At 41.6% G+C, this 279,658-nt stretch overlaps 35 protein-coding genes and 2 non-coding genes across 49 annotated transcripts; 19 read left to right on the top strand and 18 right to left on the bottom strand.

The window, feature by feature from the left end:
- Positions 1–1,251: 1,251 nt before the first annotated feature.
- Positions 1,252–2,081, top strand: LOC119551239 (dynein regulatory complex protein 8). The gene is made up of 4 exons (XM_037860479.1): positions 1,252–1,278; positions 1,336–1,567; positions 1,619–1,829; positions 1,892–2,081. Exons 1-4 carry the CDS (start codon positions 1,266–1,268, stop codon positions 1,901–1,903), a joined length of 468 nt encoding a protein of 155 aa, XP_037716407.1. The 5' UTR covers positions 1,252–1,265; the 3' UTR covers positions 1,904–2,081.
- A 77,988-nt stretch (positions 2,082–80,069) lies between these two features.
- LOC119550888 (protein crossbronx-like) lies at positions 80,070–81,068 on the bottom strand. Its single transcript, XM_037859877.1, has one exon. It carries the CDS (start codon positions 80,905–80,907, stop codon positions 80,149–80,151), a length of 759 nt encoding a protein of 252 aa, XP_037715805.1. The 5' UTR covers positions 80,908–81,068; the 3' UTR covers positions 80,070–80,148.
- A 20,739-nt stretch (positions 81,069–101,807) lies between these two features.
- LOC119550473 (probable cytochrome P450 28a5) lies at positions 101,808–103,856 on the top strand. The gene is made up of 6 exons (XM_037859161.1): positions 101,808–102,015; positions 102,079–102,325; positions 102,386–102,490; positions 102,569–103,112; positions 103,205–103,471; positions 103,528–103,856. The coding sequence occupies exons 1-6, from the start codon at positions 101,831–101,833 to the stop codon at positions 103,692–103,694; spliced, it is 1,515 nt and encodes a 504-aa protein (XP_037715089.1). The 5' UTR covers positions 101,808–101,830; the 3' UTR covers positions 103,695–103,856.
- A 1,612-nt stretch (positions 103,857–105,468) lies between these two features.
- Positions 105,469–105,539, top strand: Trnag-gcc. The gene has a single exon. It is a non-coding gene; the product is annotated as a tRNA-Gly (tRNA).
- Positions 105,540–109,075: 3,536 nt separating this feature from the next.
- LOC119552176 (F-box only protein 39) lies at positions 109,076–112,733 on the top strand. Its single transcript, XM_037862006.1, has 6 exons — positions 109,076–109,386; positions 109,452–109,591; positions 110,505–110,753; positions 110,809–111,153; positions 111,211–111,645; positions 112,359–112,733. Exons 1-6 carry the CDS (start codon positions 109,299–109,301, stop codon positions 112,635–112,637), a joined length of 1,536 nt encoding a protein of 511 aa, XP_037717934.1. The 5' UTR covers positions 109,076–109,298; the 3' UTR covers positions 112,638–112,733.
- On the top strand, positions 109,892–109,962 carry Trnag-gcc. The gene has a single exon. It is a non-coding gene; the product is annotated as a tRNA-Gly (tRNA).
- Positions 112,734–114,463: 1,730 nt separating the features above from the next.
- Positions 114,464–117,536, top strand: LOC119552177 (leucine-rich repeat-containing protein 18). Of its 4 annotated transcripts, XM_037862007.1 has the most exons (7): positions 114,464–115,240; positions 115,298–115,480; positions 115,569–115,716; positions 116,277–116,588; positions 117,022–117,060; positions 117,163–117,314; positions 117,406–117,536. In XM_037862007.1, exons 1-7 carry the CDS (start codon positions 114,910–114,912, stop codon positions 117,432–117,434), a joined length of 1,194 nt encoding a protein of 397 aa, XP_037717935.1. In that variant the 5' UTR covers positions 114,464–114,909; the 3' UTR covers positions 117,435–117,536. The 4 variants fall into 4 exon arrangements, with proteins under 4 accessions (XP_037717935.1, XP_037717936.1, XP_037717937.1 ...); XM_037862008.1 differs by lacking the exon at positions 117,406–117,536 and having other exon boundaries at positions 114,466–115,240; positions 117,163–117,391; XM_037862009.1 differs by lacking the exon at positions 117,022–117,060 and having other exon boundaries at positions 114,469–115,240.
- On the bottom strand, positions 117,463–120,536 carry LOC119549779. Its single transcript, XM_037858041.1, has 5 exons — positions 120,423–120,536; positions 118,312–118,677; positions 118,091–118,247; positions 117,707–118,059; positions 117,463–117,648 (listed from the first exon to the last, which is right to left on the bottom strand). The coding sequence occupies exons 2-5, from the start codon at positions 118,362–118,364 to the stop codon at positions 117,495–117,497; spliced, it is 717 nt and encodes a 238-aa protein (XP_037713969.1). The 5' UTR covers positions 118,365–118,677; positions 120,423–120,536; the 3' UTR covers positions 117,463–117,494.
- Positions 119,874–122,798, top strand: LOC119552173 (EF-hand domain-containing family member C2). The gene is made up of 5 exons (XM_037862004.1): positions 119,874–120,071; positions 120,126–120,679; positions 120,889–121,408; positions 121,480–122,001; positions 122,114–122,798. Exons 1-5 carry the CDS (start codon positions 120,021–120,023, stop codon positions 122,762–122,764), a joined length of 2,298 nt encoding a protein of 765 aa, XP_037717932.1. The 5' UTR covers positions 119,874–120,020; the 3' UTR covers positions 122,765–122,798.
- LOC119552174 (2-hydroxyacyl-CoA lyase 1) lies at positions 122,779–125,360 on the bottom strand. The gene is made up of 4 exons (XM_037862005.1): positions 125,166–125,360; positions 124,463–124,658; positions 123,157–124,396; positions 122,779–123,093 (listed from the first exon to the last, which is right to left on the bottom strand). Exons 1-4 carry the CDS (start codon positions 125,214–125,216, stop codon positions 122,874–122,876), a joined length of 1,707 nt encoding a protein of 568 aa, XP_037717933.1. The 5' UTR covers positions 125,217–125,360; the 3' UTR covers positions 122,779–122,873.
- A 1,890-nt stretch (positions 125,361–127,250) lies between these two features.
- LOC119551946 (sodium channel protein Nach) lies at positions 127,251–129,269 on the bottom strand. Its single transcript, XM_037861636.1, has 5 exons — positions 128,878–129,269; positions 128,084–128,820; positions 127,610–127,727; positions 127,443–127,552; positions 127,251–127,390 (listed from the first exon to the last, which is right to left on the bottom strand). Exons 1-5 carry the CDS (start codon positions 129,267–129,269, stop codon positions 127,251–127,253), a joined length of 1,497 nt encoding a protein of 498 aa, XP_037717564.1.
- A 962-nt stretch (positions 129,270–130,231) lies between these two features.
- LOC119550713 (sialin) lies at positions 130,232–137,880 on the bottom strand. Of its 2 annotated transcripts, none has more exons than XM_037859594.1 (7): positions 137,618–137,880; positions 132,980–133,044; positions 132,514–132,668; positions 131,610–132,152; positions 130,884–131,163; positions 130,578–130,819; positions 130,232–130,506 (listed from the first exon to the last, which is right to left on the bottom strand). In XM_037859594.1, the coding sequence occupies exons 2-7, from the start codon at positions 132,996–132,998 to the stop codon at positions 130,348–130,350; spliced, it is 1,398 nt and encodes a 465-aa protein (XP_037715522.1). In that variant the 5' UTR covers positions 132,999–133,044; positions 137,618–137,880; the 3' UTR covers positions 130,232–130,347. The 2 variants fall into 2 exon arrangements, with proteins under 2 accessions (XP_037715522.1, XP_037715520.1); XM_037859592.1 differs by lacking the exon at positions 137,618–137,880 and adding an exon at positions 136,967–137,055.
- Positions 137,881–138,023: 143 nt separating this feature from the next.
- LOC119550712 (arginyl-tRNA--protein transferase 1) lies at positions 138,024–141,131 on the bottom strand. Of its 2 annotated transcripts, none has more exons than XM_037859590.1 (8): positions 140,925–141,131; positions 140,415–140,849; positions 139,622–139,794; positions 139,275–139,427; positions 138,813–138,994; positions 138,594–138,757; positions 138,384–138,535; positions 138,024–138,323 (listed from the first exon to the last, which is right to left on the bottom strand). In XM_037859590.1, exons 1-8 carry the CDS (start codon positions 141,007–141,009, stop codon positions 138,225–138,227), a joined length of 1,443 nt encoding a protein of 480 aa, XP_037715518.1. In that variant the 5' UTR covers positions 141,010–141,131; the 3' UTR covers positions 138,024–138,224. The 2 variants fall into 2 exon arrangements, with proteins under 2 accessions (XP_037715518.1, XP_037715519.1); XM_037859591.1 differs by lacking the exon at positions 139,275–139,427 and adding an exon at positions 139,081–139,230.
- Positions 141,132–141,555: 424 nt separating this feature from the next.
- On the top strand, positions 141,556–145,223 carry LOC119550023 (hormone-sensitive lipase). The gene is made up of 4 exons (XM_037858447.1): positions 141,556–141,772; positions 142,171–144,543; positions 144,605–144,730; positions 144,789–145,223. Exons 2-4 carry the CDS (start codon positions 142,177–142,179, stop codon positions 144,939–144,941), a joined length of 2,646 nt encoding a protein of 881 aa, XP_037714375.1. The 5' UTR covers positions 141,556–141,772; positions 142,171–142,176; the 3' UTR covers positions 144,942–145,223.
- Positions 145,224–145,699: 476 nt separating this feature from the next.
- LOC119550025 (proliferating cell nuclear antigen) lies at positions 145,700–146,801 on the bottom strand. The gene is made up of 2 exons (XM_037858448.1): positions 146,567–146,801; positions 145,700–146,505 (listed from the first exon to the last, which is right to left on the bottom strand). The coding sequence occupies exons 1-2, from the start codon at positions 146,672–146,674 to the stop codon at positions 145,831–145,833; spliced, it is 783 nt and encodes a 260-aa protein (XP_037714376.1). The 5' UTR covers positions 146,675–146,801; the 3' UTR covers positions 145,700–145,830.
- Positions 146,802–146,922: 121 nt separating this feature from the next.
- LOC119550026 (DNA replication inhibitor plutonium) lies at positions 146,923–147,676 on the bottom strand. Its single transcript, XM_037858449.1, has 3 exons — positions 147,607–147,676; positions 147,153–147,557; positions 146,923–147,095 (listed from the first exon to the last, which is right to left on the bottom strand). The coding sequence occupies exons 1-3, from the start codon at positions 147,620–147,622 to the stop codon at positions 146,992–146,994; spliced, it is 525 nt and encodes a 174-aa protein (XP_037714377.1). The 5' UTR covers positions 147,623–147,676; the 3' UTR covers positions 146,923–146,991.
- Positions 147,677–148,309: 633 nt separating this feature from the next.
- LOC119550980 (40S ribosomal protein S18) lies at positions 148,310–149,199 on the top strand. Its single transcript, XM_037860015.1, has 3 exons — positions 148,310–148,422; positions 148,574–148,759; positions 148,828–149,199. The coding sequence occupies exons 1-3, from the start codon at positions 148,420–148,422 to the stop codon at positions 149,095–149,097; spliced, it is 459 nt and encodes a 152-aa protein (XP_037715943.1). The 5' UTR covers positions 148,310–148,419; the 3' UTR covers positions 149,098–149,199.
- A 15-nt stretch (positions 149,200–149,214) lies between these two features.
- Positions 149,215–157,036, top strand: LOC119550979 (retinal-specific phospholipid-transporting ATPase ABCA4). The gene is made up of 9 exons (XM_037860014.1): positions 149,215–149,489; positions 149,558–150,065; positions 150,120–151,268; positions 151,318–151,870; positions 152,836–153,792; positions 153,848–154,079; positions 154,141–154,326; positions 155,183–156,085; positions 156,588–157,036. The coding sequence occupies exons 1-9, from the start codon at positions 149,260–149,262 to the stop codon at positions 156,766–156,768; spliced, it is 4,899 nt and encodes a 1,632-aa protein (XP_037715942.1). The 5' UTR covers positions 149,215–149,259; the 3' UTR covers positions 156,769–157,036.
- A 619-nt stretch (positions 157,037–157,655) lies between these two features.
- On the bottom strand, positions 157,656–160,522 carry LOC119551146 (putative sodium-dependent multivitamin transporter). Its single transcript, XM_037860337.1, has 2 exons — positions 159,298–160,522; positions 157,656–159,239 (listed from the first exon to the last, which is right to left on the bottom strand). Exons 1-2 carry the CDS (start codon positions 160,277–160,279, stop codon positions 158,458–158,460), a joined length of 1,764 nt encoding a protein of 587 aa, XP_037716265.1. The 5' UTR covers positions 160,280–160,522; the 3' UTR covers positions 157,656–158,457.
- Positions 160,523–161,094: 572 nt separating this feature from the next.
- LOC119550920 (sister chromatid cohesion protein DCC1) lies at positions 161,095–162,603 on the top strand. Its single transcript, XM_037859932.1, has 3 exons — positions 161,095–161,210; positions 161,266–162,405; positions 162,464–162,603. The coding sequence occupies exons 1-3, from the start codon at positions 161,173–161,175 to the stop codon at positions 162,561–162,563; spliced, it is 1,278 nt and encodes a 425-aa protein (XP_037715860.1). The 5' UTR covers positions 161,095–161,172; the 3' UTR covers positions 162,564–162,603.
- On the bottom strand, positions 162,580–165,366 carry LOC119550918 (ATP-dependent RNA helicase DDX24). Its single transcript, XM_037859931.1, has 5 exons — positions 163,868–165,366; positions 163,688–163,807; positions 163,183–163,635; positions 162,944–163,127; positions 162,580–162,885 (listed from the first exon to the last, which is right to left on the bottom strand). Exons 1-5 carry the CDS (start codon positions 165,288–165,290, stop codon positions 162,627–162,629), a joined length of 2,439 nt encoding a protein of 812 aa, XP_037715859.1. The 5' UTR covers positions 165,291–165,366; the 3' UTR covers positions 162,580–162,626.
- Positions 165,367–166,306: 940 nt separating this feature from the next.
- Positions 166,307–168,954, bottom strand: LOC119549146 (phosphate carrier protein, mitochondrial). The gene is made up of 4 exons (XM_037856925.1): positions 168,799–168,954; positions 168,007–168,215; positions 166,658–167,422; positions 166,307–166,586 (listed from the first exon to the last, which is right to left on the bottom strand). Exons 2-4 carry the CDS (start codon positions 168,197–168,199, stop codon positions 166,420–166,422), a joined length of 1,125 nt encoding a protein of 374 aa, XP_037712853.1. The 5' UTR covers positions 168,200–168,215; positions 168,799–168,954; the 3' UTR covers positions 166,307–166,419.
- An 87-nt stretch (positions 168,955–169,041) lies between these two features.
- On the top strand, positions 169,042–176,220 carry LOC119549147. Its single transcript, XM_037856926.1, has 4 exons — positions 169,042–169,325; positions 169,392–169,484; positions 175,211–175,510; positions 175,570–176,220. The coding sequence occupies exons 3-4, from the start codon at positions 175,499–175,501 to the stop codon at positions 176,122–176,124; spliced, it is 567 nt and encodes a 188-aa protein (XP_037712854.1). The 5' UTR covers positions 169,042–169,325; positions 169,392–169,484; positions 175,211–175,498; the 3' UTR covers positions 176,125–176,220.
- On the bottom strand, positions 169,356–174,780 carry LOC119549145 (VWFA and cache domain-containing protein CG16868). The gene is made up of 6 exons (XM_037856923.1): positions 174,558–174,780; positions 174,171–174,499; positions 173,350–174,109; positions 172,622–173,296; positions 171,986–172,567; positions 169,356–171,929 (listed from the first exon to the last, which is right to left on the bottom strand). The coding sequence occupies exons 2-6, from the start codon at positions 174,435–174,437 to the stop codon at positions 169,861–169,863; spliced, it is 4,353 nt and encodes a 1,450-aa protein (XP_037712851.1). The 5' UTR covers positions 174,438–174,499; positions 174,558–174,780; the 3' UTR covers positions 169,356–169,860.
- Positions 176,221–176,319: 99 nt separating the features above from the next.
- Positions 176,320–180,096, bottom strand: LOC119550190 (pro-resilin). Its single transcript, XM_037858731.1, has 2 exons — positions 180,003–180,096; positions 176,320–177,429 (listed from the first exon to the last, which is right to left on the bottom strand). Exons 1-2 carry the CDS (start codon positions 180,006–180,008, stop codon positions 176,770–176,772), a joined length of 666 nt encoding a protein of 221 aa, XP_037714659.1. The 5' UTR covers positions 180,009–180,096; the 3' UTR covers positions 176,320–176,769.
- LOC119550191 (casein kinase II subunit beta') lies at positions 177,520–178,664 on the top strand. Its single transcript, XM_037858732.1, has 2 exons — positions 177,520–178,176; positions 178,458–178,664. Exons 1-2 carry the CDS (start codon positions 177,626–177,628, stop codon positions 178,552–178,554), a joined length of 648 nt encoding a protein of 215 aa, XP_037714660.1. The 5' UTR covers positions 177,520–177,625; the 3' UTR covers positions 178,555–178,664.
- Positions 180,097–195,980: 15,884 nt separating the features above from the next.
- LOC119551827 (dehydrogenase/reductase SDR family member on chromosome X) lies at positions 195,981–201,799 on the bottom strand. 2 transcript variants are annotated; one of them, XM_037861396.1, is made up of 5 exons: positions 201,703–201,799; positions 199,105–199,324; positions 198,922–199,029; positions 196,570–196,951; positions 195,981–196,511 (listed from the first exon to the last, which is right to left on the bottom strand). In XM_037861396.1, the coding sequence occupies exons 2-5, from the start codon at positions 199,283–199,285 to the stop codon at positions 196,115–196,117; spliced, it is 1,068 nt and encodes a 355-aa protein (XP_037717324.1). In that variant the 5' UTR covers positions 199,286–199,324; positions 201,703–201,799; the 3' UTR covers positions 195,981–196,114. The 2 variants fall into 2 exon arrangements, with proteins under 2 accessions (XP_037717324.1, XP_037717323.1); XM_037861395.1 differs by lacking the exon at positions 201,703–201,799 and adding an exon at positions 201,296–201,573.
- A 654-nt stretch (positions 201,800–202,453) lies between these two features.
- LOC119549778 lies at positions 202,454–204,669 on the bottom strand (the record flags this gene model as incomplete). The annotated part of the gene is made up of 3 exons (XM_037858039.1): positions 202,454–203,188; positions 203,254–203,624; positions 203,685–204,669. Coding segments are annotated over 3 exons (1,536 nt in total), but the record flags the coding sequence as incomplete, so codon positions are not given.
- Positions 204,670–212,092: 7,423 nt separating this feature from the next.
- On the top strand, positions 212,093–213,845 carry LOC119550637. Its single transcript, XM_037859476.1, has one exon. It carries the CDS (start codon positions 212,147–212,149, stop codon positions 213,764–213,766), a length of 1,620 nt encoding a protein of 539 aa, XP_037715404.1. The 5' UTR covers positions 212,093–212,146; the 3' UTR covers positions 213,767–213,845.
- A 116-nt stretch (positions 213,846–213,961) lies between these two features.
- Positions 213,962–223,017, top strand: LOC119549246 (tudor domain-containing protein 7B). 4 transcript variants are annotated; one of them, XM_037857145.1, is made up of 8 exons: positions 213,962–214,271; positions 215,365–215,601; positions 218,134–221,253; positions 221,317–221,438; positions 221,878–222,154; positions 222,211–222,362; positions 222,428–222,576; positions 222,634–223,017. In XM_037857145.1, the coding sequence occupies exons 2-8, from the start codon at positions 215,383–215,385 to the stop codon at positions 222,864–222,866; spliced, it is 4,272 nt and encodes a 1,423-aa protein (XP_037713073.1). In that variant the 5' UTR covers positions 213,962–214,271; positions 215,365–215,382; the 3' UTR covers positions 222,867–223,017. The 4 variants fall into 4 exon arrangements, with proteins under 4 accessions (XP_037713073.1, XP_037713076.1, XP_037713075.1 ...); XM_037857146.1 differs by lacking the exons at positions 213,962–214,271; positions 215,365–215,601 and adding an exon at positions 216,954–217,111; XM_037857148.1 differs by lacking the exons at positions 221,878–222,154; positions 222,211–222,362; positions 222,428–222,576; positions 222,634–223,017 and adding an exon at positions 221,644–221,779.
- Positions 222,887–223,843, bottom strand: LOC119549247 (mediator of RNA polymerase II transcription subunit 8). Its single transcript, XM_037857149.1, has one exon. It carries the CDS (start codon positions 223,765–223,767, stop codon positions 223,009–223,011), a length of 759 nt encoding a protein of 252 aa, XP_037713077.1. The 5' UTR covers positions 223,768–223,843; the 3' UTR covers positions 222,887–223,008.
- Positions 223,844–224,403: 560 nt separating this feature from the next.
- Positions 224,404–228,418, top strand: LOC119551018 (basic salivary proline-rich protein 2). Of its 3 annotated transcripts, XM_037860072.1 has the most exons (7): positions 224,410–224,539; positions 225,068–225,327; positions 225,553–226,247; positions 226,689–226,780; positions 226,850–227,216; positions 227,402–227,857; positions 227,918–228,055. In XM_037860072.1, exons 2-7 carry the CDS (start codon positions 225,252–225,254, stop codon positions 228,053–228,055), a joined length of 1,824 nt encoding a protein of 607 aa, XP_037716000.1. In that variant the 5' UTR covers positions 224,410–224,539; positions 225,068–225,251. The 3 variants fall into 3 exon arrangements, with proteins under 3 accessions (XP_037716002.1, XP_037716000.1, XP_037716001.1); XM_037860074.1 differs by lacking the exon at positions 225,068–225,327 and having other exon boundaries at positions 224,404–224,539; XM_037860073.1 differs by lacking the exon at positions 224,410–224,539 and having other exon boundaries at positions 225,252–225,327; positions 227,918–228,418.
- Positions 228,419–242,559: 14,141 nt separating this feature from the next.
- Positions 242,560–243,650, top strand: LOC119550258. Its single transcript, XM_037858836.1, has 2 exons — positions 242,560–243,012; positions 243,458–243,650. The coding sequence occupies exons 1-2, from the start codon at positions 242,670–242,672 to the stop codon at positions 243,628–243,630; spliced, it is 516 nt and encodes a 171-aa protein (XP_037714764.1). The 5' UTR covers positions 242,560–242,669; the 3' UTR covers positions 243,631–243,650.
- Positions 243,525–247,395, top strand: LOC119550257. 2 transcript variants are annotated; one of them, XM_037858835.1, is made up of 5 exons: positions 243,525–243,650; positions 244,795–244,903; positions 244,961–245,047; positions 245,100–245,441; positions 245,895–247,395. In XM_037858835.1, the coding sequence occupies exons 2-5, from the start codon at positions 244,816–244,818 to the stop codon at positions 247,079–247,081; spliced, it is 1,704 nt and encodes a 567-aa protein (XP_037714763.1). In that variant the 5' UTR covers positions 243,525–243,650; positions 244,795–244,815; the 3' UTR covers positions 247,082–247,395. The 2 variants fall into 2 exon arrangements, with proteins under 2 accessions (XP_037714763.1, XP_037714761.1); XM_037858833.1 differs by lacking the exon at positions 243,525–243,650 and having other exon boundaries at positions 244,745–244,903; positions 245,895–247,392.
- A 1,469-nt stretch (positions 247,396–248,864) lies between these two features.
- Positions 248,865–249,369, top strand: LOC119551333. Its single transcript, XM_037860633.1, has one exon. The coding sequence runs from the start codon at positions 248,989–248,991 to the stop codon at positions 249,250–249,252; it is 264 nt and encodes an 87-aa protein (XP_037716561.1). The 5' UTR covers positions 248,865–248,988; the 3' UTR covers positions 249,253–249,369.
- A 6,150-nt stretch (positions 249,370–255,519) lies between these two features.
- On the bottom strand, positions 255,520–258,365 carry LOC119549774 (O-acyltransferase like protein-like). Its single transcript, XM_037858033.1, is given in 9 exon segments — positions 255,520–255,756; positions 255,831–256,296; positions 256,352–256,533; positions 256,862–257,072; positions 257,114–257,232; positions 257,288–257,490; positions 257,548–257,621; positions 257,684–258,041; positions 258,101–258,365. Coding segments are annotated over 9 exon segments (2,115 nt in total).
- A 4,090-nt stretch (positions 258,366–262,455) lies between these two features.
- On the bottom strand, positions 262,456–263,298 carry LOC119550327 (trypsin alpha-4). The gene has a single exon (XM_037858933.1). It carries the CDS (start codon positions 263,296–263,298, stop codon positions 262,456–262,458), a length of 843 nt encoding a protein of 280 aa, XP_037714861.1.
- Between the last annotated feature and the right edge of the window lie 16,360 nt (positions 263,299–279,658).

Here is a 279,658-nt window from a genome sequence, read left to right as displayed (position 1 = left end):
TGCTAACTGAGAGAAAATGTATATTTATAGAACTAACAGGGTTTGTTTTTACTTTGAAAGATGATATCATACTAATATTATATTATAATATATAATATAATTTATAAGTTTTGAATACCCTCAGCTCCTTTGCATATATTACAATTTTGTTGCGTTCTTATGATGGTTTCCCGAACCGAGTTTCTGGGTTCAGAATCTCTTGCACCTTAACAACAAATATTTAATCATATTACCATATTTAGTAATTCTAGTTCCTCAAGAACACATTGATATAAAATATATTTTTTAGCTGTGTATCGGACCTCTACCGAGCCCTGGCCAAAGGGCCCAAGAGAGAGAGAAAAAGTTAATGGAGGCAAATGCATCAAAATGGTTAATTGGATCTGGAACAGCAAATGACGAACACTTTTAGTGTTTATGGCAGTAGCTGAGGTACAGGCCCAGATCCAGGGCCAAGTCGAGATCCAGAGTTGGGTCCAGAAACAGCAAAGGAGATTGCGGCAGATAGGCAAGTGTGTACGTGGATTCGATGGTGATGATGGGAGCTGCGGGAAATCGGAGCGGCATGCAGGGCATATATATAGGTATACAGATATATATACAGATATATATTCTAGGAGATGCGGCAAACAGCTCAAGTGGCAAGCGTGTTGTACACGACACGCATTAGCGTGAATGGAGCAGTTCTCGTACTTGCCTTGGCCATTTTTTAATCGAATCGAATGCGTTGAGAGCCGGGCCTCAAACTGAAACTGCAGCTTAGATGGCCAGACAAATGTGAGGGAAAATTAATGGCGAGCTCTGCAGTAATTTCCATTAAAGTGGGCACAGCTCCGAAAAAGCACTTGTTGCTGCTGGCCAAGCGCCCGGTATGGCCAAGGAAAACTTCCGTGTTCCTTACTAGACAGCCGGTGGATCGGCGAAATGGTAATGGGCCAATATGATGGCCTCCATGAGCTGCCTAATGGGCCGCTCTATGGAGGTTTTTACTGTGGCATTATGGACCCGCCTCGGCAGCAGCAGCATAGCCTTGTGTGGATTTGGATCCAGTCGATCCAAAACGAAAACGACTGGTTATTTTATTGTAAAAACCCAAGGAAAGCCATAACAAATAGGCACTTAAAAACGTACAAGAAATATTAATACATTCTTTCTGCTAATTCAAATCACCCCTAGCAACAGTGTTTGGTCTATTGAGCTATTGATTTAATACTTTCCACCCACATAACAAGTCTCAGTTGGTTGAAAAAACTCAAGCCCTCAACATGGATATGGATTGTAAGGACTTGTATCTTCAAAATGCAAATATTTGATATTAAGGAAAATCGTTTTTAGTAAACAACGACTTGGAGAAACGCATTTCGGATGCGTTCTGTGTGTTCGATCATCATGGTGAAAAGTTCATAGATATTCGAGAAGTAGGCACTGTTCTAAGACTTTTGGGTTGTGTTCCCACCGAGGAGGAGGTGAATGAAGTAATCTCGGCCACAGAATCGGAGGAAACTAGTGGGGAAGTGCACTTGACCAAATTTTTGCCACACGTCTCGCAGTTGCTCATGGAGCGCAAGTGAGTAGTAATACTTTCTATAAATACTATTTCCTATAATATTTTGAACAGAATGGAACCCGCTCCGCCGGAGAAAATTCTGCAGGCCTTTAAGATTTTGGATCCTGAAAACAAGGGCTACCTGACCAAGGAGAGCTTTGGAAAACTGATGATGGAGGAGGGTGAGCCGTTTACCCAGGAGGAAATGGATGAGATGTGGCCAGTGGCCATAGATCCCATCAGCGGGCATATACCTTATGAGTTCTACTTGAACCAGCTGATGGTAATTAAATTAAATATTTATAACCAGCCTGCATTTCATATTATGTTTATTTTACTTTTCAGGTATATCTGTAGGCTTACAGAGTGACATTTGATAAAGTTTCCACGATATTGCCCTTATATTCTGGTATTTCTTTATTTACTAAAGACACAACACGCCAGGAAGATATCTACTTCCTGAAATTGTAGCACCTACCCATTTTCAATGAAGTTTATATTTTGTCAATCTTATGCAGCTGTAAAAGCGCAAGTAGAGTTCAATAAAGTCCCCAAATTACACTCGTTAACGGGATGTTTTTAGCACTCCCCTGTGCATTTGCTATTCTGACTATTTTACTAAGCAAATCTCTTTCCACTTTCCACTCCCTTTCTTGGCCACTTACATTAGCCTTAGCTGCGAGCACACAGAGGAGCGGAGCTAACCAACCAAACTGGCCAAATGCGTTCCAAAGTAGTCGGCTAAGTCCCCGGCACAGGACACTGGCTTTTGGTTCTGGATATGGATGTGGATGTGAACAGGGATGTGGATGTGGATGTGGAAGAGGAGGAGCTGCTGCAGCTGGAGTTCTACTTGGGGCGGGACGCTGCAAAGTGGGTTGCGCATCATTAGCACAACTAATGGATGTTCACTTTTCTTACCTGAAACCTGGAACCTGGACACCGGACCAAGTCGTGTGCTGGTGTACTCACCTCCTCGCCACTGCAGTCCAAATTGCAGTCGGTTATGTGCGAGAGAGGCTAGAAATTTAAATAAATTAAAATACCTCTCGAAGTGCATTTGCTAGGGAGTCGTGTTCGGAGTCGTGTTCTCGCTTCCGTATTTATTAAATTCTAAATACGCGCTGATGGATGCACTTAACTGCATCTTATGGATTAAAATATTTCATGTAATGCCCCCCGCTCCACGGCCATCTGCACGTTCTGGAGCTTTGGCCAATTTGAGTGATTGCATTGCGCGCATTTAAATGGATGCTGGGATGGCCCAAACAAGTTCTGCGGCTGCAGCCTAATGGACTTTTAATCTTTACAACTTGTAAAAATTTCGTTTTTGAATTGTGCCGACCGGCGAACCTGATTGTCTCAGAGTCATAAAGAGGCTGCCAAGTGCTTAGAGGGGATATTAGATTCGCTCCCTTGACCCTAACTACACTCGGAAAACAAGCTCAGGAACTGGAAATTCTTAAGTTTAAATCCTCCTCAGGGATTAGTTTTGAAAATAAGGGCAAGTATGCCGGAAAATCTGACAGTCGTCAGTCAGTCTGGCAGCGGGGATCGTAAAAACGGAGAACTGAGCTGTCGAACAAATTGTCAAAGTTCGGTGGAGCCTTTCTGGAGAACTAAACTGCTTCCTCGCCCGAATCAATTCGGCCTGCCTTTCTGGGGGCCAAAAAGCCGGGACTGAGGGCTTCTCCTCCGACGACTGATGATGATTTACGCTCGACGAAGCGTAATTAAGATTTATGCTCCACACTCACTTGCAAAATATATACTTATATCCAAAGCCACAAAATATGCACATAGTTGCGTATCTGAGTTTATGAGTACCAACGGCTTAATTGTTAGTTATGCGCTTTTGTTTGTGCGACATTAAAACTAATTAAGTAGAAAGAGTTCCTATAAGATTTATATGCATCAATGATTGCCTGTTGTTGCAAGTGTGTGCGCTGCAAATTAAAGCAATTAGTTGCATTTTATGACAATGGCCAGAAGTACAAGGCCCCAAGCCCATTCGCAAAGGGATAAAATATGTATTTACGACCCCAAGGGGCCTTCCTTAATGAGTGGGCGATGGCAGGGAGCAAATATTTATGCACCTTGATTGATATCAGCCAGAGGTTGTTTTCACAATTGACATATTATGAATTAATTATTAGCATTAATTGATTGCAGCGGCTTTGTTTTCTTAGGTAAGTTAACTAGAAAAATATATGGTTATTTGGATTGGTTAATCAACTTTATAATTTCAAGAATTTAAAACTATTAAAATATCTTTAATTTAAATCTGGAGATAAAAAATTTGGAATAATTGCATTTACCCTCAGTTCTTGCATATTTCTGCATGTAATTGAGCCAAATCTATTCTTCTCGCTTCCCCTGATTTTCAGGGGTTTCACTTCCTCTGCCATTTTCATTTTCCAGCTGCACCGCCTGGAACTTTCAATCAACTTTCTGTTTACCTACGCCTGCAGAGCCACTTGTTTTGATGCCTGCCCTGAAATAATGGCAAGCCTCGCTTTCGTTACTGTTGCCCCAGAGAACTGGCAACTTCAGATTCCGATTCGGAATGGGAATTGTGAATCTGGGTTTAGTGCACTCGTATACCACGTGCATACGACTTCAACGCAATGAAAGCGCAAGCGGGCTCTTGCAATTTTGATTTCGAGTGCTTTTCCTGCCCGCCGTTAATTGAATTTAAGCAATAAAATATAATTTGGATTTTTGCATGTTTCCCTGGCGCGTAGCACGCCGAAAAGCGGAACCCGAATGGAAAGTCAAAGTCGGCGCAACAGAGGGGCCAGAATCCAAGGTAGGGACTGCAAAATCGCAAAAGGTGAACAACATGCAATTGGCGGGGAAGTTGGGGGCAAAAAAGCGTGGCCACTGGCTCGGAGTCCGCCTGCCTGCGTCTTTATTGTTGCAGCAGCCGTCGACATCATCGCCATCGTCATCGTCATCATCATCCGACGTCGTCGCTGCCATGTACAACACCCAGAGGTATCAGCAGACAAAATGCTAAAAATGTATTTACCACAAAGGCAACGCGACGACGAGTTTGGCTCATTGCTGCTGCTGCTCCTGATGTGGCTTTTGCTTTTCCATTGCTTTTGCTGTTGCTTTTGCTGCGGCTGCCCTTAATGGATCTGCAGCACTTTGAGTGATTTATTTCACACGTTGATGAAATGGACAGCAATGGGCCGCATTTTGACGTTTATTGCAGCAGTGGCAAGGGCCGCAGAAGCAGCGGCAACAGCAACAACAGCGCACAGCAAAAGCGTCCAGTGCCCACGGCATGTGTTCTGCGCATGCGCGCAGCCCTTTAACAACGGGGACTGGGCTGAAGCGCAGACGGCGTCCACCTTGGAGCCGGGTTTTGAAAGGAAGCTATTTTGGCCCTCTTCAGATGCCCTTCCACTCCAAGGAAAGAGACTTAAATAGAAAAGTACTTTAGTTTTATATAAATATGAGTAAACCTTGTTAAAACGTATAGAGTTTTCTTTATGGTCTAAAAACGATTTTTTATTTTTATCACGATAATAAACCATTTATATAGGATTTTTAAAAATATATAAAAAATCCATTAGCCAAAAGCAAAGATATAAATATTAGGATACCTATAACTAGGTGAATAAGTCTTTTTTAGAAAAACATTTTTCAATTGGAAAAAATCGATTCATATTATGTATCTACTATAACACAAATGTATTTAAAAATCTTGGATAACTTCTTAAAATCCTATTTATATGGCATATCTTTTTTTGTGTATGCATGTCTAGTTTTATTTAATATTTTCTGATACTAAGTTCCCATTGTAGAATTAAGAAAAAATATTTTGTAATTGTTCAAATCGACTTCAATTCATTTTCGAACTGCAAACAAGAGTTTTTTTGTTAACTAACTAGCTTTTAAATAAGCTTTACCTCCTTTATTGCAGAGTATTTGATAGTCAACCTTAAATTCTGTTTTGATATCGTTTTGCTTTTTTAATATTTTCCCTTTTCCCCTGTTTTTTTTTGCAATTGCATTGGGAGCCTTGCACGTCTTTTGGTAATAGCCCCGCAGACCGTGCGCGCTTTAATGAGGCGCGCTCCTCATTTGGACGCCACGCATTTCGTAGTTTTGTACCCGTTTACCAAACGACGGATGTTGGTCCGTCGGAGGGGGGCAGCAGCGGACTCGCGGCTATTAAAACATTTAATTGCAACTTAATTAGTCGAAGGTCTGGCAGGGCACTTCTCACGAATGCAACTTTGCCGAATGCCAGCTCTGACCCCAAAGTCGCATTGAGAGTGGTGGGGTTGGGGGTCAGCTTTTCCGCAGTGCGACCCACTCACGGAAAAGCCATCGAGCGGCGGGCATATTGACAAATCCACCCCCGAGAAAAGTCAATTTAACACATTCACTACGCCTCTTAAAAATGTTGATATTTTAATTAGTTACGCTCTAAAGGATTTTCCACAGGCAAGTCAAGGTTTCACCCACTCCCCAAAAACAAAATCCAGCTTGGGTCCAAAGCCTGGATCATCATGGAGTAGTTACTGCAAAGACGCCGGGGCCATGCAGCTGGAGAAAAATAAAGTGCCAAAGGGCACACATGGCACCGAGTTTCTTTGGTTTTGTGGCTTTTGTTTTTAGCCATAAACAGGCTGTTGGTGTGAGTTACTATCTTCAGGGGAGGAGATATAGGGGGGTTATTCTGGGAAACTTTAAGATGCATTTTATTATTTGGTTTTTAGTTCATAGGAATTTTAATATTGGATCTTGGTCCCTTTTTTTCTTGTCAAAGCAACTACTTTCCCCTTTAACTTTCCCTCAAACGCCGCCCTTGGCTTCATATGCCAACCTACAGAGCTTGGTTTTCCCTCATCGGTTTTTATTTTGGTTTTATGACAGCGCGCCCAACTGTGGCAATAAGTTCAAATGCCAGCCCAGAGACCCGGCGACTAAATGCACGGCTAAATGTGCAACCGAGGCTGACTGGCTGACTGGCAGGGAAACTCTGGCCCAAACCCGGCTCAGGCTCAACCTCAAGAGTCAAGCTCAGGCGGACAAAGGTTCCTTCGCTGGCAGTGCCGAAATAAAAAGTGGGTGTAGCGGCACCAAATGCCATTGCCAACTTTCGGTCCAAAAGCAACGCCAACGCACCTCGTGAGCATCATCGCCTCGCCCCCACCTGAACCATCACCATCTCATCCTCGCCATTGCTGATTTCCACTAATTTGATTAAACAGATTGAGTTTAATAAGGCTCGTGGAGGGAAGGAAATGCACTGGCACTTGACTGTGCCGAATGCCGGCAACAAATGCTGCCTAATTCAAGTGCCGCATTTATTTTGTAAACATTTCACATGGCACTCTGTATTCTGCACTAGGTATTTCCCCATACCCACGGGCCTCACGACTTGTTGTGATACAAAATATGCCGGTTGAGCAGTGATAGCACTTGAGAATTGCCCACACAAAAGGCCACATCCCTACTCCGATCCCAGTCCCAATCCCAGTTCCCAGTTCTAGCCCCGATTCCGAATCCGATCCCGGACCTGAAACAACCCAATCAATGGGCCCAGAGCTCGTCCGTGCAATGTGCGTTTTGTGTGCACTTATGCGATCATTTGTTAAGTGTCATCGCGCCGGCATATGGGCAGGAAAACAACTCGAGAACAGCCGCAACATCAACAAACTGGGCTGAAGGGGAAATTTGTCTCCGACATCGCAATATTGTGATGCCCTAAGTTCAAGTTGAAAGCAAGCTCGATTCGGGGGGTATCATGCGAGGAGCATTCAAATTTAATTACATTTTAATTTTACCTTATATCTAGGATTGATATGGGGAGAAGTTATTCATTTAATATATATACTACTTAATGTTTTAAATTAAATAGATAAGCTGAAATACATGAAAGCAGTGAAAGCAAGTTGAAATATATTTAACTATAAACTTAATCAATATATATAGTCTTAGCAAGTGGAAAAATATTAACCAGTTTTTTTAGAAGGCTTATCAAAGATGGTACCCACTTCAAATATTATCAAGAAAATGTTTTTTAAAATGTTTACTTGGATAAAGTAACGAATAAAGTAATGTATAATTAAAGTAAATTTACGAATAGTGCAGGTATGAGCCAAAATTAGCAAAAATATTTTAATTCTTAAGCTTTGTTTTAAGAAAACAAAAAATACAATTTATAGGTCTAAGGGTATTTTTACTGTGATAAAAATAAATAAAGATAGAGAAAAACTTTTAGGTATATATTTGTCAATAACCAATGGATGTTTATTAAAAGCAAAGCATAAATCATATAAATGCATTTATAAGATCTAAGAATGAACTCAAGCAAGGGCACTTGACAGAAAACCACTTGTATATTTTCAAAATGGGTGTTGTATAAAGTTATAAAATAAAGAACCCCCAAGATACACCAAATAAGTTCGTTTACAAGTACCTTGGTTAATATTGACCAATTCCCCATTAGTGCCCATATAGCCGCTCCATAAGGGTATGCTGCAACAAAGTGCAGCTCGTAAACAAGCGAAATGTTGTTGTTACCGCCGGTTGTTGCTGCTGTTGTTGTCTTCGGTGTTGCTGTTGTCCATGGTCATGGTAAATTTATGCACAATTTTTCGCGCTTTCAAAAAATATTTGCATCATTAATCGTTGCAAACTCTCCGGCATGGCGGCATCGCATTGTGGCGGTTCCTTTCCAGCACACCACACTATGCCACCCCGAACCGCACTGATCCCGGATCCCTGTAGCCCGATCCTCTGTTCCGTTCCTGTTGTTTAGTTTGAGGCGTTGTCTGCGCCTAAAACTTGCCAACATCAACGGCAACATCAACATCAACATCAAGCTGCATTGGCATGCGGGCCGTCGTTACAACGTTGTCGAAATGTTTTGTCAAGTTCTCGCCGCTCAACAACAATGTGGCATTTGCCCTCTGTGGGCCGTGGAGCTGCAGGGAAGGAAACGAAACGAAGCGAAATAATAAAAAAAAATTGGAAAAGAGGGAACCTATTTGCTTCTTAACCACAATGGAAAGCTGCCAGCCCCGATGCTTGCAGCGCGTTCGCAATAAACTTGAAAACTTGAAAATCATAACAGCGCCGAGCGCTTTTCGCAACCGCAAAAGTCGTAAGTCAAGCACCGCCACACCACCCAGAACCCATTGAGCATAAAACAACACCGTCACTGAACACCCAACATCCCAACATCCCAAACCCCACATCCCGAACCCAAAACCCAAAACCCAGCCCAACAACCGGCCACCCACTGTTTGCTTGTTCCACAGCTGTTTCCCCCCGGCTCACACATAAACTCAAATAGAACAACTTTGGCCAGAGAAATGGAAGTTTGGGGCTGCAGTCTGAGCAGCAAAAACAAAGAGAAAACCCAATAAAATTATCAAATGTTTAATAGACTCAACGAGCAGCTCCAAAAGCACCCACCGCCAACCGAACAAATAATGATGGATGGAGTTGGCGATGCCTTGGACCTCTACTCCAAAACTTAGAGCGGAGTTAGCTGGCGCATTTTTCTTGGAAAACTTCTAACCGGAGTTACGCACCTCTGTTCTGCAGGAAATGAGCAACAAGTGCCTCGGGAGCCATCTGATGCTCCTAATAAAATACAGGCGAAGTTGGGCAACTCGAAGCACAGGAGTCACACAACTAGTTGGATCTGTAAAATTCTTCAACGTTTATAATTTATTTTGCGAGTTTTATTAACCTATGTTGTCATCGTAACAGGTTTGAACTATGTTTTATTTTAAAAGGTTACAGGCGGCACAAATTTGAACCGTATATACATGTTAGTTGAAGATGAGTATTTTAGAGAGAGAAATAAGCCATAATAAAACACTTGCGTTTATTATTATATACCCTAGGTGGCGTGTTAGTAAAAACAGCCGATTCGCTGCATGCATATTTCCATCCCTCTCGCACTCTCCTTAGCTGAGTAAAGGGTAATTTTTAGCCGAGGCCTTCATATATTTGTACTATTGGTTACTTCTAAGGGCTCCAGAAAAAAATTGATTCAAAACACCTATTTCCCGAAAAATTATATTTTTGTGATGCTCAAATTTTCTGTTTTGTTTGGCAAAAGATTTTTGTGACACCTCTCATAGTCCGCTTTGGTCTTGGAAAATTCGATTACAGAAAATCATTGAGAAATACATCAGAAGGTATTTACAGTACATATCGGCTCACACCTTCACCACCTCCGCCAACCACACGTATCTCATTTGGCTGCTTTCCGAATCGTATGATTACGGCCTATTATTAAACCATCGATGAAAAATGCCTCGCGACGGCAGAACATTTCCTGTGCGGAGAGACGCACAATGAACTCATAAATTGACGCACCCTCCAAAAGCGACAACATAATCGGCCACGCCGAAGGCGATACGATTCGATGCTGAGTACTGAGTACTGGGTCCTCCGGTACTTGGGATACTAAGATACCGGGATACCGGGATACGGGGATACGGCATTCGATCCAGCGACAAGACGACAAAGGCGATCCCAGGCGCACTTGTAAATGGCATGTTGCAACAAGCCTAAATATGCGCCACACACAAGCACAAGCACCGGCGCACTAACGGGCCAGCAGCAACTATACCCAACGGCAACATGAGCACCGGCAACAGCAACAGCCACATCTGCAACAGCAACACTGGCAACAGCAACATTGGCAACAGCAACAGCAATGTCGACTCCTACGCAACGGCGACATTGCTGCCTGCCTCTATTTAGCTGCGCCGAAGCCTTGACAATGATCGTCATTAATTGAGAGGCAGAGGCAGAGACCCAATAGTTGGTAATGCACCGGAAAAAAATAAGCACTATTAATGTAAAACAGAAATGTGGCATACATTTATACCCCACTGTGATATGTGTTTTGTCAATACGTTGTGTAAACTTAAAAGATCTTAACATTAGCTTATCCTATCTAGATCCCATAAGATCCCTAAGACCCGTCCATGAAGCCATTACAAGCCCTATTCAATCCCAATATATTTTATATAAAATATTAAGTTCCTTAACTATAGTAATACAAATAGAGATATTTAACTAAGTCGTAAACTTGTAAGTAAAAACTAAAAATATAGTTATAAGCAATATAAATCTAACCCGTTTTTTAAGCTCTGTTGCTATCGGCCAAATTCAAGATAGGCTATTAATTTCACATTCTAGTCGACATCATAAATAATAATACCAACATTATAATTACATTTTTTTATAACTTACTTCTTAAAAAAAATATTTTCAGTGTCGTATTGGGTTTCTTTACGGCCAGGCGAATTATTAAAAGGTGGGCTTGGTGAGGCCCAGGCTACGGCCATAGTTGCATTTCAGCTTTTCAGAGTTTTGGCTTTCTAAATGCGTCGATGCCATCATGTGTGTGTGTGTTTGCTGACCTTTGACCCGGAAAGTAACGAAAATCTAAGCAAATATCTACGCACCTATCTACGCAGATTTATCTTTGGGGACACATTCGCACAAGCGATGAAACCTAAGCTCAGCAGAGGTCCTCACAAATAGGTACGATGTGGGTAAAGTTTTCACCGGGTTATCGCATGGTCTGCAATGGGGGAACGTTTCAATGGGGAGAGTAATTTCATTTGATAAATATTTACCCTAAGATGAACCTACTGAAATTAGGAGATAGATTTTAAGGCCAATATCAATTGCAAAGGAAAAGTAAATACGATTTCAAGATTACATTTAAGGAACTACATACTATTTCAATGGAGGTATTTATTTTATTTGTTAAATATTTACCCCAAGATGAACCTACTGATATTAGGAGACAGATTTTAAAACCAATATCAATTGCTACCAAAAAGTAAATAAGTTTTAATGATTACATTTAAGGGATTACATTCCTTTGGTTCCTAACACCCATGAGAAACCACCGATAGAAGGTATTTATTATTAATCTTTTAAACCAGATTTAGGGCACCGAAATCCATCGTTTGGGGCTGAAATTCCATCGATTCGCATCTATCTGCTCACTGATCCAGAGCATATGTATATGCGGAGGCTTAATTTTAGCCCGCTTTTGACCCCAATCCGAGTGGGTAACGAAAACTAAATGATGACAGCTACCGATATGCAACCTCAGTCCTCCGCCCCCCCAACCAAAATTACAGGGCCAACGGGCATATAACAACAAAGCCGGCCAAGGAATACAGGGAAGAATATGAAATTACAGCAGAAACGGCCGCGAAATTCTTTGCATGCCGCGTAATTTGTTGGTAGCCGGCTTTTGTGCCACACGAAAAAGAAATCACAATCTCATTATGGCATACACCTTTTGGCAACAGCAGGCCATACATAATTATAAAGAGCCCTTAAGTACTTGTTAACAAGTTCGATATCTGGGCGATTTACATGATGTTCTCTGGTTCGGTGATTCGGGAAAGAAAGTGCAAAGGAAGACTGTATCCCTGTATCCCGAAAACCCGCAACGGAACATTGCGATTTGAAGAGCGAGATAAACCCACCATCGCATGGAGAGCCTCTTTTGGGTATTGCCAAAATCATGGGCCGAACAAATTGAATGGTTATGCTTTATGGCTTATGGAAACCGGCAGCTGATTCACTCGCTGCGATTTGTGGGCCATAAAACCGAATGCAGCCCTAATTAAAGACTCGCCACAGCCGAGAATCGAGTGGAGAGAGTAAAATTGAGACTGAGGAATGAGGTTTGAGGTTTGAGGTCCGTAGAAGGCCCAGACGATAAGCCAACCGTTAAGAGTCCCAGGCCAACAGACTGTCGGCCATTAGTAGCGATTGGGCTCCGTTGTCGATGTGCCTAACCATTAGCAATTAATTAAAAAACAAGGAAGAACGCTATAGTCGAGTACCTCGACTATCAGATACCCGTTACTCAGCTAAAGGGACCAAAGGGAAATGGAGATATGCAAGCAGCAAAGCGAGATTTAAATGCGCCACCTACCGGCGGAAGACAGATTTAAGCATTGTGGGCGTTAGGGTAGGCGTGGCAAATTTTTTTTTGGATCAATCGATAGGCATTGACGAGACCAATACATTTCAGTTAAAATTTTTAATCTAGCATACAAATTGTGGGCGCCACAGGCTTGGGCGGTTTGTGGGCGTTAGAGTGGGCGTGGCATATTTGCGTAACAAACTTGCCCTGCGCACAAGGCTACGGAATCTAAATCTGAAATCCCAATACTCTATCTTTAATAGTTTCCGAGATATCCGCGTTCATATTTACGATTTTTTGAAGTTTGTGGGCGGTTTGTGGGCGTTAGAGTGGGCGTGGCAAACTTTTTTTTGGGTCAATCGATAGGTATTGATGAGAACAATTCATTTCAGTTTAAATTTTTACTCTAGCATCAAAACTGTAGAAGCCACAGTTTTGGGCGGTTTGTGGGCGTTAGAGTGGGCGTGGCACTCTACTGAAACAAACTTGCGCTGCGTAAGAAGCTCAGGAATCTGCTCGCCAAATCTCAATAGCCTAGCTCTCATAGTTTCCAAGATCTCAGCGTTCATCCGGACAGACAGACGGACAGACGGACAGACGGACAGACGGACAGACGGACAGACGGACAGACGGACAGACGGACAGACGGACAGACGGACATGGCTAGATCGACTCGGCTAGTGATCCTGACCAAGAATATATATACTTTATGGGGTCGGAAACGCTTCCTTCTGCCTGTTACATACTTTCCGACGAATCTAGTATACCCTTTTACTCTACGAGTAACGGGTATAATTAGAATATATTAAGAGAGCGATAGCAGAGATGTCGCCTTATCTGCCGTCGCATCTCCATTGACATCCAAACGAATTAAATAAATTGAAAATGGCCTGAAATATGTGTGCCCCGGACGGATTTGAATGAAAATTTGTTTCTCTCTGAAGTCCGCTTCATCTTCTTCGTCTGAGGAGACGATTCCCGACTCTTCACAAAGCCGGCAACTCGAATTGCCCCGGTTCGTCTCAGGCAAATGTTGCATATTTACGAGCTATTTATGCATATTAAAAAATTCCCTAAGCTTCGTGGGGAGATGGGGAAAAATCAAATCAAAACTAGATAACAGTAGCTTGCATGGCCCTCTTTTCATTCCTTTACCTGCATTCAGAAAGCATGTTTTTTATTTTTTAATAAAAGTCAAAGAGCTCTGAAGGAACTCGCCTTTGGGTTAAGCCAGAGTTCTGGGCCCTGCTCCTCCTGCGATGCATTTGCTGATAAAGATTTGTATGTTTTGATTTTTATGATCCCACAAAGGTTGCCTTAGTTGCTCCGTGGCCTTTTTAGTGCATCAAATTGAAAATGCCTTGGCCATTGGACATCGGCTTTTGTGCCGCACTCCAAGTGAGCTCATAAAAATCACATTTAATTTATCGAAAATGCCATTAAAAAATATGATCATCAATTTGCTTAGTATGCAAATGCCATTACAATTATTAATTGAAGTGCACGAGAAATGCAGGAAATGCGAGGAGAATTTTTAGGAGAGTCGCAAAAGTGTTGAAACTCTGGGATTAGATTGGACTAGAAAGTCACTAAACTCATAAAACGGCAAAAATGGATTTTTATGAGTAATAGATTTAGCTTAGATGACACTTAAAAAGCCCCTTAAAAAATATTTTAAAGAATTCTGCAGTGTGGTTTCTTGGTTATGGCAGAAATTGTGTTATTTTTCGTATATGTATGTAAATTGTATTTATTTTCGACAGAATATTTTTTCAGTTACGGCTACTGCATTGAAAGCAATTCTGTGCAATATGTAGGGAAATCAAATCAAATGTAATCAAAGTATTTTTTTGTTGGATGTTTTTTTTATAAAAGCTCAACGAAATTGTAAAATGGAAAACAGCTTCAATCATATGCATTGTACATTTTAGTTACAAGCACGCTAAGAAAGTCATTTCATTTATGGGTAACTGCAATTACCTGTTAACTCCCGCCACTTTACCCATTCTCGTTTAAACTTGGTCAGCAATCGCTGAGGTGAGTAACTTATTGCGGTGGTTTCGATGTCGGTGCTTGGATTAATATTTTCACATTGACAGCCCTTTCATCAAGTCGAAAATAACACATCGAATTATTTTTAGATTCCGCACAGTTGCGTGTCCGGCAACGACAACCGCATGGGAAATTGCCATTCAGGATTCCGGCCAGGCCCAAACGCACACATACAGGGCCTAAAACAGTTATCAAGTTGTCAAGCGGGCCCAAAGCCACTGCCATTATTGGCATATGTTGTTTGTGCCGCAGTTGCAGTCCAAAGCCCAGAGACCGAACAACAATTGCATGTGGCAGATGAGGATGAGTCTGGGGATGAGCCGAGTTGCGGTGGGCGGTGGGGCAGATGGGGCAACTTGGCCCTAAAACGAACGCCTGGCTGGCAGAAAGCTCATGCACATTGCACATTGTACATTGCTCGGTGCATTGGTTATTAGATGGAAGCCGCAGCGCATTATCGCAAACTATGTCATAACCCCAATGCATCAATTACATTGCTAAGCCAACAAATTAGATGCCTTCATTTAGGCTGGGGTATGGTATTGCGAATGAGAAGGGGAATGGGAAGGGGAATGGGAAGGGGAATGGGTAGGGGAATGCCAACTCCCCGGCTGACTGGGCAACATAATAAACGAGCTGCAGTTGGAATTTAGCGCATAATCAATGACGGAATAGAAATCTCCTGGCCATGGGCGAGGCCAAGAAGGCAAGGCCTTCGCATCGCGATAAGCGGCTAAAACAAATGTCATACTTGCGACAGCACGGTAGCAACATGTGTTGCAGCCAGCTCCCCGCAACTACCGCATTGCTTGTCCGACTAATATGATACGAGGCTATTCCCCATGGCCATCCTCATCCTCATCCCCATCCTCATCGCCATCATCATCATCATCCTCATGGTCATCATCATCGTCGACTGGCGACTTTCGCTTCATAATTGATATTTTTGTTTCGTGTTTTTCGGGAAGGAACATGTGCAACTGCAGCGCAAGCAAACAACCAGCTAGCAGCAACTTGCAACTTGCAACTAGCAACATGCTGCCCATGCCGATAACAACGGGCAGCTCGTGTCGGGTCCACGGCCAAAACCCAACCCACATGCCTCTCCACTCTCGACTCTCGGCTGAATGAATTCCATTTTTGCGTGGTTGTGAGATTTGAATTTATAACTTGGTCCCCCCTTTTGCGACTTTAAGCAAGCGGTATGTATGTATATGTGTTTGTATCTATGACTGTGACGTTCGCTATTGCATTATCTTTGATTTAAAACCAATTCATCAACCCGCTGACTGCAGCGATGACTTTGTTCTGCAGCATTGCGATTCTCGGGCTTAGTAGGATCCAGTTCCCAAGACGACCGAAGCCAGGCCAAGACGACGACTCCTCGGATGTCTTGGCCTGGGTGGGTTGCACTAATTGATTTTCGTTGGCAGTGCCGGCTTATGAGTAATGGATGCCGAACTGCACATCTAAATAGATGCCCTGGGGCTGGTTCTTCTTGGCAACCAGGACGACGGCAATGGTAATGATCATAAATCAAGGTCTGAATTAAAGACAAAGCGATTGGCAGTGGGCCCACAGACTTGTTCCAGATAAGCGGGAAGCAGGAAACATTAGAAATCTAATGATTCCATTCCTTTCTCCAACCCCTGAAAAGCGTCGCCAGGAAGATATTATGATTAACTAGAACTGTTATGCCATTCATTATGGCTAAGGAGCTTAATAAGCCCGACTGGAGTGACACATCTTGGCATCCTTAATGCTGCGAGAGACACGTTTATATATTTTTAGTGATTACCTACTCATTGGGAAATTGAACTAAATGATATACTTATTAGGGCGGGGTTCCGATGACTCACAAGCTATACAAATTTTTTTGATATAGTAACCATCAAGTTCGGCATTTTCTGGGTAGGTATCTCATTTTAAAAGCATTCAACTTTAAAGGCGACTTACAGTTTACTTCACATTTTCACCTTATCGCCGCAACAAGAAAATCCCCTGACTGCCTTTGGACGCGAACCTGTCCGGCAGTTGAGCGATTAATCCGGAGACGGGTGGTGCACCGAAAAACAAACTACTCGCAGTGCACCCGATGCCCAAATCCAATTTGGGACAGGAGTGGTGCACACACGGGATTTGGGCGACCATTTGACCCACAGACACACACTGCAGAGCTGCGACTCGACAATTTCCCTTTCGATTTCAACAGTAATCAAAACTGTCCACTTTGTGTCATGTCACACGCGACAACGGCAGCAACAACAACAACAACAACAACAAGAACGACATCAACTGCAGATACTTCACATAAACAAAAGCAAAGCCCAACTATCCGACTGTCCAGCTGTCAGAGCCACACACTCGCCACTACATCCACAGATACAACTACGCACCCGAGTCGCAGTCATTCAATCAACTTCAGAGGCCGATGCCCAACTTGGGATACGATTTCCCCGGTACAACAACGACAGTGCGTTCAATTGTACAAACGGCTTGTGGCGGATTATGATTTTGTGCTCCCCATAGCATGGCTTAGGCCCCCGGCTCCCAGTCACCCTATCTCCCAGTCTCCAAGACCCCCAACTACTCCCCGCGTATCTTACGGATACTTAGGCTTACACACAGTGCCAGGCATGTCTAATTGCGCGCACATGTCCGGCCAGACGACACGCCCCTCGGGGATTTGAGAGGCCCCTCCATCACCAACCCTACAAAAAAGATACAGAAACAAGCACAATGAGTGAATTGTGTGATCTGTGTCCATTGTTTTGATTTTGCGATAAATATATGGCGAGATACTTTGAGCATTACTTGATTGAGATGACTGGATAATCGAAGCGAAGAAACGAGGAACAGCCTCGTTGATGATGATTGCCTGGCTTTTAGCACATTAGCAAGTGTTTTGCTAACAGAAGGGTGTTAGGATATACCAACTAACTAACTATAAGTACTTAAAACATTTTCTTGATTATTTTAAAGCCAGAGGAACAGTATCTTTTAGGGCGCAAAATTCTAGTATGGCTATAAGTATGTTTACATGATGGGGACAAGAAAATAAGAGATTATTTCATTTTAAAATAGTTTAAATACCTTAGTCTTTGGGCAAAAATAAAATTTCTTGGAAGATTATTAGTTTCTATTATTATATTTTAATGTGTATGAAGTCAGAATTATTATTAAACCTAAGACTAACTTAGGAACTTATAATACCAACACCCAATGACATTTTCATGTGGATTCAAAGTTAAATAAGAAGTAAAGTCCTTTCGGCTTAAGTTCTTCAACTTTACCAAGAAAATTTACCAAATCCAATCTACACTCAAAAAAAAAATCACCATAAATATTAGAAATTCGCCCGTGATTTTAAAACGTCATTGAATTAAGAAATATTTTTTTGAATTAAGAAATATTTTCTTGATTATAGAAAAAGTTACTAAAATTTACGGAATTTCGCCATATTTTTTTTTTCTTTGTAAAGAAGAAGAGGAAGAATAAAAATTTTTCTTTAACTAATGGCGAATTTTTCTTGATTTTTTTTCTTGAAATAATGGTAAATTCTTACTTAAATTTAGTAAAGAAATACCCATATTTTAAGGAAAAAGTGACTTTTTTTATACATTTTGATGGTGGTCTAGCTGGTAAAGACGTCCGGTCAATAAATAATCGTACAAAAGTACCTGGTTCGAGCCCACGCCACGGCAAGTGTACCCTTTGTTTATTTATTTTTCTTTTTTTTTTTAAATTTATTTAATTTTTATTCTTATTAGTTTCACTTTTCTATTTACCAAATGGTTTAAACGGTTGTTAAAAGAGTTTAGATTAGAATAAACGTTATTGGTATGCGTAAAGCTGGACCAAAAGCACCATAGCCCTCTTTAGTCATTGTATGACAAGAAGCACGCGTGGCCGAATGGTTAAGACGTCTGGCTATGGTGTGAGCAGTTGCGGGTTCGAGTTCATGCCGGGGTTGTCTGAGGTAAGGATTTTTCCATTTGTTATTTATATGTTTATAAAAAGTATTTATATAAAATAAATCTTACATAAATACAGGTAAATATAAAAATTTATATACTATATTACCATGTAATAATTGCCTTTAAAATTAGAAACGGTTTTATCCATTTAAAATCCAAAATTGGTATACAAAACCAACCAAATTCCTCAAATGTAGAAAAAGGTAATCTTACAAAATAAATATTTTTTTTCTTATTTTAAGAAAATTTTCCTTAATTTTAAGGTTATTTACCATACATTTAAGAAAAATTTGTCATTATTTCCAGAAATGGCAAACCATAAATTCAAGAAAATTATTTACTTAAAATAAAGGCGAGTAGCCGTTGGCTCAAAATCATAGGCGATTTTCTTGATTTAAGGGCGAATTTCTTGATTTAAGGGCGATTTTTTTTTTGGGTGTAGAGATTGGAATCACATAAAAAGTGGGCTAGGATTAGTACTGGTTTATTAACTCTTATAAGCATGAACTTTGCACATATTGCACATATCGCGGCTAAGTAGTATTGCTAAAAATAAAACTTTAATTTTGTTTTACGACGCAGATATAGATAAATAACATGGATATCGAATTGCCTGCAGTACCGAACGCTTCAGTTTAGAGGAACATCTGTAATTCCACTTGCCCCAGGCACATTTAGGTATTTATGAACCATTACGGCACCTTATCATAAAAGCTTTTGAATATCTTTGGGGCCGTAAAAAGTATTATGGCCCGTGTAAAACCCACAGCAACGCGGAACCGCCTTAGGGAGTATCCACTGTCAACCTTTTGGCATGCAAAGCGGCGCCTCAGCGGCAGTCGATGCGACGCCAGTTTCGAGGGCCCGAGGATCGAATCGCATTGATAGCCACACGAAAAGCACGAAATGCCACCGATCCTGCACAGTGCCTGCAATAATTACGCATGCAGGTGGCGCACTTCATTGAATAATGCGAGTGCATAAATTAATTAAATTACGTTATAAACTTGGAACGCCGGGCCACGCATTTGTCGCATAATTACGGGGCGCGAATTGCGCAGGCAGCAAAAGTCCAGTCGCCTTTTGGCCAAGTTGTTGCTTTGATTGGAAATCGTTGTTTGGTTTTAATTTTTGTCGCACGGCCACCCAGCAAGTGGCCGTCCAGGTCCAGATAGCTAATTTGCATAGCCATAGCCAAGGCTGTGTAGCTGTGGCTGTGGCTGTGGATGTAGCCTCTTGCCCCAGAGGCAGACCCGTTTTGGCCCGGTCCTTTGCTTTTTCGGGCCACATCGGAGGAACAGGAACATGTCGTCCAATTACTCGTTTATTCAATGGCGTTTGCATTAAGTGGACGCGTTAATTACGCCACCGTGCGACGCGACTCGACGCGATTCCAGGCTCAGGCCCAGGCCCGGGTTCAGGCGAAAATGTTAATTAAGTGATATTTTCGGCACCGCGCAGACATCCCAGCTATCCGGCCTCCCAATTGGGCCAACGCTTTTGGCAGCCACTGTAATTAAGTTGTTCTACGAACTACGGCGTTTGTGCGTGTGCGCTGCACCAGGAAAGTTACTTTACTTCGACCTGCCTTTGTCTTTCCCCAAGTTGCACAAGGTAAGGTTACAATACAAAGCCCCGCCCTCAAGGTCACTGGCTGAACTTGCTGAAAGAGTCTAGAAAAGTTTTTTGGTTAACCCGCAAGATATATAGTGAGAGTTAAGCGATTTGATGTATCCGCAACTATTTAGGTGTTGCTCATGCCATCGCCGGGTATTTAATTCAGCATTCCGCCTATCCAGGCATTTGAATCTGACTGTATAATCTACGGAACTGCAGATGCCGTGTGTGCATTAGCCTAACTAGCCAGCTTTAGATGCATCATTAATGTGCATTTGTTGGCTTAGATTTTGCGGCCAGATAACCACGCATGGGAATCTCTCCGGAGTCCGTAGTGCCAGCCCGAAAACATTAGAGACACAGGCGAAGGCAGGGGCTCTGGCCAACCCAACCCTTTGTGCTGCTTAAAAGAGCAAACAAATAAAAATGATTTATAACGCAGTGCGTTGAGGTTGCAGCGCCGCCAAAAGCGCCAAGTGCCAACCGGCGGCCCTCGGGGCGAATGGACATCGAGAAGGTTGTCCGCTCTGGTTCTCAGCTCCTCCGCCGGTTCCCTGGGTCCCCCGATTGCCCCCGATTCTGATACTGATTCTCGGTCTCATTCCCGTTCTCGTTCTGGGACTATCTTTCGCCCGACGAGCGGTGCGCAAGCTAAAAGTCTATGTTAACTTTGATAAATCGCTGCACTACTAAAATGCGATAAGCGTGCGAGCGCGACCGTCGCATCGCCCTGATGAGGAGTCGGAGTCCCAAGGCCCCGGATTCGGTACCCGGCCAGCAGGCAGCAGGCAGCCAACTGCGACCCCAGAACGCCAGTGATGGCCAAAGTCTAATCAAAACGGTCCAGTTAAAAGCACACTGCAACTTTATATACGAGAAGAAGGTAATGTACTCATTATAGCAAATATAAATATTTAAGATATGTTAAGACGTAAGAAATATATACTTTATCTTCTCATTATGAGAAGAAGGTAATGTACTCATTATAGCAAATATAAATATTTAAGATATGTTAAGACGTAAGAAATATATACTTTATCTTTAAAGGGGGACTTAAGGCCTAAGGCCTTTGAATTTGAGAAAGACTTGTGCTTTCAAATCTTACTGATAACAGCAATTTCCATTAAATAATACTTTATGAATCTTAAAAAAATGTACTTCGGATAAAATAAGGTACAAAATGTGTTTGAACATTAGAATCAATAAAGAACATATTGCTAAAGATTTATTCCAATTGGCTTTCCATAAATTGTAATATTTATATTTCTACATAAAAAAGAGGTTTGAAACCTCCTAAAATAGGGTGTCTAAAAGTATGCTACGATAAATTTATAGTCGCGATTTTCAAATGCTTAATGTTAAGTCTATGCGCGAAGGGATATGGGTGGGATCTATCACCCACTTGGGTTAAAAAGTATATGTAATATGTACTTTATTTCCAAGTTGTTTATTTCTACTCAACCTAATTGTTTGTATATCCCCCACAACCAAAATCTTGATCCAGCATTCTTCACAGCATACTTTTGGGCATTGTTTCAAGAGATATTAAAATCTTAGATATTTCTTTTCAAGTAGTTTTCCTTGTGGTTGCAAAACCTAATGAAACAGAGATTTCTGATACCTGTTACACCTGAATCTATGCCAAAATGTTAAGATCTGCCCCAAAAGAAAGCCAAAGGGGCATCACTGCCGTGCAGACCAGTACATCGGGCGATGGCGAAGCCGATGGCTACTGTGAAAGGGAAGATGGCCAGTTGATCGGACGTTGTAAACGCATGCGCTGATTGCAATGCGATAGTCGCCGTGGACTGGGGACTGGCGACTGGAACTCGAACTCCGACTGGCAGTGCGACGTACTGGGCTCCGATACTTATACTTATGTATGTACTCCGCTAGTGTCCAGCAAGTACTTGCCACAATGATATCTGCATGTCTATCTTAGATGGGCACACACACTCTCCGCCGCAGCACACACGCACAGTTGCAAAAGGCGTTGAGTGGTGTACGCCTGCGTGGCTACCTCTTTCTGGCTTTCTGGCTCTCTGGACTGGGTTCGTCTTGGCCCGGTCCGCACTGCTCTGGGCCATTGCATTGCGTGTTGTGGCGAGTCAAGTGCAGCAAAGGTCCGAATGTGTCAAGCACACACACTCCGGCTCTCAGAGGGGGAACACTTTAGCGACAAACAGACGCAAGTAACCCAACAAGCTATCAAGCTACTATATATTCCATTTTATGGGGAATGAATAACTAAATAGTAAGCCTATTAGGTTAATGGCATTATTTTATGAAGACTTCACCCCTAACCAACCCTATCCTTTTTATAACTAAACCCCAGGCTATAAAGATGTAGTTATATATAAGAAGGGGTTTGATAACCAACCCAGACTATCCCCTATGGTTTTTTTGTAACCCAATAATTTCTTAGGAATCTAGAAATTTTCTAAGCGATAATTATATCATATTATCATCATATCTTTAGTTTAAAACTAATAACTTATTTTTTTATCGCAATCATTATGTTTTAAAGGTCTTGTATTGATTCGGAGTTCAACCGCTTACACATTGTATGTCTCCAAGCTTAACTTTCTGATAAAAAGTATTAAATTATAAATTTTTTAACATCGAAAATTTCTATATGATGTTATACATCAAGTCCGATAACAATTTAAGTCGGTACCACTACTTTAAGGATATTAGCCTTACAAAAATTAGATGGCTTACAAAAAAAAACACATCTTCAAAGGCTTAGAACCATCCAATTTGCTCACTGGGTTGCATAAGCCCTCGTCTTCTTTTTACTGGACTGGCGCATACCCACCACTTATCCCCATTCCCCCTGGCGATCCGCCCAGTACTTTGTACGATACGTTCGCTTATCTAGCGCCTTGAACTTGTAATGTTGGTTATTTTGTGCAAATATTGCGTTAATTAAAATATTTTAGTTGCGCCTCGTTGATAATGGTCGTCGCTGACGTCGTCCGCAGTTGCTGTTGCCCTGGTGATTCCCTTGGGGCTTCCTTGCGAGATCTTGGGGCATGTGGTATTACTGGTGTTGACGGCATTGGGCTCCTGCCACCGACACCTATTCCTGCTTAATGTGCCGCTGGCAAGTGGATTGCAATTGCACTGCCAGCCCCTCGAAGCTGGCAAGTTGGCAGCACAGTAAGTTGGCTTCTTCCGCCGCGGTGATTAGATAACCCAATCCAAACCAAGCCAAGACGAGGAGTCAATGTCGGGGCAAACGGCATCTGGAGGTGATGGAGAGCCCAGCACGTAAGCGCGTCAAATATTTGCATTAAGATGCCAGATAGCAAATGTTGCGTTTTCGCATTTGGCCGCCAAACATTTATAATTACTTAACGCATCTTATCGGCCCGGCCCAGGGCGACTCAAAAGCGCGAACGAAAATAACTCTGATAAAATAAACTGCAAACATCAAAGTGTCCGTCGAAGGTTCGACTGGTCGTCCGTGGTCCGTTCTCCACTTTTTGCTTCTCATGTCTCAAGACGTGGAACTTGGAGCTGGGACAGCGGGCACGCCCGGGGGCAAGTCAACGAACCCAAATGGAGCGTAACTATATTCAAAGTGCCATTGGAGAGGCCGCACACTAAACCTAAACCCACATGGCCCGCTCTAGGTCCATTTCGTGCAAAGTTCAATGCGAGGGCGGTTCCAAAAAGGAGGTTAAAAGTATATTTGCAGTCCAGAAAAACCTTAAAGTCGGTTATTGGAATAATTTATTTTTATCATTGAAATTTATTATAAATTAGTTTGCAGTTATTTTATGCGATACTAAAGTATTTACCAACCTACTACCTGATTTTTTTAACAAAGTATTTGTTCTATTTGTAACAGATATGGCTAACTTTGTGAAGGTTATCTATTATTTATGTACTTAAAATAATATAAAATGCTTACATAATAACAGTTTATTAAATAAATTAAAATTAATCAATACAATTTTATTTTTATCTGCCAATGGATGTCCTTTCGAACTCGTTGATCGACCCTCTCGATTCCTGCATGAAGCGCATTTCGAATTGCACCCACGCATTTGTTGTAACAAATTTGTAGCGCGTTCTGGGGAGCACGTGACTCTGCAACCGGGCCGAAAAACCAGCAGCGGAGGAATTGAAGCCAAGCCAAGACCCCCAAATGCAGCACTATATCCCGATCTAAACGCCATTGCCGGGCGGAAGTGTGAGTGCTGCGGACTGGCCCCCGACTGTCCATTCAGGGGTCGGGGTCCGAGGGTTCAGTCAGTGTGCGGAGCGAAAGTAATTGATTTCCTTTATAGTTGAGACAGTTTCGAACTGAAATGGCTGCAGCGGCAACAACGTTGCCAACGTCAATGCCACAAAGCCCTTTCCCCCTTCTTGATTCGGCCTTGCAGTGAAAAAAAAACTATATTTTTGGATTACGATTTCATTTTAAAACCTAATAAAAATAAACTACCAATCATTATATATTTTTAGCGTATAACGATTATTGTATATAAGCTTCATAAACCGTCTAATCGTGGTGATAAAGTAACAGTTTATCGATGTGTGTAAGACGACTGCCGTAGTACACTGTTTGTGCGGCGGCAGAGAACGAGCTGAGCTCTTCCGCTTAATTGAAATATATGGATAAATTCCTTAATAACAAAGGCTACAAGTCTATTCAAATCTCATGAAGAAATGGTAATATATTATAAAAATGAATTTATACCTTGCGAATTCAATTAATTAGCACTAATTATATTGTATATTAATCTAAGCTGAGCTTAGAATTTTATAAAGCTATTTTAATATGATCTTTATTTAATCTTAGTTTATATATCCAAAATTCTTCTCAGTGTTGTTACATATTACACTCCTCACATACTTGGGCTTCCTGTCTGGCCATCGCCTTTGGTCCGCTCTGTTTGCCGCACGTGTAAATGCCCCAAACATGTTGCGGTTTTCGGGTTGAACCTAACACTTTTTCGGTGTTTTATTGCCAGAGCCGTGAGATGTTTTAAATAAAGATTTTTTATTGTCAATGTGGGGAATAGTGTTGCGGCTTTTAGCTTTATATCACCCTAGACCGAATGTTCGACCGTAACACCTCGGCATTAGCTCCTTTTCTACTCCACCTCCCCGAATCGCTAGAGTCGGCATTCACTTTAAAGTACCGAGGTCGGCGTGGAAAATGTCAAAGGGGAGTTTCCCGGCTGAAAGGTGCAGGAAACGCTTAGACCAAGCGACGCCGAATTAGCATTAAACGGAAAGGAAATCGCCGCGATCCAGACAGGAAAGTACAAATATAAACTAGTTTCTCCTTTCAACTTGGATTATGTATAGTATTAGATTTCAAACAACATTAAAAAGACTTAGTTAAATAAATAATGCTTAAATTCACTAAATAAACCGCTAAATAAACAAAGTAAAAACGGGAAAAATACCAGTCTCTCCGCTTTTCAAAAAAAATCTTTAAGTGTTCATCCCCTTCCTTAAAAGCCTATAAATAGAAACCATAATTTCACTTGCGGCACGATAGGCGCCGATTTAGTCTTGGGGCGTTTCTGAGACCCGCAATCAATCTACCACATATTTAAAATACAATATTATGTAAATCACCTGCGACGGCGCATGCCAAAATATGTTTTGCTAGTGTGACTTTTGATGATGTTTAACATTAATCGAACTGCTTATAAATTTGATAGATATCGTTTTGAAAATTGATTAATGAGCGGCACCGGGCGAATGTTTTTTTTTTTTATATTTTGTTTATGGTGGAGATAATGCGTTTAGTAGGCAGAAAGCGTTGAATATCTCCCCCGAAAACTATTTTGTTTGAAATAGTTTTGGAGAAACCATCGCCGGGTCATTAATGAGACCAATTTGAAGTTCCGTAGAGACGGGTATATGTAAACAAAATGCAAACAAACCGCCGACAAAAATGATTTATTAGATGCTGCACTTGACACCACAGGGGGAGATTCGCTGAGGAGGAGGATGAGGAGATGGGATGGCATGGGTTGGTCTCGAAGCCGGTCTCATATGAGTGGCTGCTGCTCATGATGTTGCCGATGCAGATGCGACTGATGATGTTGATGATGAGCAGGCGGCAGTGATTCGATTTGCCTGGATGCAACAGCAGCAGCAGGAGCAGCAGCAACCATATGTGGCAGGGCAACATTTATATGCAACATGCGGCACGGCAACGTGTGTTTTCCAACCCGTTGATGAATGCCAATGTGATGACTGTTTTTGTTGCTCGTTGTTTGTTGCTCCTGCTGATGGGGGCGCAAGTGGCAAATGCTTGCCCCCATCCGCCTTCGTGGGCGTGGCCAGCAGCACTCTGCGGCGCGACTTGACTCCCACTTGAATTTGCATTACAAAGGCAACACAAATTGCACACGGCTCTTTGTGCCTGCTTGCTGGCGATGCTGCTCCTTGCAAGGTCTTCGCAGATCCTCTCCAGAAAGCAGAGGTGCATTACCTGAGTTCCTTGCCCTGAAAGTGATACAACTCAAGGAAACTGGGAAGCATATTTTTTCAGAAAAATAAAAACACTTCATTATACTCGATGTTTCACTTTTAAAAAAATATATCTGCTACGAATTTTATGGAGAAACCTCTGGTTTTAGATTTTTCTTAATTTTACTTTTGATCAATTTTACATTTATTTTACATTATACAATTTACAATATAATATATTATATTTATTAAAAATAAATAGGCTACATCAAGATCATGGCAAATATGCAATTAAGAGAGTGGGTCCTTTTTTTTCATAACAAGCGAAAAACAAGTTTTAAACTCCAAATTTTCATTTGTTTTCACTGCTTGAAACCAACTTTAAGTTTACCTTTAAAATAATAATATACTAAGATATATTAAAATATATTTTAAATGTCATATGATAGATATAAAGATGTGCCCTAATCTTTTTAAAAATTGAGTTACAGGTTTATGTATGTATTTTAAATCCAATCCAGTGAACTCCTTTGGCACCCCTCGCATGGCCAGGTTTGTTTGTGGAACTGTAACTGAATATTGAAATGCATTTTTCATTAGCGCAGAGCCAGCGAGAGACGAAAATGTAAAGGGCCAACACAAAACGGGCCTAGAAAAATTGCGTATAATGAAAATTCAATTAAAGTTTATTACCTTTGGCCTCACTGGCTTAAGCCCCTTGGCCTTCTCAAGTTTATCCGCCTCGGGGACTTGTGGTCTATTTGTTGCATTAATTCTAAAGCAGCTGTTTTCTCAAGTTCCTGCCACAGCAGCAACACCAGGGGAACAGCAACAGCAACAGCAACATTAACATTGCATCCCGGCAGCAACAGTTTGTAAATTGCATGCCTTTGTTGCGATTTTCCACAGAAAGTTTTTCTTCTGGGGCCTGAATGCTGTTGCTGCTGCCAAGGCGACAGGCAAACACCTTCATATCTTTTAATGAGAATAAATTGATGTTTTGGGTATTTTGTAACTGCCTCCTCCAGAAATGTTTGTATGGAAAACAAACTTTGTGGTAAGGCCGGCCAAAGTTTGGTGTTAATCATTCTTAAGGCGCTCGGGGCGGTCCGACGAACGGGGATTACTAGACAATTTGTTATTGATAGGACTGGGGCGAAAGGTGTGAGGAAAATAATTGAAAAATGTGGAAAACAAGCTGAAAATTATGAGCTTAATTTAATCTCAAGTTAGTTCAGGACAAGAAGAGAAAGGAAAGTTGGGCGTTTCCGTCTCGTGCTAAATTGTACTCATGGCAGGACTTGAACATCTGCAGACTCATTACGAGTGCTCACAGTTAAAACTTTCGCTCATATCGTTAATAGAAAGCGACTCCCACAAAGTAACCCCTCGCACAACGACCCTTTTACCCATTGCAAGTGTCATTAAAAAACCTATTATGAATGCCCTGCAACGACTGTATTCCCCCCACAAACATTCATTCAGTCATTAAATAAATGACAGCCTGTCCGTCTGCCAAGTCCTCACTGTCTCAGTGCTTCCATCTCGTTGGTGTGGGTCGACTTGCTCCACTTTTCCGCTGCCACCATCGAGATAAGGCTGCGATATTGACCCAAAGAACTCAGAACCCTGGAAAACCGAAAGCTGTCAGCCTGAAATGGACTCGAACTCGACGGGCACTGGCGCAACTGCTATGCAAAAGTTGAAACTTATTATAATTTTAATGCAAAACATTATGCGAAAGTATAAAATTATATATCTCTGCCTGCCAGTTGTTGCAACTGCAGCGGCAACTCAAGTCGGTGGCCATAATTTTAAATGGGCAGAACCAGCAGCAGCAGCAGCAGCAGCAGCAGCAACTGCAGCAACAGCACTTGCAACAGCAACACCAAAAGCATCAGCATCAGCAGCCGCAAAGAATCAACTGTCATAATGACAGTTCTCTGTTTACGCCATCGCCGCAGTCATGGCATCGCCACTTTGGACTTGGACTTGCTACTTGCAACTCGCAACTCGCGACTTGTTGCCTTCTAATGGAAATTATAATGTGCGGTGCAGTTGCAGTTTCAGTTGCCGTTGCCGCTCGACTTTTTCACTTCTGCCCGCCATTGCTCTTACTCGGTAAATGATTAAGCGGTGGGTTTAGGCAAACGCCAAAAACGATATAGTTGAACTTTTCATTAAATTTATAAAAGCTAAAGAGCTTAAATGGTTATTTTAATACGAAATAAAAATATTTTCATAAAACGTTGTTGACAAATTTAGAGATTAGTTAAATAGTTTTAGTTTAAGAAAAATATCTGTTTGTTCTTTATTAAATTTAAAACAAAGCTTGGCATTTTTATTAATATTAGTATTTTAATTGATTGTATTACTTATTTAATTCTTATAATTCTCATGAAATATTGTTGATAAATAAAGTCAAAATATAAGTTTAAAAGTTGCAGTTTGGGAAAATATCTTTAAGTTCTTAATCTAATTTTGTAACAAAGCATAGCAAATAAAGGTACCATTAATTTTTAATATTTGTCTTTCATTTGAATATATAGACGTACTATAGCTTAAAAAATGTGATAAGTCGTATTTTCTTACATTTATGCGTTTATAATTTGATCCTACTTAAGTTCTATGTAGAATTTTTATGTGTCCCACTTTATTTTACGGGTGAATGTAGTAACGTCTAATGATATTGCAATTAAAAGAAAATAAATATGACACATTTATAAGTTATACACCGAATGAGGGTTATTTTACTGGGCGCACCCATATTTACTTTTCAAAGACGATGTAAAATTTAAACAAGTATCCGAATTTCAAATATATATTGTAAAACAACTCATCTCCCAGGGATTTATTTATTTTAAACACTTGAGTTTGTGGTACTTAGGGTATCCCCTAGTCGCCCCTTTGGTATTCCTCTCTGGGTTCGCCTATTTTCCTTTCTGCTCACCTAACTGCATACTTCTTGTGGCCAGAGCCAACCTCCAACCAGTTGAGTTGATTAGGGGCTGACTGACTGGATGCCTAGATGGCTACAATGCTATATGGCTGACTGCCTCTCGAGCCGACTTGACTCCTTTTGTTGCGCGGCGATAACGCGCCGAAATGTCAATAAAAGTATGGCCACGGCTTCGCCTTGACTCTCGAGTGCAGTGCGGCGGCCTCAAATTTCAAAATTTGATCAACGAAACCGTGCCAGAGCGACCATTTGAGTGACGTTGCGCTACTTGGCAGCCCGACTATCCGAGTGTCCGACTGTCTGAATGTCCCACTGACTGGCAACAACAGCCTTGTCTGGCCCGATACCTGAATGCCCGATACCTACTGCCTGCCCGGCCATTGTTAGCTGGTTTTTAATATTTATTTTGATGTGCGATAGATTCGTTTAGACAGGTGAAAGGCTAAATTGTCAATTTGCAAGCGGGCCAAAAGCAAAACCCCAAACTAAACGCAAGCCTGGCCAAAATGTAAACCGAATCTGGCCGGGCCAAGTGGGTCGCCCCGTTGACTTGTTTTTGATTGGGCCAGCAGAAAAACTAAAAAAAATATCCACAACGGCAGCATTTCCATTTCACTACGTTGTTATTTTCGGGACTTAAACTGAGTCAATCTGTGCACCCTTTTGTTTAGACATATCTATCAGTTTGTTTGCTCTGCTGACGGGGCTGGATGAGTGACTGGCTGACTGACGGCCTGACTGGGCAACTAACTAGCTGACAGACTATCTATAGCTATCCTATGGTCCCTAGTCTATCCCCCTCCCCAGGAATTCGACCTCGATTTGTTGATTTCCAATGCTTTTGGCCCATCGAGCATTTATGAAAAATTCTGCACGAAATTTGTTCGACCCAGTTTAATTAAACCTGGAAGTGAAAGTATTTGCCAGACGGAGCAGGTGATGTTCAGTGCTTATGTATTTTTTACATTTTTACAAAATAGGCTAGTCTACTTTTTCTAGATATAATTGCAGTTGAACTTCTTTGGCTGTAACTTTCCCAACTGAAAGCCTCTGCAAAAGGAAAAAGTTTTATTGGATTACGAGAGTACTGCTTTTAAAGTGGGAATGCAGCTCCGAGTGTTGTCTTTAACACGACCTTTTCAATCACTGAAAACTTATAATTATGAAACCATAAAATGATATATTGGAGCATATATTTTCTGCTAACGAATCTATGCCAACAGCTCGAATTGAAGGCCACAAATCCCCAAGTAGATTAACCCAAATGACACCACTTTTCACGCTAAACAAATCTCAACGATTTCATTTCCATAGGAAAATAGGACAAAGGAGAAGTCGACGGTTGAATTTATATAGGGAACTTTTATATGCTGGCTGCTTACGCTGCCATATACACATACGATTAACGGCCTTATAAACAAGTGCAGCAAGGATGGTACTCCGTTGCCCTTTTGCTTGCCACGTTTGTTAGTTTTGCGATGCATCGTTTAATTTTAACGCTCAATTTAAAATGTTTTATGCAGCAGCATCGCGAGGACTCGCTCCCCACACATGCTGGGGGCACCCTCGCATGCACGGAGATATGTGGGTGCCGTAGTCGGGGAAACTGGGAAATGGAAAATGGGGACTGGGGACTGGGTACTGGGGGTCTGGGAAAACCTGCGGAGTGGAGCCCAGCAAGGACATGGTGTCCTGGCAGCGGTCTGGTCCTCGGCTTCAGTTGCGCCTGCATGCAATTATCTTTGCACTGCCCTTTTCTGCAGTCTCTTGTCCTTCGTCCTGCATCTTCTGCCTCGCAATAAATTAAGCTATCAAGTGTCCTTAATGTACAGTACAAGCAGTGGCCGTAGGAGCTCGACTTAATTTATAAGCAGACAGCCCCCACCCCGGCCGGCATTATAATGCCCGGTACATACAGTCCGTCGGCAACTATAAAGTTTTTATTTATGCAAGAATCTCGGCGGCCATTAAGGAATCGGAATCCCAGACTCCCAGACTTGCAGACGAAAAACTGCTGCAGCAGCAGGTGTTGCATATGAAAATTATACGCTTCATAAACTCTCGGCTGGCCAGAGATTGAAACTTAGCCTCGAAAACGCTGACTGCGATCCAGGAGGTTCGGTTCCCCCCTTCCCCAGTTCCCACTTTTCGGAGCTCACGGAAACCCTAGACGTTTGTCAACCTTTTTAGAACTCTGTCATGCGATACTTTCTGTACAACATCTTCATAATGATCAGGGGCAGGCACAGGCACAGGCATCTCATCCACACAAAAACCGGAGACTACCTGCTCCAAATTAGTTTGACAATCTTTGGGATGTATCTGCGAAATCTGCCTTTGCTTAGGGATTCTTGTGGGAATCAGGCGATTTGATGTCAAATTATTTTGAAGTGTTTGGACAGATTATTTTCCCTCTTTTTGGCGAATAATTTGATATGTTGCCATGCATTTTATTGCTGGGCGTATACTTCCGCGGCAACAGCTGCTTTTCGTTGGGGGAAATGAACGAGTCAAGCGGTGTCAGCTGAGATTTCGAGGGCAGAACCTCAATTGTGGAACTTTACTCAATATTTTCAAATCAATGGATTGGTAACATAAGACCCGGTAAACTCAAAATTTATTAAGGGGGAATTAAAACGATTTACCTTTATTTGTTTCTCGAATATATTTTCATCTCTTTGTATCCACTAAACAGCCAAGATTACAATGACTTTCCCACTTCTCTGATTACACATTCCCCGTCTCACTCAGCCTACTCCAATTTCAAAGAGTTAACAGCCCCGCTCACAAAATATATTATAATAATCATAATGAAGCTGAGAAACAGACTGGATAATATGCCAAAGCCATTTGCCGTTGGCTGTCGTGAAATGAAGACATTCGGTTCGAATGGAATGGAATCATTTGGTACGGTTAGCCCTTTAGAATGTATCGGTTTTCAGGTTTTCGTGTTCTAAATTGGTGCTAAATGCGCTGGCGTTTCAATTTCCAGCAATTGAGATAAATCGGAAGTTGGCCAGCATGCCATCTCGCCGCAGCCCGTCATCTTATCATCATTATAATGCATATGAGGGCTGGGTCCGTGATTCGAGATCCAGTTATGGCGTGCACCTTGCGGCGCCTCGCATTATCACCCGGGTCATAAATTTCTCTCGGCTGAAAGCCAACTTCTAGACCGGCTTGAGTGCCGCAATTCCAGTTCGATTTTAACATGCTATATGAATCGCGCTGATGACAAACTTTAAGTGCTTTTATTTCTACGCTTTATGGCGGCAGGCTGGGCTAACTAAAGAATTCTATATGAAAGCAAAATATGCCGCTCCATTTAGGTTTTTCTTGGTGCTGGTTTGTGCGTTCCCTCTTGGAGTTTGTCTTATTCCATTTATTGGCATTTGGCTGCTTGACTTTTGAGTCTTTTTACGATCAAAAAAGACCTTTGTCCGAGCATTCTGTGTGGTATTTTGGACCTAAATATGAAGAGGACAAAAAATTAAGAATTATCGCACACAAAGCCATTCGAGACAAGCATATTTTTATGGAATTTTATGTTCTTATTGTTGCGACTTGCCAGCCATATAGTCGAAAGCCTTGTTCTAAGGCTGGCTCTTTCAAGGTCAGTTTTCAAGGCATTTTTCATACATTTAATAAAAAAAACTTCCATTTATAAAGGGTTCTTAAAATTTAGTTAGACGTTTTATCAAAGTATTTCGTTATTTCTATGGTTTCATGTTCCAATATGTTTTATAAGCATAAGTATATGCATGTTATACATTTTATAAGAAAAGTTCCGGCTATGAAGGCTTCTTAAAATTCAGTTAGTCGTGTTATCATTATGTTTAGTTATTTGTATGCTTTAGTGTTCCAATGACTTATAAATAATATATTATATTATTTTTATTTTATATATTATATAGCAATTGTTATACACTTTATAAGAAAATTTTAGCTTATGAAGGCTTCTTAAAGTTCACTTGGACGTTCTATTATAATATTTAACTATTCCTATGCTTTAATGTTACAATGAGTTTTATAAGCATTTGAAATTTCGTTGATAAGAAAAATACAATTTATGACAGGTTATGCTTTTTTAAATTCAGTTAGGAGTTCTACCATAATATTTTGGTGTTTCCATGCTTTAATGTAGCGAGTTTTTTATTATTCCCCTTGACTATAAATGCAAAACCTTACTGCGAAATATTCGCTGGTTAGGGACTCAAATATCATAGTGAATATTCAAAACTTATTTTTTTTCAGCTACAAAGCTTTGACTTGTCAACGTATGGCTGCGGTGTTTTAATATTGCAAATCCACGGCATCATTTTCTAACGCTCGCCAGAATAAAAGGGCACCCACATCCGCAACCGTGAATTTTGATTAAAAATGTCCCTTTTGCTTTGGCTTCCGCGCTTTGTTGCAGCGCCTGGTTACAGCGAAATGCGCTAGTTAAATTACATTTTCGGGGACGCCGAACCCCACCGGATCCAACCCAATCACAATGGCCCCAGGGGATCCGGAACACCCACAATGATCCACGTGCCCTGCGTTCAATATGCCCCACACTTTTCCGCCAGCGACAGCGGTGTCGGCATGACATTTTTCACACTTTTACTGGAATTTTTCAGCTCCTCCCTTGCCAGTTTATATTTTTTTTTTAATTTTCCGCCTGTAACCGTTAAGCTTGTCATTAACCCAGTTTGAACTACTGTGACCGAGCGTACGGCTGAATTATACAGTCGGTAATATGTATATATTTTTTATGGCCCGAGATTTAAATGAAATTAAACTCGTTGTAGCCTTCAGAGCCTGACTTGTGGGTGTGCCCAGCTGCATATTTAACTTTATGCGAAATGGCAGCCCGTTTGGTAGGAGTCGGATGTTAATGGCCCCAATATCGTTTTTCATTAAGGTTTGAAGCTATTTTTTATGAGCCAAATTGGCATTAAATTGATGGCGGGAAATCGAATTGGCCGGGTTAAAGTTGCAATGAATTTGGTGCCGTTTTTGCATTTTACTAATGGAAAAAGTGCTGGATGCAACAATTAATAAGTAGTTAATGTTATCAAACAAAGAACAAAGAGCTAGTGTTGAAATAAATTTATTGATTGTTTTCAATTTATTCAAAGTGGTCGATCACTATATATTTTTTTAACGGGTAAATGTTAATATTTTTTTTAATTATTGCTTTAGGCTTTAGTCCTCAAAATAGTTGTACTGACAATCCCCTGGGAAATTTAAATACAAATTAATTCTTAAGCTTCCGATCAATAATTTATTTCTGGATACAACACTCTCCAAGAAATGTAAATAAAAAGCGATTTTTTAATTCCCTATCCATACTTCATTTCGGGCTGCGATCATTAACAATTTCACCTCATGGGACCAAAAATATGACCGCAAAATATATTTCTTCCTTATCGAATTTTGACAAATTACGGGTGAAACTCACTCGAAGATATGCATGCAAACATATCGCCTTCGTACATTTTTTGTGTATCGATTAATGGATGTTATTAAGACATAAATTACCGCGGACGCCATGGGTGCTGAGATCCCAAGAATCTCGGGGCTTGGCAATCATCATCTTGGCTCAATATGTCACGAGCCTGCGCCGCGTCTGGTCGCCGGAGATGCCGGTGCGCATCAAAGTGATTAATTAAAACATTTTTGCATATTACAAGCATTTCGACTTTGAACTTGATGGCGGGTCCGTCTGTCTGAGGCGAACACACATTACCAACGCCGGGGAAAAATGCACGCAACATGTTGCTGGTTGATATTGCTGTTGCTGCTGCTGTTGCTGTTGCTGTTGCTGTTGCTGTTGCTGTTGCTGTTGCTGTTGCTGTTGCTGTTGCTGTTGCTGTTGCTGCTGCTCTTGGTGTTGCTGCCGGGTCTCTCGGTTGACTCGGCTCTGTCACTCAGCCTGAAAAGGGGGGGGATGCACATGCTTAAAAGTAAAATTGTGTCGATTTCAATAATGCAGGAGACCCATTACACTTATACCATGTGCGTGCCTGCTCTGGCATTTTGCGCAAGCATTCCATCAAAGCGCTTTCCACCGCAGTGGCCAAATGAAAGGGTCTTCCGGACCATTGTCAAACATTTCGTTAATTAAACATGCGAGTGCAGCACATTTTAGTTTCGCACAACAGCTCTATACGCAGAAGACCATGTTTGTCTGATGGATACCCACAACTCTATAAAGTGTGCCTCTGCTCGACCACCCTCGGGCGGGAGAACGGAAGAACGGGCGGGCCGAAGACCTGCGTGTCAAAAGACATCATTTCCAACATGACCAGCTGGCCAAAAGGAGGAGTCGATCCGGTCGGGGGTCCTGGCTTAATGATCGAAGCCCTCAAAAAGTTATGGCTCCTCCGCACAATCTACATACGGCCAAGTGCTACATGAACTTGTGTGTTGCACACCTCGCTCAAGAAAGAGGGAAGGACTTTATCAGTGGAGCGGGTCTTATGTTTTTTCCAGGGTTGCTTGATATATTATGCAAAATCTCACCTTAAATAGTTCTGATTTGGATAGGGGGCTTGAGGGAAAGTTAAATACAAGGTATGTAGTTTAACACACTTAAAACACTTCTGATAGTTTGTTTATAGTATAAACTTTGTACCTACATATATAGATCGGGGAGCTCCCGACTTTAAGTATCCCAAGTTAAAAAATTTTAGGTTTTAAGTGGGATTTTGAGGATTATTGACTACCAGCGGTTAAAAAAATGCCAGGTTCCCATAAAACCGGAATCATATATATAAGAAATGTTTTATATTTCAATAAAGTATCACGAAAATGATAATATATGTAGACGTTATTTTAAAATATAGCTTAAGGGTTACACTAGCTTAAAGTTATTTCCTTTTCATTATCTTGCCACCCGTGAATAATGATCATTACTTAAATGAAATGATATAATAGATCACTATATATCTTATACATTTCCTCGGTTTGGCAGCCCTGGTCCATTTGTGGTCACATTGTACGATTCTTTCAGCTACCTTTAAATAAATTAAATAAAAATTATACAAGTGGCGCAGCATAATGAGCGCTGGAAGCGCTTTTTCAGTTACTCCTGCCTCAATGGCCAGACGACCGCAACTTCGGTCGGTGGCCGGGGAATCGGGGCTGTCGGTATGGGATCGTATGGGATATGTTGGGTGTATATATGGTATATGGCAGTGGGGCAACGGTGCATGTGGCACGGCTGACTGAGTGCCGTTGCGTGTGTGTGCCCGTGTGTGTGTGTGTTTGCTGGCGGCCGGGGTGAAATTAATGTGTTGTAAAAATTAATTAATTTTGCAAATTATATATTTTATGCATTATAAACCTTTTTCACAAGGTAAGCTTGTGCATCGTTTATGCGGTTGCCTCCTGGCCGCTGCAGGACGCTTTAAATCAACAGAGACTTTGATAAAAATAACACCAACAGCTGTGCAAACAACGCCATATGCAACATTTTACACACCCAGTTGTCTCAGCCCATAAGATAATGGTAAATCCGTTGGGTTAAGGCTGAAAATCATTTTCGCATAGCTTTAAGTGCACTCCATCAAACTTTGTCATGTTGTTCGGGGCTTTTGTTGTCGTTTCCTCGTTTTATTCCAATTTGGCTTAAGTGTCAGTCAATTTGCGTGAATCATGGCCCGAAACTTCGGCTCCGAGTTGGCCTTTATGTGTGTGTGGCCACTGGCCAGTCAAAGTGTCAAATCGAAGGCTTTAATCAAGATTTAATTACTATTTAAATGGTAAAGTCAAATGCATTTAGCGCGCCTCAATGTGCAATTACTGACACTCCAAGGAGTATCGTGTGCTTAATGGTAAACTTGGGGAATTGCTTGCGAATAATAATCGATTTAAGTGGGTAAAGATGTGAGCATAACTTAATGGATCGTTCAAGCATTTTTATGCCAGTAACCTCATTAAGATTAACGTAAGACGGTTATAAAAAAAGCGGAATTTGCTGCAATAAGTGCAAAAACATTTTTATATAATCCCCATCTGCCCCGATCTTTCGTTCTGCTGATCCCCTTGGCCATGCTCAAGGGCTTAGACTGGCCCAAAAGCGATATTTGGCCCCTCATCAAACGTACGGTGCCACTCACTTCTCAATGATTTAGTTCCACGCTCTGGAAGGCCGATTTGTTTTAATTGCCTGGAGTCCGGACTCCGGAAAAGGAATGCCAAAGCCCCAAAAAAATAAAATGAAAACGAAACAAAACTGGCAACTTACTCACGACCTTAAGCCCGAAATTCGAATGAATTTGTTTCTTTCGAAGGCTGGCAGAAAGCAGAAGCTCTGCCAGGCAACACTTCTGTTTCTGTTCTAAATAAATTATCATTTTCGGCTGCGAATTCGTCGAATATCTCGGCACAAATCAACTGCTTAAGCTCGCCGGCTCACACGCGAAATGAGTTCGCTTCACTTTCGGCCACTTCAAAGTCGGAAACTGATCCATCCGCCGCTGGATTTGCGGTGGCGGAGTGATTAAAGGTGTGGCCATTTATCAGGAGTGCAGCGCAAAGTCACAAAAGGCCGGGGCTCTGTATATATACATTTCATATTTGATTTTCGGTTTTTTTCAGTTCTTGTTATTTCACATTGAGAGTGACGTCAAAGCCTTTTTTAATTAAGAAATGTGAAAAAAAGCAAAGAAATGGCTCGCTAATTAAGTGTGACCTTAATTTGCGCAGGAATTTCGCTTAAGGATCAACCGAAACGCATTTTGGTTTATGATAAGAAATTCAAGATGAGAGAAAATTATTAGGCGAGTTCTAAAAACCGTTTATATTATTTATTTAATCAGATATATTAACCAACTCTTCATCAAACCTCAGAGTTTAAGGCAAATTAAATACGATTATGTATTTCCACTACATTTACCCCATTTCAAATGATTAAAAGTATTATATGCGAGTTTCAAAGAACGTTTATATTATTTATATAATCTAATGGCTGGCAAATTAAGTGTGCCCTTAATTAACACAGGAAATTTGCTTAAGTATCAACCGAAACGCATTTTGGTTTAGGGAACTTAATATATTTTGATAACGAATTGAAAATGAGAGAGGAATAAAAGGCGAGTTCTAACAAGAACGTTTATATTATTTATTTCATCAGATCTATTAAACAACTCTTCCTAAAACCTTATGACAAATTAAATACGATAATGTATTTCTACTACATTTTTACCAAAGCCTTTCCCATTAATAAGGAACTGAAGATGAGAGAAGAATATTAGGCGAGTGCTAAGGAATTTCTATATTATTATCAGATCTATTAAGCCACTCTTTTTAAAACCTTAAAGCTTAATACCCATTGAGTGCGGGTGTGTATATCCACTATATTTGTTCCCCTATCTGAGCTTTTTCTATCAATACCACAAAAGTTCAAGTGTCACTGCCACTTGACACTGAAATCGTTTGCGAATACGCTTTTCGCTTTCAGCCAGGGGGAGATTTATTAACCGACATTTTGTGTCAATGTCGCGCCAATGTCAAAGAGTCCCCTTTGTCGCCTTGTCCCCGCAGGACATTCTACGGATATATAGAGTGCATGTGCGGATGTGGGGGCAACAGCAACTCCTTTTTGTGTGGATGTGCCGGAGTTGCCAGCAGCTCGCTGCCATAATTATAATTAAGAGCTGCAGCGCGTTTACTTTGCCGCTGCCTGTTCGTGCCACCTCCCCGGGCACCTGGGCTCCTCATAGAGTCGGTGGACGGGGGGACTTCCTCCTCATTTTCTTCGCTCTTCTTGCAATTTTCCTGTGCTTGCACCCCTAAGCAATGCACACACGCACACTGGCCCGAACGTTCCTTGTGCCACGCTCGAATTGTCATAAAATGTTGAACGCTAATTGGCGTCCGTTCCCGCCCCACAAGCCCATTGCCCCACCACCCCCTTTCGGCCCACAGAGGAGGATGTCTGTGCGTGAGGCGGCACTCACACGAGTGCGAATCGGGCGCCACTCCACGCCCCACCGCCCACCGTTCAGTACATGGCGCCTCGGATCGTCTGCCCCTTACAGTGGAGCCTCCGATGGTTGCACTAGCATCGGAAGTAAAATAAATATTATGAAAAATAATGTATTATATCAGAAGCAGACGAACTTATTTAGTATAAATGTTTAAGAACCTATATGACATTTTTTAGATTTATCCACAGTAATTTGTGAAAAACATTTCTGATTACCATCCGATTTTATATTATGCAAAAAGTTGAACTATCACAAGGACCGACGAACTAAATGAAAATAAATGTTTGAAAACCTATATTAAAATTTCTAGATTTGTCTACAGTAATCTGCAAAAAACATTTCTGATTACCCTCCGATTTTTTAATATAATTTACTGCATGATAGTCGTTTTAGTATGCCTACTTTTTTAGATATGTTAGTAATCTAAAGGATCTAAGAATTGTATATAGGCTACATATTAAGACAATATTAATAACAGCTTTTTATTATCCGGCTATTTTAGAAAGGATTGGTCTGAGTATAAATTAAATAGATTTTTGCATGTTATTCAAAGAAAATTTGCTTAGACTTAAGAAACAAGATTTTGCAAAGCCTACTATTTGGGTGGGTTTTAATCTTATACTTGATTTAAGAATGATTTCTGTGCAGCTTTGATTGTTTAAGAAGGACTTTAAATATAATATATATTTAAAAATCTATTGTCATATCTGTGAATAACTCTCCACCCAACCTAAAGACCGAGTTCGACATATTGAAGTAGCACTGCCTATTTCTCGGGCGATATTTCCCTTGCCGCTTGATATGGCTGATGACTATTTGGGACTCGCTCTGGCTGGCTTGGAAAATGCATTCCCTGTGAATACAAGTTACTGGTCCCCCGGGCACACACAAAAACATTTTGCACATGGACAAGGCCTTTCCTTCGAGCTTTGTCTGGAAAGTTTGGAAGTTGATTGTGGAAATTGTCGAGATCTCATAACTGGATGCGTCATTATTATTAATTTAATAGACCTCGCTCTTAGTCTATTAGCCTGCATACAGGCTAAACCAAATATTTGTATGCTGGCCAGCAAACAAAGCGTGTGTGTAAATTGTAATATCAATGTCTGGGAGAATAATTCCATGTAAGGCTTTGCAAAATCTATTTCTATAATCTCAATGAAAATCCAATTTGCTAAGAAAATAATAATTAGTTATTTCGCTTGCCATTAAAGGAGGTCGCCATATGCGACCGGTGCATTAACTGCCATGTAATTAATGCCACACGCATTCAGATTCGAGCATAAACTCTGCCGGTCGGCTTGCCGTAAATTTTCGACAATTTTGTGAATCATTAAGCCAAACATCTTGCTGCTTGTTTCATTATGCATACATTTGTGGAGCCACACACACACTTTTGGCCCGTTGTCTGGGCCTAGTAGTTATGGCCGTGGTCCAAAGTAATTGCCGCTGCTGCATGCAGCGCATTACACGCTCGACAAACATGCGATTAACAACAATTCGAAATTCGAAGACATTGCCACAAAATTTATAACATGAAATGCATTGCATTTGCTGCCGTCCGGAAAAGCCAACTACTGGCCATCTGCTTGTTTTCCTGCCCCTCGCTCCCTTCATGGCAGTCCGAAAGCCAGGCCAAATGGATGATGTAGAATTAAGTGTTAATTAGTTAGAAAGCTGCAGGGCGCCTGCCAGCCAATGCAAGTCTTTGATTTACATAGCCCTCCAGTTGAGAAAGGAGCTGTTGGAATTTTCTCATTTGCCCTGTTCAATAAAATCATATTTATAAGTGATGCGAAGAGGGAAATTCCTAGCCAAAGTATTTAATAAGCTAAGAAAAAGTAGATTAAATTTACTGAAAAAGTCTGGAAAAAAGGAGGATGTGTTAATATATTTGGGAATTCTTATAAATATTTTTAAGAATTCTAAAAATATTTCGTCTTCAGAAAATTAGTATATTATTTGGCGAACTGAAAAAACGCTGTTCAAATGCAACACAATCTAACAAAATATTTTATTTTACAAAACATTTAAAAATTACAAGTGGCTTAAGTTAGAAAAACTATAAAAGTTAATATTTGTGTATTTTCAATACTGAAAGACACACTTCATCAATATTTTATAATATTTTAGCAGCTATATATTTTCCCAGCCAAATCGTTCAGCACCTTGGGTTCCCACATAGCACATCCTTGAACATCAATCAATCTAATGATCTTCCTCACAGAGCTCTTCACTTTGAGGCGTTTTGATTGTGTTTCGACCATTTCGTTTTGTTTATGCCGCACCATAATCAATATCGAATTTGTTTTGTAATCGTTAAGCGGTTTTTTGTTCGACTGTGTGAATAGCACATTTCGTTGCCCATTTTAGCCCTTTTGATCCTGCGGTGTCATGCTGAAAGGATCGCAGCTGCCTAATGATTGCGCATCTTTAACACTCCACCGCGTCGATCGATGGGCGCGCTAGAAATCACACATCCAGTGGTAGAGACACTCTCAAGACGCCCAGTTCATTAATCAATTTGAAGCCTACAAATTGTTCGGGAAAAGATCTCATTGTATTGCGGTCTACTGGTGAAGAGATGGGAAGATGTGGGGGACAAGGAGTTGTGGCTGCTCCCTTGCTGCACATAAAATCAATCAAATTAACTATAAATTTCTCTGGCTTTCGCATTTCTCGATATTATGCAAAATAATTTATGTTTAAGCTGCCATAAATATTCATTAGCACAGCAGCCCAGCACCCAGCACCCAGGCCCACTAGAAGTTGTACCTAGTTTTATGGGATGGACATGGAGCACCTCCACCTGCTGGAATCCGTCTATATCCATCCGAGTGCTAATGACGGCGACGGGAGTTGATCTTGAACCTGCTGCGGCACTTCTTCGATGGCTGGAGGGTCTCCCATAATTATCTCGGCACCCAGCCACTGTCCCCGATGCACGGTAGCCCGGAGAGTTGTCTGTAAAATCGCCAATAATGGCAAACATAAAACAAGTTAATACATTGTAGTTGGGCCCACCGATTCTTATGCAAATGGACCCCGGTCTTATGCGAGCCGAAAACGTTTTGTAACTGGTTTTCACGTTTCATGGCTTATAATTAAGAATTGGGTTTTTTGTCTCCGCCACTCGAATGCCTCTAAAGAGTTTATTTTCCGATTTCGGGCATATATCATCCGTGCTCAGCAGCCGAATGGCATTTGCATAACAATGCTCTAAAAAATCCGATGATCCCATGATCCATTGCTGACCAACCTGAGAACAAGCAGCTAAATGGCTTCATTTACTAGTGAGTCGTACCACCAGCCCCTCGGAAACCTCTCGATCTTCCGTTTAGTGGCTTTGTACCCCGTCGCAGCTGTATGTTTAAGAAATATTAATGGCCTCTTTGGGCAATGAAAAATATGGTTATTTAATTGGTTGTCACCTCGACTTTGCCTTAAACAGTCGCAGTTCACTTTGGTTTCCCCCAAAACGAAGCCCACTATTCAACAACTTATTTAACGAAATCCATTCAATGGTCTCTTGCCTGAATGAACCTAAAATAGCTATTAATTTCATGAATACATACGTATTTGGTCAATGTGAAGTCTAAGTTGAAAATATTTATGGGCCTTTAGATGCTAATTTTTGACAAATACATGATTACCAAATGAATATGAACATTTCTTTATTTATTGCTCCCCTATACCGTATTTTACGTTACTTAACTTATTTTAAGAACTAAAACCTTATAATATAACCGCAGTTTCAGATTTTTGCAACATTCCTTAACGAGTATGCAAATTATCCCGATCAATTATCTCGAAAAAATCACCACAAATTGCGAAATATACTGTTTTCTTGTTATTATTTTCAATGATGCCAGAAAATTTCCAAAAGCAAATCTTGGCCATTAACAAGCCAAAAAGCATGCTCGACGAGCCAAAAAGCAGGACCGAAATCCGTGAAGTAAAAACTGAGGGAGCGGCGAGGGGAATTATACATACGAGTGCAGTATAAAGATGGTAAAGTCATAAAACTGTTGAATTGCACGTAAATCTCCAGGGCTTTGCACTCCACCGGGGGAGAGACACCATTTCCATTCCCATTTCCATTTGCACAGCCCCTCTATATGGCAAGTCCGAGCTCTTCTATTCTGTGCGGAGATTTATTTTTATGCAACGCGTCTGCTGCTCAGTTGCAGTTTCGAGCTGCACAAGCTGCAGAAGCGGCTCCGGAGGAGTTGCCTCGGACACGTTGCGCAAGTGGCAGCCGAAAACAAAATAAAAACTGAAGCCAGCTTCGTGTAAAGAGCAGAAAAATCATATAATCGTCAAAAGTCACAGGAAACATATGCAAATGCCTGGCCGAACGAGAGCCTGACTGAAACCAAACCAAGCCAAGCCCGAGACCAACGAAATACCCAATCTGGCCCTGTCCAGTCGCCTTTGTTGAGAGTCTTGTTTTGTTCTCGGCATGCAACAATAGCCAGCCACACCACGTTTGGCAAAAGGTAGCAAAAGTAACGATTTATGGATGCACTCGCGCAGCGAAGAGTGTCAGCTATCAAGAGGATTTTGGCATTAAGCAGTTTGGATTCCAAAATATAAGCAAATACAAAGGTTAAGCTCTTTATAGGGTATTTTGACACTTGCTTGATTTTTTGAAAGGCTGACTCGATTTATTTTATAAAGTCATCTTAAGTATGATTTAATATATAAATACATACTGTTTATTTCTAGGTTGCCATTAAGCTTAAAATTAAGTCCAGCTAGGTAGCCAAAAATAAAACAAGTGTCATAAGACATTAATAATTCAAATCAAAACTTAATTATAATAAAATCTGAATGAATATGAAAAATTTAGTACAAATGAATCACAGCTTGTAAAGATGTCGTTTCATAAATCTCCAAATATAAAAAGTTTAGAAAATGCCACTAAAGACTTAAAATTAAAATAGTTACAGTTCTTAGGTAAGTCCTACAATTATTTTATAGGAAAAAAATATACTAGTCTTTTAGATTTATTACTTTAGATATGGAAATATTCACTTAAACAGTTATAATTAATTTAAATATTTTGAGCAATGATATGGTGTCAAAAAAGTTTAAAGTAAATATGAATAACATCGTATCACATATTTTCTGACTTGACTCAAATATTTTAAAATTAAATCAAGCAGCTTAAAACGTTTTTTATTAACAGTTACGGTTTTATACTTAATTTAAATATCTAATTCAAGTCATTAAAACCAACATTCTGATATTTATTTGTCTTTTGGCATGTTTTTTCAGTGTAATCAATAAATATATAGTGTGTACCATTTATTGAAAAAAACTAAGAATGTTGTAAACATTTTCGCCCCTTAAGTTACTCAAGCCCAATTCCTTACATCATAACTTTCCTTTCCTACAGAGTATTTCAATGTCGTTAAGCCCTCCAAACTAATTTTAATGTCGTTGTTTTTGTGTATTTTTGCCACTGCTTGTGCTGCATTCATTCATACAAATTTTGCGCGCTTGACAACGCTGAACAATGATGTACTTCATGTAAATTTCACTCGCCGCCTGACTGCTTCCCTGGCAGAATGACTGAATGACAGACTGACTGAATGGCAGAATGACTGAATGCCCGAATGACTGACTGAGGGACTGTCTATCTGCCCGGCGGTATGGTTTCTTGGGGTCGATGAAATGAAGAAAAAACCTTAAATGTTGCATATGTAAAGCGGATAGAATGAGTGTGCGAGTGTGTGCCTGTGTTTACATAACTTTATTGATGGCAACAATAAATGCTGCCGGCTGAGGGAGCAGCAAAAGCTTAGCTCAAATCGGCTTCATGCACTGCATATTTGTATAAATTTAAGTTTTAGATACGCGGCCAACGGCAGCAGCAGCAGCAGCTGTTGCATAATACAATTGAATTTGTTAAAACAAAAGAGCACTGCACAACAAATCAGCGGGCGAAGGCAAAATAACAGCAAATTGCATTTCAGAATTTTCATTTTTCGAGATGTGGGGGGCTTGTATTTGTACCCATTTCCTTCGACGCAACACCCGCCACGAAACTGGGAACTTGGAACTTGGAACTTGGCTGCATCGGCTGGCGTCGTCGTTATGCCATCAAAAAAGTTGGCAGCATTGCCAGACCCCGGCTCAGAATCCAATTTGAAGACTCACTGCCTGGCGGAGCAGAAGAAAGGGAGTTTCTGTATATTCACGTCAAAATGCCGTTTTGACGAGATTTCAAGATTGGCCGCGAGTCAAAGTCAATGGGTTTTGCACTTCAGCATCTTAGTGAAAATTGATTGGGGAATACCAGCAGAATAGCTGGGTTGTCTCGTAGTTACCGGATGCTTTATTTAATTATTATTTCTTTCCATAATGGAATCAATTCATAAAGTACCTGTATTGCTCAAGATTAAGGCCTAATATTCAACCTAACAAAAAATCGTCCAAAACCAAAAATTGTATATGAAAAAAAAGTCACAAAAATTTTGGGACGTTTTTTTTATATGAACTTTTTGGTTTTTGGACGACTTTTTGTTAGGTTGAATACTAGGCCTAAACATAAAAACTTAAAAATATTAAGTTTAAAAAGTTTTTATTAATATAACAAATTAGGACAATATAAATAATTAACTAATTAATTATTAAACTTCTAGAAACTGGATTAGGGAAAAACTGGACGCTAATTAATATCGTGCATGTTTTTGGAGACCGTTTAATATTTTTGGGCTCTTACTTAGTACATCTTGGACCGAAAATCCCCTCAGGGCAAGTCCCTTAAAATTCTCAAATTTTCGAGTGGCCCGCCGTCAGCACACATATGCTAATGGTCAGCCAGTCCTCCGTTGACCAGATTCCAATGCTCCCACAGCAGCTCACACATGAATGACCGAATGACGAACTGGCCACAGTTGCCCCCTGTACGTCTCCTGTAGCAATTTAAAATCACAATTTTTCTCGTCTTTTTTTTTTGTACTGCTGGACTTCGCCGTTTAGAATGTCACTTGATTTTTGATTGATTGTTGTGGGAAAAATGGCCAGCGCAAAAAAAACATATTTTTGCATAAATTCTGGCAGTGCCCGTGGCAGCCAGAAACTGGAGCCCATATCCATATTTATGCCCATTTGTGTGTGCCGAGTCCAGCCAGCTGAGCCGGCCAGTTGACCACGGCTGTGTGTTAACATTGTTTATGTTTTTATTAAAACACAAACGTCGTCGAGGCGGAAACATTTCATATGCCATTTGAGCTCTCTACTCTGCAAACAGTAAACGGAATAAAAAATATGTATTTTTGCCTCGCCGCCGAATATTAAAATGTGCATTATTTAGCGGGCGGCCCGATAGTTCGGCAACATTGTAAAAACGCAAAAAATCGTAAAACGTCGACTCTGGCTAAAAGAAAGCATAACTCTCAGCTAGCCGACAGACATTGGGCCGATATAACGATATAACGAGCCAAGAAGCGCGCGCATTGCTCGCTGAGCATTAAAAAATCAAATTATAATAAAATTGCAGATTAACTGTTGACTGCCGGAGCAGGGGACCGGGTTCCAGGGTTCTGGGGATCCGCACTCGTTAAGCCAGGAGATGGAGATGCGGCAGCCAAATGGCGTCTGGTAATGGCCCTGTTGGTAGTAAGTATTCCCCGCTCCAAGAATCTCGCCTGCCAGCTTGCCAACTGCCGCTACTGGCCATGTATTTGGAGTCTGGAGTTGGGAGTTGCAAGTCGGGAATCGGGAATCGAGATGGAGATGCAGCTGGGGTACGACTGCTGTGCAGCCTGCCAAGATTAAGTCATCATCAACATTTTGCAGTTGTCAACTGCTGTGAGCCGGCTACTTAAACTGCACTTTGTGTGAGGCCAATTTAGAGGATGTGCGGCTTAGGGATGGATCGATCGCAAGCCGATTACCGTTAACCAAGCACACCATCAATTTTCATATACCAAGAAAATTGCTTAAAATATTTTCTAGGGTAATTTGAATAAAACATGATGTGTTTAACCCAATTTACAAGTATATCAAAAGCATTCATAATCCAATGCTTCACATTTTTATTTACTCAATATAAGACTTTTAATAGACAGGACTGAACTGGTAAGCTACAACACTGAAAGAAAATAAAACAATATTGACAAACTTTTACTTCCTTGAACATATCATTTTTTGTTTAACAGAATTAAAATATTATTTCAGATTTTACATTTTTCCTAAAAAATCATCGATATTATCGATATATGATATCAATATTTATCAAGCTCTATTAAGAAGGGCATGTATAATGTTCAATTAAATACCTTGCTTAAAATAATAAGCTGAACATGTTTAAAAACTATGGGTTCTATTTAAAAATAACTTTTTAAAATTAATATCGTTTGATTATGATTATATATGTATTATTTTACCACAATTTAATTTTATTAAAATGTCAGTATATTCAAAAAAGTCTATTAGATCACACAATCTGAAGTATCCATTAGGCATTTCCTCCAACAATACAAAACAAAAATAATTCGATTTTTTAATGCACTTGAAAGTTTCCCAACCCTAGGTCGCTAGTAGAGCCATTCCCATTAACAAATACAACCAAATTTATTTGATTGCTGGCGAATAAGGCGCTTAGGGGCATGTGGAATGCATATTCAGTTGACAATTTGTAGGCTGGGAGTGAGAGGCACTCGAAAGGTCCGGAGTCCGGAGACCCAGGCTCTTATCTAAGTGCCCGAGGCACGACCAAGGCGACTGCGATGCTGCATCTGCATCCGCTGCGGCTGCCGATGACACATACAACGTGTCTTGGGATCCCGGACAGGTCCAAGCCAAAGTGTTTATTGCATTGACACTCGAGGAGAGTGGAAAGCCCCGGCGACACACTTTCAAATCATAAATTTCCAGTTTGTCACTTGTGCGTTGATAGCAGCCAAGGCAGACAAAGCGAGGGCCAGGGAAAAATGCAAATGAATGATGCCCCATCGCCGGAGCTGATGAAAATTATAATTGGAGCGGCAGCAGGCCAGGGGGAGTAACCAAAAAAATATTTTTTAATTTTTAATGGTGTCAGCGCTTATCGGCAACAAAACGGCAATCACCAAAAACGGGCATGCAAATGCAGCAAAGAGCCGAACAAAACGTTTTCGAGATGAAGTCATTAAGGGGACCCGGACCCCAAAAAGCAAGCGGAAATCGTTATCAGCACTTTGCTTCGATTCGGCGTACATACATATTAAAATATTGGAAGTGTTGTAAGAGTTCCCTGGCATACGTATTCCCATTGAAAAGTTTATATATACATAGCCATTCGATGCCCCGTTGCGTTGTTTGCAGCTTGACATTTTGAACCCGACGACCGTTGCCCAACGAAGAGCTTCTAGACACACAGCCTCACCCCATCGGCATCAATAAAAATTTGTTATCTCTCGTAAAAACGAAAACATAATTTTGTAGTGGTCGGAAAACACATTGCAACGTCACTCTATCGTAAAGTTTCCGGCGGAGAACTCTTTCGGGACTTGTTCTACATTATTGGAATGTAATTTGTAGGCCAAACCATCTAGTTGTTCCTATTCTTGTTGCCTTTTATTACAATTTGCCATTTGTTAATGTCATAAACAGTCATCACTATCCCAGCAAAATGGAAGGGTGGATGGAGAAAAAGCGTTTTCAGTTTTATTGATTTATATGTAATTTAATGCACCGGGATCTGATTGTGTTAAATATTTTTAACGCCTCGCATATTGTTTTTGCGGTTTTACAATTGTTTTTTTCGTAAAATAAAAGCATGGAATATGCTATTTATATATGCGGTTGCCATAAGAAAGCACTTGATAAATTTGTGGGATTGGATTGTGTGCAATTTGTTGTAGTTTTGCATGTGTTTTACCACTTACAGTACAGAATATATTATCAGTTTGTTGAAACAAATTTATTAACATAAATATAAATAAATATATTAATCATACTATTTACCTTTAAACAAAAAACCGTACCTAATAAAATATTTTATATTATTTTCTTTATTGTAAGTTAAGGATTAAAAATATTATAAAGTTTCCTCAGCACAAAAATTTAACTACTTATTTACTTATATACAAAAACTTCCGTATATAATAAAATATTTTATATTATTTTCATCATTGCCAGTTAAGGATTAAAAGTAATATGCACTTTCCTCAGCACAAAAACACAACTATAATAATCATCAAAATACTTAATTCCTCAAAAGCACTACAAAAGGTAAGAGAAACGTAGCCCCTCCAACTAAAGAGGGTATTATGCAGCAATTGTACGTTATTAGTTCTTTCAAAACTGTACTTGAACTAATTATTATGAAGGATAACAAGCCAAAAGCATACACATTCCCCCAATATGCACTGCAGACGGCTTGCAAGACCATTTCCCACATACACATGTAATGCCTGCTTTTTGAGATAAACCCAACTTTTCCAGCTCCCTGCCATCCATCCGCCCAACCATCTGCACTTGTTGCCCACGACAACGAGGAAGGCAGAAGACAGAGTCTCGACATTCAAATCTCCCCATGAAGACACCGCCAACGAGGGGAAGATGGAACCACTAAGCAGCTAAGAGACAAAACACAATAACCGATGCCTAGACACCCACCAGTCACGGGCAAAAGTCACACCAGAGAGCACTGAGAGAAATACTCCACCTTGTTTATTTTAGTTAAGCATCATAAAAAAGTATTTTATACACAAACTTGTTCTGCTTAACATGAAAAGTATTACAATTATTTATAATGTAATAAGATTACAGGTTCAAAATTGTATTTATAAAAAGATCAACCTTTGTTTGATGAATCATTCCTGCGAGTTGGTACAATTTCTGGAAGTTTTTGACAGGGGTTCCAGGAATATGTATTTCTAACCTCCCCTCCCAAAAAACTTTTATTTTCCTCATTTTTGCGGTTGATTTAAAATCCAATAAGTACCAGTATTCAATGAATCATAATAAAGCCTCAGTTTGACAGCTAAACTTAGAAATAAACTTACTCTGCGCAAGAATCTCTAGAATCTGCATGCCTATCTCAACTTGCTAGCGTTCATATGTTGATAAGAAATATAGGAACCACTCCTTAAGCTTTTCCTTTAAAGTGAAATGCTAAACAATCCCTACAGAATCATAATTTTCTCTCAGTGCACTGAGTCTTCTGTCCGCCTTCTCCTTCAGACGGCTCCTTGGGCAAATAAGCCTGCCACTGTTTTTCGCATTGTTTTGTTGCTCGTTTGTTTGTTTGCCGAGCTGCGTGTTGCAGTGAAAATTAGAAAGTACGCACTTGAAAAGTGTCTGTGCTCATGTCTGGCAGCTGTTGCACATGAAAAGCAGGCTCCAGGCTCTTGGAGCAGCTCCCATTCCCGATCCTCCCCTTTGGAGCAGCCGCATGAATAGTTTAATTAAAATTTCCCTTTAAGCTCTGGCTGCTCGGAGCGGAAGAGACAAACAACACGAAAGAAAATTGTGAAAAGCAACTTTTGCCAGGCGGCTGAAAAACGAAATGAAAAACTTGTTAAACTTTTGTGATTTCCAAGGCGACTGCAACCACGACGACTGCAAGATGACGACAAGTGTTCAGTTTTAGTTTCGTGGCCGAAAAATAAAAGAAAACCCTTAAATCTGTTAACCTTTCATTTCGAGCAGTGGATGAAAGTGAGGCGCAAAAGGAGGCAGGGACAGAAAGAGACGGGACCAGACGGCGGACATTAGAAAGTTTAAAGAAAGTTATGTTTTTAAGATCATTTATTTTAAATGATACAACGGAACTGTAAGAGCTCTTAGGAAAATAGTTGCAGAAGCTTTTTAAGCCAAAATTAAGGATATTAGCTATTTTATATAAGGCATTTCATATTTTTATAGTGCGATTTTTTTGTATCTCGGTAAAAAGTCATTTAAAATAGTTTTAATTGATATTAAATATTTCATAACTTTGTATATCTCGTTCAACAAATCTTTATGCAATATAGTTTTGACAACATGCTTGTATCATTTTATATATGTCATTTTAGAATGATACATATCTCTAACATATGTATGTATAGAGGGTTTTGGAGTAACATTTTTAATATCAAAAGTTTAAAAAAAAAAAAAAAAACCTAATTTTAAGTGGTAGTTAATTTACTGTGAAATAGTTTAACAAGATGCTTTATCATCTAATAAAATTATAGTATCTATCGGTTTTTGATATAAAGATATTTTTTTCCCTAAGTAAAACACACTAGGCTAAGTATCATTCAATAACCAAAATTAAATTATATTTAATTATCTTAAGTAACTAACAATTATTAAAAACGACTCATTAGTAGTTTTATTTAGTCTCTGATTATTTTTCCAGGCTTATCTTATCACCCGGCTCTTGCAATCTCAGAAAATAATAGTATTGTCATGCATGCTTAGTCCAGCTGACTGGCCACACAATGTATGAACCTCATCGCCGCCTTCCTATTTCGCTATCTGCTGGATGCGATCGCTTGCAACGCGAAGAGTCAAAACCCCCGGCGAATGTCAGGCTTGGCTTCTTGCGAACTGACGCCAATGCGTCAGAGGGCGTGGCCCTGCCCCGTCTGCCTCATAATACGTATACGCAGGGGGGGTTGCCACAGGTATGCATAGGTACATATACCGGCGATGATGGGGATAGTTGCGCCTGATAATGGAGCTCTGGCGGGGACGTTCGCCGATCGGTATAAACGTCAGCAGCCTCGTCGTCGCCGCCGCCACCGCCGCCAAGTGATTATTGTAATGATAATGAGACAAGTCGACTAACCCATGGTCACCTCCAAAGCAGGGGGCTGTCGGCATTTTTGCAAAGTGTGCGCGGAAACATGTGTCGCGTGCATAATTGCCAAGACGAACCGAAAAGCCTGGAAAGGAAAGGAAGGTTTACCAAAAGGCCCCCCTTCGAACACCGTTATGGTTCACGCTGATTTGACAAACAATCTTTGGCCGATCTGGCGCTGTAGTTTCTAATTAAGTCATAAAACAAACGCCGCAGCGGAAAAAACAAATAAGTTGTCCAAGCTGGCAACCTGGCCATGGCCTGAACCTGCCTGAGTCTTCTATCATCAACAGCTCGTAACAATATTTTCCTCTTTTAGCCGTTAGCTGAATTTTCTTTGTACTCCCTTTTCTTGTGGGCGGCGGAATGTTTATGTCTGCTTTGTGACTTTTAATTGCTGCACATAACCGCACGTTAAACTAAACTTTGCAGTTCGCCATAAAAACCAGCCAGCAACAACGAGAAATGGCTATTTGCCATTGTAAGAGCGAAAACAAAAACGACTCCCTTTTGGCCCAAACCCAAAAGCTAGACAATGTTCGAGAATGGCATTTTTTGTTTGACTTGGCCGTAAAAATTATTTGTCTGGGACCGTTAAATTTTTTGGCAACGTGTTTTTTTTTCGCCGCGCGCAAATGACCTGTTGCATTTTTGGCCAACTCTATAAAGTTAAATGAACTTTGGCGAAATAAATAGCTGGTAATTTACGAGGTTGAGCCATTGTTTTTATATAGTAAAAACCAATTCCATTGGCATGCCATTGATTAGTTGGGTACTTAAGATTTTGTCTTTAAAATGTGCTAGAACCATAGAACAGTATAATTTCTCAACCATTGTATTATCTTTCTATGATCTTTTAGTATATGATAGCTGCAAAATGCCTCAATATAATAAAGACAAATGTATCTAGCTTGCTATGCATCATCTTAAAGTTTGCTTTCAGTAAGCCCAAATTTAAGATAGAAAACTTTAAAGACAATAAACAAAAGTAGAAATTTTCAAGCCTGTATGCGCCGGCTTTAAGCTTTAAAATAAATTCCACAGAATGCATGTGCATCTTTTATGCACTTGACAACCGTTCTTATTCAGTGCTAAAATATTAAAATTCATCTCGGCTCGGACGAGGCGAACGAACTCCGACCAGGCAGGGAAAACAATTTGCCATGGCCATTGGTAAATAACATAAAATATATAAAATAGTTATGTGCACCGGTACTGGTGATGCCAAAAACCAAGTCATCGCCTTACATGGATCAGAGGGCTTAAAGAGGGGTCCGAATATCGCACAAACATGTGTTTGTGCAGTCAGATGCATGCCAGGAGATAGCCATAGCCCCATCTCCAGTCAATTCCAAACCATCCAAACCCATCGCAATGCCAATGACTTCTTTTACCAAATAGCGCTGCGAAGGAGCGGGCATAGTCGGTTGACTGGCAATAAAACTTTCATAACTCTGCAGCTAATGGAGTTCGAAATGCTGGCTCGTAAAATATATCTGTTGTTGGCCGGTCCTGTTCCTTTTGCCATCGGTATAATTGCTCTCGGACTTGCTGGCCGAGAGTGGATGTGGATGTGGATATGGACTGGGATGTGGATTGGGATGGGCCTAGTGCTTCTGCTGCTGTTGGCAACGGAAGCGCCAACCTGGTTGGACCAAGAGAAATTGTCATAAAAACACCCCCCTCTCCAACCCCACTCCTTACTTAGAAAAGTTGCATCTACACTGGCATTTTAGTTTGGGCGGCTTTATGCACTTTCAGCCGAAAGGTGATCGCCAGGCGCGCTAGCCGGACATTTTAATTGAAATCACAGCCAGTCGGGGTTATAAATAAAGCAAAGGGGTGAAAAGAAATCCACTCGACTGCAATTATTTTCCAGGGAAAAAGTTATTGAACAGACAGCCATACGATGGCCAACTTAATCACCGCCCGGAACTTCAACAAATGCCAAAAAGTAACAACTACTTAGGGTTACCCGAGGTAACCAAAACGGGCTGGGGACGGGTTCTTTTTATTTTGTTCTTTTTTTCTGTGTTATTGGCAATGGGAATGGGAGCGACTTCTTCGGTCGAATCCCCTTTTGTTTTTGTAGGCGTCAACCTGCTCTTTAAGCCGCATTATTTATGCGGCTGTTCAGCGATAACGCGCTTGCAAAAACGCCACGACTCCAGCTCGACTTGGAGTCGAGTTCCTCCAAGTCCAAGCCAGTTGCAACCTGCAACAGCACAGCAGCAACAGCACAGCACCAACAGCAACAGCAAAGTAAAAAGCAAAAGCACAGCAGCAACTGGAAAAGCAAAAGCAACAGCAGCAGCGGCAGGCTGCACTACTTTTAAGGGCTTACTTACTGCACTTAAGAAGGCCAGGCCAAGTCCAGTCCAACAGGCAACTGTAGGCAGTTGGCAGGAGTGAAACAAAAATATGAGATATTCCTTATCAGCTGGTATGCATCTGAGCACCTCGGGCGAATCTCCTCCTGCCTCACCAGCTCCTCCCGCTCCTCCTGCTCCTCCTGAACCCACTGTTTGCAGCATTCGCTTTCAAACATTTTCATTTGCTGCTGAAAAGAAGCTGCTGCAGATTTATTGTCTTTGCTTTTGTTGTTGCAGCCACGTCCTGGTCCTCGCCGTAATAATAATCATAATATCAGTCGTAAGTGCATTTGTTGCTGCCGCTGCACTAAATACCAAGGAATTTCCCATTTGTGGCTGCCCTCCACTGGGACTCCACTGCATCCACCGCCCGGAGGCTCCAGGGCGCACTGACTCGCAGATTTCCCCCCTACAATCGCTCCCCTGGTGTTTTATTGTTGCCCGGTTTCGATTTCTTTACTTAGAAGTGGGCAATGAATGCCTGTGCCTGACTTGCTTTCCTCGGAACGTGGACAATGCCGTGGGTTGGGGACCGGCAAATGGAATGGTTCTATGCCACTCGTCCCCGGACATTTCGCATAGGAACTATTTTCCAAAGAACAAGCTTACCAGACAATTTCGGTAATTTAATATCCAGAAATTCTTGTAAACTTTCGGGGCTTGGAACTATTTTATTGGTGTGTTTTGCCCTGAAAAGCAGAAACATGTTGGTTATTTCTTAAAATGTCACAAGCAGTTAAACAAAATATAATGTATAATGTTTTTTGGTTAAATAAAGTTGTTTAAGAGCGATTCAAAAAGCACAATAATTTTGGGATCTGAATTTTTGAAAAATAGGTTTCTTCTTGTCTTAATTTTTTTAAAGAAGAAAACACAAATTGGAGGTTTTATACAAAATGATAATATATTTTAGGATGGATTATAAATAATTCTAATAATGTAAAACGCAGTGACAAAAAAGGTATGAGGTTGGAATTCCATCACTATATTTAACAAAATTGTATCTGTTACTTTTCCTTGTGTTTAACATTATAGGTAATATACCAATCTTTCATCAGTTTAATATTTATTTTTTTAACATTTTATATAGAACAAGTTCATGGTCGGACCATTTTTGGCTAGACCTCTACCCACTGTGCCTCGAACACAGAAGCAATTTCTGTTGTGTGTTGCCAAGGTTGCATCCTAGTTACACAAATTCATAACTAAAGTAGTGCAATATTTGTATAATACGCACATCTATCTGTGTGCACAAGATTCGCCTGGCGAATCTCAGTTGGTTTCGCCTGGTTCATGACCATAGACTGTGGACCAAAACAACAAGCGACCAGACCAAGAACAGAGCCTCATTTAAATGCTTATCAGTGAAATCTGGATGAACAAAAGCGGCTGCTGCTACTATTCGAGACTGTTGGCCAAAACTACTCACTCAAGTGCTGAGCAATGGGGAAAATATTCTGGGGATGGGATAGTATAGTATGGTATGGTATGGTATGGTATGGGCTGAGATGGAATGGCTGGGTGCGGATAGCAGAAAAATGAGAAACCACTGAGATAAAGTGGCAGAGATTCGCAGCATTCAAAAGCTGATGCATTTGGTGTTGCTGCTGTTGCCGTTGCTGTTGCAGATTCCAGCAATCCGCAGCGTGCTCGGTGTATTTGCAAATTTTGGATTATTCATAGTGGTGTTTGGTTTGCCCTGGCTGCAGCAGCAGCAGCACCACTTGATGAAGAACAACAGTGGTGGCAGCAGCAGCAGCAGTAGGAGCTATTGCTATTTGCTCAGCATAAGTAGTGTGCAATGTTGCTGCTGCCGCATTTCTTACGCAGATTGCCGGGGCCCTTATGTGAGCGAGTTCTCCTTGAAAGTAGGCAAAACTAACTATGAAATGGTTCCTTCTCCTTATCAGCCATCTCCTGCGCCCCAGTGTGCCCACGGTGCGCATATTTAACTCTCGCTGCGTGTGTTTTGGAGAGCCCCACCCCACTCTTTGGAAGTCCCCCATTCGTAGCACCATCACCATCACAGTGTGCACTGGATGTGATGCATCATTTTGGTCTAATCGCACCGCAAATCGTTGGCATTAAGCCCGGGCCCAAAGTTATGTTTATGTTATGTGCCTGCGACGGCAGATTCTTCGTCCCCCGGAGATTCTGATTCGGTCCAGGTTTTGTTCTTCTGCTGGTACTGGTAGCAGTGCCTACTTCTGGCTATTTTGTGATATTTACTGGCATGTTTGCATTGGTTTCTATTTGCCTTCGTGCCTTCGATGGGTCCAAGTCTACTGGTTTGATCCACAGATAAGAACTTTTGCAGGCAAATAGTGCAGGGCGTTTTAGTGACTAATTCCACGGTGGCTGCAGGGGTTAAATTAATCACTGCAATGAAGGTTAGGCCTAAACCAACAAAAGCGAAGGAATCAAGAAGGAATTGGTATATAATCTTTGTACTTAAATTTATTAGTAAGCCTTCATTAAAAAGTTTCTATATGTCCATCTTCGTTAGGACTTATTTTGCCAAATATATTAACCCAAAAAAAGGTAGCCTAACAGATGAAAAATTTAAAAAAATCTTATAACATTCCCTAAATTTGTATTAAATATTTGGGGTATAGTTTACTGAGTGATTATTTTGGAGAGATCAATCAATTAAATCTTCCTATGCCTAAGTATGGTTATACATCCCACACATCTTTATCAGATGCATCTCTCTAGTATCCATTTAATACTCCGTGCAGCCAACAAAGCGAAAGTCTGAAATGCATTGGATCAACAAATATATTTTCCATCCGATTTCCACGCAACATGTTTCACTTGTCAACTGGGCTTATAAAAATAGAAAACAAATATTGAATGGACTCAAAGCCAGCCAAATAGAAACGTAACAAATGCCCAGACACTGGCCGTTTGAGTTTACTTAGCGTCATATTAATACGGTTTCATTAAAAAACTGAATGCTCGATTAGTCAGGCCCGATTGGAAGGTGGGTTATAAGACGAGGTAGAGGAGTGGGCTGCGATCCGACAAATAGGAATCCCAGTCGAGTGGCCACCTTTGACACGTGTGACCCACAAGCTCCAGCGACGTGTGCCGTCAAGTGGAGAAAATTCGCCTTTTGACAAATGTGGTCTCGGTTTCGGTTTCGGAAACGAACAGAAAAGAAAGAAACACACACATGCCTTCATAATGCACAAACAAATGTTTGTAAGTCTTCTGTTTGCTCAACGGACAATTCAATCAGCGATGCGTAAAAAACGAGCCAAGAATAAAATCGACTTGGAGGAGAAAATACAAAAATTGTAAAAAACTGAAAAAGAAAGTCAAGCTGCAAAGCCTTTGAGCCAAGAATTCGATTTTACGGGGTAAGGAGTGCGGTATACTAGAAATTTATAACCGCAAGCGTTGCTCTTTAATTACAAACGACACAGAATTCATTTCGAGTGTCTCAATTTTGACATTATTAATGTTTGCCATGCCACCCAATAAGCGAGTGGAGTGGGGATATATGGGATATATGGGATATAGAAGGGGCTATACTCATATAGCATGGGATCGAGCCGGTTTGGTGCACACGCTCTGGCCATACAAATCACAACATGGCCATATGCGCAATAAGACCGCGCCTGATATACGATTTTGGCTTAATCTTTGTGGAGCATGTGCGTCTCCGCTCGGGGATGTATGATGTAGTTTTGAGGGGCAGAGTGTGTACGTATGTGTGCCGGGGCACGTTCGAGATTTGCAGTTATAGATACCAATGCCACGCACTGCACCACAAGTGCACCACAAGGGAGAAGAGAACCGCCTTGCCTTCCAAAAATGCAAAAACGAACGCAAAACGATAAGAAAAATCAAATCAAGTTTGGCCAACCTAGGCAGTCGCAGTCGAAGTCTCACTCGCAGTCTCAGTCAAAGTCTCAGTTCCATTCTATATAACCCAAGATAGATTCCGCTCCCCGTGCGTTGCTAAAAACCATAAACCGTTTCAATATCGAGCCGAGCAGCGGGCCGCCAAAAGATACATCGCCCAGTCGCACAATCGAGGCAATCGCGAATGCATGGGGCCAAGTAACTGGAACACAGCAGGATGACATTTTCATTGAGCCCAGAACGCAGAGAGCTCTGAGGGACAAAGTCGGAGTCGGAGTTGGAGTCGTAGTCGGATTGGGTCTTGGATTCGGATACTCAGAGCTGGAGTTGCAGTCGAAGCTTCGTTGTCTTGACTTTGGCTTCGACATTGAGTCAACGTCAGCGGATAAAACAAGTTGGGACTAGGTGGGACATAAAAGACGTTAAGACCTCGGAATACCCATCGATAGCGATAGAGGCTACAACAAAATCTTGCAGCATTTGTTAAGTTAGAAAATAACACATCCCCTTGACTAAGAAATCACAATTACGAATTCCAGACATCTTTAGAAATGATTTTTAAGTACCCCAAGCATAAAAATATAGTACGTCGTCCATGATAATGCAAATTGTATGCGTATAGTGTTATTATGAATCTGCTTTATAAGTGCCTTTATAGTCTCGAATCTGCTTTATAAGTGCCTTAATAATTTCGAAAAAGTACTATTTCCAGCACTAAAACACTAAAATGGCTGTGTACATTTCGGCACACCTTGCTCGTTTGCCTCCGTTTTATAGACCCATCCTAAATTGCACTCCACTAATCCTAAAAAGCAAACCAGAACTCTTCGAGCAGTGGAAAAAAAAGCGGGGTGGCAATGGTGGTGCCTCTTTCTCCCTCGTACCCAGTGCATATTTATGGGCCACAGTCGCAATAAAATTTATGTCTTAGAAGTGCAAAATATATAACACAAAACACGAGGCTTAAAAAATGGACCGCCCCACAGCTCGATGTGGGGGAACAGGCACAGTCGGAGATTGAGGGCCCTGAATGAATGGAGCATTTAGCCAAACGACGACGACAAATGGCCACGTTTACCCAGAGGAAATTAAGACTTCCTCACGGGGCCCCCCCAAACTTTTGTGAGCACACCTTCGCACACACGAAAAAATTCATACGTTTTCGAAACCATTTTCCCCACTTTCCGATATGCCACAAAAACGTTTGATCGGTGCCGCCGAGAACACACACGCGTCTTTCAGTTCGGTTCAGTTTGGATTTCCTGCAAGATGGACAAGTAATTTTTCTCAAGTAATTGATACTCTGCCGCGTCGCAGCATCGCCATGCCATGGCATACCATCTCACCCGTACTTCTGTCCGGACAGCTGCTGTCCGGCTGTCTGACTTTCCGTCTCTCAGTCCGTTACCGCCTGACAGTCTGCTGTTGCATATTAATGACTTTCTTTAATGTCTTTTCCTCATTTATTTTACACACGGACACATTTCACACAGTCTATGCGTCAGGGAACTTTGACTATTCTAATCGATTTGCAATATTTGGAAGTCATTCTTTTATGAATGGAATTTTAGTTTTAAACAATTTTCCTTAAGCTAGTATTGATATAACTTTCTTTTAATTTTTTAAATATTTATTTATATTTACAAAGTCATTCCTACTTCCATAGATTACTTCCCTAAGATTATTTTAGGTCCGACACCCTTTTAAAAGGTGTTTAAGTATATGCTGTGAAAAAAATATCATTTTGTGGTTTGAAACCTTTTTAAAAGTATACTGAGAAACTAATGACATTTTAAGATTTGAAACTTTTATATAAAGGTGTCAAAAATTATACTGTAAAAATAATATGACATTGAAAAATATAAAAATATATCGTTGCATACTTCTAGACACATTTTTATAAGTTTGAAGGAGATTTTCGAACATGAACTATATATGTAAGTATTTAGGAAACTCGTTGAGATAACCACACCAAGCTTAAGGTTTTTCTAGAAACAACATATGCTTAAGGTTTTTTTTTAGAGACTACATAAAAAAACATTTTATACCCTAAGTCATTTTAAAGAGTAACTAGAAGTCCACCATTTTTGGTTTCCGCCTTGCTTGCTTATTTTTAAGCAGTGCCGTGGCGGCGATTCGCTTTTGGCTTTTGAAATGCTCTCTGTGGGCCACCCAGATCCACCCAGATCCACCCATCTTCGGCACTTGCACTTAAACTCTGGCCCGCCACCGCACGGCTACAGCAAATTGAGTTAGTATAATTAAATATGACATTGGCAAGCGTATATCCGGCAGAGTGTGGGTAGCCGCTTGACAATTGAAATTAAGTGTTGATGCTCCCTGTATCTGTATCTGTATCCGTATTTGTATCTGTGTCGTGTAAGGGAGCCAGCCAGTGAGCCAGTGAGCCAGGCAAGTTGCAGGCGCAGTCGGGCGACAAATATCATATGCATATCATGTCAGGGCGGACGTGTAATGAGCGGGCAGAGCAGCCAACCAAACAGGCGGACAGATGCATTGCGGCATAAACGCCTCACAGGCGACGCGCGCAATTTTCAATTAATGCATCCACATTCATGTGCGTCCCCATCCACATACCCATCCAAGTTTCCATCTGAAAACCCCATCTTAATTCGCTCAGCTGCTCGCCGGAGAGGCATTCCCGACTTCCAAATTCACGCATTATGCCGCGTAACTAAATCAAAATTCAGCGACAACAACAGAAGCAGGGAATGCAACTGCAACAGCAACAGCAACTGCAACTGGCAACTGCATTTGCTTTTCGAATGCATCTGAAGCAGGCGATGCTCATGAAATTTGCGTGCAATTTATGCTCGTGTGTGGTATGTGCAAAGTGCGTTAGGGTAACTCAAAGGTCGAAGTTCTGGTAGGGTGGTCAAACAGAAATCCCTGGTCGTTTAAAAACTCTCGAAATTATGTCTGAAAGTATGCAACGATATATTTTTTGCTTGAAAGTCCTGAAGCTTAATGACCAAATATGTATTTTTTAAGAGGTTTCAAGCTTAACAATTTTTTTGAAGAAACACAGATACGAAGAATATAGCTAGTATTAAAATAAATAAACATTAAGGTAACTAAAATGTTTCCTTTGGTAAATGATATACTATGAATGTTTTTTTCTGGTTCAAAAACTCTGTGCTCATAACCTTTGGAGTATATTACCAATGCAAGTAAAAGCATTCGACAGGAAGTGAGGAATAGTCGATTATTTCTGTTTTTAAATTAAAAGTAGTATTTTAAGAATCGCTCAAATATTTTTCTTCCCTCTTTTATACATCTATACTGTGGCACTTAATGATACATACATGTTTTCTTTTTTATTTCCAACTAATTGAAGGTCTAAGAAACTCAGTTTAAAATTGGCAATTGGCAGGAATGTCCCAATTAAGCGGCTGCATCCAAAAGTGCTATTTCAGAGTGGAGCGGCATTTATTGCCTGCAGCACCCCTATGGCCACCTTCTGATCCAAACCAAACCTATTTGCGAGCGGGTAAAGCAATACCCACCATACTGGCCCACCGAATCGTGGGCTTTTTACAGCGACAATTCCGCTGCAGCACATGCCTCATTGCAGCGGGGATGCCGAAGTGCTGGGGGCAGTGTCATCGCGATAGAAGCCTCCCTGCAGCACGGCGATGGCATTACAGAATGGAGCGGGGAGTCCATAGCACATAGCACTCCGAATGGAGCGCCGAGAAGGATGGACGACCCTGCGATGGTGGCGATGACGACGAGGAGGACGCCACCGGCGACTGCGAAAAGTTTTGCTAGCCGGGCGACAGCTGTGAAATATGCCGTCAGGCATTTGAATTTCGCATAATGCACGCCTGCCTGCCAAGTGGCCGCTGCACAGTGGGTCAAATCACTGAAAAACAATTTAAAAAAATTGAAAAAATATCTCAAACCTTTTTTATGATTTTATTTTTTAACACCTTAAGAATAAACAATAACTACATATCTCTAAGAAACACACTAAGCCTAATAATTTTAAGGTTTATATATATGTTTTTATAATCCAACTATTGTTCCAAAACTTTTTATTAAATTTCTTTGTTAAATCTATGTATATTGAATATTATAATTATTAACCCACGAAAAAAATGGTTTATCTTTAGAATTTGTTGTATAATACATAATAATAAACGAAATGATATCAAATGTTAGCAATAACTCTTTTATTATACACTCTTCTTATATCATATTTAAGCCAACTTCTATCATAAGAAATTTCCATCTAATGGAGAAACATTTTCCAAAAACTCATATTGTTTGTTTATTGTGGGATTCAAATTGTAGCACAGATTTAACTATAATTTAGAAAGAATGTTCCAAAATAAATATAATTTATTAGTCATAAGCTTATGAGGTAAATCCTCACCAAGTGCACAAGAAAGCTATAAATAAATATTCGAAATAGCCCGCCTAATACCCGGCGAGCCACTGTGCAACGCCGCCTGATTTGTATGCAATCATATTTTCGGGCACCGTGCAGAAGTTGTCTGGGGGTCGATCCGCTCCACTGCGTCGCGCTCGACTTGATGATACTGTTGGATTACATTTAGGATTGTTTATGTTGTCATCTCCTCCGCAATTGTTGCCCGGCCCGGCGAACATGGGACCAACAATTGTGCATGATATACGATGGCGACAACAGCAATGATGACGCTGAAATGGAGCTGGTTGAGCGGATGGCTGTGCGGATGGAGATGGAGCTGCTCCGACTGCGGATAATCACGATGATGGTGATTTGGAAAGGGGTTTCTCGGGATGATAATGATGATGATGATAGCGATGATGATGATGCTTTGGCGACATGAAATGCGCGTACAACAACGCCATTTAGGCTGCCGCTGTTACTCGGCCCACATAAAGGCACTAGGAAGCGAATACATTTGGAAAATAGACCAATTTGCTGCCTACTGTGCATCGCTACCGTCACCGTCCGTCCTCCGAAAACAGAAACTCCACATCACGTGGGCGCAGGTTTCCAGTTGCAAGTTGCGAATTGCGAGTTGCGAGTTCCGAGTTGCAATTGCAATTGCTGCTGCTGCTGCCGCTGCTGTTGATCATCAGTTGCTGTTGCAATTGCAGTCGTCGGCAATTGTTATTCATAAATGCGAATTCAATTTGAAAATTGCTTTAATTTTACTAGGCTGTCGTCACCTCTGAATTGCTGCAAAGACAATGCTGCAGCCCGTCTTCGTAACTCCCCTGGAAATTAGCATTTTCTATAAGTTTTCCGCTCTCTACAAAATGCGCAGCAAAAAGCCGGAAGGAAAACCATTTTCATGCCGCTTTTTTGGCTCTCACTTTTTGCTTAAACCGAAAAATGTTTCAGCACATTTGTTTTAGAACCCTACAAAATATTAAGGCAGTTGGGGAAATTTATAACCTTGGTTGAAATACACTTTCTAACATATATATATTAGATAGATAGAGATGGACAAAGGAAATGCTTTGTAAAGAAACAGTTTGTTAACTGCATTAAAAATCCCAAGTTCTAAATAGTATTATCGATAATATGATAAAGGGGAAGGAATTTTGGAATTATAATATTTTTGTGAGTTGAATGTTTTATCCCCTTTTTGTTGTTATGTAAAGGTGTTTTTCAAAATCACAGCTGAAGCGTTAAAATAACATTTGTCAATTCCATTTCCATTTCAATACAAATTGAATGTGTTAGTTGTGCTTAAATTAATGGAAACGGCAAATGGCCAGAGGCCTTTTTTGCAGCTGCAGTTCCTTTTTTTCAGATTCTGCATTTTGCGTATCTGACCGCTTACAGCTGAGCGCATTTAAAAAATCTGCATTAAGCGAACCAGGATTCCGATTGGGATTGAGAATGAGAATGAGCCTGGGGGCTGGGGTTTTTTTTTGGACCTTCTCGCAGGCCACACGCAGCCGAAACAGACAAAACAAAATCATTTTTCAATTTCACGCTTCAAATAATTTACTAATTAGATTTGCATATAATTTTTTGGCAGCCCGCATGTCCCTTTCGGCCGGACGAAAAAACTGACTTGGCAAGCTGGAGGGCCAAAAGCGTATCCAGGATCCGCATCCTGCTGGGTGCAATAAAAGTCCGGCGAAAGTTTTGTTTGCTAAATAGTTGGTTACAAATTCTGTAAACTCCTGGCTTTTTATTGCTGCCAGATTTTGGGCCAACAAACATGTATCCAAACTAATTATTCCAAACAAACACACTCACATAAGGCGCTCACTGTGGGAGTTCAATTTCAGCAATTTAGCAGAGATCATCATAATTTGCATTTCGATTTGGCCAAACGGTAAAGAGAAGAGATAACAATTAGTCCAGGGTTGAAGAAAAACTTTATGTGAATTTAATTTACTTCAAGTTTTGTGTAATTTAGTCAACGTATATAAATTTAAACAAATTTTCAGATGTACTACAAGTTCTAAAAAAATTAATTTTTAAAAGAGAATGAACTGCTTTATGCATTATATGTCTGTCTGAAAAAATGTATCTTTAAAATATTTTGGCTCTTAAAATATCTGATAATTGTTTACATTTTATGTTAAAAGAGGTTTATACCCCAATAGGTAATTTTATTTTTTTACTTTTAATTTAAAAATGTTAAATAGTGTTTTTGGAACATATATTCCAAGAATTTGTTGAAAATTTTGCTTAAATAGAATATGATTTTTCAAAGATCGACCACTTATGAGGCCATCTTGAAGACTTTAGCTGCTCCATCCCTAGCACCACCAACTGACTAACAACTTTTGAGCCAATTTAATCAAAGCCAATGACAGACGACCCAATGAGCGCAATGAAAGAAAGGCGAACTGCCTCAAAGGAGGGGCGTTTGGGGCACTAAGGAGGCAAGAAGGCAGGGAGGCAGCTGGAAAACATTCAGTCCAAGTCACTTGGCTGCATTTTGTATTTGCATTTTGAGAATCTTGACAAGGCTTTTGCTCCATTTGGAGCCGACTGGCAAGACAATGATGCGGCCGGGACTGCGACTCAAGCTGCAGATGGGGGAAATTCATTTGGGTGCCTTTGTCTAACCGATCGATCTTTCAATCAATGACCGCCGAGCACCGCAGCGTGCAGCGTTGCTGACTCAGAGCCATGCAAATCTTCGGTCGACCCAGCAGAATGCATCAAAATGCAATCAAAATTAAGCAAAACCAACCGCGGGCATGAATCACGGGGGTCCTCCAGATTTTCCACGTGTGGGGGTACACCGTCATTCTATTTTAATTAATATGACAGAGCGATCATGCAACCAAATGCAAATGAATATACGAAAAGCGAGCACAACTTTGACTCCATTAGGAGCTGGCTGCATTGCTAATTTGGGCTGGAACCGATCGCAAAAAAAATAGAGAGCCAGCTGAAAGAAATGTCACCATTAGGCCGCCCGACGGAGCTGACATTTAAGCAATTCCAAACGTTTTGCTAACAAATTTTACGGCAGCAACTGCAGGAAATCACAAAAATCAGCATTGACCTTTTGACATATGGCTCTTGCACCGCGACTCCGCGACTCCGGCTCTGTGTGACTTCTTAACTTGGCCCAAAGTTGCTACAGTTGCAACTGATGTTGCTGCCGTCGTCGTCGTGCCTGGCACTCATATAGGGACAACTCTGAGCTCTTGGCTCTGGCCAGCACACAACAGCGAGACATTTTACAAATGTTTCCAATTGAATTGCTCTGATTTTGGCCAAGACCCCCCCCTCCATCCCTCTTTTGGCCACCCCTTCAATTCAAGCCGTTAACGTTAACGCTGGCGGCTGCAGCGGCAGCCGAAAATGTCGTGATGATGGCAAATTGTAAATAGCTTAAATGGTCTAAATGGTTTAAATGATTTCAATAGCTCTGCCTCCGACTCGGATTGCCGGCGCTGGAGGAGGAGTTTCTTGGCCAAAAAATAAAAAAAAAACCGAAAAAATAAAACGAAAAACGAGAAGAAACTAAAAGAGAAACACAGACGACAACGAGGACGACTGTTGGCCAAGTTAGCTTCTCCGTTTTGGCTCGTTTTCAATGGTAACAGTTATCACACAAACTAATGACATGAAATTAGGTATTGCCCGACTCCAACTCCTATTCAAACTCCCACTCCGGCCCGAATCGAAATCCCACTTTTTGGCTGTGACTCCAACTGACTTTGCTGACTGTGCGCGGCTTTTGCTGCCTGCCAGTTTGGAAAACAAAGCCGGGGAAATCGGGCAACAAAAGCTGCAAACTTAACCGCTTTGTTGTCGCTGTGTTTCGCCTGCCATAGTTACCTTTGAATTTTAAGCCGAATGCTAGGAATACACTTCAAATAAAATGGTAAGCTAAAAGTCTGATAAGCAGTGCAAGTCTCCAAGAAATTAGCTTACAGATAATTAATCACAAAGTAGTAGGATTTAAATTTGTGTATCAATCATTACTTCAAAGTTTGAATCAACCAAAAGAAATGTTATATTATTGAGTTTTAATATCAATAATTGCTTATTGAATTTATTTCCGAGGCCTGAAGGCTGTCATAAATGGAGAACTTCTCTATAAATAAAGGTCTATTAATTTGATAAATGTGCTAATTTGCTATGATAAGAATGAACATTTCCTAGTGTCAGATGACAATACATTATAATATTTTATTACATTAAAATTATATATACTTCTTAAGTTGATAAATACTTATAAGTAAATGTTAGACATAATTTTAAGTTTCTAGTTAGCATCACAAAAAATAAAGTCGGCTTTCTTCAACAAAATGTATTAGATGCTGAAGTTTTCTTTAAGTAATTTGAAGTATAAAAGGTTAAATTACTAATTTTAGCTAATTAACTATATCACAAATATAACTTTAATCTATTTTTTCTCCAACTGCACCACCCACCGGGCGAGAAACCGTTATATTATGAACTGCAGGCCCAAAGTTCGCTACCAAAAAAAACCGAAAAAACCAAAACCAAACTGATTCTGTGTCACAAATATTGCAATACAATGTTGAGGCACATTATGACCGTTTAAAATCTCATTTTCCGTATTGATTTGTGCTACCAAAGTGATCGGAAGACAAAGGCTTTGGGGGACCACCGACCGCAGAGCAAGTTCATGATCTCGGACAATCAAATAAAACAATAAAATCGCGCTGCCATTGTTTACCGATTTCCTGGTGAAATTATATATATATATTTATATTGGGGGCGGGGGAAATGCAGATCTGAAGTGCACAAATTTCCCAACGAATGGAATCGGCAGCAGCGGCATTCAAATTTGGGTCGTTTGAGGCATTGAATTATGGTAGCTCATTAGGCGGGCGCCTTGTCAACGGCGGGGAAACATGCCCTTTTCCTTCAATCACGCCACACAGATCCCGAAATCCGGGAAAACATTTAACATTTTACAATTGGCCATAAAAGGCAGAACCGCAGACACAGAACCCTGGCTGGTGAGGAACGGCTAGAACGGATCTCTCTCTCGATCTATCCCGCTTCTCACAGAGCTCGAAATAATTTAGATCACGAATTTGTTGTCGTATGCAAATTAATCAAATGTCGTCTGGTAATTCAATAATGTCAGAGCGGGCCAACGAAATCGATTACTTATCGGGCAGCCCCAAAAACATTTTGAACTTTGGGTATTAATTACCGTCCGCTACAGCATCTTGATTTCCCCATAAAAATATAATATCAATATGCTAGATAAGCACTCGGCTGCCCAAAATGCAGTTTAGTTTCTTCACCACAACCACCACCTCGCCCGGGGTGGTCGTCGCCTGTCCAGGAATTGGACTCCAAGTCGGAACCGAATGGTATGCCCATGTCTGGTTCGGGTAATCCAAGACGGCATTTAACCAATTTAATATTATTATCTATGATCTGGTGGTGCAACACACAGACATCTCCTCATTCTCAGTCTCATTCCGCAGTTTGGCCCCGGCCTGTAATCAGAGAACATTGGAACATGGACTCTGAGCACGGATGAGATGGGTTGGGATGGTATATTGGGAATGGGGATTGGGATGGGGATGGGGTTCTAGGATGGAGGAACCAGTCTCCACGCTGCCCGTTTGTTGACAAACGAAAATGAGTGAAATATTTTTCCAGCTCTTTCTAATTGGCGCTTGTAGCCAGGCTTGTTCAAACGATCTCAGGCAGAAATCTAAAATCTACAGCGTTCTTATCTTACCAGAAATGAGCAGTCGGAGCATTCCACGGCTGTCAGGCTGCCAGATTGCCAGAACAAACGGACAGACGGACGGACACATACGGACACATACGGACAGCGACATTGATGCATGTTTATGTAACCGCAAATTGATTATCCAGCTTCTAGGCCCCATCTTCTAGCTTCTAGTTACCAACTCGCAATTGCCAGACTTCCCCTTGACAGCTTTCATCCACAATTAACTAAAAGCGGGACGAAATAAATGTCCCAACTGCAATCCCTGCTGCTGTGTTCATAAATACGATTGTTTGGAATTTGATTAGATACGTTTAGCCTTAATTAATTACTTTGTTGCGGCTTATCTTAGCATCAGAACTCACCTCTGTTCTTCCGGTTAATTGATTTTTGGCCGCCCGCTGAGACCTTGTTCTTCATTTCGTATCGGGGTCAGTGGCTATCGTCGGTATTAAATCACATTTTTGTCGTAACTTTCGACAAATGCATTGCCATTGTGTTTTATTGCGTTGCGGTTTTGGAACCGATCTGAGGCTTTAATTGATTTTAAAGCCAACCTCGTGTGTGGGTGGGTTTGAATTAGCCAGGTTGTATAAATTGTATAAGTGCATGTATGTATTGTTTTCCTGTGGCTGCAGGCATTCGCAATCAACCAACCAGCCAACCCCCCCAACAAGCCGCATTCTGATTTATTCATTATAAATGGTTGATTTAAGTTATTTATAAAATGGTTGTGCAAGAATTTTTCGGTTTGGGCTTGAATATAACACAATACAGATGGTGAAAAGGAATTTCACAAAATGAATTAGTGATTTTGCTGACTTTTTATGGTAAAGCAATCTATGAATATTCCGTTGGCGATGAGAAGAAATGTGAAACGTTCGACAATAGAAAAGAAAATATTTTTGTAAGAAATTTAGTACAGAGTACTGAGTATTCTCAGAGGGGAAGTAAACTAACATGTTTACAAGCCATAACATAATTATACTCTTGCTTAACACTTGCATTGAATATAAAATATATATTCTATTATAACAAAATAAATGTTTTTGAATATATGATGATAAAAAACTAAATTTTAGAATACCGAAGGATCAGTGGCAGTATGCTCAGATGATGAGTCTTACTTTCCCATATCCTGTTTAATATTTCCAAATACCACAGATCGTAATACAGCTCAATTATTTTTGGTGAATATGACTTAAAGTTCCAAAAATAAATACTAACCGTTTAGAGCAATTACTTATTGATTTTCATTCAATTACATTTTTCTATTCACTGGTATCACAAACCGGATTTAATATTCAACTCGACCCGGAGATTTGCAGGCGTTGCACTTTTTTCACAATTAATTGGCCCGTTCTGGGCTGGTCAACCGAACTCGAACAAAGCCCCGAAACCAAAAGCAAACCAACAAAAGTTTTCTGCCAAAACACACAAATGTGTACACACGCAGGGAACTGCTCCACTTAATTTCAAAAACTGACCGCACACAATCACATGCCAATCTCAATCCTTGGCGAAATAAAAATCAGTTACGAGTACACGGAATTTAAATTGAAGCTCAAATATTTGGACAGCCGGAGGAAAAGCCCCCACACGCTGGCAACGAACGAAAGTAAAGTTGGAATGGAAACCGAGTTGCATTCAATTAAAAGAATTTTCGATTATACAAAGTGCGTTTTGTCAGCCAAATGCAGGCGATGTGATGTCCAATGGCTCTGGGGCGAAATGGGGGCGTCGACTCGGCCAGATCCATTTGAAATGGGGGGATTGGTAGTGGTGAAAGATGGCCGAGGCAAAGGTAAATAAAAGTGGACATGTTAAACATCCTGTACATGACAACTACCAAAGTTACAAAGACAGCCGTTTCGTATAGGCCTCTGCTCGGCACTTGACAATGTCCCGAGTATAAGTGCTCGAATTTTAAAACAGCAGAGGAAAACCACACACAGAAAAATCAAACATGGCATACGACACCGAATGGCTGGGCAACAAAAAAAAAAGCAAAAACAAAAGTGAAAACAAGACAACAAACGGGGCCAGGAAAATAGAAATCTTGAAACGGAATTTCAGCCATTTCAGAAATTGATTAGAAGCTTTAGCAACATTCTGCTGAGCTGCAGCTCAGGAGAAAAGCAGGCGGGGGTAAACTGATGGCCAAGACAGCACCAGGTTGGCCCTCAAGGATATGCGGGAATCCGGGGGAGATGCAGATCCCGGTCTGCTGGATGCGACGACGACATCCCTGCCCCGGCTCGTTGCATGTTGCGGACAGCTCTGGCTCAGCTCAAGTTGCAAGGATATTCCTGTTTGTCGATGGCCAGGCTCTCTCTGTTTTCTGTTTGTCCCTGCCACTGCTTTGTTGCCTAATATCCTTCCAGAGAACGAAGGGGGAACAGGGGTACGCAACTAGGTCAATTCCTTTAGACCGGGCTGCGAGCACAAGCAGGACACGTAGTGGCAACTATCTGAAAATGACGCCAAATTACCAATGCAAAGTATCCTGGTCCCGTTTACCCAGTGCAAATATTACCAAAAAAAGGAGCAAGCAAGAGCCAAGAAAATGAAAATTCAAACATTGCCCCCGTTTACTTCGCAGTTACCTTGGCCAAATCGCTTTGTTTCGTTTCGACTTCCTCCCCAGAAGACAGCTGCTGGTTTGCCACTCTTTTTTTTCTGGGGAAAAAGGAAATTTCCTTGTCTAGAAGTTGGCTCACATTGTCACAACACACATACACAAAGTTGGGCTTTTGGCCCGGTTCGCAGGGGCCCCGAATGGTCTTTTGCACAGGTGCTGGCGGCTTTTGAGTATGATGAAGTGTATATGGAACGGATATAACGTAAACATTTGGCGGGATATTGAAAGACAATGTGTTTGTTTGCTTCCCTCGCTGCTCTTGATGATGGCAAATTGAATTGGGTGTGCGGACTTTATTACCGTATTACCTAGGGATAAGTAGAGGAGGGAATTCGCAGATGAGTACTGCTACTGAACAAACACTGAAATAGGTAAGGTGTGCGGAAAATAATCAACATTGTTATAAAATATTACCAAATACATTTAGATAATTGCAAATAACTTAGAAAAGGTTTATATCATTAATATTCGAACCTTTTAAAAATTTATTATTAGCTATTTATATTTAAATGCCCTACTGAAACGTAATATCTAAATATTAAGTATTACAATCATATTATTCGTAAGCCTGTCAATTTGGAAATAATTTTAGTTTTGTTACATGATTTTACATTTTGTTATGATCCATGCTAATGCTCTTGCGTAAAATCCATAATCCAAAAATAATTGGTAATACAATCTAAGCTCAGAAGCTCTTAACACAGTTACTATCTGTAAGCCTTGGGAACCATACATTGATGTCTTAATAGCCAAGGTAGTCAAATCTTCAGCCGAACCTCATTTCAACAGATCTAACTCATTGCGAATGTAAATTCGACTGTTTTGTCGCCAAATCGCAGTGCTCGGGAACTCTGCGGGGTTTTTCCACACTTCCTTACACATTCTCAGTTTAATTAGACCAAATTAAAAGCGCGCAATGAGCGGCGAACAAAGGCGATGGGACAAGACCTACGGCGGGAATCCGGGAAATGGAGATGGAGCTATGGATACGAAGGTAACCTCCAGAGCAAGCCAGTCAAATGACTTAATCGCATTTGCGCGACTTTGTTGCCCATCTCCTCTCTCTCTCTCTCTCTCTGTCCCTCTCCTTCTCGCAGACATTTGCCATAAAAATGCAAATGAAAAACCCCTGGAAAATCGGGGGAAGTACCGGGGAGCTTTCGGGGTAGAAGAAGCGAGGATGAAGTGATGAAGTGCAAGAGTTACGCCATATCACGATGTTGTCTGTGTTTGGTTAATGCCACGGCTAATCCGCGTCCGTTACCTTAATCCCCCTCGAAACAATTTTGTTAACAAACGAACATCAAAGAAAATAAAATGTGCAATAAATTTAATTTGCACTGGCAGTGCCTGCTTGCCAGCGGAATAAAAATCACACTCCCCCGAACGGAGGAGCGACTTCCTTCCTGCCCCCTATATCTTTTCGAATAAGTAGAGCGGGTAGCGAGTCCCCCGACTTTGTCCGTTGTTATCGCCAGGTTTTATCGACAAACTTGGAGTTGCCGAATAAAAAAAAAAAATAAAATAAGGGAAAAAAGTGTCAGTGGAACTTCGCAGCTTAAGCGGACTCGCAGCGAGCTCAACACTTGATCAAAATGCCACAAAGCGATTTGCATATTTTAATTAAATTCGCGCTTTGCTCCCCGGCATAAAAAACGAAATTAAAAAGAACCTCTGCCAGAGAAAAGCGCAACACGGTCGCCAAAGTGAAACACAAGAGGGGGGCGGAGTTGTGCTGTCTTTGCTATTTTGAAAAATATGTAGAAAAAACCGAGCGCAACACATGTGACCACAAGCGTATTAAATTTTGTCCGCTCCCCCCAAAAAGCAAAGCGAAAAAATAAAAAATAAAAAATAAAAGCACAAATAACAGACACGGGCAGAACTTGGCCGGAATGGCTTAAAATAAAAGCATGGGTGCCGGCAAAGAGGGGTTGCCAGCCATGTGTGTGGCCAAAGGTAGCCAACTAACAGAGTCACAAAGTGACTGCCAGTGGGAAAGGTCAGCACAAAGCACTGAAAGAAAAAAGCTAATCCACAAAAAAAATGTATGAAATACATTTAAGTTGGTAACGACATTGGTTAGTTGGTCAGTTGAATGGCTTTATTCGTTAACCTCTTTGAATAAATATCCATTGAAATAGAGTTTTTACACATTTCTCGTCATTAAACAGAATGCTTTGAAATGATTTTTTTATTCAGGAAGCCCTTACAAAAGTGACTATAAATTAATTAAATACTTTTAATTTTCAACTTATAACACTTGCTTAACTTTCGATGTGTTTTTAAGTGCCATTAAAAATCTTCTGATACTATACATTGAATCATAACATTCATTTAAACAGATATACTATAGGTTACTTTATAAAATAAAACTTAAGCTTATGTGATATGGCATTTATAAAGAGAAAAAACCTTTTTACCAACGAAAGCTCCACAAATTTTAAGACCTGGGCTTTTTATTTACATGGTGTATTACGTATTACAGTAATACTTTTTATAAAGAATGTGTTGCATACAACAGTATTAGTTTTCAAATGGTCAAATTTGGTAGGAAATGACAACGACTTAATATTGATTATCATTCCTTAATTAAAAAAGGTCTGCGAAATATGATCTTTATTTATAAATATTAAAAACTCCCTCCCAATGGATAAGTTGCACCTTAAAATGGTACACTAATAGATGGATACTATCCCTTGTGGCCCATCTCACCCACTGGAAATCGCTTCTCGCTGTGCAAAGGCCGACAGCCATATCGCTGATATACATTGCTGCTGTTGCTGCTGATGTTACTTACCGCAACTTTGCCGTTTGCCGCTGCTGCAGCAGCAACATGGCCAAAGCGTAGTGCAGCATAAAGTGTTAAATTGGATTAATCCAGAAGATTTACGCTGCGGGTGATATCAACATGGTAACGTAGCAACAGCAGCAAAGGCAGGCGGCAACATGTTGGTGTCGTTGCTGTTGCAGTTGCTGTTGCTGCTGCTGCTGCATCAGCCGGCAGCAACACTTGAGCGGAGTCAGCAATTTTATTAAAACCGGACGCGTACTTCAACACCACCGGAAATGCAACAACAACAGCGGCGAAAAGTGTGTCAATGTGTGTTGCTGGTGGTGTTGTGTGTTGCTGCTGCTGCTGGACGTCAACGACCATGCAAATTTTAATACGAAATCGGGATTACTGAGGCGACCGCGGCCAACAACAATCGCGACCCAGCCCCGAGTTGTTCTTAGCTAGCTGCAATAGCAATAACAAGAGCTGCAACGGCAACACGGCGGTAATAATGCCTCGACAGCAGCAACATCGACCGGCTGAGAAGCATTTCTGCCAGCGCGTTGATTATCCCAATCAGCAACACTTTACCAGCGTAAATCTATTTAATTTGCCATTGGGCCCCCATGCAATCCAACCACAAATCAGCTGTTTCACCGTCGCTCTTGTTAAATGTAATTGAACCTGTTCTTAAAGTTTTGTTTTGTAATTTATTATTGGCGCATGAGAGTTGCGAGCCGAAAAGAAGAGAAAATAGCCCCAGTTGGGAGCTTATTGCCCATAGCTCGGCGATCATCATCAGCCGAGTGATACTGATGATGATGGTGATGATGATTGAGCGGCCAGGCATGCGAGGATCGCGCGCTCTTTTGCCAAGATCGTGCCTGACGCGTAATTGATTATTACGAGAGTACAACAGCAACACCACCAGCAACAGCAACAGCAACAGCAACTGCAACAGCAACATCAGCAGCAACAGGAAAAATGCCAGTGTAATGATGTATTAGTTAAACTTGGCCAACCGGTTCGCATTTCGGCCATGAAAAACGGTTTAGAATTAGGAGCCGTGATTACATACTTCTGGTGCCCCATGCCACGGAACCAAGTGCGTTGAAATTGAAAAGAAGTGGCCATCATGTTGGTTACCTGCAGTTGTTTTAGCTGCTTATGTTGCTGGTTGGAATCTGGATTGAAGTGCAGGAATGTTTTGGAAAGAGTGGTTCTTTTGGGTTTTGGCTTTGTGGAATGATATAGGGAAATTAAAACTGCACAAATGAGTTGCATAACTAAAACGCATAATAAATCACAAAGTCCAGTTCCGTTTGTTTAAAATGGTAAAGGTTAAATGACCCAAATACAAACGCCATAAAATAGAAAGCAATTAAATTTTATTTATAGTCTTTAGTTTAAGATAGAGAGAATTAAAATCTGCACAATTATAAAGCATTGTATAATGATTCAACCAGTTTTACTAACTAATCCTCAATTTACATACAAATAAAACTAATCGTCTTAACATGTTGTAAGATGATTAAATTATAAGCTTAGAATTCATCTGGGCTATTATTATTTATTTGTTGAAATGTTAGAACGGTTATTTTACAGTACACAACTAGCTGCATTCCGTTGTCTTGTCTCGAAAACAAGGGTTTTTCGTAGCATTTTCAATGCCAACACTCCAACAGCTGGGCAATATAAATTCGCATGGACCATTCGTATCTAATGGCACTGGCGAAATTGACAGCACAAAAAGCTATGCAGGGCTATGCCGACAACGGGGGCCATAATTCATAAACTACAGCACATACCAAATACCAAGGGTCTACTATAAGCGACTGAATGTGCCGCCGCCACACGAAAAACTCCAATTTTAATTGCTCGACATTAAACGATCGACGACGACAACAGCAGCGGACTCGAATCGGAACTTTGGCTTTCGATATGGCCCATAGTCGAGCAATACAGACCGCAGTAGAGCCATAAAATATGCACGTTTCGTTTGTTTGCCGTTGGTTTGCATATGTCCCCATCCTCAGTCCCCAGTACCCAGTCCTCCAACCCCATCCGCATCCCTATAGCCCATGTTCCAGAGACCCCAGCAATATGGTCCGCGGATCGAAACTGAGACTGAGACCAAAACCGCGCCGGAGCAGACAGCATTTAGCGTACGATTTGGCGGCGCGAAAAAGATAAACTCATAAATTATGGCATTGAATGTCACTTCAGCCACCGCCGATTCGCCAAACGCCGACAATAGCAACAACGACAAACTCAAGCCCGATTTTGCAGGCAGGACGCGGTTTGGGGCACCGGCGATAATGAAGCCCATTTTAAAGTCACTACCATTCAATGCGATTTGATTTACAATCCCATTTCGATTATAATCGATGATGATGTGTGTGCGCGCTTCGGCCGAGCCATGAACTTGCATATAAATACCAATCTGTGTCTTTGCCAGCCGCAGACTGAAGGATGGTGAGTCGGGAAGTCGGGGAGTCGGTATTTCGACCAGGGAGCCGGGGAATGCTAAGCAGAGCAGATCGGGGGTCGGCGGTCTCTAGCGGTTTTCCAAGGAAATCGAAAAGCTGCCGCAGATCCGAGCAGGAGTTCAATCTTGTCTGCCCGCAGGCCCAGGCAACAGGCGCTGCACAGTGGGTTTTATGGCTTAAACATAAGGTTTGAAGTAATCATATTAATGCATTTATGATTACTTTAAAATAAAATACCCATAATAATACAATTTATTGAGTTCTTACTTAGGAGTGTCCAATAATTATTTAAGAACAGAGCCGCAGATTTGACAGACCCCAATAAGTTGGGACTCTCGGCACTTTTCTACTACACAGAAAGAAATATTCAAGAACTATGTTCTTGAATTAAGAACATTCCTTCTTAAAAACCGTGTAATTATGTTTTGGGTTCAATGTTCTCAATATCAGAACAAGAGGGCAAGAAGAGAAAAGTTAAATTCAGTTTGTTTTACAACTACTGAAGTTTAGTTGTTGAGATTCAGCTTGATTCAAGCACATTGAAAATATTTTCAACTTTTTTAAGTTATATTTTTAAGAACATTTTCAACTCGGATGAGAACGTCAGAACTCTTTTTGTGTATCTTTTCTTTAAATATAAAGACATTGAATATATATATTTCATGAAGACAGAACGCTAACTGGATTATTTTACAAAGTTTAATTGTATTTTTTTGTATTTATTTTATCTAAAATTACAAAAGTTCTATTTTAAAACCATCTCAGTGATATTATTCTGGGTTTCAGAGAGTTCATTTATGAACTAAATATAAATATAAAATGTTAATTTTTCTGTGTTTTCAAAAAAATTGTACAACATTTCATTTATCAGAAATCAGAACCACTGTGCAGTGACGTCTGGCAGTCTTGTCCGTCCGCCTTACCTGTTGGCGCAATTGAACTTGAATACGCTTCGGCAGCGGCGTTTTAGTTTAGTTAGCCCGCCAACTTGTCAGACAAACGAATGCGGAGCTAACGAACCCACAACCACCCGACGACACCCCCAACCCATCCCCATTCCCAATCCCAACCTCCTCCATACCATCTGCAGACCAGGCCGATCCGATGATCATTGTCGCATTCGCATCCGCCACGATGGTGGCAATTGTTTTGATGGCCGCTGATAACTGCAGCGGCGGGGGGCATGAAGATTCGATTCCACTCGATTCCACTGGGGACAGAGACCCCGAAAAACAAAAACCCGACAAAACGAAGTTCAATACAATGGGACCTTATATATTTTGTCACCAGTCTGGAAACAGTTCTTTATGGCCTTTTAATTGAAGCTGAGACCATTAACATTGGCCAGGCTGTTCCAGCCCACGCGATGGAGCTTAAATTTATTACAACTTAATTGTTAGCGTTAACGTTGTTGTGCGCTGTTGTATCTGCTGTTCAGCTTACGAATATGTCTTAATTTTTGGCGTAACGCCCACCCAATAAAGGCATCCAATGAGTGCTGGGCGGTTCCCCAAACCGGACGTGACTGAATTTGTGTATGGAACTATAGTGCTGGAGATGGTCTAGGTAATTAAGAGTTGGGTAGGATTCAAAGGCATAGATACAATATTTGTAAGTCAAGGCATATTTACTTCAAAATATTCGTACTGCCTGTATGATGTAGCTCACGTCCATATATTTTACCAATTACTACTAAAAACGAATTGGTTATATTTCGCATCACAAATCTGTAAAGGAGCTGATAAAATATATCTCTGGAGAGACTTAGCTAATTTCAGTTTGGATTGTTTTAGCAGTTTGTTACCTAATCTAGTTATCTGATTTTTAAAGTTTTTTTATTTTAGGGCTTTTATTTCTTACATGCTTATTTTATACTTATGTTATGCAAACAGATCCCTAATAGAACGTGATAAAATCAAATAGATTTTATGAGTACGCAATCTGTTATTCCATTTGTCGCATTTTAACGCCCACGAAATTTCCTTTTGGAGAAAGCGCTTGTCGCACATGTCTTACTCCCCCTAGATGGTAAAGTGGGATTTGGAGAGGATTTCTTCCCAGACAATTAGTTCAAATGCAGTGTGCGACTGCTATATAGTCGCCCACTTAGTAGGCCCGCTAGCGAAATGGCCTAAAATATGGCTGCCAACTAATGTCCATAATTTCATGAGCAATTTTGGGAGCCAACCGGAGGGAAGAGCAGGGGCTGAATGGAGGATCGGAGGTTCGGGGAAGGAAAACAGCTCGCATGGCCACGGACGATGTTGCTGGCAAAGTGCAGTGATAAATCAGATTGTCACTTTTGTATATTTGCGCCAACTGACGACCCCATCTCCCTTGAAACTGAGTTGCATGCATGCGAAAGCAGGCTTTTGATGCGTTCATGTACAGCAGGGAGCATAACAAAATAGTTTGGTTAAAATTCTCATTAATTTATTCAGTAAGTCCTTTGAAATAATCTATTAAAGAACAGTTACATGCCTATAATTTAATTAAAATATAAATATACCTTTAAAAATAAATAACATATTAATACTTCAAAAATAATTAACTTTAAATACTTTTTTGGTAGTCCTAAAAACTTTATTTTAAAACTAAATTACAAGTCCATGGTGTATCCCATTTAAAAAGTAGTGCTATTATTTCGAATATCACTGTATTGCATGCCAGCGACTGTCTTAAAGTGCATTCGCCAAAGGGAAGGGAGAAAAAAGCGGGAGAACAGGAATGCATTTCACTTTGCCAATGGGCCACGAGTCATAATTATTATTATTTTGATTATTGCACCTGAAAGATGACATTATTAACATCGCTAATGTGGCGAAACGGGGATGCGATATGTGTATGTACAATGAGTATACTTGAATTAGTGATTCACTGGGAGAAATTAAACTTAAATAAACTGAACATTTCCTTCTTGTGGTTAAAATAATTGTGAAATTTGATACAATAAGTGGCCACTTATTGAAATGGTTTCCTAGTGTCCTCATCCTGGATAGAATTTTTGTGCAACAAAGTCAAACAATGGAAAAACAGATAATTAAATGCATTAATTGACACAAGAACAATGCTGTCTAAAACATACACTTCAAAGCGTTAGTTAAATAATTAAATAAATGCTCCTTGTTTTGCACTTTTGTGTAGTCAAATGCAACTGTTTACAGACTTTCTATTTAGATTATGTCGTAAAAAGCGCATCCGGACTCACTTTAAGTAAGTGTTGACCAACACTACAAATCCTGTATATTTAAGAGGTTCAACACTACGTACTTCATATACTTTTTTTTAAATGTTTGATTTAATAATTAAAATTGTATTTTCACAGAGAAATACAACAACTTTCGATTGAAGTCCAGATAAAAAATGTCAAAAGTTAGCCAAGGAAGCTTTCCCTTGAATCATAACGGAAATTTTTTCTGGTTCTAATTCTAGACTACTAAATAAATTCTAGAAAATAATATTTTTTTATTTTATTAATATAAAAACAAATGTGTATGTAGTGTGTATGTAAATGCTCCTCCATCTTACTACTGACCGACCACAGCTTCTTCACGGATCTTCTCCTCCTCGTCCAGCTGCCTTGAGGAATCGATGTGTCCCAGATACTCCGATGGCTGCGAGCAGTCAATTGATGTGGCCTCCTTCCAGCAGGGACTCTTCAGCTGGTCCATAAACTTCAGATGCCGATCCGCACAATAGGGCTCCACAATGATATAGTGGGGATCATCCGTCTTTGGTCTGTCGTACATGCGAAGTCGCGAGGAAATGGCCTGTTCTTGGACACGTTTGATATACTCGGGTCGACTCTTGGCCAACATGTTCAGGGCCTCCATATTGTTGACCTCATCCAGGACGACGAGATCGCCCGCGGAGGATTGTCCGGTACAGATACTGCCCTCGGGATCGGCAAAGATGGCCTGGATGTACCGCAGTAAATGCCAGATGTGGTGTTGATCCTTGCGCCACTCCTTGAAAACAGGAGTGAGATCGAGGGTTTTGTTCTGCGGACAGATGTGCGGATGCAGAATGACCGTCGAGAAGACTACGGTGGGCAGGATGACATCATCCGGGAAATTTTCCGGCAGCAGAATGGAGAAGCGAAACACGCTGCCCGCATAGATTCCACTGTGCACGAAGATCACGCCGAACCAGTGCAATCCACAGGCATAACTAGGAATGGCATAGATGTTCTTCAGCTCGTCCTTCACCAGATTGTACTCGGCCAGGATCTGGTAGCCCTGACGTATAAGGGCCATCCTCGGGTTGGTTCCCGTTGAATACCACATGGTGATCGCACGGCTTGGCTATGGCACGAGATGGTGGCTCAAGCTCCACCAAAGATATAAGCCGTGAGAACTCAAAATTTGGAAGAGCTTGTGGAATCCTGCGGAGCGAGCGGTTGTGTAAGTGATAAAAGGCCTAGAAATGGAATGAAATACGAAATACTACATTTTTTGACAATAAAATCTTATATTATGGACATGGAGTCGCCATTTTCGATCTTTAATTTTATAGATATCTATTTAAACTATCTTAAAAAATATTATTACCTTAAAAAAGTATAGCATTTAAAAGGTTGCCTTACTTTTAAAAGTTGTGTCCAATTAAAAATTAAAATTATTAAAAGATTAAAAAGATTTGGATTGGGCATATTACAAATTTGAACTATCATTATTTTGATCACTTATATTATTATATTGATCACTAATTATACAATCCAGATATATTTTGTCTGGTTAAAAAAATTTGTGAACATATTTCCAATATGTATTTCCAATTTAAAAACATAATTAATTTGATCAAACTTTTAGCAATATGTATTTCTTAATTATATCAAAACTCAATGACAGTGTACTTTTTCCAAAATTATATGTATGAAAACTTACATTTATACCGCATGTCTACTTACTGCACAACAACATACAATCGGAAAACGGGAATTGTCCGCAGAGACCTCAAAAAACTATGTATGTCCAGTCACAACTACATAAGCCCCCATCGAGGAGGGGAGGCGGGAATTACCTGCAGATGGGACTGGAACTGGGGATCTGGAACTGGTACTCAGCGGCATATTCAATCATGTCAAGTGTAATAATTTTGCGAATAGCAGATACACGCAGAAACCGAGCCCGCAGCCTTGGGGAGTTGGGGACTTGGCGGCCTGGAGAACTGGAGAACCGGAGAACTGGGGATCTGGAGACGGGGCTTAGACCGCATCGCATGTGTGAGTGCGGATTTTTGATTTATTGTCGCCATGATGCTCTGATGTACGGTTCTTTCACGCACTGGCAACATAATGTGGCATTATAATGTCGCATGTTCTGGCCGTGTGAGCCGGTGTTTGGCTCTGCGTCCGTGTGATTTGTTATGAATTTATTATGTGACGGAAGTGGCTTTGGCATGGCTTTGCCAACTCGCAACTGGTCAAACAGGCCAAAATGTTTGCATGCCGGTGACGATGCCGATGGGCGCAGCTGCTAATTGGCGAAGCGTCGCTCACCTTTCCTAACCAAGAAACCGCTCTTGGCAGAAGAATGAAATAACTTTTGATATTTTTGGCACTTTAACACGATGCTTGTCTTAACCTGGAAGGGGGTTTTATATTTTTTGTATCAGGAAGTCAAGAATACTTGGTAATACGATTTTAAGAAACTTAATACTTCTTTGGTTGACTTAAAAATGCTATAACCATAAATCAAACGCTCAGATTATTTAAATAAAATGACTGTTATATTATCATGAGGTATTTTTTTAATATGTAAGTTCATGGCAATCTTATGTGATTTTGTCAAATAATTGAACGGTCTAACGTACCCATGATTTTATTTATACATATGAAAAATATACCCATCCAATATAAAATTTTAAAAATTAAGAAAATATTAAAAAAAAACAGTATTACCAGTTTCGGTCTTCAAGTCACAACCCTTTCTTTCTTTTTCCTTTTATTTATTCTTCTTTGAAAAAACATATCCAAAACACTCACAACAAAGACGGACAGACAACGAGGCTTCCTTGATAAGTTCAGCCCAGAAAAGGGAATGAAACGAATGCATAAATGAAAAGATAAGGGAATTGCCAAAAATAATGAACGGAAATAAAATTTGGTGTTGCGGTGCTACAACTCATTAAAAATTTTATACCCCGATATGAGGCGATATGATACGTTATGATTTGCGACTGTGGAACTGCGAGACTTTCTTTATTTCTTTCGCCCCGAATGGAATATAACTTACCTGGTGGTTAACGTTAACGCCAGTTGTCAGGGGGCTCTGACATGGGTGCAACACCCAGGCGTGAAGGGGATTCGTGGCCAACTCATTTTCACCTACAATAAGCCTGGGTAACACCCAGAAAAATATATGGTAAATGTTAATATTTGTACTTTGAACTAATTATGTTATATAAATATTAGAGTTGCGATTAAGCTAAGTATGTGAGCCACATTTTAAACTTTTAAATAAGCAAGTATATGTTTAAATCAAAGAATGCGCAAGGTTAGCTAATTAAAATATGAATGCATTTATTATAAAAATAACTTTTTTCTCGGGGTGCACGTTACCCATGTCAGAGTGTTTGGCCCCAGGCAATTGCTAATATGTGCCCCGATTCCGGGGATTGCACCTGTGGGGGATAGGGATACCACTGCCTGTCACCTGGACCGACCTGTCGACCGACCACGGGTCCAGCATTCAATTTCGGATTTCATTTCAGCTCGAACTCATATGCGGGCAGCAATTTCTCCGCCTTGCTGCCTGTCCTTCTTATCAGCTTTCTTCATTTATGCTGCATTGCCTTTCGGGATCGAAAAAAAAAAAACACCGGGACTGGACAGAACCCAGAACCCATCCCGATTTTGAGGTCCGGCATTTGTAATACGGTGGCATATAACACTTAAGTGCCTGTTGTTGTTTTATAAGATAAACTCTTGCGGGGCCCACATACGGCCACTTTGGTGGAGAAACGGCGGATAAGGCGATGCCAATTTCATTTACTGGCACTTTCATTAACCAACGCGAACAGCCCATACTCCATTCCAAATAAGTGAAAAAAGAAACTGCATCAAAGTCGAATAAAATAAACGAATTGGCGTGTTTTAAAGTTCTCGCTGAAAGTTGCGGGTTGGCCACAAATGTTTGCTCTTCCCGCAATGGAGGGAGGGAATTCTGGGAAATGTACTCAAATTAAATGGGTTTGTATTTCAGATTCAGCGATTGCTATCAATCAGTTATATTCAGGGAAAGCTCAAGAGTGTAGGTACTCAACAGAAATCGGTGGAAGCAGCGGGAAGTGAGTATAACATTGCATTGACAGGAACTTTGATTTCGAGAAGTGTTCTTTTTTGATTATTATTACCAACTCTTTTTTAAAAAATATTTGTTACACCGTTTAGACAAGCTTTTTAATATAATGAAGTCATTGGCGGCTACAGAATTTTGTTGTGGGGGTATATAAATAAAATTGGTTGAGTAGACATAAAAAATCTTGGAGTATAATACACATAACATATATATTTTAGCCCGAGTGGAGGATATATCCCCTATATTCCCCCGTGGATCCGCACATGAATGAATACATATATAAACTCAATTTAATATTATAAATAGTACACAGGGAGAATTCTGACGTTTACATCAAAGTTGAAAATGTTCTTAAAAATAGATCGAAATTTTTAAGTTAAAAATATTTTCTCAACAACTAAACTATAAGTCCAGTCTATTCTTATTAAAATGTTGTTAAATAAACTTAATTTAAATTTTTTCTTCTCACCGTTTTGTTCAGTTATTGAGAACATTGAACACAAAATGGACTTACACGGTTTTTTAGAACGAATGTTCTCAATTAAAGAACAATGTACCTGAATATTTCTCTCTGTGTAATATTATTATTTGTTTCCTTTTAGTTTACGCAGTTAAGATATGAAACTATCATTGTTTAAGTTTTCTTTAACAAGAAGCAAAGAGTTTTATATTATTTTAACGGTTCAGCTGGCTTAAAAGATATGAAGTTCACACATAACCAACCTACCAGTAAACATCAGGAACCTCAATACTTTTTCAAAACCAAAATATTCTTCCTGAAAGCAGGTAAAACGATCAATTGCAATTGCCTTTTGCTTGACTTCTCTGAACAATATACAACCTTTTAAATCTGAGGACCGAACACTTGAAAACTTTCCTTCCATTATGAGTTATGAGCATGCAACTAATCTTTATTGCATGTTGTGGCATACTTTCAGGCGGTGTCATAAATAGTCCAAACTTAAAACCAATGTGTGGAAATGTGAATTATTATTGCATTGCCATTACTGATTTATGCGAAAAGTGTGTGGTGGCAAGGTGGGTAGGAAAATAAGAGGAAGGCGATGGTCAAATGCAGTCCCAGACTCTGAACTGCACTGTGTGTGGCTTATTCAAATTCAAATTAGATTATATGCAAACACCGGCCACTCTTTCACTTGCCGTTCTTTATTATTATATAGGAATGCCGGCCGAAAAGAGCAAAAACAGCGAACGACGCGGACCGACGGTCTACTAATATTTGCATAATCGCAGGCAGCTCAAACCAAACCAAACCGAGCTGAGCTGAGCTGGCCAACATGCGGCAAAGCAATTATTTCTTTAAAAATAAATTGCATGCACAATTGGTAGCAATAGCAATTGCAGCGGCAGTTGGAACAACAAAATACCCACGGAGGATGAGGACCACCAGAGAATGGATCCAACGAATCGCAGTCGGAATCTGGCCGAATGCAGGTCCCGTCGACGACGACGACGACGACGAATTTGGTCAAAACTTCTTTTTTGTGGCCAAGAAGAAGAAGGAGGAGCAGGAGGAGTAGGGGGAGGGGGCGTGGCAGCTCAGCTCGTTTTTTGCGATTTGTGTGTACGCCCCATTCGTTTATTTGCATATCGATTTGGAGTTTTTAGTCCAACAGAACCTACTGGTCTTTCCTACATCACTCCTGCCAAGAGTTTCCCCTAAAAATACTTGGCATGATTTTATTTGCCCACAAACAATTGCATAATTGAACAGCTTCCCCAGTCTTTTGGCCAAGCATTTAGCCCCGGGCCTCGGGCTCATAAATAGACGCCGTGGAACTCAAGTGCAAATTCAATTTTTATAGCACACTTATTTAATCTCCGGAGCAATCTCTCGATGGGTGACATAATGCCAGGCGATATGCTCGATAAGCACGTGCCTTTAGCCCGTTTCCATCAAGTAAGCTCTTAGTTAGTCGGAATGTCGATGGGTGCCATAGTCTTAATTCGCCGAACGACCTAAATTCTTGGTAAAAGTTTTCGGGCAGTCACGTAGCCATAACGCGTTGGTAAGTCCATTGTTGTTGCAGGAAAATTGAAAACTTTTGTGGCCTGAAAGTGTGCCCATCAAACTTGGCATATACGCCATAAGTCCCTCAACCGTTCAGAACTTTCAAGTACCTCTGGTTTTAATAACTTTTAAGAATCTAAATTGTTTTCTTAGTATTTTCCTTTTGTGATGGACTTTACATTTATTAATATAAATGTGTTGGCATATGGCTTATGTTTTTCTTTTAATTGACTTTAAATTCTGTAAATATACCCAAGCTAAATTTAAAGATTGTGGTTATTAATACACTTGAACTTCTATAAGTCAAATATCCTTTTGCAAAGCTAAAAATTCCCATTACAGAATCTTTGAGTTTTATACGTTTATCAATATTTATTTTGCTGAAAAGAGAGGTGTTTTTTCAACTAAGACCAAGTTGAATATAATTTCAAAGCATAATTTTTTAGTTTTCAGCATGACTTCATCAAAACGTGCGATTCTCTAGAACTTCAAGCAATAACTAGAGTAATTTCTGTACCTATTTTTGTCATTCATTAAAATTCATTCATTCACTTTTAGCTTAGGTCGCTTTACAGATCATTTTAATTCTTTAGAACCCTTTTATAAGTATAGCTTGTTTTATTCATGGCCTGAATAAGCCTGACTAAATTTAGGGTGTCCAATATTTCCCTATCCTAGAACGTCAGACTTTTCCAACTGCCTTGGGGAATAATTAAAATTTTCACAAGAGCCTCGCTGCTCCCTTCTGTTTTTTGGCTTTCAGTTTTTTTCGTTCGCCTTGTTAGCCACATAGTCAGCCCTTTGATTAGTCAACTCTGAAAGGGTGAAGCCCTCCAAGTCAGTCACTCTCATTATGTCCGCTCGCTTTATCATGTTCCTTGTTGACATTCGCGCAGACACAAATGAAGCAATTTTCCTGACATGCAAAACGTGCAACAGTTGCGACTGTTGCAAATGGGAATTGGAGCAACTGTTGCCGCAGTTAAATTTCGTATATTTAATTCGCTTTAAATTATTGTAGAGCGGCCATGACGTTGGTAGCTGGCCGCTCTTTGATGTGCGTCACCCCGTCACCCATCACCTCATCACCCGTTAGCCATTAACCATTAACTATTGGCCGGGCCAAGAGACGAGACGCCAAAGGTAAGGCCAGCAAAAAGGAGCAGTCTCGAGCTCGACGAAACTCCAACTCCAAGATCCAACTCCAAGCTATCCAAGCTCCAGCTCAATGATCCATCTGTGCAATTTGCAAGGCAAATCAAAGGCTTAATGAATTCATTTCAATTAAACAAACAAAAAGCGAATCAAACCACAACCGCATCAACGGCGATAGACAGTTTGCATTAATAAATCGTTTAGCTGGGAGCTCCGTTTCGTATATCTCCGGGCCAATCCATTTGAACTTGGCATTTGTGGTCGGAGTGGAGTGGAGTGCGCAAAAAGCGGTACAAAGAATCTGGTATTAATTGATTCTGATCTTTGAAGTTCGGCCCATGCAGCTGCCAACAGAAGAATGGGGCTTAAAAGGTTACGGGTCTTGTAAATTGTGTCTTCTTTTTAATGAGCTAGTCGAACTAATACAAGAATTAGTGTTGGCAATTAATCTGATAATCTTGATTAATTATTGTAAATTTTGATTAATATGTGGCTGTTTGAAAACTAGTCCTTAAATACCAAAATTTTTTTTTTCCTTTTTGATATTCAATATTTTATGTCTTTCCTATTACCAATAAAATATTTTTTAATAAATTCTGTATTATAAATATTATTATGAATTTTTCACAGATTTCTGGGAGTCCCCTAAGTGATTTTATAACCAAACAATATACTTTATCTTCATACATTTCTCTTTGCACATTTTACAGTCCACCGATAAATAACTTATGTTTATTTTCCACATATTCCGGTCTGTATTTATAAACAGCTTAAGTTTATAAGTGGAGTCATTCACCAAGGTCTTTCGCTTTGTTTCCCTATCTATCCTATAAGCACCGAAATATGTTATGTTAAATTATGTATCGTACTTATTATTTATATTAATTTTTTACCCATTCCTGGAAATTGCCTGATTGATTTCCTTTTCGTTTTGCACATTTTACAACCCACCAATAAATCGATTATGTTTATTTTTCGCAAATTCCAGACTGTATTTACAAACAGCTTTAGTTTATGCATGGGGTCAGTCACCCAAGACTTTCGGATTGCTCCCCTTTTTTGGGAAGCGACCGACAGCCGCATGGCTGATAAGCCTTAAGCTGCTTAATCGATGACCAGAGAGTTGTCAAAAATAATTCACAGGCCGCGGCAGCGACTGAAAGGTAAATACAAATACAGGAAGACAGCCCGGCGTATACGTAATGTTATCGGACCAGCAGATCTACCCTTTGGTGCTGCCTTAATGCTCCCTGGAACAGAAGGGGGCCTCCGAGGAGCGGAATCCCATCGGATGGCCAAATCAGAGTCTCCTGGTCGCGGGGCCCTTACATGAGAAATATTTTAGCGTACAATGCAAAAATGGTAGCAGCTTCGCAGCGTTTCCTTATCAGTTGCAACTCCGCTGACGGATGCTCCCAAAACCGAAAAAAAATCGAAAAACAACGAAATAAATACAGCAGAAATGGGGAAAAAAGGAAACAAAGGCTGAGGTGGAGCCGAGATAATGCCACAATGAAGACAGCATAACGCGCCGCTGTTGAAAAATCGGTGCTCGAGCCTGACCAGCAGCATCTGCAGATGGAGAGGATGCGTCCGCATCAAGATAAACGAGCGTGCGCCCCGGTCTTCAGAATTGGCTGGCCTTGTATACATATATATATTTATAAATATCTGATGTATCGCCCAGCCACCGGTAAGCCGAAAATCAAAGCTATAATAATGCATAAGTAATTTGCAGCAGCGGCAATCGAAAAAAGCCATCACAACCGAGAAGCTCGTGCCATGGCTCTCTGCCTTGACAACAGTTAATCAAAATCCCGAGGAACAGGGCCAAGACAACTCAAGCACACAGCCTTCTTCAGCTCCTTCTCCACCTCGGGCAGTTATTTATTAACTGGCGAGCATTTATCGGCACATCGTTGAGAACCTGAGAGGAAGCCGCCCATATTTAATCGTAATCAGAGCAGTTGAAAGGGGCTCTTATGTCATTTAAAATTTAGTGAAAATATATACGTATAAATGCTTCTACTCAAAATGAAAATCACATTCATTTTCAGTTTACTGACTTTTAATGAAGATATATAATAAACAATTTATAGTAAATCAATCTGATAATAAAAAGTATTTATCCGTAGCCTAACAAATCACTAGGGTTTTGAAATAACTTTTACATCATATTTTAGGTGTCTAAAAGTATGCAACATTTTCTCAAAACCCACAAGTACAATTAATTAACTGGAAAGCAAGAATATCTTTTATTCACTGCATACTTTTAGACTCCTAAACTAGCATTTAAAAGTAATAACCAATAACTAGGGTTTTGAAATAACTTTTACATAATATTTTAGGTGTCCAAAAGTATGCAACATTTTCTTAAAACCCAGAAGTACAACTAATTAAAGGTAAAGCAAAGTAAAACTATCTAAGACTAAACTAGCATTTAAAAGTAATTAAAAAAACCCTAGTGATTTGTGTGGCAGTCCTTATAAATAAAATATATTTTTATATTATTATCTTAGCATTACTCAAAAATTATTAAATATTTTTTAATATGACATTGTTTTTTTTATTTATTTATCTTAGTAGTAAACAAAATTAAATACACTTCCCTGAGACTTCTTTATTACCAAAAAAATAGTTTTAATTGATCGGTGCAAAATAAGGAAACTAACTTGCATCGATTGCTAAGTGCTACAGCAAATTCCTGGGCCCCAAACTCTGCTTTTTCGCTCGCCACCTTGTGAAGACCGTGGGCCAACACTAACTGGCCCAACAAGTTCAACAAAAGGCATCGCAGCACAATGGCCCAGGCCCGAGGTGCAGTCAAATCCAGTCCCAGCATAGGGCCAAATCCAAACAATGCCACTCGGCTTGTAAAAACACAGGGGGGCACACACAGTGGCCGAACCTGCGGACACTGAACTAGATTTTCATTGCCATAAAAAAAGGAATTAAGCCGAGAAAACGGCAGGAAAAAAATGAAATCAGGAAGTGTATTATATAATTTTATAGATACTAAACTCAACTTTGACACAAATCGGCTGAGTGCGGTCTGTAAACATGACATTTGCTGTACACGAATCCAGCCAGGAGTCGCAACAACTTGGCCAAGATGCCGCTGGCTCGTTTGGACCGCTTCTTTAGAGGAGCTGCAGTTGCCGGGTGATGCTTATCGCAAAACGTTCAATTATTTTATTTGGTGCAGATGTGGCCGGCGATAAAAGTGCCTGATAGCAACGGCATCGACATCGACATCGCCAATGGACCGCAGCTTCTCTGGGTTCAGTAGCACCGGGAACGGGCCAAGTTAAGGCCGCACTTGGAAGCTGGAAGCTGGGAGCTGGAGATCTGCAGAGCTCAGTTGGCCCTGCTTTGTATATGAGGTTCAATTAAAATCAGTAGAGGCCAGCGGAAAAAGCAGCTAAATAATTGACACAAGAAAGCAAAGCCGCAAATTTGCCGATCCGCAGCAGGAGCAGCAGGAAAAAATGTGTCATCCGATAAATGTCCGTGTTGATGGTCAGCCTCATAAAGTGGTCTAAGCTAAAGGCCACAAAACGAAGGGGGCACCACAAGTTACTATGAGAAAAGAATAGAAAGACCATTTCGCTCGAGGGAAATGGTCTTAAATAAGTCTGACACAATATTCCATTGTGTGTATCGTCTACGGGTTCAAAACACCATTTAGTAAGGTCAGCTATTGTATATTTTGTTTACTTACCTAATAAATACTATGAAGCTTATACACATTTTGCCTTTGCGTTTGCATCAGATATCAGCTGTAATCGCAACTAGGTAAATGGACATAATTTAAGTTTAAGTTTTCAACTACAGCATAATAATACGGAATATATTTTTTAAAATAAAGATTTGCAACAAATCGTAACTAGTAAAGAATAAAACAGGTATGGCTTTTTATTCCCTTAAATATAAAAGGTCTTAACGTACAAATTGAAAAAATGTGGTAAAATATAATATAATATAAATTGAAAAATGAGGTAGTGGAATAAAAATACATTGCAGCATACTTTTAGACACCTTAAAAAATTTTTTTTTTTTTTTTTTTAAAGTAAAATATAAGATGAATATTTTAACAATTTCAGTGGAACCCTCAAAACTTTAAATTCCGAAAATTGTATACATAATGACATAATGAGAACCATTTTATCATGATTTAAATTCGGTGAAATTACACTTGTTTCAATAGTTTCATTTAGATAACGGAAAACATTTATCATGATGTCTTAACAAGAACCACAGCTCAATCATCACCTTTGAAAAAATGTATATATTGTAGCATACTTTTAAACACCTTTATAAATGGCATGGAAACGGTTTAAGCTTCGGTGGCTAAATTTGTTTAAATAACTACTTTTAGATAATGGGATAATATGTTGTATGATGTCTTAACACAAAAGACAACTCAATTTTCCTGTTTTAAAACTAAAATGAAGTTAAACGAAGCTGAAACGCAAATATTGACTATGGGCTCTTAAAGACAAGACTTTGGCCAAAGCCGCAATGAGCGAGGCTGTTTACTAGCTGTTTGCTGCAGTTGGCAGCAAAAGTTACAATTAAAATTGTTGAAGCGCAGCGAAGTGCTGACCAGAAGCCAACTGGCCCCGTCGAAAAGCCAAAGCGGATGTTGTGGGCAGTGCTGGCAATTCGTTTGCTATTGTTGGTTGTGCTTGCAATTAAAATTATTCCGTTTGAGCTATTGATGATGAAAAAGCCCTCCCGAAAGAGGGCACAAAGTTGTTGGCCTGTTACAATGCGGAAGCGGAAAGTGTGCCATTATGCGACAGCTCGATTTAGTTATCTAACAGGGCCAGAACTGAACTAAGCTCAAACCGACCGGCTGTGGCCAAAAGTTCGCAGAGTGTGTTCTATATCAAGTTGAAGTCTTTCGGTTGCGGCAACCCCAACTGGACCAAAAAACTCTATGTGGGGCGGGAACCGCAGCAAGTTGGAGTGCCAATGGTTTTTTAATTCACGCTCCGTGCTGAAAACTTTGCACGCGGAACGGCTAAATCAAATCCAATTTGCAATCAAATGCAAATTGCCATTAGATTAGTTTATTTGTGGCAGCCACCGAGACACGCGGAATCCATCCTGTCATCTGTCGCAAAGCAGTGGCTGGGTTTTCCCGCATCCAATGCTGAATTATATGCGCCCAGCCCGCTGAGGTGGAGATACTATACAAAAAAAGTAAAAGAAATAAAAGGGCAACGCAGTTAATAACAAAGTGACGGAATATGCGACAGCAGCTGTCGCCCTGGCAAACAGCTTTCAAATGCCAAAAGGTATGCCAGAAAGACACTGCCAGCAGTCATGTCACTACCAAGGAGTCACTACCCCAGGCACTCTTGAATTGAGTCTGATCAAATTAGGGTCCATGGGGGGTGTGTTTGAGTGACGCTCCGGCTGCGGATGTGGGCGTGACGGGGGCGGTGGGCGGCCAGGGGGCGTGGCTGGGGGTGTCCAACGAGTTAAGTGAGTTCTGACGCTTTCTAGGTAAAACAAAAATGTATCACAGTTTGGGGTTGAAATGGCTTAAATAAGAAATATCTTCTCTGACTCTGCATTTATATTGTATGATTGTATAATTGTAGGACTCAATGATTTGTTGGAAAATAAGATAAAAGAAAGAAGGTAGCACTAAGTATTGGAAACCACTAAACAAGTGCCTAAAGGTTTGCAGTATAAAATAGCTTGGACTATTTTTTCGTGAATTCTTTAGAATAAAACCCTTAGGACGTTAAATTATTTAAAAAAAATTGTGCTTCGTATCATCTATGTTCATTAAAATTTACCTTAAGTGAGTTAAGTGAGCTCTAACGCTTCTACCTCCATTCTAGGAACTTTAATAGGAAACAACAATATATCAAAGTATAGGGTGGAAAAGGCAAGGATAAGAAATAGATTTGTATACTTTGCATTAAAATACAAAAAGATTTCTTGGAAAATATAATAAAGTTGGTACCACTGCGGAATGGAAACCATAAAGCATAACATTTTTTACAAATCAACCTTTTGCGTTGCAATTTACCTTCAATCGACTTTATCTTCAACTTGAGTATTCACAAAAAATCTTTATTTTTTGGGCATGAAACTTGTAGTAGTTTTTTCCACCATTACAACTCTTCCAAAATAGTTAAATCAAACCAAATCGAATATAGGACTAACTGAAGTTCAATATTGGTTACGAAATTGGCTTAGCCCCCATAACTATCTGAAGATGCCACATTTTGCTCTTCGATTGCCTCCCCTCCCCCCCCCCATATTTTTTTTGGTGGTGGTGCCGCTTAAGCATTTGAGTCTTCTTTCGTCAGCCACCCACATTGACAGTTTTCAATTGTTTGCATTACATTTTAGCCACATTTATGCAGGGATTTCGAGCGGGAGGAGTGGATAGGGATTCGGATCTGGATCTGGAGGCACCCATTGGGATGGGTTGACAGTTGCCATATTCTGAGGTCGTATTTTCTGGCTTGTGCCCGCCTGTGTGTTATGCTTTACTTTTACTTCGATGCACACAAAAGGCCATGGAAAACTGTCATTGGCAAAATCTAAACAATAAGTTTGTTATTTTTGAGCAGAGCCAACGAACCGAAAAAGGCCCTCTGCCACTGCCACTTCTTCACTCCCCTCTGCGATAATGCCGCACCCTTGGAGGTTAGGCAATTTTCCTAGACTCTGGTTGACATAATTTTCACTTGGCCCCATGTTTTCCCAGTGCTTTTGTGAGTTCCTCTGACACAAGCCTAATTGATTTCAATTTTCCATTTTAAGGCAAACTTCCAGGCGAGCAGTTAATAGTGCTAATTTCTGCAATTGTTTGGCCAACATGCATTATTACTTGCAGAAACAGAAAAAGCACTCCATAATCAATTTCGAAACAATTGTCCAACAATTTTCCATTTTCCGCGCTACCCAAAAAGACCCGGAGTTCTAAATACCAACCATTTCTGGGAGGTTACGCAAAATTTACATATTTGACAGCCGTGTCATGGTCAAAAATGGAATAGTTTTCATTCTTCCTGGCTGTGACACTTTTGGCCCACACTTTTTGCGCAAATGTTTTGACAATTTGACTGGCAGTTGATTGGGTCGACATGCAAAATTATGGGCAAAAATTTCACACTGCACATGTCAAGCAATTAGATTCAAATTGTTTTTCATTTGCTTTATTAGATAATTGAAAAGGTTTATTAAAGAGTCATAGAAAAGGCAGTGAGTTGGAGAAGAGAGTGTATATAATTGCACAGGTAAGCTGGCGAAAATAATGGTTTGATTTCTTTTAGCCATTTTATATAACAATCAATAAGTAACTGATTAATGGGTATAAAATGGTAAAGGAATTCGGATCAAAGGTGCCAAAATTGTGTAATAAATTATGTGTGCCTTTAATTTAGTCACGTTGATAGATATTTTCCCAGCAAATTTATTAGACTCGCTGTCTTAGCTCGAATGGAATTTAATACCGGTCAGTTATTGCAGCCATAAAGAAAACAATTACCAGAAAAAATGTTGACAGCCATATTTAGTGCTCCTTGTTCATTTGCCCACCCATACCCATTGACCTTTTCCACCCAGCCACATCGAAAAAAAGAAGGGAAACTCCCTCTTTGTATTTGACAACTACAATGGTTTTATTGGGACACCGTACTAAATTTATGCAACTCAATGTGCGATGCCAAATTATGTACACTTCATTTCGCGTACAATAACGAAAGAAACACACGCCATATATTTCGCACTTTCCCCGGGAAGGAAACTCACATCAGGTGCAGACATTTGCCCGTTGACCTGAACTTGGGGGTCAGTTTATTGTTTACCTACTAAACAACAACCATAATGGCTAAGAACAGTGGACGTGCCAATAGCTACATGAGGGGGAAATCCTGGGATCCCTTGGCTTGGTCTTATGCGAATACATAAACACATGCGAACTCGACAAATTCGACACAAATGTGAAAATGCGACAAGATTTATGCCAAAGTAATAAATATAAATGCGGTTTTGAGTAGAAAATAGAAACATAGGAGAGCATTTGGCGCACACAAAGGTGCGTTCACACATGGTATACATAGTGCATATAAATATGTACCGATGTATATAGGTAGCTATGTATTCGGATGGACTGGGGCAGTAAATCATTGCGGTTGGGCTGGCAATTTATCGTGCCGCCCCCATCCATCTGGCCATATGTTACACGAGTGTAAATATTGAAATAACTTAAGGAAGTCGGCTTGAAATTCCTTGACTGGCCGACTGGTCGTGTGGACATCGAGGCGCCCCAATAAATCACACGAAAAGGAGCATTGAACGAAGTACCACCGGGCGCATACGTAATCTATTTGAAAACGGCATTGGCAAACAAAAATGCCACTCCAGCTGCCCTGTGTCGGGGAAAAAGCGCAATTTTTATATTTTTTGGCTTACCAATCAGACGCTTTTCCACCTCCACACCTCCTTTTCGCATTTTTCTGGCCACGGTGACTTGCAAAAATATGCAAAATTTGCAGCTTTTCCGAATTTATGGTTATTTGTGTTGCACTCTTAATGCTATTGAACTTGCACTTAACAAATGGCATGGCGCCCAATCCGATTCACCCGCTTTGGATCCGCCCAGTTGCACTCCATTTAGACGATGAAATAAACGTTGCCCCCCCACTTCCTTTTCTTTCCGCACTCGCATCCCTTTCTTTTTGTGTTTTTGGCTGTCTTTCAAAACATTTTAGTTACATTTTGTATATTGCATTTCAATATGCGTTTTTGATATGTGTCTGCCAATTGGAAAGCAAATGCAACAAAATAGCTTTCATGTCCGTATATAAAATATATCTGGCTTTTAGAGGTCCGGTCGTGGGTCAGTATTTAAAAACTGAAGCTTTAATAAAGAATTTGGTAAAGTGGTTGAGGTTTAGTGGTACAATTTGATGGAGAACTTGTATGTTTTGAGTTCGGCATTTAAAAGTAAATCTCTCTTTGACCAGCTTATGGTAAACTTGAATAGAGTTAAAATCGTTGCGTACTATACGAATTATTGATATTTTTATTGTTTGGCATTTGTTATATTTTTTATGATTTTTGCGTGATTTCTACCCTCTATCTTATAAGTTTTCTTGCCCAGCCCAATTTCGACTCAGTTTTAGGTAAATTAGATCCAATTCACCGAGTTCTCTCATTTATACAGGGATCCGTTTTTTAATAAACCCCATTTTTGTTTAAAAAACCCATTTTTTTCCATTCCAAATGCACCAGATACATTTTTAAATACTCATTCTTGCATACTCAATCGGTTTCAAATGGTTTTTTCCTACGTAAATATAATAACCAAACTTAGTTTTGTTTTTTTAGTACGCCCTCTTCCAGACATCCTCCGAACCACCCACTAATTAAAATCCATATGCGCCAGCTAACTGACAATAATTAGCACACAAGCGCGTGCAAACAAACACACAATTAAAAGTGCATAAATATGCAAGAATTGTGCATGTTGGCAGAGGTCTTGCCATAATGCAACCGAACCCGATCCCAAACTCCGGCCGGTTATAAAAACTAAAGGCATTATAATGTCAGGCTGGCTTTTATGCACACGTCAGGCTAATCGCTAGCACAAACACACCTCCATGAGGGCGGGATCCCGAGACCCCATAACCAGACCCAGCCTAAAACCCATCTAAAACCCCGTGCTTGTGCAGGGCAAATAGAGCGAAACCATAATTGTTGTACTTGGCAACTTGAGTTCTCTCCTCGCTTTTTGTGTCGTAGTCAGCAGCCGCCGTTGGGGCCATGAAATATGAATAATGTCAGTCCCAGTACCGAAACCAGTTCACAGTTCGCCAAAGGATGGTGCTGCATGTGCTCGGCAGTTTGATGTGCGTAGTATTTGCTAAACCCATTTAATGAACCCCCCTCCTTTCTCACTAATTTCGCTTAATTCGCTGCCAGCGGGTGGCTCTTCAGTGGGGGATGATGATAGTTTGACTTGCAGAAGGTTTCGGTATTATTCTTAATGAAATGGGCGGCATCACTTTCACAAGCTCGTAACTGCAAATTGGCCGTACTTTTCAGCCAACATCTCCGGTGACACGGACCACGGATGATGAACAGGCGGAGGTATTTGCATTTAAGCCCTGGCAGTTAAATATTTGTGAAGCCACGTGATGGTAATTAAAATGCTTTTCCAAGTAAAAATGGCTTAGGTTGTGTGCTCGGCAAACCTGTTCTGGGATGATAAAAAGATTTGCTAGTGTCAAGGATAATCATTAAAAATTTAATGAGGGTTCATTAGAGAGAAGTCGAGATTGAAACACGAGAAAAGTTAAGAGTGTAGAATTCACATCGATGCACATAAGAAACCCACCCTCGATAGAAAAGCTCAAAAAAAGCGCCAGTTCTTGACTAACTTTTAAGACTTATTTAAAAATGCCATAGAAAACTAATTTAAATTTAATAAATTTATTTTAAAAATTTGGTTCCCCTAAGAACCTCTTTTCTTTGGGTTACCATGACATTTTTAAATGCATGCAGACGCTAGGTGGCGGGTTAGTGAAAACACCCGTTTTGCTGCATGCATATCTCCATTCCTCTCGCACTCCCTTTAGCTGAGTAACGGGTATCTGATAGTCGAGGCCATCCACGATAGCGTTTTATCTTTTTTTTAATAAGGAGACTTACAATTTCCCTAAATATGCTCCAAACGAAATCGTCGCCTTAGTGAGAAATAAAAAACTGTACAATTAAATATTGGGTTTTTCGCAGTAAGCAATTAAATGTCTCATGATCCATTGGGGCCACCCACAGGATGTCCGAGGTCGAGTAACCTGTCACGAAATGTCAGTCGGCGTGACCTGCTGCTCCATTGGGAACCACATGTCAACGCTGATGCGAAAATTGTCAAGGGCGATTCCTTCGTTAACACACTGGATGGTGTAAATATATATACACAATGTATTATGCAAATTGCACATTAAGCTGAAAATTGCATTTTAATTATGTTTATAGGCTAGCACGCCCAATTTTTGCCAGCTAATAATTTCTTAATTAACTTGACAAATTTGGCTAAAAAGGTCAGTTGCAAACAAAGCACACGTTGGTCAATAAATTGTGGAAATAAATTCAGTTAATTGTTAAATTTGACTCTATTGAAATCACTTCAAAGAGCAAACAAATCAACTGTTTACCAAATAAATAAACCATAATGCTGCTATAAAAACAAACTTCTAAAGTAAAGATTCAATCTCAATGGAGATTCCATATGATTCCTATAAGCAAATATGCTTGAGTGAAACTAAAATAGCCATCTCATTGGCAACTGAAAAATCATTTAACGATAATTACTTAATGGCTTAAAATTATCCCATTGAATGCCACGTAAATTTAACGAGCTGCAATGCCGATTCGAAGGACGCTCCCATACAAACCGCACTCATAACCTCAATCGATTTATATGTACATATTTGTCTTTTGTGAGCAAACGTCAGGTTGGAGGATAAAGAACGAAGCGCAGCCTGTTGCAAAACGCATGTTGTGAACAGACTTAAATTTTTAATTCACTTCTCGTTAAAGAGAGGGTGGGAAAGCCTAGGTAATATATAGTCAAGCTTCTATATATAAATCTTCAGAAAATTGGAGGTCTAACTAATTAAAAAATTTTCATTTAGGTACATATATCTTTTTTTCTGAGTTCTTTTAAAATCGTAAATGTATACGTAAAGTACGGTAACAATAAAATTATATTTTTGACCAATATTTCTGACAATATACAAAAACTAAACTAAATTTCCTAGTTGTACAATAACATTTATAGAACAACATCAAAATTAAATTTTTTCTAATTAACAAAATAAACCTACCTTATTGGAATTTTTTAAAAAGCCTCAGTTAAATTATAGAACAGTGAACAACATAAAAATTAAATTTTTTTTCTAGTTTACAATGTTAGTAAGAAATGTTACAACAGTGAGATTGTTTTAACATTATAGTAGACTTCGTTTATATTCTGTTAGAAGTAGATATAGCTACCCCAAATGGAATTCTTCTTTTCGAAGTTCGACTGTACACACTTTTCAACCAGGAAAGTCGAACGATTTTAATATGCCAGCGTGGGGAGTTTCTGGTGTTTGCATGTGTGCAAGCGATGTAATGAAATCCCTTTAAATGTTTATGAAAAATTCATGACGCGTGCAAATGGCGCGAAAACAAGTTGCCCCGCGAGTGAGTGGGCCAAAATGTGGGAGTGGCTGAAGGGGGGCGGCTGGAACTGGGCACACAGAGCCGTTGCATGGGTGAAAATGACGGCGCCAAGCTTTGCCGGACACGCAGTGTTGCATGCAAAATATGTTATGAAAGGAATTCGGACGTTGTATTCCGTATTACCAACGTGGTTTTTGTTGCCCTCAATGGTCTGGTGGCCAGGCGGACACGTACATCAGCCCGTGCGCCCAATAAGTGAGCAAGTGCATGGACATGGACATGGACATGGACGCCTCGAATCGCACGTGATCACAAAAATGAATCCATTTGTTTGTTAACTCATTTTATCTCAATTATGCGCAAACAATGGGATTAAAGGCTACAACAAGAACAAACAATAAGTACACGCAAACAATTGTGATATGATGTATAACTCTGTCAAGTCGAAAGTCAATTACGTATGGCAAAAATAAAGTATTATCCAGTTTTCGAACAGATATTATATAGTTCGATCGCACTCCTTTTACAAGTAAGTTGTTCAAAACTACCAAAAATAAAATTTGTATATATAACTATAACTTTTTAAAAAAGGACACTTTTTTATAAAGAAAATCAGATACATATAACAAAGGAATTATAATAACAAATCTAAGGATCTTCAAAATAAGAATCCCACGTGTTAAATATATTATTAACATGTTATATATACTATAAGCATAACTTTTTGAATATTAATTAATATTTAATAATTGTATGATCATTTCATATTTTATCACTATTGTAATTAATATTAAAAAATTCTATGATCATTTTATATTTTAACAAGATTATCCTTGCTCACATCCAAATAATAAATATTTAGAAAATTAGATCGTCATTATATATTTTAAAACGATAATCCTTCCTCCCATCACTGGGATGAACATATTATTGGGATGATCCATTGTATGATCATTTTATATTTTGAAACGATATCCTTGTTCCCATCCCTAACTCCACTTTTGTAGCATACTTATGTGCGAGGGCGTCAATGCGCGAACAGGAGGGCAACATTTGAGAGGGAGAAGGGGAGAGCGCTCGAACAACTTTGACCGTTTCAATACTAATGAGGCTGTCAAGTGTTTTGCATAAAAAACCGGACAAAAAGTGTGCGTTTTGGGGGGGGAGAGCTCTTTCTGTTAGGTCGCTTTTTTATGTTAATGGCCAACACACACGCACAACTGGGCCTGTGTGCGAGTAGGGCACGCACACACAAGTAAATTAAACTAGGCAGGACGCCGTTTGTAGTGCAAGTCAATTTTTCGATAATTTGAAAAGTTTATTTAATACAAAACGTGATTCAATTACAAAACTGACCGAAAAATACACACGCACTGTACATGGGCGGTGGTAAAGGAATATGTGGGGGGGGATGTTTGCTGTCCACTCCTTGACCAAAAAAACTGTAGTTTTCGCTTGTAAAGCGCAACGTGTGCGCCATTTTCGCAGCTGTCTTTTGACTTGGCCATTATTGTTGCCACCGTTCGTGCCGCACAATGGCGCTTTGTTAATGTAACGGAAATGTTGCGGGTGAGTTGGTGGCACATGTTTTGATCCTGGTCATCATGCTATTTTCTAGGGGTTTTCACAGGATTGCCAAAAGCTTTTGTGGTAAATGTCCCCAAAACAGCATTCCTAACTACCTGCCTATCATAGTTCTAATAGCAGTTGACCATGGCCAATTTTATTTTGATTTACGTCTTTTTTGTATCCGATTTATAAACGTTATATTTAACCATCCAAATCCTAAAAAACGCATTTTAGTGGGAATTATGCTGTTAAATCAGGCCATAGCTTAAGATGGTAAACATTCTCGCAGTTGGTTAGCTGATTTTCACAATTTTATTTTTTCATCCACAAGCTTTAAGCTTTTTTTGTGAAATTAGTTATTGAATTTATTTGTAGTTCAACAGCAAACACGTTTAGCAAACGGAATAAAAACGATTAGTTTTTTTGATAACACTGATATGATATCGACTGTTTGTTGCTGTTAAAGAGCTTTACAAAAACGCATTGTGACCTTGCAACAGTTTTAACAGGTTTCATCCTTTAAAAAAAATAAGAAAAAATAAATAAAAATTTCTTTTAAATTTAATAATGACATTAAGTAATCTGAACATTTATGGTAAGAAAATGTGTACAAAACTATATGCCTGTAACTTTTAATTCTTTATTAGTCTAAGTTTTTTTTAACAATTTTGGCCTTATAAAAATATACAATTATTATGATTTTATCAAATAGGTAAAATAGTAAGGGATAGTTACCAATTTTTGTAAGGAAAGTTCCACTGTAGTTTTATCGTTTCAAATTGTAATTGTTTGTTTAGTTATTTCAGTTTATCACTGACAAGGGAGCTTTTTCCCTGACCTAGGTAAACTTAGCCACCAACAGGTAGAAATAGCTCGCATTTGCTGAAGCTTCGCACAGACACTTTTTGGATTTCGCCGGGAAAGCAGATCGACTCTACGTGAAAGAGAATGATTGGGGTTACCTTGGCTTTGGTCCTTATATTGGCGGGTCTTGCCTATACCATGACCTGGAACTTCAATTACTGGCGAAAGCGAAAGGTGCCGGGTCCCAAGCCCAAACTTATCACCGGAAACTATCCGAACCTGTATATGATGAAGAGGAATATGATCTACGACTTGAACGATATCTATGAGTGAGTATAAACACACTTTTTACTATCAATAGTATATTACTTTCCGATTTTCCCTTTGGTTAGAAAGTACAAAAGCAAGTATGATGCAGTGGGCATCTTCAGCGGACGGGTTCCCCAACTTCTGGTGATCAGTCCGGAACTGGCACGTCGAGTTTTCGTGTCGAATTTCAAAAACTTCCATGACAATGCTTTGTCCAGATTGACTGACGAAAAGACCGACTTTATCCTGTCCAATAATCCGTTTTCGCTCACCGGTGAAAAGTGGAAGCAACGGCGGGCTGATATTACTCCGGGTTTGACCAATGGTCGGGTAAGTGAAGTCATAAATCGATACCCGTCAGTAAATAACAACTGCATTGTAAACGAATAGATAAAGTCCGTCTATCCAGTGACGAACAAGGTGTGCCAGCAAATGACCGAGTGGGTGAAAAAGCAAATTCGTTTGGGTGCAGCCGATGGCATTAATGCCAAGGATGTAAGTATAGATAAATATACATGCAGATATATTTATTTCAGATGAAAAAGTACATTATTTTAATATTTCTTACCACAGTTAAGTCTCCGCTTTACTTCCGAAATGGTCACCGATTGCGTTTTGGGTCTAGGTGCCGATAGTTTCACGGACAATCCAACTCCTATTATGGCCCACATCAAGGACCTGTTTAACCCGCACTGGACCTTCATGACCCTCTTCGCCCTGGTTAACAGCTTTCCCTCTCTAAGTCATCTGATCAAACTACGCTTTGTACCGCATCATGTGGAGCGTTTCTTTATCGGATTGATGGAAACAGCGGTTCAGTCGCGAAAATCCCAACAGGCAACTGGCCAGTTCCAGCGCACCGACTTTCTGGACTATCTGATGCAACTAGGTGAAAAGAGGAACCTGGATACTCGCCACCTCCTGGCCCACACCATGACCTTCCTTCTAGATGGCTTCGAAACTGTAGCCGGCGTTCTATCGCACATGTTGCTGCTACTGGGCCGCGATGCTGTGGTGCAACAGCGCCTGCGGGAGGAGATCCAATCCCATTTGCAGGATGGTATCATACCCTACGACAAACTCCATGAGTTGCCCTATCTGGATGCCTGTCTACATGGTGAGAAAATAATTTTTCAAGAAGACAGAAATCTATCTCTTAGTGATTTTTTATCTTTATTCTTAAACTAATACTCGAAATATATCTTCCAGAATCAATACGTTTATTCCCACCTGGCTTTATGACTTCCAAACTCTGCACCGAAACCGTGGAGCTGCCCAACAAAGATGGTCCCGATTTCACCGTGGAAAAGGGAACTGTTGTTGTGATACCCCACTTCTGTCATATGATGGACGAGGAGTTCTTCCCCAACCCGGAAATATATAATCCTGAACGCTTTATGGATCCCAATACCACCAAAAATCATCGCGAACGAGGTGTCTACATGGGATTTGGAGATGGTCCGCGTATCTGCTTAGGTAAATAGGAATCTTTATTGGTCAAATAATATTCTAATGGTTATAACTTTCAATAGGTATGCGCTTTGCCACTTCTCAAATAAAGGCGGCCATCGTAGAGCTGATCAGCAAGTTCAATGTCAAGGTCAATCCAAAGACCCGCAAGGACAATTTGTACGACCCAACCTTGTTTCTAGCCAATCTAAATGGAGGTATTTGGTTGGATATGAAGGTGCGGCAATAATTACGTTAAGAGGTTTTATCACCACGCCATAAATTATTTAATTAGAAATCATTTATCGCGGGAACATTATCTCTATAAGTGCCCTTATCTGACCAGCTCATGGTCGTTCCATTAACTACCAATTATACAAATCCTTTTTAACGTGTATTTACTGAATATGTGAATGAGCCATGCTTAAATCTAATAAAGTACAGCCTAATGAACAAAAAGTTTTGTTTTTATTAGAAGATATTGATAATAAATGGTTAACCAAGTTATCTTGTACTCAAAAACCACAGAGAGCCCCAAGGAGATTGAGTAACTTAATAAATACATAACTTTATAGCAAGAGCCATAAATACAGAAACTTTTTCAATTAATTTAAAGTGTTTAATTCACTAAAATATTCTTCGAAGACTATTAACATTTTGTTATCCCAGGGATAATTCTTTTAGCGCTTTTCGTTCCTACCTTTTTTGTCAACTTGCCGCCAAACCAATGAATTTTTATGCAAATTGCAGTCGCCTTGCAGTTGACAACGTCGGCACCAAGTGGAGGAAGCTGCCGACGACGCACTCCCAAAACTTTTTCCCATCCCCCCCCCAAAAAACACTTGAGGCATTGCCATAAATCTTTGAGCAGTTCGAGCCACCCCCCGAGTTTCAACTGGTGGGTTAGGATCGAGTGGGGTGGAAAAGTCTGGGGCTTGTTTACCTTGTTAGCTCGGGGGACTCGGGGGTCCTGGTGAAAAATACTCGAGGCAATCAGACGGAATTTGCATAATTTGACAATTGTTTTCAAATTGCAATAACAATTTTAGCTTAATTGTTTTGCACACGCCAGCGAAAATATTCTTTCCAGTGGCACTGGCTTAATTCCCATTCATTTGATTAGTGGGCCAAAGTTGTTCCTTCTATAGATTTTCGGGGCAACTGCCACAGGCAGAAACTTTTTCAATTCAATTGTAAAATAAATATTTTACAAATAATTGCAGGCAAAAAAAAAAGCAGGAATATTTTGAAAAAGTTTCTATTTTATACGCCACTTTTTTAATGGCCACACAATTTGCTGCGTTTAGCAGTCGCCATTTCGAGGGCGGGGCAAGTCCTTCCGATGAACCGCAGCTGCTGCACAATTAAAATGCATGGCTATTGTCAAGGCAAATTGCTTGCTGTGACAATGGCAGAACAATTGAGTCAGGATGGGACGGAAGTCGAAAGGGCCATCGCAGTGGTGGAAATTGCTGATGTGATTGAGCCCTACATGTTTATGCAAACTTTTTGGGCTTTAACTTATCCACTCACCACAAAAACTTTGCATAAGCAGCAGCTGCGCTTTCGGCTTTCATTGTCATTTTATGCAGTTCGAACTGTCACAAAGTTTGCTGCAAAATGGACACGAACGAACTTCCAAATAACCAGTGTGCAAGCGGATCAAAGAAATGTAGCCGCAGCAAAGTAGATAACGTAAAAACATTTTCGAAGTTAAGAAATCTTTAAAATGTATCTTTAAAATATAGCCCACAAAGAAACATGTGCCCATAAATAAAATACCCTTGGGTTATAAAAGAGGTTATTAATATTTTAAGGAAATCAAAGGAAATCAGAACTAATTGATATTATTATTATTGTTTTCTGGACAATACGGTTCTTCTTCGGTTTTAACTTAAATCTCATATTGATAAGATAAGAAATGCATAAATTTACATGTCAGCTTTTCACTAAGTTTATTTATAGATTTTTTATGAGGCCACCAAAATGAACTGGAGACTTTTTGAAATTTGTACTTTCACCAAGCATCGGTGGTTCAGTGGTAGAATGCTCGCCTGCCACGCGGGCGGCCCGGGTTCGATTCCCGGCCGATGCATACAAATTTTTTTTTTTTAATTTTTTTTAAGATAAGTTAATAAAATAAATTAAAAATGTTAAAACAAAAATGCAAAAAATTTAGTACACTTACATCTATAAAGAACTATATTCATAATTTTTTAAAAAGTAAAAAATAAATATGATCGAATCGGCTTATAAGGCTCCTTTCAATTTAAACACACATCAACAAATTCCAATCCTAAGCTTCCTATCAAAGGAAGTGCCCACCGAGTGGCCATTAAAATGCAATTCACAAATGCACAGTCAAGTAACATCAACCTTCTTAGTGCTGTCCCCCAAGTAGAAGTCAACAATTTACATAACCACATGGCAGAATGGCAAAATGGCAGCAGAATGGGTCACAGCGGGTCAGTCAGGCAGTAGTTAAAATGCTACAAAATTATACATTAAATTCCGAAACTTGGCAACATCCGATGGCCAAACAATGGCCCCAAACAGCTGCCAGTGCGATGCACCTGAGCAAGGCCAGCCAAACAAAACAGCCAGGCAAAACCAACAATAACAGGACTTGTTGGCTGGCTCCTGCCGGCTTCGACTTGGTTAGCCAAGCCAACCAGCCACTTCCTGTTTTCCAGTTTAAGCCGCCGACCCACCGGCACGCACAGAGGAATATCCATATGCATATTGCGACCGGCGAATGCGACCCATAATTTTCACAAGTGCGTGCTAGAGGTGCAAAAGTGATGAAGGATATATATAGATTGCTGTTTAGAAAGAATTTTGTATAAAAAAGCAAGTAATAGTAATTATCGACAACTGTCAAACATTTGTTAAAACAGAATATAACTAGTATATTAAGAGGGAAAATACCTAAAATTTACATAGATTGTATAAAATACAAACTGTTCTATTTTATTATTATACAGCTTTTAAGAAATGATTTATTTTAATAAAGTGTTTTAATATGATTGTTATTAAAGATTATTGTATTCGTATATAGGAATATATATTCATATTGCTACCGGCGTGCTAGAGGTGCAAAAGTGATGACTAGTTAACAACGAAGTTTTAACATAAAAAAACGGCATTACTGACAACTATTAAAAAATGTGTTAAAAATAAAATCTTATATATTTTTTAAGAGCAAATACTGCATATTTACAAGGTGTTAAGATTTTTGTTATATTGGTATTGCATTTTTTTTAGAAAGTTTTTTAATGGAAGAATCCCATTAAAAAACTTTCTAAAAAAAATGCAATACCAATATAACAAAAATCTTAACACCTTGTAAATATGCAGTATTTGCAGTATACTCATGATATACTTTGAGAAACCCATAAAACTAAATTAATTTTAATTTGTAGGTAACCTATAAAAATATTTTTAAAGTCCTAAAAGATAAAATAATATGACCTATAAATCCTTTATTGTCTTTAAATCACTTACTCATTTTGGATATACAAAATTTTTGTTTATATCGAATAAAGAGTTTGTTAAGTATCAAAAACTCCCAGTATATGTTACCTTAATAAATGATTGAATTTTATTTAGAATTGATATCTTTTTACTCTCTATATATCACAAAGATTCTTCCAAAACCTTTAAATATATAGCTCACGTACTCATCTCAAATCGCTGCTCGCTTTTAATGGAGTTTGCACACACTTTCGGAGCCCTGGAAAACGCTACGAGATGATTGCCGGCTGCCCGGCAGACACAAATAGGGTTTTTGGGTTAAACTGCAAGTTTTTGTTGACATTTAAATTTGCATGGCAACATTTTGGTTGCAGGCCGGGCCTGTCATATTTGATGTTTTCCCAACCGAGGGCAAAGCGGAAGGGCGCTGCCAACTGTCAAGCGGCTGGCTGTGTGCATATGTGTTCGGGTTCGGGGTTTGGGTTTGGGTTTTGGCGACCGGCGAGTGTGTTTTAACTGGTTTTAAAATTGTTTTAATTAAGCCCGTATTGCAGCGCATTGTTGCAGATCCCAACCAGCCAGCTGGCCAGCTCCGAATTCCCCCTTTCAGCCCGGCTCATTCAATATTCAGCATATTTTTAAGTGCTTGGGCGCGGAAAAATTCCGTGATCCTAAAAGTATGCAACGCAAAAAGGAAATTGCAATACGGAAAGTTTCCCGCTATTGTTGTTCTTCTTGCTAAATAAGAAAAAAAAAGAAAAGGAAAGGGCTAAAAAGGAGCCAGGAAAATGGCCAAATGCCTTTCTGCATTTTTCTTGGCGGGGGCCCATCAACATAAACAGCTGTTTCCGCTAAGTGTACCTGGACACTCGAGCACCCTGGCCATATTACGTATACGTAAGCAGCAAGTGTGTGTGTGGGAAAATGACAATGCAAAAGTGGACAGCGGAAAATCGGAAAACGGGATAACAGCTGGCTTGGCTGGTAGTGTCGTCAAGGAAACGACGATGGCTTCGTTTGGTGGCCTGATGGAATTTTCTTTCCCCTTCTGCCGGCAAAGTGGGGTCAAGTGTCAAAAACGAGGAGCAAGATAACGCCAGGATTGGTAAGTAGCTTACAGCACATTATGCTTAAATAATGCTGTACTTACCGAATCGATGGTTTAAATTACAGAACTTAGGATACTGCTTAGAAAGTCATTGCGTATAAGTAACCTTTTAAATAAAGGGTAGATTTAATACAAAAAGTGCAAATAATATGAAGCAATATATCACTTTGTAAGTTTGATTTTAACAAGTAAAATGTTACTTCATTTTTACAACTCTTATTTGAACATTCTTTACCAAAAATCAAACTCAAATTGATTGAATAAATAACTTTAAAAATAACAATCCGGTAATAAAAGCGTTTCCAGCCAGTAAATAAAAATATGATCTGCATGAAGACACAAGTAAACCCAATTGGGCGACCACACTCTTGAAATTGTTTACCCGATCAAGTTTTTATTCAAAATATTTGTATAGAATCTTGATATAGGTAGTATTCATTTTGTTTATTACGTTAAAGCTTGTGTAACACCCAAGCAATTCAACGTTTTTAACGATAAATTTAAAAAAATATTAAATGTTGTTTAAAGAATGGATTCTTAAAAACGTCTGTTCTTTCTTTCTGCCCATGAATACTCCATGAATATACACTTAAAGCGTCTAAAGTCTAATGCACGTTCCATGCACAAGATGCAGATCGATCGGATCACCACAAGTCCAAACAGCTCAAGTGTTTATTTATAATTTACACCTCAATAGCCAGCAGTAGCATCAACAAGTTGCCCCAGTTCCGTGCCACCAAACGGAGGCCCTAAGACCTTGCACAAAGTGCCGGTGTCTAATTTAAAATCGAAAAATAAAAACAACAGAGAATCGGAATCACAACAGTTGCTGTATCTCGAACACAAATCCGAGCATCAACAAAAATCAAAAAAGAAATAATAACCAAAATAAATCGGAAGCTCTGCATGAAGAGAAGGCAAAAACGCAGGTCTTTGGCAACTGTATGGCGGCGAGAACCTAACAATTTCGAACACGAGAAACTGAAAACAGTTTTTTCAGTTTTCGAAAATAGCCAACAGAGCGATTTGAATATGTGAAAGAATCACAATCTATTCGGGAGACAGTCGCTGGCCAAACGCGACGCAACTGCGAGTGCAGCGGACAGTCGGTCGGTCCCACTATATAAAAATAAACCGAAAGCAAGAAGAAGCCGTCAGCGCAGGCTGTGCCAAAAAAATTTCAAAATTAGAGTACATATAGTTCTGTGCGGTCGTTTGCGTTGTAAATAATTTGAAAATTCGTAAAATAATAATAACATACACCCCCAAAACATGAGTGCACTGAGCATGGGGCGGAAGGGCAGCGGCCAACTGGAGGTTATGCAAAAGGCTGGCTGGAAGATCGATGGAGACGAGAAGGGTAGGCCAAAGACTGCTATGACAAGTCAGTGGAATAATCTGAATTTCCCTTCAAAAACAAACCAGCCTGCTACATAGATGTCGACGAGGATGACGACCAGGACCCGGAAAACATGATCGAGTCAAATTGGCGTTACTTACCCGACCTGGTACTGGAGCAAATCTTTACCTACCTCAGCCCCAAAGAGCGCTATTATGCCGGACTGGTGCGTTTATACAAATATTAAGACAACTGTTGGGTTTTATATTTTTGTCTCAATCAGGTGACATTAATATGCACATTTTAGGTTTTATAGGGAACATGAAAAAGAGAATAGAATATAAGTATCAGAAATTTGTATTTTATTGTCCGTTTGGTCTCTCAACTTTAGGGTTTTTACTTTATTTTAATTAATATTGTGATCATCATTTAAATTAATTCAATTTAAGGCAATAACTCTATTTATAGAGTTTTTAGAAAGCCCCAAAATGAAGTGAAGATTTTTGGGAAGCCACCCTTTCACCAAGCATCGGTGGTTCAGTGGTAGAATGCTCGCCTGCCACGCGGGCGGCCCGGGTTCGATTCCCGGCCGATGCATAGCTACTTTTTTTGTTTCTGTCTCAAAACGGCAATTTCATTTCATTTTTATGATTTTATATGAATTTGCTAAACACATCGCTATTTTTCTTTACCCAAAATACTTATAAAATATTTCAGCGCAATATCAGAATGTTTACATTACAATGGCATATTGGAGCTGACCTTTAAAAAAACATAAAAATAAGTTCATATGGCAATGTTTCCACTCATTTGAACCAAATGGCAGATGTTTGGTATCGTAAAAGGCAGAAAATTGCCTTCGCTGTATCAGCAAATGGTTGTTTAGCTGGCTTTACTGGGAACATTTTATCAAAAATATTAAAGTCCCAAACGACAGTTAGGAGAAAAAGTGATGTGTGTAAAACGTTTTGTTCATCGTTTTTTAAATATTTGTCAAGAATCAGAAAGTTTTTAAATGACCATGGAACACCTAATCTTGGCAAACAGTGTAGATATAGATCAAGATAATATGTTTTGACCATGTAAACCGTGTGACAAATCCTACAGATAACGTTTCTCAACTCTGTGATCTCTTGCAGGTTTGCCGCCAGTGGTATAGAGCCTTCTATTTGCCAACTGTTTGGAACAACTTCTTGGTGGATGATCGAACCCTCACGAAACCGAAGTTTAATTACTACTCCGGTTGGCAATTTTGCCTCGATCACATGCGAACCCAGTTCTGCCTGTCGAAGATCGGCAAATATATGCGGGGCATTGAGTTTCGTCCGTGGCACAGTTTCAACAACATCTTCCAGTTTATGACCATGTTGTCATGGAATATTGACAAGGTATAAGAATAATATATATATGAAAAACAGAAAATGTAATATTAAACTATTTCAGGGCAGAGAGCAGAATCCTGGTACAGAGTTCATTGGCATAGGTAGCCGGATTCGAACTCTGGTCTATCACTTCCCATGCAATATGTCGCAGCCCAACGATCCGGAGGGCATCAAGCTTTTTGGAACTGGAGGTCAGTTGCTGAAGGTTCTCAAGGAGTTGCTTCTGCGATTGACGGACCTTCACACCCTGAAACTGGTGGACTTTGTACTAGAGCGCTACGAGGCGAATCACCTACTGGACGAGGTCGTCTGCAGTTGCTGCACCAAGATGAGGGTCCTCAATCTGGTGAATGTGACCACGATGCACTGCCCCATCATGCATGTGGGTCTGTTTCTCAACCTGCAGGTAAAAACGCCTAAATTTCATTTGTTATCACAGTAGTGAATAAATGTTGTGATTTAGGTGCTCACTATATCGCCGCAGAACATAGATGACGACGTACTGTCCCTTCTGGCGGACACCAAGTTGCAACACCTGTACCTGCTGCAGAACTGCTACACGCCAAACCACCTGACAATAAGTGCCTGCGGCGTAAAGGCCTGGCGGAATGTGAAGAAGACCAATCCGCGCCTGCGTGTCCACCTGCGGATGGAGAATCTGACGGACGGGGAGGTGGTGCTGCAGCCGGAGGCGCCTGTCCACAGCATCACATACTGCGCTCCGCAGACCCGGATTCGGGCCGAGCTGCTCGTCCGCATGGTGGACCACTACCGGAGCACCCTGGCCGTCTATGGCCACGAGCTACTGCCGCGCTTTTCTAGCCCCAAGCCCTTTCACAGCCGCATCGACAGCTTGATGTTGCTGATGTGCCGACAGTGCTACAATGTGGATACTCTGGTGAGTCCCTCATAACATGTGTCCAGCCTAGGCAAATTGGTTTTATGAATCAAGTATTTTATATGTTTAAACAAATCAAGTATTTATTATCTCAGTTTGTATAGCATCTACATTTGGCAGTACATTAACTTAGCTTTAATTTATATCTCATTTAAATAGTTGATATTAAATTTATATTTTATTTCCCGCTGGTTAACGTAACAGTTTGAATTACAACGTGAAAATGCATGTTGAAGATCTATAAAAATCGTTTTTAACATTTCTTAAAAGCATTTATAATTATTTAAATTTTAGTACATTGATTAAGAATCTGGTCTTTATTAAATTGTCAATTAGTTATTTTGCACCAGTTTATAACATTTCTTTAAGAACTAATACATTTTACAGGCCTAGTTTGACAGTCCCTTACCAATATTAAGCAATTTGATTTAAAAATCGATCAAATTAGTAATAAACTTCAGATATTTTTTTCTATTTTTCTGAATGCATATCTAATTTAATTTGGCAGTTATATCTTTGCCAATAAGTTGTTTTGTACCTGATTTTAGAATTTGTTTTAGAACTGACACACATCACACTCACAGACTATTTCAGTAGTCTCATCCAATTTGTAGCCTATTTGATTTGAAGGTCTTGCAAATTGATGACTAACTTTGGGGGTATTCCTTAAGTGTATCAGCGCGCACATAACACCTTATCACCGTTTTCCCCAGATCATCCGCGAGAAAGTCTCCACCTCGACGCTTTTGCTCATTGCCCGAACCGCCAAGAACCTGCAGCATCTATACGTGCGGCGATTTGCGGTGATTCTACGTTGCGATTGGCCAAGACATCCGGAATGGAGCGACGAATTCAACGCCTGGCTGAAGCGAAACTCCCGGTCCTACGAGGCCGTCGAGCGAGAGATCTCTGAGATCTTGGGCTACAAGTGGCGCCTGCTCAGCGACCGGGACTTCAAGCAGCTGACTGTGAATGTGAAATCCGGAGCCTAGATGCCAAGGACTTTACGAATTTTGTATCCCCCCCATAAGACTTGTGATAAACGGTGTGAAGCTTTAATAAATAACCCAAATATTGAAAACCATTAACAACTTGCAAGGGAGCCATTGAAATTTACTTAACTTTTGCATCTGTTTGTTCACCTTGGTGGGATATTCCATAAAACCCAGATGCCAAAATGATTTAAAAGCCAATGCATCCGAGGTAAATGCATCAGTTTGTTAAGGAGCCCTACCAGAAACATGAAAGCTGTGATCGCCCTCATCGGATTTCTATTCATCATTGCAGCTGCATTTGCAGCACCTCATCATGGAGGTGATCCACATTACGATCCCCACTACGATCATCATTACGATCCCCACCACGATCATCATTACGATCGTCATTACGATCCCCACTACGATCTGCACCACCATCATCACTACTAAGAAGTAATTAATTTTGAAAGCAAATTTGTTTCAAGTCTGTTAAAATATCTTTAACTTAATAAAAAACGCTTGGAACCCATATATTTACAAACCTGAGAATTACCTTATTATCCGAAGCTCGTGTGCAAAATAAAGCAAAATATCGTGAGCAATTGCCAATTTGCATTGGAGGGGGAAATACAACTCATGGAGCAATTTGCACCTTTCGGCAGGTGAAATTCAATTTGCTTTGTTTGTCCACGCTGTGATTGAAATCCCCAAAACCGTAGCACTATCGTGCTTAAAAGCCAACAGCATCTCCTCAGATTCGTCAGTCAGTTGTGAAATCTTGCCAGAAATATGAAAGCTGTAATCGCTCTTTTCGGTCTTGTGTTCTGCATTGCTGGAGCAATGAGTACGCCAGTTGTAATTGGATTACCTCTTCCACTGCCCATTGGCGTAGGATTCGGAATACCTCCTCCACCACCGCCACCTCCGCCCTATGGGTACTATCCGTCCCCTTATCACCACCACCACCATCATTCCCCTGGATATGGATACGACTACGGATATAACAACTATGGATACTGAGAAACCCAGGCGTGGAAGTAGAAAATTGATTTGAATTTAAAAGAGATGATCCTCTTTATGATGATCTTCACCGAAACATGAAATAAATCTTAATTTATTAATTATTTATAGAAATAAAAAATGTTGTATTAATTAAAAATGTTGTTACATTTGAAATAATCTGGAATGCTTCTTAAAACCCGAAAAGGAACGGTTTTTTTTGGAAAATATATTATGATCCTTTTCTAAAAACATAATCTAAATACATTTTTTATTAGTTCTTATGAAATCGTTATTATTTTACTATTTATTTACTGCTTATAAGCCATAAAAATATAAAATTCAAAATTGTAAAGATGATTATTGTTTATATTGTTGGGACTATCAATTATACTTATGTATGTATATATAGTAAGACTCTTATATACCAACATGTGATAGAAATTAAGAAATGTAATACTAAAGTGTTAAGATGGGGAAACATCAAAATGCACGATATAATTATAAGTTCTTAGGCATGTGTAAATTTTGGTACAGGTAGTCTACATTCCTATGGCTTTCATGAAAGCCAAGCTTGGACTTTCCAACAAAGGGTGCTTTCCCCTAGACAATTTATGGAAACTTGCCATAACCCCATTCATTGGCCTCAAAGCTCCCACAATATTAAAGCTTTGGAAGCTTGCCCTTTGCATTTCGCTTGCTGCAATGACCTTGAATGCAGCAAAGACCCCAAAAACAGCAACAACCCACGGGGGGGAGTGAATCAATGCAGCAGGAAAATTCAATGTCAGTGCCAAAGCTTCGTAGGCATTTAACCGCCTCCAAAACGAAATGGTATACTTTCGGGCAGTCGGCACATTACGTATACGTCAGTGGTCAGTGAAAGGCGCGATGATGGGTGGGCGATTCGTTATTGAAACAATAAATTTGTAAGAAGAAAACCAAAATCAGGGGAGATAAATACGCCACTCGCGAGAAATTGCGACAGGCGAGTGAGACAATTTTAGACAGAACCAAAACTAAACCGCATTGAAGGAGATTCTCTGAGAAGAGCAAACTGTTGCTGCTGCTTCTGGTGGTGCTGCCACTGGGCCTGAGCCACTGGGTGGCTGTGGTGGCGCTGGTGGCGGTGGCAGTTTTTGTTTGGCGGGTGGCGGTGCCAAATGATGATCATGACCGCGTAGAGACGCAAATAAATATAATTGAAACACCACCAAACTATAAGCAAATAGAGCTCGACGACGCCGCCGTGGTGCGGGCATTGTGTAACTGCAACGGTATCGTCAAGATGAACAAAACGATTCTGCACTGGAGCTATCTGAACTTCAAGGATGTGCCGATGGACCTTTTCCTCTACGAGGATCTAGAGGAGGTCTATCTCAAGGAGAACTTCATATCGGTGATCCCAAAGTGGCTGCTAAACATCACCACCCTCAAGTTCATCCATCTGGCGGGCAACAATCTGAGTGAACTGCCCACCGATATCTATATGCTGGAGAACCTGGAATTCCTAGACGTTTCCAACAATGAGCTTAAGGAGCTGCCCCCCACCCTAGGACTCCTGCTAAATCTCCAGCAGCTGAATGTTTCCGGCAATCAGCTCACCGAACTTCCAGTGGGTGAGTAGAGATTCATATGTTGAAGTCCATGTTCGCTTATCCTCCACCTATATCAAGAACTGAGCAGTCTGCGCAATCTGGAGCACCTGAACATCGCCAAGAACCAATTCCGCCGACTGCCCATCCAGCTGAGCGAGTGCGTCCGCCTCAACGAGCTGAATGTGAGCGACAACGAGGCGCTGGTCCACATCCCCGAGCGCATCTCCAACCTGCCCATGCTGCAGTCCCTCGCCGCCGATCGTGAGTAAAAATTTGGGAGCTGGTCAGCTGGTCAGCTGGGGATCGGTACCCGTATCGAGAGACCCTCACTGATTTCTCTCGTTGGCAGGCTGTGCTCTCATCTACCTGCCGGCCGCCCTCTCCAAGTTCATGAACCATGTGCGCATCTTCCACAACACAGCCATCAACTACATACCCATGGTCTACGAGAGGTTCTACCAAAATTTCTACGACAACCGCCAGAGAATCACTCCCATGTAAGGAACTCATTTCATTTTATTTATCGCAGGAATTTGGCAATTCAATCTTTAAATACAATATTGCATCGATTGATTTGTTTGGCAACTACCTGTCTTCCCGTTTGATAATAACTAAATTTAATTTAGAATACTGCTAGAAAACAAAATCGAAGAGCTATATGTATTCTTGGCTGGTTGCCTTTAAGCATGACTAAGGGAAATTTAGCAAACTTTTATATTGACCTACTAGCAGTCAGTAAGCACTAAACGGACTGATGGATATGTATTAAGAATATTAATAAATTAAATAGCTATATATATGAGTTTTTATATAATATTTTGATTATACAGGAGTGTTAAGATATCTCTTTCAACCAAATATATGGTATGATATTATAACTAACTAACTAATTTATAGTTGGATTTTTACAACAATTAATTTACTTTCGTCTCTAGGTTGAGTATTTTAATTAATCCACTTTTATAAGGACCTTCGGTTATTATTTTCTTATAAGGACAATATGATATAATATTTGTCTTATGTTAAATCTTACTAATAACCCGATTCCTGTTCTCAGCGCCGTTCATCGCAAGGGTCTGTTTTGGGTCCGCGAGCTGGAGACGAACAACAGGCTGGTACTTCCGGTGGGCACTCGCACAGTATTTCCGGTTCCCTCGACGGAGAACCGGGTCACGCTCTACGACGACTGCCTCCACGCCCTCCAGTCGCTGAACCGCTCCTTGCCCGTCTACGAGAACGCCGCCCTGCACCGCCTGCTCCCGGAACCGTACATCAGTTCCCACATCAACAACGGACCCATCGCCCGCTGCACGAACTCCACCTGCTCCAGATGTCTGTACACCTCGTACTACTTCATGGTCGTGAAGAGGTGGGTCGGACTTACGCTTACTTAGCTTGACGTTAGTCATGTGGTCATTGTTTTGATACCGTCGAAACCGGTCCGCTTTCTAATGGGGGCAAGTAGACCTATCACAACCGCAAGAAGTACAGTGAAGACTGTCTATGTTGGAAATTCTGGCCATTTATATTATTCAGACTATTCATTATTATTCATTTTTACACAAACCATGGTACTTTTTTAATTTAGTTTTTTATCACTATAAGACATTACAGCGATCACAATCCATTTTAAACTAAAATTTTTAATTTTTTTAAATCACCTTGTAAAGTTGGATTCATTAAACATTAAATTTAATGATCACAATTTCCTCAAATATCACAATTTAAATTACTAATTAATTAATGAATTCTTTAAATTTATATATATTTTTTGGAACGAACTTATACCTAAACACAATCAGGTTCAAACCTGATCCATACACATTGCATCGAAACTTAAGGTACTGCGATTGACTTATTACAAATCGCGTTTATAATTCATATTTTTAGAGTTTCCTTCAGCATTGTGGCATTTCAATCCTAATTTTTAAAATTCCTTATAGGCGTGGCAGCACTTCCAAGCAACTTTTCACCTGTAATTTCTGCACCAACCGATGTGCGCTCCTCTGGTTGACGAGCAATGACAAAAAGTACTACCAAGTAAATTGGCGAGTGTCAGATGATGACGACGATGATGAAGAACACGTGTCCAGTGGCAAGTAGGGCCAGTGAAATTGCCTGACCTCGTTGTATATAATAATACATGTATAATTATTTAATTATTATCTTTAATTACCATTAATTAGTTTTGTACATGTCATGTAAATGCTATTGAACTACTGGCAACCGGCGCCATTTGTCCAAAGAGAAAGCTCCCGATAATCTAACCCTAGGCTTAAAGAAAACTTTGTGTGGGGCCCCGTTCATGGAGGTGTACGTAGTCGTCTAAAAGGCACTTATGGGCCTCCGGAAAGGCTTTTCGGCAGTCGACGCCATGACGACCCATCCTAAAGGCATCCAAATACGGCCCGTCCAGCGTTCGATGAGGTCTAAATGATAAATATCTCTGGTTATCTCTGGTTTGAGTTCAAGTCGAAGTCAACTTACCTTAACAGCCTGTGTAGTATCTGGGCATAGAGTCCACTGTGCTCGTCCACCTGACCATTCTCGCATATCAAACGTTTCAGGCAGGCACTTCCATTCTGACCCAATTGATTCATATAACCCTCGGCGAACTTGAATAGCAAAAGCTGGGGTTCATCCACCAAAAGACGAGCAGGCACTGATGGAGGATCTGGCTGGGTCACAGGACCCTTAAGATTTCGCGAACTATCCCAGAGTTTCCACCAGTAGATGGGAGTTTGCGGCTCATTGAACTGGTAGTGGAAGTTCATCAGCCAGACCAACTGACGCCAGACCTTTTTCTCCATAAACGGAACCGGAAATGCACAACCCGTAACAAACTGTAAAGATACAACTTAATATATATCCACTATACTCAATAAATATTTGATGTCTAACCTTGATAACACCGCCATTTTGATAAATAAGGAAGCGCTTCTGTCGCCTGTGATGATGCCAGGCAGTCAGATTGGCCTCCAAGGCACTCGCAGCCTCCAGGGTCAAAAGGAAGAGTATAATCTTGGCTCTGGTTAGGGGATCATTGGTCAGTGGAAATTCCATAAATGTCACTTTACGGTTCATTAACTCACATCAGGTTCATTTCTCCGCTTCTTGTGCTATCCGCTCGAGCTCCAGACAGCATTTACCACCTCGGTTCTTACAGCTCCAATGCCATGCCATCGATTAACTATAGTTTGTAAGCCCAGGCAGATGGGTGTATGCATAGTGTTAGAGAGAGGTGAGAAAAAGCACGTGCTTCCGTGGGTTTCCTACTTTTGCCTGCCAGACTAATTAGCAAACACTGCGTCTGCGCCACCAGCCCATCGTCAGAGGTGGCCATGACTCTAGAAAGTCATCGTCAGCGTCACGCATTCAATCACTGATTGAAATGCTTTCAGGTTCAGCGACGACGTGAGTCAACTACAGGTGGCACTGTCACTTGAAGGATGGAATCGCTAAGGAGGGATGTTATTGCAAAAACTTAGGAACATTTTATTTTTAAGCTTTTAAGCTTTTTTTTTTAATTTTCCATATTACGACAATCTATAAATAATTTCCTTTAAATTGGATTGGATAGGGTTAATCCCAGAGAATTAAATGCAGATCACATTATGCAATCCAGTTTAAAAGTTTTTTAAATTCTCTTATTATATTTACATTGTAATGACCTATTAATTAAATTGGAACTTTAATAATATTTCCTTATCAAGTTATGTATGAGTTTTGTCAGAATATGCTGGTACAACTTATAAAGAAAACAAGGGAGAACGCTATAGTCGAGTACCTCGACTATCAGATACCCGTTACTCAGCTTAAGGGACCAAAGGGAAATGGAGATATGCAAGCAGCAAAGCGAGATTTAAATGCGCCACCTACCGGCGGAAGACTGATTTAAGCGTTGTGTTTTGCAATTCATTATTCAATAGAATAAGTTAGCCGCGCACTTTTTTTCTTTGCCGCTAAGTTCTGCCGGCAACTATTTACATACACACACATACACGCGTAAAAACATTTCGCATTGTCTGGCTCTGACGTCATAGCTTTTTTTCTTGGGAGGTTTGTGGGCGTTAGAGTGGGCGTAGCAAAATTTTTTTTTGGGTCAATCGGTAGGTATTGACAAGACTAATACATTTCAGTTAAAATTTTCTATCTAGCATCAAAACTGTAGGAGCCACAGTTTTGGACGGTTTGTGGGCGTTAGAGTGGGCGTGGCAGTCTACTGAAACAAACTTGCGCTGCGTAAGAAGCTCAGGAATCTGCACGCCAAATCTCAATAGCCTAGCTCTAATAGTTTCCGAGATCTCAGCGTTCATCCGGACGGACAGACAGACGGACAGACGGACAGACGGACAGACGGACATGGCTAGATCGACTCGGCTAGTGATCCTGATCAAGAATATATATACTTTATGGGGTCGGAAACGCTTCCTTCTGCCTGTTACATACTTTCCGACGAATCTAGTATACCCTTTTACTCTACGAGTAACGGGTATAATGATATATGGAGGCAGAGGCTGACCCACTCTCTCCTTGGAAACCGCTACCAGTTGCAGTTAGTTGACTTTTGGGGCTGCCATGGCGAAGGGGCATTACCATAGTTCCGTTTGTTCCATTTATCGAATAGCAGCGGAAATGTCGAAACACTCGGGCCAGTCCAGTCCAGAATTCTGCTGCGTGGCGTTTACTGCCACAGAATTGCTTTTGGCTCCGAGACAAATGTAACCACAACGATTTGGCAAGGGAATTGGCAACAAAATTATTAGTATATATCTAAAAGACGACTAAATTATCTGTGAAAATGATGCGACTACCAGGAATGCCCATGCTGCCAGGCGCGCAGTTCTACGATGTAAGTGGTTCGAATATGTATGCTCCAAGATACTAAACTGAGACTCCCGAACAGCGCGGCAAGCGTCGCCATCCGCGCCAGCAGACTTTGATGCACTACCAGGGCATCCAGATGCTATCCGACCGCCGGGAGCCGGAACTCGTGGAGCCCAATGGCATCGTGGCCGATCCCAAGTGCCCACCTGTGCCCGCCCAGCTCAACAGCCTGTGGGCCCCAAAGGCCACCACCAAGCTGCCACCCTGGCTGGCCTACGACAAGCAGGTTCTCTGCTTCAGCGCCTACTTCAAGGAGAACCTGACCGAGGTCTACCACGCCCCCTACCAGGTGCGCAAGGTGAAGATCTACTTTTACCTGGAGGACGGCACCATGCAGGTCACCGAGCCAAAGGTTGAGAACTCCGGTATTCCGCAGGGTTGTCTGGTCCACCGGCAGCGCATCCCGAAAGCCCTGCCCACCGACCGCGAGTTCATCTCCATCTTCGACCTGAACGTGGACACGGATGTGCAGATCTTCGATAGGGTCTACCACATCAGCGGTTGTGACATCTTCACGCGGCAGTTCCTCAATCGAGCTGGAATCTTTGTGCCTGAGGCCCAGCAGGAGCCATGGTGAGATGGGTAGTACTCTTTACAAACTTTGATACATAAATCATCTCTATCAAATACACTAGACCATTAAGTCTTATCCACTTTTCCAAAGCCTTCTATAAATTTGAAGATGCTTTTAAAAATATTATAAGCCGTATTATGTTGAATCGGTTGATTATTTTTGAATGTGGAGCTGTTAAGTTTCCAAAACTCAAACTATTTTCCCTTAGCGATCCCACCACAGAGATCCGAAAACGTTCCGGCCTAAAACAGACAGCTAGTTCCTGCTCCTCGGCTCTTCCCAAGAAGCATTCATTTGCCCAGTTTTTAGAATTCGATAGAAGAGTTCTCAAGTTCCAAGGCTATTGGAACGATCGCAGCGAGTTCGGCGATGTGCGGAAGTTGGAAATCTGCTACTATCTGGCTGATGATACCATTGATATTAAGGAGAAGTTCCCACGAAATTCTGGGCGAGAAGGACCCAGCACTTTTTTGAAACGGGACAAGCTGCCAAAAGAGTTCTCGGGACTGCCTCTGCCTGGCCAACAGACGGCTATGACGCTGCTCAATGTTCTGGGCAATAGTATGCGCGATGTGCGTTACGTAGCCGACCCGTTGAACACAGGGCAAAAGCAGGTCCAGTACTACACCGATCAGGATCTGCAAATAGGGGCTGTGCTTAACGTCTTTGGAAGGGCTGTCGTCCTTACAGGTTGTGACCACTTCACTCAGAGTTACTACAGGGAGAAGGTGAGTCACGATGTTGATAATAACTTATTATAAGGCCATAAATAGACACTAATTCAATTTATCCTTTATAGTACGGCATCCAGGAGTTCTGTGCTCAACCAATTCCAGAGCGTAGTGATGTGCGTCCTTACACCCAAGGTGCCATGCGATCCCGTAGGCTGCCCCCCTACAATGGGTGGGGTAGCCATGAGGATTCAGAGGGCAACTGCATCACGGTGGAGCCCAAACCACCGCAGGCAGACTTCAAGAAGCTCTTTAAATACGATGGCTGCATCTTGCGCTTCGGGGCAAAACTCATCTCGGCCATTCGGGACAATGGAGAGCGTGATTTTGTTATCAGCTACTTCCTGGCCGACGACACGGTCCAGATATACGAGTCTTCACGACGAAACTCGGGCTTTCTGGGCGGGGAGTTTCTTAAAAAAGCACGTGTTCCACTGCCGGGTCAGGATATGTTTAGCTCTTCGCGGCCTGAGTACTATAGGGCAAATGACTTCTATATAGGACGCACCATGACTCTCAAGGATCACATTTTCCACATAGTTTCAGCCGATGAGTTCACGCTGATGTACATGGAACAGCATCCCAGCGAGGTACATATATCTTTATGATATAACATTTTGTACTGCCCGCACAAAAGGGTTTCGAGATTGTTTAAATTGTGAAAATCGTAAACACGGTGTTGAATATGCTTCTTCTTTGCAGTTCCCCGTAGCTGACATTCGATTGATTATGCAGAAGATTCGCGAGGCAGTGCGTCCGGATTACAAGCAATTCGTTTTGCGGTGCAAGCCGGATGGGGACCTCGGGGACTTCACCACCGTCAGCTTCGATACGCTGCGCTCGACTCTCCTGTCTTATCTGTCCAAGGATTGCCTGCTCAACCATGAAATTGTGACCGTGTGTCGCTTTTTCTCGGCTGAGCAGGCAATGCCTCCCAGCTGCGACAGGAATCGAGTGCGAGCTGCCGCCCAACTGGAACTGAAGCGAGCTTTATGGAACGGCGTTGAGCAGCTGAACGACCACCTGAGCCACATCAATCCGGCGTGCAGGCCATACATCAGCGAGGCTCAAGTTAGGTCCACATTGCGTGGTTGCCGGCTGCCCTTTAGTCTGGAACTTGTGGAAGACATATTGATGGTGCTACAGCGCAATGGACAAAACGAGATCGAAGTGCGCGACTTCCTGGCCTTCTTCAACATGCGCAGCGACCAGGTGCCCGACATTGCTCCTCTTAACATTGCCTTCGAGTTGTGCCCCAAGCTGCCGTTCCTGCACAAAGGTCGCCTGGTGGATTTTACCTGGTTCCTAGACTACCTGGGCCTAGAGGAAGAACTGAAGCGAGCCAACAGTTAAGGAGTGAAGAAGGCGTATCAAAAATTGCATGTATATACAGAAAAATTCGTGGCAATATAACTTTCGGAATGGTGAACTTTGTGCTTAAGACCTAAACGTAGATGGTATCCTACAGTTTTGACTCGGTGAGCCAGTTGAAGGACTGCGGCTTGCGGTCGGATTGCGGACTGATGGCCACATTGATGATGGTCGGCCTGTCCTTCAGCTGATTGGCCTCCTTGACAGCCGCCTGCAGCTGTTCGATCTCCGTGCAGAAGTAGCCCTGCATGCCGAACATTTTCATCATCTCCTCGTAGCGCACCTGAACGCCCAATGCCGAGGGTGGTGTACTGCAAGATAAGATTAGCCGTAAGTAGTTGTACCAGATAAACCGATAAGCTACCAGCACTCACATTTGGGTAAGATCGCCCTCACTACGAATGGCATCAAAGGTGTCCTTGTCGAAGCCGCCATAGATGCCGTTGTTGTTCACAATCACAATGGTCACGGGCAGCTTGTACCGAACCATGGTCTCAATCTCCATGCCCGAGAATCCAAAGGCACTGTCGCCCTCCACGCACAGCACACGCTTTCCGGGGGCAAAGTCACGGCAGTAAAGAGCGGCGGCCACGGCGAATCCAGGACCCACTCCCATGGTGCCAAAGGTGCCGGCATCCAGGCGGTGACGTGGCTGCTCGTTCAGCAGCATGGAACGACCAATGTCCATGGTGTTGGCTCCTTCACTGACGATGATCGTGTCCTTGGGCAGCAGCTCACGGAGATGGTGGAACACCGCGTAGTAGTTGAGCGGCGTCTCCGTGTTCGAATACATCTTTTGCACAGCGTCGCGGTTTTGCTTGCACTTGATGGCCAGCTGCTTCCACCAATCCTGCTCGTAACCGAACCGGAAGTTAACGGCGTTCATCTGCTCGAAAAGTTGCTCGGCGAACGGGCGGATGTCCGCCTGAATGGCCACCGAGGCCACCACCGAGTTATGCAGCTCCTCGGGGTTGATGTCCACCTGGATGAACTTCACATCCTTGTCGTAACGCGGCGCCTTTCCAAAGTGAAGGATCCAGTTGAGGCGAGCGCCCAGGAGCAGTACCACATCGGCCTTCTGCAGGGCCAGGGTTCGAGCAGAAGAAACGCACTGCGGCGCCGTGTCGGAGACCACGCCCTTGCCCATTGGGGTGGGCAGGAAGGGCAGGTTGGTGTTCTCGATAAAGTGCCGCAAAGTGTTCTCGGCATGAGCATAGGCGGAGCCCTTGCCTATGATCACCAGTGGTCGCTTGGCTTGACGCAGCAGCTTGGCGGCCCGGATCACATCATCGTGCGGGGGATAGGCGAGTGGCGGAGCCGGATGGGCCAGGGCCTTGTAGATGCGGGCCTCCTGAGCCTTGGACTGCAGGATATTGCCGGGGAAGTCCAGATAAGCCACTCCAGGGCGTCCGTAGGTGGCATACCGCACCGCCTTCTCCACGTGCAGCGGAATGAGGGCGGCGGTGGCCGGACGGGCGGCGTACTTGCAGTACGGACGCGACAGCTCCACTTGCGGGCACTCCTGGAAGCCGCCGATTCCCTCGTGATCCTGGTTGGTGGCCCCACCGATGACGACCAGGGGCCAGCAGTTGACCTGGGCATTGGCCATGCCACCTGATTGTGGTACAAGTTCGTTTAGTAAGGATTAACTAAACCGATTTATCGTTTCCATAGTCTTACCTGTCACATGGAGCAGTCCGGGTCCGGAGACCACCAGACAGACACCGGGCTTTCCAGTCAGATAGCCAATCGCCTGGGCAGCGTAGCAGGCGGCCTGCTCGTTCCGCATTCCGATGTACTTCAGCCCGGCGACCTGGAAGGCCATGGACAGCTCGATGACCGGGATGCCGATGATGCCAAAGACATACTCCACGCCCTATTTTCGGATTTAGAGATAATGTACGGTTATTTACAGTCTCCACCCAGTCGTCAATCAAACGTGCAATCGCTAAACTCTGGGTATTTTTAGATCAAATCACTAGCCAATGTGCACAAACACGTTCTTAAGTGATTTGCCCGGAATCCGGTTAAAGTTTTATTGATTTTAATCTGCCCCCCGGCGCTAATCGCCGCTGCAAGCACCAAGGTGTTGAGGTCGTGGTACCAAACCTTTGGAACATGTTCTTTATCAAATCCGTACCGACTTTTATGAACGGGAGTAATCGGGGGCCCAGTGCCAACAACAACAGCTACCAAGTGTTTTTGAACTTTGCACAACAAACAGGTGCCTCTAGATAAGAGACCACTCCATTGTTCTCGCCATCTCCATGGCCCCCTCGATTTGGAAAAGATTTTCCCACATTTTAGCCGCGGTTGCGAGTGCAGAAAAGTGCATTGCAAAAATGTCGGACAAACGGACCGACGACCAGGGTGATCCTCTTACCTGTTGCTTCAACGACTCGGCAATGATCTGCACGGCTTCAACCTCGGCCATTTTGCGCGCTTCTAAGTGTTAATTGTGCTAGAAATGTATTATGCGCCGCCGCGTTACCTTGCGTACTGGCTTAAAAATTGTTAAACAAATTAAAATAGAGTTGCTATCCTCCGGACTGATTTGGACTACGTCAGTTACGTTTATTTCGTTTACTTGGACTACGTAAGTTACGTACGTAAGACGTACGTAAGTAAGACGTAAGTGTCAGTAAAAAAGGGAGATGCAAGATGCGTCGTAAGTTTCGGCAGAACGTAAGCCAACGTAAGTGTCAGTAAAAAAGGGAGACAGCCTCAGCGTAAGTGTCAGTAAAAAAGCGAGATGCAAGATGGAAGAATGGAAGATGAAAAGGGAAACAAATTAAAATAGAGTCCAACAAAAGAGGTGACCAGTGACCGCGGAATTATCGATAAGTTAGTCTGACTCCAAGAAATATACCGTTTTTATTTTTTCGAATATACAAAAAATATTCAAAACGGCCACACAGAAAAATCGATAACAACGACTATTTCGGTCGCGCGGGAACTTCTATACCAGGGGTCGGCAGCGGCCTATCTAGTGAGCATATCTGCCCATCCTCTGCTCGTGGTCTTCGGGTCTTTTTTTTCTGAGCTTCGGCGCGCATTTTTACTGCTGCGCAGAGAATTTTAGTGCAAAACAGAGAAACGTCAGGCTTCAGCGCGCTGCGCGCCACCCTGCAAGCAAAAGGGCGATATTTCTACCGCCTATCGTCCAGAAGTCACTTCTTAGTAACTTCTGCGCGATAGAAACGCGATAGAACACATTTTACAAAAACAAAATATACATATATCGCGTAGAAGTAACTTCCAAGTCACTTATGGACGATAGAAAGGCGATAGTACACATTTTACAAAAACAAAAAGGGTCGGGATCGCGAAGAAGTAAATTCTGAGACACTTCTGGACGATAGGAAGACGATAGTATACATTTTACAAAAGCAAAATTAGTGGAAAAAACATTACCCCTTTTTTCTGAAAATTTTTTGAGTCTTCCTTTTGACCCACGCCATTATTTTTCGCCCGAGCGTCATTTCGTTGCGCGATTTGTCTGAGGACAGTGCGGTTTTGGAATGGTTATTAATAAATTTCTTATGTCGACGGAGCTGGACCTAAATAACACTGTTAAGCAAAATTTCCTACATGCCATGCACCGTGTATACAAGAGGACAAGTCCTTATACAAAAAATAAATGCAATATATTAAAAGTAAAAAAAATATGTTTTTATTCAAGATTTTCCAATTGGAAAAGACTCTTCTAGGTATCTTTTACAAGCATATGTAAAGTCACTTTTGAGTGACTTCCATAAGTGACTACAGCTACAATTCCAGAAGTTACTTCGGCGATATCGCATTCGGATCGTGGAAGTGTCTTCCGTCGGGAAGAAATGTGCCACTTCGGCGACACTTCCAGAAGTTACTTTGGCGATATCGCATTCGGATCGCGGAAGTTACTCCCGTCGGGAAGAACTGTGCCACTTCGGCGGCACTTCTCGGAGTTTCTTCCCGACGGGAGTCACTTCCGCGATCCGAATGCGATATCGCGGACGATCGTTTTCATCTTCTAGAAGTCACTTAACAGTGCCTTCCGCGATAGATAATGCTTTCAGGGTTTTAAATAAAGATTTTCGGAAAAAATATGTTATTTATATATATATATTTAATGAATACAGTCTGGCACAGACCTTTTAAATTTGTTCTTCTTGTAATAAACCCTAATGTTAGAAATAAGAAAAAAGTATAAAAAAGGTAATAGAAAACAATGTAATTAGTTTTTATTAAATGTTGTTAAATCATAAAATTAACGCAAGCTTTACACATTTATTTAAGTCACCCACAGAGTGAAATACAGCCGCTATAAGTTTAAACGTTTTAATAAAGTACCAACTGATACAGGTATAGATATTTTAAACTGTATCCCAGACTTTTAAAATTTTCAAAAGATCATCGATTCCTTTTTTATATATGTACTTGTTTTTAGTAAACGAATATAAATAAATACGTACTAAACGCAGATAGTTTACTGCCATGCCTTCCTCGGTTGCTGAGCCTTCTGGAGCTGGTAATTGATATACAAGCGATACGTGCAGTAGTAGAAAAATTCAACCACAGAAATCATGCTGAGTCCAAGGCAAAGATTAAAGATGCCACCCAAATCCGCTGAAAATGGTTGTAGTTAATCTCCTAGTTCCCAAAGGATGCCTCCACTTACATAGCAGTCCTATCCAAGACATTACGGTAACTTTCCGGATAACTGGGACAACTTGCTTAGCCAAGTAGACCCGAAGCACGAAGCTGTCACTGTTGATCATGTCCGGAGAGCTGTTGGGGATCGAATTAACTAATAACCGATAAGCCGAAAAAGAAGACATTACTAACTAGAAGCGGTTCATGGAGAACGGATGCTGGTTAAGATCCGTTTTGTACGAAAGCGTGGAATAGGTAACATCATAGCAGTTGGGCAGGCATTGGTCACATCGCACACTTTTGAAGTTGTCTACGGAATGGTAAATCAAGCAGATATACTTAGAAGATTTCTTTAAACCATATATACTAAGGATATATAAAAATAAAGACACATAATGTACAACTTAACAAGGGATTTTTTGATATCTTTAAAACAAACACTTCAAAACCTGTACAATTTTCAAAATAAAATAATTTGACAATCAATGAATATGAATATGAAGAATTCATAATGGGTATTTAGTGTGAACTCTAAAGAATTCGCGATTGAATACTTGGTTAGTTTAATTTTCGAAGAAGATGATTTTGTTGTAGTGTGCCAGAGAATATTAAAAATATTTATAAAAACTATTGGATTAGAAGGTTCTATCTAGGTAACTATCTTACCATAGTTATCTGAGTAGCAGAAGGTGTCATTCAGGTTGCACTCCTTGTACTTGTTGCCCACGATGGGCAGCAGATATGGATGGCAGCCACACTTCTGGACGATGGCCTCGGTCTGACAAGCCAGCAGACAGGCGGCCTGGCGATAGCTCCTCAGCTGCAGGTCGTCCGAGATGAGGCAGTCCCGCTTCCGTTCCGAAAGTTCCAGGACCTCCACCGAGGAGCTCTGCACCGTGGGCGAGACCTCCACAAAGCTCTCGGATCTAGCAGTGATGGTGACCGAGGATGCCGACTCCGTAACATAGTCCATGGGATGGTGTACCAGGACGATGAGGCCCGTGTTCAGGTTTCGCTCGCTGCCCTCCGCCCCCACGAAGGTCAAGCCGCCGTCCATGCCAAAGATGTTGGCCGAGAAGGGCACAAAGCTGGCATTGCGCGGATTGTAGTTGAAGGAGCAACAGGGACCCAGGTAGGCCGTCGTGGGAATGAACGAGAGATACTCGTGGCTCTGGTTGCACTTAAACTCCGTATGGCCCCAGAAACAGCGCTTCACGTAGTCCGAGCAGCCCGGACTGACGGCCATGGCCGCCTCCCAGGTGCTCACATTGTTCAGCCGAAGCACTGCGTCTGTGACCCGATAGCTCTCGTGCACCGGCGGCTCAAAGCTCTGATCCGTGAAGGCATTAAGGAACTCAAAGCCGGCGGCCACCTCTGCAATGTCGTACTCCTTGGGAATCTTACTAATGAGGAAACAAGACTTTAAATAGAATCCTGGAGACATTTTCAAAGCTCCTCACAGCGTCTTGACAAAGCGATCGACCCTTTCCGAGTTGACCACCTTCGGACTGCAAATGGTAACGCCCGGAAAGGCAACGTCCGTAATGGAGAGATCATTGGAAATGGTGTTCAGGATGGGGTACGAGTAGAACTTGAGCCACAGCAGCAGTGTGAGGTAGATGCTCAGCAGGAGCAGCTGCAGCAGCACCGAGGACCAGATGAACCTGGACAGGCCGTAGGTGCGATTCCGTCGCATCAGCCATATACCGCTCACCTTGGTCCGCTCCGTGTACTCCCAAAAGGTGGCAAGCATGGCTGCCTTAAGAGGACTTGGGTCCTTCCTCTTCTTCCTGTTGTCATTGCCTTCGGAGTTCCTTTTTCCAGGTGACGGCCACTTACCCGGTTCTATCATTTCGAACTGTCTGGACCTGGCGCACAAAGCGAAGGCTTTTATAAGCCTGGGTAGTATCCTTAATGGCCAGAAGTTTGGGTTATAATTATGGGTTTACTAAGTAGCGAACTTGTCATGACAGTGTACCTCATTTGTTGTCACCATTAGCAGTAATTATAGAACTCTGCAAGTTTACCGGTGGATCGATAAAAATGTTCCTCTATAAGAAACGATTATATATCAAGAGGTTTAGGCAATGATTACAAAATTCATAAGGATTTACTATTTCAGGGAAAATTGAGAAAAGCGGGATCTGAACCTGATAACAAAGATTTTTGTAAAGGCATCACTAAGAGATCATAAAGGCTAATCCAATATTCAAGGTTTTCATCTTCGTTAATGAACATTTTGTAGGCTAAAGTTTTTTTCTTCTCGTTATAAAGGAATTGTTAGGAATAGGAATTTTTATAAATTTAATTTAAACATAAATAGAAAAATGTTACCGAAATACTAGTGGAAATCCTAAATATATGTTAACTATCGTCATTTCTTTAAAAACATGTTTAAACAGCTGAAGATTTATTTGCCTTATAGCAGTTTTCTTATTTTGCTTAATGTCTGTGACTAACCATTTTAATTTTGAATTTAGAATGAAATTTCACACCTAATAAAGTGCGCATTATCTTCACTGATAACCTACTAAAAACTCGTATGATCATGACGTTCATTCGCAATTAAAAGCGGCAATTTGTTAGTTCAAAGTGTCCTCAAATTTGATTAGCATATGACTAATCACGAGTGTCAATTCCGTTTTTTAGCATGAGTGCCTAATCGAACAAAGTTCTGCAAAGAGCCCCCAACCAGTTCGCCAAAGTGTTTCCCCCCAACCAGGCTAAGGTCGTTGTGCCAATCAAAGACGAACTGGTTTCGAGATCAACTGACTCGTGACTCACAATTCACGTGCGCTTAATAAAACAATTATATATTAATAATAAATACTCTGCTAAAGCTTTAATAGGACTCTCCATAAACAGATACACTTCGTAGTTATGGCATAATACTAAGAATACAAAATCACAGGTGATTGCCAAGGCACAAACTACAACTTTGTGTTGACAATATCCTCGCGCGACTCGGTGGTCTGGACCTCGTTCCACTTCTGGATCTTGCCCGATCCGAAGAGCCAGAAGAACAGGGCGGGCAATATATAGGCAGCTGCTCCAATCATGAAGACCCAGTGCCACTGATCGATGGTGTTCTACGGGATATGGAACATTGTTAAATAAATGAATAAAGCTGATAAGGTATTTTAAGAGTGTCCCCACAAACCTCGTTTTTCGTGAAGGCGGCCACGATCAGGGGCGAGAAGATACCTGGAGTGGTGCCAATGCAGTTGATGATTCCGTACAACGTGCCCGCATAGTTGGGCGCCAAATCCTGCGAATTGGCCAAATTGGAAGCTGTGGCAGCACCATTGAAGCCCAGCGAAATGGTCATTATGGCCACGCAAACGTAGGGATCGCGACCAAAGTAGGCCAGGATTATCAGCATTACGCCGGGCAAGATGTGAGCTGTCCGAGAAAAAAAAGCAAGCTATAGAAAAAATTGATTTTTAAATTGTTTAAGAGCACTTACAGGGCAGACAGAAGGCCTTGCGCATGCGGGTGACGGATAACCAGCCTCGTCGACGAATCCAATCCGCCACGGCACCAAATCCGAAGGCGCAGATCAGTCGAGCCACATGTGGCAGGCTGGACAGGAAGCCGGCGGACGAGAGGTTGAAGCCCAGGACCTCGCTCAAGAACTTGGGCGTGGCCGTGATCAGGAAGAACAGACCCCACATACTGCCATAGTGGAGCATCATTAGCGACCAGAAGGGAAGGGAAAGAATGAGCTCCTTGTATGGAGGCCACTTCTGCAAAAGGAAAACAAAATATTTAAGAAAATATGCCCACAAAAAATGATAAATGAAATAGATTTTAATTAAATGTTTTCAAGTCATTCTTAAGAAATGTTAACTACTTGTTAAACAAATATTAATATGTGTGCACTACAAACTTTGTAGGTCTCGAAGTTAAAAACGTAAGCTTTGCTACTTTTCTTGTTTTTTTCGTTAAAAGCCGACGACAAAACTTATTACCATTAATAAAAACACGCTAATTACTTTAACGAAAATCCCCAATGTGATTCATAAAAAAATATTTGCCAAACTACTGTCGATAGAGAAAAATGATCTAGTATTGAAAAACAACTACGTAATAACAATATATGTAGGAAAATAATTAAAAATAGTTAAATATTATATATTATCGATTTAAACAAAAGTGAAATTAGCTTAAAGTAATCTCTAGGCCAGCTTACCTTCTTGTTGCTCAGAGTGCTGCCCAAGCTATTCTCGATATATTCCCGCTCCTTAAGGCTGATCGAGCTGTGCTGGGCCGGAGTATCCGCCACCAGGTAGAACCATATAGCCACCACGATCAGCACGAATATGCCTACAATGTAGAAGGCCCAGTCCCAGCCCAGGTTCTCGATGATCACTCCGCTGATTGGCCACGTGATGACTGTGCCAAAGGTTCCGCCCATCAGCGAGGCCACAAACTTGCCCTTCTCGTCCGGCGGTGACCACTTGGACACCAGGCTGTGGCAACACGGATACACTACGCCGTTGAGGAAGCCTATCAGGAATCTCACGGCGAACACCGCATATTTGTCCCAGGCAGCTGCTGCCGGAGTCAGAGCCGTAAGGATTCCGGCCACCAGACAACTGTATCCGGCAACATTTCGAGCTCCCAGCATTTCGGCCAAGGTTCCAGCGGGCAGGGAGGTGATCATATAGCCGTAGAAATAGGCTCCCAAGAGCAGGGCCTGATCCGACTGCGTCCAGTTATAACGCGGTCCATACTAAGAGAGATTATAGTTAAGTATAGATATTGTAATATATTTATAAAATATAATAAATAAATCGTTGTCTTGGGACCTTAAAGACTTTTGTTTGGCTTTTAGCATATGTAATCAACATTTAATAACAATGCTTATAGCCGTAAATATAGTGAGATATGTTAATTTAGTATTCGGAATAAATGGACAGCTCACAACCAAAAAGTTAGGACTTTTTAAACTTTTTAGTTTTAGTAAAAAAAATAATAGGATAGAAGATTTTATAATCTAAGGGTAAGAAGAGTTTTTAAACTTTGAGGGGATAAAATCTATTTTTCTTCTTGAATCTTAAGTAAGTGAGTTGTGAGTTTCTCTAGCTACTCACATCGGGCAGGGCCTCCACTTCCGTTCCGTTTTCGTGGTTGCTCGTGTCCTCCACCATGGCAATGATGTTGATCGAGAGATTCACCCGCATCATGTAGCTGAGGAGGCAGGCCATAAAAAGCATGATCGCCAGATTGATCCGCTTGGGCACATAGACTGCAAACGATACCAAATATTGGTTATTGACAGATGGCTATTCTATTTTCGGCAGCGGCACAGGCCCCTCGCAGCACATTAGCTCAATTAGCGGATCGGAAAGATCTCTATTCCCGTTGGGACGGGTCGCAGATCTCTAATGGGCTGCGCATGCGTAAATTTCAATATTTGAGATCGATATTATTTTGGGGGTTTTCACTTTGCGGATCGATGATCACGTGAGGTGTTATTGATGGGACATTTTTTGCTCATGACTCGTGCTTCGGGCGATTCCGAGCGTGTGGCAATAATGAATAAATTTTGGTACTTACAGCACGGCATGAAGGCCATTTCGGCGGCTTTTGTTATGGCTCCGGTGCCTCGCGTCAGGTGTCAGCTAAAACGACAAAAACAGGAAGCTGTTAGCAAGGCTTTTATGCAGATCACTTTATGGTACAGGTACGGGTACTCCCCGAGGCATTTGCCAAAATTTTGCCGCATAAATTAAATGAGTTATTGGGTGCCGACTCACTGTCGGCTATTTTTGGAAACACCTGATATTGAACAATCTATTAATTTTAATAAATTTACATTTTAAATGGGCGATGACGGTTATATACCAACTCAATCGTATTTTTAGAAAAAAATCCATGAGTAGTTTTGTATAAAATGGCCATCAATTTGCTATCTCTCGATCAAATATTGTATCTCTATTAAGTTTTAAAATAAAAAAACTTTCTGACTGGACAGCTTAATTATACATCTTTGTTTATCCATGGAATGGAAAATTAAGTGTATAATAATCTGTCATTATTACTAAAATCCCAAAGTCAAATCAAATTACTAATTAATTAGATGTAATTGAAGTTATTACTTATCATACAGTTCATTAAATTTAAACGCAACTCATTAGGTATCTGTAACAATCCATTATTATTGTGAGGGAATGTACTATATATATAAATAGTGTAACACTTTTTGTAATTCAGCTCTACTTAATTGTGTAATCTAAAAGTATAGTATATGCTGTATAGAGATGTCAAAATAACTCTAGCAAAAACTCGACAATCGCAAATGCACGTGTTGGCGATCTATATAGAATTAACCCTGCATTTTTAGGGGTACCCACTGACCATATCATTCGAGAGTGCTTTTGGCGGTATCTGCGTGCAATGCACTTGTCAAATTTTATAAGCACGTCCCACTTGGCACTTTTAAGCCGGCACGTGAGTACGCCGATTAGTCAAATTGAGTTACGGGCCAAAATAGCAGAGTGCATACATAACTAAATCAAATGTTACTAGTTCCGACGCCGATCGTGCCTTGAAAGTGTCGAATGGCATTGGCAATGTCGGGGTTTCGGAATCGAGGAAGCTTTATGATAATTGCCCGGCGGCATGCTACCCTCATTTTCAAATCATCCTATCCGAACGATCTCTGGGATATGATCTTGCTTAGATCACATCGTTCTAGGGCTCATGTTCTGGTAGTCAAGGCATTTAAACAGCTGCCCCCGCAGCGTTTTGAACAAAAGAAATGTTTGCGCAAAAGCTGTTTAACTTTTTTACATAAACGCTCACTGGCATATAAAGAGGGCTTTAAATTGATACCGAACACTTGTTGGCTTGCTTAGTTGTTGCCCTATATATCCGGTCAAACCCAAAATGACAGCGCCCAAAAACCGACCACTTTCAATTTCCCGTACTCAAGCCAGTTTGAATTGTCCTCTTAAGTCATGAAATAAGTATAATTGTTTTATTATGAAGAGCGAAATAAATTTTAGTGGTTTTTCGTACACGGCATGATAAGCAATCTCAACCCAGGCAATCAATTTTCTGAATGGAACCAAGGAATGCCAATAGCGCCACTTTATCTTTAACAGCAGCACGATCCCGCGATGCAAACAAACGACAGTAAAAATAATTCTCAGCTTATTTTCCGTTCCATATATAGAACTTCCATATATGGACGGGTATATCATATCGTATCCTCCGACTGAGATAACTGTATCTATGGGAAAAAAGAGAAACTAAAGGCAATCTGCCCCTTTGACCCGCCTGGAATCGCAATGATTCGGGTTTGTTTACGTGACTTGGATGTGAAAACCCCTAGATTGATTCGGGGAAACTAATTTGGCAAACAATCGGGAACTAGATTGGAATTATTGATTCGCAATACGTGAATTGAAATTTCTTAATTATACCTTTGAGAAGAGATCAAAGAACGCAGCCAATGACCTTCGGCATTCACTTTGGTTAATAGTATGTTAGTGAACCCTTAATTGCAGGGAGCGTTACATCAGTTCGAGATCTTGGTTCCCGATAACCCAAAAGCATTGTGCAAATTCTGAAAGCCTAAACAAATCATTAGGGCTAAAGCGGCTAATACACTTTTCTGGTTTCCCCCTACTTGGTTATACGAGGAAATTAAGTTAACGCCAGCTTCTCATTCTAATCTGTGGCGTTACGCTTTTATCAACATTGTTGTTATTGACTCCATAAAATCAGCTCGACAATTTATGGACCATAAAGAGGTGTTATAAAGTTTAGTCGAATATGGCCCACGACCATGCCCGTGATAAGTTGGCCATCAGCTTGTAAACGACGATCATTAGAGTCAGGTTAATCGTCAATTAGCCGCAATCGCAGTGGACTCTGTGTGTTCCACGAACTGTGTATTACCACGATAAATGATTTGATTTACAATCGGAAAGCGGTTATCTGGTAGGACCAAAATACCTACATATGTATAAGTACGAGTCGGAATCCGAAGATGGAGCAAAAACGTTGGATATTCACAACACGCGTTCCATTTACATAAGACTTGGTTACCCACTTGACACGGTTTGAGGTTGGTCTTGGTATCTTTTCTCTCTTTTTCTTGCGATTCGATCCTCAAGTCCCCTTAAAAGGTCCCCTTTGTTGTCACTTATCTACGAGTATTTCGATTCTGATTCCGATTCTGGTATGCGTTTCGGCATAGAACTCTGCAAATCATTTCAGCGGCAATCAACCGTGACTGTCTAACAAATCAAGACCGGTAATGAACCCAGTTAGTTGGCAGTTATTGTTGTAGATCATTGTTTTTGCTCAATTTCGGTTCTCATAGCCTCACCCGGGCGAACTGAACTGCCATTTTGCACCAATTCCCATTGAAATCATATAATTTGTGTTTGTTTTTTTTTTTTAGCTTTTTGCATATTTGCACGTTATAATTAATTTTTAGAAAATTACGTGGCGCATGGAAAAAGTAATACACACTCTATAATGATTGTAAATACCTGTCCAGTTATTCGGTAAATTGAATAATGCAAAATCGATGCGATAATTGCGAAAATTGCACGCACATGTTAATAAAAATCACGAGTGTCAAATATTGGTCCGTGCTATTCATATTTTTTCACGAAACGTACAAATGTAAGTTGGTTGGGCAAACGTTTCGAATATCGTTGCATAAATCAAAAGCTGGTGTGTGAATATTTTGCGAAGACCCAAACCTGTACATTAACCTAGATACTTCTTTCAATCAACCCGTCCAGAGTCGGTCCAAAGTCTCAAATCCTTGGCCAATTGCAATAATTTGGGATTACAGCCTTCCTGGCCTGTTGCCAAGGCCTGGAATTAGCGGAACCCAGAGATCACTTGTCTTGTCCGAGAGCGAAAAACAAAACAAATTGAAATTGTTTCGAATAGTGGTCGCGGTTCAATGAATCGAAATAACGAAACCTGTTATTATTTGAAATGCAAATTTTTGGGTAACTGAAATTAAAACGGTCAAAGCCAAAGTAAGCGCCAGTTCTGGCTTTTATTTTCGAATGTTATGCACCCCATATTCGAGATTTCTCTCTACTCAGATGTTATAAATAATGCAAAAATAGTATTAGTTACACTTTCTTAAAGATGGTGTATCTATAAATACAAAATATACAATATCTCATATTTGAAAATTATACGAAAAGGAAAACCGGAATGGCCTTATTTCAATTTGGTACACCTAAGCGTCAGACATATTTTAAAAGGGGGCCTGTCTTACTAGATTTCTTTTCATTGATTCGCTATGGAAAATTTGCAATGAACCGCACTGTTAGCACAAAAACAACTCGCGATCACAAAACAGTCAAAGTCATGTCTGTTTATCTCTGCTTATGTTTTTACGACTCGTACTTCTTCGTGGCACAAATTTGCCATGGAATTTTACCACAAAGCCCCCGCCATAATATCGGTTGCAGATTTTTTGAAAATTCAAAAAACTGGACTTTCCCGTCGAGAGCCCCGAAAAATGCGTTAAATGGATAGGTTGCACCGCCGAACTGAACTCACTTTATATGGTTGGTACTTTTTTGGGAACGAGCGGAGCTCGGACTGCTGAGAACGTCGCGCAACGAATGAAGCTAAATCGGCAGTTGCCAATGGCATATATACTTGGGCGACGATTTTGAGCAAAAGCAGCGGTTAAAACGGTTAAAAATTGTTTAAATTGTTGCTGACGGTTGAAGCTCACCGTCAACTGGCTTTTTACGCTTTCTGATAGCGTGCCAAAAATCGCATGCGATTCGAGGAACAAAAACCCGAGAAATTTTTTTAACAAAAAATATCACAAAATCGTGCTAAAATGTAAACCAATAAACATGATGACTAATAATTCAAAAATATGACCACATTGCATTAAGTTTGCTAATTTATTGTGTTCAAGCCCAGCGAGTTTTAGAATGATAGTTTATGCCCATATTTGTATCAATTTTGCAGTTGAGCGAATCTAAATCAACACAATAATTTTTAAAAATACCATTATAAAACACGTGTTGTGAAAACTCACTTGACCGTTCATTTGTTTCATAATTTTTGTTTAATTAGCGCAATTGGCAAATGACAGTGAAAAGCCACAGAAGCGCAGAGCCCACATTATTGACTTAAGTTTATTTATAATTAAATAATCACCTATACCCGTTAATAACTTTTCACACTCCTCACCTTGGATAACTTTGTTTCCAGAGTAGACAGCTGGGAATCCGAACCCTTTCAACACATCCGAGACCTTCCGCTGCTCGGCGCGACTTGATTTCGTGCCAACAATTAGCTTCCTGGCCAACTATCTCACGATGTGTGTGCCATATAAAATGTACTTTATCTCCGACGGTTATCCGACTTGTACCAACAGAAAAGGTATATGTTGCCAGCCCATAAAGCTTAATTGATGCATTTAGCTGCTTGTTTCAGATAAGCGCTTATTATGAGTGGAAACTGTCAGCTACTCAGAATATGTATTAATGACAAGCATCTTTTCCCTTAAATGCCGTAAAATGTAGGTTGACTGGAGTTAACGAACCAGAAGCAAATCATTTATCGCGCCGCAAACGTAAGATTAACGTTATACGAATTTAAGTGCTGCAGCCATCTTAAATCTTATTTAATTTCAACATATCGGTTTTTTATAAAGCAAAGTGCTTTTAGTAAATCTTTGCTAGTGCCAATGGTTTTACACCGTTAAAACAATTAAACAAATTCTGTTACAATCTCTACTTGACTAAGATTACAAGCGCACAGGCTAAACAAATGAATTTCTGTTTGTTTAAATCGTTCACAACATGTTCACGAACAGCATACGGTGGGCACAGACTTTGCCAACCAGCTTGCTGTACTCATCAATCCCTTCGACATCTCTGTCGTCGCCGCCAAGCTGTGAAATAAACGAAATAAAAATTAAAATATCATATTTTACAATTAGTCGTAGACATACCTGCATGTATTGCTTGTAATCGGTGCAGGTTTGGGCATCCAGAAGCAGCATAACATCGTCTAAATGCTCTGTTAAAAACTCATTCACGTCCTTGGCAGATGCGTCTGGGTTTAAGCGTTGGTACTTATGCTCGTCTAGCTTAGCACGAATGGCTAAAGAAAGGTGTTTATGATTTGAAAAGAACATGGCTTATGTCATCGTGATCTTTACCATCGGTAAGCGCTACCCATTCATAAGTCTCTGGGCATAGCAAATATGAGGCGGACAACTTGCCCTTGTAGCGCATTTTCGGGCATGAGTGTATGTAGAAACCCATGTAGTAATACTTTAAGGCAGGCACATTTTCAGCGAGCGACTGCACAAAGTCAATTTCCCTGAAGGGATTTAAACCATGTAATTATGCTTTGTTTCTCCGGAATCATTTGTTACCTAAGTGAGCCATATGTGCCCAGCGATAGAAAGCTGTAGTCCGGATCGTAGAAGAAGTAAACAGAGCTCACACAAGCGGGCAGAATGTCAATCACGCCCACAGCAATCAACTTGTCGTCCAGCCAATACTGCTGATGAAACGATCCATAGCCCATTTCGGGGCCATCGCTGGGTTTCTCATTCTGCAAGAAAGGGCATAAAATCGATATTAGTTAAAAACGGAAACACTGATAAGATCAAATTAGTGAACACTAGAAGTGGCCAAAACCTTCATGGGCGTCAACTGTAGATGATCCTTGTAGGCCGCCTCATTCTTGGGCGGATCGTTGTGTATCGAAATTTGATACTTCTTGTATAGTGCAAAGCTCTCGGGCAGGGTACGCTTAAACTCCTCGTCGTGGACGTGAACCAAACGAAGCTGTGAATACATTTTAGGTAAGGTGAATTGGCAGTTATAATTACCTTAAGAGGTGATTTGACCAAGAACCGCTGCATACTAGCTAGGGTGAGGCGTGCGGGGTTATCATTGTGTATGGTTATTTGATATTTGCGATACAACTCGATCACTGCATCGGCACAAGTGCGCTGTGTGTCTGAGGAATCGACCGTAACGATCTGCAAGAACACAAACAGCACAAAGAGAGTGTGTCTACATGAAGAGGAAGACTCGTACTTGGGGAACGGACACAGAAAACACATAATCACAGTACACAAACTAACTCAAAAAAACAAAGGAATACGCTAGCTAGCTAGTCTTCGCAAACGGTCAAACATAAATATTAATTTTCTATCATCTATTTAGTACGTACCTTAAGCTTGTGCTTGTTGGTCTCGCTGTCGGTCGATAAGAAGTCCCGAAGGCTCTTTTCCTGGGAAAGGGATTTCGTCGAAGTCGATGCAGAGTCCCCCAGCTTGGCTTGCCGGCGCTCCAATCGCATTTGCTTGGCCTTCTTGCACGGCTTGTTTGAGATCGGTGCTGCAGCTGGTAAATAATTCAATGAAACATGGATCAAGATGGATGAAAACTAAATAATACGATATTAATAAATTTATATTGCCTCTATAAAATTTTTTCATGAATAGTCATCATCGTCGTTGACTAATATTAAAACATATGCTAACAAAAAATAATGACTATCTTTGGAAACCAAAGCTTTGAAAGTGGTTTTTAACCAGATGGGTGAAAATGAGATAATATTTATATGACAATTTAAAAATTTTTCATGAGTAGTCAATGCAATTATCTTTAAAATGTTCAAGGGCAACTACAAGGCGGTGAAAACCTTTTTAGACCAATGTATCTGTGGTGCCACAGAAATCACAGAGCCACCAATTCGCGAGTTTCTTGTGCATCAATATAAGTTGTACACGATTTAATCTTCTTTTTGAAAGTTTTGGTCAATAATATTTCCTTTTTTGAGAGGCTCTATATAAATAAATTTTTTATAACTAAATAAAAACTAAATGAATAACTTAGTAATAACATAGAATATGAACAAAATAGCTATAAAACAAAGTTTATAGTCTAGATAGCTTTTAAACCCTCAAAATAAAACCTTCTACTAAGGCCTACTAATAAGTGCGATAGCGGAATATACCCACATTTGTTGGATCCTAGCGTAGGAGCTTCGGCTGCTGGAGCCAGTGCCTGTTTGGTCGGTTTCTTTTGAGCCCGTGCCAATGACGCAACGTGCTCCACATTGATAACAGCCGGACTCTTATCGGGCAGCTGGGGCTGCGGCTCGCTGGCAGTGACCTCGGGAGCGCCTGTGGCGTCATCGGCATCGACTTCCCCGTCTCCCTCGCCCGCTTCTGGCTTGGACTCTCGCTTGCCGTCGCGCAAAAACCGATTCATGCGCCGCAGAATGCGCTTGTTCGACTTGGACATCTTGAACTCCAGGGCATCGCACTTGATCGTGTAGCAGGGGCAGCAGGTCTCCTCGTTGCGTAGCTTGTAGCAGTAGTTGCCGCACCGCCTCCAGCCCCGATCGATGAGGTCCTGGTAGTCCTGGCAGTCCAGCCGATAGGCGTGCATACCTGTCATACATGGCGAATGCGCGATAATGGGTACATTGCACCTGGACCTTCTGAACTGGTTTTGCATGTTCTTACCGTGCGACAGGCTGCAGTTTGCTCCCGCGCAGTAGCCGCATTTGCTCTGCTGGTTGCCGTAGTACTGCACAATGCTGGCACTCATTATTCTGCTCTTCCCTCGCCGTTTAGAGTGCAAACATAGTGCATTTAATCACGATTTTAACAATAAATTAAGCCGCGAGCCGCTCTGTTGCGAATTTTTCTTAGACCTCTAGTGTGACCAAGTCGCGTTGGCTAAAAAATACCTTCGAATTAAAGAATAAGGGTGTTGATAGCCTGAATCCACTGAAACTAATTTTTGCATTCGAAATGTGTTCGAATAAGTTTTTCAACTGTGAATTACATAAGAAAAGGTGTTTAGAGTTGAAAGTTTATCATTAAAAGAAGGAAATAACATAATTTTAAATATTTGCTTGGAGTCGTGAAATAATTCTAGAAACAATAAAGAATCTAAAAATTTAAATTCTTAGGCAATTTTTCAAAAATGTAAGCCCGTATGTGGTGTTGGGTTATCAGTTACAAAAACAAAACAAGCTTAGAAAATAAGCTTTTTTAAAATAAATTACTTATTCAGAATAACTATAACCATATTTTAAAAACGCATCAAATTTTTGATTTACTTAGCAAAAGTCAGAATAGGAATTTTCTGTTACATTTTGTTGAAATCAATTCAAAGTACATTTTTCAAAATTCGAGAATCCCCCCTTCGTAAATTATAGAGTAACGGCATTTTTTGAACACAGCCACACTGTGACCAGCAGTCGGTTAAATCGGTCGCGAAGTCTAATAACAATTGTAATGCTAGAACCCGCAATAGTTGGGCCAATTAAAAATGTATTAAGCTTAATGTGAAGAGCCCTTAATATGTAAGTAAATTTGATAATAAACAACCAGAGTGCAAAACCACGTCATGTTGGACAGAAAGAACTTCAGACTAATTGTTTTAGTGCGTAGTTGTGAAGTGAAAGTTTTCAATGGGCCTTCTTCGGTTCATATTGTAATTAAAGTTTAGAAAAACCTAAATTGTTTTACCAACTTATGATGAACTGGGAATTGGCTAATCTTTAGTTTCTTAACTGCATTCGTGGCCAGCAGTAAACTGGTTTAAGCTCTATTTTCGACCTTCACACCATCAAAGTTAGTCACTCTAATCCCCGGAAAAGCAATGCAATAGTTGGACATGGTTTATCACCTGTGCACATGCGATGGTCGTTGTGCGCAGCAGTGGCTATTGAATGCATTACTAACTTGATTTTCTTGGCAGCGCACAATGATTGACGCCGCTTCCGCCGAGCGGGGAAGCCCCAAGTTTATTGCCCCCTTCAATGACAATCTGAAACTGGGCCACCAGAACGACATCCCACAACCGATGAACGGGAAGGACACCGATAGCCACATACCCGCCGACCTACAGACGGAATACAGAACTTTGTTCGCCGCCTGCCAGGATCACGCCGCCTTCTTCGCCAGGGACCACACTGAATTAGGCCAGCGTCTGCACGCCGCCCACATTGCCTGGCAGGACTTCATCGTCCTGGCCAACCGGCTGGTCCTGCAGATCGAGGCCTTTGCCCACGAGTACGACTTTGACGAGCAGACGCCGGGCAATGGCTACCGGAGCTTTATCTACGTGACCAATGCCTGCATCACACACGGCGTAGGCATCTGCCAGCAGCTGATGGCCACCCGTTCCGCCATGTTCTTCCGCAAGAAGTTCTACATGAAGGAGGTGGAGGCCTGCTCCCAGCTGTTGTCCTCGCTGTGCACCTGCATGCAGTACCTGCTCATCCTGCGCCAGTGGTCGGCCAGCACGGGGGACCTGTTCGCCTGCGGGAACCACACGGCCGAGCAGCTCTTCGAGCTGGGCGACACCATTAACCAGTATTGCTTTTACGGACGCTGCCTGGGCTTTCAGTACGGCGACTCGATACGCGGCGTTCTCCGCTTCCTGGGCATCAGCATGGCCAGCTACTCGGAATCGTACTACTCCCAGGAGGGCGACGGCGCCATCGTTAAGACCACCCGCAGCCTGTGGACCAGCGGAAAGTACTTAATGAATCCGGAGCTGCGTGCCCGCCGCATCGTTAACATCTCGCAAAATGCCAAGATTGACTTTTGCAAATCCTTCTGGTTTCTGGCTGAATCCGAGATGATGCACAAGCTGCCCAGCATTGTGGGCAGCTCTATTAAGGTGAACCGGCTGATCGAGTTGCCAGCGGAACCACTGAAGCTGCCCCGACGTAAGGACTTCAAGCCACTAGAAACCCCCGGCAACGATGTCAATCAGAACCAAGGGGATGACGATTTTGTAGAGATCCCCGTGCCCACAGCTCACCTGGGACCTGGTCTACCGGTATCTGTTCGCCTGCTGAGCGCCAAAAGACGATCGGGAATGCTCGGTGAGGGTCGATATCGCGGCTGGCAGAAGCCCACACCGCCGAGTCCCTCGATTCTGTTTCACTGCCATGGCGGTGGCTTTGTGGCCCAGTCCTCAAAGTCCCACGAACTATATTTGCGCGACTGGGCCGTGGCCCTTGACTGTCCCATTCTCTCCGTGGACTACAGTTTAGCGCCGGAGGCTCCGTTTCCACGCGCCTTGCAGGAGGTTTACTACGCCTACTGCTGGCTTTTGAACAATACCGAACTCCTGGGCACAACGGCTGAGCGGATTGTGTGCGCTGGAGACTCGGCTGGGGCGAATCTGTCCATTGGAGTGGCCCTCAAATGCATCGAGCAGGGAGTTCGAGTGCCGGACGGACTGTTTCTTGCCTATTGCCCGACTCTCGTTAGCTTCGTGCCCAGTCCTGCCCGCCTCCTCTGCCTGATGGATCCGCTGCTACCCTTCGGCTTCATGATGCGTTGCCTTCGTGCCTATGCAGCACCCGCCCAGGAGACGCTCCAGGAGAATGCTAAGCATGTGGAGGATGCTGCCCAGATACGCAATGCCCCGAAATCGAACGTGGGAAGCTTGAACTCCAGCCGTCGCACATCGATGGCCAGAAGTCCGCTCACTCTGCTGGAGGCCAACACCGAGCAGGATGACGAAAGCAGCGACACCTTTGCCAGTGCCTCGGCTTCTTACCACAGCCAGACCGTGGAGAGAACCGAGCTTCCCAACAGCGAGGGCGACAACAGCTCATGTGTCTCCTTCGAAGACGACTCGCAGCCCATTGTTCACTACCCGATTGAAATATCAGCCGACCCACCTAAGGACACAGCATCTGCAGCGTATATTGACAACTTCCTGGACAAGTATCTCATTGACACCGCCACAATAGAGGTTACCGAAGAGACAGCGGCCGAGGCGACGCAAGTGCAGGCGAATGGGCATGCGAAGATCAGCCCAGACGATGATATTCTGGTAGAGACTGGTCGAGACCTGGTTGCAATAGATACGCTGCAGGGTCGGCTGCAGGAAGCCGTCAACAACATAACTAATACATTAAACCGCTGCACGCAATCCTATGCGATTCATGGGAGCAATGTGATGGGTCAACAGGATGTGCGCAACATGGACGCGCTGATAGCTCGAAGTCCCAGCGAGGAGTTTGCATTCGATGTGCCTAGGGATCCATTTTTGTCGCCCTACTGGGCCAGCGATGAATGGCTTTCCCAACTGCCAGAGACCAAAATACTTGTAAGTTAACAAAGTAACATAAAGTATTGTATGAAATAATATTATTTGTTCCGATCTATAGACTCTAAATATGGATCCCTGCCTGGATGACTGTGTAATGTTTGCCAAGAAACTAAAGCGCCTTGGTCGCCAAATTGACTTGGAAATCCTGGAGGGGCTTCCGCACGGATTCCTTAATTTCACCATGGTATGAAACCTGTCGTCCAGAGAAATAAGATAAATTAATGTCGACTTCTTTAATTTAGTTATCCAACGAAGCCATGGAGGGATCCAAAAAATGCATTAGATCTCTACAGACGTTGCTTCAAGTAAATCCGAAGCTCAAGACAAATGACAAAGAGAGCTCGCTGGACGACGAGGAGTCCTCCAGTCCCAGTGCAAGCTTGGCAGCTTCATAGGATGAGTTTCAATCGGTCTATATGCCTATAGGACTGGAGAACCAAACACCCGACGAAGAAAAATAAAAAACCGATGGTAAATTGTGAGTGACAACGCGGTCTCAGCATCACTGTAAAATATTGTCACCTGCATTTATCCCCCTTGGAGTTCTCCTTTCGCATAGGCGTGTAAATCGCAAATTGTTATGCGCAGGAACAAATTGAATTGTTCATTGTTAAACGCACTCTTCTTGCTTTTTTATGTAATCTCAAATGTTTTTGATACACTTTTATATGACACAGCTTTCTATGTTTTATATACTCACAAAATATGTATAGGATATATCGCTTTTAGCATAAGCAAGCCAAGTATGCAAGTATTGGAAGCGTGTAAACACGCACTATTTATTACGTATATTTACGATAAACGCTCTTGATTCCAGGCACACACTCGCTAAGAGCTGTTTAATGCAAAACTCCCGAATATGTGCCTGATACGAAACGAGTACTTATATACATGTGTATAGAATATTCGCTCTTTACCCTTTTTTCACAACCCCCAATAGTGTGTCCAGTTTTTTTTGGAGCTATGGAGGCTAACAAAGTTCTACTTTAACTATGTTTGAGATATGCCTAGTTTTCTTTGCCTATCCCATGCGGAACCGTCTGAATGTATATCTTTGGTACACCAGGTGTTTGATATACTATTCACTTTATATATGTTTGCAATCTCTATCCTTAAACTATACCCCCAGTGTTATACACAAAATGCGAATAAATGGTTATTAACATTACACAATATAGATTTTATTGATCAAAAATGCGGATTTAGCTTAAAAATTAGGAATGAATTGTACGTGAGAGGATGAGGAGTTACGATAGGCAGATAAATATGAGGAAGACCGCCGACTTATGTCTCGTTGTCCTCGATCTTGGGTGCCAGGTAGTAGCGAATATGACCCAGATCCTTGATCGCATACTCGACCACCAGTGGAACATCTGCGCACATCGACAGCTGCACCTGAGTAGACAATGGCGTCGCCTTTGTGAAGGCGTTCAGGTAGCGACAGGCAAACGTAAGGGTCACAGGCTCCTGCATCTCGATGATCACTGCCTCCTCCTCTTTGTCAACGGATCCGGTTTGGGCCAGCTTGATGTTGGCCGTGCCCACATCGCCGCTGGCCGAGAACTTGACGCCCTCCTTGGTGCAGCAGATAACGACGGACTCACTGAATTGCGCCAGATCGCGGCAGATGCGAGCAAACTCCATGGCCGGCATGCGGACCACGCACGAGAAGTCTGTCTCCGGGATGCCCAGGTGCTCCTGGTCGAGGTTCATCAGCTTCATCTCGTAGTCGGAGACCTTCTCCTGGTTGGCCGACTCGAACATGATGGTGACGGTGTCGGCGTTGTCCTGCGCCTTCATCGTCACGTTGTCCTCGTTGTTGGCGCACTTGAGGATCTTGGCCATGCTGCCCAGGTTCATGCCCATGGAGAGGTTGCGGTCGCATCGGAACTTGTCGAAGCCATCGGATCGCAGGGTCAGCGAGACGAGCGACACATGGGAGTTGTCCATGGCCTGCAGCTGTGGGATTAACAAGGAGTTAGGACTTCCCTGTTTAAGATATTTTCTAAGGAATTATTACCTGAATGCCGGAATCGCTGCAATCGAAGGTGGCCTCATTGAGCAGATCCTTGATGGCGTCCAGGATCTTCTTAAGGATGGTGGCTTGTCCCAATCGTGCCTCGAACATGTTGAATGTGTTTCTTTGTTTAAATACTGATTATAAAATTAGCAGTTAATGTTGCCGCGGCAGTGACTTTTGGATGAATGACGAACGTGGGCAATTTTTTGCATATGCATAGGATCAGGCGGGCTAAATGAGCGGGAAAAAGATGTGCAAAGCCACAGGCGATATCGATAGCGAGTGCGCGGCAGCTATCGATAGCGGTTAGCAGTGGGACTGCCAATCTGATGGAACAACATAACAGAAACGGTCACTCTAACGACAGGAATTTATTTTTTAAATAGACAAATTACAAAGTTTTAAATTATAAATGTAATACATTTTTAACGGAGACTATTACTTATAAAAGCTCGGGGCGCTGACCTTTTTTGCTTGTTCAAACGTGCTGCTTGTCTCATCATTCCTCGCAGTTCTTCAACTCCCAGACCTGTAAAAAGATTTGTAGTAGTACATATTATAATAATATTTGTTTTTATGTATTTACCATGCACTGTTTGAGTTTCCTGCACTCCCTGTGGATCCAATTGAGTAAAGTATGCCTCCAGGGCGGAATGTTTTTGCATTACGGCCACGCAGAGAGCCGGGATCATTGAGGATAGGTTGAAGTCCATATAGGATCGCCGTCTTAAAAGCTCCTTAACCAAGGGCAAGTGGCCAGCATAGCTCGCCAGAGTAAGAGCATTTTGACCGAAATAGTTCATGGCGAAGATATTTCCACCAAACTCCAGAAGTGTGCGGGCACAATCAAATCTTCCCAAATAACAGGCCTTCAAGAGGGCGGTGTTTCCGTAGCTGTCCACTTCCTCGAGGTTGTACTGTCTGCCATCGCGTGCCATTGTGCAGACGATTCGCAGGGAGACTATATCATCCTGTCCCACGCAGCTGAGCGCTTGAATTAAAATGATTAATTTCTGAGTTTATTTGTCAATTTAATTTACCATTCATTTCACTCATTCTGCAAGGTTTTTCATATAACGGCGCTTTGCCAGGGATACAGCACAATCTTTTTAAAAAGGGTATTCTTTTATAAATTAAAGTTAATCAAAGTAGCAAGAACCACGATTAACTACATATATTTAATGTTAGAAAAGTAAACAAAAAATAAATTATTCTTTATAATATTAAAAAAAATAACAGTCACAAAATTGAATGAATGGGAAGGTCAAAAGCGTTTTTTTTTTTTTTGTTCATCCATTCAAAAACAGCGAAGGTTTTATTTTCTAATGGATTTTTAAATTACCAAATATAAATTTCTCTGATTTTTATTCATACAAATCCAGTCAGTTATTCATTAATGTTTGTTATAAAATTAAAAAAGGAATGAAATACAAAATATCTGTTAAGTTTTGAGTTTTGAAATAAAATCAGATCGAATCTGTTATTTTTACTTAAACAATTATAACCGCTACGGTTCAAACGATACGTTTCTATTACCGTATTACCGAACTAAATTGGGACTTGTTTTTAGAATACAATATTTAAATATACATGTGAACAGTGCGCGGCTTTTTAGGGATAGAACGGAGTGCGCTTAACAGCACGCAGTGAGGTGTTACCAGCACGGTAACGGAACGTGGCAGCCATTTTTAGGACCTTTTCTTCGCTTCACGGAGCCACATTAATTCGGCCTTCTTTTCTTTTCCCGTTTCCGGTGAGTGGTGTGCTCCGTGTTTAATTTATTTGCAATTTTTAACCAAAATATCCCTTAATTTATTGCAGTGAGGAGTAAATACGAGAATACAAACGGCAAAATGGTGAGTGGTCTATAAGGAAGTGGAAATCAAGGCATTTAACAACAAGAAAAAGACATATACATTGCAAAAATGTTTAGTGCCTCCTGTTGCAAGAATGCAAAAATGGCGTGGTTTGTGAACCATTTTATTAACGTTTCATCTTGTCTTGCAGTCGCTCGTCATCCCAGAGAAGTTCCAGCACATCCTGCGTATCATGAATACGAACATCGACGGCAAGCGCAAGGTGGGCATCGCCATGACCGCCATCAAGGGAGTGGGTCGCCGCTACTCCAACATTGTGCTGAAGAAGGCCGATGTCGATCTTACCAAGCGCGCCGGTGAATGCACCGAGGAGGAGGTAAGCTGGAGGAGCTCATCCGGCCATTCACGGCACACCCACTTATTCCGCTTTCCCTCCATCCACAGGTCGACAAGGTGGTCACCATCATCTCCAACCCCCTGCAGTACAAGGTTCCCAACTGGTTCCTCAACAGGCAGAAGGACATCATCGACGGCAAGTACTGGCAGCTGACCTCCTCCAACTTGGACTCCAAGCTGCGTGACGATCTGGAGCGTCTGAAGAAGATCCGCTCCCACCGTGGTCTGCGTCACTACTGGGGCCTCCGTGTCCGTGGCCAGCACACCAAGACCACCGGTCGTCGCGGTCGCACCGTGGGTGTGTCCAAGAAGAAGTAAGCTGCTACGTTCCCTGCTGGATTTCCGAATCTATTTTAATTTTCACATCAACCACAAAATAAAAGAAAACACGGAAGCCGGAACGTTTTAGTGCGGAGTATACGTGAAGTTTGTTATATTTCTAATGTGTCTACGTGCTGGCGTCATCAAAACATTTCGAAAATGTCCAGTGGTCTCCCGCCGTCGAAGCCACAGAGCAGCATCTGCATGCTGTGGCTGGTCATTTGCAAGACGGCTCGCTTCCAGCTGGCCAATACGCTGACCAGCGTTATCATCATTGTGGGGCCCATCGTTGTTTTCCTCGTCTATGCGGCCACGGCTCTGTTCCGGGAGCCGATGGCAGATTCTCCGGTAAAGCACCCACCCGTCAATATCACCATAAGCGAAGTGCCGTATGTATAAGTCACCCACAGACTGCCACAATAATCCAGGCCACCCTGACACACACCCAATGAACCAGGTACATTTTCTACTCACCTGAGAATCTGGTTGTGGCGGCTGTCATTGAGGATGTGGTCCGCGATCTGAATGCCAAAGGTAGCGAGGCTTTTTCCAGCGCCTTTAAGCTAAATCGTGCTCTAGTGGAAAAGAATACATACGGCTACGTGGGCATTGAGTTTGAAGACACCTTCAGCAGAATTAAGGTCCTTCCGGATAAAGTCACGGTGGCCTTACGCTTTCCACTTCACATGCGAACGAATCCCAAGCTTACTTGGGACGAAAGGGCGATCTTCAAGCATTCTGACATGGACACTGATTACTATCAGGAAGAGGGCTTCCTAGGTGTGCAGGCCAAACTGAGCGAGGCGTTGATCAGAGCCAAAAACGAAAGCGCCATCCTGCCGGAAGTGATGGTGAATCACTATCCAGACCCCAAGCACTTAGAGGGCACATTCATGGATAGCAGGTTGTCTTTGACTGGGGTCCTCCTTCTGCCCTTCACCATATCCGCCGCATATCTCGCCCAAGTATCCCTTCTAAACCCGGTCACGTGTATATGGTAGTTGATTAGTATTTTTCAGATGATTGTAATGGAAAGGCGGGAGCAACTGAGGGCCATGTTGGAGCTTCTGGGCGTCAGGGCGTGGATCTACTGGCTGTCCTGGTTTCTGGTGGCCTTTCTCCTCCTGTCCATTCCCACCGTGTTAATGATTCTCCTGCTGAAGTGGCGCTATTATCCGATGAGCGACTGGTCTCTGGTGCTGTTCTTTCTTTTGGTCTACAACTTCGAGGTCTTGTGCTCGGCCTTTATGATCTCATCCTTCTTCTCGGACACTGTCGGTGTGCAGGTGGCCATCCTGATCATGCATCTAATTGGCTGCCTGCCGTGGCGTCTATTGATTATGGGCTATGCGCCCACTGTACCAAAAGCTCTCTTCGTCTGCATTTTCCTAAATAGCTCGTTGGCCATGGGATTGCAAGAGTTCTTGAAAAGCGAAAACCTCCACATAGGAATGCATTGGAACAGACTGTTCGAGAAGACCGATTGGAAAGAAGAATTTATAAACTTGGGTCCCATTCTTATGTTCATGTTGCTGGGAGGCGTGGTGCGCTTGCTAGTCCTGGTCTACGTGGAGCACCTGAAGAGTCACCAGACCAAGAAGTGGTACTTTCCGGTCCAGCCATCCTTTTGGTGCCCGCGAAAGGGGCGGCGGCAAACCAGCGTCCGCGATATTGAGTGGCAGGAGGATGAGGAGATTAAGGACCGCCCTTTGATTGTCCGGACCAAGAACCTTGAAAAGGTCTACAACGAGCGCTCTGTGGTCACCGATGTCAATCTAGATTTTTACCAGGATGAGATCACAGTGATCCTGGGGCACAACGATTCGGGCAAGACGACGATTCTTATGCTCCTGGCCGGGTTCGTGAAGCCCACCTCCGGCGAGGTGACCATCAACGGATATGACCTGGCCACCAAGCCGAGAAAGGCGCGTCAGTCGATGTGCATTTGCCCGCAGCACAATGTGCTCTTCGAGAAGGTCAAAGCCAGATGGCACCTCAACTTCTTCTGCCGGCTGAAGGGAATGAACCGCAAAGAGGCTTCTGCCGAGGCGGACAAGTATCTGGAGATCGGTCTTTTGCAGGAATTTGCCAACACGAAGGTTAAGGATCTTCCCAGCGGCATGAAGCGAATGCTTATGCTGTGCTGCAACCTATGCGGCAACTCGAAGGTTTGACACTTGGCTTACGAGAACCTGGTGTAACTTCCATGTATTGCAGATCCTTCTCTTGGACGAGCCGGGCACCAGTCTGGATCCTCTGCTGCGTAACAAAATGTGGAACCTGCTGCGCCGGGAACGGATGGGGCGCTGCATCATCATGGCCACACACAACACGCACGAGGCCGAGGTGGTCTCGGATGAGATTGTCATCCTGTGCGATGGCCAGGTGATCGGTCTCGGCACCACCGGTTTCCTCACTCAGGTGGCCGACACGGGCTCCTTCTACCTTCTGATCTGCACCAAGATGGACGCCTGCTATGTGGAAGAGGTGACGCACTTTCTGCAGATCCGTTTTCCGGACATCAGGGTACACAAGGAGTACGGTATTTACGTGTACTACGAACTGCCCACCAAATATGTGCAGCAGTTTCCGGTTTTGTTACTGGAGCTGGAGAATGCTCTGCCAGATCTGCTGCTTCAGGAGATTAGCTTGTGTGCCCCCACACTAGGCAGTGTCTTTCTGAGGATGGGAGAGGAAGTGCGGGAGGCCTGGGGCCGGAGCAACTCGCTGAACTTGGTGTCAAGGTCTTCGCCCATATTATCTCTGCTTAGTAAGTGCAATACACAAATATCTTATTATTATTTTCAACAAAAAGTATGTTATGAACTCCATACGCTTTTTAGGCTTAAACCCTACTTTTAGTTTTACATCCGAATGGGATAACGGACTTTAAAGTTGTATACCAAGGTTACTGGAAAGATAGAATTATTAATATTGTATTCATTTGTTTAATTATGCTTTCGCTTAGCTTTAATGTACATATATATTTGCTTTAAAAGTAAAAGAAGATTTAATCAATAACTAGTAAGCTTAAATGTCTTTCAGTATATTTAAAATGCAGTTTGTTTTGGAAAGGTGGTTCTATTAGCATTTTATGGTTCTTAACTGCTGAACATTGATTTAAACTAAGATTTTTGCATCAATGGAAAGGCTTATTTAAAAACCGATCGAATAATACAAGACTTTTCTTAACCCATTTATATTGGGTCAATTTTTTTGTAAAAGTTTACTTGTTTAACTTTTTTTTAGCCTGAAAAATAAATATTTTTATGCCAAAAGTTTCTCAAACTAAATTAATAGGACTGCAACATTTTTTTTTTAATTTCTGCTTAAATTTTTAATGATTTCAGTGATACAAATTGTTAAAAAATATCATTTGGTCCATTTTTTCTCTATTTTATAATACATTTTTAAGAGATCGTCCCATTAAAAACATCATAATAACAAATTGTATTTTACATATATCGCTTTTCAATGCCTACCGGGAACCGAAAATAGTTAATAAGTTATGACCTTACGCCCATACCTAGCAAGATCGTGGTCAGTAATATCACAGTCAGTAGATAAATGTGAAATGTGTAAAATGTAAAGTAGATAAAAATGTAAACTTTAGTTGAAGGTTTATTTTACTTTGATGTTGATTAGCTTATTAACGGGTACCTGATAGTCGGGGCACTCGACTATACCGTTGTCTCTTGTTTTAGTTTGTTATTATATATCTCCCATATAATATAGACCTCCTTCCCACCTTTGATGTCCGCGAGGACGACGGAAGCGTAAAGTGCTGCAATCAGTGGCGGGCCATAATGGAGAGGAAGAGAATCTTCGCGTGGCGCAACCGAAGGTTGTACTGCGTGATCATCCTGATTCCGATCTTCGTTTGCGTGCTGGTCATCAGCATTGCTCTCCTCCTATTCGTATTGGACCGTCATCTTTCCGAGCTACTGGTCACGGACCTGGGACTCTATTCCAAGGCGGTGTTTGTGATTGAATCGCCCGGGGACGAGGACAGCTTTGCCCAGCGATACAGGCAGAATATACTGAGTCGAGGAGCCTCTGTGCGCAGCACAAGAGGAACTCCTCTCGACGACTATCTTCTGAAGCAGATGGAGTCTAACCAGATGACGGTGATGCACTCGCTTTTGGCCGGCGTTACCTTTAACAGTACCGCCAATTCGATTGTCGCCTGGGCGAACAACAAGCTCGAGCACGGTTCCCCACTTTCCTTGGGCATGGTGTATGCGGCCATTGGACAGGAGCTGGCCCAACTGGACATTGAGATTGTTAACAAACCGTTTCAGGACTCGGTTATGCAGGCAATGTCAGGCATCAGCGAGTACTTCTACATAGAGTACGCCATGCTCGTGTTCCATTATCTGGTGGTGGCAACCACCATTTTTGCCGCCCTGCCGATCATCGAGCGCCAGACCAATGTGCAGCACCAGCAATTTTGCAGCGGGATGAGCCGGATCACCTACTGGCTGTCGCACCTGTTCTGGGACTATTGCTACTACATCGTCATGATCGCGGCGCTGATCGTGGTCAACGGAATTGTAGTGAAATCGCCCCTACCTGTCACACTTTTACTGATCGCCTTCGGCTTTTCCGTCATTTCGTTCACCTACTTGTTGTGCCTGATGTCCAATGATTTCGGCAGGATGTTCAGCCTTATACTGTACATCAACATGATAGGTGACCAAGCTAAACTGTATATCTATAGGATTTTTTATTGAAATTTAGTTTTCAGGTATCCTGGCCTTGTTCATCCATCCCAAGAGCAACGAAACCCGCTACGCTATTCTTGAGACCATGCTCTTGGCTCATCCACATTACTCATTTTTTTGTGGCATGCATGATATCATCTTAAGGAGGTGTACCTACGGCTGGAAGTACCATAAATTTCTGCTAATCAGCGGTACAGTGTACCTGATCCTGGTCCTCTTGGCGTGGGTTCCGCGTAGGATAAGCTATGCCTTCAAGTTATGTTGAGATCAAGCGTCCTTTTTATGCTATGCTGACTAATTACCAATTGTTTTCCAGATCTATTAGGAACGAAAAGATAGACCCAAGCGATAGAATAGAGGATAAGGAAGTTAGCGAAGTCAGGCAGAGATTAGCCTTCTTGACAACCAGACAATATAATAATTATCCTCTCATTCTGAAGAACGTTACCAAACGATACGGCAGTTTATTGGCAGTAAGATCTTTAACACTGGACGTAAATCCGTAAGTCTAAATTTATATTTTTTGTTAACCGTATCCAATAAAACAAAACAAAAACAGGAAGGGATTTTTTTTTACTCGACTGCCACGACTATTAACCCGTTGAACTGATTACCAATTTGCAATTTGCGCCACTAACTTTTAAAATACATTTTGCACATGCATGTAGTATGCCTACTAAATCGATAATATGTATACTTTATAGAGTAGGTTATATTTAAAAGATATTAATATTCTGTATAAACCCTAAAGTTCTAGGCATTAGTTTGTAGCAGGTGAAATAAGTACTTACTAGAAAGGCACCTCTTCTTACTTTACCGCTGCCTTGCAGAAAATGTGCATGTAAAGTCACGTAAAATATCTTAGTTTCGTGTAAAATTTGTATTGGAAGGTACAAAATTAAAAGAAGAACTTTTAAATGGTCTTATAAAAAAATAAATGGATTCCAAATAATATTTTCTTAATTTAATACCAAATAATAAACACAGCGAAAAAATTGTGGCCGAAAGGGAAAAAATTCAGCTGTTCTTAATATTTAAAAATAATTTTACATATAATCTTACACTCACGTAAAACTGCATACTTCGTGTAAAATTGGTGTAAAATTAGTAATACTTAAAAGTTAAAAATGAAAAAAAAAATATTTTGAAATGGTATAAAAAAAGAAATGGATTCCAAATAATAAACCCGTCACAGGGAAAAGACGTGGTTTGAATGGTTAAAACTATAGCTGCTCTCAATATTTTAAAAAAATTTTACTTAAAAAAATTTTACTTACTATGAATTGTTCGAAAACATTGTCTGTGACAATTGTTTAGCTAAACATAGTTTAATATCATTTCTAATTTCTTTACTGAAGCTTCGAGTGCGTTGGTCTGCTGGGAAGGAATGGGGCTGGCAAGTCCAGCACCTTCTACATGATCGTGGGCATGAGGTCGATCACCGTAGGCAGCATTCACATCCTGGGATTCAGTCTGAAGACTCGTCCAAAGCACGGACTCCGTCTCGTGGGCTTTTGTCCGCGGGAAGAGATGCTTTCGCCTTACATGACCGGCAGGGAAACGCTGCACTTCTGTTGCTTGATCAACGGCATCCGGCGGGAGCACATCAACAGACTGGTGGAGTCAATGGGCGAGTGCTTTGGACTCGCCCGCCACATGAAGATGCGTATCAGCACCTACAGCAACGGCACCAAGCGGAAGCTAATGATTGCCATGGCCACCCTGGCGCCCACGCTGATATGCCTCGATGAGCCCACTGCCGGCGTGGACATGCATGCCAAGTACGACATCTGGAAGATTCTGGAGGGCATCCGGCAAGGCGGTCGCGCCATCCTCCTCACCACGCACAGCATGGAGGAGTGCGAGTTCCTGTGCACCAACGTGGGCATCATGGATCACGGTTCGCTGCTCTGCTACGGCACTTTGGCGCGTCTGAAGTACCGCTTCAACAAGGGAATCTTTGTCAAAGTGAAGATGGGCACCCAAGCGGAAATGGATGATGCGGCCGAGGTGTATGGGCGGATCACCATGCTGCCCTCAAGTGACAGTGAAAGGGGAAGCTCGCGCAGTTCTCGTCGGATGTCGTTGGCGCACTTGGTACGACATCATAAGCCCACAATGGAAGCAGTCAGGAAGTTGGAGTTTAGCCGATCGCAAGTGAGCACCGCCCTTTCCGATTTAGACAACCCGGAGAACTATGACCTTTTGTTGCAACGATTAGAGGAAGTTTTCCAAAAGGACCATCCATACAGCAGTGTCAGGTATGCTAGATATCTATCACATATCGACATAACTATAACCATATATAAGAATTCAATATAAATACATGACAATGCGGTATAAATTTTGGAAATTTCCGACACCAATTGCATTAAAACAAACTTAATTTGGCTTTCCAAATTATTCATATAACAAACAATATTAGTTTTTTTTTTAAATTCTAACTTGTACACGTATTGTATGATTAATGCTTTTGGAATTAAGTTATTCTACTCCAAACCACTTTAAGCAGTGACAGTAAGGATTTTGAATTATAAATTATTTTGGACGCCCTATTATACTATTAAACTCGGTCGTGTTCCCCAGAAGATAGGATTACTTATATAGGTATATAGTTATAAGCAAATACGTCTTATACTTTAGCAATGGACTATGGTTTAATTTGCAGTTACTTGTAAACAGATAAATAGTATTCGCCATATAGTTCCATATCTTTACTTACCAATACTTTAAAAATGTATAACACCCTCTTTCTCTATTCAGCGAAAAGTATCCCTACCGAGGAATGATTACCTTCTGCATTCCAAAAGGGATGGTAACGTGGTCAGCGATTTTCCTGTACATGGAGAACTTAAAAAATTCCATGCAGATATTGTACTACTCGGTCAGTCAAACGACTTTCGAAGATGTGTTCATGGAGTTTGTGAGGAAGCATAATGAATAAATAGTAGCTCCCTTAATGAATCATACATTTGTTTATCAACCTGCTGAGTGGCGGAACCCTTATCGTATCACTGGATTTGAATAGCTATCTGTGAAAGTTTCTACCATCAAATGCTAACAAATCGCAAAAATTCAGTTTGGCGTTGCGAAAAGAGAGTAAATAAATCAGGCGATTTCGCTGAATCATGAACCGGCATTTTCGGCAAACTGATACTCTGTGTTATAAAATTGTTTGTATATATTTTATAACATATGTAGCTAACAAATAAATTTGAAATTAATATTTTGTACAATCACTCCAAAAAAAAATATTTATTATGTAAAACCAATCGTTTACTAACGGTAAACAAATGCCGGTTAAAGTCCAATTATTATTTTTGCTGCTTTGGTTTCTTTTTCGTCAGAACGTTTGCCAAAAAAGTGTGTCATGCGAGTCTATTGGTACTTTGAACTCTCGATTAGAAAACTTTCCACAAACAAGACAAACGTGGACAAGTTTTATTAACGATGTTTCGACATATTCAATTGGCGTTTGTTTACAGGCAAACCCATTCACATGGTGGGTGACCCATGCCTTTTCCAATTTTAAGCAATTTGCTGTCTCCGACCCTCAATTAGACTTTGTTCACGCATGGCGCAATGGTCAATTGGCATAGGTAAACGCTCAAAAGTTGTGGCATTCGTTCCAAAATAGATTCCTCATAGAGTACGCAATGTTGGGAGAGCCTCGCGTAACCTTGGTAGCTGATAGCGTACGAATTTTCTTATCGGAGGAAGTTCTCGGCTCATCGTGATTTCTGGGAAACATATGAGCCTCCCAAAGTAATTAAAAAAATCCAAGCCGCAGCTTTACTATAAGTTTCACGTTTCCATAACAAAAAGTCTGCCTTTCCAATCACATTTTCTAGAACAGTTTTTTTTTAATAGTCAGCAGTTTTGTTTTTAGAAATACATATAACTTTCACCGCTCCGATATTGTTGATTGCGGCACGACATGCATATATATGTATTTGATTCTATAGTATATTTGTGTACATCTAGAGGTATATAGTTAAACACAATTCACAAAGTGGCGCAATGCAACGCGAACAGAACATTTTAGTAACTATTTATAGGGGTGCTCACTGTAGTGTGTATATAAAACCTAGACCTCGATCTGTGTTATGTGAATAAAAGGTGATCGTGAAAATATCGAATGACTGAGTAAACAGATTTTGTAAGATTAAAAAAGTATAAATATAAATATCCCAATAAAATTAAGTATACAACTAAATTAATAATTTATGTGAGACATTGTGGCTGCCAACGCTCAGCACGGGAAAGTAGTCGGCCAACACGCTTTTGGTTTCGATTAGTTATTGTCGATTGAGGTAGAAATCTACTGTTTAAATTGTATTGTAAAAATCATTTGACTATTTCTACGAGGCCTCTGAATGATCTGCTTGCGAACATTTGCAACTCGGTTAATAACTACTAATTATCGTTGTTTAATTGTATATGGAAGACTCTGTTTTGGTCGCTCTGTATGCAAAATGTGTTCACACAGGTATACAAAAAGGTCACATAGTTATGCACTTTTAGGTACGACATCCGTAACAGGACTAAGCATATACCGCGCTCGTATAGCCGACGCCTCCTGGAAATTCTTTTCATTTCATAAATATTTACTCTAAGTTTAAGCCGGTCGGAACTACTGCTGCGTTAGCTTGGTGAGCGTTTCGTCCTGAGCCGTTTGTTTTCGTTGTTCTGCTTGGCGTCGCCAGCGACGAGAAAGCATGGGTGCGAATAGGTCGTAGTCCAGTTCCTTCTGATACTTGTCCAAGTAGATTTCAGCGTTTTCTGCCCATCCAAAGTGCGCCAGCAGAATACTGCTGCCATAGCCGACGGCCACGGCGATAAGAAAGCCGATCACACTTAACCACAAGTAGGAAATTCGATATAACCAGAAGTAGTGCGGTTCGATGACCACTGGGCTGCTATTTGCGCTAAGTTCAATGGCATGTGCTAACAGAGGAGTGGGTGTCTCACAGCCGGAAGTGCTGAACTCCAACGTAACGGGCCTTGGTTTGGGTCCGCCGAAACCCATCCAGAAGGAGACTATTAGCGAAACGAGGAATCCGAGCAGTACGCCTCGTTGATTGGTGCGCGTTGTACACACCCCAAGGGTAAAGATGGCCAGCAGCGGTCCACCCACAACTCCGAAAATGGTGAGCGAGGCTTGAAGAACACCGCCCATGGAGCCAGCCACAAACGCCAATCCGATGCAGAGCAGGCCAAAAATACAAGCCACAATCTTGGTGGGCAACGTGGACTTGGAGTCGACTAGCGTCCGCTTAAATATCGCCTTGTACAAGGGCTTCAGGTAATCCTCCAGCGTTACGGCGGAGAGTGAGGTGACAGCCGACGATATCGTGGACAGACTGGCGGAGAATATTCCCGACACAAAGAGGCCGCACAATCCAGGGTATTGACCTGCCGTTAAAAATAACTCAAATAAGAAGAAAGTCTTAAGGATGCTGACTAAACTCACCCATAGTGTCCAGAGCGAAGAGTGGCATCACCTGATCACGCTTTACGATGCGTCCCTGGAGCACCGGATCACAGTCGCGATAGTAGTAGAATATAGCCAGGCCACTGAAGATGGTGCTAAAACTAAGCATTCCTAGGATGGGCAAGTTCCACCACAGCGCCGACTGAGCACTCTTCAAATTGTGGACACTCAACAACCGCTGGACTTGTGTTTGATTCACTCCATACAGGGATAGGTAGGTGACCATGCCGCCAATGATGAGTGACCACCAGGTGTGCCTCACGGTGGGGTCCAGGGAGAACTCATCGATCTGGATGCGGCCTCGCTCCACAGCCACCTCCCAGATAGCAGCGAATCCTCCCGCTTTGATGGCCGAGACAGCGATCACCGAGAAAATGGCGGCAAACATGAGGAAGGACTGAAACACATCCGTGATAAGCACCGCCTTCAGGCCGCCCAGTGTGGAGTAGAAGGTGCACACCAGTCCAATGACCACAATGGCCCATGAGCGCGGAATGTTTGTCACCGCCTCCAAAGCTAGAGCCGGAGCGTAGAGGGCAATGCCCATGTAGAGAATCATTTGCACGGTGAATGCCAGGGAGGCGGACAGCCGGGTTGCTTGGCCGAACCGCCGCTCCAGATACTCGTACACACTGGTCGTCCGCATCTTGTAGAAAACTGGCAGGAAGATGTTGGCGGCGATGGGTGTGCTGAGTATGTAGGCAATGTTGATCACGCAGAACATCGTTCCAAACTCGTAGGCCTCATTGGAGACGCCCATCAGGGAGATGGCGGACATGAAGCTGGCCATCAGGCTGAAGGAGACCGGGAAGGTGGTCATGCTCTGGTCCGCCATCAGGTACTCCTGCGTGGTCTTCTGCTGGCCGCCCGCAAAGCGGTAGTATATGCCTATCAGGGCCGAAATGACCAGGATGATGATCAGGACAGCCGTGTCCCAGGCGTCGAATGTTCCCACGGGCATGCTGCTGCTTGGGCTATCACAGAATCGCAGGTCGATGTCCGTCAGTGGCCTGAATTGATTTTTCCACAAACGTCACTGCCAGTGATTGAAACTCCCGCGTCGCAATGACCTTTCCAGCAGTCAACGCTTTGTAAACTGGGTCCAAGTGCACGGGCAACGGACAAAAACAAATACGTGCTCGCGAATCCAGTGCGCAGAAAAAGAAACGTTCTGTCCAAAGCTTCGACCGTTAAATAACTGATCAGCTGCGCGGCTAGAGTGACCGTTCCTGGAGTGGAAACAAATATTTTGGTACTACCATTTCTTAAAAGTTCAAGAACGCAAGCTATACAAAATTAATAGGGGTATTCCTGAACATTTTTATACTTTATTTAAAACAAACCAGTGTTTCCAGACTTCTTTTCTATTTAAAATTATTATGTATTTTAAATTATACACTATTATTATTATTAAGCACGCTTCTTCGCACAGCTCTGCGCTGCACCTGTATTAAACTGAAATTAATAAAAGTTATTCCATACCAACAATTTGACCGTAAATGTAGTCATGCGAAAAAGCTTATTTCATTACTTTTTTCAAACTGATAGTTTTTTTTCGGAAAACTCAAAAATGGTTTTTATGATGCACTCTATGCATTAATTCAATTAACTTTTAACCATGGATTTAAAAGTAGGGTTTCCGAAAAACCAATCTGTAATTTAGACTAGTTTATTAAATCGATGCTAGGAATTAAATATATATTTAAAGCACTTTCCCTAAAGTTTTTCAATTCCGCACTTCACAAAAAGCCCTTAATAAGCTCGAACGATGTGGCAACTCCGTTGTGCAATGGTCACTCTAATTTTTCCCGCCCATTGTTTTGGTCAATTGGTTTTTGTTTACATCTTGCGAAAATGGAATCCATGGAGGTGGACGAAAATGCTCCCCAACTGTAAGTTCCTCTCATAGGGATTATAATTTACCAATAACCTCCAACGTATCATTAGCTACATTCGCACGCCGGAGGATGTGAAAGTCATTGTGAAACACGCCAAACTGGATGAGCGCCAGCTGACCCAACTCACCCAGGCGCTGTACTTCCCCTCAGCGGATGTGGACTCCGATAATCTGCGCCTTCTGGAGCTGGACGGGCACATGCTGGAGCAGATCCGCGACGGCCAGACGCTCCATTTTAAGGGCGGCCAGAATGAGAAGGTGGTGCTCTGCACCGACGAGCGAACCTATGACGTGAAGGGCGCCGAGATCTCCAACAGCCTGCTGTTGGTGCCAGACCTGAAGTTCGCCGCCGCCACTAGTACCTCTCCGCTGAAGAGTCCGCGCACGGGCAACGCAAACGCCTCCCTGGAGCGAAGTCTGAATGACAGCACGGAGGATGAACTGGAGGTGCCACGAACCCTGGAGCAGCGACCCGTGCTCAAGGTGTTCCACGAGTACTTCGAGTGTCGCGAGATCAAACCGCGCTTTCGCAAACTGGGCGAACTACTGCAACTCACTAGGTATTCGGGCCCTGAGAACGAGTTCTGTGTCGAGCAGAAGCTGCTCTTCACCTTCTCCCAACTGCTGGACACGGTGCAGTGCAGCCGGGCGCAGTTCCTGGAGGGATTGAACAACTATCGAGCCATGGAACTGGACGGCCGAATGCGCGTCATGGAGTATGAGTACGAGTATCGCATTATTAGCATGATGCTGGGAGTGATTAGCGAAAACTCTTGGGAACTGGACGAAGTGGAGAGGGAGGAAACTATCAACGCACTGAAGGGCATCGCTCCTGAGGAAGTCGTAGCTGGGCTGTTCGATATCTATACCACTCCTAGCGAACGTTGTCCGGGCAAGTTTGAGTACCAGGAATCATTGGTCTCCCGGATCGTGGCACAAAACATTCTGCAGCCCGGTCTGCGGTTTCGCAACGAGGAGTTTATGCGCACCTGGCAGGAGGCGCTACCGGAGGGCATGTCCTGCCAGTTGAAGTACCTTCGGGGCCTGGGCATCTGCGACAAGGAGGGAGCTCAGCCTTGCATCCGCTCGCTGGCCGAGGAGCAATTGCCCACCAACATCAACGATCGCATGAAGGCCTTGTTCAAGACTAAGCAAAGGTGGACAATGGAGGAAATGGAGCCATACATTGAGTGAGTAATGATTAACACTTGTTCTGAAGGTTTTGTTGATTTTGATTTTAATTTCCAGGTGTTTTACAACCCCCACATTATCCGTATCCACACTGCTGGCAAAGCACGCTCGCTCATTAACAGATGGAGGTGTGCGGTACTTTGTCTCGAAGCATTGATTATAGTATCCAAAGCTTAAATTTTTGTACACTTTATTCAATACAAATAGTTGTTAGTTTGTCCTAGGCATTCCTCTTGCGTTTGTTACGATCCTTTTTGGCCTGCTTCTGGTCTTCGATGGCCGCCTTCATGGTCTCCACGGCACTTTGGGTGTGACTCGTGGCCAACTGGGCTGCCTCGCTGTTGGGATACTTGAAGCTAAAGCCCCTGGGGAAGATGGGCTGGGCCAGAAGAGCATGGAGCTGGGCTCTGACTGTCTCCACTCGCAGGCGATTCCGACGACGCTCTATCACAAAGGGATCTTCATCCTGGTCGCTGCCACTGGATTAAAAATTGTTAGTTGCCTTTACTTTATCGAGATCTTGTTTATATGACTCACGATTCGTCGTTGTAGCCATCGATAATCATGTCCATCTCCTCAGCGTGCTTCTTCATCCAGCCGCGCTCGCTCTGAACGCGCTTTAGCTTTAGTTCTTCCTTGTCCAGATCCCTCGCAAGATTGACGCGCTCCCTGACAGCACCCAGAAAACGCTCAGAGATGGGAAAGAGTGGCAGATCCTCAGCTGAAAGAGTTAGCTTTATGTATAACTGCTCCGATTTCTAAAATCTGTCACTCACTTCTTTCTAATGTTTTGTACAGCTTTACATAGCTTTTGACCTCGCCAGGTTCCATAAACATGACGGTTATGCCGTGCTTATTGGCTCGGGCTGTGCGTCCCGATCTGTGGACGTAGTTCTCGCTGGTGCGCGGCACTTGGTAGTGGATCACGTGCTCCACATTCGGTATGTCCAGGCCTCGGGCAGCCACATCAGTGGCTATCAGCAGGCCCATGGGACTGTCGCGGAAGCGTTCCAGGTTCTTCAGACGCTGCTTCTGGATCATGTTGGCATGGAGGGGCAGAGGATTGCAGTCCAGTAGGCCAAAGAGCGTGGCCAGTCGTTTCACACAGTCGATGGAATTGCAGAAGACAATGGTGCGCCCTGGATGGCGCTGAATAAAGTAGTAAAGATAGAAGTCCTTATGATCGATGGGGCACAGTAAACGGCTCTCGGTCAATGTTTGGGCGGTTTCTGCAATGGAACGTTGAAAATCTTTAAACCAAATTCGATTTTGTCTACCTACGCTGTGAGCTGGTTATGTCCACAATCTTGGGTTGAGAGATGCCCAACTCTTCGATAAGGCTTTCAATCTTCTGATCCACCGTTTGCTTTACAAACTTGGGTCGCTTGCCGACATTGCGCTCTAAAAAAAATGAAAAGCAACATAAGTGTTTGAAAAGTTAAGTGCTGTCTAAGTTCATACTTTGCATGTGGTCAGGAAGATCATGAACCAACGTCAGCGTGGCCGAGTAAACAAAGTTCTGCCGCTGATGCTTCTTCTGCTCATCGGAATTGAGAACTTTGAGCAGACTCCGGAGCTCTTCGAAGTGACCCTTCTCCACCATGCGATCCGTTTCGTCGATAACCAGGAAGCTAACATCTTCGATCTTGCCCAAATGATTATTGCCCTGGGCGTAAAGCTCCCAGAGGCGACCAGGTGTGGCCACCACGATCTCCGGACACTGTCGAAGTACTCGCTCCTGTTTCGCGACGGCTAGACCCCCGAATATGGCTGCCACTCGAATGCCTGTGTACTTGGCAGCCGCCACCAGGTGATTCTTGACCTGCACAGCTAACTCCCGAGTGGGAGTGAGCACCAGACCGTACAAGGGGCCTTGAATGCGCTTGGCTTGCTCCTCCGCATCGCTCTCTTCGTCACTGGCTCCAGAAACATGGTCCAATTCCTCTGGAGGGGGCGTCAGCTCGTGATCATCCGCCGCTGGCTCGGGCTGCTGTCCCTTCACCTTGGGCGCCTTCCGAATGCCAGAACGTATATTTCTTTGCTTCAGCTCCATGATTCCGGCTAGCATTGGTATGCCAAAGGCCAGGGTCTTTCCGCTACCCGTCTCCGCTGCTCCAAGGATATCCTTTTTGCCGTGGATGGCTGCCGGTAGGGTCAGGGCCTGGATTTGAGTGGGTGCAGAAAATCCTTGCTCGCCGAGGGCACGCAGAATGGGAGCGGGAACTCCCAGTCCGTTCCAGGCGGACACATCAGCCGCTTCGCCTGTGGGGATTGGCACTAGGTCTGGGGCTTCTTCATCGCTGGATTCCTGCTGGTCTGCCGATTCCTCTGCCTGGGGCACTTCTTCCTCATCGTCCGATGGTGGTGGCCTGAGCAGGGCAAAGCGATCTGCGTCGTACTCATCATTGGAGTCCTCGCTGTTGTCCTTATCCTTGCCCTTTGACTTCTTTTGCTTGCGCAGTTCCTTACGCCTTTCCCGTTTCTCTCGCAGTTTCTGCATTTTTTGTACATGACGCTCGGCCAGACGGGCTTTCTTGGACTTGGCAGCGGCCACCACTTCATCCTCGCTTTCAGATTCACTGGAACTCTCGCTGGAGTCTTCCTCGCCGCCCTTGGAAGCCTTCCTCTTTTTCTTCTTAGGCTTGCGCTCCCTGTCTGGATTCCGGGAACTGACCCTCTTCTGCGAGGACTTCACCAGAGCAGCATCGTAATCCTTGAGGACCTCCAGACCAATTAATCCCTCGTAGCCACCGCAATCATCGGAAATCACGTGGCCCTTGATCTTCACCTTTTGCCAGCTTTCCCCTTTGGAAACGGCAGCCTCCTTGGCCGCGCCCTTTAATAGCTTTGGCGGCTTTGCGGTCTTCTGTTTATTTTGAACCATATTTAGATTTTTAAGCTAATTAATAGTTCAATAAAACTGCAGTTAAATAAAACCGCGTGTTGAATGCTGCTTCTTCTTGCCGCTGTTTGTTGACATTGGACAGGGCTGTTATGCACAGCTGTTCGGTGTTGAGCACTGAAGTGTTGCAAAACGCCAAACTACAAACTAGAGCTTTGGCGGTTATTTGAAATTGGCTATGTTAAAAAATCGGGACTTACATATGTAGGTAAAAGTAGCAATTTAATTGTTAAGACTGTCTCAACCTTAAACCTATTTTAGTTTTTAAAATACTGTTTGTTGGTATATTTTAAATCTTTCAGATGGATTTTGAATATTTGTCTGCTTATCCTCAAAAATAAAATTTCCTTCAAATTATATATGAATGTATAAAAAAGGAAAACTAAACATTTTTAAAGTTAAAAATGAATATAAAAATCTGGCAAAACTTATAAAAAACTAAATGGTCGCTTAAATTTGTTCTTTATTTTAAAGCAAATTTCCTGTTTGAAGAATGTTTGAAACAAATGTTTCTTTAATTAAAAAATTTATTTCGAATGCACAGTATTTGTAAACGATTTTCTTTTCAGGGTTAAATTTCGCTACTATATGAGAGAATTAAAAAAAAATTCGTAACTCATTAGTTGAGTTTGGAACCGCTTATTAATTATACTGTTCCTCGGTCAACAAAGCAAATCCAGAATTAGTAAAATATAAACTCTTTCGTAAAAAGGTTAACTCAAAAAATTCTAATTCTATAGCTTCTATACTAAATTTAACTTTAACATTATGTTAATAAGAATAATTTGTTACTTTTTTGTAACACGTCGATCTTGAACTTGTTATGTTAGGGTAGAATACAAAGCCATTTCAAATTTAATAAAAATCGCTTAACTAATTAAGTGCTTGGACCTATAAATTTTTTTACAGAGTCCCAACCACTTCCTATCTCAAACATATAGTATAATCAGAAATATATTTACATAAATAATAATCAAGTACCCTGCAATTCAAAGAGCTTTAAATTTGTGTGTTATTTTTATTTACTGTGTGGTTTATCTATACAAATCAAGTTTAATTCGATTAACATTCTGCTCGCTCTAAATTTAAAAACAGTCAGCTTGTAGTTGGCTTACTGCTCGCCAGTCACGCCCAGCTTCTTCTTCAGGGACTCGGGCATTTCTGGTGGTGGTGGGCGTGGCATGCGCAGGAACACCTTGACGGCATCGTAGATGAACCACTGGGCGGCGGTCAATGTGCCGATCATAACGATCCTGGGCACCAGGCCGCCCCAGAGTCCTGCAAATAAAAACGAGGAAATTCCTTTAGACGAAGGGCGCAAGGGGGAATTCTACGAAACCATTACTCACCAGCCCAACCCAGCTGCTTGGCCACATCCAGGGCGGAGGCGCCCTTGGCCTGGTTCAACTTAGACACAACCGTGTCAGCGGGATGCGAGACAATGGCGCAGAACACGCCGGCAATGTAGCCGGCGGCGAAGGTCACCACCAGCTGCTCACCCTTGGTGCAATCGGCACGGGGCTTGGGCACCACATACTTGTACAGCAGCTCCAGCGTCCGCTCGAAGCAGGCGAACTTCATCATGGTGTATGGGATCTGGCGCATCCAGAGTGGCACCAGGCCCTTGTAGAAGGCGGCCACGCCCTCCTGGGCCGTCATCTTGGGCAGAGCTTCACGCAGATTCCTGGCAAAGCCGGGTGTGGTCTGGATCTTGACCTTGGCCGCCTCCATGGGCGCCAGAGCGATGTCGGCGAAGAACTCGGCGGAGGCCGAGGCGGCCAGGTAAAGTCCGGTTCTGTACAGGAATGCGTTCTCCTCGCCGATAGCATCGCCGTATATCTTCTTGAAGACCTCGTAGAGGCCGAACTTGCACAGACCCTGCATCGAGTATCCGATGAAGGTGGGGGCCCAGCCCTTGGCCAATCCTCGGACGCCCTCCTCCGCCAAACTGATACGGAAGCCGGTGAACACGCTCTTGTACTTGGCCGGGTCCACCTGCAGACGGCACTTGACCAAGTCCAGGGGCACCACCATGGTGTGTGTGGAGCCGCACGAGACGATGCCGCCCAGGCCGCACAGAAGGAAGTAGTGGTTCGAGCCGAACTCGCAAGAGTCTGAAGTGGAAGATTAGAGGGCAAAAAAGGGATAAGTCTCTTCTTTCATTTATTATAATGCTTAAACATTTATATGCTAAAACAATTTTTGTATTAAAAAAAAGGTCTACAGCTTATGCTCCCTATCTAGCATATACTATACACTTTAAATGTTCCCACGTAGGACATATTATGTATTTAAGGTTTCCCAATATGTTTGTAATATTTTCCTATGAATCTATCTATATCAAGTTTCCCTACCTACGATATAGTATATAGTTAAAGTATGTCTAACTAGGATATAAGTAATATGTATTTTAAGGTATAGATTAGAACAAATAAATAAATAGATATAGCAATAGATGCAACTTCCATAAATCGAAGCATTATATGCCATCAAACAAGTTTGAGTTATGGAGACTTCGAGTTATAGAGTATTACTGCAATAAATCTAGTAGGACTTTAAAATACTTTGAGTAAAGGAAAATGAACTATAACAAATATATATTTGGTATAGTTGGTATATGAGATCAATCATCATCAAGTTCATAATGGATCCCTTTATTTTTCAGTGAGTGATTCCACTAACTGGTTATCCTACTTACCACCCTCGGCAACAGCAGCGGCAGCGATGTTGTGGTTTGGAGTCAGCTGGCGCGGGGTGACATCCTTGAGGTTGGGGGTCACCACAGCGGAGGATGTGGGGGCGGAAGCAGGCGGGGCTGCCTGGCAGTTGACGTTGGTGAATGGCGACTTGAACGTTGAGTTCTGCGCGGCATCAAACAGGGACTTAAACATGGTGCCGAAAAAGGACCTAGAAAAAGAATAGTCGAGGACTTAGAAAGATTTAAGGTTAAGGTCATGATGTAACCTAATTGGTTCCAAAAAGGTCCCACCTACGAAAATTATATTGTATTTTCTCTCTTGTTCCCGGTACAAACATAGGTATTAAATTTGATAATAGTAATAAATCAATATCTTTTAAAAGTTTATACTGCCAACAGATAATATAAAATCTTTGTGAATTGCATTTTATTTAATTTCTCTATAATTTTCTTTATTATCTAATCCGTTAAATTGTACCTTTTGTATTATTAATTATATTATTCGATAGGCAATATAATTACTATATCAAAAAAATTACCACTTTGATGAATAATTTTTTTTTTGCCTACATACATTAAGTTTTTATCGTTAAGCCCACCAATATCCAATCGAACAACTTTAAGAATGTATTGTTGCACTTGTTTTTTACATAACTATTGTTTTTTCTTTCGCTAAACACTTTTTATGCATTGCGTAATGTTTCCTCTCAGTACGTATTGGATCACTTTGTATATATTTCGAAAATATTTGCAAGCAAAACGGTTTTTGGCTAACAAAACTGATCGACTCACTTCAAAGTGCGGGGGATCGAAGGAAGTGAAGTGCAGATGGACTTGAAATATAGTTGAAGTATAGAGTTGTTGTTGGGCTGAAATGTTGGGACCCAAAACAACGTTCGTCGTGCGCCAGACCAGAAAACCAAATGCAATGGCTGCAATGGAAAAGTGAGCGCTAGCAGCTTCTGTACAGGGTTGCCAAGTGTGGCCAACTCGAACCGGTTGCTAACGGTTTCAAATCGGTTGGGTATCGGGTAAAAAACGAAATCATAAGTCGTATGTAAATCATTTAAAGGGACAGTCTTAAATAAAGATTTAAATATATTTGCTTTGAAAAGCACCTGACAACCCCTGAGCAGACATTGTTATTTATAAATTAGCAATTTTTGGCCACCACCACCAGCTGAGAAATTGCCCATTGAGCAGCGTCTGCCTTGCTTATAAACTGTATACGTATAAATAAATTCATTAACGTTCGGCCAGCTGATCGGAGGACGCGAAGTTGGCAACTCAATCGATTCATCGGATCGCCCTGGATCAAGGTTAAGATTTTGTGATTTTTTTGCAAAATTTAAACATTTTATTTGAAACGTACATTGCTATTATAGGTGTGTAGTACTAAAATCGGTAGTTAGTAACTTTGTGGACTTAGGATCTATTACAAAAAACGGTATACGACATGGTATCTTACAATCAGACAAGTAAGTACATTTATGTTGTTGGTGCTTATAAAATAAATGCTAAAAATATCGGAAGTATATGCTGCACATAATATAGTAATACTTTTTGCAATAAATTACAGTAAAATACAATACAATACATCGATCAAAAATGGCAGAAACAATGTCATCACTTAATAGTTGGTGTTAGACTCGTATAATATATAATAGATACAGATGGGCCAGAACTGGAGTCCATCGCGAGCTCACTACAGCTAAGAGAGCTGTTAGGAAGTCTGGAATGCATTCCCATTATTCTGGACCGGCGGCAGTTGAACTACCCGTTTGGAAACTTACATCACTAAATTGGCAAACAAGCGGATATCTTACGCTCTAAAACTTAACAACGCTAGGTGGACTACGATTCGGCAGTCTCCATATGCCGGTGCACAGTCACTGGAGCCAAAATGTAGTGTGGTCGGGACTCATCCCCCTCGAGGGGCAGCGTGGTCTGCCCGTAGACACCACCCACTCCTGCTGGCGGCCCGCGACAAGGCGAGGGCGTGGCCTGCACCTGCTTGTAGCGTTCCGTCTTTGAGGTCGGCTGATTGCTCAAGTACGGATGCGTGTTGGGCTGGGTGGAGGATTGCTGGCGATTCGTTGGACTCGATATGGAGGTGGATATGGACATGGTATCCGATTTGCTGTGCCGCTTGTCGTGCAGCAGCAAAGGCTCCGCCAGCGTAAAGCACTGCTGGTCGGAGCTGTCCTCATGCGGCGTCATGGTGCTGTAGCCATGATCCGACTCCCCGTTGGGAGGCCTGCGGTAGCTACTGCCGCTGGATACGTGGTAGGGCGAAATATCCGCCGCATGCATCAGCTGCCGTTGTGCAGATGCGTGGTCATAACCGCCACCAATAGGCGGTTCATCATGCGCCTTGCAATCGTCAAAGTTAAACCTGGACAGGGGAAGCCCATAATTCTCTTCCTGGACCGAGTCCACGTAGAACTGTTCCTGCGTCTGGGCATCCAGATTGTGCCTGTAGCAGTAGATGGCGAAGCCTATCACCATGACGAGTACCACCATGGCACCTCCCAGCGGCCCAAAGGCGGAGTAGGCGTGCTGCTCCCTTTGTGGATTATGTGCAGCCAGAAGTTCCAGCTCGTCCAGTTCGCCATACGGTGTCAGGGAGGCAAGCACTCCGTTGAAGCAGCTTGCTTGCGACGCACAAAAGGCGGTCGAAAAGGTGTTGCCGTCCACATCCTGCTGGCACCATTCGCAGCCCATCACTCCGAGGCATTCCCTTTGAGTGGAGTAAGTTTCGCACATGCCCGCAGATCCGGGACAACTGGGTAGAGCACTGAGAAGCTGCGTCGTCGGTGGTAGTGCAATGAAGTGCTCACTTGGGGGTGGACAGTATGGAAACTGTTGCGTGTAATTGGCAAAGTAGACAAGAGAGGATGGCGAGCTGCTGTCTCCCACCATGGGACACTCACAAGGGCACTCGCAGTCCGTTTGATCCATCCGCTTGCAGTTCAGGCATTCCCGATCAATGGTGCTGCATGGACAAAAGGCTCCGCCATCGCAACTGGAGTTTAGTACAGCGGCGAAGAGATTGCTTCCGCGGATCAGGGCAATTGCGTACTTCGTTCGCTCGCCGTGCACTACGTTGGTTAAGATTGTTGCCAGAGATGTGTTGAAGGCGTAATAACGCTGCAAGGTGCGGTTCTGATAACTGGCACAGCCCAGTTTTCTTACCAACTGACCGTGGTTAAGCACGTCATTGGCCAAGTACGATTCCTTGTGCGTGAGGTGCTCGTGTGGCCGTCGCTGGTTTCTCGAGAGTGTGGCGGGTTGCAGCATGCTGGGATGGGCCAGCAGATATCCTTCATGCTCGAACAGCAGGCACTTCATGTGCGGCAGCTGACAGATCGGAGTGCCCTCCAGGATGAGGCGATAGTAAAAGGCATATGGTACGTCCAGGGCCACCACTGCCACCGGTCTGTCCTGCTGGACAGAGTGCAGCGCATGAGCCTTGCCCTCGAAGATGGTGTGCGCAATGGTGATGATGTATCCCGCTCCTCCCGCATCCAAATACGGAGCTGTGCTTACAATCTTGCCCGGCTGTGCCATTGCCTGACGGAACCAAGGCCTCCTTGTTGGATCGTAGCTGCTGCCAAGCAAGCAACCTGGGTACAGTTGCAGCACTCCACTCACACTGGCCATGTATCGTCGAATGATGTGACTTCGCAGTGATCCTCTGGCATCCTGGTGGCGACGTCGCAACTGCTGCATTGCCTGGTACAGTACACTCACCTCATGACGAATGCTCGGTCGCAATCCCATATTGGCCAACAGGCCACTGGAGTCGCGAAGATAGGCCATTATGGATTCCACGTGCCGCAGCTGGGTTCGAGGCCTATTGTTGTGAAGGAAGCCGAACGGAGACTCAAATGCAGCAGCGCTTAGGAACAATGTGGGAGCATCTGTAAGAAATAAAGAATTAGTAGAATGTTGAAGTAGGCAAATCCTCACAACATACCCATTGTGGCCATTTGCCTGAAGTAGCGACAGGTTTTGGGCGGGGCACTGCCGCCCTGATTGAGGTCCAAGCGATGGTAAAGCAGGTCCATGCTCTCGCCATAGTAGCCTGGTTCGTAGTTGGACACGGTGTCCTTAAGGTTATATCGCTGCGGGGAGGAAACATTGCGCAGGGTATCGCCTCCACTGCTGACCAGACAGAGAACATAAAATCCCAGTACAGATTGCCAGTGGTAGGTGCGCTGGAGCCGCTGTTTGCCTATAAAGACATCCGTGGTGGCATTGCCGCTCTCCTCATGCAAAAGGCGCTTCCTGATGAGGCTGGAAAAGTCCGTAGCGTTTTCTAGGTAAGCGATGTTTACGGGATAGGAGGTTTCTCGCTGAATGAGCGGCCTTGGGAAGGCCGGATGAGCCAGAGTGTTCCCTGTTGACCGATCGAGCAGAAAGGCATACCCACTGCCCTGCTTGGCACTGGATGGAGCACTGGGATAGTTGAGCAGATCCTCGAGCAGATCCGACAGGTACAAGTTAACGCCCACAACGCCATAGGGAGGAACGGCATGGGTGATGGAGACAAGAACATCTGCAAAATGGCAAACATTAGTTATACAAACTAGTTACGTCTTTCGAGACTCACCTCCGCTGTCTGCGTCCACAACTGGCGGATGCACTTCCAGTGTATCGCTCAAATATTTCTCTTGAAAGAGCTGTCCAAAAATCCTAGAGCTCGTCTGAGGTAGGGAAGTGTCCGCATGCATTTTGCTGAGCACAAAGAATCGTCCAGCCAACTGAGACGCCTGCTGCCCACTGGGCCACCAATTCGCCACATCAATCTCGTACTTGGTGTAGTTCTGGGTGGCTACATCGTTTAGGAATTGCTTTTCGTACATAATCCGCTTCTCGTCGAGCACCACTGCGCATGTATTGATGATAACTGGAGCTTTAAGACGTCGTTGACCATCAGCTACCACTCGCAAAACTGCCATCGCATCAGATAAGTTTGTGAGAAGACCACGCGTAACGTAGACGAATTCCACTGGTTGCTCCGCCGGGTTAATCATTCCCGACTGCTGCAGTCGATGGATTAACTCGAAGGAGTACTCAAACCCCAACGAGTGATTCGTAAGAGCAGGTGCCCGGCTTAAGCTATTAATGTAGCTGTATATCTCCTCCTTGTGGCCACGAGTAGCGCTGTAAATTCCGTGACCAGCCTCTGCGGGAAACGTTTCCAGGTACATGAAGTTCGCATCACTCGAAACGGTCACCAGTGACACTTTATCTGTGTCCTCCAGCAGCTGGAGCATTTCATGTACTGAAAGTAAATAAAATGTATTTCTGGCACTCAATATTAATTTAAATATTTACCAAAGCTTTTTGTTAGGGCGAGCAACTCTGGGTTTAGAGCGGATCCCACATCAATGAGAAAGAGCACAAATTTCTGCTTAATGGCCGACACGTACAGCTGACGAAAGTGCAGGCTAGCAGAGGCTCCATCCGAATTGGACAGGAAATAGATATGCTTGAAGTGGTTGCCGCTGCTGGGCTTGCTACTCGAGTTTTCCGCATCGCTTCGACTAAGCCTGCGTTTGAGTAGAACCAGTTGATCCGATATGTACCCATTGACAGCCAAGGAGCGGGCATTGTTCTCATTTAAGAAGGTGGCCCGAGCATCATCTGACTTCAGGTAGTTGAGGATTTGGATCTGCTGCCTGTTGTAGTGAATGGATTGAGTCGACGAGGAGCCGTACTCCACGTCCGTTTCATAGTCAGGCTGACAGTTCTCGATTTGGCTGTTTAAGTAGAGTGGCATATGCTCGGTGGATGGTGAGGCCGTGTTCCTGGCATGCAGATCTTCCAACTCCATCTCCAGGTCCAGCTCGCTCTCCGATTCCTCATCCTCGTCATCATAGCTGTATTGCCAGACCTTGGTGAGGTTGTAACGAAAGAGTTCACGTAGTTCCAGCACCACGTGGGTGGCCTTTTGCAGTTTCTTGCTCAGACGGCTGCTGAACAATTGCAAATCCCGCTGCACTTGAGGATTGCTGGGTCTGCTCTCGTTGCTCGCGGCTTGGCGAGTGGGCGGGGCCAAATTTGAGCTGCTCAAGTGCATGGAGTCGAAGATTTCCTGCAAGGATGAATGGCATAATAAGTTGAGTTTACTAAAGCTTAAGGTATGGACAACCCACCTGGATCTTGGCCACCCTCATCTCCATGTTGCGAATGTTGCGCAGCTTGCCCTCCATGCTGTGCCGCAGCTGCATGGCATTCTGCTGGTTGTGGTTGACGAAGAAGACGCTCGCTGGCGACTGCTGCAGGGGCATGTAGCCGGGATCCGTAGGCACTTGGTTGCTAGTTGAGTTGGCTATGGCCAGAGGAACTTGTTGACTGCTAGTTGGGCACGCCAGCACTGCCAGGATGAGCAGCGCGGCATGGAGGCGGCAGCTGGGCCACATGGTTTTGGGGTTTCCGGCGGGCTCTGTGGCCACTGGCGCATAATAGTTAGTTCACCACATGTCTGAAAGGCAACAAAGAGATGTAGAACGGTGGCCTCCTCCTCCGGAGTTCTGTATTACCAGGTTCTCTTCGAGCTGCACGCTGATTTGTTTATGGAATTTCGTCACATATATCTCGCTGATTTCTTCTCGTTGAGCATGGCAACATAGCGCACATTGCCTACTGGTACTAGGACAATACAGAATTAACAAAGAAATACACTCATTGTACCGTAAAAGCTATATTATTATATTATTTCTCTAAAGTTGTGTAGTTTTTTTTCAACATTCCATTCGCGAAGTGTGGCCGTGTCTTGTAAATTGTAAGACCGTAGGCGTGAGTAGTCAAAATACCGCACATATTAGTAAGGCTGTATATTACAGAGATTTGAAAGTTTAAGTGCGGTTACCCTAAAAATAACGTATTTTCAAATATTAGAATATATAAAAATTAAAACATTTTAGATTCCAAAATGTTAAGTTGCTTAAATACCGAATTTGTGTGCATTTATTTTACTATTAAATTTAAAAATATAAATAAATATATAAATTTACCATTACAATTAAAATGACCGTTTTATATTGCAGGCATTTTTTTGTTTTCGTTTAAATGAAATAAATGTTGATCTTTCTTAAGACTCAATTATTTTACATTAAAAATAATTCATTACAAACTTCAATTAGTTTACTAAAATAACGAACAACTTTTAACTTTCCCTTTCACTTTTCACAAGCATTTAAAAGTTGACAACCATTAACTAACTTCTGTCATCCAAACCAAATTTGAGCCTTTGCCAATTATTCGCTCATCCGTTGTCAAGGTTGTGTGCATTCGATTCTTCTTTTGTCGATTGGATACGTGACTATGTAGTCTGAAGATGGAACAGATGCAGTCCGATTGGTGTCAGCCGAACAAGGTGCGTGTCCGGCATGATAAATAATGCAATGATTCCAATTGTCCAATATAAAAATGAACGAGTCCCAAACATTGCACCGCAGTTTCATACGCACCGTTCGTCAAAATGGTGACCAAGGTATGATGTAGTGTTCAATTACCAGAATATTTCAGTATTTTAAAATATCTTTCTTGAAGTTTCTTCTATTAATTGCATTTCTGGCTATTGTCCGAGGAGAAGTAGGTCCAGCTTCTGGACGTAGAGCTCCTTATGCCCCAGCTGGTTGGCATCCGCGGGTTCCATTTAACCTACCCAATGAGTATGTACCTCCTGTTCGTCAAACAGTGGAAATCACCAAGGCACGTGTTGATCAGATCGAACCAGTGAATACACCTCAATCGAACTATCTGCCCCCGCAACAACTGGATATTCCCGATGGAGAGATTCTGCCCAGCTCCCGACCGGCAAAGCAGTACGGTCCTCCCGATCCTAAATTTAAAATCATCTATCCCGATGAGGAAGAGCCAACTACTCTTAGGATTTCCGTAGACAATCAGCAACCGAAAATCAGAGAAGGCCGTTACTTCGTCATATCGCAGGATAACAAACTGCAGAAAGTTACTTTCAGTTCTCAGCAAAACGGCGAAGATGAGGACTTTACGGCTCAGTTGAGTTATTCAACTGTGGGACAGCTCAAGGATCCAGTCTATCGGTACAACAACCAAGGACAATTGGAGAGGGTCTTGAAGTAGATATTTTGGAAATCACTTTTTGAAATGTATAAAATAATTATAAAAACCAATCGAATTATTTGCCAACTCTGAGGTTTTCATTCTGTGCTTATTATAAAAATAAATAATTCGATTACACTAACCTGTTTAAAATAAAAACACATCTTGGGCCTTCTTTTTTGACTTTGTTTTATACAAAAATGCTTCTTTATTCATTTAATAATTATTAAATATACACAAAAATCTCATAAGTTCGTTTCACTTTCGAATTTCCATTTTCGTTTAAAAACTAAATACAATCCTTATGCATGTATGTATGAATGCGTAATGGTCATGGTGTGAGTGAGTGGTGTGTGTGTGTGCGTAGACTAACACAAAATGAAGGCGCTTAAACAAAACAAAACGGCAAGGAGTTCCAGGCGTAGAGACAGGAAACGGGGGGGAGGGGAACGAGCGGTAGTGAAACGGAAACGGAAAGGAACGCGCCTGTCTATGGCAAAATGGCGGCCGTTCCACTAAAGGTATGCATAGAGATAGGGATAGACTGACTGCGATCGCTGGCTCTCTGGCTGGATGGGCGTTTAATACTCGGCCAGCGGTCCCATGAAGTAGACGAGTATAGTTGCGGGGTCGACCTAAATCGGGAATCCACATTCCCATCACCGCCTAATAGCCGTTGAATTTGCCCTGCTGCGCGTTGCTATCATAACCACCGCCATTGCGTCCGTTGCCGTTGCCATTTCCGTTTCCGTTGCCATTGCCAACCTGCTCGTACCGGATAGTTGGGCGGTAACCGTTCTGATCGGCCTCGTACTCAACAATCTGCTTGCGACCATCGGGCAGCAGGACGTAGTAGCGGCCCACGGCCAGATCGCCATCCCGGGACTCCATGTGTCCGAAGTCATTGCCCGACTCGTAGTCCTGCACATCGTACTTGAACTCATACTTGGCCGGTCCATACTGCTCCTCATCCCGCTGTCCGTAGCCGTTGCCGTTGCCATTGCCGCCGCCATAGCCGCCGTTGCCGTTGCCATTTCCGTTTCCGCCCTTGAAGATGGCGCCCGTCAGCGCCGGAGCACCATACTGTCCCTGAGGTGGGGCAATGGGGGCTCCGTAGCTGTTGCTGGGCGCTCCACCGCCGCCGCCGGTGCGCTGGGGAGGCAGATAGTTGTTCGACGGCGACTGGAAGCCCTGCGTGGGCGGCAGATAGTTGTTGGAGGGCGCCTGGGGCGACTGGTTGGGGGGCAGGTACTGGTTCTGGGGCACTGGCGGTTCCGCATGGGTCCAGGCAGCCAGGCACACGAGCAGCGCAATCGACGTAAAGGCCTATGGATAGAAGATTAATGGTTTGTTATTAGCATAATCCCAAGTAAACCTAAAGATCTCCTTGCATTTTATTCCAAACTAGCAAGCCACGGCCTAAAACTCTAAGCCCCAGTCCAGTCATTCGAAATTTGAAACGTTTTATCCCCCTTTTAGTGTTGTTTCCTCTATCTAGATAGCAACTTTAAGACGAACAGCCATGACCGACTCGGATGAGACAGCCTGGATCCATTGGTTTTGCAAGCAGCGCGGCAATGAGTTCTTCTGCGAGGTGGACGAGGACTACATTCATGACAAGTTCAACCTCAACTTTCTCGATTCGAATGTGACGAACTACCGCTGTGCCCTGGAGGTGATCCTGGATCTGAACTCAGGCTCAGCCTCGGATGCGCCCGCCGAGCCGGAACTGGAGGCCAGTGCCGAGAAGCTGTATGGACTGATCCATGCTCGCTTCATCCTCACCAATCGCGGCATCGAGCTGATGCTGGAGAAGTACCACAAGGGAGCCTTTGGCACTTGTCCGCGCGCCTTCTGCCAACGCCAGTCGGTCCTGCCTATTGGATTGAGCGACAATCCCGGCGAGGAGATGGTCCGCATCTACTGCCCCAAGTGCAACGACGTGTACTTTCCCAAGGCGGCAAGGCACTCCAATCTGGATGGGGCCTTCTTTGGCACCGGTTTCCCTCACATGCTTTTTATGGTTAATCCCGATGCGCGGCCCAAGCGGACGAAGCAAAAGTTTGTGCCCAGGTGAGCTTGATCAGTAGTTTCCAATTATCATTCCTTATAAGCCCTACCAACTTGGTTGCTTTAAAGTTTACAAGATAAGTCTATTCAAAACTCTATTTTTTAAAGATTACACTACTATCTATCACATTTGATTTAACTTTATTTGACATCATCTCATTAATTTTTTCGAAATTATTCAAATTTATACGATGTTATTTTCGAAATTATAAGGGGGCCTTTTTGAAATTGATCTAATACTAATAATATATTTTCAAAATACTAATATAGCTGTGTTTCCCCAGGCTTTACGGCTTCAAGATCCACCAGATGGCCTACCGATCGCCGGCTGACATCCTGAAAGACATGACACCCGAACTCGAAACCCCGGCCCATGTCTGATCACGAAAGCGAAATTTCTCATGTGAATCATCTGTCCCAAGCCCCCTGTGGTGTACTACTGTTCGGCTAGTTGGCTACCAGCTCATTAAACTCCCATAACGAAACCATAACTGCTTAGGCTGTGACCCGCTTGACAATCTTTTGTTCGGATTTGATGGCTTGCGAGCAGGCCCAGAATCGTCTTTGTCTTTCCCATCTTTACAGCATTTAGCCGGGGCATATGCAAATCTGCGGTAATTGGGTCCCAGGTGAGGCTCCCATCGGATCGGATTGGATTTGGCTGGGCTGCAAGTGAAGGGCTGATCTCTGGCTTGCGCAATGCGTCTGAATGTTAAGTATACGCCGTGTGGCGCGGACAGCCTGTGGGAGAACCTCTTCGGCTCTGGGGCTTACACAACTTATTTCCGAATCTTGTGCAAAAGATCTTCAGGGCCGTCAATGACTTTCATGCTTCATTGGCGTTAAAATGCAATGCTTTTTGGCTACGCTTTTGTGTGCCTTTTTTATCGCCGCCTGGTCATCTCCAGACTACCCTACTTGGGCATGTCCAGTAGTTCTTCTTCCGCCACTTAAAGTTTCTCTAATTTATTCATTGCAAAATGACCCCAGGCTTAGTTTGTTTGTTACCCACACCCTAGAAAAGTACTGGGATCGCTGGCTGCAGTTGTTTCCCAGGCAGATGAGATCGGTGTCGTGTTCTAATTCCGAAAAAAAGCGTTAAACAGTAGCCATCCCCAACAAATTGATGGCTATCTTAGCCATGATGATGGCAGCTTATGAAATTTATAATGCGGATCTCGCTTGATTAATCGCCCTACTGAACTTGACTTTAAATTTGGTTTAAATATTAATATTTCATGTCTTCTCCTTCCGAATAGCTGTCCAAGTGTTATGTGAGACAATCAAAGCTTCATTAGCTTGATGAGTTGTTTAATTGATTGATCGATCTATTGCCAAAATCCATTTTGAATGAGAGCTATCGATTGGCTTACATGTTTTTTGCACCTTTTGATCAATATTAAAGTATAAGGAAATAGCTGGGTTTTAAATTCATTTTTCATCAAAATTCAATACCAATTTTGGTACTAAAGAATTAAATAAATTTTTATGTTATTAAAAAAATAGTTTTATCCATTTTTTAAATTGATTGTAAATTATCATGTTTGCTTTAAGTTGGTTAAAAATGGAAATGAATATTACTCATATTATAAACTCATAAAATGTGGGAAACTAATATTTAAAGTATTGATCTTGGATATCACTATTGGGAACTATGAAAATCCTAATGTCTTCCGAATACCGTATACAGTAATCCTCTTCTCCTGCATATATTTTCTAAATAAATCCTTCATTTTTCTGCCCATATCCTTTCGTGAGGACTCTTATTCGCACAGCACACCACTTGACACTTGACTCTACAGAGTTCCAGTTGGCTTTATAGTATATACCTTCATTTTGTGTTGTCACTTGTTTGGGATTTTGGCACACACGAAAACGGTTTTTGTTAACTTTGCTCTGTTGGCTGTGTTCTTCTTGCGAAGATGGTTGACTTGATTGTGATACTGAAACAATTTCGTAGGCCAGTATTTATATTTGAAATGAGCAGCAGCTAACGCAGCCAACGTCGACGTCGGCTTCGAAAAATTGCGCGCCAAAAAGTGTTTTTTTCATCTGTTCAGTTCAGTTCAGTTCGTTATTTCAATTTTCGGGCAGAAAAACACAAAAAAAAAAAAAAAGAGTTCCACAGCCGAACGAGCACTCGAATAGCACATTACAAAATAATGCAAAGCACACGGCAGAGGAAGAGCAGATTTGACTCTCGATGCTTGCGAGAAAAAAAGAGGGAAATCGCCCGAAGAGGTTTGTTATAGTAAACTAGTTACTTTACAAAATTAAAGCGCCAAACATTTTGACGAGCTGGCTTCGTTTTTGTATTCGGGTTTGGCAAATGAGCGAAGATGAGTGCCGCGGCGACATCGAAACATCCAAACAACCAAACAACCAAACATCCAAATAACCAAACAAATGACGTCGAGGGAGCACCGCGCTCCTGCGGCTTTAGGCCATAAACATTTGTTGCCGCTCGTGTAATGGCAGAAACACTTATTTGTAATGGAATTAGTCATGCGGCGGGCAGCGACGTCGACAGCCAGGTGAGCGGATCTGCCGCCGCTCCACGCATCTTCATCTCGGATCGCAGGCTTCAGTCTTGCGGCAGCTTCGGCGGCGGCCGCCTCGAATGGCTTGAAAACAAAAGACTCAGGCAACGAACTTGCTGCAGCAAATTGTTTCCCCCTTTAGTGCGTGGGAGTTTCTGCTGGGCTTTTTGTTTCGGTTTTGTTTTTCGGCACAACTAATGAGCTGGATTATGCCCCAGTGTTCACAGATACGGCCGTTTGGATTGGCGTTGACATGGATTCAACTCGGATAAGCTGCAATTGAGATGTGAGCACAGCGAGGGAAATAACGTTTCAAAACGATTTGCAGATACGTTATCTCGCTGGGAAAGATATGCTCTAGTGTCGACGATTTTGATTGAATTTATACTCAACATTAGAAGAGACTTAGTGTGCTATGCAAAGTAAAACAATGCCAAATTTCTTAGAAAGGCCATTTACAATTTAAACATTTTAGACAAAAACCAAGGAATTGATATATTGCTTTAGGTGGGCAATAATAAATTCAAGTTTCAAATACTTGGATGGAAATAAAACTGTGCGTTTGCATTTTTAATACAATGAACTTCAATATCGTCTAAGAAAATTAGTGCACATAAGTACTTTCAATTTCTTAACCTAATTAATATGTTTAAGTAAGTTTATTTTAATTTAATGGAGTCGATATAAATCTAAAATAAATATCCTTTAATTACGATGTTAAAAGTGAGCAAATATAGAAGAAAATCGAACTGAACATTAAAAAAAAATGTATCTTCTAAATTGGTTCTAAAAATTTTGAATTTTCTACCCTTTTTATTAAGTTTAAAGTTTGCATTGTTTTAAGATATATTTAAATTAAAGCTTACATTTCAATGATGTTTATTATTATGCCTGTATATTTAGGTTTATGTTCTTTAATATATTTTAATATCTTAAAATGTCCTTGTGCTGTGGTATTTATTAAAAATAATATTGTGCAAAAAAATAGATGAATGTGTATTTTTACTTAAACTTATTATTTAAAAATAACATTGTGCAAAAAAACAGATAAATGTATTTTTTGTACTTTAACAGCATTTGATATTTCCTGCAAGACACATTTGTGTTTGCTTAATAGTTTTGAATATTTATTTATCCCATTAAAAAGTCGATTGCATAACACAAAGAAAACTTGAACTCTTAAAAAGTACTTGAACACTATACTTGACAACGGGGAAAAGTAACTCAATAATTTTATTGCCATATTCCATGTTCAATGAAACAGTGGGCGTAGCATCCATCACGATTTGCAAATATTCCGTTGGACAATTGTCTTTGGCTCAGTGATCGAATGCGTAGCAAATTTAAATTTTGTGGCAGGCATTTTGCTCATTATGCGATTTGGCACGAGCTGACTTTCATTTTTGATAATGCCAAGTTTATGAGTTGTAAATTCAAAGGCGTCTCATTGCCCCGCCCTAAATGAGCTGAAAATAAATGAAGGCTAGAAGGGATGGGGATGAATAGCTTCCTAAATGCCAATTCCGCAAAGCGTTTTTCTGCAAGTAATACTCGACCTTGCCGCAGACCACAAAAAATAAATTAGAGAATAAACTCCAAAAGTATTGTAATTACCAAGATCATTTCAAGTTATGTTTGCAAATATGCGAATGCGAAAAATTAAAATAAACAAACAAAAACTATAACAGAGCAAGGCAGACCTCATCTCATAATGGCAAATATGAATTTTAGGTTGTAAACAAAACAATTAAATAAAACTTCATTCCTTGTCTCGGAAACGAAAAACTAAAATTCATATTCAATAGCACTTCATGAACAACTTGAAATCTGTTTTCGGGTTTCAGTTTTCAGCGTCTTCTGCCTGTTTTTTTTTCAACGTTTGTAATCATTTTTCCAGCACATTAAAAAATCATTTAATTTCCTGCATCGGCTAATTTACATTGAACGTGCCAGACAGAGAGGCCATCTAGATGGATTTGGAGTTGGAGAGGGAAGCTAATGGCACCTGGCCAGGTGATGATGCGCCAAGTCGAAGACAATGACGATCTGTAATTTCTGATGGCTGCTCTAGAGCTTCGAGAGGGGCGGACCTTGAAATACATATGTCTGTACAATTGCCCCGAAACTGAATCCGATACCGATTCCGAATCAGTTGTATCTGTATCTGCAGATCCGTATCTGTGTTTGTCTTGTAACCTAGAATGCCGACGAGTGGAGCGCCGCCAACGTGTAATTTAAATTAAACTACGATAATTTCTGATGCAATGCCCCCCAAGACGGACCATGGAAGCGCTGACAGAATCAATTAAGGCATATGCTTCGTTTGATGATGTAAATTGCGGCTCACTTTGAAAACATCGAGGCACTCTTTATGATGATATTTCGAGAGCGATTTCTGATTTCTGTGGCTCAAAGTTCTTCGCACACCGACTGCATTTTTTCCCCCAAAGCGAAGGTCGCTGCCTCTTGCCAGAATCGGAGTAAAAGTTGAAAAGATTGACTCACACACAAAAGTGCCAAACTTTGACATTTCGAATCGCTCTAAAGTGAACTGAAATGGATGTGAGTAAGCTGGGTGTGGGTGGTTTTTGGCAGGGATGGCTATAAGGAAATGCCCAGCATATGACTTCTTTTTTTAATATTTGCGATTCAAAAAAACTTTATCCATTAGGCAAAGATTACTTGATAATAAAATACTGGGCTTAGGATTAAGTTTTAAAATTAAATTTAAGGACCAAAGGTCTTATGTTTTTTATTTATACAATTTCAAATTATCTTTTTGCAATTAATTTATATTTTTAATTTAAATTTATATATGTATTATTATGAACTATTTATAAAAAAGTAAACACATAATCTAAAATATTTTCAAAGTTGAATAACTACTTTATTACAATATACTTACCAAAACCTTGTAATCTACAAACTGCTTTAAAATTTAATTATTTTCCAAATTTATTAAGACATTCAGCGACTTAAAGTTCATTTGTAATACTTGTAGTTTCTTCATAAAATCTATTTAATAACTATTTACGTTTAACGACTTCATCAAGAACATCCGAAACAGTCCCGGCAGTTATTGATAACATTCCATCGCACAACTTAAGCACGCGAAGGTCGCACCTGGGAATCTTCGGCGCTCATCCTCCATGGCTCCAATCACCTTTGGCATTTGAGCAATGGACCCGATCTCGATCGCTCTGCACTTCAATGGCTGTCATAAAAGACGCATTCACAGTGCACTCCATAAAGTAATTACACTCACACAGCCGCCTCGTGCAGTTGGCCAAATTGCCAAATTAGTTGCTGCTAGTGCTCCATTCAGTGGAGCTCACAGCTTTTGGGTCCCAGATCTCAGCACTCGTAATTAAAACGTATGCGAAGTAATTAAACTTGAAACAGAACGGCGGAGCAGAAGAAGCTGGTCTTCGAGCGGCGGCACGGGTATTCTGATGGGGCCCAATCTGGGGCAGGAGGGGAACCGTGATGATTGATGTGGGTCTCCAACACTCAGAAAAAATGTATAAACACTTCCAAAAAAATAAGGGTAATTTTGAAAATATTTCAATGTCAACAAACCCCCTTCTATATACAATATATAAACAACAATGATCAAATTACAGCAAATACGCTTTAAAATCTGAAATCGTAATCTAAAATTCGAGATAAGTTTGCCTTTTTTTTCCATACATTTACTTATTTTTTTATTACAAAGCCCACCCCATTTTACCATTTTCACGAACAAATATCAAGGGAATCTATATTTGATTCCCAACTTTAGAAATAAAAGTTTTTACAACTTGGATCTGTTTTAAGGTCTAACGTTATAATAAAAGTTGCTTTAAATCCTAGAAAATATAAGGGTCTAAGCCCTGTTTAGCTCATGAAGCATAAAACGACCCCTTAAAAAGTTAAATCTTGATTTTATTTTAGTCAGAATAGGATTTCTGATAAATCATACACTTCTAAGGAACGTTTTTCCCAGTGCATACACACACGTAACCAAAGCAAATAAAAGCTAGTGACTAAACATTGCATTTTGTGGGCGATGGGAGCAGGGGTCCTGTGATTTATCTGCGGCCCCAGTGGTCATAAAGATTGTTCCCACTGCCAGTCAAGGCAACAAATGATGGTGTTGCAGCTACCGAAAAATTTGCCTTTTGTTGTGGCGATTGTCTGCAGAGCACTTTTGTCATTGTTACACAATCCCGGATTCGGTTTGAGCCACATTAGATGGCCGAAATCAATTGAAGAACCTTCGATGAGTGCGTGCCGTGTTTGAGGTTTGCCCCACAGGTCACCGGCTGAATGGTCCATTGTCTCTGGCCCTGGAATGCCGAAGATTGCACAGAGATAATGTGCCACAGTTCGCGGCTAATCCGCTCGCCAAGTGTGGAGCCACATTTGTCCGAACGTGTGGATCAACTCGATGCCACTTGTAAGAACTTCAGCTCCGACTACATCCTCTTGCGTGGGGGTCAACCTGTTTCTGTTTTTTTTCTAGGGGGGGCACTTTTGATTGGCACTTTCTGCGGGCCTACCCACATCAGCACCTCGATGATGAGCTCGTGGATTCCAAAATTATATCAGCACACATATTAATAGACGAGCAAACATGCTTACGATTCTCGCACGTTGCCATATCGATGGGTACTTTGATCGGACTTCCGCCTTCCCAGCGAAGAAAAGGTTGGGCCATCTAAACCTAAGTCTGCTTACCTATCCATGGCACTGAACCTCGGCAACCTCATCCTTAGCTCGCAGCATTGACATTGAAACTTTGACACGCTGGATCGAGCCCGCAAGTATGATTTCGGATGTAATTCATCTGAATTGAACTTCAATTCGGAGTGCACAGTGGTTCAAAGCTATGGGGAAAGTGATATTTTTCGTAATATTTTATTTATATATTTTTTAGAAAATCAGCTAGACCAATTAGAAATAAATCAACATATTTTACCATCATCACATCGTCACAACATCTTTCAACATCATGGTAAAATAAAAGACGACTTTTAATATTGAAAACACATGGAAATTGTGATTTAAAAACCTACTTTTAGTTTAACATTCCGTCGAGAAAACGGGCTTTAATGTAGTTAACAGATTAGTATCATCCTTTATATAAATAACTATATACAGTTACCAAAGCCATAAATATAAATATAATTGTCCGTATATGATGTCCGTATAATTCTAATATGGTCAAAATGTTTATACAAACAAAATTAACTATCACTAAGTAAACAAAAAAATGATAAAAGGATAATATGGTTTGAGTAATAAATATGTTATATGATTTAAATATTTTAAGCATTGTTTACTTTACAGTTTTATCAGACTCTAAAAATGCAGTATCCATTTACTCAACAGTTCGCCCCACTGTGCCTTATAAAACAATTAAAAACCAACAGCGAAAACAAAAAAAAACAGCGCCAACTACAAGACACTGAAAACTTTAATAAAGAGCATCGAGTAAGGCAAAATGGTTATGGAATTTTACTAAGCCCCATGCAGACCGAGATGACGATGTCTGGGAGCCCAGCACCATAGGAGTTTCGAGCGCTGAGGACCGAAAAACACTTTCGATTTCAGCCAGTTTGTCAGTGCGATGCAGATGATTGTGCAAGATGATGGTTCAGTGGGTCGCTGGTCCAGGTCGGGTCAGATCCGAATAGTAGCAGCTGAGCCACCTGAGGTTGGACCGACTATTACCTGCGCAGAACACGTCTCGTTATGGGCATTACCCGTGGCTGCTGGGAAATTGTGGGAGCCTTCGTTGTGGATTATAATTCCTGTCATTTGCATTGGAACTGGAACTTCTCGCCACAGCGGAGTAATTTCGACTGGCATGTGAATGACGAGGCTGTCATTATCGCGAATGCAATTCGCCGAAAGCGGAGATCCGTCTTGCGAGTGGGGGAGTCGATCCATCATTATCACCATTATCCAAACGCTTCTCGATCGTCGATCTTCATTTGCACGTAGCAAATGTCAAGGCGCATCCTTTCTTGTTTTGCATGTCGCCTCGCAGAATGCTGTACAATCTACCCCGAACAATTAATAATAAGTTGCTGGATAATGAAAGCTTTGCCGCTCAAAAGCCGAGCGATTGCCGCCAGCCATGTAATAGGTTATATGGAGAGCGGTTCACACGGAGGTTTATTCGAAATAGATCCAAGCTTACCGAGGAGTTCAAAGTAATTTAAAATATTAGAAACAATAATCTAACAAAGACTTCAAGAATTCAAAATATTTTTAAAGCAATACTTGAAAATGTGATACCATAAAAATCAGTAAAAATGCGATATAGGTCTTGATTAGTTACTTGTTCAAAATAGATAAGAATTAAAGATGAAATTTAACTAGTTCAAAATATGTAAATATTTTTACATAACAAAGAAATAATTAGAAAATCAGTAAAAAGTAAAAGTATAGACTGATTTAGTTAGTTCAAAATGAGGATTAGGTTGAAAGTGTTCTACAAAAAAAAAGATGTATGGTATCCATATTATAGATATAATTGTGTACCATTCTAAAAATTAAATCCTATATACTATATTTAACCCTTATCAATTATTACCTTATCATAACTTAAGTTCTCGTATAAACGCCACAGTTCGCTTTGCACTTTTTTTTTTATAGAGCGAAAAGCAATTCCGAATCAATTTCGTTTCGAACTGAGCGCCTTTAGAGATCGCCCTCACCATTGAAGCAATTGTTTTGCTGAAAATTAATTGCTTGGCCTCAAAAGTCAAAAGGCATCCAACGGACTCTCTAGGCCGCGATTAGTTGTGGTCCTAATTTTCGGACTTTATTGCGTTGGCAAGTTGCGAAAAGTGGCAGCAAATCAGCGATAAGAGGCGACAACCTTGAGGGATTCAGGCTGCGATGGAAACGAGGCATTAGCAGCCAAAAGATACTAAGTATCTATAGATACAATTTACTTGAACAACCAAAATTGGTTTAACGACAAGCGATGGTCATAATTAATATTTAATGTGTACGGATTCCTTGGCATTTTCTTTCGGATGGAAAGTCGAATCGCGTACTTATCTGTGCCATTTAATCGCCATCGAATTCAATAAACTCCGACAAAATGATGCCACAGTTTGGGGCATAAATCAAACGCATTGTTGCAGCAGCAGCGGCAAATTCGCTTCCTTGAATTCGTATCTTTGTGGTTTTGAGAGTGGGTGACGAGGATGATCCTAGGACGGGATGTTTTGCAACGCATCTGCTCTGCAGCTCTACTCACGAATTTCGGAATTTATGATTTTTGTACTGATGTAATAATAATCATGCACAGCCCCAGACGACAGGTGAAAAATTGTTACAATTTGATGGCTCTGCCAGTCACAACAACGTGATGCGGCACCGCAGCAATTTGCTGCAGTTGCAAATCCCCAGATTCGCGAGTTTCGCTGGGCTTGTGGGCTGTTGTGGGTTACCATCTACATGGGTCGCTTTTTTATGGGCCTACAAATCGCTTCTTTATTGCTGAGACCGCCGCCGTTGCTGCTACATATTTGGAGTTTTAGAATGTGGGTTTGCTGAGCTAATTAGATACACATGTACTAGCTTATTATTTATGGCCGTTGGGGTGTCGTTTATTGCAAGTATTTTCGAAGGAGCTTAGTTCCAAATAGGGGCAATGCAGATTTGTTCCAACTAGTTAAAATGAAATCGCATAATGCACGTCAGAAAAAACCTATTTTTAAGAAGAACACTCATTATATATATTTTTTTTCACTTCTGCATTATATATTTTCAAATATGATTCCTATTACATCATTGCGTTTAATTAAGTTTTCACTTTTATCGATTTTATAGGGAACATATTTACTGTTCATTACTCTATTCCTTTTTTTTCTTTTCAAATATTTGGTGTGTTTTAGGTACTCTTGTAGAATATATTTATTTATATAATTTGTTTTAACATTTATTTATTTATTTTTATATTTGTTATTTAATATATATATAACGTTTCTGTTCAATAACAAGGAGTCAATTATCCTATGCCTCCTGGCTAAAAAAAATGTTTTCAGTGATGCCAATTCTGCCAAAGCCAATGCCAATGATACCAATTCTATAAAAATCTCAAAAGGGGAAATTCTGCTTCTCTCATTCTAGGCAAAATTGCAATAACCATCAGTTTAATCTATTAGATGAGTGTTAAGTGTTGATAATCATTTTAGCCCCATTATCTACATCCCTGGCTTGCACAGCAAGTTCGAGATACAAAATGTGAAGGTCAGACTGCAAAATGCTCCCCTTTTTTCAGATTTTGCCTGGCACTCGAAGAGCGCTAAGAGACATTCAATCATTCTTTCGACCTTGTCGCTTTGACGTCGACTTTGGAGTCGAAACCCTAAACTTGTTGGCTTCTGTGTGAAAATGGCAGTTAAACAAACAGCGAGCAGTGTTCGGTGTGTTGAGTCAGTCAATCAGCCAGTGAGATAGATTACCAAGAGTTCTTGGCTAAAATCGTTCTCGGCTAAATGGTCTCTGGGCCAGAAGTTAACCTCCCATTAACCGACCCAGACAAACAGAAAATGGCAAGTGTAACTCAAAGATGCCTGTTTAAAAATAATGTCTGCTGTTGTCTGGGGCGCCGCTTCTGCTCGAGTGGCATGCCACCAGAAATAATAAAAACAAAAACCCAAAAATTTCAGAGACTGACTTGAAAGCACCCATCTATCTATCTATTAAAGCTAGCGCCAATGCAATTTCGGGCTTCATCTTCGACTAGTAATCAAAAGTCGGGGACTCTCCACTTTACATTGCTGCAACACGCAAAACAAAAACACAAAAAGCAAAAAACTAGAGAAAAAATCACAAAAATGAGACGCCAAAGCAGATTAATTATGAGGCCCCGAGTCTCCGCCAGAGTTTTCTGAGTCTGAGCTGGGCCGACAGCCAGAAGGAAGCTTAGGAAGCAATCTTGGCTCAGTTTCGAGGCAGGTGAATGTGCTGAATGCCACTAGGTAGAAGGCAGCGTCTATTTTTGTTGAGTGTTTGACATATGATTTTTGCTAAATGAAAAATCTTTCGAGTCTTCGACTTGCAGTTGGCAGAATTTTCGTAATGATTTTTGGGGCTATTGCGAAAAATCTTTTATTTGGCGGTACGTCGGTTCTTTCACAACCCAGTCGACTTGGCTTAGCTCTCCATCGCCATCTCCATCTGCACTTCCATCCACATCCACATCCACATCCCCATCGAAATCGAATTCCCCACCTGCCGGAGCAGATCTTTCTGCTTGGCAATAAAAGGCTGACAAGAAATCAATGAGCATAAATAAGATTAGAGCGGAACCGACTGGCTCTTAATACTGGGCACTAAATAGCAGTTTAATTGGCACCCACGGTGGCAACAATGGCTCGGATTAGGCCCAATTGCCTGGTGCTGCGCCAGGAGTTCTCTGGCGGAGCGGGTTGGCCCACCATTGGCACATCGCATAATTGTGGGCATGATGGGGCAAAATTATGCCACCTGAACAAGAGAAACAAATTGGGAAATCGCCCAAGCATCTGCTTTCAGAAAATTTAAAAGAAGAAGCCCATTCCATAAACCTTTGTTCCAAAAATTGATTTTTTAAATTGAGAGACCTCTATTCATTATTGTGAAGAATTAAACTGAAATAAAAACATCATGGGAGCATTTACATTTTAGATTGAACTTTCGAAATGTGTGAAAATGAAGTATATTTATATGTTTGGTTTAGAAAATTCTACTTGTATAAATATATTAAATATTATAGTTTTCCATAATCGTATAGTTGTATATCTTTAAAGCTTGTAGGAAAATAAATGCTGAAATATTGTCTTCTGTTTAATAAAATCAGGTTTATATACAACAAATTGTCTTTAAAAAAAATTAACTTATTGTATAATTTACGCTTAGGAAAACTTTATGGTTCCAATGAAATACGACAGAAACTCAATTTGTTATGCAATAAATGTCCATATGATCTTAAAATCATAAATCATAAATAAAACATAAACATTCAACAAAAAATGTATATCTTATCAAACAACTTTTATTACGTAAGATATATTTGATTTTATTTCCTTTTAACTATAATAAGGGTCTTTATCGCCTTTTAAACTTTATCTTTGCACTTGTTTCAATTATCTAAATTGTATTTCGTCGCAGAAACAACAGCAAGATAACAATTAAAAAAGTGAGATCAATTAAGTGAACCTAAACTGGTGTTGCGTAAGTGGTAGCTTACTTAATTAAAGTATCCAAATAAGTTCGAACAATTGCGAATGGTGGGAGCCTCTCAAAAGGGTCTCTACTCACTTTCTAACTCGCATTTCGCTCTACATACTCGAGTACGGTTATTTTCGATGCTGCGTAATCGCGGCCCCACAACAGAAACCCAGACCCCATCCCAAAAACCAAAAAAAAAAACCAAAACCGAAACCAATCCAATTCAATTCCAATCCCAAATCCAGTCGCGTTTGTGTGTCTTCTTTGTTGTTGGCTGAAATTTCTGTGGCTTGTGGTAACACACAAGAGTTCGAGATCTGAAGTATCATAAACATTCACTTTTATCTACGAAATGCAGCGACGAATGGAGCTTCGTCACCCCATTTCCTGCTGCTACTTGATACAGTTTTTGAGCGTGGACAAGGTCGTTGGAGAGCCGCCTGTCAGCCGGTCCTAACACACATTTCTCGTTGGCCCATTTGTTTGTTGTGGTTTATGCAATAGCCAAACTTCACAACAATTGGTAAGGGTAATTGCGGCCTGGCCTGTGTGTCAGTCGGTAAGTTAGTGGCTCCTTTATTCCTGTCAATGCGTCATTGCTCTAGATACTCTCGCCTCTCACCTGGCAAAACACCAACTCCTCATCCATAAATCTCCTCGGCTACTTCAAGCTGTTTAAGTACTTACGATTAATTACTCTTGAGCCCAGCAGCTCAATGGTCTCTATGGCAAATTTCTTTGCCGCTAAGAGTCGCTGGCCTTTATGGGCCATACAATACCATAATAATGGAGCGTTAAATGGGTTAGCACTGCCACCATTATCATCAGCAACAATCCACATCAAAGTGGCGCCAAAGGGCATCGAAAATAATGCGAATATCCGAATGTGCCGCCTTTTTGGCAGGGCCAAATTATTCAAGTGCTTCCAAAAAAAATTCCCAAAGCAATCCCATAATTTGTAATCATTTTGGGGGCTGCGGGAAGGTGTCAATATGCAAATTGGCAAGGGTCGAATTGATTGATCACCTTTCGGAGTAATTATGCATAACAATTTAGCAAAATAAGCGAATCAAAGAGGGAAAAATAAGATGGTAGCAGGCCATGGGGCGTATACGTAATGGGTAAATACTTAATAATGGCATAAAGCTAACGAGCTCAATAGAATACCAATTAATTTACCTCACCTATTTTAGGGCTACATTGTTTTTCCCAAAGAGTACAATCTTTTGATTATTTCCAAACTGATTTTTAGCCTTGAAGATGGTATTCTAATTTTCATTGGAAGTTTTGATTAATTGTTCCGGTTTTAATTGGATGATTCGTATAAAAACTCTCTTAAAAACTGTTGATTTAAAGTGATCTTATTTTGTTTGTTTTTGACTCCACCTTAAACTAGTTGTATAATATTCAGTATTCTCCTAAAAATTGCTTTTTAATCTGTGATTTATTACAACCTTGCAATGCGTCTTCATATTTTTGTAGAATTTTTATCATAATGAGGTATATATTCTCAACCCTGTGGCGTATTTGTTTTTAATAATAATTTAATTAATATTTTAATAATTTTAGGATATATCAAACACATTTATTTATTCATTAACTTCCCTAAAAACTCGTCAAAGATTTTAGAAACGAAACTATCCATCAGTGGCCCTTTCGCCTGATATCTGATATAATCAGATACAACACCTTATCTCACCGCCACTAAACTGAAATGAGCATAAATCTCGAAAGCAATTAGAGATGGTAAAATTCAACACTCTGGCCGGATCTTTATTGCTCACTTCTCGGCCACTTGGGGCCAAGTTAAGCGCGGTCATATAATTATCTCAGTCATATCCATCATCCTAGTTATTCGCATTCATATGCACAGCTGGAGTTCTTGGCCGCAACATTCCCCAGCGGATCTTCAGATGGATGCCACGGATCTCGAGCCATTAATTGTCCAGAGAGTGTTTCCAAATATCGCACTGGTCATCTACTTGACCAACCCCAAGTCTGCTCTCCCACTTAATGTGCTTTTTATTTAAATTTAACAAAAGAAGCAACACCAGCAGCAGCAGCAGCAGCAATTTTGTTGCACTCAACTGGCGGCGAATTCTTAGCAACAATTTGCTGCTCCAATTAAATTCACAGCTACGAGCTCCTCTTCTGGTTGTAGCCAAGTGCCTGTACATTAATCATGAGGTGATTTATGGCGCCCACGCCATCGACGCATGTGCTCACGTTTTCCACGGCGGCAGCGGCAACATCAGCGCGTGTGGGCAGCCCACCTCAGCCCACCAACTCCCACCACCACCCCCAATCCCCCAAAACCCCCCGGCCCCCCCTCCACAACCATTGTTACGCTCCGTTAGCCATTTTAGAAGCGTGTGGAAACTAAGCGATGTGGCAAGAGTCGGCCAAATTGCTGCTGTGGGCGTAGGAGCAACATCGGTAACCGCAGCAACATCAGTAGCATCCCCTTCCGAAAAACTTCCTCGGCCAGGTGTCAAAAGCAAGCCATAACTAAAATGAGGAATCCACAGTCCCCAATCCAATTGCGCATTGGTGCCAGGCGATCCGATGAGTTTATTAAGCTCTCACTCAGAGAAATTTTCCCGTAAATCACTGCAACTTTGTGCCTCAGAACCATTTTAAATAATATTTAAATGTATTTTAGCTTGTGTAAGTGGTGATCTTATACTGAAACATTCTAAATAAAAGATTACAAAAGATATACATGTTATAAGCACAATTTCTCATAAGTTATTGACCCAAAAAATTATAGTTTTGATTACCACATTAAACGCAATCATTAAATTAGGGTTGTTATAGTGTCTAGCCGTCTTCATAAATGTCTCATCAAGAATACCTGATCAGTAAAGTGTGATATGTGTTGTCAAAATACATTAAAACATATCTGTTACCATCAATAACAATTAATTAGCAATTTAATCGCTACGATATACATATATTATGGGATATTACGTTAAAAATGTATACGGTTTGATTGAAAATCAAATTAACGACGTATCGTTTTACAACTTGGTAATTTTTTTTACGATTACTTTAAACATTACTGAGTGAATTAATTAAGTTCAATTCCAAGTAATGAAAATATAATTCCAAATTCGTTAAAAATCACAACAATATGCTAACTATTTTAATATAAACCAACCTTATTGTTGATATGAAAATATGTTGTTGGAAAATCAAATATGTATATTAAGTTATTTTTTACAATTACGTTAAACATCAGTAAGGTAAGTTAAGTTAAATTCCAAATAATGAAAATATAATTTCAAATTCTTTAGAAACACATCAAAAAGCCAACTATTTTAATATAAACCAACCATATTGTTTGTAGGGAAATAAGTAGATGCATTTTCTCTGTGCAGCAGCTGCCGGCGGATCGTTTGAGCTTGTCAGGTGAGGCACGTTGAGTGTTTTAATTACCGCCGGTGCACTGCGCGATCGGTTGCATCCGCATAAACCGGCAACTTTGGCCAGGTTTATTTGATTTACGCGTGGTCATTAGCCATTGCCAAGTGGCTAAGAAGTCTTGGCCGCTCTGTGTGCCTGTCGAGAAATGTCAAAAGGTTAATTGGATTGTGGCAGCCGTAGCCGGAGATGCCACCGAAATTGAAAACTGAATCTGAAGCCAAAGACCCAGCCAAGAATCTTGTTGAAAGGGGAATGCCAGAATGGCTGGCGGTTTTTCTGTCCATTGACCGGCCAGAATTGGTCAATGGGGTGATAGAGTACGTGAAATAAAGTCACTGAGTATTGCAAATAAATTCGAAAAAATAACTAGTTAAAAGGAGATCCCCTAATATATAAAAATACACCACAAACTTACTGTGGTTTACTTTAAATAATGAAAAATGTGGAACCATATTTTGAATTAATGTATCTATTTTAGTAGTACCTATAGGTACGACCGAAAGTAACTTGATCAATAATTTAGAAAGCTTAAAATTTCTGTATAAATTAATTAAATTATAAATATGAAAATTGGTTTATTTAAAACTATGAAATACAAGTTCTGGGACCATTCTTAAATCGTTGATAATAATAAAGGGATAGAATCAAAAAACTTAACTCTTTCACCAGTTGGTTCCCTTAAAATGTTTATTTTCTGGCTTTACTCAAATAATTTTCAAACAGTGCATAAATCAATTTATGTATATCTAGTTTTAATACAGCATTTAGTCTAAAAATAGCCCTAATAATAAGTGACTTTTGGATATGTCACTACAACTCGTTTATCCTTATCCCAGCTCCACCTTCTTCAATGCTCTTGGCCAGCCGAAATCCAATCAAGCTGCTAATCCCAGCCAAACATGCGACCGATGAAAAGAGCCGCCGGAGATGAGTTCATTTGGGACTCCTCTTCGCTTCGAAGACAGCCTGGGAATCTGGGCCGTCGTCGTCCACAGAGGCTTTGATTGATGACAGCGCCCACCGCATCGGCAGCTTCACACATTGAGTTATCGCCGGGTCTATCTCTTCATAAAGCGATAGACTCTTTTTTGGATATGCATTAAATATGAGATTGTTTCTGTGCTTTTTTTCTGCCGTCATGTCGTTCGCTTTGAGCGCACAGTTCGCTTAAGTGAGAGCCGAGTTGTAGTTGTTTCTCAGCTGTTTTTTAAGATGATACACCTACCTGCCCACCTACCTGAGTGCCCCCACCACCTTCACCTCCCTCTCCTAAATCTCCTCCCGCAACTGAAGTCGATTAAAATTCCTCCAAAATGTTGAATGTTAATCGCTCATTGTTTGAGGAGGCGCACAAAATTAAATTGTTAGCTTTTTCGCAAATTTGACATATAACAGATATGAATGTTGTTGTTGCTGTCGCCTTTTAAGCTGCCGCCGCCAACAACTGAGTGCATTTTCAAAATGTGTTTCTAGCTGCTCTGTGCAGGTCTTTTAATTGCATTCTCTAACCATAAGCCCAAGACGGCAATCAAGCGAAGACAAGTTAATTAAAACCTAGCACAGCACTTTGGCCAGATTAGCATCAGTAGTTCCTATAATCCGCAAACAGAACACCAGCTGCAGTTCTATATAAAAATGTGTTTTATACAAAGCCATCTAAGAAATCGATTTACAAAATAAGTGACGGAATCTAGAAAAGTACGTTGCACCAGTATAGAAGAAGGAATGTGAGAGAGGGTGTGTACGAAATGGTTCTTTCAGAACTCTCCATTTCCGTAGTTCTGGATCTTCAGCAGGTCGCAAGAGAACTGGAAGAGCTGCTCGCACTTGGCCGGCTTCTTGGCATCCGGATGGAATGGACCCTTGCCGCCGTTGGAGAGGTAAGTGCCGCCCTGACCCTCGATGGAGGGGTCGATGGCCGCAAAGACCACGGTGCGCGATCCGCGCTCTGGGGTCTTGAAGAAGAGCTTCTTGAACATGGGCACCGATGTGGTGGCCGAGTGCTCGAACAGATCCGTGTCCACAATGCCCGGATGCACCACGTTGACCTGCACGTGCGACTTTTCCGCATCCAGCAGCGTCTGCAGATGGCGGGTGAACAAAATCTGGGCAAGCTTCGACTGGCTGTACGCAGTTCCTGGATAGTAGTGTTTTCTACTCGAAAATAAAACCAATAGAGTTCAGAACCTTGAAGTTCACTGCCAAAACTCACGTTCCGTTGATGTCCTTGTAGTTGATGCGCCCAATGAGATTCACGCAGGAACTGACGTTCACGATCCTGGCATTCTTTCCCTCCTTGCCGGCCGCCCTCAATTGGGGAAGTAGCAGATGGGTGAGCAGAAAGTGACCCAGGAAGTTGATGGCAAAGTGCGACTCGTAGCCGTCGGCGGTGAGTTTAAAGGGTGCGAACATGATTCCAGCATTGTTCAGCAGCAAGTCCACCTTCGAATACCGCTCCTTGATGAGCTGGGCAAAGGCCTTCACCGACTTTAGGTCCCCAACATCCAGTTGCTCACAGATAAGCTTACCCTTGGTAGCTGTGAGGTCTACAATTGATGCGACGGCGGCCTCAGCGCCTCGGGGATCACGAACGCCTGTAATGGAAATATATATCAATTATATTATTAGATTGTTATTTTAATTGGCGAAGTTTAGGCGCTTAATTAATTGGCAAACAGGACAGGGTGTAAAACAGGTAGCACGTATAAAATAGCATTACTTTTTTTGCATTCAAAGTTTAATAGATTCTATTTGTTCTCATCCTTATATCTCCTTCATCCCATATCCATGATATTTATTTTATGATAGATATGAATACAAAACAATTAGTTTAAACTGAAAAGCTATTTAGCATTTAAAATATACATATACTCCTAAAAGTTAAAAAAAGGTTGTGTTTTAATATCTTGTTTTGTTTTTAGAATTTGTTATTGTTGGCATTTAAAATTAATATTAATTAATTCAAGCAAATAAAAGCGGTATAATAAATAACCTCCAAGAACAAGAGCTCGACCACAAAGAATAAAGAAGAGGCTTCGAATTGGTTGACATACTTCAAATTTTCCATTTATCTTTTTAAAAATGTTGCGACCTTTTCCCCCTTTTTTCTCCTATTTTTTTTTTATCCATTCTCGTTCTTCTCTGTTCCTACACTTTTATCAAGCTCAAAAATGCAATATTTTTGAATCAAGGCGCCAAGTGTTCTTCCTCTTTATGAACATGAGTCATAATTTTTCTGAGCTGGTAACACCAACATCGGCTTTCTCTTTGACCCCCATTCTGCATAGCAACAACTCCTTTCCCCTTAAGATGAGACAGCATTTTTTCGGTCTGGCAACGCTTGATTCTTTTAATTTTGAGAAATTTTAAAATATTCTTTTAAAACATTGCATACTTTTTCTGCCACAAAATTTGATGAAGTCCTCGCTAACAGTCTCCAACAAAAAAGCCGATTCACACACCGACAAGACGAAAAAACTCTGTGAGGAACTTATCATTTTTCCAAAGTAAAGTAAAATAAATAATAAGTAAATAAATAATCACACTTTCTACAAAAATGTATTTTACAGATCAAACATTTTTACATATCTTTACGCGAACATTCTACAAGTGGCGACACCTGGCGTCAGTAAACAGTACTTTTTACCTATTTTACACGAGTAAATTGTACATGGGATCAATGTAGAAGTTAACATTTCCATTCAAAACAGGATTAAAAGATTGTAAATTTATACACAAGCAAGACCAACCTATTTCTCTTTGACCCCCATACTGCATAGCAACAACCCCTCTCTTCTTAAGAAATTAAAAACGAACCAGTACGAAAAATGCAGAATGCCCAGCTCCAGTTTCCCAACCCAACTCCCTAGAGGGCGCTCCTCTTAAAAAAACAGTTTCCCCTTTCCGCCACAATGGCGCGATCAAATGTTAGATTCCACCGATTTTCTAACAGAAATGTTAAGATGTAACAGGTTTTTTTTCTCTGCCACTGTTAGAAAGCGTTACATTTTAACATTTCTGTTAGAAAATCAGCATTTTTTCGGTCTGGCAGCACAGATACTTTTAATTTGTGGCAACGCTAGATTCAAATATTGAATTCCTTTAGTTGGATCAAGATATTTCTGTTTAGAAAGTAAAATGGAAAGATATGGATGGATCTCTATCTAGAGACTTTTCAAAATAATGATATTATGGATTTTTTCAAAGCTAGTGATTACTTTTCATAAAACGTAAATATTTCAAAAACTTTGTCACGTCACTAGTGAAAATAAGAATACTTTCCTATGCCAAGTCAATGAACTCTTATCGCTTGACTCCCCCGAAATTGCTGTGCGTGACTTGGTTAGGTAACGAAATCAGGCGAGTGGATCATGATTTCTTGATACCATTGACAAGTGTGGGAGCCACTCTGCAGATCGATCTGCATTTCGTATATTCAAAATTTGTTTTATGCTTTCCAAACACGTGCACTGCAGCACGTCAGATGTTTGTGGAATTAATAAACAGACCCACGACTTATGGTAAAGGGCCAAAACAAGTTCCCCCGGCTGATTGGTCAACTCACCCATGACGACAGTCATGTCGCAGGCCAGCAGCTTCTCCACGATCCGCAGTCCGATGCCGCGATTGCCTCCGGTGATGACAGCAATGCGATCCGGTTGTTTATAAAGTGCTTAATGGATAATGGCGACAATTAACGGCCGTTGGATTAGCATCAGCCAGTGAGTTACGGGTATCATTCGCTTACCCACTCGATCCCGCGCCGCATACTGGGCATCATGGACGAGTCCAACGATTCCCAGGTACTGGTACCGAAACTCCGTCTTCCACTCGAACCAGGACTTGGGGAACTCCTTGGTGGTCTTCGAAAAGAGGAATGCGCACAGCAGCAGGCCGACGAAAAATATCCACAGCAAAAGACCCAGCATGTTTGAGCCTTATCGACTCGTAGTCAGCTGTCCGGAACTCTGGAAAGAGAATATGGGGTCTTGATAAGAAATCGTGTTTTAAGCAGGGCAAAGTGCACCGGCTGATAACATAAACCGATCTTGGTTCGTCATAGCCATTAGCCGGCAACATTATCAATATTGGCGAGTCAATTCGCCTCGAGTGCACTTTGCGACACTCTTGAACTGAGTCAGCAAGATTTTTTAGTGGGTATATCTGTTGATCATACTCGTTGGGTATTCTAGGCGGGGCTATGTTTGAGGGAAATTTATTCTTCTCACGACTTAGCTTTGAGTAGTCATGCTTCCCTTTATAATACAAAGTTAAGTATTACCCTAACCGTAAAGATTACTTGCATAACCCTTTACAAACTTGTACTGGTCAAGGAAAAGCAACTGTCAACTCTTATATAGTCTTAAAGGGAGACGATCAAATACTTTTAAAACCATTATCTAAGTTGTTTTTGTTATAAATATAAGTCGTTTAATGTAAAATGAAACAGTTGTTGTGCTATGTAGATTATGATGTATTTTTCTAGTTTTGCTCAAGTATACCTTGAACCAATAAAAATAAATTAAAAATGGTCCTCCACACATCTATTATATACTATCTTTTTTATCCTATTGATCAATTGATTGTACTTTCTAGAATCAATATCAGAAAGCGTAATGCGGTATCGGCTTAACCCCATTGGCCCTCAAATAGCTTAAGTTGTTGCCTCTTCACCTGGGATTTTTCGTGTTTGCCCAGCAATTTCGAGCGTTCGTTAGCCGGGCTTATAAAGCCAGCCCGATTGTTTAGCCGCAGATATTTATATTTACATATTAGCACTGCCAAATGCACTCTGGCTTTGGTCGGTGCACTGGGAATTTAATTTTAACCGGGAGGGGGAATAATTAAATTAATTAAAAGAAAGACACTCTGTCGCATTTGTTAAGAGACAGCGAGAGAACTGGCCAAGGTGTGCTCGTAAAATGCAAATTAAAAACCCAAACAGCGGCGGAATGAAAGTTGAAGAACCGAGTTTAGAGCCAAAGCCAATGAACGGGGCCAGAATAGTGAATTTGGGGCCAAAGCTGAAAATGACTGAGGCGCTAAACAGCAACAACGAGGGTCGGTTTCTTCTGCTTCTCAAAAGAAGGGGAATATCGGGACGGTCGACCTGATATGGTACACTGAAAAAAAAGGATTTGCATTTAGATCCTAGAAATTTACAAATCGATTTAAAGATTACTCTATTGATGATGAAAAAATGGTATAAATTAAAATACATTATTATCGAAGAGATTTTTCTTAAAAACCATTTATTAGGCAATGATCTTAAAAATGATCAACAACTATAATACTAAATCATTATAGGTTCTTTTAAAATGTTAAAATCTATTTCATAATGTACAATGTTGTTTTCCAACTACTACTGCTGTCTACTATCAAATAGAATTTATACCTATAAATAATTCATTCAGTAAAATCATGTAATTTGTGTGTGTTTTCCAAGAAAGTTCTTCCTAATTCATTATTTTCTTAAAACCCATTAAGCTTTCTTCTCTTCTCTTCTAAATTCCAAACTTATCCAAGCTATCAAAACTATTGGGATTTTAAAACTACATCATTGGAAGGATTTGTAAAATATTGAATAACAAATATATGTGTGTAAATCTAACACTTTGTTAAAAAAAAACGAATTTCCTGTTTAAATGTTAGCAGAGCCATTTAAAAGAGAATATACATATGGGGAACCAAATTTTTTTTAGGTTTCGTTTTGTGCAATTGAAAAGTGATTAGAAAACGTCTATATTTGTTTGAAGTGTACGTATGACTCCACGAACGTGCTGTCAAGAGTTTCGACTTCCGTCAACAAAACGCCAAAGCTTAGCAGTTTTATTGTTGTTGCTGCTGCGGTCGTTGTTAATTTGGCTGCATATGGTTAACTTTCTTTTTCTATTGTTGTTGCCGAGCGCTGCCCTTGCAAACGTTTCAATTGTTTTTACCTTCAATTCAGCTGCCGCAGGTGAAAATGCACTTGTGCTTCGTTTCTATGCCAATGCTGACACCCTTTTTCAATTAAAGGCTGTGGCGGAGCTTCTTCGCACTTGGGTTTTCAATCACGTTTTCGAAAATCAATCAGTAGGAGTTCGAAAACCGGTTTGTCCAGCGGGCCCTTGATGCCACAACCGCTCGGCGAGAAATTCAAAAGCGAACTAAACGTTAGTTTTAATTGCGCGCCTTTTCGCCCAGAACTTGATCGCCGATTGTTGTTGTTTTGTTTCGTTTGGCTTGTTGCTGTTGGCCAACAGGTGTAATTTACCTATTGGCCGGCTGATTGCGCGTTAACAGCTGATTGTGGATACCGCTTTGGGTGTGCAACAAATGGGGCAGGTGGGCGGGATGTAGTTACCTGTGTGTACACTCACAAAAACGCTGATTCGGAACTATTTCATTGAAAAAACTGCGACGAAGAACTCAAGATACATCGATGACACCAGGGATGGAGAGTTAATGTTTTTCGATTACATAAACATCGGTTGTTGCCTGCGACTATCGATATTTGCCAGCTGTCTGAACCAGGGTCGAGTAATCTTTGGTACTTTTAAATTAGAGTTCGTTATTTTTAAATAAAAGTTAACTTTTAATGTTGATACCAATTATTTTGATGAATTTATAAATTAAAATAGGTCTTGGGTCTCCACTTTAGTTTAAAACCCTTTATTTTTAAATGTAATAAGAACTAGCTTTCGTTTGAAGAAAATTCTTAAAAACTGTTGTTAAAGGTACTTGAAGCTTAACTTAAAATATAATTATATCTTAAAAAACGTTTAAAAGGTATTCTCTTTTACTCCCAAGCCAATAAGGTTTTATAAACTAGTTCTCATTTTATAACGAAATTCAAATAAAAATTAAAACTCATCTCAAAGTAATAACGCCTTTTAATAGGTTTAATCTTTTACCCCCAAACTTAAGGCGTTTTAGAAACTAGTTCCTAACTTAAAACAATCTTATTTGAAATTAAGCCCCTTCTCAAAGGAATAACACATTTTAAAAGGTTTTTTCTTGTAGTACCAAACCAAAACGGTGTTAGAAACTAGTTCTTAACTTATATCGAACCTATTTGAATTTAAGACCCATCCTCAAAGTAATAACACCCCTTCTTTTTGCTAGCTGATTTATTTATTGAACCGAAACAGTACAGTGCATTTAAGTGTTAAAACGGAAATATGTTCGTACAACAATTACAATTTATGTTTTGCCTTGATACCAGTTATTAACTAATTTTGCCATTATATAGTTGCGCATACGTGTATACTTAGTTCGAAATAAACAGAAGCTAAGCGAAAATCGAAATCTACGCTCTTGGGCTTATCTGGTTTTGATTAAATAGCGTTTCGCATTCGGTTAAATCATTCAATTGGGATTACCATATAGAGTGTGTTTTTTTGTGTGTTCTCGTGTTTACAGGTGAATAAATATTTTGAAATATATACTAGACTAAATTGAAATATATCCTTGAATCGAGTGTGAGTGTGTAAGAGGTGCCTAGGTGCTACCAAAAAGAATATTACTGTGGAAGGGGGTAAAGTATTCAAATAGGAATTTAAGGGTTCGGAACTCTAAGTTGCAGCTGCGTTGTCAGTGTCTTTTATCGCCTGGGTCTCCATCTTCGTTTCCGTTTCCGTAGCAGCGACATCCTTAGGCTCCTTTAACTGTCAATTCTCCACGGACACGGACATGTTGCCGATGTCGTCGTTTATGGCCAGGACCTGGCTGACGAAGTTCTGATCGGTTACCACCTCGGCCAGGGATTTGCACAGTTCGGTCAGTTCCTGCAGGGGCATCTTCAACTGCGGAGCCAGTCTGCTGAGATGTTGCACCACGTAATCCGGCAGCTGGAGGGGATTGGTAAATGGTTTAGAAATCTCTTTATAGAGGTATATTATTAAATAATGCTCACCTTTCCCTTGCCCACCTTGAAGGCGTTAAACATCACCTTCGTGCGCACTCGCTGGTCATTGGGTCCATCGTAGAAGATGGTCAGATAGGCCTCCTGGCCATTGGCCACCAACGGGAAGTAGATGCCCGCATAGACCTGACCCTTGGCATCTCGGGAGAGCAGGGATCTGAAGTTGTACACCAGATTACGGCGCACGGTCACATCGATGGCCGTGATGTACTCCTGCTCCACGTAGATCAGCGAGGTCTTGTAGCTGGTATCCTCGCCGCGGATCTCGCGCTCCTGCCACTCCACGAACTTCCCATTCTGCTGGCTGTACGCATAGCAGTAGTCCCGCTGCAGACGCGGCTCCTTGGATTGGGTGAACCAGCCTGGAAAAACCAAACAGCATGAGTATACATCTCATATAGATAGAAGGGTTCACAACTCACCCGTGTGGGGATAGCTCTGATCCTGCATAACCGTCACGGCTCGGCTGACATGGTATCCTGGGTCCAGGATCATCACACCCCGTCGCTCGCCGATGGCTATGCGCATGGCCACCATCACGTGCTCCTTCTCCACACCCGCATCCACCGAGTTAAGGCCACATTCCTCGTCCAGCTGGACATAGTCATTGCAGTCCATCACCTGCTCCTCGCAGGACACCACATACAGATAGTTGGCCAGCACTGGGAATAGCTGCACCATCCTGGCCATGATCTCGAAGGCCAGGGAAACGCACATATGGTGACGCCTATTGATGGGCACATCGTAGAACTGGAAGAAGCTGCGCAGATCGGAGCGACGGGTGCGCTTGAAGCTGCGATAGAAGTCGACAAAGAGGTTGACCGTGTTGTAGTGCGTCTCCTCTAGCATCCGCTGCAGCGTGGTCTCCACAATGCCGTTCAGCTCCTCATACTGCCACACATTGTCGAAGATCAGGGTGCCCTTGCCTCCGGACTCCGAGCTCGACCAATCGGGCAGCGGCAGCGGATGGCCAAGGGGCCACACTCCGTTTATTTGGTTAAAGGCCTCCAGATCGTAGCCATCGCCCACGATCCATTGTCCGCCCGAGATCCCATCCAGGCATCCCGCCACGGGCTGCTGTCTGGCCAGCAGCTGCCTAATGTCGGAGTATCGCTCCGATCCATCCACCGTTGTCAGGTCGGTCGGAGGCACCAGCTCCTCGTCCTCCAAATCCTCCTCGCTGGAGGTGGAGGGTGTGCGACGAATGGCGCCAGTGCCACGTCCAATTGGGTGCTCAGTTGCGGCTGCAGATCGCGTCGTAGTCAATCCCATTCCGCGCACCACTGCATCCGCCAGCTGCTGATCCGCCGGGAGCAACGGATCCTGGGCAGCGGCGGCGGAAGCTGGCTCCTCCGCGAGCGGAGGGGCCACTCCCCCATCCCGTTGGTGGCTGGTGGCAACGGCGAGTCAACTCGGCCATTCGGAGCCCCAGCGGCCCACGGTGGGCACATAGCCACTTTCGCAATCATTGAGCGTGGCGTCTAGTTGAATGTTGGCGAACTTTTGTTGGCTGGAATGCAGCGGTGATTGGGCAGCTTGGCCAGCCTGGGTGGCTCCTCCTACTCCAGCACTGATCAGACTAATCCGGCCCTGCGCTCGCTTGAACAGGAGGTCCGGCTCGTCTCCAAATTTCGTCGTTGGTTTAGACTGATCTGTTTTCGGGAGGGAGATAAAGGAAGGTTTATTAGAAGGGGTTACGATTTTTGATGGACTTAAGCCACAGTCCTAAAGAACCGGATAATACCGAAAAACTGTCTAATAATATGATGTATTTCCTAATGGTTCCACATCCTAACTAAAGATTCCGCCTAAAAAACTGTTATGTATGTATTTTGAAGAACCTAAACCCTTTTGATATAGTTTATATTCGTAGCACACTAAAGCATGGAAAAGATTATTATATTTAGAGTTCCTATACTTTTCTTCTTATACATACACCCTGATTAGGAACAGTCTTAAAAACTCATTATAAAAACCCATTTACATTTCATGAAAGTGCGTCAACCTTATTTTTATTACCTTGAGCTATAGATTATAAATGGCAGACCCTTGATCTAAACCTAAGATGATCCCTTCGCTGATTAGGTAAATCCCCTGCCTACGATTTCTAATGGGCTACGATCTTGACAGAGCAGGTAAGTCTGCCCTTCTCAAAGTCAAATGGTCTTATAATTAGCCCTAGGTACGAAAACCCAGTATGTCAGCCATCTGGCTGTCTAGTCCCTAATTTTTCGAGCAGTGTGTTGCCGGGGAGGCAATCATCTATCTCGACGTACAGTCGCTCGACCATCGGGCAATAAACAATACGGTTTGCGACAATACAATGCTCATAAGTAAGTACATGTTATCACCGAGGGGCAGGAAGTGGGCGGTTACTTCTAAAATGGGTCTCGAGTGCTGATTGCTAACTTTCGTTTGGCGTAGCCAATAAAACTCAATAAGTACAATGGCATAACCAGTGTCCACGTGCCTGGAGCTACAGATGTACATATGGGGAGAGCAATGAATAGAGGTCAGGGGGCACAACATGTGATGTGATATACTGCGAATCTCGACTAGCGTCATGCGCTTATCTTGTTGTGGTTTCGGGCGTATGTTTTTGATTAGACATTTTGCGTCGTGGATTTGCTTTGTTTGTAATATGATTCAGTAGAGCGCACAAAGCTCTGGCTCCACATGCAGTACAATGTAGGTGCCACATTCAAAATATTCGCAGGCACGCGCAATTGCCGCTAATTGCACGTGAATCACCGGATGTGAGAATGTGCTGTGAAGTTAATTTTTCTCTATTTTTACAGACAGTATAACAATGTATTCGTAAACAGCAGACTGTTTATTTTATGGTCTGCACTCAGAAAAGAAAGAAAAACTATAATGTTGAATTTGTCTCGAATCAGAAGAATATTTTAAATGCTGTTCTGAAGAACCTGCACAAAGAGAGTTCTGACGTTCTCATCTGAATTGAAAATGTTCTTAAAAATAAACCGACATTTTTGAAGCTGAAAATGTTTTCATTGTGCAGTAGTATTTAATTATCAAAAAGTTGTTAAGTAAACTCAATTTAACTTTTCTTTTCTCACCACTTCGTTCTAATATTGAGAACATTAATACCAAAAGGTACTTGCACGGTTTTTAAGAACGAATGTTCTCAATTCAAGAACAATGTACCTTAATATTTCTTTTCGAGTGACTGTTATATCTTTCTGAATATCTCTTTCTTAGAAAACTACCTATTCATTTTAGGAAACCATACCCATTCCTTTTAAGTGTAATTTCTCGGTACTGAGTAATCTTCTATGTTTTGAGTGTGGCGATATCATTTTGCGTCTGTACAAATGTTTTCTAGTAACCAGGTTGTTAACATTTTTTTTTTTATTTATAGTTAGGATTTATATGGTTTTTTTAAGTGGTATATGCAAATAGCTTCCTCTGACTAATGCACAGTTATGAGCAACGTGTTGTAATTACCCCATGACTTATATTTAAAATCCCCTTAGATGTATTTTATTACTTACCCATACAATGGCCTAAGCCCAATAAACGAAATTGTTGTTTTCCTGTTGAAGATCTCGGGTTTGGTTCGCTTGTTTCACACACAACTTTTGTATTCTCTGCGGTTTTTTGTATTACCACTTGAAAGTCTGCGTTAATTTGGCTTCGATTCGGTTGGTAGGATGCAACAGTTGTTTTTCAACCGTTGGTTTTTCAATTGGATTTTTCTCGACGCGCGTGCGTAGAAAACCGAACGGAAGGAAAATAAAATAAGGGGAACGCGAACTAAAAGCAAACAACTTGTTGTTTGCGGTTTTTGCCTTAGCTTGTCTTTGTTTTAATTAGCTTGTACAATTTGTATTGTATTTATTGGAGGTCGCTTTTGCCTGTTCAATGCAGGTCCGAGTTTTTTAACGATATTGGCGAATTAATCGACATCGAAGAGGATTTTGTTCGACACGGGGCAGCGATACTATATGCACTTGCACTCGGCTATTTTCGAACGATTTTCCCTTGGCTTTTCCGCTTTTCTGAAGGCTCCGTGAGCTCCGTTGACGACGAGAGACGCGTTGCGACTGATGAAAATCGTTTAGGAGCGCGGCGCTATATAAACGATCGGCGAATCTCGAAGTCGGAACTATGCCGACGTCGACACAGTTTTCTACCGTATCGTATCTACTCGCACGAACTCAAAATATTTCAATTTATGACGCAAAAAAGCTTGAAAAATTCCACAAAACAGATAAGGGGAGCCGAACTTGGACGCGATTTTTGTTTTGCTCCAACGGTTCGTAAGTAAACAAATCGGATTCGGATGTTTTTGTTTTGGGGGCGACGGATGTTGGGATAGGAATACTGTAACGAAAAGAGAGAGGAGAGGTATATTAGCTCTACTCGAGGGCCTTAAGATTTAGTAAACGAGTAAATAATACATCCTAATTCGGTCTGGTGATATCACGATAAACAGTCAGTCACGCAATTTATTAATATGTTTGCTTTAATTTTAGTTGCTAAATCTTATCGCACCGAGTCAACGGTTGTTTATGATCTATTTATGTGGCTAGGTCTACCCCTCGACATGGAAAACCTTGGATTTTATAACCGACGAAGTGGAAAATTTGTCCCCAGAGTTTGTTTCCAACTAACCCCCCTGTTATTATATAGTTATTATACGACTGGATGAACTCCCCAGATTTTCCGACATGAATGCGTTATGAATTTCCCACAAATCCTGAGGGTGGGCAAGGGACATTGTTCCCTCGAAATGCCAACTGGTTGCAACTAACCAAGGTCACCGGGGCCAAAGTGGGTGGGGAAAGGGCTCTGTGGGACCTCCTGCCAACTACGTATACGTATTTTTGTAATAAACAAAATGCTTATGCGACCCAGGACTTTACAAGTGTCACAAACTAATTGGCATCCAATGGGCTTTGCCTAGTTACGATGGGGCAACTGTTTGTTGACGAAAACATTACAGTGGAACTTCGAGAATGTTCCTCAGAAATGTATTTATACTAAAAATAATGTAAATTTAATATTTAATAAATGCCATTTTGTTTCCTAATATTAAGTAAGCAATGTAAGTATTCCATAATTTTACTAAAATTACAAAATGATCATCATTTTGTGGAGAGATGTTCAACTTTTATCTTTAACAAAGAAGAAATCATATATAAGATGATATAAGAAAGATGAATCCGAAAATACCCATCTGCCTTAAAAGAGCTGTGTCTAAAATGATCTTCGGAACAATGTTAAGACCTTAAGACAACCAAAATTCCTCCTGTTTTAAATGATCTTCAGGACTATGTTAGGACCTTAAGACAACCAAAGTTCCTCCTGTTTTAAATGATCTTCGGTATAATGTCAGGACCTAAAGACCACCAACATTCCCACAGTCCATTCATTCGACCATCTACTGTTATCACAATAGTAGGCCTAGGGCGCCTTTGGCAGCAGCTCTTGCGATCCCATTTTTCTCGAGGCCCCAGTACACGGAACAATGCCAAAGACGTGGCGCTTTTTTGTTGTTGTTGTCTACAGATTGTGCCAACCAGGCCGACTGCCACGCCCCCTCCACCCTCCTATATCATGTAGCACCGCCACACAGGCCCGTTTTATATAGCTGCCATATAGCCGAGATTTGTATATTTGCGTCGTAATGAAATTCTTGCCGTGTTTGCCGAGATGTAGACAAACATTTTTTGATGGTGCAATTTGAATTAAGTACGAGTATATTGCACTAGCCCAAGGTCATTCATAAGAGCGAAACTAGAAAAACTGCAATTGAATACGAGAGGGTAGACAACAAGCGATACACTCTAATTAGAAGGAAAAAAATGCGTAGTTCTTTTGTAGATTACTAACTTATCTCAACCTATGTTTTGGGCTCCGAAAGACCAGTAAATTCTAGAACTTTATAGAGATTATAAACAAATGCGCAGTACGCACTTTGTAAATTTAGTTATCGGAAAGGAAATATTTTGAAAATACTTTATAGAGATTATAAGCCAATGCGGACTAGGCATTTGGAAATAAAGTTATTAGAAGGGAATTATTTTTGAAATACAAAATTAAGACCTGTAAAAAACAAAACGTAAGATCTGTTTTGTAAGTCTTTTATGTTCAGAAGTTTGTAAGTCGATTTAACTCACTTAGTTTTAAACTATATATCATAACAACTTTATATCATAAATGTCTGTAAAAAGATTCATTTTTTCGAGAATGTTCGGTCATATTGAATCGCATCGTTGGTACAAAATCTATCATTAAAATAAATGGTGAATTCTTCCTCAGTTGTCTTGTTTCTTAAAAATATGATCTTGTGTTTTTAAGGCATTTCCAATAAGGTTCCAAATAAGCACTGTGAAATCGCTTCACATAAACTATTAATCGAATTAATAATGTATAAATTAGTTAATGAATTCGCCACGCAAAAGAAGCTCATGGCTGCGTGGCAGACGATTTACGAGGCAGCACATGGTTATTGGATGACTTTTTTTTTCGCGGAGCGGAAGGCAAAGTTCGGAGGTCGAAGGTTGAGGCGGCTGCTTTATTGGCTTAGTCTTAGTCTTTTGGGCCTTCACTTCTCCATTGACGTCACTGGAGAAATGTGACCGTTATTGCTGATGAAACTAGTTCAATGTCGTTGGCCAGCTCTGACGTCACCGTTGGGAGACATTGCTCATCCGCCAGGTCAGCCCTGCCGGCCGGTCTCTGGAATGGGTCAAATGGGTCGGGGGGTTAACCACCATCCAATTATTAACCCACGAACCGAGGACTTCCAGGAACTTCCCTGCGCCACGTGCCGCGTGTCTGGCGTGCGTATTTGTAAACAACACCATTCGCATTTTGTCTGCATGTGTGGGTTGGCGAGGCTTTGTCCTTTTTACTATCAAAACAACAGGATGCCAATGCGCAGGCGCTGGAAAGCTGTGGAAATTCCACATGGAACAGAGACTGGAATTCCAGGAAGGCGGTACAGGAACAATGTGCAATGAGGCACGACAGTCAAGGACCTTCAAAAGTGGATCCCTAAACGTTTGCCTTAAATATATTTAATGATATATCATTTTTTTTATTTTTTTTTCCTAATTGCATATAATAAGAATTTTATTAAAACTGACTATTTAACTAACAAGATCTAGTTTTATATAATTTTTAAAAACAGTAGAATTTTTTTATTTACCATAAAATGTTTATCTCTTTTACTTGAAATGGGCTAAACTAACGCCAAATATAAAGTAATATTACTGGGAATAGTTTGTTACTTATCAAATAATATTTTTGATGTAAGCATTTTTAATGAAATTCACCCTACTTATTTTAGTTATTACCAGTTGTATAATTTTTTTGATATGTGCAACAATAGTTTTGATGTATTTATTAACACAGAATACTTTTTCGCCAAGCTAGTTTTAATGCTATGAGAAAGCAACCTTTCTATATTGAAATATTGAAACTTTTTTAAAAAAACCCTTGAGTACAAATTTTTTTTTACGACACCTTTGTCAAAATCATCCTATTTCATAGCCCAACCCAATATTTCGACCCACCACTGTCGACGGGGATGCCCTGCTTTTGCGCACTTTTATTGACCAATTCTTTGTTGTCTGCCTTTGGTGTTGTTGTCTGGTCTGAGCTGCCTGGTAACCGCAGGCAATTCGATAGTTGGGGGCCCGAACTGCAGCGGGGAATGCGGCCAAGTCAAAGGCCAGGTTGCAAAATCGATAGAGGGAGTTGGTAACCAAAGCAATGGGGTTTTACCTTATTTTTAATTCGACTCGCAGGACGGCATACAGAAAATCAAACGCCGCCTGCCGAAGGGAGTAAGTGAGATGGCTGCCAGGGGCCTCTTACAGCTTTTTACTCCAGTTGTAGGAACCGTTGTAGAAAAATAAAATCAATATTATCATTTTGGTGTGCATATTGAGGACAGTCATCGCACTACTAGCTTTCGCAACACGTTTTCTAAGGCGGTTTTTAAGGCGGTAACTTAGTATTTGGATCCCGAAAAACGTTTAGTTTTTATGCCTCTTGCGTTTGAGTGTCATTTAAGTATGAGTACAGAACACGCGAAATCTGGCTAAAGCACTGAATTTTAAACGAGTTTCGAGAAATCTCCGTTTTTGTGATATAGTATATAATTTAATCTATATTTATTTCGATTTTTTTGGTCTTTGTTTCGCGAGGATGTGCTGCACGGTTGAACGTGAAAAACTCGACTATGGCTTAGGAACTGAATCAGCAGAGCTTTTCCCGTTTCCAAGCCGATTTCCAATAACCTTCCAATCTCTGTTTGCCGTTACGCTTTGTTGCTGGTAAAGCGACGCGTGTCCTTAGAAGTTTTTCTTTTCTTTGTCCTTTCTTTGTCATGAAAAATAATGCTGACTTCCTTTATTCAGAAAAAAAGTCTTATTTTTATGAAGTCAACTCTGTACAGGAAATTCATTAGGAAAAGGACTAAAGAATCTATTGGGTGGTTTAAAAATGGGGGGGTTTACATTCACAAGGAATTTGATAAATTTACTGAGGGAAAGAAATTATATTGAATGATGGGAATGAATGACTTAATGAAAAGTGTAAGAGTTAAATAGTTATAAATTATAATTAATGAATTAACTATATTAGACAGGAATTCCCTTAACAGTTTCCAAATTGATTTTTCAACATTATTTAAGGAATTCTCTTTTAAAACTCTCTTAGGAATTCACAAATTTTTAAAAAATTGGGTATTCATTTAGAATTGAAATGTTCCAATCATAATTGAATTTTCTTAATGAAATAATTAAGAATACCCAAAACTCAGAGCAATGTGTCATTGATTTGACTAGAAAAGTAAGGAATTTTACAAAAATGAACTGGGCGATAATTCCAGCAAGATGTTGTGCTGATGAAAACAATGTCAATGCGGATTTGGAGCCACAGCACAGTCGCACTTCCACTAATGGCAATGGTAATCCTGGCAAGCGTTGGACAATCAACTGGTCGAACCGGTGGCCTATCAGTCTACCGACCCTCCGACTCAAATGATCCTTGGTCAAGGCGACACTACAGCAGCGAACGAAGGGACGAGAAGGATTGGCGGGATATGCCGCCGGCGGAGCCGCGGTACCTCAGCGATCCGGAAATACTCTTTCAACGGTTGGACGACATGGAGCAGGCTAAGACAGCGAGTGCTGATAAACTGTCCCCTTCGGGCAAGGAAAAGCCTGAAAACTTCCTACTTGGCGCCAAGAACATTGGCACCCAGTTGTTTAAGGAAAACCTATCCCAATCCCAGGGGATGGGCGATGATGAACTTAAACAGGAGATGGAGGATCCCTTCGAGTCGCTGGCCCGAATGAATTACAACGAGCAGGCCCTGGATCATAAAAGCGATCGGGAGTTGAAGAGAATGCTGAGTTACTACAGGAGAAAGGACCGAGATGAAAAACCCGATGTGGCCACGGCCAATCTGTTGGCCAAGGTTATTAGCTCCAAGGCCGATCGACCCAAGGTATCGATGAAGTCTCAGACTTGCACCGCAGCTCATCCGATTTCCACGATGAGGAGCACTACGACGACTCGGAGGACAACCAGAAGCACCACTACGCGTAGTCCCTCTACTTTCTGCCTGCCGGAAGCCTCACCCGATGGTCTTGTCAAGCCCATGCCCTCAACGCCACCTCCATGTCTCTCACCACGTCCCCCAACCATTCGAAAACCATGCGGAGAAAGTGCTAAGTCCAGTAAAAGCCCAATAAAATCTAAATCTAAAAAACATGGAGGCTCCAAGAAGCTGTTGGACATAATCTTGTCTACCAAGCAGCATGCACTTTCGGCGCTGAAGATCCTCAACCACCTGGAAATGGAGCTGCTAAGCCAGTCGGCAGATGACGACATGGGATTGGGGTCGACTAACAAGGTTAAAGGGCAACCAATGCCCAAAAACAACTGTGAGCGGCTGGAGCAACCCCTGAAGCCCCCTCACCATGTATTCTCTTTTGGAATTCGACCGGCTAGCCAAAAAGAAAGCATGTATGATTTGGCACTCGCCAGGGAGGAGGAGCTCAAGCTGGAGGATCGGGTGTGGGAGGAGCACAAGCAGCAGATGAAGCTAAGGAGGCCTGTGAAGTCGAAGCGTTTTGAGGCTGCTCCATCGTCAGCCGCTCGACTAGAACCCTTTCAGGAGCCTCGAAAGCCCCAGCAATCCTTGAACGCCTTGGAATCGGCGAAGCCAGAGTCTCCCGCCCAGGACAGACGCATCAACCTGGAAGCCTTAAGCGTGGTGGTGAAGCCCGCGCCTCCAGTTGCCAGCAAGGATTCACCCAGTCCCTCAGCCCGCTGGAATCCATCGTTCATGCCCCGGGCTGAAATGAAAGCCATTCGAGTGGAGGGTCCAGTAGATGACGATCTGCAGCAGAGTAAAGTATTGCAAACGAGGAAAAGGAAAAAGAAAAAACACAAGCTATATATGCAGGAACAAAGGACGGACGCCAGTCGGTTTCCTATTGCCGGCGTCTTTTATTAAGTCATTTGTATAAGTACTAGCAACGTTTTATTGAAATATTTTCCCAAACAAAAATATATTTTTCACAAAACAATTCAAATTATGGCGGCTTTTTTTAAAATACTAAACTGAAGTATTTTTGTACTCAGTAGTAGGTGCGTGGTAATTGTGGTATTATTCTGGTATCCCACGCACGGTCACTCTAAAGGGCGCCGAAAATTCGGAAACGTCAAAAAGGAAAATTACGCTTTTTCAGCCAAGCATTTTTATTTTACTTGTGTTTTGTTTGCTGAACGTTCGAGTTTAGTTTTCTAACTTAAAAATAGTTTGTAAAAACGTAGTGAAGAAAGATCCTGGATATAAGGCAATCACATGAAAGCGAAGGAAGACTAAAAGGAATAGAATCGGCGCGCTCGCCGCCATACTAAGTTTTCCAGTTAATAGGATAACTTCATTTTTAAGTTTCATTTATGCAGATTGCAGTGCATATCTAGCTGAGACTTGTTTTTATTTATTTTAACATTTGGTAAGTAGAGGGAATTTGCATTATATTAGTTGAAACTCTACTTTAGCACACATTTCCATTAACGGCACTTTGTTTATATGCGCAGCAGCGAATGCAGTTCAAAAGGGAGACAGAAATGTTCTGTGGAAATTATCAAATTTCTTTAAGATTGATTCCGCATTCGGCATAAACAAAGGGGAAGTCTTAAATTCAACACGTAGCCAAATTGTTTGTTTCATTTCTGCTGCTGCGCCGCCGCTGTTGTCGACCTCCCTTTGTTTCGGTCTCCCTCCCTCCTTCCATTTTCGTCTTATCTATTGGCGCCCATTCTTTTTATGCCAATTTTGTGCACTGAAAGAAAAAGTGCAGCAATTATTTACATATTAGAAAATAGTTTGAACGTATTGGTTTTTAAAAATGATTTTAAACTTATATATGTTAAGACTAGAAATTATGTAAATGTAAATATTTTACTTTATTTAATTTTTTGTGGACCTTATTAAATAGGGAATGTGGGAGTTATTCTTTGTTTTAACAGATTAAAACTAAAATTGCAGCAATTATTTACAAATAAGCAAATAGCTTGAACATAAAAGTTATATAAAATGATTTGAAAATTATATATTTGAAGACTAGAAATTATGTAAATGTACAAATTGTATTTTTAATATTTTGTGCAGCTTGTTAAATAGGGAAAAAGGAAATAATTCTATATATTTATAGTTCCCAGAAATAAAAAATATATTCGGCCGGTTAAATTATTTAATTCTTACCTATAGGGATATATAACCTATATAAATTGTCTAATATTGTGATAAAAATAAGAAATTGCTTTGAGACCATAAAAAAAAACTCTGTACATTTTGGGCAAGGATTACTCATATTATTCAGACTTACTTCTAAATTGATACTATTACTCGTTCCAGCACTGTAAATACGTATTTTCAGATTAATCGTATCCCTTTATCATTGTTCAAACTATTTTGTACAGAGCTCTTTTTTTCGGTGCATGCCTAATTGTTGCTGTTTTGGGGGTGGCGGTGGGCGCACGCATTCCATACCACTTGAATCATGCTCAATGGGTTGATATTCTCTCCACCTCTCTCCTTTCCAGATTCAGTGAGCGATCGCAATGCTTGTGGAGCAGGAGGGGGAGATCCTGTCGCACGTGGCGAAAGTGGTAAGGGCCCTGATCACGTCCGCCAAGCCGCCGATCGAATTGCGGTCCATTCTCAGGGATTACGTGGCCATCGAGGGGGAGCAGTTGCCCTTCCGCCAACTGGGTTACTCGACCGCCCAAGAACTGCTGCAGGACACAGAAGAGTTCAACTTTAATGGTCACGGCAACCAGGTAAATGCCATGGCCCAATCCATCCAAATGTCACGCCTTTCGCTATCGCAGTTGTTACATACATCTAATTGCCGTCAAGATTCTTGGCGAATTACTGCATATCGCAATTGTCGGAGAGAGCGGCTCTCTCCCACCCACTTTAACTGCTTTCTTTCGCCCACTTTGCTGAGCGTGCTCTCTCTCTCTCTGTTTTCTCTCACGTGCGCAGCTTTTGGGTGAGAGAGCTGCCAGTGCTGTCAGCTAAAAACAGCCAAAAAGTAGCTAACCATGTAGATTATTAGCTCTGATTGTTCTATGCCGCCACACGTACATTGTACAACAGAAGCCAACAACATTGATAAGCTGCCCCGTGCAAATTACTCACACAAGTAAAAAAACAAAATATCCTTCTATTGTAGTGGTTTGCCCGTAGCACAATGATAATTTGTCTTTAATTTCCCTGCCGTCTTATTCATCAACAATTAACCTGAATTTCATAAAAAAAAAGGTAGTGTTGCAACAACAAGGGCCTGTCCTTGGCGCTCATCAAAAAAAAATGCACTACATATCTACGAATCATCCCAATTTGGGGGCAGCAATTTATCGGCATTTAATAAGTTATTCAACAATCTTCTATCAACATCTCAGGGCAAAAATTCCCTGACTTTTAATCAATATTACATTATCTAGATCTTTGACAAGAGAATATAGGAGATTCGTTTTTGCTACGATTGCCCAATGAGAAGCCAGCAAATATTTTTAAAAATAGGAATTATATTTATTCTATACTTGCTCCTAACAATAATTCAATTATAGCATTGATGTTAAGGCATTTTCAACATTATTAATATACTTTCAGTGTTATTTAGAAAGTGTATCTACGCATGCTATAGAACAGTGGTCGGCAGCGGCCTATCTAGTGAGCATAGGGAAGTGTTCTGCCCATCCTCTGCTCGCTCACGTATAACGTAGATGTTCGTATGACTTCGGCATGGGTCTTCGGGTCTTTTTTTTCTCAGCTTCGGCGCACTTTTTTGCTGCTGCGGCAGAGAATTTCAGTGCAAAACAGTGAAACGTCAGGCGTCAGAGCGCTGCGCGCCAACTTCGTGTTCTTTACACTCACACTAATGCAAGGCAAACTTGTGATGGTATGTGTGTGCCGACCACTGCTATAGAAGGTAACATCTGGAATAACTATTCTTTAATAAGGTGTCCTACAATTCGTGGGCATTAAAAAATACATAGTACAAATCTTCGACCATTTTATTTAGATGTGTGTTAAAAACCGCCAGATTGGTCCGCAAAGCGCCAAATGGTCATCACCGCTGACGGATGAGCTTTTGGCGAGTGGCGCCCGCTGCTTTCAGTTCGATTCTCTGGCTGAACGCGTGCGGTGAGCCGCTGCTGCTGCGCCGCTTCTTTCCCGCTCCGCTCCGACCGCTCTGACCGCTCGTCCGCTCCGCCCGCTCTCTCCAACGAAGGGGCAACGTGTCAACGGCGTCTTCTTCTTTTCATCTCCGCCGCGAAAAGTGTAAACAATGGATCTTACTTAGTCTTAGTCTAGTTTCGTTTTCGCTGGCATATCTGCATATATTAGGTTGCCTTTCCTTGAGCCGTGTTTTTCACGATTTGTGCTGATTAAGCGCTTTGCTTTAATAAATGCAGCGACAGCCAAAAACAAAAGTGTATAACGCGAAAATCGAAAAGGCCAGCAATTTAAAATTGGCACTGTGTGTGTGCGCGATTGCATGATTGCACGGTGAAAGTGAACGAACGTTGGCCATCGTTTGTTTCTTTTCTCTTAATGTCTGTACAGCTGGGAAAATTACACTTGAACCGCTTGCATTATTCTTGTTTTGACGTCTGATTTCTCACCTGTGGGCGAAAGTGGGCGTTTTGGGCGGGTTCTTCCTGCCTACGCGTTGGCATTGTTGCCAAATCAATAACCGGCCGACCCAGAGATGCAGCCCGAAGAGGCAAACAAACGATAGTCGAGGCGGGACAGCTGGTGATATTTATTTAATTTAAATTATGTATTCTGCATCAGCCAGCATTCCGAGCTCTCGCTCTGCACTATTATCACGTCTTGGGTTTCAAAGCCCTGCCCATATCCGGAACCCACAGCTCGCTACTTGGTGCTGCGACCCTATTAAGATCATTGCAGCTCTGAAACAACACAACCCAATGTGAATCATAAACAAAAATCAACTTCAAACCACTCGCATTTCCAAACACTTGAGTAAACTTATTGGGCTTGGCGGTAAAGTAGCTGGCTCTGCAGTTTAATGGGGCATATTGGATTACCCAAACTCGAACTCAAGAGTTGTCCAAGCGGAACAACTTTCCCTTCCCAGAAATTATTTCAAATGTATAGAATGTAGGGTTCTCTGCTTGAAAGTCATAAAACGCCGTTAGTATCTTGAAACATAAAGATCTTGGGAAACTATAGGGAAAGCTTAAGATTAAAAATTTAAAAATAATACTCTCCAAAATAATAACATGTTACTTTTCCTAATTGCATAAAAACTAACATATTTTTACCTTCCATAACAGATCTTTATCACCGCGAAATATAGCGCCAAAACTGATCACATTGCGCGTATGGTACGCCAGCAGAAGAACAGCAAATCCTCTTTAATCTCGAAACCACCGCCAGCTGCCCAGAAAGCAATCAGTCAGAAATCCAACTACGGCCATAACTATCATAACAACTATAACCACTACCAAAACCAACAGCAGAATTATCACGCTCAGCAGCAGCGTTACTACCAACAACAGCAGCAACAGCAGCAGCAGCATTGTTACCGGCCGCCTCAGTACCACCAACAGTACCAACAGCCCTATCAACAGCAGGGGCATTGGGATAACGACCAGTACTGGCGGCACCAACGCCAGCTGGAGGCAGAGGCGCAGGCAAAGGCGCAGCGAGATAGAGAAGCCAAGCAAAACGCTGAACGTGTGAGGCTGGCAAAGGCCAAGCGCGAAAAAGAACTAAAGGACTCTGCTGAACGCGAAAGGCAGGCGAAGGCCAAGCGCGAAAAAGAACTAAAGGAGTCCGCTGAACGCGAAAAACAGGCGAAAGCCAAGAGAGACCAGGAACTAAAGGAGTCCGCTGAACGCGAAAGGCAGGCGAAGGCCAAGCGAGACCAGGAACTAAAGGAGTCCGCTGAACGCGAGAGGCAGGCGAAGGCCAAGCGAGTCCAGGAACTAAAGGAGTCTGCTGAACGCGAGAAGCAGGCGAAGGCCAAACGAGATCAGGAGCTCAAGGACTCCATTGAAAAAGAACTGAGGGCCAAGATCAATAAGGAATTGGAGAGCCAGCTTAAAAAGGAGCACGATAGGTTCGAAGAAGAGCTTAAGGAGCGGCTTGAGGAGTTCAAGAAGCAGCAAGAGGAGGAACTCAAAAAGCGCGAGGAAGATTTGGAAAACCTAAAGAAGGAGCTCCAGAGACAAGAGCAGAAGGAGATTGCTAGGGAAGCCGAACGCCAGGAACAGGACCGCGTGGAGAAGGAAAAAAGGGAGAGGCTTGAGCAGGAGAAATTGCAGGATCCGGTCCAGCCTGTGACCATGCGAGCAGCGAAAGTGGATCAGGAGAAAATCTTTGTGACGATTGCCAACGACAAGGCACCCGCCATGAATGGTCACGGTCAAAACCATGTCAGGAGCAACGGACATGGTAACTACAATGACGGCAAGCCGCCGCTGCGAGCGATCCTGGGAAACAGTGCACCGCAGCGCAACCAAGAAGCAAGCAGCATATTTAATACCCCCGAATCTAGCTACAAGCGGCCACTTCATCCACGAGTACTGCACCCTGGACAGGTTCGCTCCACCGGCAGCTCTGTGAATCATAGACTGAAAGTTACACCCCAATCGGATGCTCCAACGCCAGCGGAAGCGCCTATTACTCCACCTGCTTCACCGGAGAATGCTCAAACAAAATCCGCTGCCAAAGCCTCGCCCAAGGATGATGTGCTTAGAGTGCACGGAGGTCAGGTCCAGGCAGGCAAAGCCAGCTCCACGCCGAAGGCTAAGGTGTCGCTCAAACTAGATTCTTCCTTCGATGCCGTTTCCTCGCTGAACCTTTATTGCGAGGAAAACGACTTCGAAAAACCCACATTTAACATATTTAACAAGCCCCCACACCTGCACTGTTCAGTGCGAATCGCTGGCGATGTGTACAGCAGCTATCCGCAGGAGTTCTCCGATGCGGAGACTGCCTACCAGCGCACAGCCCAGATCGCCATCCAGCGTATCCAGCACGCCGAGTCGCACCAAAAGCTTACGGTTTGCACACTTAGCGACGAGGAGTTCATCGACGGATTGTACAAAGAGCTGCTGAACTACCCACATGGCATATTGGGTCACAAGCTAGAGGACTGGTACGGCAGAACCTTCCGGCAACATCTGCCCAGCCATTGGTACGATCTGATTATTGAGTCGAACAAAATTCGCGTTGAGCACGGCATTGACCCGAGGATTATACTGTTTGCCAACGAACCTGGATCCTCGGAACCAATTCGTGTCAATACGACCAGCATTTTGCCCGAGTTGATGCTGCCCTGGCAGTTAAACGAGAGTGGTTCGCACGACTGGAACATGTTCATCAGTCACTGCGACTCTACCAAGCGGGTATGGGCTAGATTGATCGATCAGATAGCCAACTTGGAAGAGCTGACGAAATACATGGGCCGACAAATGGAAGCTCCACTTTTCCGGCAGAAGGTGGCCAAACCCCTCGTTCAGGAAATCTATCTGGTGGAGATTCCCGATGGCTGGAACCGTGTGCGGGTGATCTCCGTAAATGAAGAGGACCGCTCGTGCCGCTGTCACTTTGTGGACTTTGGTGATGTGGGTCTGTTCGATTTTGAAGAGCTGTTCCAATGCCCGCCGCAATTCAAGGTGCTTCCGGCCCAGGCGGTTTGCCTCAGCATGTACGCGTTGGACAAGTTCGAGAACCATCCGCACGCTCAGCAGGTGTTGACAAAGGAGCTGGATGGGCAGACGGTTGTGGCACATGTGCTCACCACCGAGAAGCAGTTCCTCGAACTGGGCGGAGTTGCTCAGGGAGTGGTGGAGAACGGTAAGCGTCGGGCTTGCTTGGTGGCCACGCTGTACGACACCTCCACTGCAGAGGACATTCATTTGAACGACCTGGTTGCCAGTAGGATCACTAAGTGTACACCCGCTCCTTCGCTGACTGACGAAAAGAAGATCGGTAAGACCACGCCAATCATTGTGTCTCACATCAACGAGGATGGTGATCTGTTGGTGCTGCTTCGAAACGATGATCTTAAGTTCGTGGAGCGAAGTATTGCACAAACAGTTGCTGATCTTGGCGAGCAGGATCGTGTGAGCTACTCCGATCTGCTCCACGACCGTCATGTCTTCGTGTGCGACGAGTCGGTCGAAGGCCTAAAGCAGTGGTTCCGCGGGCGTCTTGTAACCAGACCCAAGAACCCGGAGGAGGAGACCTTCGATGTCTACTACGTGGACGACGGACGGCAGCGCAAGACGCACATTTCCAATATTTACCGCCTGGAAGCCAACAATAGAGCGCTGGCAACGTTTCCGCCGCAGGCACTGCCTGTTCGCCTGCACGACGTTCCCGAAATCGCGGGTCAGATGCTGGGACGCCTTCGCGGTTTGATGCCTCCGCGCAGCGAGGCTCTGGTAGGTGTTATACAAGTCTGAACATCTTTAAAGATTGTCTAATTTGTACCACTCTTCTTACAGCTCAAGGTTGTGGCCAAGGATGGGGCAAAGCCCTTGGTCAACGTCTTCATCCGCGGCCAGGATCCGGAGTCAATGTACATGTGCGTGAATATCGGCCTTCGTCTGGAGTTCGAGATGGCAAGGTAAGTGTCCTTATGGTGGCTTATATGCATTGTCTATTCATTGTGTATCATTATGGTCCATGTCATGCTATCACATCGCCATCAAGCTCCTTTACCAACGACATTTGAATAGTGACTGGTGCCCTATATCATTAATGTTATAATCGATCCTTTGGTTAATGCTGTCTCTATATTGCTTACGATAAACTGGAACTGACTTGATAAGCTATCGCTAACACAAATTCGATCTACGCTAACGAAAATATCCCGAAAACAAACTTAATGTAAGCTAACCCTAAGTCATGCATCTTGTATATAATCCGAAAAATATACTCATAAAATGTCACAATGCTACCCAGTAAGCCACAAAGCGAATCAATTATTTAAACCTTGAAACCGATTATCCCTGCACCCCGATCCAATTTCTCCCCGTCCCACCTAATATTCCCCACCCGCACAGCTCCATTCAACCGGAGAAGTGCGATTATATGCTCCTGAGTTCCAATGCCCAGTTGCCCAGACGCGGCAGCTTCAGCTCCGTCGTCTCCAGCCAGAGCAGTGGAAGCGACCTCGTCGCTTTCACTCCGCCGGTGACCCCACAGAAGGCGGCGGGGTCCACAAGATCAGGCACCACCACTTTCTCGTCGCTCATGCTCAAGGATTATGAGGCCATTCCAGCAGTGGGCGCCTATTTCGAGGTGCGCGTTGCCCTCTCCGTCAATCCCGGTCACTTTGCCGTAAGTGCAGTCATAGCAAGTGGATTGTATTGTTATAACATTCGATTCTGCTTTAGGTGCAACCATATAAATGCTACAACCAGCTGCAGACTTTGATGAAGGATCTGCAAGAGCATTGCAAAGGACCTGCTGCCAAGGGAGTCCAGCCCTCGCAACTGGCGATTGGAGAGGCCTACGCAGCTCCCGACAGCGACGGCGTCTATCATCGGTGAGTTGTTGTTTAGATATAGCTAATTTTTGATATTAATAACTCCTATTCTGATCTCCTTGCAGCGTAAGTATTCGCAAGATTTACGATGAGATTATACACGTGCGTTTTGTCGACGTGGGCGACGACGGAGTGGTTGCCTGTGATCAACTGAAAACCCTGCAGCCGGATTTAAGAAAGCTGCCCAAGATGGCGCTGCCAGCTCAATTATATGGTGAGTTGCAGCTTAACTCAAGACTCGGCTATTTAACATTGATATATTCCTTTCCAGGCATTCAACTAGCAGACGTAGTCTGGAGCAAGGATACCTGCGTCCGATTCCGGCAGCTGACGCTGGGTCAAAAGTTCATCGGAATTGTGCGACGCATGCACAAACTTAAGGATGACACGCGGGCACTGGGCCTTGAGCTGGTGGACACCTCCACGCCGAAGGATATTAAGCTGCACGAGATTCTCATCAAGGAGAAGCACGCACAGCCGGAAACGAAGGAAGCCCAAGTCTGAGTCGGAGGAGACGAAATCACTTGAATTTGTTCACGTTTATGTTTGCTTAATCATAGTCTTAGGTTTAGGGACATGTAACTTATTACGACGACACATTCCGCACAGCAGGAAGCGATAATAGCCAATAAACTATGGTTTTTTTCTAACGAGAGAACGGATGAACTTGGTTGGCGGACTTGATGTTGGTCTTGACAGCCGAGGGCGCCTTTCCCAGCTGCTGCTGCACGTTGCCAGGACTCATGGCAGGTCCGCCCATGGGCGAGGGTGCTCGGATGGAGGGTGGTACCATCATGCCCGGCCCGGGTCCATAGTTGGTCAGCTTGAGGCCCTTGCCCATGCCAACGGCGGCCACCAGCAGCTGTGTGTCAGCCATGCTGCTTGTCTGCTGGATGCCGGTGCGCGAGGAGCTCTCGATCTCCCACTCCTCGCGCGCCTTGCTGACCATGTCCAGGACGTGGGAGACGACCTTGTTGTACTGGGTGACCTGCTTCATGGCGGCGTCGTTTGTGAGGTTGGCCGCCTTCTGTTCGTTCTGCTGCATCTTCTGCTCCGTAATCGGATCTGGCCTAGTTCTCAGATAGTCTGGAACGATGTCGTGCGAGAAGACCGGCACACGGCCCTCCGTGATGCTGATCAGGGTCTCATCCCGGTCCATGGAGACCAGCAGGGGAAGTACAGTTCGGTTCCTAAGCGGCGGGCACTGCTCCTTGGCCAGAATCTTGGTCAACCCGGTGAGGTGGCTCGAGATTATGGCAAAGTTGTCCAGGAACGTTGGCCAGTTGATGGTCTCGTACTCCAGCTCTAGTTTCTGGATCATGGAGAGCACCGCCAGCTTCAGATCGTTCAGGCGCTGCAGGACCGTTTCCAGCGTCATCTCGAATAACTTTTCGTCGCGCTGCATTTTGGCTAGTTTTTATTTAACAACACAACAAATGTAATATTTTTAATTTCGCAAAATTGCCGGTGTGACCATGCCCAGGCAAACCGCTGATTAGTTTTGTGTGAATGCCAACTTTGCGCTTGTAACTAAAAGCGCGTTTCCACTGCCCGTTTGATTTCACTGCAAAGTACGTTGAGTTTTTTCAAACTTGTTGAATCGCTAAGCCTTTGCAGAACTTCATAAAAATGTATTGCTCAGCAATTATATCCTAAATCAGGAGTGTCTACATTTTAAAGTTATATATTATTCGCAATTCTTCTACGTTCTTCATGTTCTTTTATAGATAGTTCTTTTTAGATAGTCTTCACATACTTATTTAATTAAGCAGTATCTAGCATTAAAATAAACAAACAAAACATTTTGAAAACTCCAACATAAAAAAATCTACTCAATCAATTTTATTCTTATCAATTACATGAATGCATGTATCTTTAAAAGTGCCGCCAGTACTCTATTTATTATTTTCTTTTATATCTTTTAAAAATAAATTATCTCAATAGATTATCTGATAATACGAACTTGAGTGCAAGTATCGATAGATTTCATGTTGCAACCGATTCTTTCAGAGTGACCGTTCGGAATAGTTAAGAAATGGTACTAAAAGTATATTTTGTGGTCACATTACCAACATGGCCGCCGAGAAAAACTGAACGCAACGCCGTGTTTTCCATTTGCCAATAAAACACTAGACCCTCACAAAATCTCGATAAGCGTGCCGCAAACGTCGCCAAATGTAAGCAATTTAGTCTAGTGCCTGTTCTACACCGTTTTACATAATCGCCAGAATTAAAAAATCGGAATTTAGTTGCTGCCCGTCGGGAGTCTCGTCTCTCCTTGTCTCATTCTCTCTCTGTCTCGCTCTCGCTCTGAGTTCCTCTCTCGTGCTGACAAGGCAAATATACTGGTGCTGGTGTGAGTGAGTGTGTAAGTGAGTGAACCCAAAGAAAAAGAAATGGAAAATCTGAAAAATGCATATGTGAAAAGATATACGCGCAAGCCGGTTAACGATCGGATCTCTCGCCCGATTTGGGTACGGACTAGACCAGGTCCCCGCCCCCCGCGTCGCGAAATGGGTTGAACAATAGCGGGAACGCGTCCGCGTTTCACTCTCTGCGTTTTCAGCTCTCTCCCCCTGCCAACACCTCTCTCTTCTCTCTCTCTCTCTCTCCGCTCTTGATATTTGTTGATGTTGTTGCTTTCAGTTGGCCGTTTCTAATGCTCTCTTTACATGTTTCTATATTCAATTGTAATATATTTGCAGCTTGTTGTGTATGTTTTTGAAATGGTAAAGTGTTTTGTCGCGTTCGCCCAACCGAAGGCCAAACCCTAACCGATTTGGGTTAATAAAGAACAATAAACGTATCTGTATATATCTATCGCGCGATATATAAGTACACATACATATATACATAGTTGCCAGAGCGAGAGAAATCCGAAATACCGCGATGGCGTCGCGCAGGCGCGCCGAACTGAATCCCAAACTGCACATGGACAGGCAGCCGACAGCTGCCCGAATAACAGGTACCTGAACAGAAACTTCTACATACCAACCAGCGGCGGCTCAAGATGTGGGATAAACCCACGCCTCGCCGGGATTAGCGATGTCCGCGGAGGGTCCCTGCAATAAAAATAAAACCCATTTGAGAAGGGCTTCCCGGAACGATAACTATCCAGAACAACAACAACCACCACCACCACCCACCGTTCTGCCAACCGAAGCTGACCTTTCACCTCTCAACCTTGCAGATCCCTCATTACCCGCTGGCAAGCGACGCGAGATCGACAACGTGATGAAGAAGGCGCGCGCCAACACCACCAACGACTACTGGGACAAGAAGCTGATCGAGGCCGAGGAGAAGGATCCGAATCGATGGCGCCACACGGGCTACAAGAAGATGTACATCCAGGGCGAGAGCAGCTCCGGCGAGAGCGAACGCGACGGTCGCGAAGGTCGTGAGGGTGGAGCCCCGCCCTACGGTCGCTATCCGCCCCCAGGTGGTCCGCCGACAGGTCCACCGCCGCCGTCGCAGCGTTACGGGCGCTCCCGTTCGCCGCATTCGCGCAGTCGGTCGCGCCTGCGCAAGTCGCCACCGCTTTCGCCGCCCCCGCGTCGCCGCTCACCGCCCATGGCCATGCACGGCGGCATGGACCGCCGCGGCGGACCGCGCTCGCCGCCCATGCCGCGTTCGCCCAACAACAGCCATGACGCCCTCATGCGTCGGCCCGGCAATGGCCACGGCGGAAGGCCGCGCTCCCCGCCGGAACCCAGTGGTGGCTCGTCCTCCTCGTCGCTGCGACGCAAGCCAAACGCGTCGCGTTCCCCGCTCGGCCGCCGGCGGTCGCCCCCGCTGCCGCCGCCCTCGTCGTCGGGAATGGACAAGCGGGGTCCAGTCGCCCACATCCTGCCGCGCTCCAAGCGCCCGCCCTCGCCACCGCCAAGGGTGAGTAGTCCATGAAACAGGAGGGTTTTTCATGTACACATCTCTAAACAACTTAACTTAAAATAACCATAAAAATAGTCCCATTTCCTGTTAAATTGAAGGAATACCCAATAGATTTTAGAACACTCGGTGTATTTTAACATACAAAATCCATTTTTAAGCAATTTTGTTGTTTATCCTATGAATTAAGTCATACATTTCCTTTAAATATCATTCACATTATATTAATTTGAACTTATTATTTTATTTTAAGTACGTAAAATATTTACTAACGTTAAAAACAGCTAACATTTGTTAATTTGAGTCACAAATTTGTTGATATTGGTAAGATTGATATTGATATATCGGAGTTAAACTTATGAAGTCTCTTTTTATTATCAGATTATTTTTGAAATATATATTGCATCATTCAATAATTATTTACTTTCAATCTTTTTGCAGCATTCGATGCGTTCGCGTTCAAACAGCTCGATGAGCAGCAGCTCCGATGATTCCTGCTCCCTTTGCTCGCCCAGCCATCGTCACAGATCTCGGTAAGTCAGCCACTGGGATTTGTGTTGCCACTGTGCCTATTAACCGTTTTATTTCGTTCACCATTACAGATCCCGCGGTCCGCGTTCGCCGCCACCCAAGCCACGTGGCCATTATCGTACGGGGGCGCCTCCGCCCCCTCCGTCGGAGTCACATGGCCGTATCCATGGTCGCCCCACCACTCCACCGCCCGTGCGCGGAGGTGGAGGCAGTTCGGTTTCCGCCATGGAGAAGTACCGCCAGGCGAAGATGCGTCACATCGGCCATGATCGTGGCTCCTCGTCGGATGCCCACATGAAGATCCCGCGATCGTCGCGCCATTCGCCGCCGCCGGAAGATCCGCGTCTCAAGCACCGTCCGCCAGAGCCACCAGAGCCGGCATCGGCGCCAACTGGAGCTCCGGCAGCACAGGCTAAAAAGAAGAAGAAGGAAAAGGAGGTGAGCAGCGTCAAAAACTTGGGAGAATTTAGAAATCCTTTAGCTTACCCGGGGTTTCAATTCCTTTCCAAATGCAATTAAATGTAGAGCAATATGTTTGGTTGTAATGTAGGTTTGGCTTAGCCAACGTACTAGTAAAAATCCTTTATAACAACATCTAATAATCCATATCCCCTTTCCACCAGATGAGGCCACGCATTAAAATTGAAGGTGAGAAACGCAAAAAGCATCCGAGCGGGACGACCAGTGGCACCGGAGCTAACGCGGCGAACTCCTCCTCGGACTCGGACGATTCGAACGGCTCCGACAGCGACGAGGTCGGCACGTTGCCCACATTCTCGGCTACCACGCGGCTGACGCTCTCGGAGCGATTCGGCAAAATGGCGCAGTGGAGCATCGATCGCAGCAACATGGAGAACATGCGAATCACCAAAGACTCCGCCGGTGGGGCCCTCAAAGTGATGATCGAAGAGGGCCTGGAGTCGCCGCCGCGTCGCTATTCGTATTCGCCGGCACCGGCCGGGCATTTTCCGGAGGAGTTGGCCACCACAGCACCGTCGGGAATGCTGTCGTGGGACGACGTGCGCGTCCGTTACGAGTACTACAAGAGTCGTGGTTACCTAAGGGACTTGGACCTTAAGGTAGGAGCGTGATTTGCCTCATAAGTTTACATTTACTAATGTAATGTGTCTTTCTTGCAGGACTATATCAAGTGGGAGGAGTGGTGGTATAAATATCAGGAGTGGTTGAAACAGGAACGCTACTATGAGTACTGGGATCGCAGTCAGCAATTGCGCAGACGACGCAAGAAGCTGCCGGTCACTCAGCGCTTGAATTGAGTGCCCTCCGCATGTGAATCATCTCATTCATTTTCCTAATCCCCCCCCTTTCTCCATTCAGTTCATTTATTTGTTCTACTTTTTCCTGCCCCCCTATCTTGTATCTGAATCATTTCCGCATCCCTTCATCCTCTTTTGTACATTCAAAATGTATGAAACTGCATTTGTCACCTATTATTTTGATAACTAATTACAATTACAAGCCAAGCATCCGGAGATGGTTGGCCTTGGCCCCTGACATCCTGCTTTCGGCGTAGGGTTTTTTATTAACACTGAACTTTGTAAGTTTTCTTTGAGTGCATGTTGTTCAGTACAACACACCGAGATATTTGTAAACGCATTAAATAACAGTCAGTATACAAGCGGTTGATTTTTACTGGGCGGTGTCGATTTATGAAGGGATCTTGAGGAGAAATCATTTAATATTGAACCAAATATAAATAAACATAAAACAATAGATTGTCATTATTTTACATTACAATCTACATTTGACATGTATAGTGTATATACCTAAACTTTACTTGTATATTATTTTAAAAAGCGCTGGGGCGCCATCTTGCGATGGTTTCCCAAAGCTGGATCAGAGCTTTTCAAGGTCAGGCTTTTTTAAATAAATAAACTGCCTGAAGATGCCTAAACTGTGGCAAATGAGGCAGGGGTGGGCGCTACTCCCGCCCAACTCGATGTCAATACTGTGATGTGCACGCAGCGTTTATTTGACGGCATATAAATTGAAAAATTCACATAAAAATGTGTAATTATTTGGCATATTTTCAATTTCCACAAAGGCGAAAAGGGAAACTGCCGGCTGAAGGTGACACGCACTCGTGGGGTCGGAGGGAAATCCGTGATCCTGCTCCTGGGCGTGATTTCCGTGCACAAATTAGCACTTTTTCGCTGGGATTTTCCGAGGGTGGCTGATAATCAGATTATGCCCGTTGCACAGGGGATGCTAATGTGCCGATATCGAGCTTCTGCCTGGCTAATTGCGGTTGAGTGGGGAGCTCCATGGATTAGCCATTGAAGCGGACTTTAATCTATCTTGAACCTTAAGGGCAGTTCACATTCACCCCATCACCTCATACCAGAAATTGGCGCCCAACCCCTAACCCGGGGGCCTCCGTGTCCTGGCACAATTAAGCTCTAAATAACAACAGCGTTAAGAAGGCTTTAAGGCCCGATTTGGCCCCCGACCCCCCGCCAGCACAGAACCCTTCAGAAGAACTCGAGGAAAAGTCACGTCTAATTACACACATCTTGGAGCAGCTTTTTGACCTGGTTGACTTGGTTGTTGGTGGTCGGTCGGTTTTACCAAATTGGTTTTAAAAGCCGCAGGGGGTGAGGCGTTGAGAGCGCGTGAGAACGTGAGCAATTATTACGGCGTAGTGGGGAGTGCTCAAGATGTATGTATAAGGACTGGGGGACATAATCCCTTTATAAACCACACAATGCTATTATATGCTAAAATTGACAAATAAGTGTCACGAATAAATACAACAAATTGTGTTGCAGGAGGGAGGCTGACAGTCGTCTGACACACGCCTTTTATAAAAAAAACTCAGTGAAAACAGAAGAGTATACTTTTATTGACTAAATGTAGATTCCATGTCTTAAATCTCTTTTTATTAAAGAAGTTAGGCAACATCATTCTGCGTTTCTTGATGTTTCCTTTACAAAGTACAAGCGATCAAAACTTAAAATGGCATAATTTGTTAAAAAAAAAACTTTAGATTTAATAGGTAAATATTTGTTTATTCTTATTATTAAAAGAAAGATAAAGTCTTTTCATATTGAGTTTAGACATTTATTTAAAGTTGTGATAGTGAGTTACACATACAAATATATGTATGGAGTTTTATATTTCTAGTTCTATTATAAGATACACAGTTCTCGATTTGAGAAAATATATTCTTAGAAACCGTGAAGGCACTTTTTGAGTTTAATGATCTCAATATCAGAACAACATGGTGAAAAGAGAAAGTAAATTGAGTTTATGCGACAACTTCTTGATAAGTATACTCTACTGACTGGACTAAAAGTTTAGTTGTTGAGATAAACAATGTAAGTATCGCCATTTCTACTTGGTTCAAGAACATTGAAAACATTTTCAACTTAAGAAATGTCGTTATATTTTTAAGAACACTTTCAACTAAGATGAGGACGTCAGAATTCTCTCTATGTATTAGTTTTTGCTCCATTTTTATAAATCAATTTCAATTTGAAAACCTAATTTGTGATATTTCTTAGAGTGTGAGTGCGTCACACGTTACTTTTCGCCCAGGGAAAAATCATATAATCGAAGTTGGGGTCGGGAATCAAGCGGGTGGCAGAGGTACAGCTACTCCCGCTCTAGGCCCCGACCAATCACGCACAAAGGCGATGAATCGAGCGGGGGGATGGGGTCCTGGTCCTGTGTGAATTAACAATTCCTTTCAATTAAGTGCGCAACCGACAAAAAAAGAAGTTGCGCCCCCAAAAAGTGGAGAGGGGAAACTGAGAACTGACGAACATAAAACGAAAGGGCAGCGATATTTTCGTTTCAATAAAAATCAGCAGCAGAAGGACGCTGGAAAGGATCTCCTGGAATCGGGGGGCAAATGAATTCGTTGCATATGTGAGGGCAACCGATGAATGTATGTACATTGTACATATAAATAAACCCCGACAGATAACAGACAGGAATGGGGGCGTGCAGAGAAATGGCGGTGAAAGGGGGCGTGTCGGGGTCTAAAAATCAGCAGCAACTGTAACAAGTTTCGCATTTCTTTTTACAGTTTCTTCGCTACAGTCAATCAGTTTTGCATGAGCGATTTCTTTACTCGTTTGCGCCAACTCTACAATTTACTCACACACACGCTGACTGACTTTTCGCGTTGCATGTGTGCGTTTGGGGGACTCCCCATTTCTACCATTTTTAAGTAAAGTTAAAACGAGCTGCCAGCACTCGATGATTTAGCAATGAATTCGCTTGCTTACTGCTAACTTTATGTACATATGTAGGTACATATGTTTATTTGCTGCTCCCTGCACACAAAAAACTTCAAGTTTTAAGATAGTAAGTTAAAAGAAATACATAAAATATACATAAGTCACTAGAAAACAAAGTTATTTTAATTTTGTATTCATGTTCATGTTTAAGTTTTATAACTAATCTATAATTACACTGACATAATAATACTAAAATAATATAAATTTAATTTTTATTCGTTTAAAAGATAATACAAATATGTAAAATCTTATATTTGAGGATATCTTGACAACATTTTTGGGTGCCGCATGATATTATTAATAATTCATTTAATCATTTAAACAGGATTTTTCGAAATGGCATTGCGTTTTTGGTCTTTATTAATCTTGTTTTGCATTTTGTAAAGAGATTCAATGGTTGTCCACTTAAAGATCTATTTTCCAGATTCCAAGAAATTCTAAACTACTTCGCCACCCATAATGGCAACCCATTCTCAACACCAGCCTCAGAATCCATTGCCAATTTCGTAAACTTTCTTGGGGCTATCTGAACTCCATTGCCGAACCCTTTCTGTAATTAAAACCGAAGCTGAATCAAACGGAGCCCCGCACAATCATTCGAACTCTGTAGCATGGAATATTCTGCTACACAACGTGTGTTAAACTTGTGGCCAAGTTTCCATTGTATCCAAAAACTCAGCTTGTCTTTGATTTTGTCTGAAGTTCAAATGTGAACGACGTGATATTTGCTTAATTTTTCTCTCTTCCCACCCACTTCGGCTTGGCCCCCGGGGAAATTTCGAGGGTTTTGGGCTTGCACGAATAATTATTTGCCCATTTGGGGGCTGAACTCTTGGCACGGCTCAGGTAATTTGCACAGACAAAAGACGATTACCACTAGACCAAAACAATTAGAATCGGAATCAATCGAAGCAAGACGGATACAAGACCCCCTCACCCATTGCAATCGGATACCAGGCAATATACCTGGGATACCTGAGGTCGAACATTGAGCATCACGTTCGTTCTGTTCGCCGGTTGTTGAAAGGCTTCAAAGTCAGCTGGAGGATAACTTAACCGGAATGCATGGCGGATCTTTTATAACCATACAAAGGGTTAGGGTTGCCTATAATGGAGTATTAGTAGCTGTGTTGTAACAATTTAAGAGCGATTATAATATCTTATAATAATAAAATAAATAATATCTTATTTTGGGATTGAAAAAGGGGTAACTTTAAAAAGACTCGTGAGAATTGAAATTATGATCATATGATCCTTCAAATTATATGTATTATATCATATACCCTTCACAAAATATTTTTATAGCACGTTTAATATATTGTGTTTTTAAAATTGTTGCCATGTTTCAGTTCATATTTTATGTGCTCCATTTTATGAGCTACTTTATTTTAATCTTTTTCATTTCATTTATGTTCTCTCTTTTTTTACATCCCGAATTTGTTTGTTCGTTTATTTTATTATTGTAGCAAATTTTAAGATTCATTTCCTCGTGCGCACATAAAACAGAGGGAAATCTCATGCTCATATAAAGCAGAGCTCATCTGCCACACACGAAATTTTCTGAAAATACATAATTTCATTATGTTTTTCCCCGCTCCCTCCTGGAATCGCCTGCAGCGCAAACTGTCAACACGGATTGCGCCCCCTTCCCCCTGTTTTTCCCCCGCCCCTCCCCCTCTTCATAGCCGGGGGCGTTGGCAGATAACGGTTTACTTTCTTAATCTCTGTACATAATTTTTGCGACTCCATGTTATAACATTGCGTATACGCAATGTCTGCCGGATTCTTTCTGTTCCGCTTCTCCGGAATAACATACATACGCTCCTTTTTAGCCCCCATTGAAGGTAACTTGGCTTAAGGAAAAGCCGTACCAATTTATTTAATTGGTAAATATGCCTACTTGCGTTTAATGTAATCTATTTTACCCAGCATTAGGATGAACTACATAAAGAGTATTCCGGATATCTGAATTCCCAACCATTAAGTAAAATGCATTAAAAATTATGAAAAACTACATTAAATGTTCTTTGGACTCTTGCCATTATTATTATTAATGTTTAAGAAAAAACAATTACTTCGGTTTAACAATCTATTTTACTCACGGATATCCAAATTCTTTAACATATATTCTGGATTTTGTATTAAGTAAAATATATTACAAATTATGCAGCTGATGTAAGCTCTTTTTAATTATTTTGTCTTGCGAGTCAATGCTTTCAAGCCATTTAAAAAATGTTGCTAACCCTAATTATGATGCCTAACATTTATGAAATTTTTAATGTACTGCTTTGGATAATCTTAAGTAATTGTAGTTAGAATAGCAATGCAACATGCCCAACTTGTAAAGAGTATTTAATGGCTTTTCAGCAACAAAGTGGCCCATATCGCCCTGTTCTTATCATCTTATTGTTTCCCCTGCGTGAATTACATCTGTGCTCGGTGGCCTTGGGCCTTCAATTCCATTTTCACCGCCCACTTTGCTGCATATGTGCTCAGTTCTTTTATATACGAGACTGTCTGCAGGTGTCTTTCCCCGAAGGCTCTTGACATCATCAAACAGAGCTCCCAAGAAAAGGTCTTGTGTTTTTCCCTACTTTTGTGGACGCACTTGACCGAGAGGTAAAAGCCGAGGGATAGCTTTAAGAAAGTCTTGGTAGCGCTTTCAATTACCAACTTAGCGCTGATTACTTATTCGTCATCGTCATGTCCTGGGATTCAAGATGCGGCGTGGGGGATAAGCTGGGCCACACTTCTGCTCCGCCCAGGCCACAAGCATATTAGTCAAAAGGAGTTGACTCCTCCGCACTTTCACTCGACTCCCACTTCGACTTGGAACTTGGACTTGGAGTCCTCAACTTCTCGACTCGGCTTGGCCACTTAATCTCGCCCTTTTGGTATGCACGGACCGTATTCAAATGAATTCTGATTGAATTCATTGAAGCTCATCAGTAAGAAGCGATTTTTTTCTATCTAAGACAGCAGATGAAGCTGGAGTCCTGCTGCGACGACTTGGGCCTTGGCACATCCTTCAGACATTTATTTTCAGTAATGGAAAAAATGTGTTCTGCAATTTCGCTCATTTTTATACATAAATTTGCCAGGCAAACCCACGAGTGAAGCGGTACGGTCCAGGCCAAAGAGAAAAAGAAATGCGGGAAATATAATGCTAAAAAGTAAAGTAAATAAAGGATAATGCAGCAAGGATATAAATTACATAAAGCAGCGCGAGATGACTAACTGTGGCAGGCCAGAAGCCGGTCCACGACAACGGAACGTGGCCAGCATTAGCTGTTCAAACAAAGCTTTCGAGGGGCCTCCATGGGGGGATTGCGATTGAGGATGGGCGGTCACTGCACGGCGAAGAAATTTGATAGCTGATTTGTAGATATGTGTCAATTTTGTATTTCATACCATAGAAAAATCACCAATCTGCATGGCTAAACACAGTTTTTATATCAGTACCATTTTAAAATCGAAACTGGGTTTCTAAAAAATCTAGTAAGCTTGGAATTCTGAATTTTATAGTTTTTTTATGCAAAAAAATTATTAATTTGGATGGTAATGTATCCCTTTGGAAACAATTTTAACATGAAAGCGATTGTAGGTGTATAAAAGTATGCAATGAAAATAGAACGCCGCCCCCTTAACCAAATTCTTTGTAATTTCGGTATTATAATTGTTATTACATGATCAATGATTCAAGCTCAAGTAGTTTCGATGGATTGCTGGGCTAAAAGTACCTTAAATCCATTGGAAAACTTACAAAGATCATGGCACATATAAATTATAGTATTGTATTATTTTACCACCAATAAATCATAACTCAGTATAAAACATTTTCAATTTTTTCTCTGTGCTTCAACGGAAGCTAAGGCGGCGCATTAGAAAATGGTGCGCACAGGAAACGGAAGTGGAAGTATTTTTAATGATTGGTAAATTTTTTGACGGCTCCTCCCTTAGCACCCACCCTCTTTCATCATCCCGGAATCCCTCAGCCATCTTCTGCTTTTCGCGTTTGTCCCAAAACGCATCGAAATCTTGAGGAGGGACCTGGTGGTGGAGATGGCCAGAATCGTCCTCGTCTAATATTCCTTTGTGCGGCCGTTATTATTGATGGAAATGCAAATTGGATTTTCAAATTTACTTCCCTGTTTGCTCTGGCAATCGACACACAAAAGTGTCGGTGAGAGAAAAAGGCGGGGTGCAAAAGAGCTAAGGATTCGTTGGGGATTCCTCACTTTTACTCGGGATTTATGGAAAATTATCAAGGACAGGCAAAATGTTGCATTTATCATTGAGTCTTAATATTTTCAGAGAAAATTTTCTTTATTCTGTAAATGGCAACATTTTCATCTAACAGATTTACGGAAGCTTTATATCAGCTATGGTCCTGATAAGTTTTAACCTTAAAAAACAAAATGTATATTTGTTCCTGAAGGAAAGGAAAAATATTTAAAAATATTTTTGATATTATCCAAACTTTTCATTGAATTCAAAGAGGAAGAAAACGCAGTCTGATTATCCATACAAGTTTTTGTCTGATTTCAACTAGCCAGGATCTTATATGAGATATCAAAATGTTTAATGTCGTCTTAACCTTCTTATATTGCATATCATATAATAACCTCTTTATTAAATCTTGCTGGTTTGTATAGTTTCAAAGTTGACTAGATTTATGGTTAAAAATATTTCTTCTTTTCGTCTAGCATTACTCAAAATCACCATTTCACTTCTTGCTATGGTTTTCACCTAATTTTCAACATCGCAATCAAATCCTCCTTCTGCTCTTTCCAGCCTGTCGCTTCTCGATTCCACTTGCTAGTCGCTTGCACTTTACTTCAAAGTAATTAACGCCGATCCAAAGCAGACACCAATTTGCATAGCTGACCCTCGTTCTTTGGCCCCAAATGCACCCACCCGGCAACCCTCTTTCGGATAAGGGAACCTATTACTCAAGACGTTCAAACACACACACTGATGGGGACGGGAAGTGGGCGCTCTAGGGGGGTAAAAAGTAAAACAAAAACTAGCAGCCTCTGAAAACAAAACCTCTTGAATTTTAATTAAACGTTTTTATGCAAGAATCCCGAATGCAACCCCCTTAAATCCCTCTTATAGCCACCCCTTTTTTGATTCATTTGGGTTGGTCCGGCTGCTGGATTTGAATTTTTGCCTTTGCCTTTGGATTTTGTTTTTGTTGTTTCTCAGTGTATAAGCGATTGCATTTGCGAATATTTTTCTGGCAGCTGCTAAAAACTTAAAGAAGGCGCAGTGGGACCTTCGGCTGATGAAGAACCAGAAGGAGGCGAAATGAAATTGCAGGGTTAAAACTGCCATTGACTGCACTCTGTAATTCAATTATCGACTCTTGGCAGTAAAAAGTGTTAATTATTAGTTTCCTTTACTGCTTTCTCTCAAGGATAAAGAGAGCGAGAGGGAGAATGAGAGAAAAGGAGACAAATATTCCAGCTAATGAAGACGTCGGTTGAAGGCAACTAAAGGGGCCAAGGCAAAGCGGAAACGGAAGTGAAAAGAATGTGTTGATGGCCAGTCAGCAGCTTAGTCCATAAAAAATTTTCGGGGGATCAAGGTGTGTATGAAATCCATTTATACTTGGGGTAAAAAGGGAAAAACATTTAAGGTACATTTTAATATGTAAATAAAATTTAATTTTGATTCTCTCCTTATTTCAGAGAAAGTGATTTTTGATTCAATTTTAAATTAAAGATAAAACAAATACTTAATCAAATGAATGTAATTTAAACATATGACTGTTTATAGATTGTTATTTTTATTTTATTTTTTTTATTTAACAAAATTAGATATAATATATAATATTAAGTCTTACAGGTTTTCTCGAGTAGATTCGAGGGCTGGTGACTGAGACCTTTGAGTCTGTTATATTAGGGTTTACATTTTATTAATTCGTAGATCTTATTAATATTTTTTGTTGTTTATTATTATTATTTTTTATTTACCAGACAAGTAAATATAGCCTTTGCTTTTGTGGACGGAATAGATATCCCCTCTTGCCACACCCTTGAACCCTCGGCACTTTGGCATTGATGACACTTGCAGACGCCCCGCGAAGTTAACCACTTGATCTGGACTCCGCTGGCGGATCCCTAGAGTGTCTCGGCGCCTTGGATAATTGATATTAGTTTAATCATAATTCTGTCAACTCAACTTGAGTGCTTGAGAGCTAATTAAAGGCCGAGAGAAACAGAGTGGGTAAGGTTACCAGGCGTCTTTGAAGATCAGGTGAAGCAAAGTGTGCATTAATTGGGAAAATTGTAACTCGACTCTATGCATTTTTAATTACGCTGCACGTTGTGAAATGATGTTTACATTTCCTTAAGTCCTAACAGGTGAGTTTACGAAACCACATTCATTTAAATTTTAAGCAATAAATTTAATAAATCAATATAATAATGAAAATTAAAAATAAATCAGATCTTTAGTCGTAAAACGAATTTAAAAGAAAGAATAAATATTAATATTTTTAAATTTAAACTAAGTAAAGAGCCAAGCATGAAATACAAAAATTAAGCCTTTAATAATTTATACAGGACCACCGAAAATCAAAGATAATACACCATAAATCAGACACTCCGGGAACATCAGACATAAATCGCCTTTATGAACCTAATTACCAGCCGAAAGATTAAATCTTCCTGCCGTTCTGTGACTCAAACGTATCTGTGCGGCATTCGCTTATTAGGAATGTGTCCCTAGAAATCTCAGATTTCTGGCCTAAATCAGGTCGCGCAATTCGATTGTGCTGTGCCCGAATTTCCATGACCTTTTTCCAATTGGCTGCATCAGTTCGGGCCAACTCTTGTTGCAGTTTTTGCCTGCTAGCACGCGGATTGATGATTGAGTAGCCAGCCCAGTCGGTTGGATGCCACATTCCATGGATCAGCTTGGACTGCTACTTCCGCCACGGCAATTGAGCCTGGGGAGAGGGGTTTTTGGGGCCCTGGAGAGACGGAGTGGTTCGAAATTGAATGCAGTGAAACGCAGGGGATGGGCAAATGGGGGCCAGAAGGGCATCAGATTGCAGCATCAACCGCGCGCTGCATAATTTATGGCGCCCAGTGTGCTCCCGACTCCTTAATTTTTCTATTTTTAGTTCTTTTTTTTTGCCCGCTTTAGCTGTTGTTGGAGCTTTGAATTTGTATGTTGCCTTTGACACCAGCTAAAGGGGTTACGTGTCTGCCACTTCAGAGGCATCCTGCCCAGCCTCAAAAATCCTTCGCAGCTCGTGTCTGCGTCTGTTTTCGAACTTTGCAGTTTTTTCGTGCCTGGGAGTTTTACAGTTTTCGGGGGCTTTCCCGAACTCCTGGGCATGGTCATATCCCATTGCTTTGGCCGTTTTTCAAATGTCTGCGCCATGTGCATGCGAAATTTCCCAATGGAACCCAGAGGGGGTGTGCCACACTCAAGCACACACAGTCGCACTCGTTTTGGCCGGCAGACAGCGCGATAACCTGTGCTAATGAAGTGTGATGTTGGCCAAAATGTGAGTCCCTTTGCCGCTTCTTTGTGACTATTTCAATTCCCGGATGCGTGATGAATTCTAATTACTTGCTGGACAAATTTTTGGCTTCAAAAAGGGGTATTAATACTTCTGTATTTGTTCATTTGTATGCAGTAAAAAACTAATTTGAATTATGCCATTTAATATTCTATCCTTTTAATCGCTTTGTGACTACAAATTTCTGGAAATAAATGCGAGATAAAGTATTTTTTGGTTATTATTTTCAACCTAAATGGATATTTAAAAAATATTTACATTGTAATTCTATACTAATTTAAGCCACTATAATTGAACCACTTTCAAACCCTTGACGCTTTATGAATTCTAATTATTGGGGTAATAAATGCATATTTTTGAAATACAAGTGAACAGAATTATGTTATTCATATAAAATCTTGGTTACTCTAAAGCAGAAATAATAGGTTATTATAACATCAAAATAAAAATTTTACTTGATTTTGAAAACTAAGAATTTTTAAATCATTTTTTTAGTTATAAAATATTTGGCAAATCTTATATATATTTTAATATAGCATTTATTTTTGGAGGTAAGCCACAATTGTTCTCGCTATTCGTGGACACATTGTCTTCCCTTTGCTTTCGCTCTTCTTTTTATACATTTAGAGTGCTTTCAAAGTGCAAATTTATCAATCATACGACACGTACGCCGACACTGTGCTTGTGTGTGTGCATAATAAACTGATTTCAATGGCTGCCAGTCCTTATGCATTAATTTATCCCATATTCAGCTTACCCCTCCTGAAATATAATTTTTAATTTTTTTTTTCTTATATATATAAAATAAAATTCACATCACGCTGATGTTGATGCGTTGCTGCTGCTTTTTGGGAGCTGCTGCTGCGTAACATTTAAAATATGCACAGTAACTAAAAGTATTTTTCACACAAATTGAGTTTGCGCCCTGCCCGTGCCACGCCCCCAAAAAAAAAGGGAAAAACCCAATGGCAAAAGTCGCCTGCGCCGTCGTTGATGCTTTGGAATTGCCAATTTTGCTGCCAGTCAAGGGACGCAGCAGCCCTTGATGCCGCTGCTGTTTGCTGTTTGCCGTTCGGTGCTGCCACTGGCGACATGGAAAATTTGCTGCCATCGCCAGGCGTCACTCAGTCAGGCTGTAAAAGCAACAAGGCAACAGGACCTACAGGACCAACAACACAAAGAGCCATCCAGCCAGCCAGCCAGCCAGCCACCGAGGTGGTGGCATAATTTAATAGAGTCGGTAATATCAATAAATTTTAAAAGCCTTTTAATGCGCATCGATAAAAATAAAGCAGACGCATCTTCAGCAGCATAATTATCCCAGAAATGAGCGGCTCAAAACGGAGTTGTCGTTCGGTTTTTGGCCCTCGAACACATAAATTATCCAACCATCTGATGGCGGGCACTGCAAGACCAAATTCAATTATGCAAATCGCATGTGAGAAATTCAATTGAAATACGATAATTTCACAGGCACTGGAGTGGGTAAAAGCTGAAAGTTACTGAATGTTTTACAAGTGTATTATGTCCCGGCGAAATCAGCTCAACATCTAAACAGCCCGAAAACTCCGCGGCACAGCCTCCCCATGGAAATTTGCGCACAAAAGCCAAGAAAGCGAAGAAAAATGCTATAATAAGTAGCAGAGCGGAGCGATATAAAGTGTGGAAAGCTGTCGTTCATATGCAAGCGAAACAATGCAACAATGCAGCCCAGCGTCTCCCAGAACCACCCAAAACCACCCAGTACTACCCAGTACCACCGCAACCACCAAAGACAATGTGCAAGTGGTGCAAAGGCGGTGACGGTGGGGGATTTCGGGCAGCCTGAAATGCAACCAACGAAAATTCATGGTATTAGGGGAATGCCAAACGAGTTGGGCAACATAGCAACAGAACCGACTAAAAAGGAGTCGGGGTATTTAGAGGGATTACAGCGAAATAGAGGGGTAGCCAGGTTGATATCCAGGAGAATTTGGTAGATTTATGCTATATGTTTTCGATTTTGATAATATTGTACAACATTATTTTTAAAACAAATGGGTTTTTGTTTTTAGCTGACTGAGAATTAAGAGTTTTTATAATTATTTATAAGTACGTGATCTACACCATGGTTAAAGTAATTTTTCTCTACCGCAGCTCTGCCAACACACACAGTATATAACTCAATGGCAATATATGTTATGTAAGAAGGTAAAAAAGAAACGTCAGTATAAATAAAGAATTTGTCAAAGCAAGTTTAAACTAAATCTTCTTGCGCTTAGATGCTAATTAGACAATGACATTATAGATTACATTTTCGTTAATTACATTAAAATCAAGAATCGCTCTTGCTCAAGCGACATCACTTTACTTTACTACTCTACTTTATATTTTAACCATAGGAATATAATTGTTAATATTAATAGGAACTGAAGCGTAATACTAGGATATACATAGCAAATCTGCGGGCTTATCTAGACAAATACCGACAGCATTTAAGGCTCTACCAATTCCGCAGCTTTCCACCAAAGAACCCAAAAGAGAAATGCCATAAGCTGGCTATCTTATCCAATATACCCGCCGCATTCCACCAACCAACTCGAACCGATTCCCATTAGACTGGGGATATATAAGTACATATATATACGTGTGGATCTGTCCTGTCTGCCTTAGTTGTTGACGATTTGGTAACTGCAGCAGTTAGCTGCCCCCCCTTTTTCCAAGCTGCTCTGGCTCAGTTGCAACTCGGGTTGGCTGGCAAGTGCCTTTGGCTTATAAAATATTTAAACGTTTTTGCGGCTTTGGCCGCAACATATTTGCACTTTGGGGCCACGGGCTGCTGTTCGACTGTTCGACCTTCTTTTTTTTTCTTGGCCAAAGCCAAAGGAAAAGCAGAAGATAGGGGAAAAAGTCGAGTGGAGTTGAAGTTGCGCCGGGATGCATGCTATTAATATTGTGCGACAGCTGGCGGACTGCTTAAATATTTACTCAATACGCAGGACAAGAGCTAAAAAACCACGGCTTGTCAGTTAGCCCAAGGAAGCCCCCGGAACCCTCTGATATGCTAATACGGTTATGGTTACTGGTTACTGCCACTGCTCCAGATCCTGCTGCTCATGCTCCTGCTGCTCCTGCGGCTTCTATTCTTTGCGGTTGTCCTGGAGAGGAAATTTCATTATGCCAATTACTTGCATCAAAGCTGCTTGGATAATTGACTTTGCTTAGCCTCGTCGATCCCCGACCTCTCTTGGCTGGTCGGTTGGCTTGGGTTCGGTTTGCATAAGACGCCTTTTGCACATTAGCTGCCTGTGTCTTTGTGTCCTTGTGTGTGAGTGTGTGCCGAGGTCCTTGCTGCATAAAATAATTAAACTTAATTGACAGTTTTTCGACATCACCTTTGCCGCTTTAGTGTGACAAGTCAGGAGTCATTTCCACCTCCTCCTAACGAGCTTAACTTTTAGCAGCAAGTGCCTGCTTAGTTTTTACGGCGGAAAGTAACTAGCACTCTTACTAGCCGGCAGTTAGCTGCTTTTAGCCAAGTTTAATTCTCTCAGGCGGAAAAAAATACATTTTAAGCAGTTGAGGGCAAAGGGGAAAAAACAATACCTAGATGGAAAATGAAAAAATGAGGTTCCTTAGTCTGTCATCTTTTCTTACATTTTTTAGTGATGAAAGTGGGAAAGTTTCAAATAATTTAAATAAATAAAGCTGGAACCCAAGAAAATTTCCAAATAATGTCTAAAGTCTTTCAAAACACAATGTCTTAATTGTCACTTTAGGATTTTTTAAATACTGTAACAAATAATAACGCTGTCAAATTTAATTGAATATTTGAGGAATATATTACTTTAAATATAATTTTCAGTTAAGTGTGTCTTCCTTCCTTTTTTTATATTTTAAAAATATTACACAAATGATTTTATTGACTTTCAGTCTGTAGATAAACATGTCATCAAGGTAGCCATGATTTATGTTGCTGAGGCTGCACGTATTTTTAGTTTTTTTTTGCTTTTCCCACTCATTATTTAGATAAGTTCTCTCAAAAAACAGGATCAAAAACTTCCCAAATTTGAATTTAAATTTAAAATAAATTAATTCCCGGCACTCAAAATGAAGTTCTACCCTGATGCGGACGTCTGGTTCTTCGTGGACAAGCCCAGTTGTATGACCAGCTACCAAAAGTATCCGCCGAAGCACAGCTGGAAGATTCATGACAAGACCATCGCGCGGGAGATGTACTACTGGCGTGACATCGAGGGTGTGAAGAAGACGGAGATCAAGCTGAAGGACCTGTACTTCACCAACTGGCCCAAGAGTCGCATTCGACCCCAGGCCTGTTTGGGTCTTTTATATGCCACTGGCAATAGATTCATTCGTCTCACCAAAGCACCTCCAGCTGGATTCAAATGCGCCCCAATGCCTGTTAATTTAGCCACCGCCAGAATTGTCAAAGGTAAGTCAGTTTATGAAAAAACTTCAGGTAAAATATCAAAATCTATTAAAATGGGTTAAAACCCTTTATCCAAAGGCGGTTTTTAATTTTTTCGATTGTTTGAGAAATAATTTTCTAAATTTTCAAGAACAAACCTTGCTGGTTTATTAACTCTTTTCTAAAACTTAGCTTTCAGTCTATTCAAATTCGTGATCAATGCATTGTTTAAAGGGAGGAACTTTTTTTATTGTTTATCATTTTGAGGGGGTTACAACTCTTTATCCAAAGAGGATTTACATTTTTTTTTGTTGTTTGAGAAATAATATTCTTAATTTTTAAGAACAAATCTTGCTGGTTTACTAACTCTTTTCTAATTCTAATAGCTGCCAGTCAATTCAAATTTGTGATCTATACTTTTGTTAAAAGAGAGCAACTCATTTTATTTTTTATCCTTTTTCCTTCACAGTGGAGCTGCGCAAGAAGGCCAAGCGTGATAGATTGGCAGCGAAGAAGGCTAAAAAGGAGGCTAAGAAGGCCAAGAAGGCCGCCAAGAAGGAAAAAGGAAAGGGCGGCAAAGGCGGCAAAGACGATCTCAAGCCGAAGGTCATAAGAACCTATGAAGACGCAGAAAAAGCATAAAAATTGTTATTATAGTTTAGGTAAAAGTTTCGAAAGTGTCTTCCATGCGTAACATTAAAAAAATTTGTTTAAATTCTTGTGGAACATAAAGTATTAGAGCAAACAAGTTTGTTTTTCATAATCAGTATCAGAAAAGTGAAGCTGTGCAGATTTGGGGATTCTTAAATGGCGCTTTTAACACCAGACCCCCTGATTCTTGCCCCACGAAACCTCTTTATATCACTGGAGCCCCTTGGGCTGCCCTCGCTCGACTGATTGCCTGCATTTAATCAAATTAATTAATGGCACATTTCACATTCATCATTTGCCCGGTTGCATATTTTCCCATTCTTCGATGCAGCAAAAAGCCAGTGCTTCGCTTCAGGCTTCTCCGGCTGCCGCCACGCCCCCTTTTTTCCCGCCCTTCGCGGCTGATTGAAATTGCACGGCAGTCTCCGCTTTCATTCCATACAACTTTTTGTTGCCGATTTTTTGTATTCATCCTCATTCTTTTTTTTTTTTGGCACAAATCAACGAACTGCAAAATTCAATTGAAAATCGTTGAATGCAAGTTAATCAGTTCGCTTGGCTACGCTAATTATGTGGCCACTATATGTGTGTGTGTGGGTGTGTGTGTGTGTTGAGGTGGGCGGTCTGATATATTTACAAATATTCAGGGGAGTGGGCGTGGGCGAGCTATCTGGGTAACGTAACCAAATTATTCGGTTGTCGACTGGTCTGCCATTTAAATTGGACTGAATTGATGGCTTTGGTTGTCCTTACAAATTGATAAACAAACAATAAATTGAACGCCAAATTGGTTGTAAATACGTTGGTATAGTGTACTTGAGGGGAATCCGATACATTGATAAATAGCGCTTATCGTCAGAAATAATTCATAGTCCCAGGAAATTTTGCCTTTCGGTTTTTTATTTCATTTTAGGTTGAAACATTGCCCAGCATATATTTATAATTACATTTGGTCTTTAGGATTTTATTTTGAAAAATTCCCTACCAGCACGTATTCTTAATATTCATTTTTCTTTGGGAGTGTCTTTAAAATTAAAAAAATTTAATTAAATATAAGCCTTAAATCATAGTAAGCATTGCTATTTTTACCTTTCGTTGAAAACTTACCTCTGTCAGACACAAACATAATCTGTACAATAAATGTATACATTTAAGAAATAAATAACCTCAACAAACATGGAGAAGAAACCAGCAAAGATCAACAATGAAGACAGGCAAAATTTTGTGGCCACTCGGATGAGTCTGCCGCTTTTTATGTTGTCTCGTAAGATGGTTTTTATAACCTAGGGTTTGAACCTTAAACTAAAACCTTTTACATTAGGTAATCGTATTAGGAGGGAAAATTTGCCACGAGTGGAGAATCAATTTAGGCTGGCTGGCCAGCATTACAACGAGGATTGCCAGAAGGGTAAGCGTTTTTAGACTTTCGAAATGGGTAGACAGTTAAGACTTCTCACTAGAAAACCGTCGAGAGGGCTTCAGCAAGGCCACGTTCGATCACTACCGCCATATTACGGGCTATGACAAGACTCCCAAGAATCCGTATCCGGAACGCCGCAGCCTGCACATCGATCGGAATATGACCAAATGGCGGGGCTGGCAGCTGCCGCCCAATCATTATGGAGTGCCTCCCGAGCCGTACCTCCGGCTGAAGGGCACCAAGGGCTCTGTGTTCGCCAAGCCACATACAAACCACAGTCGCGTTTCCATCAAGCCGCCTCCCTACCATTTCTACGAAATTCCGGCAGAAATCGAGCGTCTCTTCAAGCGCGAAAACCTGCAGAAAGGCATTTTTCTATCCAGTAAGTAGCAACTATATGTGATATAAAACGGAAAAAACGTTCATAACTGAAACTATATTCTGCATTTAAGTTATATAATATAATTAATGAAAATATACTGTCTCTGTTGCTAATAACACTAACTTGACCTAAAGAGATTTTGAGTTAGGGATATTCGAGTTACGGAAGTTCAACTGTAGACACTGGTACTGTGGATTATGGTATTTAATTCATTAAATCTTGTCTCTTATAAACTGACGACAAGTAGTCGAACACTTGGACTCACTTTAGTTATACTGCATTTTCTAAAGAATTCGCGGACTATATTTTTTGGTCCCTGATGTTTGCGTTTTCTAAAGGGTTCGTGGTTTATTTATTTTTTGGTCCCTGATGATTCCTTTTAATTTTCTTTAATTTTAAACCTACTCAAATCATAGATATTGATTGACATAACATATTGATATATCTTTTTAGATGCCCGTGATCGCCGACCCACAACGCATGCTATGATCTCCAACCTGTCCGGCTGTTGGCGAAATCCCAAGGACGCCGGTCCTTGCGATACCCATACAAATATCTTCGAGCTAGCCGCGAATGCCACGCCCGTGACCAAAACGGCTCGTCCCAATCCGCACCTGTTCCTGCGGCACTCCTGCGTGCCCACCAAGCCCAATAGGCTGATCCCTCGTCACATCAGCATGTTGCCAGCTCCGGGTCGCTACTGCACCAGCTACAAGGATGTGTGTCCCTGTCCGGCGGGCAAGACCAGTGTGCCGGGCCTACAGCTTCTGATCGATGACCAGAAGCGCCAGAAGTTCCGCCGCCTGCCGTTCGAACGGATCAGCCGGAAGCGACTTTGTGAGCCGGATTGGCGCCACGTCGAGGGTCAGGGTCACCGACACCTGTTCCAAATGGGGCGGAAGGACAGGCCAAAGCCGCCGAAGAAGGCTGCAACGTCCTCCAAGAAGCAGGGCAAACCGATAAACATGTTCGCCGATGCCAAGTACATCAATATGCTGAGCCAGCCGCAGCGGCATCCCATCTCCATTCGGACGTATCCGGTGCCTCCTTACGTGCCCAAGATCACCTACAACTGTGCAGCCAAGCGGGTGATCCGCAAGCAGTTGAAGAACAACAAGAAGATCGCCTTTAACAGTGGTCAGGAGCGCTGGAAGGATGGGGAGCGACCGCTGCAGCTGACCTCTCGCCAGCTGGAGGCCATCAAGCAAAGGCTTCCGCCGGAGAGGCGGCTCATGGACTACCCCATCGAGCTGCCCGAGGTGATCCCGAGGCGACTGACCCATGTGCCCGATCACCAGAGGGTCACCTACATGCCCAAGCTGCGCAAGCGGCTCTTCAAGTTTCTTCCCATTCCCGGCGCTCGTGTTCTGGTCACCGATAGCGATATACGGCCGGACATTGTCTTCGATCCGGAGCATCCGACCGGACTGTATCGGCGCAAGATCGACGAGACCATGTTCTTCAAGGACTCCGTGCTGCTGGCGATGGAGAACAAGGAAGATTTGGATGCCAGCGGTTTTGCCGATTCGCAATCGCAGTCCCAGCTGCAGTCGGCTCAACAGTCCATGATCCGGAATACCGTCACCTTGGTGGATCCGGCGGACAAGAGGAGCGTTTCTAAGCAATCGATTCATGGTTAAAATAGCTAAGACGTTTGCGCCAGTTTAAAATACTTTTCGTTTTTGATTTATGGTGCATGCTCGAGTGAATTCACGTGGCCACACGAAGCCAAGAAATGAGCTCAGTGATGGCCGGGGCCAAATAAGCTTAAAAGGAAAATAAAGATGAGAAAAATGATTCACTTGGAAAATCCGGCTCCGTTTTTAATTGCTTAGGATATAGTGATGTCGATGGTTTGAGCTTATTAGATAAATTTATTCACAGCCTAAAATGTGTTATATTTTAATATTAAGTTTCAAAACTTAGATAGAGAGAAAGTAGTAGGGAATATTGACATCAATAGTTTAGGTTTTTAAGTAAATTAATTTACAGTTTAATATATTCTTTTATAACTCAACATAAAGATTTAAAAAAATTATCATCAAAAAAATAGCTGTTGATTGGGTGAAGGAAATGTATCTGTACCTTAAAAGGGTTCTGTTATCTTTGTTAAATAATTTCATTTAAAGAATCTACGAGCAAAGGGGAATAAATGAAATATAATAGTATAATAAGTCTTAACATACGAGCCACAGTATGTAACTTTTCTACAATATTTTCATATTTTAAGGTGTTCTTAAAATAAAATAAAAGCTATATATCTTAACTTAAAAAAGTTTCATATATGGATTATTCATTTACTCTTAGATGTATCTGGCTATTTTATAGCTTTTAGGCGGCAAGCTCTTCAGCACAGGCTAAAGACTGGGGGACTGGAGTTTCCTCGCCCTTCCGGCTTTTGCTGCCATAAAACAGGCCAAAGTAACTTTCGACCATAAAATAAATAACTTTTTTAACTGTCCATCTCTGCGCACTTCCCGCCCCAACCCCTGACCACACTCACACACACGAAGACAAAAAGGTCAAAACGAAATAATTAAGTTTTGCAAACGTTTTGCGGGCAACTCGGAGCAGGGGTCGTACGTACATTCACAGAAAGAAATATTCAAGCACATTGTTCTTGAATTGAGCAATTTCGTTCTTAAAAACCATGTAATCACATTTTGAGTTCAATGTTTTCAATTTCAGAACAAAACGGTGAGAAGAGACAAGTTAAATAGAGTTTATTCAACCACTTTGTGATCAGTATGCACTACTGACTAGAGTAATAGTAAAGTTGTTGCGATAAACAATGTAAATACTGCCCATTTAACTTGACTTAAAAACATTAAGAATATTTTTAATTTAAAAAAGGATGTTATATTTTTAAGAACATTTTCAACTCAGAAGAGATCGTCAGAATTCTCTCTGTGTAGATGGAGTAAGGGAGGTGGAACCGGATTCGGGTGCTCTCTACGTGTGCCCCGCTACATGTGGCCATTAAAATGCTCGTATTATATCTCTCCTTGCCTAGATTGTAAAACATAATCTGTTATCAATTATTTTAGCTTCGTGGCCTGACTAGCTTCTAGTCCTGAATGTGGATGTGGATGTGCCAGAAAATGGGTCCGGGGCCAAAAACTTTCAAAGCGCTCGCATTGCATTTTGGGTTGGGAGCAAAAGTTTTCAGACCCCGCACACATGCACATATTAGTACATATGTATTTATGACTTGGTTAACAATTCTGGCTGCTAAGCAATTTTCCTTCTCTCGGTTCGCCATAAAAATGGGCAATCTAATCGATTATCGAAGCGAACGAGTGCAACCCGGCCTAATTGAGTTCCACGAGTCGAGAAACTCCCGTCGACTCAGCAGTTCAAATTCTTGGAAACATGTTTCGAGCAATGGCATCAAACGAATGGGGCGATGAAAAATACTTCACTTTACCCTATTCATTTTGATACTTTGGATATCATTCTCAGAGTCATTTATACGTTCAAAACAGTTTTAAAACAAAGAAATTTCTGCAAAATTAGCCGTCACTTGCGGCCAACGAACTGAACGAGAATGGGTCTGAAACGCTTTGTTTCCACTCTGCTGCGCAAGTCGCCGATCCGCTCGTCGGAGCCCGGAAAGTTGGCTGCCGGATGCCCAGCCGTTTTCTCCGAAGACGGCATGTGGAGTGCCAAGTTCACCGGCCGTTCTGACCCGGCCAAGATCCGCGGACAGGTGCTCAAGCAACCGCCCGGCCGCAAGGACGCCGAACTGACGCCCTCATTTAGACTCCCACGCAAGCGATCCTGGCTGCAAAGGCGCACGGTTCCCTCATAGACAGCGTGGTCAAATTACCAAAATGCCAAATCCGCAATCCCAATTTTAGCCCTCAGAGCATGGCTGTTATTCAGAATCACGCATTGGCGTGCAAAGTAAATGATTTAACATTTCAAACACTCGATCATTTTTAATGTGATTCATCAAGTTGGGGGTTTCAAATAGGGGTTAACTGATAAATTTTTGAATAACCATCAAAAACTAACAAATTTTGGGGTCTTCCGCAAAAAATCCATCTGACTTTAATATTAACAAGAAAGAACGCTATAATCGAGTGCCTCGACTATCAGATACCCGTTACTCAGCTAAAGGGACCAAAGGGAAATGGAAATAAGCAAGCAGCAAAGCAAGACTGAAATGCGCCACCTACCGGCGGTAGACAGATTTAAGCGTTATGGGCGTTAGGGTGGGCGTGGCAAATTTTTTTTGGGTCAATCGATAGGTATTGACGAGACCGATACAGTTCAGTTAAAATTTTGTATCTAGCATGAAAATTGTCGGCGCCACAGGCTTGGGCGGTTTGTGGGCGTTAGAGTGGGCGTGGCATATTCGCGTATCAAAATTGCGCTGCGTACAAAGCTACGGAATCTAAATCTGAAATCCTGATTCTCTATCCTTGATAGTTTCCGAGATATCCACGTTCATATTTACGATTTTTTGAAGTTTGGGAGCGGTTTGTGGGCGATTAAGTGGGCGTGGCAAACTTTTTTTGTCAATCGATAGGTATTGATGAGAACAATACATTTCAGTTAAAATTTTTATTCTACCATCAAAACTGTAGGAGCCACAGTTTTGGGCGGTTTGTGGGCGTAAAAGTGGGCGTGGCACTCTACTGAAACAAACTTGCGCTGCGTAAGAAGCTCAGGAATCTGCACGCCAAATCTCAATAGCCTAGCTCTCATAGTTTCCGAGATCTCAGCGTTCATCCGGACAGACAGACGGACAGACGGACAGACGGACATGGCTAGATCGACTCGGCTAGTGATCCTGATCAAGAATATATATACTTTATGGGGTCGGAAACGCTTCCTTCTGCCTGTTACATACTTTCCGACGAATCTAGTATACCCTTTTACTCTACGAGTAACGGGTATAAAAATATATTGTTGCATACTTTTAGACGCCTTCAAAAGAGGTTTAAATTCTTACTGATTTCTGTGACACTATTAATGTTATTTAAATTAACAGTTTGTTGCAAGTGATCCTGGAATTTATATAACGTTGTACAGAGTTAAAAAAGCGTTTTAATGCGTTCTTACAAGTATTGAGTTTTTACAAAACATTTAAAAACTATTATATACTACTACTTTTAAACGCCTTCGTTAGAGACTTAAAACCCTTTCTATCGAGATATCGACATCGTGAAGTGATCCTTCGAGTTTTTGCTGCTATACAAAGTTATAAAGACTTAATCCATTCTATCCAAAATTCAGGATTTTCTTAAAAAGGAAAATAACCAAGTAATCAAGTTTTCTTTCCATTTACTTGCTGCATTCCCAACTCCTTTTCTGATGAGACTCAATGCAACTTTTGTTTACCAGCTGCTGATTAACAATGGCGGTAGCAGGAACCTTGACTATATGGGCATGTCCGGGTTCCGAGTCCCCCCTTGGCAGGAAAAAAATTATTATGGTTAATGCCTGTGCCATTGCAATGCATTGTCGTGTTGCCAGTTTCCCCCGACTTCTTGCCTTGTTGTGCAAATATTTTACACGACACACGAGCTGCACAAAGCCAAAGCTGCACAAGTAAAAGTAAATTATAAGCAAAGGCAACAATAGCAGCAGCAACAGCAGGAGTTGCAACAATGAAGCAGTGCCATGTTGAAACGCAACTGATTGTGCGCGAAAAGTTTTTTGTTGATGCCACGCGTTGCTGAAAAAAATAAGAAAAAACTGGGCAAAAATGAGAAGAAGTTGCTGCAGTAACAAAAAGACATCGCCCGGCTTTCGGTTAACATGACTTATTATTTTGGGAGCGAAAGTGGGAGTGGCGGTGTGGACTCAGGACTCAGGACTCCGACTTGCCAACTAGTTCAAGATGAAGTCCTGGTGGAAATGGATCACAGCGAATGCCACGAAAATTAAGGCTCTGCGGTTTCTCCTTTTGTCATGCGTCCCACAACGGCAAACTAATATGCGAATGCAATACCCTATAGAAGGGGTAAGAATAAATGGGCAAGGATGGTATTTTATTAGCTATACAAACATAGATATTTGGTTTTTACTCTAAAGAAGAAATAAAATTAAACACAATTTGTAGGTGAAGCCGGTATCCTATATTGTAAAAGTCTGTGATAAGTGATATGATCATATTTTCGATATTATCCATATTACTTTTAACCAAATACGGATCTTATATAGTTGATGAGTAGATATTAATAATGGAAAACTAAAAAATATTATTGTTTATTATTATTAGCTACATAAACTTAGATATTTAGTTTTTACTCTAAAGAAGAAGTAAAATCAAAAACAATTTTTAGGTAAAGCCGGTATCCTATATTCTAAAAGTCATATGATAAGTGATATGATCATATCTTTGATATTATCCATATTGATTGATTGATTATTAGATATTAATAAAGGAAACTAAAAAATTATTGAATTGTTTATCCTAAATCTCTTAGATCTTACAAACATGCAAGAAAATTAAGAACCATATATCATACTACCTAAATTTGATATGAGGAAGTCGTCAATACGGTTGTTTTTTTAAAGATGTTTTTTTGTCTAAAAGAATTCCGAATATATATTTTTAAAAATTTAATAAGGAATTTATAAAAAATCATTAAAGGGGTACGTAAATATTCGCCATCCCAAGACTTGCCCCCTGATTGTCTTGTCTTGTTCTGTGACTTACTTTTGTATGTGAGTCGGCCAAACAAATGAGCCGCGAGTCTGCCAGTGTTTCAGGCTCCCGCTCGGTCTTTCTTCCCATCGTAGTGCCCTTTCTACCGCTCCGTCTTTCTTCCCAGTCGCGCTCAGCATGGTGCAAAGTCTGCATTAGTCTGTGGAAGTTGGATGCGCGTCTTTGGGAGCTCTTTCTTCCATTCTTTGCCGTCGGTTTTTGTTTTTCAGCTGGCTTTTGTTTGGCTCCTTGTTGCAGATTTCTTTCGTTCTCGCTGAGGACAAAGTGGGTCATGGGGTCGTGGCGTGTGCAAATTGCAGTTGCCAGCGGGGGCGGTGGTGGGTTTTTTAGGTTGGTACTGGGTTGCTATTCTTGCGGTTGCACTCGCTGTGCGTGCGTCGACATGTCGACTTTACATTTTCAAATAATTTCTGATTAAGCAATGGGAGTGGGCCTCCGCCACCTAGGGAAATGCCATGACCCCCGCAGTGTGACAAACGCAATGGGTGCAGCAGCCACCATCTGTCCGTCCCACTTCCGCTGCCACTCGCCCCCTGTCTCTATCCCTTTCCCACTGTAATGGTCTCTTCATGGCAACATGCTGACATATTGCGGGGCATAATTTACCGTTGCTCTCGCCTGCTATTTTTCTTCCTCTGGCCACACTGTTTCTGCACTTTTTCTGATTCCTCGCCTGTCGCCGAGTGCAACTAATTTTTGTTTGTTCGCGAAAAGCCACCAAGATTTATGCTTGAGAAATTATGCTTTAAAAGTTGAGCATATGTCTTCGTTGTTGCTCGCGGGCTTAAGTAATTTAATACACTTTAATGCCGGCTCACTCTTACCTCCTACATACATACAACTCTCTTGTTTGTCATCCCTTTCTGCCCCACGCATATAATGTATATTTAGTGTATGCGCATATAAAGGACATGCATTACGAGAGTTAGAGTGGGATAGAAATAGTGGTGGGGGGAGGGCGTCCACGGTAAGCAGGAAAATGTTCATAAAAATGCAAATGTGCAAAATGGTAAGGGAGCGGGAAATCATAATGAAAGAGCCAGCGAAAAGAAAAGGCTAAAACACATTTGAGCCAAAGGTTGTGCCCATGTGTGTGAGTTAATGTGTTACTGTGTCCGTGAAAGCGCGTCACTTTTTGCGCTGACATTTTAAGTGCATCTTTGTGAAATATTTAAACAAAGAATAATTACACACGGCATTACGAACTTAATGCGGCCGAGTGCATAAAATACTCATATCCATGCAAATAAATGTGCAACTGCAAGTGCATACATAAATGAGCGATTGTGTGGGGTCACAGGGCGGCAAGGTGAAGGCTTATCGGATTATTGGCCTACAAGTTGCTTTTCCGCATTTCTGAAATTTTTGAATTGAGGTTGAGAAAAATCCTTTTAAAAATGTTCAACTCAGAACTCCAAAAAGTTTTCCTATTGCATATTCTTAGTATACATTTAGACCGGTGAGTAATTTGGGCAGTAAATTGTTCTCATACTTCAAATTCGCATAAAACTCTCGGTACTTTTGAATAAATACTATGATGCCTTTTAACCTACTTGAAAAGTGTATTTTGTATATAATATACAGTATCTAAAGAAAGTGTTTTGACAGGGAAAAAATATCACATTTCCCAAATGTGAGCTTACGTATGCGTAATATATTTATAAAAGTACTTGAAAAAAGACAAAAATTTCTTTTTTTAAGAGTCAAGAAAAATTTTTGACGAAAAATATGGTAGTTTTCTAGACATACTTTTCGAATAGAGCTTAAGGGATTCCAAAAAGTTTTTGAATGAGTTATTTTTATTTCCCAAAACTAATGGCTAAAAGGATATCGCCTAATTGCATTTTTACAACTACCAGATTGGCACAAACGCTTGGATATTTTAGAAATTGTATACGTGACTAGACAAATTAATCTAATATAATATTTCCAATGTGTATATTTATCAGACTTAAACTATAAGCCCTGTGCAAAGGCAAACTAAGCTTGGGTAAAAGCCAAAAAGATTTCCTTCGCCCATGGCTAATAGATAACTATATTTCGGGTTAGGTGAACATCTTGACCATCTGCCTCGAATGTAAAATGATTTTAAATTAACGCTAGGCCGTACAAATTGGCCAGCATGTTTGGCTGCAATGGCAGCTTCCGAATGCCAAATCGCTTTAGGTTGACCCACCCAGTCTTAGTTTTCCCTCACCTCCACAGTTGAGCGCTTGTTGTGACAGGGACTTCGAGATGGTTACCCATGGCTAAGCCAAAGTTATGGCGATTGCAGTTGGAAATGTGCATTTCCACACACACACACACGTAGGGCAGGGAAAATCAGTTAGAAAATTGAATTCGACTGCAGCAGGGAATGCAGGGGATGGGGAATGGGGTTTTCCAGATTGGGCTGCTGGCATACCAAGAACTCAACTGGAACTCCACTGGCTGAGTGGACCCGAAGTGACTTTGTGCTTGCCATTGACTAAAACAAATGGGCTCCACAACATCTTTTACTGTCAGCTGCAACTTGTCGCTCTGTCCATTTGTGTGTGCCACTCCTCCTCCGGTTCTATAAATAAAATAAATATTTATATTGAAATGCAACGCAATCGAGCGCAACAGAATTGAATTTCAGAGCTTTGCTTTTGGCTTTTTGTGCCTTTTGCCTTTTGCCTTTCGGCCTTTGACTTGTCCGCAGCTCTAGTAGCTGGCCAACCGATGGAATAACGATCCGTAGATGGGTAGATTGGGTTTGGATCCGAGAGGTCCGAGATGAGACGGCAGCGATTTTAGTTTCTTAAATTGAATTTTGCCAACTTTGTTTGGCATTTAATTGCATTGCAAGTTGCGTTGCAATTCCAATTGATTCCGAATGAGCTGAGTGCTGCAGGTGAAGCGGTCCCAAAAACGATTCAATCCCCTTCAATTGGATTGTCTTTTAGGGCGTAATGCGAAATAGTTTTGCTGTTAGTTAGTTGACACAACTTATGTGAATTTAACATTGTTTGTTTTAGTTCAATGGACGGGTTGACTGAGCAAACTGAAATAGTGTCTGTGAAACAATGCAGTGAAGCAATAATGCCCTTGTCGACGAAATAATCCCTTAAAATCCCAATCAAATAAATCAAATGAAAGTCAGACTTTGGGTATTCAATTAAACTGGCAAATGTGGAATGATTAAAGTTAAGTAACTTTAAATAATTTCAGATTTTCACAGGTCATTGTTGTAGTGTAAGTTGCCAATTGACGCCCGCACTTTCAAATATTTTGTAGATTTTTTTTGTGTAAAAGGGATTCTGTCTTGTTCATTAGAACCTATATCTTTATGTAAAAATTCTATCTCCATCTCTCCTGAGTAACGGGTATCTGATAGTCGAGGCATTCGACTGTAACGTTCTCCCTTATTTCTACCTAATTAGGTGGGGTTGGAGCCATTTGATCGACATTCAGGTCCTTTGTAGTATTATCATCATCATCATCTGGCTTTATTTCTTGCTGATCTGAATCCAATCTCCGTTTGCTTTCGGCTGATTCCACTTTCTGCGGCCTTATAAAATAGTCAAGTCCACCAAATGGTGCTTCAATGATGACAAACATTACGTAGGCGAGCAGCACAGTAATACCTATACATGACCAGAAATTGAGTATCTGTTAGAAGGAGAATAAGAATAAGAATCATGATAAAATCAGAGTTATGGCTATTATAAAAAGAGTTTACTTACCACTTGGTAGTTTGAGAAATAGGTATTTGTTCTAACACTACGTGCGTTTATCTGCAGGATAAAAATGTGCCATATGTAGACGGAGTACGAGAGTCTCGATAGAGGTTTCCAGAGTTGACAGGACAGGAAGCTGTTGGCCAGACCCCCGAATCCCTGGATGCAGGCGAAGACCACCCAGCAGAGGGCCGATGGCCATCCCAACCTAGTGAAGGTGACGTAGAAGGTTTCATCCAGGGTCGACAAGGGAGGTGCCCTCCACTTGGCGGCTGGATAGAGCGCGAATATGGATGTGAACATCATGGCCAGGCTAAGAATCCATCCAGACCACACGGAAATCCAGCTCAGCCGGAATTTCTTTCCCCTGTTCACGTGCAGAAAGTATCCGAACAGGAATCCAATCAGCCAAGGAGTGGCATGAGTGTGGGTGGCGCAGTATAGCTTAGCCTGTGCCTTTGCAGTGAGACCCCTGTGAAAGAATTGTTTATAAATTTAATTTTCAATTCATACTTGAAATTTCATACTTGATCATCAGTGAGTAGTGGTTGAGCAACATAGTGGCAAAGAGACAGCCAGAAAGTAGAGCTATCAGTATACATATACCAGCTGCTGCTTTTTTGCCCCATTTATAAAGACCGATGAGTAGTATTGGAGAGATAATGAATAACTGCATATCCACTGAAAGATACCATGTGTGAGCCAGACACTACAATAAAAATGGTTTCATTATTTTAGGGCGGTTTCATCCCAAGGAAAGTTGTGTTTGGATCTCAAAAGTGAGCCAAGATTGATACAATACCAAGTTCTCAAAATTGTCATTCCGAGTTCTCGGTTTCGGAACTACTTTCATCTCGAAAAACAAAATCGAGACCCATTCTTATCTTTTATTCAAGAACGCTTAATCTCGAAAATTAAACTCGGGAGCTAACTTTTCAAAAAGTTTCTTCTCATAAAAGTGAGAAGACAAATTCTTGAATTGAGAACTTTTAATCTTGACTTTTTGCGATCTGCATGTATCCATCTTTGGGACTTACTGTAACATTGGTGTAGTTATTCACGAACAGCAAGGTCCAATACCATCCTTTTTCGCACGTTGATTTGCCACCATATCCGCCCTTAAAAGGAGGTCCGTCCGCCAGCTAACCCATAAGACTGCAGTAGACGATAATAGCTGTGGCCAAAAAAGGAAGGATTCGGATTAGCCGATGCAGATACATAAGTAGAACATTCAATTTTCCCTTCGTCCTGTAACGAACTTGTCAGTTATGAACTTATAAAAGAAAAACTTAGATCTTACTTATCCATCCAGCGTAATCCAAGCCACCAATAACCCTCTAAGGAAAAGGAACGTATCCACCGAAAAATAGCCATGAAGAATAAAACTGGACAACGGTTGCTCAAGGCACTGAAATTTGGAATAATGGCGTACTATTAGCAAGGCAAAAAAATCATGCACCTACCGGAACCAAATGGAAAAGATTGAGATTCGGTGATCCAGAATTAGCGTCGAATTCATGGGAGATAAAGACCCAGATAAGAGACATGCACCGCATCCCATGAAGACAGTCGATTACATTCGGGTTGGAATTGTTCTCTGAGATGCGAAAAAGAGCTCTATAGTTAGCCCTGGCCGAAAAGGCCTTAACGATCGCAGGAAGTTGATCTGAAAGGTGCTGATTATTCCGGAGTTTAAAATATCGAACTAACATGATTAACTTACTTTGATTCATGCACATAAAGTAGTCGTAGAGCGTGAAGAGAGCCACTATACAGCCCATCAGAGATAAGAAAACTCTGTTATCAAAAAGTGCTTGTTAACCGAGATAGATAGGAATAGTAGTATAGTAAACTCTCACATTGTGAAAATGGTTAGTCCATCCCAGGGTTCGCTTTCACCCGTCTGGCAGTTGCTATCGCTGATACTCATCACTGTGCTGGGGACACTCACGTTGAGTAGACTCTGACTCATCTGACTCAAAAACTTATTCATGTGATTGGCTGAACAGGAGGCCGGAAAGCAGGTGGCAGTTGAAATCTTCCATAGTGCAGCTATTGGATTGTCGTTGCCTATTAGTTTACTAGGCTTAGTCTCCAAGAAGCAGTACTTTCCACGAATGCTGTCCTTTTGAATATTGAGACACTCGTCGAAGTTTCCGAAGTCGTATCGGTTGCCCGTTAGTATCCCAGATGGAATAGAACCCCATGAATCAATCACTGTTAGCATAAAGATCCATAAGAATTAACTATCAATTAAGATTAAATGGCTCACTTACTTTTCAGGGCCCAATATTGGCCGGAACGAAGGGCCAAAGAAAACTGAGTCAAGTGGCTTAAACACAATATATCCTCCTGAGTTGGCAATTTGGGGTCCATAAGACCCAAATCATTTAGCGTTGCATTTTGAAAGTATTCGGCAAATTCAGTGACCAAAGGTTTTAGACCTCTTAGGCTATGTAATTCCTGCAGGACACTTTGATCCTGCGAGGCGCCAACAAGGAACAGTCCATTCAGAAAAATATAAACAACTATGTTGACCATGCTAGAATATCAACCAATGACTGCTTCTGCCGAGGTATAGACTATTTTATAAGCTTGTTCTAAGGAATAACAGAAACCCTCGAGTGTCATAAGGAGATATTTGTAGGCTCACGTGAAATGGTTCGATTGTGCGTTATCACTGGAATTCAAAGTACTTCACGTGACGAATGGCAATTAACCGTCTTGATTGGTGTTTACTAATTATGAATTTGTCAAGGGGGCTTCTCAAGGAAATTAGATTACTATGTGGCCAGAAGTACTCATAAGTTACTGATAATCGATTGCGCGATGTATGATAAGTAAGTACCTTTCACCAAGGAATTATTATTCGGGATTTCTTTAGATTTAAAATAATCCAATATTGTCTATGGTTCTTCAGTGAATTCTTCAGAAATTCTGCGTGATTAATACAATAACCATTCTATTCTGAAAAATAAATTTTTGAAATCACTTCGAAAGGTGTATACAAGTCTGCAGTGAATATTAATCGATAGGAATTGTGTACCAAAAATAAAATGTTGCATACTTTCGGACACGTTTATAAGTAATTTTACCCCGCATTAAACAAATCTTCCATAACTAGGATGGGATGGGATTTTAAAGCATTTGGAATTTTCTTGCCACACACTCATAAAATATGTATGCACGTTCTTAAACTTTTGTTTAGCTTTTCAAAGTCTGATATCTTGGATTTAAAGGGATTTCATGGAAGACAGGAAGCGGAAAATGTCCATCGTGCATTATGCAGAAGCCATGGGGGAGGAATATAAAATTACATTACTCAACAAACAAAGCAACAAATTATCATTTAGATAATACTTTTTAGTGCTTCTCAGCACTCCCTCTTCTCCGGACGTCCCTGACTGCCAGCCTTTCACTTACCTAACGCATGGAAATTTTTTCCATCTGCATGCATTTTCTTTGTGATACCCCCGAGCCAGTGGAGCATATCAGGCAATCGGCTCGCCGCCAATGGAATTTTTCCGCGATACCCGGCATTCCTCAACCATTTTCCTGCATTTCTTCTGCGTGGAAAAGCGCGTAAAGTAAAATGTAAGTGGCATGCATGGGGAAAAGCACATGAGAGTGGAATGTGGCGAGGAATGGGTAACACATAATACGCGGAATAACAAAAGCGGAAAAGTGTGCAAAAGCTGTCTAGAGGAGCTGCCATCCAAGGGGATAAAGGATGGAGGACGCTTGCCAATGCAAATGTCCCTAATGTTCGCTTTATGTCTTTGTTTTTGGCCTTCCCTGAGGGATATCTACATTCTAGGAGCGGTTGTGTGTATATATGTGGACATAAAATTGATTGGTGACAGAAACTGCGGGGTTGTCTCAAACTTTACGAATACAATTTTTGCAACGCAGCTAATTATTTGCATATTTCTTTTACCTGGCCAGACGTGCGACAAGAACTCCGGGAGTTGGTCCTAATTTGAAAGGTTTTTCTTTTGCTACTTACCTCCGACCGTGCCCCCAACGCCCTCGGCTACCCACAAAGACAAATGCAAATGTCAGCAGAGTGTTGGCAACTTTTTCATTTTGCAACTCTGCCAGGACTTGGGTTTGCAGTTGTCATTTTGCGTTGCGCAAATGTCAAACTTATAGACGCTAAGCCACGTGCCAGAGGAGTGCAGAGACCCCAGATGCCAACTACCCGACCACCCAACCATTCCCCACCATCCAACCACTCACCATTTTCCGATTTTCCACCCATCCTCACCTTGTTGTTACACTGCGTGGCATGCCAATGTTGCACGTTCAAATTAACTTTAATGAACCCAGTTTAGTTGCAAATGAGTTACAGAACTCGAAAAACACATCGAGACGTGTTTAGTGAGCAATGAGCAGAGCAAAGGCAGGGGATTCATTCGGCTAGCTCAGGTGGCTGCTTAAAAAGCACTGGTGACTGCTACTGAGTTACCCGCACCCAGATGCATTTTAATTATGATTTTACATAAGAAAGACAGAAATATAAATGAAAGAACAAATATTACCAAATATATGGAATTTAGGATTTAATAAGTATTTTATAAAGCTTCTACAATGCTTAAGAAAAATGCTAGGAATTTAGAAAAATAAGAATTTTTGAGGGGGTATAGAAAATCTTAATAAATATAAGTAAGATTAATCAAATAGGTTTGCATGTTTACCATAAATGTTTAAGAATAATGCTATGAAATTAAGAAAAACCCGATTTTTTAGAGGGGCATTGAAGATATTATATATATTTATAAATACATGTAAAATCATTGGTATTCAAATCGGTATTTAATTTTCGTGACCTAAACATTTACGAAATATTTTCGTGCTTAGATGTTTGCAAATGACAGTTATTGCCGAACTAATTTTGACCTTCAACTTTTAAAAATGCTACGCTTAAAGTTAAGGGTCGATTTTGCATTTTTTCAACGGACAAGCACATACGATCAAAATCATTAACTGCAAAAGTCCGGTCCCACTTTCCTGGCAAAGTTTTCAGCCAGGGGTCATGCTTTCCTAAAGGTTTGGTAATTTCAGTGCCACTCAATTTCCCTTTCAGTTCAGTTGTACTAAATGTCGCCCTTGTCCAATCATTGCCTTCACAGAAAAGGCTAACTGAAGGACTAGACGGATTGATCCTGAATCGCATGTTAGAGTATCCAGAGCATAGGATGCCGAACCCCTTTTCATTTCAAAGACAAGAGAGTCCAGGACAGCTTGATTTAGAATCTAGAAACTATAAATGTTCACAAACATTTTTCGTAAAACGTCAAGTTAGTGTTAGTGACAGTTCATAGATTGCAAAACTGTAGCACTAAGACGAACTTAAAACTTATCCAAACTTAAAACTTTTAAAAGCGTCCATCAAAATAAATATTTGCTGGAAAACACGAAATAAATAAATACGCGGTAGGTCGCGACAGGACTTTCACTAAGCCAACTGCCCAACTTCCAACGCCTTTTACTTTCTGACAGTCATGCTTATTTATGACTCCGCGAGTTGAGAGGAGTCTTTCCGATGTGCCCAGATTTTTAAGCCTGAGCAATTTATTGGCCGACTGTGTGCCGATTAGCCAAATATCGAGATTAGGCCTAAATCAGCATCGACAGGCAATCCAATTTCGCGGGCAACGCGAAAAGGCATATAGACTCGCTGGTTGGCGTTGCTAGTTCGTTGACTTTTACGGGCTGTGGGCCAACATCTAAGGAAAACAGAAATTGAAATAACACCAAAGATAACTGTGGGCCTGCCAAAAAAGTGTGAAAACCACAGTAGCAAACTGACAAAATGACTCTGCGACCGACGAACTGCCCGACCGACTGTTTTGGCCAGGTCTGTTAGTCTCATGTGTGGTTGTTGCGGTCGGTGTGGCAACAAATGCGCATGTGGCAATTGATTTATTCAAATGAAATCACAGCAAGAAAAGCTGGCCAAGGGAGGTGCGGTCGGCATCAGGTAACTTATGCACTTAGGCCAAAATAAACATCAGGCCGGCTAGCCGCACAACTTAACTAGAACGTGTTGGATGCATATGTATATGGGGTTTTCCCAACAACAAATTTGAATTTTATTGAACAGAAAAATTAAATGTGTTTATTTGGGAACAATTTGTTTCCTGAAACAAAATTATTATAGGAAAAAGTTGATATTTGTGACAGAAAAATAATGTACTTATTTTAAAAGAGTTCTTTTCAGAATATTTAATTATATGAAGTATTCCTAGAATAATTATTTTTAAAGTTTTCTAGTTTTAATGGTGCAATGATTTTCCTTAGCTCAAAGACTAGAACTCCATCAGTCAACAGAGTTCAAAATGAAATCTTTCCATTACAATTTGGGTAATACAATGTTTTGCCTGTAAATTTTGAATAGAAATATACGTTTCCTTTTCTTTTTAATTGAGGTGAGTATTACTTTTAAAAATATAATTTTATTGCCATAAAAATAATTGGTCAAAAAATAAAGAATACTCAAGTGTTAGTTGTTTTTAAGTTTATTTTATTTCACTTTTGAAGGTATTTTTTGGATTATTCGTTTTTATGGTAAAGATAAATTTGTTTAATACTTAAAATTATTTTTCTTTGGCCTTATGTTCTCTCCGGACTACTGCAACCCACTCCATCCCGCCAGCAGTCCGTTCCACCCCCTAGCGCCCACTTGGGCATCGATCCAATTGCGGAAGGCAGCCACATTAGTGTAGACGCCCGGATAGTGGGGATTGGCGCAGCCCAGGCCCCAGGACACGATGCCGTACAGCCTGGCCGGACCTTCATCCGCTGGGATCCCCACCAGCGGACCTCCAGAGTCGCCCTGGCAACTGTCTCGACCCGGACGCGCGGCACAGATCATCCGCTGGGTAATGGGCAGCACCTGGCGATAGGCTCGGCGGCACTGATCCGGCTCCACCAGATCCACGTCGACGAAGCGAAGTTGCGGCGACACGCCCACCTCCTCACCAAGACCGACCCCCTCCTCCGCCTGATGACCCCATCCGCTGACCAGGAGCCGGGTGTCCGCGGTGGGTGGTTCCATTAATGTGGCCAGTGGCACTGGCTGCAGGTGCTCCGTGAAATTAAGCCTGGCATTCAGGACGAGCAGAGCCAGGTCGTTGTCGTGGCTCTGGGGATTATAGTCGCCGTGGGTGATCACCTGCCGCAGGCTGAGCACATCGCCCCCACTCGCATGTTCGCCGGAACCCACTCGTACCGTGTAATCGCTGTTGCTCAGGGCATGCTCGAAGCAATGGGCAGCCGTCAGTACTAAGTGATTTCCGATGACCGCTCCTCCGCATATGTGCTGACCGTTCAACTGGACTGATACTTGATACGGAAATTCCCCAATGGTTGTCACCTCGCCGCCCACAATCCGCCCATCGCTGGGAGTGGGCGTGGCCCCGACAAGTGCCACAAGAATCACTAAACTCCATAAAAATCCCGCCGAGTACATTGCACCGTCTGACTGAAGAGTTCTTCCGCAACTCGGCTTTTTATCATCGACAGTGGGTCGCAACTTATCGGTTTGTCAACAGACTTTGTAATTAAATCTGTTTGCCGTTCGCCAATTGGGGTAAAATTCGTCTTATCGCAACCATTTGCTTACTCAACAAGGTGTCATAGTCGCGGTATCTGACTTTGACCCAATAACCTTGGTGACTCGCATTTGGGGGCTTTTATCTGTTAACTCATGAGATATTTACAATTTTATTGCTAAAAAAAAATGGTTTTATATAGCTTTTACAAATAAGTAATTTTATTTAATAACTGAGTGCTCCGTCTTCTTACAAGTCTTTTGAAAGATTATTATATTCAGATATATAATGTACATTATATTAAAGCAGTTTCATTGTATTAATTTTTATTTATGATAAACTGATTTTCGTTAACAAAAAATAATTTAACCAGTAGTAAAAAGCTCTTAAATTTCAATATACGTGAGAAAGTAATTTAAAAAAATTGAAAAATACCTGTTTTTGAAAACCCCCTCAACCATATGCTAGCTACGTCACTAACTCCAACGATTTAATTATCTAATTTAATATTCAAGTAAATTAAATAAATCTATTTATCCGATTAAAAATAAATATGTTTAAATACTGGTGTGCACACATATTGTTAGTAAAAGTAGATCAGATTAAATATGAAGCTAAAAAAATATTTCAAAATGAAAAACTAAACCATAAACAACATCACAGAATGTAGATTAAAACGTATTATATTTGAAACAGTTTATGTTACACAATCTCCATGATTTTAGGGATATTTTATCTTGCAGAGGAAAACGAAACCCAATTAGATAGGCTGCATAATGTTCAATTACACAGGTTTCCACAAGTTAAGTGAGCAAGGCCTTGGCAAGAGGGACCCAAGCCCAGTACTTGGGCAAGGATAAGGAGTCATATTTCACAGCTGCCCGGTCTGAAGGGAGTGGAAAAGTTGATTCAGATTCAATGAATATGTTAACAACTCGGAGCCAGGCCAAATCCAAGCCGAGACATGTGTATCTGCATTATTTGCATAGAGTCAGTCAGTCTACTATTTCATTATGAGATAAAACAACCTGCTCGACTGGCAGTAACAGCAACAACTTATTAGTTTAGACAAAAATGAATTGCATAAATATTCAGTACAGCCAAGGACCAAGGACCAGGCTCATCTACAAGATAGGGCAAGGGACAAGATACATTCTACAGGATCTCGGGAGCAGGCGAGTGTCAGTGCGGGTAGGCACTAATTGTTTCATTTTGCCTGCCAGACAGTAAACAATTGCGGAATCCACAAATATATGCTCACTCCTGAGCACATATGTAGTTTACATTTTAACAAAATTCAATTTGCTGCAGCTGACACGTAGGGGAGTGGGTCTCTGTATCCCCACATGCTAATTGCCTGGCCAGCAATTAATTAAACATGGCAGGAGTTAATAAAATGCAGAGCAAGGGTTTCAGATGTATTCCTTGATTCATACATAATTCACACGAAGCAACAAGAAAGTTGAATAATCGAATTGCATGTAATGCAGCTCTTTTTTGCAGCTGCTTTTTGTGCTGTAAATATTCTGTAAATATGATCGATATGCGTGGTGCAGATGGAAGAGCATCGAAATTGTGCATTCGAGTGGAAAAATTAACCGGTTTATAGTAGCTGAAAAACATTATTTGTTATTGCTAAAAAATAAATACAAAACTGATGCGTAATAATAGTTTTCCAGCAAAAATTTGTGTCATTTATCTAAATTAAATTCCTTTGATAAAAGTAAAGTAAATAAATTTTCAGTTATCGAGGGGTTGATTAGATCATTTTAATTTTTTTTATAACAATTTTTGGACAAAAGTTGTATAAAATATTTAATTATTGCTTTCAAATTGTTAAATAAATTTCGTCAATATATCAATATTTTCTTATTTCGGATTTTAAAATACAATAATTAAAAAGAATATGTTATGTTAACGATTTCTAGCCATGTAAAGGTAATTTTACCTCGATTACGGCTTGTCTTTGTTTTTTGTACCATTTTATTGTGGAAATTGTTCGAGTTAATTGCGTGTAATTGAGAATTCTCTCAGAAAATTCGTCACATAACTCTCGTCAGGACATAAATCTTGGGTTGGTGAAGCGGGGGGACTGAAGTGGGGGTTAATTGCAGGGTAAAGAACATCAATTACCCCGTAAAAAAAGCGAAAAGCCAAGCGGGAGAAAGCAAAGACGAAGGAGGAAAACGCTGGCCGCAAACTCCTCGCTCCTGGCACATAAATTATGCAGTCAATTTTTTTGACTTTATTATAAAATGCGTGTTTATTATGCCATAAAAGCGAGAGCCGAAGCGTGGGCGCCGAAAAAGTGTTGAAAAGTGTGGTAAAGTGTCAGTATTAAGCGTGAAATTAATTACAAACGCTTACTTAAGTTAAATATTTGAAGGAAGCCTTAGCGGCGACAACATGGCCAAGAAGAAAAGTAGCCCGGGGCCCAAGTCGAGTGGTAGTGAATTCGACCGGACAGGACGGTTTTTACTTGGCCCAGAGCTGCCGGTAAGACGAGCCACTTTATCAGCCGAAACTCCGTGCCACTCCACTTCAGTTCACTTCCCAGGGCTCCGAAATATATACTACGACCATATTTTTTCCCGCCTTTTCGACCCGAACCCATCTTCTGGGACCTCTCTCTCTCTTTTTTGTTCGGCTTTAAGCGCAAGTTGAACATTTCATTTGTCATGCTTTTTGCTGCTGCTGCTTTTGATGCTGCTGCTTTTGCTGCTGCTGCTTTTGCTGCTTCTGGTAGCCAGGTACTTCCTTTGCTTGCCAGTGCGACATCATCTCTCTTCCTCCCACGCATATGTTGCGCCAAAAGTTTTTGACTGATTGTCGGGGACAGCAACAGCAGCAGTAGCAGCAACAGCAGCAACATCAGCAGCAGCAACAGCAACACCAGCAACATCGAAGAAATGCTAAAAAATGTATGCTAACGGCAGCGTCGCTGGCATTGCTAACGGTAAAGTGTTGCAAATAGCTTTTTTGCGTTTTTGAATAATTTATAAGATGTGTTTACTCATGAAACCAAGTGACTAAGTGTTGCCAAGTGTTGGGCGACAAAAGTGGGTGGCCAACTGATGGCCTGGCAAATGAAACACGATAATTTACTTAGGTGCAATGCGGTTGTTCCTGAGCGACAGCTTGAGATATGGCTGCGAATGATTTGACTGGACATTGGAACGAAGGTTAGAAAAGCTTTTACCAACAATCTGGATAACTTATGCATACAATGCTGCTGCAAGTTCCTCGAATTTGCAACTAATCTCCACCATCCAACCAACCACTCAACCCAACGAGAACCATTTGCTAATTGTGCTCATTATCTGCTAAATGTGCGCAAATTTATGTGACGCACGCAGTTGCCTCACCAACTGATTTGATTACCCGTACGTGGAGCGCAGAGTGCAAGGCCAAAAGCAGGTGGAGGTGCCAGCCGAAATTGGCTTGGTTTACCTGGGCCCACACAAAAAAGGAGACTTTTTCATGAGCCGGGGAAAAGCTCATAAAACATGTAAAATGCTAAAAATAAAGGGGAGGAAAATCTACTCATGCCCACACTTTTTTCTCCTCCTGAAGGAGCTCATTAAAAATTCGTAGAGCGTTCTATTAAACGTTCATGTTTTGCATAAAAATAATGTTTCCCAAAAAATAAAGGCAACTGGCTACAATGTGATGAGCCCCATTTGCTTTCGTGGGCGAGGTTGGGAATTTAGCATACCACAGAGTTTCATGTGTGTTCTGCGGCTTGTAAATTTAAATTCAATTGATTCTATAATGATGGCGCATTTAATTAAGCGATCTCAGGCATCCAATTTCAATGAGTTGTAAATTGTCTAAGTACTTAAAGTGGTCTGAAATCATAAGAGAAAAACCTCAATACAATTTAAAAATAATAAATAATACTTGTGATTGCGCCCACATTTTTAAATATTTTTTAAAAGTGTAAATGAGATTATGTTTTGATTATCATTATCCATACACATGGCGAATATGGTTGAAATCAGACCATTCATTAAAAAGTTATAAGCAAATAACGGAAACAGCCGATTTGTTGCTTGCATATCTCTATCTCCCTCGCACTCCCTTAAGATGAGTAACGGGTATCTTAATAGCAAGACATAGCGTTCTATAGCGTTCTTTCTTTTGTATTGTATTGTATTTTAAAATGATTGTTTAAATTGTATATGTAAAAACTAAGTGTACAATAAATATAGTATTTTGTCTAGCAAAATCCCCAAATTAAGGTGCGTTTCATAGCTAGCGTAAGTATATGTTTTTGCTAGGCCAATCAAACCAATAATTTGCCAGCCGGAACAACAGAAATGGAAGAGAAAAGCTGCAATATAAACATATAAATCAAATCACAAAAGCCACAAAACGAGGCGAAGTCGAAGGGCGGTGGGCTATTTCTAGTAAGTCAACGACTAAGCAGGAAGTGCCATTAAAAAACACGTAATCATGTGGACCATACACACACAAACACACATCCCAACGATTTCGAGGGAAATCATAGAATTTCATTTCAATGCTTATCATATTTGTGAAATTTTTTTTCTATTTTTGGCCTGAGGGTCGAACGGTGGTCAGCGCATACAAATGCAAAACGGAAATGACATGAGGGATAAATCAGGAAATTGCTAAACATCAAATAAAGCTGATACAGCTATGTACGTATTGATGTACGGAATCGAATAGAATCGAATAGAATCGAATCGAATAGCTTGGCTTTATGCTCGCAGGACGAACGTCGGCGATGTCAACAATTCAAAATCATTGCAATGATGACGGGGCAAACAGCTGTGGCAGTCGATGCTGTGCAGCTGCAACAAAAAATTCAATTTTGCAATATGACATCCGGCGGCTGGCAGAGCAGCCCAGGCCAGACCATACCGTACCATCCACACGCCACACGGCGTATACTTAACGCCGCAACGCTTCAGTCAACAGGCCTCATAGCGATTGACATGCCCCCATTCGCCTTTGTTCGCCGGCTTTTTAGCTGCTAATGTTACGTTGGCTCCTGCCAACGCCAATGCCATCGCCACTGCCGACTGCTTAGGGCTGCTGACTGCTGGTAACTGGATCCCGAGTCCTGGATCCTGAACCCTGGGTGCTGCATCCTGCCGCCCGGCCATCTGCAAACGCTGCAGTTTTCTGTCAAACAAGGACTGCCAATGCTCGGGGCCCCTGGACCTGCGTTGCAGTTCGAGCTTGTGGCGTTAGAGTCAACAGCGTAGCTTTCGGCTATGGCCAATTATGGCCAGTAGCAATTTGAAATTTGATCACAGAGATGGCAGAAATACCACGTTACCAGACGCATTTCTATTGCCTTTGTCGTGAGTATGTACTCATTACTGTACTGCGTAATGATCCAATGGCAAGGCAGATACAGACTTATTTCCCATTATATAAATGTCATGTCTAATTGACCAATTTCTTATAATTGTCCTATTTTATATTTTAGGATATATTTCTATTAAATTAATGAAAATATTAAATTAAAATATGAATCGTAAATTTGTACTCATTAATGTACTGTTGAACGAGCCAATGGCAATGCTGATTGGATACAGATATATTTCCCATCAGATTTAGCAGATATAAATATCATATCTAATTAACCAATCCTTAATTTTATATTTTAGGACTTATTTCTAAAAAATATTAAAATAAAATATGAATCGTGAATTTGTACTCATTACTGTACTGTCTAATGATCCAATGGCAATGCAGACTGGATACAGACCTCTTTCCCATTAAGTCATAAGCGGATATTGATAGATATATACATTGAAATCATATATATGTACATGTCAACAAAACAAATGTTTTTTTTTAATTATTTGTAAATTTTTTTTGACCTAATTCTAAAAAATTAAAAATGTTATGTTTTTATACCCGTTACATATAAGGTAAAAGGTGTCGTTTGTAAAAGTGTGGTGTGCAATCTCGAAAACAGTTGATTTGCTACATGCATATCTCCATCCCTCTCGTACTCGATTGAACTTGCTTTTATTGGGTTATTTTAGTGAATAGTCCACTAAGAAAATTTTTTTAAATGTAAATGGGTATTGATTATTAGAACAAAATTCAATTTTCATGTTTATCTCCATCGCTCTCCCTATAGCTGCCAGGTATCTGATAGTCGAGGCCAACAACTTAGGCTTTTCTCTTGTTAAAATAACCTTGCTTTTTCAGTTAAACTTATGTTATCAAATGCAATAAATATTGAAAATATATAACTCATGCAAAGGCTATTTTCTTATATTTAATATTTAACCTGATTTTGATTTTAAGATAAATGCTGGCAGTTTAAATAACTACTTACTAAAATATGGCTATCATAATATATGCATGATAGTCAAAGCTTATCGCTAATCATAAATTATATGTGGAAGGATAAATGGCTGGCCTATACCTATATTATTAATTCTTTAGAACTTGAACCTGGTTTCTTAATTGTTCAAATATCGACGCCTAGGCAAATAGCAGTTGCTTTAATGGGTCTTTAAAACATGAAAAGTTAAAACTCACCCCAGATCATTTATCATAAGAAGGGCTTTCATAACCGAACCGCTGGGCGCTTTTCAGAATGTCGCCAACCACTCCACTTGCCTGCTTTTTTATTCAGTCGCCACCTTCAAGAGCGAACAACTCTCGTTGCAGAAAAAACCCGTAAATGGCACTCGAGTTGTGGCGCTTTGGCAACTACAAGTGAGGCACGGCACAAATTGTTAGGCATCTACTCCCTCGCCATCGCCCTCTCGCTCACTCCCGCGGCTCGCTGGCGGGCTGCGGCTGCAGTGGGAGGGAGACGGGTAGCGAGGAGATGGAATATTGTGCGAGTAAGCAGCGCAAATTTAATTACACTTAATTAAGTGCAAAAAATTCGTACAATGCTATTAAAATGTGCTTCAAAATGGCTTTGGTTTTATGTTTTCGTGTGCGTGTGTGCTGCGGTTGTGTGTGTGTGTGTGCTGAGTGGGTGAGCTAGTGAAAATGTAGTTTGCATTTATTAGAACATTTTTGTGGCATAGCCATAAAAATGCTTTGCTGTGCATTAAGTTCTTTTTTCGGGCTTAAACAATAAAGTTTAAGGAACTGGGGAAATATTTTAAAACAGTGTGAAGTTAAATAGATATTTAAAAAGATCATTTTCGGTTTAAGGAAGAACATTTTAAAACAAAAACTTTCCTTTACTGCGCCATATTTTCTACCATTGGTTTTTTATCTTTCTTTAATGGAAAAATATTTGTTTTAACGCAGTTTTTATAGTTTGATATAAAAATAGCATACGTTTTCTATCGATTTATACATATATTTATAAGGCATCTTTTATACTTAAACTCAACATTATGACTACCCTCTCAGCTTTAAAAAATTCTTCATCTTATTAGGCTTTTTGCAGCAATCATTGCCGTAAGGCTCTTTCGGTTTTATAGTAAACGATGGTCTAGCACGCTGAATTACCTTTTGGAGGGCATTTAAATAGATAGCCCAGAACAATAAGAAGCATTAAAATTTTTTTATTGTTTTCCATGGCGGTGGCTTTATGACTTATTTTCCTCCAACGCTATTACACATAATTTCTGGCCGCTCCGAAAAAATATATATTTCTCTTATTTATGAGTTGTTGCCGCTGTCCGTTCGCCGTTGTTGTTGGTTATTTTGGGTTTAGAGCGTTGACAGCATGTGGCTGGAACGGCGGCTACTTAGCATCATCGCAGGATGCTGAATCCTTATTATCCTGCCACTTTCCAGTTGTCGGTCTTATGCTTTCTCCTCAACCCCCCCGACTACGTCTTCGTCTTGGTCTTCTGGTTTTCTGGTCTTCTGGCTTGTTGTTGTTGCCCTGGCTCTTGGCTCTGACGGCTGTTGTTATAAGCCGCTTTTAGCCGCTGCTCTGACAATCCGCGTCTGCTGCTACTTATTTTGATTAAATTTACATAATTTTCCATACCCCCAATTGGCCTCCCAGTTCGTTTCACCACCACTATTTGCAGTGGTATTTTTCGGGGAACATTTGTTTCCTCTGCAATCTTCTCTTAGCGCTGACCCATTAATGCATTTCCCTCGCCAGCGATATTTGCTCAATCTTTATGTTAACTCGATTGCCAATATCGTGTGCAAATATTTCAACAGCTTGCCGGCAAAAAAGGGGACTTTGTAACTATTCCCAGTCAATGCCACGCCCCCCATCGCCCACCTCCGACCACTGAAATACCGACGGACAAAAGCGCCAGTGGAGTGTATGTATAATTTGCGCTTTGTCTGACTGTCAACACTTTTAACCCATTTTTGTTGGTTGTACATTTTGGCAATGCGGATAGATCGAGTACAGTGGATATTGTGTGCAAGTACTTTACTCCACTTTAATATATATTTAAATAATGAATGACATAATGAACAGGGAATGACTTTTAAAAGCTCTGTCTAAACATTCCGCAGCTTTTAAATATGTTTCCTACTTATGGGGAAACCTACATAATATATATTAAATAAAAATCGATCAGGGAATGTCTTTTTTTAAAATATGTTGCCTACTTATGAGGGAACCTAAAAAAATTAAACAGCCCAATTTTATAAATAACCGTTGAATGCTTATAAAATAAATATTATCATTTAAACACTACTATGCGCTAGGAAAAGCAATAAAAGATCATGTAATATTGCAAAAGAAAAGCTAAACACAGATTTTCTTACAATTTTAATGTTCTTAATTTTGTAGAAATTGTCATAAATGTCGTAGAAATAACAATTGCATGATAATAAAATAAATAGCATAATAAAAATGTATCTTTTTGTTATGTATTTTTGTTAGGAAAAGCTATGAAAAAATTTGTTAAATTGTAAATGAAATTAATATTATATTTTTTCTTACAATTTTATTCTTTATAATGTTCATAAATTAATCAAGGCACGTTTTTCTAATCATTTCTTTTGAATTGTGCTTAGAAGTTATATAAATATATAATATAAATATTTTGTAACTGCAGGGCTTTCGACTAGTGTTTCTATCCTAAATTTTACTGTAGTCACCGCTTCTGCGGCTACTTTTTTATTCATTTGCTCTTCAGACTGAGGCTATCTCGCTTCCGTTTCCTCGTCTTTATCCTTTTCTATATCCATCTAGCACTTGAAGGGCCCACAATTGCAGTGCGTCGAGCATTAACAGTTTTTCCGCCAGTTCGCCCCGCTCTGCTTGGGCTGTTGGCTGTTGAAATAATATTTGCGATCATAATGGATTTTGCCAATTTGAATATTATTGCACACGCACACATAGGATGGTACATAGGATACACAGGATTACACACAGGGAGTCAAAATTTTTCGTTCAAAGTTGGCAAACAATTTTCTTAAGTAGTCAACGCTTCGGGGTAGTTTTAGATTTTGCATACTCGCATGTGTATGCAGATGAGTTTTGGCGAGAGAACTTCATTTGCTGCTGGGTAAATTGATAAAAATTTCGACTAGTACTCACAAGTGGCAGGCAGAAGCCGCCCAGTGACCGAGTTAATAATGAAGTGCGTTTGCCAAAAGTTGAATTGCAAAAGGGAGTCGGCGGCGTGGGAGCAGCAAGATCACACACAAAATAATAATGCCGATGGGCAAACAGTGTGTGGCATATTAGCTGGAGTTTGCCACAAACCAAACATGGCTCGCTTTGCCAGCCAGGCAACAACCATCAGCCAGCCGAGCAAATGCAAACATCGGGCGCATTATCATTGCCGGGCAAATGACGTACTGAGATTAAATATTTGCCCGACTCTGTCTGGGCACAACAAGCAACACTGGAGGAGAACGAGTATCATCCGCCCCGTTGCCCGGCATTCTGGCGTACTGGCATTGCGCATACGACATGTAGCCCTTGCTCAAATATTAAAAAATAAGCAGCTGGCAGGGCGAATCCGTCCTTAGCTCCCTGGCAACTCTGTGGCACATAATATTCAGTGCGTTTATACATCTATTTCCTGGCCCAAGGCTGCCGCACAGACAAACCCAGCGACCAAAAAGCCAACAAACACTGTTGACAGCAGCAAAAGTAATAAAACTTTAGGCGTTGACTGACTGCCCGAACTGAACTGAACTGACTGAATGAGTGATGGACTGGCGGAGTGACTGACAAACTGACTAACTGACTGTATGACTGAGTCTCTGGCAGTGAAATACCATTTGTGACCTTCAAAAAGGTTGCACATAGTTATTTGTTGTCGTATTTATTCAGCGTTGGCAGCAAGTCAACAGCAGAAAAATATTAATGAGTTGAAAGGGGGAAGGAAGAATTTTTCCAGGCCCAATCAAAGTATCCAAGCCCTTCGTGCCCAGGTTCGTTAGCTGGAAAAAAGCAATATATTTCACTAATGTCTTAACCCGCAACGCGGAAATATTACGACTTTGTTTCAGCCCCCCCTCCACCATTCGTGCCATTTTCCACTTTCAATATTCCTTGCGGCCGCAGAAATTGACAGGAATAAAGCAAAACTGTAGAGGGAAAATTTGAAAATCCCAAGGAACGGTTCCGTGGAAATGGACATGCTATGCATGCTGAAGCTATGTCGCATTTATTACCAGCCACGCCCCCCCTGTCAATGTGCGGGGGCGGAATGGCAGGGAAGGGAAATCTATCCGTATACCCCTACGAATATCCCACTGCCGTTTGTCGCTGCGTATTGGTACGTGCCGAATGGCAACTGGAAAACTTTTTTAATTTAAAAAAATTCTCTGTTCTTTGCCGCTGGTCCAAGACGCAGGGCGGGGCTATCTGGTTTTCTGGTGGGGTGTGAGAAGGGGACGACGCATGCGTTGCATTTGATACGCGTCCAAAGTCTGCTTCAATAAAAAAAAAAAAAGTATACAAAATATATGAAACAGCAAAAGACTAAAAGAGGAAGAACCGAACGCGGCGTTAAAAAAATGCGTTCTGCCGCGAGCTGTAAAGTTAATTTACAAACGAAACATTCGAACCGGGTTTCGGGCCCCGGGTGTCCAAAGAATCGGGTCGGGTTCGAGTTCGAGTCCTGGGGTTGAGAACTGGAATCTGGAATCTGGGCATCCGGACGGCAACCACAACGGCGACGGCTGCGGCATAATAAATGCGAGCATAACTCCGATTCTCCCAATGCTTAACGCCATCCCGTCCCCAGCCCTTGCCCTTTATTGTATTTGACCTCCGCGCAGAGCGACATTGGGAAAAATGCGTGTGCAGCATAGTGTAGTCCGCAGAGACGGCTGCCACAAGGCACAGTGGTTCCGCATGCTGTCAAACTATAAACAAACTTTTCTATAAATTTAAAAAAATTTCACACTTCATAGAATTAGTTTTAAAGCTGGCTACCATAGAGAAAAAAATTACGAATTCATGAAGAAAATCTGATTATTACCTCCTTACAGTCCCAAAAAGAATTAAAATTCGTGTAGTATTGTTTAGAGCTTAAATTGATTTAATAATATAATACTCAAATTTTATTTATTGTACACTGTTGCCAAAAGTTTAAAACTTAAGGTACAGGGAGGAATGTTATAATATATTTAGTAACGGATCCAAAACCCGGATGTGAGTATAAAAAAAATCTGTTGAGTAGAGATCAAACAATTTTGAATTGAATACACATTTCATATATTTATATACTATTCATATACTTTTAACTTTATTTTAATATAAGAATTTTAATTTGGGTCCTAATAAATGGACTTAGGAATTTATGTGATTTCATTCCGGCCTTAAAACAAAAATTGGTGCATACAAAAGCGACCAGTGAAATAACGCCCATATGAATATTTACATTTTTTACGTAATTGTTTTTTTTTGTTTTTTTTTGTTTTTTTTTATTTTACTCAGCACTATTTTACTATTTCACTGAGTATTATTTTACTTTGATTGCATTTTTACGTAATCATGATTTATTATTATTTTTACGACTATGGGCGTTATTTCACTGGCCATTATTGCATGCGCCCAATAATATACATTCTGCCCTTGCAGCTTATAATTTTCAGGATGAGGATAGATGATATCACAGTTTGTAGTTTTAAAGAAAAATTTTAAAATTTTTTAAATTTCATTTTTTTATTGCCCACTGTGTTTGGGGCAGTCGACGGCGAATGTTATTGAAAAGAGCTTCTCATATTTCAAAGGGACAATCACGCGTATGACAGCCGCGAGCTGTCAATGCTGCGTTCGGCCATTCGCTCTATGGTAGCTATATGGTAGATGGTAGATGGCATATCTCGGGACGATCGGGATGTTGGCTGGATGATGGGATGCTGCAGGCCCTGCTGGCGCTTTTATTATTATAAGCCATGCTGTGCATATTATATTACCCCACAAAAACTGTTAGCACATGCTTCGGGCCATGCAGCCGGGATAGAAACGGCATGGGGACTTGGCTGAGGGCCGGAGTCCGGTCCAATTGTCACTTATAAATTGACATTTAAAATGTTTAGGTTCGGCTCGAACCGTCTGCTGATAGCTGGCCATATGGGGGGTATAAACTTTAAATGGGTGGAAAACTAGAGAGTAAGCAGGCTTCAATTGCTAAATAAACAAATATGGAAAATTGCGGTTTATCAAGGGGAACTTAGAATTGGCTAATTATTTTAAATTGACCATCGTGTAAATGAAGCTCATTAATCACCCGCCCAATCTGACGGACCGCTGAGTAAACAAACGATATTTGCGCAATGTTTGTTTTGGATTTAATATCATTAAACAATGAAATGCGGATAAAGCGACCGTGACGTCGTGTTTGTGTGTAACAGTTAAAAATCAAACGGGCCATGTGCGTGACTTTAGCACTTCAATTATTTATAATTACATAATGTTTACTCTGTTAAATGCGCTACTCAGTGGCTGCTGTTGTTAATTTTAATTGAAACTTTTAATTGAATTTATTTTCAGCAAAAAAAAAACAAGTTCCAATAATAAAATCTTTCAATCTCTCGCACTTTGCAGCTGTGCAGGGCAATTAAATGCATAACAAAGACTTATTACAACGTGTGTATGCATTCTATTTGAACTTTGCCCCGCCCAGCAGGCTCACATCTTCACCGGCCAGATAAACACTTGCTGCTGGCAATTTCGTTATGCAACAATTTGCTGGCCAGAAGGAAAAGAAACTGCATAATGAAACAATATTTACCTTCGTTAGCACTCAAAATAGTTTTCAATTTTTCTTATGCTATGTATTTTGCCATTCCGCTTTCTGGCATTGCAATTTTGTAGCCAACGAACCGTGTGGCTGGGAAAACGTACAACTTAAACTTAAATTTTAACTAAATTTGCGCAGCAAGAGGAAAAAACCCCAATGCGAAATATGGCAAAACTATATGCAAATTATGCTGGAGAACAGGATCAGGAGCAGAGACATTTTGAGGGGGGCCAGCCAGCCACTCAAGTTGGCAGTCAAATTTTCTTAACAAGCTTTTGGCCTAATCAAATAGCAGCCCGAAAAACCCTTTTCCAGGCTGCCCCGAAGACATCTTCGTCCTGCTAAAGACGCTTGACAGGCAATTGTCTTATGTGGCATGGAAATTTTTTGTACCAGTATCCCCATCCCATCCTTTTACCCGATAAGTTCTATATATATACTTCGTCTGTGAGTGTCTTTGTCTGCGTGGCTGCCAGCAAAATTGGGAGAAATTAAAACTATAAACTATCTTTTGTGCAGGGCCTTGTCGTGGGGTTATTGCCTTTATAATGGAGCCGCCTATGCATATGCATAAATGGAAAGATACTTTCGTACAATCTTGGGCAAACATTTGTGTTTCGTGCTCGTGGGCCAGAGTTCATTGATGTGGAAACTTGATCGGGTAACTCTTTAAGTCCTTGGAATTACTTGTAACTTCTAGTTTTTTTTAAAAAAGCTGGCGTGCCTTAAACCCTTTCCGTTTTAAGCTGAACCTTTTCTTTGACAATATTAACTGACTTGTTTAATTTTTAACTGATTTTTGGGAGTAAAAAAAATTTAATATCCTCGATTTTGTATAAAGAGTATGGTATTTTGTAGCATTTAATTTTTTTCCTAGTGTATCAATTTAGTACTAAGTGCTGGCTTAATTATACCCGTTACTCGTTGAGTAAAAGGGTATATTAGATTCGTCGGAAAGTATGTAACAGGTTGATGGAACGCCCATAATGCTAGAACCTGTTTCAGGATTTTGTAAAAATGTGAATGAGATTTAGTTCTGATTATCAATTTCCATCTTCATCTCAAAAATTGTTCAAATCGGACCATCCATTAAAAAGTTATATGCAAATAAAGGTATTGACGGTAGGTGGCGCAGTATGCAATATAGGGAACAATCACTTTGCTGTTTATATATCTCCATCTTCCTCGCACTTTCTTGAGCTGGGTAACGAGAATCTGATAGTCGACGCCATCGAATATATCGTTCTCAGTCTTGCTCTTATAAATTACTTATTTAAAACCCTTTCCATTTAGGAGTTTTGTAGGATCTTGATATTTCCAATTTCTACTTCTAGTTAGTCCATCCTGATTACTCCGCGCCACCTTGGGACCATTATAAGTTGAACATCGGAATAAAAATACCCCCGCGAACAGCATAATTTTCAATATCGCTCCTGTTCAACAGCCACGCACAAAAGGCGAAAACTGTTCTGCCAAAGTTGGGAACAGATCTTAGTCCTCGTCGTCATAGTCGGCGTGCAACTCCCCATATACACATTCCAAATTACGTATTGCTTGTAAAAGGCAAGAAGTTTTTCATAACTTTTCATAAGTTACGCTTATTTATACGAGACCACAATTTTGTACTTTGCATTTTCTTTATTTCTTTCCGCATTTCAGCTCGTCTCTCCTTTTGGCATTTCCATCATCCTTTCCCCTTTCTTTTTTTTTTTTTTTCTGAGGAGGAAATTGAAACTTTGCTACTATTTTGCATAATTTTCTTATGCAGAGCAATCCGCTGGGAGGGGGAGGGGTTAGTGGGAGGGAGCCGGGGGCAAGTCGGAGTGCATACAATTGAAGTTGTAGTTGAAGGGGCAGGGAGCCGCAAAAAGGACGAAGGATGCACAGAGAGACAGAAGAAAGGATGATGTCGACGCCTTGCCAAGAGGAAATGTCGCTGCGGTTGTGTGGCAAAGCCAACTAAATTTAGTATTTACTTACCACATCCTTTGCGGCTGCTCGTCCTTCTTTTGCGTCCTTCTTCTCCACAGAACACCACCCCCTCCCCCCCCCCCAGCATTTGCATATGTACAATAAGGATATATATGTATCTACACATCCATCGGATAGTTAAGTCAGCCAGTCGAACGTCTCCTTCGTCGCATGTCATTTTTGCAGTTTGGATTCCGGAATTTGCCTGATTTCTCACTTTGGTCATTCACCTTGCCAAATCTAAAAGTCACTTAGGCTTGGTAATTACTTTGGCCATTTGTCTGGCGCCTGTAAAACACTTGCAGACCGCAAAAGTGTCGCTGGCAAGGATTTGGAAACTGGCAAATCCCAAAAAATGCACTCGCTGAGTGCCTGCCAAAAATGCACTCACCCAGATGACTTACTGTCCCTCCGCTGATTCGTTACTTTTCTTTTCTTTTCTATCTTTTTTTTTGGATGGGTAACCAAAGGCAAGACAAATGGCGGCGAATAAACCGGACATGAATTAATTACAAGCTCAAGGCGCTGGAATCTGCTTACAAATCAGCGCTCATAAGTCAATATGCCAAATGCCAGAAATGCCAAAATATTCCTCAGTCGCCGGTGGACAGACGACAGTCGACGATAAACTATTTATGGAGTTGAGTGCTCCCTCTATATTCTCGTATACCCGTAGATATTTCCAAACCCGAATCCAAAAACCGAACCCCCTGGCGAGAGATGGTATTTCCAGCACTGTGTGCTCTGGAATTAATTGAAAGGCTTTTTGTTTGTTTTTGTTTGGACTACGTTCGACTTGGCCTGGGAGTGATAAATTAATGTGTCGATTGTACGTCGAGGATTAAAAGTATTCCGGGTTTGGGGGACCCTTCTGGTTCTGTGTGGGATTTTTACTTCGTTTTCGGGCCTCAGTTCTGCCGGATTATGCGCATGTTTACAGGATTTTTGGTTATTTATTATTTCTGGCCATCTTGTTTGGTGTGCAAAGGGAAGTTGGGGGGTCGGTTTCAATCCAGTTGTTTTGCTTGGCAGGTTTATTAGTTATGCAGCTCAGTGGGCGGATAGGCTGAATTATTAATAAATTATTTGTATGTGGGTAAATCGTAAATTTATCCCAAAAAAATATAGCTCTCTAATTATTCACTTGCCTCAAAAACAAAAT

Source organism: Drosophila subpulchrella, chromosome 2R (genome assembly GCF_014743375.2).
Source record: "Drosophila subpulchrella strain 33 F10 #4 breed RU33 chromosome 2R, RU_Dsub_v1.1 Primary Assembly, whole genome shotgun sequence".
Classification (NCBI taxonomy): Eukaryota; Metazoa; Arthropoda; class Insecta; order Diptera; family Drosophilidae; genus Drosophila; species Drosophila subpulchrella.
The sequence above is the reverse complement of the archived record's forward strand: the minus strand, read 5'-3'. Positions and strand labels throughout refer to the sequence as shown.

Excerpts from the sequence above, each read along its gene's own strand:
- LOC119551239 (XM_037860479.1), top strand. Across the intron at positions 1,568-1,618 it reads CAGTTGCTCATGGAGCGCAA|AATGGAACCCGCTCCGCCGG; the intron begins GTGAGTAGTAAT and ends TATTTTGAACAG.
- LOC119550888 (XM_037859877.1), bottom strand. The coding sequence starts at position 80,907 with ATGTGGTATTCAACGGGAACCAACCCGAGGATGGCCCTTATACGTCAG.
- LOC119550473 (XM_037859161.1), top strand. The coding sequence starts at position 101,831 with ATGATTGGGGTTACCTTGGCTTTGGTCCTTATATTGGCGGGTCTTGCC. Across the intron at positions 102,016-102,078 it reads GACTTGAACGATATCTATGA|AAAGTACAAAAGCAAGTATG; the intron begins GTGAGTATAAAC and ends CCCTTTGGTTAG. Across the intron at positions 102,326-102,385 it reads CGGGTTTGACCAATGGTCGG|ATAAAGTCCGTCTATCCAGT; the intron begins GTAAGTGAAGTC and ends GTAAACGAATAG.
- LOC119552176 (XM_037862006.1), top strand. The coding sequence starts at position 109,299 with ATGAGTGCACTGAGCATGGGGCGGAAGGGCAGCGGCCAACTGGAGGTT. Across the intron at positions 111,154-111,210 it reads GTCTGTTTCTCAACCTGCAG|GTGCTCACTATATCGCCGCA; the intron begins GTAAAAACGCCT and ends GTTGTGATTTAG. Across the intron at positions 111,646-112,358 it reads GCTACAATGTGGATACTCTG|ATCATCCGCGAGAAAGTCTC; the intron begins GTGAGTCCCTCA and ends CGTTTTCCCCAG.
- LOC119552177 (XM_037862007.1), top strand. The coding sequence starts at position 114,910 with ATGAACAAAACGATTCTGCACTGGAGCTATCTGAACTTCAAGGATGTG. Across the intron at positions 115,241-115,297 it reads GCTCACCGAACTTCCAGTGG|AACTGAGCAGTCTGCGCAAT; the intron begins GTGAGTAGAGAT and ends ACCTATATCAAG. Across the intron at positions 115,717-116,276 it reads CGCCAGAGAATCACTCCCAT|CGCCGTTCATCGCAAGGGTC; the intron begins GTAAGGAACTCA and ends TCCTGTTCTCAG.
- LOC119549779 (XM_037858041.1), bottom strand. The coding sequence starts at position 118,364 with ATGCTGTCTGGAGCTCGAGCGGATAGCACAAGAAGCGGAGAAATGAAC. Across the intron at positions 118,248-118,311 it reads AGCGGAGAAATGAACCTGAT|AGCCAAGATTATACTCTTCC; the intron begins GTGAGTTAATGA and ends TCCCCTAACCAG. Across the intron at positions 117,649-117,706 it reads ATACTACACAGGCTGTTAAG|ACCTCATCGAACGCTGGACG; the intron begins GTAAGTTGACTT and ends TTTATCATTTAG.
- LOC119552173 (XM_037862004.1), top strand. The coding sequence starts at position 120,021 with ATGATGCGACTACCAGGAATGCCCATGCTGCCAGGCGCGCAGTTCTAC. Across the intron at positions 120,072-120,125 it reads CAGGCGCGCAGTTCTACGAT|CGCGGCAAGCGTCGCCATCC; the intron begins GTAAGTGGTTCG and ends ACTCCCGAACAG. Across the intron at positions 122,002-122,113 it reads TGGAACAGCATCCCAGCGAG|TTCCCCGTAGCTGACATTCG; the intron begins GTACATATATCT and ends TCTTCTTTGCAG.
- LOC119552174 (XM_037862005.1), bottom strand. The coding sequence starts at position 125,216 with ATGGCCGAGGTTGAAGCCGTGCAGATCATTGCCGAGTCGTTGAAGCAA. Across the intron at positions 124,659-125,165 it reads CCGAGTCGTTGAAGCAACAG|GGCGTGGAGTATGTCTTTGG; the intron begins GTAAGAGGATCA and ends ATCCGAAAATAG. Across the intron at positions 124,397-124,462 it reads CGGACTGCTCCATGTGACAG|GTGGCATGGCCAATGCCCAG; the intron begins GTAAGACTATGG and ends TACCACAATCAG.
- LOC119551946 (XM_037861636.1), bottom strand. The coding sequence starts at position 129,269 with ATGATAGAACCGGGTAAGTGGCCGTCACCTGGAAAAAGGAACTCCGAA. Across the intron at positions 128,821-128,877 it reads GATCGCTTTGTCAAGACGCT|TAAGATTCCCAAGGAGTACG; the intron begins GTGAGGAGCTTT and ends TTTCCTCATTAG. Across the intron at positions 127,553-127,609 it reads TTCTCCATGAACCGCTTCTA|CTCTCCGGACATGATCAACA; the intron begins GTTAGTAATGTC and ends GATCCCCAACAG.
- LOC119550713 (XM_037859594.1), bottom strand. Across the intron at positions 131,164-131,609 it reads GCACTCTGAGCAACAAGAAG|AAGTGGCCTCCATACAAGGA; the intron begins GTAAGCTGGCCT and ends TTCCTTTTGCAG. Across the intron at positions 130,820-130,883 it reads CAAGGCCTTCTGTCTGCCCT|CTCACATCTTGCCCGGCGTA; the intron begins GTAAGTGCTCTT and ends TTTCTCGGACAG.
- LOC119550712 (XM_037859590.1), bottom strand. The coding sequence starts at position 141,009 with ATGAGTGCCAGCATTGTGCAGTACTACGGCAACCAGCAGAGCAAATGC. Across the intron at positions 139,428-139,621 it reads CCAACAAGCACAAGCTTAAG|ATCGTTACGGTCGATTCCTC; the intron begins GTACGTACTAAA and ends GTGTTCTTGCAG. Across the intron at positions 138,324-138,383 it reads ATTACAAGCAATACATGCAG|CTTGGCGGCGACGACAGAGA; the intron begins GTATGTCTACGA and ends TTTATTTCACAG.
- LOC119550023 (XM_037858447.1), top strand. The coding sequence starts at position 142,177 with ATGATTGACGCCGCTTCCGCCGAGCGGGGAAGCCCCAAGTTTATTGCC. Across the intron at positions 144,544-144,604 it reads TGCCAGAGACCAAAATACTT|ACTCTAAATATGGATCCCTG; the intron begins GTAAGTTAACAA and ends TCCGATCTATAG. Across the intron at positions 144,731-144,788 it reads GATTCCTTAATTTCACCATG|TTATCCAACGAAGCCATGGA; the intron begins GTATGAAACCTG and ends TCTTTAATTTAG.
- LOC119550025 (XM_037858448.1), bottom strand. The coding sequence starts at position 146,674 with ATGTTCGAGGCACGATTGGGACAAGCCACCATCCTTAAGAAGATCCTG. Across the intron at positions 146,506-146,566 it reads GCAGCGATTCCGGCATTCAG|CTGCAGGCCATGGACAACTC; the intron begins GTAATAATTCCT and ends TTAATCCCACAG.
- LOC119550026 (XM_037858449.1), bottom strand. Across the intron at positions 147,096-147,152 it reads GGAAACTCAAACAGTGCATG|GTCTGGGAGTTGAAGAACTG; the intron begins GTAAATACATAA and ends ATCTTTTTACAG.
- LOC119550980 (XM_037860015.1), top strand. Across the intron at positions 148,760-148,827 it reads GTGAATGCACCGAGGAGGAG|GTCGACAAGGTGGTCACCAT; the intron begins GTAAGCTGGAGG and ends CTCCATCCACAG.
- LOC119550979 (XM_037860014.1), top strand. The coding sequence starts at position 149,260 with ATGTCCAGTGGTCTCCCGCCGTCGAAGCCACAGAGCAGCATCTGCATG. Across the intron at positions 154,080-154,140 it reads AGGATAAGCTATGCCTTCAA|ATCTATTAGGAACGAAAAGA; the intron begins GTTATGTTGAGA and ends ATTGTTTTCCAG. Across the intron at positions 156,086-156,587 it reads CATCCATACAGCAGTGTCAG|CGAAAAGTATCCCTACCGAG; the intron begins GTATGCTAGATA and ends TTCTCTATTCAG.
- LOC119551146 (XM_037860337.1), bottom strand. The coding sequence starts at position 160,279 with ATGCCCGTGGGAACATTCGACGCCTGGGACACGGCTGTCCTGATCATC. Across the intron at positions 159,240-159,297 it reads CTTCGCTCTGGACACTATGG|GTCAATACCCTGGATTGTGC; the intron begins GTGAGTTTAGTC and ends TTTTAACGGCAG.
- LOC119550920 (XM_037859932.1), top strand. The coding sequence starts at position 161,173 with ATGGAATCCATGGAGGTGGACGAAAATGCTCCCCAACT. Across the intron at positions 161,211-161,265 it reads GACGAAAATGCTCCCCAACT|CTACATTCGCACGCCGGAGG; the intron begins GTAAGTTCCTCT and ends ACGTATCATTAG. Across the intron at positions 162,406-162,463 it reads GAAATGGAGCCATACATTGA|GTGTTTTACAACCCCCACAT; the intron begins GTGAGTAATGAT and ends TTTAATTTCCAG.
- LOC119550918 (XM_037859931.1), bottom strand. The coding sequence starts at position 165,290 with ATGGTTCAAAATAAACAGAAGACCGCAAAGCCGCCAAAGCTATTAAAG. Across the intron at positions 163,808-163,867 it reads TCTTCCTGACCACATGCAAA|AGCGCAATGTCGGCAAGCGA; the intron begins GTATGAACTTAG and ends CATTTTTTTTAG. Across the intron at positions 163,128-163,182 it reads GTACAAAACATTAGAAAGAA|CTGAGGATCTGCCACTCTTT; the intron begins GTGAGTGACAGA and ends TAACTCTTTCAG.
- LOC119549146 (XM_037856925.1), bottom strand. The coding sequence starts at position 168,199 with ATGTTTAAGTCCCTGTTTGATGCCGCGCAGAACTCAACGTTCAAGTCG. Across the intron at positions 167,423-168,006 it reads CGCTGCTGTTGCCGAGGGTG|ACTCTTGCGAGTTCGGCTCG; the intron begins GTAAGTAGGATA and ends CTTCCACTTCAG. Across the intron at positions 166,587-166,657 it reads CAAGCAGCTGGGTTGGGCTG|GACTCTGGGGCGGCCTGGTG; the intron begins GTGAGTAATGGT and ends TTTTATTTGCAG.
- LOC119549145 (XM_037856923.1), bottom strand. The coding sequence starts at position 174,437 with ATGTGGCCCAGCTGCCGCCTCCATGCCGCGCTGCTCATCCTGGCAGTG. Across the intron at positions 173,297-173,349 it reads CGCCCTAACAAAAAGCTTTG|TACATGAAATGCTCCAGCTG; the intron begins GTAAATATTTAA and ends ATTTACTTTCAG. Across the intron at positions 172,568-172,621 it reads TGTGGACGCAGACAGCGGAG|ATGTTCTTGTCTCCATCACC; the intron begins GTGAGTCTCGAA and ends GCCATTTTGCAG.
- LOC119550191 (XM_037858732.1), top strand. The coding sequence starts at position 177,626 with ATGACCGACTCGGATGAGACAGCCTGGATCCATTGGTTTTGCAAGCAG. Across the intron at positions 178,177-178,457 it reads AAGCAAAAGTTTGTGCCCAG|GCTTTACGGCTTCAAGATCC; the intron begins GTGAGCTTGATC and ends GTGTTTCCCCAG.
- LOC119551827 (XM_037861396.1), bottom strand. The coding sequence starts at position 199,285 with ATGCTGGGTCTTTTGCTGTGGATATTTTTCGTCGGCCTGCTGCTGTGC. Across the intron at positions 199,030-199,104 it reads TGCGGCGCGGGATCGAGTGG|CACTTTATAAACAACCGGAT; the intron begins GTAAGCGAATGA and ends TTATCCATTAAG. Across the intron at positions 196,512-196,569 it reads TACAAGGACATCAACGGAAC|AAAACACTACTATCCAGGAA; the intron begins GTGAGTTTTGGC and ends ATTTTCGAGTAG.
- LOC119550637 (XM_037859476.1), top strand. The coding sequence starts at position 212,147 with ATGAAAACAATGTCAATGCGGATTTGGAGCCACAGCACAGTCGCACTT.
- LOC119549246 (XM_037857145.1), top strand. The coding sequence starts at position 215,383 with ATGCTTGTGGAGCAGGAGGGGGAGATCCTGTCGCACGTGGCGAAAGTG. Across the intron at positions 215,602-218,133 it reads TTAATGGTCACGGCAACCAG|ATCTTTATCACCGCGAAATA; the intron begins GTAAATGCCATG and ends CTTCCATAACAG. Across the intron at positions 221,254-221,316 it reads CTCCGCGCAGCGAGGCTCTG|CTCAAGGTTGTGGCCAAGGA; the intron begins GTAGGTGTTATA and ends CTCTTCTTACAG.
- LOC119549247 (XM_037857149.1), bottom strand. The coding sequence starts at position 223,767 with ATGCAGCGCGACGAAAAGTTATTCGAGATGACGCTGGAAACGGTCCTG.
- LOC119551018 (XM_037860073.1), top strand. The coding sequence starts at position 225,252 with ATGGCGTCGCGCAGGCGCGCCGAACTGAATCCCAAACTGCACATGGAC. Across the intron at positions 225,328-225,552 it reads GACAGCTGCCCGAATAACAG|ATCCCTCATTACCCGCTGGC; the intron begins GTACCTGAACAG and ends TCAACCTTGCAG. Across the intron at positions 227,217-227,401 it reads AGAAGAAGAAGGAAAAGGAG|ATGAGGCCACGCATTAAAAT; the intron begins GTGAGCAGCGTC and ends CCTTTCCACCAG.
- LOC119550258 (XM_037858836.1), top strand. The coding sequence starts at position 242,670 with ATGAAGTTCTACCCTGATGCGGACGTCTGGTTCTTCGTGGACAAGCCC. Across the intron at positions 243,013-243,457 it reads CACCGCCAGAATTGTCAAAG|TGGAGCTGCGCAAGAAGGCC; the intron begins GTAAGTCAGTTT and ends TTTCCTTCACAG.
- LOC119550257 (XM_037858835.1), top strand. The coding sequence starts at position 244,816 with ATGGAGAAGAAACCAGCAAAGATCAACAATGAAGACAGGCAAAATTTT. Across the intron at positions 244,904-244,960 it reads GCCGCTTTTTATGTTGTCTC|GTAATCGTATTAGGAGGGAA; the intron begins GTAAGATGGTTT and ends CTTTTACATTAG. Across the intron at positions 245,048-245,099 it reads CAACGAGGATTGCCAGAAGG|AAAACCGTCGAGAGGGCTTC; the intron begins GTAAGCGTTTTT and ends ACTTCTCACTAG.
- LOC119551333 (XM_037860633.1), top strand. The coding sequence starts at position 248,989 with ATGGGTCTGAAACGCTTTGTTTCCACTCTGCTGCGCAAGTCGCCGATC.
- LOC119550327 (XM_037858933.1), bottom strand. The coding sequence starts at position 263,298 with ATGTACTCGGCGGGATTTTTATGGAGTTTAGTGATTCTTGTGGCACTT.